General features: G+C 50.4%; 9 protein-coding genes, 1 long non-coding RNA gene and 1 pseudogene across 22 annotated transcripts; 5 read left to right on the forward strand and 6 right to left on the reverse strand.

Annotated features, from left to right (window-relative positions):
- The first annotated feature begins 2,849 nt into the window (after positions 1-2,849).
- Positions 2,850-28,329, forward strand: ZNF12 (zinc finger protein 12). Of its 3 annotated transcripts, none has more exons than XM_065923757.1 (5): positions 2,850-3,305; positions 4,259-4,323; positions 7,838-7,964; positions 8,461-8,556; positions 27,241-28,329. In XM_065923757.1, exons 2-5 carry the CDS (start codon positions 4,309-4,311, stop codon positions 27,258-27,260), a joined length of 258 nt encoding a protein of 85 aa, XP_065779829.1. In that variant the 5' UTR covers positions 2,850-3,305; positions 4,259-4,308; the 3' UTR covers positions 27,261-28,329. The 3 variants fall into 3 exon arrangements, with proteins under 3 accessions (XP_065779829.1, XP_065779827.1, XP_065779828.1); XM_065923755.1 differs by lacking the exon at positions 27,241-28,329 and adding an exon at positions 10,705-14,815; XM_065923756.1 differs by lacking the exon at positions 27,241-28,329 and adding an exon at positions 9,349-10,751.
- LOC136160294 (uncharacterized) lies at positions 16,141-34,013 on the reverse strand. Of its 3 annotated transcripts, XR_010661598.1 has the most exons (6): positions 29,306-34,013; positions 27,885-27,943; positions 26,105-26,245; positions 25,741-25,834; positions 24,413-24,467; positions 16,141-16,429 (listed from the first exon to the last, which is right to left on the reverse strand). It is a non-coding gene; the product is annotated as an uncharacterized lncRNA (long non-coding RNA). The 3 variants fall into 3 exon arrangements; XR_010661596.1 differs by lacking the exons at positions 16,141-16,429; positions 24,413-24,467 and having other exon boundaries at positions 24,796-25,834; XR_010661597.1 differs by lacking the exons at positions 16,141-16,429; positions 24,413-24,467 and having other exon boundaries at positions 24,796-25,834; positions 27,885-28,015.
- Positions 34,014-44,070: 10,057 nt separating this feature from the next.
- Positions 44,071-76,114, reverse strand: LOC136157330 (zinc finger protein 316-like). Its single transcript, XM_065919251.1, has 13 exons — positions 75,592-76,114; positions 74,729-74,851; positions 69,924-71,833; positions 61,396-61,509; positions 60,565-60,617; positions 59,687-59,760; positions 57,399-57,528; positions 56,866-57,028; positions 52,510-52,867; positions 52,185-52,297; positions 51,359-51,485; positions 50,769-50,882; positions 44,071-48,235 (listed from the first exon to the last, which is right to left on the reverse strand). The coding sequence occupies exons 1-13, from the start codon at positions 75,602-75,604 to the stop codon at positions 45,918-45,920; spliced, it is 5,610 nt and encodes a 1,869-aa protein (XP_065775323.1). The 5' UTR covers positions 75,605-76,114; the 3' UTR covers positions 44,071-45,917.
- Positions 76,115-86,160: 10,046 nt separating this feature from the next.
- Positions 86,161-97,443, reverse strand: INTS15 (integrator complex subunit 15). Of its 2 annotated transcripts, none has more exons than XM_065923746.1 (6): positions 96,987-97,438; positions 96,349-96,570; positions 94,143-94,308; positions 90,887-91,411; positions 90,013-90,052; positions 86,161-86,963 (listed from the first exon to the last, which is right to left on the reverse strand). In XM_065923746.1, the coding sequence occupies exons 1-6, from the start codon at positions 97,176-97,178 to the stop codon at positions 86,762-86,764; spliced, it is 1,347 nt and encodes a 448-aa protein (XP_065779818.1). In that variant the 5' UTR covers positions 97,179-97,438; the 3' UTR covers positions 86,161-86,761. The 2 variants fall into 2 exon arrangements, with proteins under 2 accessions (XP_065779818.1, XP_065779817.1); XM_065923745.1 differs by lacking the exon at positions 86,161-86,963 and adding an exon at positions 87,832-89,696 and having other exon boundaries at positions 96,987-97,443.
- Positions 97,444-98,599: 1,156 nt separating this feature from the next.
- On the reverse strand, positions 98,600-107,258 carry ZDHHC4 (zinc finger DHHC-type palmitoyltransferase 4). 3 transcript variants are annotated; one of them, XM_065923747.1, is made up of 8 exons: positions 107,173-107,258; positions 106,552-106,719; positions 105,825-105,948; positions 104,811-104,884; positions 103,590-103,768; positions 101,785-101,910; positions 100,436-100,680; positions 98,600-98,958 (listed from the first exon to the last, which is right to left on the reverse strand). In XM_065923747.1, exons 2-8 carry the CDS (start codon positions 106,608-106,610, stop codon positions 98,668-98,670), a joined length of 1,098 nt encoding a protein of 365 aa, XP_065779819.1. In that variant the 5' UTR covers positions 106,611-106,719; positions 107,173-107,258; the 3' UTR covers positions 98,600-98,667. The 3 variants fall into 3 exon arrangements, with proteins under 3 accessions (XP_065779819.1, XP_065779821.1, XP_065779822.1); XM_065923749.1 differs by lacking the exon at positions 107,173-107,258 and having other exon boundaries at positions 106,526-106,696; XM_065923750.1 differs by lacking the exons at positions 106,552-106,719; positions 107,173-107,258 and adding an exon at positions 106,090-106,158.
- A 17,328-nt stretch (positions 107,259-124,586) lies between these two features.
- On the forward strand, positions 124,587-157,165 carry GRID2IP (Grid2 interacting protein). Of its 3 annotated transcripts, XM_065923753.1 has the most exons (22): positions 124,587-125,006; positions 132,594-132,748; positions 140,545-140,793; positions 141,016-141,101; positions 141,817-141,886; positions 142,318-142,412; positions 142,701-142,884; positions 145,724-145,878; positions 147,272-147,409; positions 147,665-147,762; positions 147,914-148,031; positions 148,789-149,147; positions 149,517-149,936; positions 152,089-152,176; positions 152,929-153,006; positions 153,801-153,997; positions 154,314-154,469; positions 154,595-154,681; positions 155,473-155,602; positions 155,696-155,814; positions 156,501-156,665; positions 156,865-157,165. In XM_065923753.1, the coding sequence occupies exons 1-22, from the start codon at positions 124,593-124,595 to the stop codon at positions 156,934-156,936; spliced, it is 3,633 nt and encodes a 1,210-aa protein (XP_065779825.1). In that variant the 5' UTR covers positions 124,587-124,592; the 3' UTR covers positions 156,937-157,165. The 3 variants fall into 3 exon arrangements, with proteins under 3 accessions (XP_065779825.1, XP_065779824.1, XP_065779823.1); XM_065923752.1 differs by lacking the exons at positions 124,587-125,006; positions 132,594-132,748 and adding an exon at positions 133,772-133,785 and having other exon boundaries at positions 147,281-147,409; XM_065923751.1 differs by lacking the exons at positions 124,587-125,006; positions 132,594-132,748 and adding an exon at positions 137,948-137,982.
- A 16,135-nt stretch (positions 157,166-173,300) lies between these two features.
- KDELR2 (KDEL endoplasmic reticulum protein retention receptor 2) lies at positions 173,301-188,209 on the forward strand. The gene is made up of 5 exons (XM_065923759.1): positions 173,301-173,532; positions 182,037-182,137; positions 185,159-185,317; positions 186,305-186,557; positions 187,905-188,209. Exons 1-5 carry the CDS (start codon positions 173,442-173,444, stop codon positions 187,937-187,939), a joined length of 639 nt encoding a protein of 212 aa, XP_065779831.1. The 5' UTR covers positions 173,301-173,441; the 3' UTR covers positions 187,940-188,209.
- A 4,772-nt stretch (positions 188,210-192,981) lies between these two features.
- DAGLB (diacylglycerol lipase beta) lies at positions 192,982-217,280 on the forward strand. 3 transcript variants are annotated; one of them, XM_065923761.1, is made up of 15 exons: positions 192,982-193,171; positions 195,074-195,225; positions 200,559-200,730; positions 201,828-202,086; positions 202,742-202,864; positions 203,924-204,051; positions 205,212-205,338; positions 206,376-206,459; positions 206,923-207,000; positions 209,757-209,837; positions 209,924-210,051; positions 212,507-212,575; positions 212,660-212,732; positions 213,864-214,105; positions 214,311-217,280. In XM_065923761.1, exons 1-15 carry the CDS (start codon positions 193,077-193,079, stop codon positions 214,507-214,509), a joined length of 2,010 nt encoding a protein of 669 aa, XP_065779833.1. In that variant the 5' UTR covers positions 192,982-193,076; the 3' UTR covers positions 214,510-217,280. The 3 variants fall into 3 exon arrangements, with proteins under 3 accessions (XP_065779833.1, XP_065779835.1, XP_065779834.1); XM_065923762.1 differs by having other exon boundaries at positions 193,033-193,171; positions 195,110-195,225; XM_065923763.1 differs by lacking the exons at positions 201,828-202,086; positions 203,924-204,051.
- Positions 217,281-217,654: 374 nt separating this feature from the next.
- On the reverse strand, positions 217,655-236,652 carry RAC1 (Rac family small GTPase 1). 2 transcript variants are annotated; one of them, XM_065923764.1, is made up of 7 exons: positions 236,390-236,652; positions 227,541-227,612; positions 225,099-225,216; positions 221,704-221,760; positions 220,326-220,388; positions 219,454-219,613; positions 217,655-219,269 (listed from the first exon to the last, which is right to left on the reverse strand). In XM_065923764.1, the coding sequence occupies exons 1-7, from the start codon at positions 236,422-236,424 to the stop codon at positions 219,139-219,141; spliced, it is 636 nt and encodes a 211-aa protein (XP_065779836.1). In that variant the 5' UTR covers positions 236,425-236,652; the 3' UTR covers positions 217,655-219,138. The 2 variants fall into 2 exon arrangements, with proteins under 2 accessions (XP_065779836.1, XP_065779837.1); XM_065923765.1 differs by lacking the exon at positions 221,704-221,760 and having other exon boundaries at positions 236,390-236,645.
- A 22,356-nt stretch (positions 236,653-259,008) lies between these two features.
- LOC136162283 (small nucleolar RNA SNORA18) lies at positions 259,009-259,119 on the reverse strand (annotated as a pseudogene).
- Positions 259,120-260,223: 1,104 nt separating this feature from the next.
- On the forward strand, positions 260,224-272,402 carry SMIM10L3 (small integral membrane protein 10 like 3). Its single transcript, XM_065923766.1, has 2 exons — positions 260,224-260,644; positions 270,629-272,402. The coding sequence occupies exons 1-2, from the start codon at positions 260,459-260,461 to the stop codon at positions 270,647-270,649; spliced, it is 207 nt and encodes a 68-aa protein (XP_065779838.1). The 5' UTR covers positions 260,224-260,458; the 3' UTR covers positions 270,650-272,402.
- The last annotated feature ends 1,651 nt before the right edge of the window (positions 272,403-274,053 follow it).

Below are 274,053 nucleotides of genomic sequence, written 5' to 3' on the forward strand. Positions count from 1 at the left end.
TCTTAACTACCAGCCCACCAGGGAAGTCCCATAGCCTTCTTTCATGGTTATTCAACACTAAAACTGTTTTCTTTATTTCTACATCTGGAAATAGGATTTTCTGGATTTGCAGATTTTATTTTTAATTTTACCCATACCAGCTTTTGAGAAGTAACTGGTCAAGAACACAGTTACATGATTTCACCCCCAAAATATAGTGATAAATCATTGTCCTTATGATTCTATTTTTGAAAAATGACATTTTTATCTAACATAAACAATATCCTGTTTAAAAGGTAAGATCGCAGGTATCCATCTTCTTTTTTCAATTTGTATGTACCTTCTGATTTTTCTACTGTTTTTAATGCATTGATTGTATAATCTAGAAAAGCAACAATTTCTATTCTCTGTTCCTTCCTTGGAGAAACCATATGCCCATGATTAATATTATTTTATATCATGGCTGAACATTTATTGTATCCTAGCATTTTAACGAAACATAGTATTTCAATGGTTAGAACTGGACATGAAAAAACAGACTGGTTTCAAATAGGAAAAGGAGTACGTCAAGGTTGTATGTTGCCACCCTGCTTATTTAACTTATATGCAGAGTATATCACACAAAATGCTGGACTGGATTAAGCACAAGCTGGAATCAAGATTGCTGGGAGAAATATCAATAACCTCAGATACGCAGATGACACCAGCCTTATGGCAGAAAGTGAAGAAGAACTAAAGAGTCTCTTGATGAAAGTGAAAGAGGAGAGTGAACAAGTTGGCTTAAAACTCAACATTCAGAAAATTAAGGAAGCAACTTAGATGTCCATCAGCAGACGAATGGATAAGGAAACTGTGGTACATATACACCATGGAATATTACTCAGCTGTTAAAAAGAATTCATTTGAATCAGTTCTAATGAGATGGATGAAACTGGAGCCCATTATACAGAGTGAAGTAAGCCAGAAAGATAAAGACCATTACAGTATACTAACACATATATATGGAATTTAGAAAGATGGTAATGATAACCCTATATACAAAACAGAAAAAGAGACACAGATGTACAGAACAGACTTTTGGACTCTGGGAGAAGGCGAGGGTGGGATGTTTTAAGAGAACAACATCGAAACATGTATATTATCTATAGTGAAACAGATCACCAGCCCAGGTTGGATGCATGAGACAAGTGCTCGGGGCTGGTGCACTGGGAAGACCCAGAGGGATCGGGTAGAGAGGGAGGTGGGAGGGGGGATCGGGTTGGGGAATACATGTAAATCCATGGCTAATTCATGTCAATGTATGACAGAAACCACTACAATATTGTAAAGAATTAGCCTTCAACTAATAAAAATAAATGAAAAAAAAAAAAGAAAACTAAGATCATGGCATCTGGTCCCATCACTTCATGGCAAATAGATGGGGAAACGATGGAAACAGTGAGAGACTTTATTTTTGGGGGCTCCAAAATCACTGCCAGATGGTGACTGCAGCCATGAAACAAAAAAACACTTGATCCTTGGAAGAAAAGCTATGACCAACCTAGACAGCATATTAAAAAGCAGAGACATTACTTTACCAACAAAGATCAGTCTAGTCAAAGCTATGGTTTTTCCAGTGGTCATGTATGGATGTGAGAGTTGGACTATAATGAAAGCTGAGCACAGAAGAATTGATGCTTTTGAACTGTGGTGTTGGAGAAGACTCTTGAGAGTCCCTTGGACTGCAAGGATATCCAACCAGTCAATCCTAGGGAAAATCAGTCCTGAATATTTGTTGGAAAAACTGATGCTGAAGCTGAAAGTCCAATACTTTGACCACCTGATGCGAAGAACTGATTCATTGGAAAAGACCCTGATGCTGGGAAAGATTGAAGGCAGGAGGAGAAGGGGACAACAGAGGATGAGATGCTGCTGCGGCTGCCGCTAAGTCGCTTCAATCGTATCTGACTCTTTGTGACTCTATAGACAGGAGCCCACCAGGCTCCTCTGTCCCTAGGATTCTCCAGGCAAGAATACTGGAGTGGATTGCCATTTCCTTCTCCAATACATGCACCCATGCTAAGTTGTGTCAGTCGTGTCTGATTCTTTGCGAGCCTATGGATAGCAGCCCAACAGGCTCCTCTGTCCATGGGATTCTCTAGGCAAGAATACTGGAGTGGGTTGCCATTTCCTTCTGCTGAGGATGAGATGGTTGGATGGCATCACCGACTCGATGGACATGAGTTTGAGCAAGCTCCGGGAGTTGGTGATGGACAGGGAAGTCTGGCATGCTGCAGTCCGTGGGGTGGCAAAGAGTCAGACAGGAATGAGCGACTGAACTGAACTGTTAGTATTTCAGTTAAGGAAATGGCAACCCACTCCGGTATTCTTGCCTGAAGAATCCCATGGACAGCGAAGCAGGCTCCACTGCCCATGGGGTCACAAGAGTGGGACAAGACTTAGCCACTAAACCACCACCACCACCAAACAGGGTAAACTCCTTCTCCTCTGGTTTATTGGAGATCCTCAGATCTAACCTAAAATACCTCTGGGCAAGGAAAGGACCAGTGATCCAAGAGGCAATCACACAGGACCCCACCTGAGGTCATATCTTTCCTTGATCCCTTACAGGAATGAAGACAAATGGAATGTTGATTCCCTGGTTCAGAGGGTCCATCCTCTCAGCACAACATTGCTTCACCTCCAGAGGAGGTGGAGACATTTCAGAGGTTCCCTAACTTCACGGCGCGGAGACTTCTGGGAAACAGAGTCTTGCTATTTGTCCGGCTCCCAGAGGCGGGCCCCGGTGCCCGGACTTCCGGCGTCCTCCTGCGTTGGGGCTCCGCGTTCTGTGTGCGTGTTCGCGCACGCGCACCGGCGCTGTCGCTTCCTGTCGCTGGCCCGGTCACCGCTTGCCCTAGTTCCCAGGCTTTGGCCTCCGGCCGGCGGGGATTCCGGAGCCTGCGGGGCTGGAACGCCGTCCGGCAGGGCCGGCATCCAGCGGACGCGGGGGCTGTGCACGCGAGGGTTCTCGCGGGCCGGGCGGAGGTTGGAGCCGAGACCCCGAAGCTCGAGCCCTCGGGCTGGGTCGGAGAGGTCGGGAGGGCGGCGGCGACGGCTAAGGAGCGGCGGGGCCCTGTCCGGACCGTCTGCAGCACACGAGACGGTGAAGCCTCGGGAACGACTTTGCCCTGAAGGGAGCTTGTCCCGTAGGCCCAGAGCTGGCTTCTCGGGCCCAGCGGCCTCGGGAGGCGGAGAGGAGGGACTCGGCGAGAGCAGCGCGCCTGAGGAGCAGCTCCCGGACAAGAGCCTGGGGAGGCCGGGGCCAGTCAGCGAGTCCCGACGAGGTAGGTGGTGCGTCTTTGGCCTCCAGGCGGCTGTTGATCTTGCGCCCATCGGAGAGCAGGGCTTGGGGAGCCCGCTCCGGACCCCACGAGAGAGCGACCTGGAAGGTTTTACCGCTTTGCGGGGGTCGAGGGGCCGGGCTGGAAGGCAGGACCGGCTGCTCCGATTGGGCTCCCCCGGGGCTTGTGAGTTCTGGGTGTCTTGGGGCAGTGGGGGTCCAGGCTTGGCCCGGACGTGCTGCGTCCACCCCTCCTTCCATGCCCGAGGCTGCTCCTCCTCTTTCTCTCGCCTTCTCGCGATCCTGCACGTGTCTCTCAAGACTCACCAGCACTTGGTTCTGTAATCTAAGCCTTCGCTGACACGCCACGCCCCCCTCCTCCGCGAGTTCTGCCCGGTGGACTCGCACCGGGTAGTTAGTGCGGGATGAGTCTTTGAGGTGTCTGTCCTGCTGCCTCAGTTGAGGGAGGAGGTGACTTGTCCCAGTCACTGGGTCTGCAGATGGGATCGTTAGCAACATCAGACTTCTAGGGCAAGTGCTCTGTCAGTTTCTTAATAAGAGATCTTTTTTGAGCATTGAGATTAAGTTTGTACAAATAATTGAAAGGCTGAGCCGCGCCTGAGTGTATTGCTTTACTCAGACCATCCTCTGGATTTTCTGATCTTAACAGAGTTAGTAAGAAAAGAAAACTGTAACTGTTTATTTTTATTATTTTATATTTAATGATGGAAGTTTAATAGGATTCGATGTTCATCCACTGAGGAAAAAGTGTTTTCCCCGCAGTACCGTAATCGCGTGGGAGTTGCAGGCCTGTGGGTGGGTACGCAGTCTTTGTTCTTCCAAGCCCTACTGAAGGGGAAGGGCGGGTCTCCCACAAGCGTCTAGTGAAGCGCTGGGCAGGGCTTGTTCACGCTAGCTCTTCCGGGGTCGCTTCACTGCCTGCATTTCCTCCCTCAGGTCCGCCTCGGCTTTCACAGTGCTGCAGGTTATTCCAAGAGCAGCGGAAAATGAATCAATCTCTGGTGAGTTTTGCTGTTTACTTATTTACTCCCTACTCTGCTTTGTAGCCTTACCTCATGGCTCAGATTGTAACGAATCTGCCTGCAATGTAGGAGACCCGGGTTCAATCCTTGGGTCAAGAAGATCCCCTGGAGAAGGGAATGGCAACCCACTCCAGTATTCTTGCCTGGAGAATTCCATGGATAGAGAAGCGTGGACTGACTCCAAAGAACGGCTAGCACTTTCACTGATTTGTAATAACATCTTAGGAGGCCTGATAGCTCGGAATTTAAAATGAAAAAGTAGGAATAGGTGAAAGATAGGGTTAGACAAAGCATAGAGAGCAGGTCAGCACCAAGTGTTTCTGGCAAGTTCTACGTGTAGATCCCAGGATCCTCCAGAGTTCTTAAAGCCACAGAACAAGCCTCAAGTTCTTGACATTCATTGCAAAAAATGACAAACACCATCTATTGCTTGCCTTACGTTGTCCTTCCCAAACACTTTTATCCTTGAGTGTTAAAGGTTTCCTTGATATGATATGTGGTTGGGGGTGGGTGGGAGAATCAAGTCTGGGAGACTTGAGGCTCCAGCTGGATGGCAGACAGGCAAGGGGGAGGCCTCAGTGAGTTCCCACTGCTGCTGGTCCTGGGCCCGTTAGTAGTGCACATCCATACCCTTGGGTTTTTTCTTAGTCATGAGTGAGGTTGAGAACATTCAATAGGTTTAGAAGCTGTTTCTTCTTTTTAATTAATAGACTTTATAGAACAGTTTTAGGTTTATGGGGAAATTGAGCTGACAGTACAGAGTTCCCTATAACTGTCCCCCTTGGTTTCCTCCGATGTTATCATCTCACACTTGTGCAGTGCATCCTCTGAATTGTTGATACCTTATTATCACCTGGAGTCCATAGTTTATATTAGGGGTCACTCTTTGTGTTCAGGTCTTGACAAATGTGTAGTGAATGGCCTGCAGCCACCAATGAAGTACAGTATACAACTGCTTTGCTGCCAGAAACAATCCTGGGCACCTCCTGTTTGTCTCTCCCTCTGCCCCCAGCCCCCAACAGCTGCTCATCTTATTACTGTCAATGTATTTTTGTCTTTTACAGAATGTCACGTAGTTGGGATCGTACGGTATGTGGTCTTTTCAGACTGGTGTGCTTCTCTTTTTATATGAGGGCTTGTTCTTGTCCACAGTCCATCTTCCTGTCTCAGTACTGATTTGTTTTGCTTCTCTTATTGACTAACAGAGTAGCCTTAAGTATTTGTAAGTGTTTCCAGTTGGAGTCATGATAGTGAGCATTGTTTTCCAAGGTTTTTTTGCCTTTTTACTTGATTTTCCAGCAATAGCATATAATTCTTTCATTTTTTTCATTTTGAGAGGCTGAATAGTATTCATTTTAAAAAATGTATCAAAAATTTCTCAAAATCACAAGATTCCTAGTCTTATCAACGCAAGTGGATAAGAGCACCCTCCTTGGTCAGTACTGGAGTACAGCTTCTTTCAAGGAGGTGGGTGGAGGCGAGGTGGGAGGAATTCATTGCTCTTGTGCTTCTTTTCTGATTCTTACTTTCTCTTTCTGGTTCTGGGCACTACGTCAGCCACTCTCTTGCACTTGGTAAAGACTTTTAATGTGTGAACGTGTGGACCCCCCAGTTCTCAGGGGGCGGACACAGGTATGTCTGGTGATGTCTGGATGGAGTATGGACTGAGTTCTGGAAGATTTGCTGTTGCTCTCTGAGACAGGCTTCTCCAGGCTAGACCAGGGCAGTGCTGTACAGGCCTCTGTCTGCCTTGGGCAGTGACTACTTCTACTGGTGTGTCTCGTTGACAGCAGAGCACCTTCAGCCTTCGAAGACCAGCAGAGTCTGGGTCCCAGTCATTTCTGCATGTAGAGCCTGGGGTCAGGGGACAGGAGCCATCCTGCCTCTTCGATTGTTCCACGTGAAGAACTTTGATTTTCAGTCAACATCAGGAGTTCATCATTTTCTCTGACAGGCCCTGAGCTTGACGAGGTCGTTTCCTTAACCTCCTCCTAAACACTCCTGTCTCCATGTTCTGTTGAGAGCTGCTGCGGCTGCTAAGTTGCTTCAGTCATGTCCAACTCTGTGCGACCCCATAGACGGCAGCCCACCAGGCTCCACCATCCCTGGGATTCTCCAGGCAAGAATACTAGAGTGGGTTGCCATTGCCCTCCCCGTCTGTTGAGAGCACCTGAACCTTATTGGTTTTAACACACTGGCACTGTTTTGTAATCTTTTCTGGGCAGTTGCATAAATTTAACAGACCCATTACGTTTAGTTATTTAAGTTTACTTCTGTGTTTTCTGATTCATCCTGATTTGCAGAGTGATGAGATACACAGTAGATAAACAATAATAGCAGGTATTGAAAAGCATGTTACGTCCAAAGAACTGTGTTAAGTTCTTTCCATGAAAGAACCTGTTTGGTACTGATGTGTATCATGTGACAGCCACCATTATTGTCTCTATTCTAGAAGTGACGGTACAGGAGGAAACAGGCTGTAATGACTGTGTGAGTGTGAGTGTTTGTGAATTTACTCAGAAGATCCGCACTCACAGGTCTGGGTGTGGCAGTTTCCGGTTCTGTTGTGCGCTCTGTGCCCCTCATCAGGAGTAAGTGAGCTCCTTCCCTGGAAGGTATTGGGGGATGAAGGGATTCCAAGTCCCTGGCTGGGCATTAGGGCGGGACGAACCAAGCTATTTCCAGTAGTTTGGGGAGCAGGCTGGGGTCAGGTCGAGGCAGGCTTATCTCTAGTGAAATACAGAACTGGGATGTGCTGCCTGGCTTGCTCATCGCCTTGGTAGCTGTGGTGAAGACTACAGCTTGGTTCCTTCTGTGAGCTGTAGGAGCAGCTCAGGGCAGGAACAGAAGAGAAGCTTTGGCTGGTGATATACATTGGGAAATGTTGAAATGTAGAGGGTTATTCATGCTTAGAGAATCCCCATGGACAGAGGAACCTGGGAGTCTACAGTTCACGGGGTCGCAAAGAGTTGGACACGACTGAGTGACTAAATGCAACATGGCACAGCACAGGTTATTCAAGCCATGAGGCAAGATGGGGTCACCATCAAAGCAAAGGGTGCAAGACAAGAACCGAGCCCCAGGGCCCTGTGATGACTTGAGGATGACTCAGAGGAGAGGAGGAGCCAGTGAAGGAGCGGCTGGGGAGGACGGAGGAGAGCCAACCAACATTATCAATGCTCTAAAGCAGCATGAAGGAGTGCAGTGCCTCTTGGGTTTGCACACTGCCCTCAGGCCTGTGCTCCTTGAGGGCACGGGCTCTGTCTGCTGGTCTTGTCCTCAGGACTGTTCCTGGCTCACAGTGTAAGGCTGTATTTTCTTTTTTTCCTGTACATTGAGCAAACTCATGGCAGTGTTTAATATTTATTTTCCTTCCATAAGGCCCATAACATAGAAAAGGTACACAGTGTAAATTTGACCAGTGAGCTTGGTAAGCTCTTGTCCCCGTGTATCTGCTCCATGTCACCCAGTCCCCATTATGGTGCCATTACAGGGGTCAGTGTCATTCAGGGACGTGGCCGTGGACTTCACCCAGGAAGAGTGGCAGCACCTAGACCCTGAGCAGAAGACGACATACAGGGACGTGATGCTGGAGAACTACAGTCACCTCATCTCTGTGGGTAAGGAGAGAGAGAAACTAGATTTCCCTCTAACTTAATGATTTTAATGTTGAATTTGTGGGCTTCCCAGGCGGCACAGTGGTAAAAGAACCCACCTGCCAATGCAGGAGATGTAAGAGATTCAGGTTCAATCTTACAAAACTGAATTGGGTTCGGAAGATCCCTGGAGTAGGAAATGGAAACCCACTGCAGTATTCTTGCTTGGAAAATCCCATGGACAGAGAAACCTGGCAGTCTGCAGTCCATGGGGTTGCCTAGAGTCAGCTCACCAAGCATATACACACACAGACACACACACACTTTAAACTTGATGGAACAACTGGAATCATCTGGGGTACCAGGTAGGCCATGTGGTCTCTACATCCGGGTAGGTTCTGATTCTGGTACAGCACTAATGGCACTTGTGTCCTGTAGCTTATAAGCCAGCCTTTTGCTTACATGACAGATCTGGAAGCCCAGCAGCCAAGTTCAAGTTCTCTCTTGTATCTGTTAACAGGGTGTCACATTATCAAACCGGAAGTCATCACCAAATTGGAGCAAGGAGAAGAGCCGTGGGTGGTGGAAGGAGAATTCCTGCTTCAGAGTCGCCCAGGTGTGTGAGGGGGGTGGCAGTAAGGAGGGTGGTCACTCGGGAGTGTTTTTACCTGGAGGTTTTTAATGGTGCCAAACCTGAGAAGTGACTGAGGAGAGTTGTTCTTGAACTCCGGCAACTCGAATCTCACTCCCTAAGGCTTTTTCCTTTCCCACAGCAGTTTGTGTTGGTAGAGCTTCCCACTCTGGCTTCTGGTGTGAACCAAAACCTGTTCGCTTCCTTCCTCCTCTTAAAACTCACAACTTCTTATGGCATTTTGTTGGCAGGCATATATATTGTCTGTCATTAGAGAATAACTCCTGACTCTCCGTGTTCTCATTAGTTTCCTTCTTTCTTCTTTCCCATGAAATGTCTCAGGCTTGTTTCTGTCCCTGGCTTCATGTCTCATTTCTCTTTCTTTGAGGTCAGAGTTCACACCCCATCTTGTGCATAAACCAGTGAACTTAGTTCACTTGTGCTGTCCTGATCACAGGCACTGGTCATTCCTGCTGGAGTTTGGTGAAAGCATCACAGGGTCTCCCTATTCCACCAGATGCTCACTTTCATCTTGTCTCTTACCTTCTGTTCTGCCGGCAGTACCTTGAATCATGTCTTGTCTGAGCAGGTGTTCAGTCAAGCGGGAGACAGAGAAACGAGTCCTGATTCATTTACCACCCCCACCCTGCCCCCTCCAGAAACATCCCTGAAGGGTCTGCCTCACCCTCTGGTGGTTTATTCCCCAAGTTCTTCAGAAGGTCCTCCCATCTCGGGTATTTAAGACTTTTATGTGTCTCATGCTGCTGTGTCTACCAGTTCCTGGTTCGGTGTTTCCTGAGAGAGCTGGAGGCGCGCCTACATTCTCATTGGATTTGCAAGATGTGTTCCCCTGACTTTTGAATCCATCTTGCCACTCGTCTCACAGGATCAGCCTACAGCCATTCCCTGTTGATTCTTAAAGGCAGTTTAAATTCCTCTTCCTTTCAGAAAATCATACAATATTGTCCCTTTGTTGCCAGGAAATTTTAATTTTGTATTGTTTCCTGAAACTCTGGCTAAACTTCATTTGGTCCACACTTCTAAAGGTCTCTTCTGTTTCACTGAGGTATGGGTTATTTGTCCAGATTACACAGTCTGAACTCAAGTATTCAACCCCTCCTTAAAGTTTTCCCTTTCAGCTGTAATCATCATACCAGTCTCTTCCTTCCCTCGACTTTGACTCCATCTCAGGGTGATGCTTTAGAAAAAAAATCAAGGTCTGATCAAGACGTCTGTTGACTGTGTTTTTTGCTTGGGCTTCTCCACCCACCCTCCTCAAGTTTTGATAGATTCTGAGAAAACCTATCTTTTCTCAGGTTTTTGCCTCAGGAACGATCGATTTTGAGTAGATCAAAGGCTGGAAGTCAGGCACATTTAGTAAAACAACAGGAGCAGAGACTTGCAATGGAATATAAGCTGGGGCATAGTTGGTACCAGACCATCTCAGTGTGGGTGGTAGCACCTTAGACTGTGCTCCGTGTCTCCACGCAATATGAGGCGACTTGGTGTGAAGTGGAGACCTGCCTCTTGCACACCAAGTCCTCCTGGTCCTTATGTGGCAGCTAAACTCATTGCTGCCCCATCAGTTGACCTGTTTGCTGTGAGCCCTTTCATATCTAAGAATCGGGCATTTATCCAGCATCCTCTGTCTTCAGATCATTACTCCATGTTTTTATTTTACCTTCTGTACCCAGTTTTGAACAAAATTTTGAAATATTAATGTGTGCATGTACTCAGTCATGTCTGACTCTTTGCAACCCCATGGACTGCAGCCTGCCAGGCTCCTCTGTCCATGGGATTTCCCAGGTAAGTGTACTGGAGTGGGTTGCCATTTCCTCCTCTGGGGGATCTTCCTGACCCAGGGATCAGACCTGTATCTCCTGCACTGCAGGTGGATTCTTTACCACTTGTTTTTATCAGCTTTCTTCACCACTGGAGATCGTGGAGCTTGTGTGTATGCATGTGCATGTTTATTTCAAACCAAAATAATAAGGGGGAAAAATACACTTGGAATGGTTTTCACCTGTCCAAGAAGCTAGCACCTGTGCCACAATGAAATGGTTGTGTACAAGTCACATGTCATTTCTTACCCAGGAAGTTGCATAAAAATTGGTTAATCTTGCCTCTTTTTAGAAGAAGTCTGGAAAGTTCATGATCTGATGGAGGGAAGCCAGGAAAATGAAGACAAACATTCAAGGCAAACTGAATCCATTAACAACAAAACCCTGCCTGAAGGGAGAGGTAATGGTCTTGGTAAGACTTGTAATGTGGAAACAAGCCCTGTTCCTTCAAGAAAAATATCCTATCAGTGTGACTCATGTGAAAAGAGTTTAAAGTCTATTTCAGAATATATTAGTAGTGATGGCAGCTATGCAAGAATGAAACCTGATGAATGTAGTGCTTGTGGGAGATCACTTCTCCATGTGAAGCTTGAAAAAACTCATCTTGGAGATAAACCTTATGAATTTAACCAAAACGGGGAGGCTTATGCTCTAAATGGAGAAAGTATTTATCAGAACATTCACATTTTGGAGAAACCCTTTGAATATATCGAATGCCAGAAAGCCTTTCAGAAGGATACAGTGTTTGCTAACCATATAGAGGAGAAGCCCTACAAGTGGAACGAATCTGAAATAGCCTTTCTCCAAATGTCAAACCTCAGTGTGCACCCAACAACTCATTTGGAAATGAAACCCTACGAGTGCAACGCATGTGGGAAATCCTTCTGTAAAAAGTCCAAGTTTATTATCCACCAGAGGACTCACACAGGAGAGAAACCTTATGAATGTAATCAGTGTGGGAAATCCTTCTGCCAGAAGGGCACCCTCACTGTCCATCAGCGAACACACACAGGGGAGAAGCCCTATGAATGTACTGAATGCGGGAAAACCTTCTACCAGAAGTTACACCTCATTCAACACCAGAGAACTCACTCAGGAGAGAAGCCCTATGAATGTAGCTACTGTGGAAAAGCCTTTTGCCAGAAGACACACCTCACACAGCACCAGAGAACACATTCGGGAGAGAGACCCTACGTTTGTCATGACTGTGGAAAAACCTTCTCCCAGAAGTCAGCCCTTAATGACCACCAGAAAATTCACACAGGCGTGAAACTCTACAAGTGCAACGAGTGTGGGAAGTGCTTCTGCCGCAAGTCTACCCTCACCACACACCAGAGGACACACACGGGAGAGAAGCCCTATGAGTGTAACGAGTGTGGGAAGTTCTTCTCTCGGCTGTCATATCTCACTGTGCATTACAGAACTCATTCAGGAGAGAAGCCCTATGAATGTAACGAGTGTGGGAAAACCTTCTACCTGAACTCAGCCCTCATGAGACACCAGAGAGTTCACACAGGAGAGAAGCCCTATGAGTGCAATGAGTGTGGAAAGTTATTCTCCCAGTTGTCGTACCTCACGATACATCACAGAACTCACTCAGGAGTGAAGCCCTATGAATGTAACGAATGTGGGAAGACCTTCTACCAGAATTCCGCCCTTTGTAGACACCGGAGGATACATAAAGGAGAGAAGCCCTATGAATGTTACATATGTGGGAAGTTCTTCTCGCAGATGTCATACCTCACAATACATCACAGAATTCATTCAGGAGAGAAGCCTTACGAATGTAATGAATGTGGGAAAACCTTCTGCCAGAATTCAGCCCTTAACAGACACCAGAGGACACACACAGGAGAGAAAGCCTATGAGTGCTATGAGTGTGGCAAATTCTTCTCTCAGATGTCGTATCTCACTATACATCATCGAATTCATTCAGGAGAGAAACCTTTTGAATGTAACGAATGTGGAAAAGCCTTCTCTCGGATGTCATACCTCACTGTACATTACAGAACTCACTCAGGAGAGAAGCCATATGAATGTACTGAATGTGGGAAAAAATTCTACCACAAATCAGCCTTCAACAGCCATCAGAGAATTCACAGGAGAGGGAACATGAATGTACTTGATGTGGGAAGGCTTCTCTGAAGTCAGATCTCTTATAATGTCACAGAACCCTCTCCATATAGTGAATAAGGAACTCCTACCATCCCGAGTTGGAGAGTTCACACAGGTGGGTGTGGACAAACCTGTGACTATTTGTCAGACTTGGAACCTGAAAGTTTGCAGGTTGGAAACCACAGCTGTAACTAGGCCACATGACATGCTGACAGGAGTAAAAATCTATCAGTATTTAAATTGGACATAGTTTCACTATGAATTCAAACTTTTACATATCAGGGAATTCAGACCAAGGGGATATCTTTCAAGGAACGTGGAAAACATTCTGCTGGAAATTATGAAACTAAAATTTATGTTTCTGATAAAATGTCAAGCTTTTGTAAAAAAAGAAAGAAACCACACAGGATGGATGTTTTGAATAAACATGCTCCTTATGTACATAGAAACTCTAAAATCGTTGGGTAGCTAATTAAGATGGCAGCATGGCAACATTAAGCTCACACATGAGTGGATCCTGAGGGTGCAGGACTCATGCTCTTGAGGGTGTTTGGGTGTTTGTTTGTTTTTTAGGATGCTGCATTACAGGGGCTGTATGTTCGGCTTGAATCATGTTTGAAAAGGCAATGTATCCTTATTAGAATAATTTCTAAGGTATTCTAAATAGCACCACTATGCTAGCATCTAAATATGTATAGATAATGAACTAATATTTGAAAGATATGAAGTATATTTCTCTTTGTGCTCTTCCCTGGCAATTATAAATGGATTTTATCATTGTTAATGAATTAAGTCTTCCATAAGGAAGCCAATGTTTTTAATAGTGTTTTAACTGTATCTGAATCAGCAAGATAAAAATCTGTGCATAAAATAGAAAATTGCATAGATAATTTAAAATGGTTAATGCCACAAGTCTCTGCAGTAAGGGACAGCTGTAGAACTCATTGCGATCAGTATGGTTTTTAAAATGTACTTAAAATAGTCTCATTTTAATCTATTTTTTTCACTTACTGTTTTTTATTTAGATGCCTTTGTAAGTGTGCAGAGCACATGTACTATGTAACCTAGAAATTAACTGTATTTTTATTTGATACAGTGGTGTTTTTTAAGCACCATAGTTTGTTCCTTCCTGAATGAATTGAGAGCAGGTTTGTACGGGTTGTAGCTGGTGTTGCTGAGTGACCAACCTAGTCACTCATTCCTTGTTTTTGGCTGCCCGAGTCTGGGTATCTATTCCTCTTGACGGAACAGGGGATAAATCCTGATTAGTTTCAACAAATAATGATAATCCCTTTCTCATCACCAGTAATTGGTTTAGAGTATTCGGAGGACCCCATTCTAGACAGGTAAAGGAAATATCTCGAGCAGGTTATTTCTGGAAAAGGTTTCTTCAAAGCTTCAAGGAATCATGCCAGGTGAAGTGGGATCCTGTTCAACATTTCCTTGCCTGGCTGTGTCTTTCAACAATGGTTATAATTTGTGCATGGCAGAGCAGAAAGACGGGAAGAACCTGGGACCTGGATGATGCTCTTGAGCCACTGAACCAGCCAGCGTGTAGCCACTCTATCTCTGGACTATTTCTTTTGTGAAAAACTGAATTGTAGATTGATTTAGGTTACTTCTAGTGATAACTAAAGATATAGAGCTTGTAGGAGTTATGCAATTGAGAAGTGGGCTTTAGGCAAATCACTTTTTTTGAGGTGTTGATATAAAGATCTTATTTTCTGTAAATTTTGGTGTAAATATTACACTCAAATATTTGAGTATTAGAAAACTTGAAACAATTCAATGTGTATGTTTTCCTCAATTTTTACATTACTGACCTAAGAACTTTTGGAGCCTGATATGATGTCAGGTGTATCTTTCTTTCCATAATGCATGACATAAATTTTGTTTAGGTTAATTTATGTTACTCATGGGTCATTGCTACCGTGTTGTTGATGATATATGGCTAAGGTAAGACTCACTTTTGTTTCTTTTCCAGTGATTAGCCTGATAGCCTGTATTATTTGAGTCATCCACCCCTTTCTGCAGAGATGAGATGCTATGTTTCTCATGTGTTTCTGTCACTCATGGGTCTCATTTTTGTTGCTCATCACTTTTCCATCAGATTTGTCTAGATGATCTTGAGTCTGCTATATAACAGGTACTAAGATTCTAGTACAGTGTATAGTTTTATGTAGGAACTATATATTCATAGTATACTTGCTGAAGGTTTCCCACACTAATGGGAAGTAACTTAAGTACCCAGTATGCATTTTAAGTAAAATATTTGGAAAGCTTATAAATGATTTACCACGTTCTTTTTCTGTTACAAAGTGCCTGACACCAAAGGGCCCTATACATGTGTATGTGGCCCTCAACTGCCTCTTCAGTAATAATGGTTGTGGAATTTCTCTGTTGTTTCAGAGACACCAGTGTTTTCATACTATTACATCTCTGAAATAGTGTAATACATTCTAATTTAACTGGTGTTTTTTCTTCCTTGGAGGTACTTAAAATAATAGTTTGTCTTGTATTTGATGGATGGAATGCAATATTTTAAAAGTTTTTAACTATTCCTGGCAAGACCTGCATTCATGAAAGAAGGCACCACGGGAGATGGCCCACTGACCTGTCCAGCAGCAAGGAGTGAATGTGGAATTGGGGCAGAGCGCAAATGCTTCCTCTTTATATGCACAGTGACTTCATCCTGTGGAACGTGAGCAGATAGGAACTCCCAGTGGATTTCCAGGGGCTAAGCCAGGGGTTGACCCCTCCCAGCACCTACAGGTGAGAGATTCTCCAAGGTTCTCACCCCCTCCCCCTGGCCCCAGTCATCCTAGTGTTAGTGAAATGGTGGTTCATTGGTTGGCCTCTCAAACAGGTCAAAATGAAGACCATTGTTAACACCAGAGCAATATTCCGAGGCCATGGAGTGACACTCTCTTTTTTATTCCACTGCAGTGACTGGTAATGTTTCTATCCTGGTGACTGGTAATGTTTGTATCCTGCAGAAGTGTGTAAAATGATACTGACCTGGACATACCTTTCAAGTTTAATGCTCTATCATGCAGTAGTCCCCCTGTTTATAAACCCCTGAGAAGTTCTATACACAAGAGAATGTGTACACAGGGAGTTTCACCACAGCAAGATTTTGAGGTATCTTAGATGACCATCACTAGAAGAGGTGGGTAAAAGGTGGATCATGCATCACTGTGGTATCTAGCAGTCAGAAGTGTGTGTTGTACTTGCATGTAGCACATCCAATTAGCACTTCTAGATACGAATGGAAAAAATGGATGGAATGAGGTTTCATACAAGTAAACAATGCTTATATCAATTAAAGTTACACACACCCTTACAGAAGTTACAATGGTGAGTGCTAAAGGTCCTACCTTTATCAGTGAGAGCCTGTGGGGGAAGGGATGGAACTGGGGTTTGGCATGAAGAAAGAATGGGGTCCACACAGAAACCAACATTGATAACCTATGTTTTGAGCTGAGTAGTACAGTTAACATTGTGCCCAGGACTCCTCCAGAAATACTGAAGACATTAACACAGGAAAATCAAAGACCCGCACTTATAGTCCTCAATAATGTTTTATTCTGTTCAGTTTTAACCAGAATTTTATGGCTCAGTTGCCTAAATGACACCTGTGCCTTTTCTGGCAGAGCTGCCCAGCCAACATCCCCCTACACCTCAGGTCAGCAGCCAGTGGGTGACAACTGGTGCCCCAGGTACAGGCTGCTGGGGCAGGCAAGAATCAGACTTCATTCCCATAGAACTGGGCTGTGCATCTCACCTACTGGCCAGTCTGTAAGATGGGAACAGGGCTTTCCTTTGTTTCCTGGGCTCAGAGCAGTCTTCCCAGAGGGCTGGTGCCAAAGGCATTTAAAGGCACAAGTACTGGGGGCAGCAACCTGGGGCAGGAGAACAGTCAAGGTGAGCAGCAGACATACTGAGAAGCTGGGGAAGGAAGAGGCTGGAAAACTTACTTGTGTGGGGGGATAAGAGCTTTTAAAAGCTTCCGTGTGCACACTGTATGTGCACAGGGTGGGACGTGACTCAGAAAAGATATGTAAAGTCCCTATGCACTCACCTAGCAACTCTGTGTACGCTGGAAGTGAAGACTAAGGCAGAGTGGAACCAGCATGGTCAGGCACTAAGGTCGTACCCAACACAGAGCAGCCTGCAGAACTAGGGGAGTGCCATCACATTGCCTCATGTTTGACTCACGTTTGACCTCTGACACATTCCCATTGCTGAGTGCTTCCTTCGATTTTGACCAAGGAGGCCCAGGCTCACCGTGCACACACTGGGTGTGACCTAGACGCAGCTCTTTCTCCAAGGAGTCCTGGTTCCTTGTAGGGGCCAATGTTGGGAACTGACTTTGCTCACCACTCTGGGGGGTGTTACTCAGTGGACAGAGCTATGAAATATGTAATTTTTAAAAATGAATAGTATTTTTCAATGCATATTTATCATCATAGGGAGGTCACATGAATTCCTTGATTTCTATGGTTGTCTTATCTCTTAAACTGGAAGTTTTGATTCCTAGTAACTTTTATAATTTATTTTAGCTTTCTCCTACAGTGTACACAAAATAGATTCAAATAAACAGCAATATTATCAGGAAGAAAACTGATGAGTGATTTTATAATTTTTGGCTGGCATTTTTCTCCTTAAAACACTTTCCATTAAGGATGTATAATCATAACATGGAGTGCAGTTTCTTCAAAGAATTACTTTTGTGTGGTCAAGTTGCCAATTTAAGTTGATTTCAATTTCAGAATCTTCTATTTTTACTTTTGAATATGTAAATCACTCATTTGTTCAAAGTTCAAATCCACCCCATCTCCACAAGTAACATTCTTGGAGAACCTCTCTCCTAATGTGTTCTCTGATGTACATAAGCTCAAGTTTTCTCCCATGAATTCACAAAGGTATGACACATTATGACTCTACACAGGAGGATTTTTCACATCTGCTGCCATTCAGGATATCTCTTGTGTGTGAATCACTTCATATTTAGAGTTTACTTCTTGCAGAAGGATTTCCCTTGTTTGTTATATTCATAAGGCTTCTCCCCTGTGATGTTTGCTGGTGTACTCTGAGGGTTGACTTCATACAGAAGGACTTCCTGCATCTCTTACATTCATAGGGCTTCTCCCCTGTGTGGATTCTCTGATGATTAATGAGGTCTGACTTCACATAAAACCTTTGCCCACATTCATTACATTTGAAGGGGTTCTCCCTATGTGAGTTCTCTGATGCACAGTGAGGTATGATTTCATGCAGAAAGGTTTCTCACATTCACTACATTTATAAGCCTTCTCTTCTGTGTGAGTCCTCTAACGCACGGTTAGGGCTGACTTAAAACAGAAAAATTTTACACATTTACTACACCCCATGGGGTTTCTCTCCAGTGTGCTCTGATATTCAATGAGATGTGATTTCTGGAGGAAATTTTTCCCACATTGTTTACATTGATAAGGCTTATTCCTGTGTGTGTTCACTGATGTTAAGTGTGGTGTGACTTTTGAAAGAAAGTTTTACTACATTCTTTACATTTTTAAGGTTTCTCCCGTTGTGTATTCTCTGGTGCTGAGGGTTGACTTCTCACATTTATTACATTCAAAGTATTTCTCTTCTGACTTGACTTCATAGAAAAGGCTTTCCCACATACTTTACACACATGGGATTTCTTTCCTGTGTGATTTCTCTGATGAATATTAAGAAGCAACTTCACATAGAATGACTTCTCGCATTCATTGGATTTAAAGGATTTCTCCCCAGTGTGAGTCCGCTGGTGTATAATGAGGGTTGACTTCATACAGAAGGCTTTTCCACATTCATTACATTTGTGTGGTTTCTCCCCTGTGTGTTTTCTGATGTTTTGTGAGGTCTGACTTTTTATAGAAGGACTTCTCACATTCACAGCACCCATGGGGTCTCTCCCCAGTATGAGTTCTTTGATGGACAGTGAGAGTCAAATTCATAGAGAAGGATTTGCCACACTCGTTACATTCATATGGTTTCAGCCCTGAGTGAATTTTATGATGTTTAATGAGATTAGACTTCACACAGGTTTTTCCACATTCATTAGTCATAGGGTTACTTTGCTCTATGAGAGACTTGATGAATAATTAGGGCTGACTTAGAGCAGAAGGATGTCCCATATTCAGTACATTTATAGGGTTTCTTCTGTGGTTTCTTCTGTTCTTCTCTGGTTTCTTCTTCACCTCTGGTGGAGGTGCAGTGCTGACTTACATCGAACAGAAGGATTTTCCACATTCATCACATTTGCAGGGCTTCTCCCCTGTGTGTGTTCTCTGGTGATCAGCAAATTGTGACCTCTGTGAGTAAGTTTTCCCATGTCATTGCATTTGAAAGGTTTCTCCCCTGTAGGCATCTTCTGAAGCTTAGTTAGATTTGATTTCACACAGAAAGATTTCCCACAATCCTTACACTCATGTTTTCTCCCCTGTGGGAATGCTCTGGTGATAGTTGAAGTTTGATTTTGCATAGGATTTCCCACAATCCTTACACTGGTAGGGCTTCTTTCATGTGTGAGTACTCTGGCTTAGCTTTAGGGCTGCGATCTGATGGAAGGATTTCTTGCACTCATCACATACATAGAGCTTCTTTTGCTGCTCAGTAATGGCTGACTTCCCAGGGGCTTTGTCACATTCACAGGTTTTCTTTCTTACATCAGTTCTTTACTGGATGGTATTTTGTGCTTTCTGGAAGGTTTTCCCACATTTATTATTGTCACATGGCTCCTCTTCTTGTGTGTGTTTTCTGATGTTCAGTGAGGTGGGACTCCTGGTAAAAAGATTTCTTGCGGTGACTACATTCAAATATTTTCTCTCTTTGAGTTTTATGAGGTTAAGTAAGATGGGACTTCTTGCTGAAATTATTCTCAAATTTCCAAGAAATTCGTGGGTTTTATTTACATTAATTTCCTGATGTTGAAAGGGTTGATGTCTCATGCGCATTAACTTCAGAGTGATTCTCCCTTGTGCACTTCCTGCTGGATTTTGAGAGCTGACTTGTCACTAGTGTCTTGCCCCTCCCTGTTCCTCATAATCCTTGGTCCTCTCTTCTGTTTGAGTTTTCTGTGGTGGGATGGTGACTGTCTCACTGGAGGTGGCTGCTCTGCATTCATGACCTTCCACAGGTGGTCCCAAAAGCTGAATCTTCTGTTGCCCACAAGGGTCCTCGTTATGACTCAGGGGTCTCCCATCTTGGTTATGATTGTCAGATTGCTTCCCAGGCTGAGTATCCTCTTAATTATTATCAAGAAGCAACTTCTGACATGTATTAATTTCATCAGAGTTCTTATCTGAAACATTTTTATCATGCCAGGCTTCCCTGTCCATCACCAACTCCCGGAGTTTACTCAAACTCATGTCTGTAGAGCCATCCAACCACCTCATGCTCTTTGTTTCCTTCTCCTCCTGCCCTCAATCTTTCCCAGCATCATGGTCTTTTCAAATGAGTCAGTTTTTCGCATCAGGTGGCCAAAGGATGGGAGCTTCAGCTTCAGCATTAGTCCTTCCAATGAATATTCAGGACTGATTTCCTTTAGGATTGATTGGATGGATCTCCTTACAGTCCAAGGGACTTTCAAGAGTCTTCTCCAACACCACAGTTCAAAAGCATCAGTTCTTTGGCATTCAGCTTTTTTAACAGTCCAACTCTCACATCCATACATGACTACTGAAAAAACCATAGCTTTGACTAGATGGACTTTTGTTGGCAAAGAAATGTCTCTGCTTTACTTTGATATGCTGTCTAGGTTGGTCATAGCTTTTCTTCCAAGGAGCAAGTGTCTTTTAATTTCATGGCTGCAGTCACCATCTGCAGTGATCTTGGAACCCAAAAAATTAAAGTCTCACACTGTTTTCCCATCTATTTGCCATGAAGTGATGGGACCAGATGCCATGATCTTAGTTTTCCAAATAATGAGTTTTAAGCCAACTTGTTCACTCTCCTCTTTCACTTTCATCAAGAGGCTCTTTAGTTATTCTTTGCTTTTCTGTGGTATCATCTGCATATATGAGGTTATTGATATTTCTCCAGGCAATCTTGATTCCAGCTTGTGCTTCATCCAGCCCAGCATTTCACATGATGTACTCTGCATGCAAGTTAAATAAGCAGGGTGACAATATACAGCCTTGACGTACTCCTTTCCCGATTTGGAACCAGTCTCTTGTTCCATGTCCAGTTCTAACTGTTGCTTCTTGACCTGCATACAGATTTCTCAGGAGGCAGGTCAGGTGGTCTAGTATTCCCATCTCTTTAAGAATTTTCCACAGTTTGTTGTGATCCACACAGTCAAAGACTTTGGTGTACTCAGTAAAACAGATGTTTTTCTGGAACTTTCTTGCTTTTTTGATAATCCAGTGGATCTTGGCAATTTGATCTCCGGTTCCTCTGCCTTTTCTAAATCCAGCTTGAACATCTGGAAGTTCACAGTTCACATATTGTTTGACGCCTGGCTTGCAGCGTTTTGAGCATTACTTTGCTAGTGTGTGAGATGAGTGCAGTTGTGCGATCATTTGAACATTCTTTGTCATTGCCTTTCTTTGGGATTGGAATGAAAACTGACCTTTTCCAGTCCTGTGGCCACTGCTGAGTTTTCCAAATTTGCTGGCATATTATGTGCAGCACCTTCACAGCATCATCTTTTAGGATTTGAAATAGCCCAACTGGAATTCCACCCCCTCCACTAACTTTTTCATAGTGACGCTTCCTAAGGCCCTCTTCGCATTCCAGATGTCTCGATCACACCACTGTGGTTATCTGGGTCATGAAGATCTTTTTTGTATAGTTCTTCTGTGTATTCTTGCCACCTCTTAACATCTTCTGTTTCTTTTAGGTCCACACCATTTCTGTCTTTTATTGTGTCCATCTTTGCATGAAATGTTCCTTTGATCTTTCTGATTTTCTTGAAGAGACCTCTAGTCTTTTCTGTTCTATTTTTCCCTCTTATTTCTTTGCACTGATCACTGAGGAAGGCTTTCTTACCTTTCCTTGCTATTCTTTGGAACTCTGCGTTCAAACAGGTATATCTTTCCTTTTCTCCTTTGCCTTTTGCTTCTCTTCTTTTCTCAGCTATTTGTAAGGCCTCCTCATTTTGCCTTTTTTGCATTTCTTTTTCTTGGGGATGATCTTGATCCCTGCCTCCTGTACAATGTCATGAACCTCCATCCATAGTTCATCAGGCACTCTTTTGTCTATCAGATCTAATCCCTTGAATCTATTTGTCACTTCCACTGTATAATCATAAGGGATTTGATTTAGGTCATACCTGAATGGGCTAGTGGTTTTCCCTACTTTTTCAATTTAAGTCTGAATTTGGCAATAAGGAGTTCGTGACCTGAGCCACAGTCAGCTCCCGGTCTTGTCTTTGCTGACTATATAGATGTTCTTCATCTTTGGCTGCTAAGAATATAATCAGTCTGATTTTGGTAGTCACCATCTGGTGATGTGTAGTCTTCTCTTGTGTTGTTGGAAGAGGGTGTTTGCTATGACCAGTGTGTTCTCTTCACAAAATTCTGTTAGCCTTTGCCCTGCTTCATTCTGTATTCCAAAGCCAAATTTGCCTGTTATTCCAGGTATCTCTTGAATTCCTACTTTTGCATTCCAGTCCCCTATAATGAAAAGGACATCTTTTTTGGTTGGTTCTGAAAGGTCTTGTAGGTCTTCATAGAACTGTTCAACTTCAGCTTCTTCAGCATTATTGGTTGGGGCATAGACTTGGATTAATGTGATATTGAATGGTTTGCCTTGGAAGTGAACAGAGATCATTCTGTCCACCCAGGGATGGTGGGATGAGATTTAGCACTTCCCTGTAGCTCAAATGTTAAAGAATCTGCCTGCAATGCAGGAGATTAGGGTTCAATCCCTGGGTTGGGAAGATCCTCTGGAGAAGGTTATAGCAATCCACTCCAGAATTCTTGCCTGGAGAATCCCATGGACAGAGGAGCCTGGCAGGCTACAGTCAGTGGGGTTACAAAGAGCCGGACCTGACTTAACAGCCTTTGTCTATAAGGTCATAAATAAGAAAAGTTAGGTGTATTTGAAAAAACCTAACACATTTCTTATGTAAATAAATTTATTACATCAGTGATTCTCACTTTTTAGTCCCAAGCTCCTAGGATGAAATCCTGAGCATATATTTTCTCTTTTGATCAGAAAATGGAAAAATAGAAAACATCTGCTATATTGGAAAAGGGAGCATAAAACTATAATGAACACACATAGATTTGCTGTTTTAAAAAGAAGACCATCAGAACTTAAAAGAAAAAAGTAAAGCTGAGGGAAACACAAAGATAACTGGGTGATTACCCCAACAAAAACCATGAATAGGAAGTAGAACAAGGAATATGAGTGTACATGGATATCAGAAAACATAACAGAGGAAATCTTAGGTATGGGATAAAACATTGTATGAATTCAGATACAGCCCACTTACCTATAAGCCAATGGGAAAATAAGACATAGTACTTGTTCAAGATATCCTTACAAAAATACATGACAAAACAGTTTTAAAAATATTCACTCCCAATTCATTACAAGTCACAATCTGACAGGTTTTTACACTCAGCAGTCTGCTTTTCAGCTTTCCTTCCACAAAAATTTATTAGTCCTCCAGGAAATGTATCTCCCTTTCCCTCCTCCTCTGCTTCTGTCTCTGCCCCCTCCTTTCCTCACATACTTATTTCAAATAATGCCTCTTAAACCCCATTTTCTCCAACACTGAAGTAGTTACTGCCTATATTTTATTAACACACTATGGAAAGGACTAACTTTATCCAATAGTACTTGATAACTCAATATATATCATATGATTTTGTTCCTCTCTCCCAACTACATCCTATGCTCCTAGCAGGTTTCATTATATCTCTACTTGCCTTTGAGTCCCCCTGAGTAGATATATAGTTGGCAGCTCTCAAATAGTATCAGAATTACCTGGAAATTTTAGAATTTTTATTTCATACTGCAGTATAGTTGACTTGCAATGTGGCATCAGTTTCAGGCAGATAACAGTGATTCAGCTATACATAAACACATACCTACTCTTTTTCAGAGTCTTTCTCCATATAGGTTTTTACAGAGTATTGAGCAGAGTTCCCTGTACTATACAGTAGGTCCTTGTTGGTTATCTATTTTACATACAGTACTGTGTGTATATTAATCCCAACCTCCTAAATTATCCCTCCCTGGCCCCAGAATTACCTGGAAATTTTTATTCAAAACATAGAAGATAAACTGTCATAGGTCAGTGTCAATATATATGCCTTATGAATCAGAATTTGCAAGTAAGTGATGTAGGCCTATATACTTAGGAAATGCTTTCTGAACAGTCGGTCAAACCTATGAGTATTAATAGATGAGCATATCTGTTATGTATTACCCATCAAGCGAAAGAAAAGGAAAAAAATTTTAAAAAACGAGGCCCCACAAGCTCTCCAGTGCATGGTGAGGTCTGAGTCCTTGTGGCTCAGCCACTAACTGAAATGTGAATTCTACGAGGGGAGAGAGTACAAAGCACTTCAAAACAGGTGTGAACCTGAGCTCAAACATCAACTAGTGTAAAACACAGAAGCGTTAACTACACACCATGCACAGTCCTAAACTCTTTCTACAGGGTCTGGAAAGGCAAACCTCAAAAACAGGTGCAGGTGTGGGTAAGACATACGTATGAGCAGTATGTAGGAGGTAGATCAAATGGAACTTAACCCTAAGTGTCTGGGCAACATCAACAAAAAAGGATGAATATGGCTTGACGTGTTTAAGAAGAGGAGTCTTAAGTAATAGAGGGCAGTCCTAGGTTTATATAAGACCAACAACAAGACAAAACAGATGGTTTAGATTTTAAAATATATACTTACAATTAGGAATGAAGTAAGGCCTCAGAGAATAAGGTTCTCGTTTTGAGTGAGGTCACTGGAAGGTAAGAATAAAAGGTAGAGAAGACAGTTTTCAAAAGAAAATTAAAAAGGAAGAGAAACTAGGGAGAGATCAGTACTACATGTGCTTTTTGTGGTCGTCAGAAACAGGAGAAGAAAAGTGTTAGAACCTAAGTAAGTGGAAACAAGGAATGTGATATTTACATTTTGGAAGAAAAGATTTCAGGGTTAGTCTCCGCCATACTGACAAAGAACTAACACCTCAGGTAAAATGCAGCATAGAGGGCGGATAAGGCTGAGATAGAGGAGGTGGAATTTTTCAGTCACTGGGTAAAGCAAAAAGCTGAACTCTGAGTAACAGATGAGTACTGAGGAAGCGTTAAAGGGAAGAGACATTGGAAGCCTAGTTGTTAACAAACTTCCCAGGAGACAGAGTGATCAAATGATCAGAACTGTTTGCTAAAACGTCTTAATAACAATGTCATAATTTTTAGCAAATGCTATTTCACTGTCATACTTTTTCTCTCTCTGATTACCAATGAAGTTGTAGATATTCTTATCTATCATTTGTGTTTTTTCCCATTTGTGTCTCCTTTCCATGTATGTCTTTTGTTCACTTCTCTCTTGGGCTGTTGGACTTTTTCTTATGAATGGTAGGAATTTATTATTTGACAAACTTTTATTAAATGCTGAACACACTATATGAGGTAGTGGAAACAGATATGAAAGAAACAAGACCCTGTTCCCATGTAGTTTACATCCTAGTGGAAGTAAAGAGAAATTAAGTAGAATAATGTAAAATGCCTTGTTTAAATTTCTATTTGAGAAAAGTGTGTAAGCTTCAGGAGCTCAGGGAAAGTGCTGGTTTATCAGTGTATCTTCAACTCCAAGAGCATGGGTGGCACAGGATAGGAATATTGGCAGAATGAATAAATGAATGCCAGGGCAGGTGCAGGAACTGAAAAGAAAATAGTCCATGAAAATGGAGGGAAATGAATACTAGAGAAGGAGAAACCAAGAACAAAGGTCTAAGAAGAGGCAGGCAGGCGGTCAATGCTGGGAACAAGAATGGTCACCTTCCTTAAAAGTCAGGCAGGAAAGGAAAGCACTGGTGTTTTAAGAGTGGTGGAAAGAAGTGCAGTTCGGGTTACCTGAGGCAGGCTGGCTTGCCATTCAGTTACTTTCAAAGGTCTGAGGCCCCTGCAGAGTATTACTGACACAGAGGTCAAAGGTCCCAGCTTCTGAACCAATCTGCCTGCTCCACATTTCCAGTGGCTTCTTTTTTCCCAACATGATAATGGTTAACTCACCTGGACCACTCCAGCCTGGGAATTCTCTCTAATGGCCACAGCTCTTCTCCTTGCTCCAGCTTGATGATCACCTCTGGTTTGGCAATGCAGTACCCTGTGAGTAAGACATGGGCTAAGACGTCTGACAAGCTTCTTGGACATCAGAGCCCCTGAAGGATGAGGAAGGTTCAGGAGTCATGTGATAAAGGTGCCCATTTGAACCTCTCTTTTGGAAGGTGACAACAGAAAGCTTTCTGTGCCCAAGCAAACACTTCTGACCCATAAGATGAACACACTAGTATCGTAAAGCTTCACAAAGGGCTCATAAGTTTCGGCAGCTAATGAAAGAAAACTAGTAAGGCATTACACAGAGAAGACTTCTCACCCACAGAGACCAGGTGGCTGTAGTTCTCCAGCATCACATCCCAGCATAGGGTCCTCTGATACCCGTCAGTTGTCACCACTCATCCCGGGTGAAGTCCACAGTCATGTCCTTGAATGACATGGGTCCTTGGCCAGCACACTTCTATTTAAACCAAAGAGATCAGTACTGAGTCACATGAAAGATATGCAAAATGATTCTTAACATGTTTAAGTTTACCATAAATATTATACAGGCTGCCAATCTACACACTGTTGTGTGGTTTACCTTATAGACTGAAGTGGTATTGTGACAGGAAAATCCAGATGGTGTATTAACTTATTAATTCCAACAAAAACTCTGAAGTTCCTACCATGCCTCTGAAATTGTCCCAGCTTGCCAAGACTGTTGAGTTAAATCAGTCCTTTTTGTCTGGCCCTCAAGAAGCTTAAAGCAGACAAATTATATCTACGAATACTCTTCCTGTAGTAAGGTATTATTAGAGCTATGCTAAAAATCAGTGTTACATAATGTAGAAATGATGACTCTATTTTGTGTTGTCTGGCCAGGCTTCGCTGAACAGCAGACCTTTATTAATGTGGTACCACTGCATATGCAGAGTCAAAGAGGCATGAAAAATGCACAGCAGTATGACAGAAACGGGAACAGGGCAGGGCCATGAGAAGATTAAAAGCTGCAAAGGTGTTTGGGAACACACTGTGCAGTAATTCTGGACTCATCCCTGGAATTGAGTGTTCTCCAAAATACTTCATCACCACCCTGAGTGTCACATTTTGAGCACCCCCAATTTATTTTTAATAAGTAACATATTTCTGTTGTTGTTCAGTCACTAAGTCATATCTGACTCTGTCACCCCATGGTCTGTAACCCACCAGCCTCCTCTGTCCTCCACTATCTCCCGTAATTAGCTCAAATTCATGTCCATTGAATTGGTGATGCTATCTAACCATCTCATCCTCTGCCGCTCCCTTCTTCTTTTGCCTTCTTTCCTAGTATTGGAGTAATATATACATTCTCTTAATCCACACAATAATGATAAGCTTAACTTATCTTTCTTTCATTAAATGTTTAAATGTAACCAATCTACTGTCTTCTTCCCAGTGGAGAAGAAAGCACCGGGGTATCTTGTGCCTCCACAGGTGGGAGGTGTGGCCACTGAAGACAATGAGGAGCCAGTGAAGACACACATGCAATCTCTGTCGCAGCCCTAACATTTACATTAGACAGCAACAAGGAGCTTCCCTGGTGCTCAGTGGTGGAGAGTCCACGTGCCAATGCAGAGGATATAGGTTTGATCCCTGATGTGGGAGGATCCCACATGCCATGGAGCAGCTGAGCCCATGCACCACAACTACTGAGTCTATGCTCTAGAGCCCAGAAGCTGCAACTATTGAACCCACGTGCCCTAGAGCCCATGCTCTGAAATAAGAGAAGCCACCATAATGAGAAGCCTGCACACCTCGACTAGAGTAGCTCCCACTTGCCACAACTAAAGAAAAACCCTGTGCAGCAACAAAGACCCAGCACAGCCAAAAATAAATGCATGAATAAAATATTAAAAACTAAAATTTAAAAAAAAAGGAAAGAAATGATGACATCTTAAAGGCAGTATAGCCTAGATGCCACCCAGGATGAGGTGAGGGGCAGCAAGGACAAGATGAACCCCATTCTGGTAGCTTTTTATCTGTTTCTACTATTCCATCTTAATATATGAACACACTAATATAACACCAGGAAATCCACTGGAAAACAAAATAGGGAACAGAGAAGAGAAACACTTCACCTGGCATTTGCTCATTTTCTGTTGTTCTTGGAAGACTGTCCAAACCTGGGAAGGCATTCCTGGAAGAGGAAGAGGCAACAGGATGATGAGAGCTCCTTGATGCTCCACAAGCCAGCTGGATAACTGTGATCCTGGAGAAGGAGAGGAAGGCTAACAGCTGCCCCTTAGTGACTCCTGAAATCTGCAACGTTCCCTTACTGCTTTAACTACTTACAACCCTGCCCACTAACACAGAAACATCTAAAGCAGAATTATTAAGCAGATGATAGTGTCTCAAAATATGATGCCTTCGTTAAAACTGATATTGCAGGGGAGAAAACCTAAAGGCTATTTTGTGTAACTGTTTTACTGCTAAGATATTAACCCCTTGAGTCTGAGAATCCTCATAGTTTTGAAAAAAAGGGATAGGGGCCTTAAACTTAGGTGTTTTGTGGGTGTTTTGTTTTTTTTTAACTTTTTTTAACTTGCTGTTACTCAGAAGGTTTTTTTTTTTTAAGGAAACACGTTTCTGTGTGATCCTGTGGAAAGCACAAGCCAGTACTTCCATGTGCCTCTTAACTGATTCTTCACTAGTCAATTCCCCTTCGAGTTTTTTTTCCTTCTGTCAAATGAGACAAAAACACACAATCCTGGCAAACCCTCCGGGAACTACTGCTACTCTTGATTGAGAGTAGTAACAACAGAAAAGTTGTTACTTTTCTAAGAACAGGAACAACAGAAAAACACAACTCCAGATGCTGGACATGGTTACAAAGCTGACCAGCTTCTGTAAAGGAGTAGTGGAGAATGAAGGGAAGGGAGAATCGCCCAGCACCCCACCACACCGATCACATTTCTCATGCCTTCCGTCCCTATCCCCAGTTCCCTTCTCTCTTCCCCTGAGCGACACGCTCCTTTTCTGGGTTTCTGCCGTTGCTTTCCTGGAGCTCGGATGGGGTTTGGGTCCGAGGGTGGAAGGCAGGGGGGTTTTCCCGGTGAGATTCCCGGAGCCCCCTCCTTCTGACCTCGGTAGAGATGCCTTGTTCCAACAGAGCCTAGGAGACTGATTCACTTCAGCGGGAAGCTACCTCGGGGCCTGCCTCTCTGAGAACACACAGCGACCGGAGACTCTGGGTGCGCCTCCAAAACTGCGAGCCGGCCGCGGCTGGAGTGCCCCCCGGCCCCGGACAGCTGCGCCGCAGAGCGCAGCGAGAGGTAATAGGCCACAAATCTAAGGAAACTAGGGAAATCGGCTGGCGTGCTGCAGTTCGTGGGGTCCTAGAGTCGGATATGACTTAGCGACTAAGCAACAAGGGAAACCCGGCATTCAAACCACCACCGCCTCCAGTCTAGATCCCCCTCACTCACACGGATCCGTATTTGGGCCTGAAAGACGCGTGCCGCGAAGGCTCCACGCCGGGCAGCGTCGGAGCTCGTCTCACCTCTCCGGGATGCGGGGGCCGGCCGGGAGTCAGTCGCTCTGTCCTCTGGGCCGCGCTCGGGCCGCCTCGGCGGTTAGGACGATGGAGACGCCGTAGCCGGCGCGGCCTCTTCCCCAAACGCGGCCCTCAGGGGGTCTCCCGAGTCAGGGACGCGGCCCAGGCGGCAGTACCTCTGACCCCGCCCCGCGCCCCTTCTCGCGGTCTCCAGCAGCCCCCACTCACCAGGGAGCCGACCTCAACGCGCGACAGCACGGGGACAAGACGGAGACCACAGGCACGCCCCGCCCGGAACCGACGCGCGCCTGCGCCCAGAGCCCGACGCCGCGAGCCGGAGGCCCTCGGGAGGCTCCGCCCATGTGGGCGGGGCCTGTGCGGGCCCCGCCCGCCACGCGCCCCCACAACATTCCCCTCACTCACGCGTCACCAATACCTCCTCACTTCACTCCCGCCTCACCTCACCCCCTTCACCTGCCCCGCCCCCTCTCACCGCACCCTGCATCGCCCCCGCCCCAACTCCTCTGCGTCATCCTTCAGCCCCACCTGGAGATGAGGGGCTTCCTCGCAGCCGCCAGCCAGCAAGGGAGAGATTTAACAACACAGATGAAAAAGTTAAATTGGCCCAGCCAAGCAATTTTTAAAAACATGAATGAAAAAGAAGGGAGGGGGCAAATTTTAAGACGCAATACACGAAAATCGAAGGTAAATACAAATGCACACAAATGAAGATAGGGGAGAGAGTTATCTCACATATTCTTCCAGAGATGACGGTCCTGAACCGTTAGGCGCGTGTATTTCTGACATTTTTACTATAAAGAAAAAATTCTAAAGGATCATGAGGAGTCAGAGAACCGACCTAAGACAGAGGGTATTTAACACTTCCACGTGGTAAAAGGGCTTGCAGATTGGTGGGAAGTATTCTATGTACTGTGTTTTCTGGGGTTGCAGGAATTGGGATATCGCTGACACGAGCTTATCTAAGGAAATATAAGTACTCAGTTATTAATGTTGAACAGTAATATCCTCTGTGCCAAGAAAAGCTGCTTTCTCGGTTCTCTCTCTCACAAACTTGTTTTCCTGGGAAAATTTCCCAGGCGATTCCAAAGGATTTGAAGGTGAAAGTGAGCGTGTCAGTCACTCAGTCATGTCCGACTCTCTGTGACCCCACTAGGCTCCTCTGTCCATGGAATTCTCCAGGCAATTTAAACCAACGCAAAATGGGAATTATAGGGAATTTGGAGAAATTATCATGCAAGCATCCTATTTAACACAGAAACTAGAATTGGCTTGGCTGTCAATAGGATTTTTTTTTTTTTACTATTTTTTAAGATAAAAATTCACTTTTAAAGAACAGAAAGAACAGATTTCAGAAAAACTAAGAAATTTTACTTTTACTTGCAAGTCATTTGATTCCTGTACGTTTCCCCTTTCTTTGTAGGTGGTAATACTGCCTGCTTAGTAAGAAATTCCTTTCTTAAAACTTTTCTCTGAGCCTCCATGTTTGTATTGATAACAACAGTAACACATAACAACATAACACATTTTGAGCCCTTATCACTAACAGGCCAAGAGCTGTTATAAGAGTTTCTACTTATTTGATTCTGGCAACAAAGCTGGGAGGTAGCCATTCTGTTCAGGCAACAGAGGTACTGTTTTATTGAGGTAGAAGTGACATACAGTGTATTGAATGTGTACAAAGTATACAATTTCATAAGTTTGGGCACATGATATACCTATAAAACCATCACCGCATCAAGATATCTCAGTTGGAAAGAATCTGCTTGCAATGCAGTAGACCCCGGTTTGATTCCCGGGTTGGGAAGATCCGCTGGAGAAGGGATAGGCTACCCACTCCAGTATTCTTGGACTTCCCTGGTGGCTCAGCTGGGAAAGAATCTGCCTGCAACGTGGGAGACTGGGTTCAATCTCTGGGTTGGGAAGATCTCTTGGAAAAGGGAAAGGCTACCCACTCCAGTATTCTGTCCTGGAGAATTCCATGGACTGTATAGTCCATGGGTCACAAAGGGTAGGACACATCTGAGCAGCTTTCACTTATCACTTATATCACATCAAGACAATGAACAGATCAGAGTCCGCAAAGTTTCTTCATGCTCCTTTATAATCCATACTTCTTACTTATCCCTAGCCCCCCCTCCAAATTCCCAAGCAATCATTAATCTTTCAGTTGCTATAGATGAATCTGCATTTTCTAGAACTTTTGGATTTTACATAAATGGAATCATATGCCTTTTTTAATGGCATCTTGAAGGCAAAAGAATTATTTTAAGGTTCATCAGTGTTGTTGAATGTATCAATACTATGTTCCATTTTTATTCCCAAGATGTATTCCACCACATGAACAAACTGTTCCTTGTTTACTCATCCACCTGTTACTGGACATTTGGGTGGGTTTCAGTCCATTCATCTTATGTAAATACCTAGGAGTTGAAAAACTGAGTTACATGGTAGATATATATTTAACATTTTAAGAAACTGCCAAACAGACTGTTTTACATTCCCACCATTGATGTATGAGAGTTTGGGGAGCTCCACATGCTTCCCAGTATTGGCTATGTCAGTGTGTTTAGTTATAGTCATTTTCATAGGTGTGTAGTAGTATCCTATCATGGCTTAAATTTGTATTTTCCTGGGAACTCCCAGGTGGTCCAGTGGTTAAGATGCCATGCTTCCATTGCAGGCTCACAGCATTGCAGGAGGGGGTCATAGATTCAATCCTTGGTTGAGGAACAGGGATCCTGCATGCTGCATGGCACAGCCAAAAAAAAAAAAAAAGGAATTGTATTTTCCTAATGATTGGTAATGCTGAGTTTCCTAATTACATTCACATGACTAATTACCATACATGTAACTGCTTGAGTGAAGTGTCCAAATCTTTTGCCCACTTTTGAAAATTGAGATTCTTTGTTTTCCTATTATTGACGTTTCAGAGTTCTTTTTTTTTAAGTTGAAATGCATAATTGAATTATTAAAGATAATCAGTAAACCTTTATATCCACTACTGGAATATACACAGTCAGCAGAATTCAGTGCTTACAGGCTATAAGTGTAATGCAAAACAGTAAAGAACAGCTGCTAAGTTAATTGAATATTTCCATTTTTATTAATTGCAATCATTTAAATTGAAAAGGACTGTATAATACATTTAATTAGTTTATATACTTATAAACTGAAATATTTATTTTCATTCTGCTGTCAGATTATTTTTATCATTGGGACTTTTTATTTAATTGAACTGTGTTTCTGGATACAACTCCTGTATCCAATATGTGACTTGTAAATACTTTCTCCCAGTTTTATCATCCTCTTAACAATGTCTTTTGAATTTCTTGACTTTACTAAAGCCTAATATATCACCTTTTCTTTTATGGATCTTGTATCTAAAAGACCTTTGCCTAACCAGTTGTTCAGAAAATTTTCTCCTCCAGGGAATTCTGCGACAGTCCAGTGGTAAAAAGGCTCTGTGCTTCCACTGCAGGGGGCATGGGTTTTATTCCTGGTTGGGGAACTAAGATCCTGTGTGCATTGTGGTGTGGCCAAAAAGGAAAAAAAAAAATTCTCCTGTGTTTTATCAGAAGCTTCATGGTATTAGGTTTTACATTAAATATATGATCTATTTGGGCTGATTTTGGTACCTTGAGGGAGGTATGGATCAAAATACAATTTAATCCAAGATTCTAGTAGGAATTCAGAAGAAGAAAATAGAATGATGGGAAAGCAATGTTATACAATATTGTCTAAGAATTTTCCAGATTTTATGAAATATGTAGTCAAGTCAGAAAACAAAATCGGTTCTGTACAGGACAAATTTTCAAAATCCATACTTCCCCATTAGACTGCTGTCTTTTTTTATTATTATTTGCAGGATTTCCTGGAGTATTTTAGACATTGCAAATATTTTTCCCCTCTGATATATTAGTTTATCTCTAGAATCCTTCGTAATACAAATTTATAAATTTTGAAGCAATCAAATTCATCTCTTTTTTTTTTTTGTCTCATGGCTATGATATTGGAGTTTTGTTATTTCCTACCCTGAGATCACAAAGATATCACCTACATTTTTTTCTGCTAATATTATGGCTTTACTTTTATAGTCAGGTCTTTAATATATTTGGCATGCACTTCTTGATATGAGGTTAAGCAGGGATCCAGTATCATCAGCCAATTGCCCTAACATCATCTGCTGAATAGTCTGTGCTTTCCTCCTATTGGTAGGGTAAGTCACTCCCTGTTTACTCTTCCTCTCCCACAGAAATTTATCAAGGCTCTCAAAAACCTCAGCTGAAAATTTTATTAAAATTGCATTGAATTTGCGGATGAATTTGGGGAGAATTGACATCATTCCTTCCAAGTGCATCGAAATACCACTTACCAGGATTGCTGGATTACAATAACACATGCAACCGCAGAGAAACACTGCTGATATTTCTAGGTTGTGTGACCTCTTCTATAAGTTCTAGTATTTTACCAATGGGTTCTTATATTTTTCTGGATCATGTTATCTAAGAATAATGACATTTTAATCTCTTCCACTGCAAATCTTATATCACCTGTTACCTTGCATGGAAACTCCAGCACTGTGTTAAATTATAGTAGGATGGTGAACACACTTGTTTCCAGTTCATATACCTAAAGTAAAGGGCTTCCTATCTTGGAGAAATAATTCAAGTCAAGCAGGTTGACAAGCACTAGGGAAGACTTTCTGTCTCAGAAAATTCTTACGCCCTCTAATCTAAATGATAGGTTCCAGCCTTTGCCAAGGGCAAGGTTCTGCTTGGTCAGAATTAGGGAAGGAAAAAAATCAAATCCTTATTTCCCTTAGTCACAAACTTATTCATTCACTGGGCATTTCACTGGGCACATACCATTTTTTTCCTGGTCACACTGGCATCAAGGCAGAGGTAGGTCTTCGGTAATAATCTTCTTCAGATCAGTGGGATACAATTTAATCCCATGGAGAAATGTATCCAAAAAATGTGGATTGATTCATGACCCTGGTCAAATTTTCCTCATCCGTTTTGCTTTGTGGACAGGAAACTCTTATGCCTAAACTCTGTTTGTCAATGCTTGTTAAGAATCTGCCCACACCTACTAGGATAGCTATAGTTTTTTAAAGGAAAAGAACGAGTGTTGGTAAGGATATGGAGAAATTAGAACCTGCACATGTTGCTGATGGGAATGTAAAATGGTGCAGCTGTGTCGGAATACAGTTTGGTGGTTCTGCAGCGAGTTAAACAGAATTACCATGTGACCCAGCGATTCCACTCCTAGGCTTTACCCAAAAGATCTGAAACAGGGACTCACATAAATACTTGTCCTTGAGTGTCCACAGCAGCACTGTTGACAATAGTCAAAAGGTGGAAACAGTCCACATCAACAGATGAAGGGATAACTGAAGTGTGGTCTGTACACACAACGGAATATTACCCGGCCTCAGAAAGGAAAACGGTGCTGATACACACTACAACGTGGATGAGCTTTGAGAACATTGTACAAAGTGACATGGCCAAGTGACTCTGGTCACATGTTGTATAATTCTGTTTATATGGAATTAATTTAAATATTTAAAGTTATTAAATTCCTTTTAAATATCCAGGCCAGGAACATCTATGGAGAGAGAGTTGATTGGTGATTGCTGTGGGTTGGGAGGGGGAACCAGGAGTGACAGCTTAACCGGTCTGGGGTTTCCTTTCCAAGTGATAAAGATGCTTAAAACTGGATGGAGGGGGTGGTGCACAGCATGTGAACGTGCTGAATGCTATTGAGCTGTTCACTTGAAAATGGTTAATGTGATGTGAATTTCATCTCAATTAAAAATAAAAAAGAAAGAATCTACATGTGATTTTTACTGCAAGGGTCCAGAACGTTAGGAGGAATGTCTGGATGAAGTAAATATGGTCCAGTGGGAGAAAAATAGATGTGTTGTGACCTCTCTAGGGTTTCTTAGTTTTCCAATGACACTCCCAGAAGAGAGATTCCAAGTCTCTCAGATACACAAACAGATCCAGAACCTTCTATGTACGGAAACTGCAGTGTTTACTGGTCTTTGGCATGGAACTTCACGCATGGTCTCAGCAGGGCTGACATATTTCAACATTGTGGACCAGTCTGTCACACCCCACAAATTCTGGGATCCACAAGCAAATTTCCAGGGAGTTCCCCATTGACGGCAAGGGGTAAGGATATGGTGAGTGGGCATATATACCACTTCTCACTCTGTCTAGTGTATTTTTCCATACCACTGAGGCTGGAAAGCTAAAATCTTCATTTCCCAGACTTCCTTGCTGCTGGGGTTCAAGTTACACTCTACCAGTTAGATGCACTTGTGTGCGATTTGGCTGATGGAAAAAGTAGAGTGGTCTTCCTGTTGCTTCGAGCACTGTGCTGGGAAACACACTAAAAGTGGGAGCAAGATCCTGGTTCCTCCCTGATCCAATTTGTGCCTGAAGAGAGTTCACTTCATGCCCCAAGTTCTCTGTTCCCAGTCAGTGTTCATTTTTACATCTCACCTACCTTTCCCCCCAGCTCTGCTCATCCATGCCCGACTACTTGGGCATGATTTCCACTCTGTCAGTTTCCCCCTGTTCCACAGAAACCTCCTTCCTGAAGTTGCCTATCCTCTAGCTCAAATCAGACTGGCCTATAGCTGCTGGTCTGGGGAGCTCTTTCTCATGAACTGGCTTCGCTATTTCCTACATTCCAAATCTTTTTCTTTCTTTGGCGATTCTTTTCATTTCTGATGTGGCTCTGAGAGGGTAATAGGAAGGCCAGAGGTCTCCAAAGGGAGGAAACAGGCTGCAAGTGTCAGACATTTTTCTCTCTCTCTTAAGCGGCAGGAGGAAACAAACTACAAGCGTTAGATTTTTTTTTTCTCCTTCTCTATACAAATTTAAAGAGATTTCTTTTAAAATTCTGTGTTGCCATGATGACACCTGGTTCCACCTGAACTAAACTTTCTCAGACCCTGAGATGGCATCACCGACTCAACGGACATGAGTTTGAGTAAGCTCCAGGAGTTGGTGATGGACAGGGAAGCCTGGCATACCGCCGTCCATGGGGTCACAAAGAGTCGAACATGACCGAGTGACTGAACTGAACTGATGACAACACCTGGTTCTACCTGAACTTTTCTCAAACCTTGAGATAACCAATTCATTTTTCTTATGGAAATGTTTGTCTTAAGCTGTGTTAATGAACTATGTATTTACCCTAGACTCTTCAAGTCTTCAAGTCAGTTTGCCTAAGGCTCAGAAATGACTTGACAAACCAGTATGTTTTATTCATGCAAATGTTCTCTTAAGCTATGTTAACGAGACTGTATTTGCTTGGAAACCTGCCTTTCTTCAAGATTCATGTCAATCATTTTATGGCTCCGGACAACTCACTTTGTGCCAATATTATCTCAAAATTCATGTTGTGGGTAAGGGACTTGATGTCAGTCTCTGAGTTTTGAGACATTTCCTTTCTTTAATTAGCAGACTGCTATCAGCTATATGATATCTGGCTAAAGACTAGCAGGGAGGCACTTTTCTGCCACCTTCTGATGTCTATGTCAGAAGCTTTCTCTATCTCTCTCATACTTTAATAAAACTTTATTACACAAAAGCTCTGAGTGATCAAGCCTTGTCACTGGCTCCAAATAGAATTCTTCTCCTCCGGAGGCCAAGAATCCTGGCGTCTTTCATGGCTCAGCAACAACCTTTCAGTTCCCAAGCACACTGAATGGATGGTAAATTTTCTGAATTCTTGCATGTCAAAAAATATCATTATTTGTCCTCATAAGAAAGAGCTTGTCTGGATATTGAATTTCAGGTAGAAAATTTATTTTTTCCTTAGAGGAAAAAAAATCAACCTAGTAGCACTGAACACCCCAGCACCCAAACTGTGGTCCCTAAATATCACTTCCCTCTAAAGCAGTCAGGGCTTTTGGAGAATAGGCTAACTAGAGGTTTTGGGTAGGAAATTTTCAAGGTAAGCCTGGGACATCCTTTCAAATAAGGAAGTAAGGAAGCTACTAATGATTGTTACTGTTGTGTAAAAGGACATTAGAGCCAACTACAAGAGGCTCCAGTTAGCTATAGATGGAACAATTTGAGCATTAATAAGAACAGTAAAAAACAAAAAAAGTACTAGAGTTTAGATAACTCTAAAGGAAAAGACTAGTAACTGCAATGGATTAAAACAATTCTCAAAAAATCATCTCTTTGAAACCTGTGCAGGATGCTAGAGAATCAAGTTTTTTTGAAAACTGATAAAGAATCCACTCAGAAACAGAGTAGAATAGTGGTTGCCAGAAATGGGGATGGGGGAAATGGGGAGATTTTGGTCAAAGGGTAAAAACTTCCAGTTATAAGTTCTGGGGATCTAATGTATAGCATGGTGATCACAGTCAATGACACTGTAGTGTAGACTGGAAAGTGGCTAAGAGTGTAGATCTTACATGTTTTCATCACAAAAAAATAATAATGGTAACTACGTGAGGTGACTGATGTGTTAATATTGTTAACCTTATTGGAATAATTTTGAAATATATATGTGTATCAAATGATCACATTGTACACCTTAAACTTACACAATGTTATATGTCAACTATATCTCAATGGAGCTGGGAAAAATGAAAATGGATTAACTTATTTTAAAAAGAAAAAGAGTCAAGCTTTTTTTTCCCCTGCCTTTTGTACACAAATTGTTCCTTGAGTTACAAAATAGTTGATGAAGGAAAGCTTCTATTTGGGGAAGTAAGCAGCTAATACATGAGAAAGAAGTGGTCAATTATTGCCATTGTAACCCCTAGTGAATTATCAGATCTGAGCACTAATCATCAATAATGCTAATGTCACACTAGGCGAGATATCCAGACCTGTGTGTGCTTCCTGGTGGAAGTACACATCACCAATGAAGTAGTCTTTGGACGGGGCATGGTAAGGAACATGAATCTAATTAATTTTCAAAAATGTAGGGTAAACATATTAATAACATGACACATCCACACTCAATATAAGTCCAGACTGTGGGAACCATCACAGGACAAAAGAGCTAATCTTCCCAACAAATAAATTCCAGGAGGAAAAAATAAGATTTGGGGACCCTAAAGATTAAGAGAGACATAAGAAACATATTGACAAGTTGCGATGTATGAACCTTATCTGGATCCTGACTCAGACGAATTATTAAAACACACACACACACACTTACAAGACAATTAGCAACATCTGAACACTGCATGATATTGAACAATTATTGTCAGCAACTTTAGGCATTAAAATGGTAGTGTGGTTTGTGTTTCTTCAAGAATCCTTACCTTTTTGATTTAAGGTAATCCTTACATTACCTTCCTTACCTATACTCAAATAGCTAACAGATGACATGATAAGGTGGCATCCCAAGAGGCACTAGTGGTAAAGAACCCGTCTGCAAATGCAGGAGACATAAGAGATGTGGGTTCAATCCCTGGGTGGGGAAGATCCTCTGCTTGAGGGCATGGCAACCCACTCCAGTATTCTTGCAGGAGAATCCCATGGACAGAGGAGCCTGGTGGGCTACAATCTATAGGGTTGCAAGGAGTCAGACATGACTGAAGCGATTTAGCATGCACTCACAACATGGCAAGATGTCAAGAATTTGTCTTAAGACAATCAAGGTACTGGAAGAGAGAGTGTTCAGTAGGAGTGTAGGTGAAGCAAGTTTGGCCGTAAGTTAACAATGACTTAAGGTAGGTGATGGGCACAATGCATTCAGTGTGCTGTTCTTTCAAGTTTTGTATATATTTGAAACCTTCCAGAATAAATCTCAAAATAAAAAGAGTAATTCTCATAAGAAGGTTGCATGGTTTACTTCCATTATGTTAATGAGATATCTGTATGTCAGTGTATTTCTGTTTTTCTACAGGGGACTGAATCTTTTCCTCTCTAGAAAAATTTAAAATCTATATTTGTTAATGTCTATATTTGTTGTCCTGGATTTCCACAAGAATGTATCTAGCAATAGAGTCCCTTCACTCTGCTCAGCACTTGGCATGCCCTTTCATTCTGAATACCCAGGTCCATGACCACTAGGAAATTATCATCTGTTATTTCTGTTAATTTCTTCAATCACCATTTTTTTTTCTTTCCTTATGGACGTTCTACTAGTTTGGTGTGGAGACTCTTGGTGGATTTGCTTCATCTGGAAGGATTCTTTCAAATGTCTGGTGGCCCTTGGTTGAATAATGTTGCTAGAAATGCAGGAATATCTATCTGCACATCTAAGGATTTCTGGAGATACATAAATGTTTCACACATGACAAGTTTCCCTTTAGGAAGAGCAGGGGGTGGGCAGCCACCCTCCTGAGGGGCTCCTGAACAGCCAACTAAAGATGGTTTTATTCTGGGGGGCTAACACCCAACACGAGGAAGGATACATGTGGCTGTTAGAAAATGACTGCAAAATTCTCTGACATCCCTGCTACTGAGAATTGGGGTTCTATGCCCCTCCCCTCAAAAGAACTTTGGCCAATGGAGTATGGTAGAAGTGACACAATGTGACTTCTCAGCAGAGGTCATAAAAGGCCACACAGATCCTGCCTCGTGTAAAATGTGCTCACACCTGTGGTATCCAGTCATTTGAAGACAACCAGGCCACACGAGGGTGGAGGGCACCTGGGGGCATGCTAGCCCAAGTCCAGGTGTACGATTCCAGCTGCCCAGTCTGCCCCAGCGGAGGTCCCAGATCTCATGGAGCAGAGAAAAGCCAGCCCCACTACACCTGTCTGAAGTCCTGACCCACAGAGCCCGTGCACACAGTCAAATGGTGGTTGTATTAAATCACTCAGTCTGGGGTTGTTTTTGACAAGGAAGAAGTCATCAAAACACTGGACAGGAGACAGCTTCTGCTTCTCCTCCATGACCACCCACGTATCTGCAGCAAATACGAATGCATTCCAGTTGCCCGGCGCCCTGGGACTATCATACATGCAGTAACCTGGTCTCTGCACAGCCACCTCCGAGGGCACCTTTGGAAGGCTGTGGGATCCCAGGTCATGCAGGCCAGGACAGATGTCCTAGTCAGGGCCCTGTGCCTCCCTGAGCGCTTGAGCCCTGCAAATGCAGGGAGTCGGGAAGGTGAGCATCGAATCTCTGTAACCTCTACTAAAATTTTGAAAGTTCCCAGGCTCCCCCATACTGGTCAGGTCTCTACCTGCTGCAGGTTATGGAAAACCAGCTCCAACTGTCCTTCGAGCAAAACGTTATACCTGTAGGACTTGGGTAACAGCTCTCTCCAGCAGTATCATCAGCCTTCTCTCTGCAAATCCAAGCCAGGCTCTCCCCACATGACAAACACAGCATCTGCTTACAACACAAAGCACATCCCACCAACCTAGCGAACAACACCCCCTCCAACTTGAAAGAGGACTTCTTTCCCCTTCATAACGATGAATGACGCAAAGAGCTGACTCATTGGAAAAGACCCTGATGCTGGGAAAGATTTGAGAGCAAAAGGAGATGGTTGGATGGCATCACTGACTCAACGGACTCTGGTAGATAGTGAAGGACAGGAAAGCCTGGCATGCTGCATTGCATGAGGTTGCAACGCGTCGGACACAACTTGGCAACTGAACAACAACGATGGAGGAACCAAGCTAACTGCTTGCTTAGCTCCTCTGCTCTCCCCCGAGCCATTGTCATGGGGCCAGCCCACCCAGGATGGGGGGGTTAGGTTGCCCCCAGAAAGACATTTTCCATTAAAGGAGGTGGCTTTTCTATCAGCTCCAATTTCTGAAAGGGTCAGGCACACACTGGAGAATCACTGCCTGGGCTTGAATCGTGGCAAACCTTGGGCAGGAGACTTTTCTGTGTCTCAATTTCCTCATGTGCAAAATGGGACTGAAAATAATAATGTGTTGTATCCAATTTATTCACATAAAGCACTCAGAACAGCATCCAGGACACAGATGCTGTAGAGGTGTGAGCAGCTGTTAGGCCAGCCAGCTCTGGCATCTGCCTCTCTGAGAGGGGACAGAAGGGAGGAAAGAAGGGCTCTGGGCTTCCAAAAATGTACACTGTCCTGGCTTCCCACACCCCACCCACTGCCTAGGTCACCAAGGTCCACCCGAGTTCCCTCATGACCTTAGACACAGGGGTTCAGACCGAGGTGCACGTGAACAGAAATTTAGAGTCCCAGCCCAGTCTCTTGTCTTTGCTTGCCTGGACACTGGGAAAGCACCCCCTCCCATATCTGGGGGTGGTCCTCACTCAGAAGGGGGCTGGAGTGTAGGGGAATTCCAACCATGGTTTCCACACTGCAGGTCATGACTCATTATGGGGTGAGGTATGTGTGTGTGTGTTTAATGAAACAAATATGGTGGGATTAAAAAAAATGCAAGGATTTAGTAGTGGCTCATTAAAGTGTGCGTTCGCATGCACATACGCACTATGTAAGAGGGGTTTCTCACTGTGGGTTAGAAGCCAAGTTTTCAAAGCGCTGAGTTAGAGAAGTAGAATGTTTTAAGGAGCTTGAGCACTGAACATGCCCTCAGCATAGCCAGAGGGAGCCCCCAGTAGGGGGTTCTGCTCAAGGATTCTGCTGAACGAATGAATGAACAGAAAGAAAGGGGACTTCCTACTGGTCCCCTGCCTCAGGGCCCTCTGGGAACCACAGGAGAGGCTGTAGCAGGAAATACAGGACACAAACCCAAATAGTGAAGGAGCCATAATCTAAGAGAAGCCAACTCGGTCTGGTAGAAATACTTTCTATCTACAGCCACAGAAATACCTTAGCAGAGGCCACAAGGTTTTCTTTTTGCTTTTAAAAAACCTGTTTATATGTTTAAAAGAAATAGATGCAAGCCATTCAGCTCTCTGTAAAATGCAGAACCAAGTTAAATGGAATGCTGATGGCATGTACTGAAGCGGTCACAGACTGCCAGCACTTTCTCGCTGCCCTGGGAGAACATGGCACCAGGCTGGAGTTAGCCGTGTTAGCGTTAGTTTCTCAGTTGTGTCTGACTCTTTGCAACCCCATGAACTGTAGCCCTCCAGGCTCCTCTGTCCATGGAATTCTCCAGGCAAGAATACTGGAGTGGGTTGCTATTCCCTTCTCCAGGGGATCTTCCCAACCTATGAACCCAAGTCTCCTACATTGCAGGCAGATTCTTTACCATCTGAGCCACCAGGGAAGCTGTCCCCCATGGCCATTTAGCTGCATCTCAAAATTTAAGTATGAATGCCCTTTGACCCAGCATCAGCACTTCCAGGGTTTTATCTCATATCAACCGGTACCTTAAAAATCTACATAACTGCAGATGCACGTAGAGGAATCTATGTTGCAGCACTGTTCGCAACAGTGAGAAGTTGGAAACAAACAGCCATTGGTGGAGGAGCTCTGGGTGATGATGGAACATCCACAAAACGAAGATGGTATGACGGGGCAGTTCAGAGTGAGGAAACTGTCAGGTAAGAAAGCATGTTATCACGGCTAGATGAAAAAAGCAAGTAGTAGAGAGCATGTAAGGCATGTCCGGAGTTTTAAAACATTTCCATGTGAAGAAATGTGCTCCCCATGCCTGCAGCAACCAGGATGTCTGATGGCTGGACCTGGCGGGACTACGGGAAGAGCATGTACTTAACTCATTTTTGTACTGTTGGAAATTTTACAACTAGCATGGGTTTTGAAATCAAGGGAAAAAATTAAATAATGAACAAGGATCATAAAGCTTTATTTAATAAATATAATCCAAACCTTCAAAATACTCCATATGTAGCCAATTAGGAAAAGGAAAAAAAAAGGTTATAAGGAAATGTTTGAAGGGATTACGTGGAAGGGTGTCAGGAGAAAGGGAGGAGGATGGGAAGATTCAAGCAATAAAGGTTAAGTGGAGACCAGAGGGTGCTCAGGACCTCACAATTCTCAAAGCGCCCCCTTCACGGGCCATGTCTCAGGGGGCCCTGGGGGCTTCCAATCCTCCTTGGCCATGATTCGAGATGCTAGACTGACATTTGTGGAATGAATCAGGACTCCAGAAATTTGGAAATCCTCTCAAAACCAGGGAGGCGGTCTACCTTTTCTATAACCATCAGGATTGCCTTATTTCCCCCCTAAAATAAAGTATCTGGCTAGACAACTGTAAGCTCTATCAGGGAATAATTTAACTTTTCTAAAGAGACTTTAAGATCCTCAAGGCCATCCGCTTACACTAGGGCTTAATGTCCATCTGCTACTGAAATATCAGGTTCTGCTCTGATGCTTCCAAACCACATTTGAAAAGAGAACTGACTTCATAGTGCATATTTTTCAGCTCCTTGGGGAAAGGATGGGAGGGTCAGGTCTGGTCGTGGGGACACCGTGTGGTGAGAAATCAATGAATGAGTTCAAAGGAAGGTGTCTGAGGTGCAGGGAGGTGAGCTCTGTCCTGGCACAGAGCAGGTGAGCCTGGATAAACCTGTGTGGTGCTGGGCCCTCAGGAGAGAGGTCTGGACCAAGAGGAATGGGGCCTCATCAAAATAACCCTAAAAGAGGCTGTATCCCAACACACGTGTGCGTGTTACAAGGAGTAGATGGCAGTGTGGAGGCCCGCTAGGGACTCCCGCAAAGGCCTGGTGGACAAGGGCGGCAGGGGTAGAAGCTCTCTTGGGCTGACTCAGCACAGGCCAATTCTAGCTTCTGAAAAGAGACATTCCTAAGATCATCTGCAGAAACAAGACGGGCCTGAAGCCCTGCAGGGCCTCCCTGAGGGGCCGGAGAAGGGGCAACAACACGGAGTCCAGGCACAAGGCTCGTTTGTCCACTCTTTATTAAAGCTAGGTCCTTCCTCCTGCCGACAGCTGCGGGGCGGGGCGGCTGGGGCCCAGGACGGGTGCAGGTCTGTACTCAAGGGCTGGGCCAGGCAGGATGGGCATGGACTGGACCCCAACCTCAGGGGCTGGCCCACCTTGCCCTGGGCCCTTCCTGAGGCGCCTTCCCACAGCAGGAGAGACAGGCCAGGGACAGAGAGCAGCAGCCAGCACCGCCGGCGCCTCCCTGGGAACCCCTGTCCTCCTCACACCCACCCCACCCCCCACCCCATCGGCCAGGCTAATTCTCACCACCACCATCCGGCCGTCCAGGCCCTCCTCCCACCCACCGACTACGGGGTCTCCTACTGCCCAGCCGCTAGTAGCCTGGCTGCCGGCTCCCAAGCCCCAAGGCCACATCTACACTAACACAGAAGGAACTAGGTCTAGAAGGGAATACGTTTGCTTCAAAATTTCGGTTTTCTGGCCCCACTCACACTGGCCCAAAAAACATCAAGGTGGGGGGGCAGGTGTCTTGCAGGTGACCTGGAGGCTTCAAACGGCCCGGCCTGGAAGGTGGGTGCTGGCCGCAGGCCTTGCATAGTTGGATGCTTGGTCAGTCACTGAGCCATGGGCTCAGGTTGGAACCCCCCAAGGAGGACGGTTCACCGCCCACTCTGTGGAATGCTTATCTAAACAGAAACACTGCTGGCTTCTAGTGTAGAAGGACGACAGAGGCAGAGTGAAAGGAGCCTGGGGCGGGGCAGGGTGGGCAGTCATAGCCCTAATGGTGGGATATAAGAAACGACCTTGCTACCGACCTCTGTCACTTTACACTGGGTTATTGGATCTAAGCGAGCCACGGGCTCAGAAGAGCAGGGCCCTGTATGTCCCCCCCGTGTGGGCAGAGGAGCAGAAGGCTGGGGCGCAGGGTTGTGGGGGAATCTCTGAGTGCGCGCCTCCAGCTGCCTGGGGTAAGGGCACCAAAGGATTCCAAAGGGGAGTTAAGACTAAACCCCACGCCGCCAGGCTGGATCTCGGTGCTCAAGTGGGGTGAGCAGAGTGAGGACTCTGGAGAGTAAGGCTTCCAGGTCCCTGGGGACCCTGTGAACACCCGCTACCCCATCCTACTCCATCCTGCACGGGGCCACGATTTGGTTTCTGGCTTTTTTTCCTCCTCCTTCCAGATTCTTCGGGCCACACAAGCAGTGGAAATAAATATCCGCGGTCACAGAATAAAAACTTTCCCAGGTGCATCTCTGCTTCCCCCGCCCCGGATTAGGGAGGAACACTGTCCTTTGAAAACCCACGAGGTCTCCCCTCACCACACAGTCCTTAACACTTCCTGGACATACTCTAAACGGCCAGGAGGTCCCTGAATTCTCCCGCTGAGGGATGGGAAGAAGTCGTCAGCCAAACCCCTCGACCACCCCCACCCTCCCTTGACGCAAGGCCTTCCCCTCCCTCGCCGTTAAGTTAAACCCCCGTTACTCACTCACATGCCACCTCTCCCCCGGGCCACCCAAATCGAACCCGGGTAAAATAAATAACATCGCCTGCCGTCCCCACCGCGTGGCCTCACCACATCGATCCAGGGATGTCGCAGTCTCCCGTCGGGGTGGCAGCCCCTGCCCCATCGGCTCCGCGCGCGGCTCGCCTCGCCCCCCATGCCCCCCACACGGCCATGCGAGCTCGGCGGCCGGTTCTCTAGGGCCAAGCAGGAGGGAAGCCCGAGGCCGGTGCACCGGGTCTAAGGGTAAGGCACCGCACCAGGGCTGGGGCCCTCGGCACCCCCCGAGGCCAGAGGAGCAAAGGGACGGCCTAGCGGCCTGCGCCTCCGTCACAGGCCCTCACAGGATGGTCTCCTCGTAGGCGCCCGAAGGCCCCGCGAAGGCGGCCGTCGGCTCGGAGCCGAAGCTTGTTCCGCCCGCGAACTCCAGCAGGGTGCTGCCGTGCTCCCCGGGCCCGGTCCCTGCGCCCGCGCTCGGCGACCCCTTGGCGGGCGCCTCGGCCTTGGGCGCGGGCGCCGCAGGCGCCTGGCCCGGCGCGCCCGACGCGCCGCGGTGCGTCTTCATGTGGGTGAGCAGGTGCGAGCTCTGCGAGAAGCGGCGGCCGCAGTTGGCGCAGGCGTAGGGCCGCTCGCCCGTGTGCGTGCGCTGGTGCGTCACGAGCACCGAGCGCTGCGAGAAGCGCTTGCCGCACTCGGGGCACGGGAAGGGCCGCTCGCCCGTGTGACCGCGCCGGTGCTTGGCCAGGTTGGAGCGCTGCGCGAAGCCGCGGCCGCAGTCGGTGCAGCGGAAGGGCTTCTCGCCCGTGTGCGTGCGCCGGTGCCGCTTGAAGTCCGAGCTGTGGCCGAAGCCCTTGCCGCAGTCGGGGCAGCGGTGCGGCTTCTCCTCGGCGTGCGCCCACTGGTGCCGCGTCAGCGCCGCGCTCTGCCCGAATCGGCGGCCGCACTCGCCGCACGCGTAGGGCCGCTCGCCCGTGTGCGCGCGCCCGTGCGCCGTCAGATGCGCGCGCCGGCTAAAGCCCGCGCCGCACACGCCGCAGACGAAGGGCTTCTCACCCGTATGGCCGCGCACGTGCGCCGCCAGGTGCGAGCCGCGGGCGAAGCGCGCGCCGCACTCCGGGCACGGGAAGGGCCGCTCGCCGGTGTGCGTGCGGCGGTGGCGCGCCAGGTGCGAACCGTACACGAAGCTCTTGCCGCAGTCGGCGCAGCGGTGTGGCCGCTCGCCCGCGTGGTAGCGCTGGTGCTTGGCCAGCGCTGCGCGGCGCCCAAACGTCTTGCCGCAGTCGGAGCAGATCCACGGGCTCTCCTCCTCGGCCAACGCGGCGGTCGCCGGCTCTGCCAGCAGCCCCCCGACTGCAGGCCCGAACGCGCGGAGGCCGCTTGTGCCTCCAGGCCCGGCCCCGCCGCCGAAAGGGTCGCAGGCCAGCCCCGCGCCCTCCACCAGGGAGAGCCGGCCCCCCAGGGGTCCGGGCAGGGGGCGCCCGTCGGCTGGCAGCCGCTCCCCGAAGTCCGGGAGGCCCAGGATCGGAAAGCCATCCGGGTGGAGCCAAGACTTGGGGTGCATGGGAAAGTGGAAGCCGAGCGGGTGCGAGGAAGGGCCTTCGCCCTCCCCCAGGCCGTTGCCTAGCCCTAGAAACCGCCTATCCGGTTCGGGGTCATCCTTGCTCCGGGAGGTGGGCGCCTCCACCGCCGCCTCTCTCGCCTCGGCCTCTCCCTCAGTCTCTCCGTCCGCCTCATCGACCTCTGGCCCCTCCGGCCCCGCGTCGGCCTCCTCGGGCCCCGCCGCGGGCCCCGTCTCGTTGCAAGGCTCCCGCCGAGGGCCCTCGCCACCGGGCTCCGCGCAGCCGCCGCCCCGTCGATGGCGCTGGAAGTCGGCGCGGAGACGGAAGGCCTGGCCGCAGTCGGGGCAGCAGTGGGGCCGGTCGGCCGTGTGCACTGCCTGATGCCGCGCAAGCGCCGAGCTCTGGCTGAAGCTGCGGCCGCAGTGCGGGCAGGGGTAGGGCCGCTCACCCGTGTGCGTGCGCTGGTGCGTGACCAGGTAGGAGCGGCGCCCAAAGCCCGCGCCGCAGAAGGCGCAGCGGTAGGGCCGCTCGCCCGTGTGAATGCGACGGTGCGTGACCAGGTGCGACTTGTACACGAAGCGCTTGCCGCAGTCGGGGCACGGGAAGGGCTTCTCGCCGGTGTGCGTGCGCTGGTGGATGGCCAGGTGCGAGCGGTACACGAAGCCTTTGCCGCACTCGTCGCAGCCGAAGGGCTTGACCGCCGCGTGGTAGCGCTGGTGCTTGGCCAGCCGGGACCGGTGCGGGAACACCTTGCCGCACACGTCGCACGTCGTTTCCGGGCGCCCGGCTGGCGCAGCCACCGCGGCCGTGAACGCCCAGGGCGCCAGGAGGCTCGCACCCGGCTCCCGGCCGGGCAGAAAGGGCTTCGACTCAGATTCCGGGGCCAGGACCCCGAGCCCGCCGGGGTCCAGACCCCACCCTTCCGGAGTCTGCGCAGAATCCGAGTCGTCGGGGCCCCAGGTCCCAGGCACGTCGCCCACTCCGTAGGCCGCCGACCACAGCCCCGGAGGCTCGTTCTCCTCCTCCGCCACCTCTGCCAGGAAGTCTTCGTCGTCGTCATCCTCGTGGTCCTCTATGTCGTCGGTCCAGAACCAGGCCCCTGAAGGAGACGAGAAGACCACGGGAGAGGTGAGAAGACGCCATGCCAGCGGTCCCTTACCGGCACGGAGCCCGAATTCAGGATGCCTCCGTCCCTACCCCAGGTAGGAGGAACTCTGCAGACAGGAGATTTCTCCGTCCCTCCTAGGAAGGCTGGTATTCCTTCCCTTCTCGAACTTGCCTCACATGGCCTCAACTAATCCCTTTTCCACACCTCCAGCTCCCTCCAGGGCTTGCCACCTCGCTGAAGAACAGGGACACCTACAAAGTAGGTGACGTTGCCTGTGGGCTCCTGGGAGACCACGGGCCAGAAAAATAGATTAAGATGCCTGCTCTGTTTTTTCCAAAGTCCCCTGTCTCCTGGAGAGCCCCACCTCTTGGCCTGCTTGGCCCAAGGAAGCCCAGACCCCAGCCCCAGCACGGCCGGGCCACAGAGGACTTGACTTTGTGAACACCTAAGCTTTGCTCAGCGTCCCTCCGGCTCTGGGTCCCTCTCTGCCAGCCTCAGGCTCCCACCCACAGAGTAGCACCAAGAAAGGCTGCCCTGAGCCAAGGACCTACAGGGGCCTGGAGGCCTCAGCTCTCTGCACTCACCCTAACTATGCTCCAGCTATTCTGTGGGCAGAGACGAGCCTCCCTGAAGCCTGTTTTTTTTTTTTTTCTGAGCCATTGTGCACTTGAGAAATGGCCCCAAACTGACTAAGACTGGGTGAGCTACAAACATCTTTCCATCACAGAAGGCTGAGGACCCACCCCAGGACCCTGCAATCCCATCCCTCCTACACCAAGCAGTTTCCTGACCTCACCCTTCAGTGTGGAGTGCAGACATAGAATCGGTTTATAAACGGGGTGATACGCCTGCTGTCCTGATACACCCAGGAGGGAACTGGTATTTACAGAGCAGGTGCTACGTCACACAAGGAACCTGGCCCGCAGCACCCCGGTATTCAGAGCACCTGTGCCACCTGCCTCGGGGGCACTTTGCCTGCGTCTGTCCGCCACGGCCACGCACCGTGCAGGCCACTGCAGAATTCCAGCACCTGGAAGGGTCACTCCAGGTTGAGGTGGGGACAGGGTTCCCCCAGTTCCCAGATGCAAGCCTGTGTGGAATCCGAGCGAGGACCCATCAGGTCTACTGGTGAGGCTGGAGCCGGGGCAGAGGAGGTGCTCTGACAAGGGCTGGGGGCCTTTCTCCACAGGGTTGCCTCTTCCAGAACCCACGGCAGGGAGTGGACAAGTGCACCCTGGGGAAGGGAGCCTGGCATCTCGTCTGCCTGACACTTCCACTCCTGAGGACTCTGACACCAGGTGAGAACTAGCTTGGCCGGGGCCATGCTCCAAGCCTGGCAACCTGCCCATACTTCCCCCCGAGACACATGGAGAAGGGGGAGACACCCCAACCACGTGTTCAGAGACTGGCCAATGGAGGCCTGCAGTCCTTCTGTCCCCAGGTGGCATTTCAGAGCTGGACCCCAGAAACAGGGCACACCTCCCGCTAAGACCCTCTGAGAAACATCAGCTACATCCCAGTCTCAGCCTGGAGGCAACAGCAGCATTTCTTACCAGCCAGAGGCCCGCCCCCCAATTCTGAAGGCCAGGAGACATTCCCACAGGGACCCAGAGAACTCGGGAACCCAGGGCAGGAAAGGTCTACAGCACAGTGGAAAGTAAGGCCCGAGGCGTGAGCCCACCGTGGGCGAGTGAATGAATTGCTACTTTAAAAGTTGATTTCCTCATCAAGTGAGACCAATCGTCCCTCCCCTGCTATTTCACAGAGCTGTTATGAGAATAAACAGTATACAAGGAAATACTCTGAAAAGTACATGTGTAGGCATAGCGCTGTTTGTGTCTTCCTGTATTTTATAGAAAACATCTACACGCTGCTCCAGGCATGTGAGTGGCATGAGACGTCTGGAGCCCGCACAAGGCAAGCATCACCCAAGACCAAAGCCAAACACACGCACTGTGCACAGGCCTCCACTGAACCTCCCGACTTCCCGGAACAGCTCACAGACCCCGCAGGGGCACCTCCATAGAACCAACAGTCTGACAGCCTCAGCGCAGGAAACTACAGGTTTCCTTCAAGCTCTTTATTCTCCACACAACTAAAAAATGAGGCCCACAGAGGCGGGTCTGGGGTCTCAGGAGAAATCCACCACCCTGAACACTGCCCTCTGTAATGCTGGCCCTGGGCCTCCCAGCGAGAGGAGATGGCCAATCAGGTGGGGAAGCCGAGACAGTGGACCCTCAGGCGCACAAAACCCACCAGAGGCCAGGGCAAGGAGAGAACATTATTTTTAAAGACTTGTAACAGGAGCTCGAGGTTTGCTACAGACTCCCCAGGCCTTGGGCCTCTGCAGATGGAACCAAGAAGAGCCAACCCTCAAAGGCAGGGGTGAGCCCCCAGCGCCGTGCGGTCCCCACGGAGCCCCCCAACAGCACAGACGAGCAGCACCGGGCCCCTCTCGGGGGCTGCAGTGAAGGTGCAGGCTGAAGTCTGCCAGAAACTCTGCGAGACTCCATGTCACGCTCACCTGTGTAGACGCCAGTGACGATGTCTCCCTCCTCGGGACGGGGGCTGTCCGGGACCCACGGCTCCTCTCCCTGCTCCAGCCGGAAGATCAGATCCGGCTTGGGGACTGGGTATCCTGGCCCGAAGAGAACAGGTGGCAGCTGCAGGGCTCTACCCGCACCCCGACCCACAGAGCCCTGCCACCACCGCTCCTGTCCCATCCCCTCCAGAACCTGCCTCCCCACCTCCCGGCTGGAACTCCCACACCCCCAGCTCCCCTGCCAAGCCCCCCTCCACAGAGGGCCCCACCCCTCTCCTCTGCCTCTGGACTCCTCGCCCCTCGAGGCCTCTAAGGGGAGCACAGAGACCAGCGCTGGGCCAGCTGCTCCCCAGGACGTGGAACCTGGGTCAGGGTGCTGCTGGGCCATAGTGAGCCCCCCATGACACACCCTGGCCGGAAGCCAGGTAGTCCCCAGGGCTTCCCTGGGAGGTGAGCTGGCACCAGCACCACCTTCTCCGGGACCCTCGGGCTCCACACACCACCCTCAGACAGCTAAGCCCCAGGCAGCCATCAGGCTAGGATGCCTCCTGCGGACGGAGGGCTCCGCTCACCCAAGGACACCAGAATCCCGTAGTTTTCCCGCATGACCTCCTTGTAGAGCTCCCGCTGGTCTGCATCCAGCCTTTCCCACTCCTCCAGGGAGAAGTACACAGCCACGTCTTCAAAGGTCACCAGCCCCTGGGAAACAAAGCGCCCTGACCACTGCCCTCCCCTGACTCTGGTAAGAGGCAGGGGCGCACCCCCACAAAGACAGGACAGGAGATCACTTCCGTGGGAACTGGGCTCGCCCTGCAATGTGGGGATCAGGAGGATACAGCCCAGCATCCCATCACTGGTGAGCCTGCAGATGCCCGATGGAACTAGGGGCTCCCAGGCCTTGCACAGGCCGGTCTCACTCAGCAATCAGGACCTCAGGCTCAGAGAGGGAGACGGCTCAGCTCAGGTGGGGCAGCACGGGGTCTCACGCCGAAGTCCCAGGACCACGACACTCAGGACCCCTTGGCTGTGCTGCGTGGCCACTCACCCCTCCCGCATCACTGTCTGCCTCAAGCCAGGGGCCACATCAGCGGTGTGAGAGCTCACGCCGGGGTGGACAACCAGCACCAACAGAGTGTGGGCACTGGTGCCCGATCAGGACAGTGGCCTGGGAAGGGTCAGGCCCAGGACGGCAGAACCATAACCCCTGGGCTTCGGACTAGAGAGGGCCAACTGCTTCCCGAGGCCCTGACCTGGCTCACAGCTGGGGCTTGGCCTGGGAACCACAGGGCTGCTGCCCTGCCAGCAGGGGATTTCTGCAACAGCAGGTGCAGATCCCACCCTGCCCCTCCGAGGAACCCCTGCCTGGTTAACTGAGCCCCAAACCAGGGGGCAGCTCACCTGAGACGCAGACGTCAGGGAGTCGTCCTCCTCCTCGTCCTCCTCCTCTTCGTCCCCCTCCTGCTCCAGGTCCTCATCCCTCGGCGTGGCTGGAGCCCGGGAGGCCTGCAAGGCTGAGTGGAGAGACTCTTGAGGGCGGGGCTTTAGCCTGGGACGGCCACGTGTCCGTCCAGCTACGACGATGGGCACCTCCCGGCCACGCCCCCTTTTCAAAGGCAGGGCGCTGACCCCGCAGCCCCAGCTCCGCCCTGTCCAAGAGCTCTTCCTGGCTGCCCCCTGGAGCCCCCCAAAACTTCCTCCCCAGGGGTCAGCTCCTTTCTCTTACCCTTTTCCTGAAGGCCCGGTGACTCGGTGTCCCTGCCGCCGCGGGGGCGCTCCTGGGTCCCCGACGCTGGACTCTGCTCTTCTGCCAGCGCCTCCTCCACCGTGCCATCCACCTCAACGTCCACATCCACCACCACCTCCTCCACCAGCCGCTCCTCCAGCGCCTCCGCCTGGTCCTCCTCCAGCACTTCCACCTGGTCCTCCTCCAGCGCCTCCACCTCCTCCCCCTTTCCTTCCTCCTCTTCTTCCTCCTGGTCAGGACCACACTCCGATCCATCCAGCCTCTCCAGCTGGGCGGCCGGCGAGTCTGGAGTCGTGCGCGGGGCTGCCATCGCCTCTGCCAGGAGCCTCAGCTCGGCCTAAAACACAGACAGCGACAGTGAGGGTAACGCGCCACCCTCCGCGAGTCTGCTCCAGCGCCCCGCAGTCCTCCGGGTGAGGCGGGGTTGCTCTGCCCTGAGATGCAGTAATGGGTACCAGGATGGGAGCGCTTTCTATGATCTCAGGGGGCACAGCCTAGATTCTGTCCCCAGAAATGCTGCCAAAGAGCCCCTCACTGTGACCCCCGTTACTTGGCCTCGGCTCTTTCCTGGGAGCAGGACAGGCCTGCTGTGAACCACCGTGCTTTCTTGGAGTAAACTGGGGATTAATCCTGCATTTTTTATCCTCAAGGACATGGAAGCATAAAGTCCAGGCAACGTGCTGGAGGGTGATCCAGCTTGTTTTTAGCTGAAAGGGGTGCATGCAATTGCTTCTCAGCCTTCTGGCTAAGATTAAGTGAAAGAGGTGCATGCAGCCTATGAGGAACAGCCCACCTGATATATGAGTGGAGGAGATGCTCACCCAGCTCTAGACACCCAAACCTGGCAACAGGGAGTATGGGAGCCAAGGTCTGAGCATGCGGGCCAGGGTCCTGGGCGGGGAAGGTGAGACCACTCTGCCAGGAGCACCTGCTCTGCCAAGCCAGCAGGTCAAGCCCCTTCTGGAGCAGGCATACAGCACACCCCTCGCCCTTTGTGCCATCCAGGGCAACTGGAAAAAGTTCAGCAGGTCATGGAGATCTGGTTCATCGCTGGACCAGCAAAGGTGAAATGAAACGCCTGGTGATCCCGTTCACGTTTAGGGATCAGAGAAGCCTAAGTGTCGAGTCATCAAATCTCCGGTGACTCACAGCACCTGAAACTCACATGGATGTCACAGACGGCTCAACCAGGCACTCCGGGGGGACACGGCCACACTGCCTGAGGCACAGAGCCTGGGGCTGTGAACCCAAGACGGACGGGATGCCGAGAGCCCTGGGGCCACGCCTCTCTCCCACCTGTGTATCCTTCGCCAAGCCCAGTGGAGCGCCGAGGACAAGACAGAGGCACGGGCTTTGAGTGCGAAGCGCAGAGGCTAAGCATCAGCCAGCATGGCTCATCAGCCTCTCAGACCTGAATGGGGTCACTTCCAAAGTGAGCCAAGCCGATTACAAACACAGCGACCCCAGGATCCTGGGCAGAGAGTGGGAACCCCGGAGGATCAGGGGACACCAGGACCCACCCCAGCTCAGCCAGCTCTACCAGCACACGGTGTCTGCCGCAGAACCCCTAAACCAGGACGGGGCCCCCACAGAAAGGTGCCCCCCAGTCATGAGAACAGTCCAGACCACTGCGCACCCCCTAGGAGAAGTACTCAGTGATTAGCTCTTACCACAACTCATCACGACTCTGTTAATAAGGCAGCGTGCGCTCATTTTTCTCAAGTGCTCTGAGCTGCTGCTTTAAAATCCACACTGTAATTGGGAGGGAACGCTGAGCATTCGCACAGCTCCTTCCAGAGATCAGGACCCAAGTCCAGGGGCACACGGGCACCCAGAAGCCACCTTTGTCCTGACTGTCACGCTGATCCCATTCTAGATCCCATATCACTGAACCAGAAGTGCCAGTCATGGGAACTACACCCAGGAGGGCCACCCTCCGCCCCAGTCGCTCCCAGAGCCCATGTCCTCGGTCTCCCTGGCTCTCTGGCCGCGTGAAGGTGCCTGAGCTGTAGAAACGCGTGTGCCATGTCACCTGGGCCACCTGCAGGAGGACGGGCCCTGCCCGGCACTCAGACTGTCAGAAATGCTCGGCAGAGGTTTCCCAATCGCCACCCACCTCAGGCCCAGAGGGAGGCTCTTCTCATCCAGGCCTCAGGTTGCAAATTCAGGCTGAGCCCAGATGCCAGGCCAAGTCCAGCAGAGCCCCTCCTGCCTAGCTCTCTCCCACAGCATGCGCCCCCAGTCCGGGCCTGCACCTGAGGACTCGTGGCTTTGGAATAAAGTGATCCCATGCTCATTCCACCTCGGGACCTTTGCACATGCCACTCCCGCCCCCTGGCACTCTCCTTCCCTCTTCACTGGGCCTTTGGAGGCAGCCCCCTGGGCTCCTATGACATGCACAGCTCCCGGGACTCTGCGCTCTCGGCACCTACATTTTAATACACTTATTGAATTGTCTGCTTATTGCATGTCTCTCCAAGTATACAGTCAACTCCAGGCAGGCAGAAGTTGCCTCTGTTCCTCTCTCAAATCTCTTCTGTGCCAGACACAGTGAGTACTCAGATATTTACCAAAGGAATGATTCTAAAGTCTGCGGTCAATGTAATGAATGTAAGTTTTTTAAGACTCAGTATTCTGGCTCCACTATCACGTCCCGGAACAGACTAATTGCTGCTGAGGGTCCTTCACTCTGGAGCCCACTGGCGGTGCATCTAAGGAGGTCAGGCCCTGAGGGCTCTTCTCCTAAGAGGTGCACCTGCTGGTGACCAGGGAGGGAAAGACCCGGATGCCATGGAGACGGGCAGTCACCCTGCCAACAGCCCAGCCAGACATCCCTCCATCCTGACCCAGCATCTGGAACAGAATGCTGGTTCTGAAACAGAACAGGTTCTGAAAAACGGAGTAACTAAGTCACTTGGGTGCCAGGTTCCTTCTGCCTCCCCAGGCTAGGTGTGTGCTGCACACTCTCCTCTCTCCTCTTTCCAGCCTGCCAGACCACCAGACACTCACCTCCTGGCATCCTGCTCAGGTGAGCCAGGTAAGCAGCCTGATCAACATAACCCCACGGGTCATCCCAGACCATTACTGCCTGGGGGGTGGGGCGGGGCTGCACCCTAGGGTACCATGCTGGAGAATTTAGAACGGGGTGGTGGGGAGAGGGTGACAAGATGCCTGCCCCGCGGACAGCAAGTGGCAAACTTGGGAAACTTTCAGCAACTCTCCACTGAGATCCCACATCCAGGGAACCCACAGGGAGCAGTAGGAGGCATGTGTGGGCGCAGGGGCAGCTGGACCCCTTGCTACTCTCTGGTGGCCTCACTGGCCACACCTGTCATTCAAGGCCTTCCAGGCTTCCATCTTCTTCCTTGACTACCAGGATCCTCACTGCTTGTCCACAATTTGGGCCCCTCTACTCTTCTGGTGTGCCCCTGGCGCAGGTGTATCTGCGGGGCCATGCCCGCTGCCCAAAGGCAGCCCCTCACCCAGCAGCCAGCTCCCCAGACCTGCTGACACTTGTTGAACCAAACCCAACACCAACCTCTCCCCTACACAGGCACAGCAGGCCCTGACCCTGCATACCTCCCCTCTCCCCTGCCCACGGGGTCCTCCTCCAAAGGCCAGCCCCTCTCCCATCTCTGCAACCACACGGGGCAGCCCAGACCCCATATGACCCCAGGAAGGACCCCATCCGATCCTAGGAGTGAGTTCTGCAACCTGCCTCCTGGCGGTACAAGACTCGGCCAAGCTGCCCACCGGAGCCTCCATTTGCAGAAGGAAGACCCAGACAAGGCCCCCAAGGTCACTAAGCAGGCTCGCGGGGGGGCGCCGAGCCCAGCCATCCTACCCCTCCAGGGGGCTGATCAGGCCCCCGCCTCCCGCGGAAGTAGGGGCCAGGCCGTGACAGCCCCTCCTGAATGGGTGTGTCCCGGGGGCGGCCGCGGCCCAACCCCCGCCCCTCCGGCCTAGACCGTGGCGGGCACCTCCCAGAAGTCGCGCGCGTGTGTCCGCTGCCCGCCTACTCCGCGCTGCCCACCCGGACAGACCCCGGGGGTCGGAGCCCGCCCCCATCGCGCAGGCCGGGGCGGGGGTCCACCGGCTGCACTGAGCGTGGGCGCGGCCGCCCAAGGCCGGGCCAGCGCGCCGCTCCGGGCCCCCCCACCCCAGGTCCAGGCCGGGTTCGCCCCGCCGCGCGCCGCGATCTCCCCGCGGCGTCGCGCGCCGGCGTCCAGGGGCTGCGCGACCCCGACCCCACGCCCGCGCCCGGCCCGCCCGCACCTGCCGCCCGCGCGCGCCGCCCGCCGGCCCCGCCGCGCACTCACCGCGCCGCCCGCTCACCGCGCGCGCCAGCCGCCGAGCCGCCGCCGGACACCGGGGCCGGACCGGGGCCTGCGCGTCCCGCGCTACACAAAGTGACGGCCCCGGAGCTGCGCGGCGGCGGCGCGTGGGCACCGGAAGTGCCGCCGCCGGGCTCCGCCCCGCCAGTGCCCACGGGGGGGCACTTCCGGTCACGCGGGGTCCAGCGCGGCCTCAAAGGGTCGTGCGTGGGGGGAGAGGACGCGCCCCTCGCTCGAGGGCGCCCTCAGCCCTGGGTCCGCGCGCTCGCGGGCACCGGGACCCCGGGCCTTGGGCACCGCGGCGCCGCGCCCCCGCGCCTTCCCAGGACCCAACCCCACCTCGGGGGACTCCCCCGCCCCGCCTTGGCTCTGGAGACTCCCGCGGGGTCCCGGGCCAGACCGCGGCTCCCCAGAACCCGCGCAGCCTCCTCATTCAACCGCGATTCCAGGAGCTGTGCTGAGCACCAGAGCCGGTTGGCTCCATCCCAGGCCCCGCGATGGTGGAGGGAGGCGGTGACCCCTATGAGTGGTTACCCCTCGGAGAGGCTTCGTGCAGGGCCGCGTGCGCTCAGATCCGGACGGGGCAGGGCCGATCCCTGCCGGCCTGGGGCCCCAGGACAAGAGCAGGTGGGCCGGACGCCCACGGCTGGTGCGGGGGCCAACGCTGGGTAAACGGTGGGGGGTGGGGGGTGTTCCCAGAATGGAGGAGGACGCGGACCGAGGTGGCCAGTCATTGGGCCCGGGTCGCTGGATGAATGCAATAAGCCCTCAGATCTGGAAGCTTTCCATGTGACCAGGAGGAGGGCCCGCTTCTGGGAAGTGTTCTCCCAGCAGAGGGAAGCGGGAGGGGAAGACTGCCGCCCATGAGGTGTGAGAAGGTGAGGTGAGAGACTCAGGGGATGCCCACAGCCCTCCCCAAAACTTACTGTCCCCCCACTCCAGGGTCGCAGCTGCCGTCTTATGGTGGCATCTGGCACCCACGGAGGCTGGGCCCTGGGCCTTGCCCAGCAGTCATCGCACTGGTACTATTTTTCTTCTGTTTTCACAAGTGCCCCCCACCCCCGCCCCTTAAGACAGGACATGAACATCACAGCCTCACCGGGCTCTCAGAAGGTTCACACCTGCTTAAAATGACAGCGTCTCCCTTCCAGACCCGCGGTGTCTGGCTATGGATTTGCCCAGACCACGGAGGACTCAGACCTGCCTGCATAGGGATTTTCATCGCAAGGCGGGGGAAATGTAGCTGTGTGTGGTGATGAGGGTTAACTAAACTTACTGTGGCAGTCACTGCACAGGACACTGGACACCTAAAATGAATACGATGTTATATGTCAGTTATATCTCAATAAAGCAGAGATAAATATATATATACATACACACACACACACACGTATATATAGTTTCCCTGGCGGTCCAGTGGTTAGGACTTTGCCTTGCAATGCAGAGGGTGAGGGGTTTGATCCCTGGTCAGGAAAGTAAGATCCCGTATGCCTAGATCCCAAAAAGCCAGAACATAAAATAGAAGCAATACTGTAACAAATTCAATAAAGACTTTAAACATGGTCCACGTCAAAAGAAAAGAATCTTTAAAAGCTAAAAATTGAAGGTCTCATTAAAAGATGGGGAAAAAAATCAGAACTTCTGCCAGTATCACGCCAGTGGTTTGCAGGGTCCTGCTCCGCGACCTGAGAAGTGACCAGCCCCTGTGGATGGGACTGGGCTTTGAGGCTCCATGCCCATCCCCCCACCTTTCTGCAGTCCCACTGCTCCGTGGCACTCCCCATCTGGTCCTGTGGGCCTCCGGGACCCCCTCCCCACCCTTCACCCCAGGTGGTCCCATTGAGAAGATCTGAAGGGGAGATAACTCAGGAGAGCGGCAGAGCCAGGAAAAGGGGAGCACCAGGAATGGAGGCACCAGGGACTGGCTTCTGGACCTGAAGGGGTGGGGCGGGGAGGGAGGCTGTGCGGCCTGCAGGGAGCTGGAGGCGGGCGGTGGTGTCACAGGGTGGGAACTGGAGTTGTGGGGGAGGGGTGCAACTCCCCCACCCCACCCCACCCCCACCCCAGGCCTGTGCTCCCCTTCCTACCCTCCCAGTGCTGCCCACTGGTCAAGTCCACTGCTAATGTGGGGAGCAGAGGATGCAGTCAGAGTCAGGCCCCAGAACCAGATAGGAAACAAATGCGGGAGGAGGTGGTGGTGATTTAGTTGCTAAGTCATGTCTGACGCTTGTGACCCCATGGACTGTAGGCCGCCAGGGTGCTCTGTTCATGGGATTTGCCAGGCAAGAATTCTGGAGTGGGTTGCCATTTCCTCTACCAGGGGATCTTCCCAACCCAGGGATCCGACCTGGGTCTACTGCATTGCAGGCAGATTTTTAACTGACGGGGATTCTTAACGGACAGGGAAGCCCAAATCGGGGAGAGGGGCAGGTGAAACAGAACTGACAGCTCATCCCCGTCTTCCAACCCTCCACCTTGTCGGGCAGGGACCCCACGGCACCCCAGCATCTGCTCGGATGTCCTCTTGGCGTGTTCCCACCTGACCCCGCCCCTAAGACCCGATTTCTTCCCCTGATCTCCGCAGATGTTCCCAGCTGTTGAGTCCACCAACTCTGCCCACTGGGCACCCCCTGCCCAGTCCCTACCCGAGCCTCCTCCCTCAGCTGACCACCAGCCTCCCGAGGCCAAGCAGAGGCTGCCGCCCTCGGCCCTGCGGTTTCCTCCCCTCTCTGAGGGTCTCCTCCCCACGCCCCACCCCCAGAGCCTCTCCTTCCTCCTGCCCTGCGATGGGCAGAGTCCTCAAAGCTGGTCCCGTGCGGGACAGTGCGTGACGATCCCCGAGGAGGTCATGGAGCCCACCGGCTCCCACTCGCCCTCTGCCTCACGCCTGTGGAGACTGCAGGAGCCAAGCGTGCTCAGGCGTCCGCCCACTCTTCTGTAAGACTAAAACCTCAGCCGCTCAGCAGGCTCCTGAGGGCCTATGTTTGTTTTGGAATCAAATACAATTCCCCACTCTTGTGATCCCACCTGACTCCGCTCCTACGCTCCGCTGGACCTGGATTGGATGTATGGGCCTCGCCAACAGCCTCAGCCTGGCTGAGCCTCTGCAGGTGACCCCCCCCCCCCCGCCCGCCCTGCAGGCCTGGCGTCACCTTTGTACCTACTCAGGGCTGTCCCGAATGGACCACGCTTGGGCCTCGCATGATCTGAAGTCACCTGGCCTTGACTCTTCCAAGCACCTAAGTCCCGAGCTGCCAGGGGTCACAGCTGGCTGCCCGAAGGTGCCTGTGGGCACAGACCCTGGGGGCAGGACCCCTGCCAGGCAGGCCTGTCTTCACGGGGTGCTGGGGAGCCAGAGACCCAGCTTGCAGCCTTGATGCGCCTCCTCCCCTCCCCCGTTTCCTCTATCTTGCAGTGATATTCCTCGAAACGTCCTGTGGCCCTGTGCTTGGGCTCCATGGACTCAACAGTCCTAGCCACTGACCTCTCTGGCCACCTCTTCCTGTGGGTTCTCAACAGCGTCCTTCACGCCCTCTGAGGCCAGCAGCCTGACCCCTGCTTTTCCCTCATTCTCAGCGGGAGTTTTTGATCTGGGTGTATGTCCACGCTCGGCCTGTACACATCGTGCATGGATGAATATAGGACCCTGTGCTCCCTCCAGTTGGTGGGGAGTGGGGGAGATGGGGGCCCCATGGCTCACCAAGCCCTAAGGATCATGTCGAAGCATGTGAGAACCTTCTGGGGGCAGAAGGGCTGTAGGACAAGGTGCGAAAGCTGAGGGGGAGGGAAGCTAGCAGGGGTGAGACCAGCTACGGAAAAATCCAGAAGGCCTGTGGGAGTCACTGTGTTGCCAGGAGAATCTGGTGACCAGAGTGGTAAGTCTAGACTCAGCTAAGGCACCAGCCCCAGGCACAGGAAGACTCGGCTTTAGGGCCATCTGAATTTACATTGAAAGCGTTAGTTGCTCAGTTGTGTCCAACTCTTTTTTGATCCCATGGATTGTCTCATCCGTCCTTGGAATTCTTCAGGCAAGAATACTGGAGTGGGTGGCCGTTTTCTTCTCCAGGAGATCTTCCTGACTCAGGGATCAAAGCCATGTCTCCTGCCTTGTAGACAGATTCTTTACCATCCAGGGCTTCCCCGATAGCTCAGTTGGTAAAGAACCCACCTGCAGTGAAGGGACCCCGGTTCGATTCCTGGGTTGGGAAGATCTCCTGGAGAAGCGACAGGGGACCCACTCCAATATTCTTGCCTGGAGAATTCCATGGACTATACCAGGGGCTCACAAAGAGTCAGACACAGCTGAGCGACTCTTACTTTCACTTTCTTTACCGTCTGAGCCACCGGGGAAGCCCTGAATTTACACTGGGGGCTCTCAGAACTCAGTGTTACACTCCTAGCAGGCAGTGACAGAGAGCCCCGGGATCAGGGTTATAAATGGAGACAAAGCGTTAGTATTCCATGCTGTGGATGACTGGAGATGGACAAGGAGGTGGATGCTGTTTGGGGACATGAGAAAATCTAGATGTACCCAGTGCTGCCAGCCCCCTGGCTCTGTGAAGGGTGGCTGATGGGCCAGAAACACAAGGATCATCGGAGGAAGGGGGCCCAGTCCCACTCGAGACCTCTGCCAACACGAAGCCATCTGGGGAGAAAAGGAGGGTGAGTGGGCCTGCACTGGGGCTGGTCTGCCCTCCAGCCTGCTGCTTGTGAGCCAGAAAGAGGGAGGAGAAAGAGGCGGACGGGACCTGCCAGGGCCTGTGTAGCCCCAGACAGCAGGAAGCAGCAAGAATGAGAAAAAGAGAGACCCAAACTGGACGTTGCCCCTTTGCCCAGCCAGCACTAACCTTGAGCTGGAGGTCTTTCTCTTGGGGGTGCTGAAAGGGGGCTGACGGAGAGACTTCCTCAGTAGTCCAGCGGCTAAGACTCCACGCTCCCCATGTAAGGGGCCCAGGTTCCATCCCTGATCAGGGAACTAGATCTCACAAGCTGCAACAAAGTTCAAATATCCCAGGTGCCACATCTAAGACCCAGTGAAGCCAAATAAACATTTTTAAAAGGGTGGGAGGCTCGCAGAGGTGGGTTGGGCAGAGGGGAAGCAGCAGGGGGAAGGGCTGGCCTCAGCGTGAACAACTCCTGCACCTGCAGGTCTGGGGGAGGGGGAACAGAGCAATGAGGGGTGCAGGGCCTCCCGGCCCAGAAGACAGCAAGTCCTGGAGTCCTAACTGTGAGAGGCATATGGGGACGTGGTGAGGAAGTCCCCATGCCTTCAGGGGACAGGTGGCATCTCTGGCCTGAAAGATGGCCAGAGACTGGGATGCACTGGGGGCAGGGGAGACCTGGCCTGAGCAAGACCTGTCAGCTGGGGGGAAGGGTGGGGGGACTTGGGGCAGGTCGAGGGAGGGAGCAGGGCCCCATGGCAGCTGACAGCCCACTAAGGCATCAGGCAGAGGTGGGTCTTACTTGTTAAGATGGATGGTGGGGGTGGGAATGGCAGGGGTCCAGGTGGGTGGCTGGGTACTGTCCAAAAGCTCTTGAGGTGACCCAGGTGGAAAGTGGCAGGGCTTCAAGGTGACAAAATATCTTAATCCATTTGGGCTGCTCTAACAAAATCACCATAGACAGAGGGGCTGAAACATTTATTTCTCACAGTTCTGGAGGTTGGGAAGTCCAAGATCAAGGTGTTGGCAGATTCAGTGTCTGGTGAGAACCTTCTTCCTGGTTCAGAACTGGGGCCCCCTTGCTGAGTCCTCATGTTGGGGGAAGGGTGAGGGATCTCTCTGGAGGTCTCTTTATAAGGGCACTAATAGCCTTTGTGAGGACTCCACCCTCATGACCTAATCACCTCCCACAGTCCCCCGCCTCCAAAGTGATGGCATATATTACATCAGGGGTTAGGCTTCAACATGTGAATTTGAGTGGCGAGTAAGGGGCAGATACAAACATTCAGTCTCCGGCACAAAATGGGAATTAAGCTATGGAAATGGGAATGGCTGATGTGTGGAGCACCTGGTCACTTTGGGAACATATCTTGGTTCTGCGATTGTGACACTAATGTGATGGACTCTGCTCATTGTCCTTCCAGAGGGAGCACCTCCCTGCCCCAGCCCCTTCTGTCAGATGCCTGCACCCGCCTGGGCGTCAACTCCATTCTAGCCCCTCACTCAGCAGTGCAGGGCAAGCGTGGTTATGCTGGGCTTGGGGACAGGGCAGAGGGCAGAAAGGAAGAACAAACAGCTCCCTCCCAGTCTGGGTGCAGACAAAGTTGACAAAAATGTCCCCCAATCAGGGGCAGAGGTTCAAGTCCCAGCAGAGAGGAACAGGCAGGGGTGGAGTGTGGAGTGCAGACAGAGGCAGCACAAGCCAGGTGTGCAAAAGACTCCCTCCTCCACCAAACTTTTAGTCTGAGCCTCATCCACCTTGGGGCTCCCGTGTCTGTCTCTGCATTGCCCAGTTTTAGCAGAAATCCTGTCAAGTCAGTTTCGCTGGAACCCTCACCCTAGATATCAGATCATTGTCACATCCGATCAGAGTCCTCACGCCCACCATTCCCCAGGTGATGTCTGAACACCCTGGCCTGCCTTCAGCAAGAATCCTGTTGGGTCTGTTGAACCAGAACTCCCCCCACCCCGCCCCTGATGTTTCTTTCCTCTTAGTAATTTTCCATCCAGCAGTTTCCTCCTACCTTGCACCTTGGCTGTGAATCTCAGCTTGTCCTTGTGGTGTTCGGGATTGAGTCCACTTCTATTCTGAGACCTCTTCTCTCCTATCGCCTTAGGTCTTGAGTCCAGTTGGTTTTTACTGCTTTGATCACTGTCCCGCCCTGGTTCTCTCTGATGATGGCACTACTGCCCTCTCCCTTGGGCAGGGGCGTGTGGAGTCTGGGCGGAGACGTTGATCAGCACTCCTCTTTGCCAGACTCTTTGCCAGCCCGCAGCATGAGAACCCAGAAGGAACCTGGGGTGGGGGTGGCTTCCTGGAGGAGGTGTCAGCTAAGCAAGGCCTAGGAGCCTAGTGTGAGTGAGCTCTGCCCAGCTGAGGAACCAGCCCCTGAAGGCAATGTGCACCTGGGGATGAGTCTGTGCAGAGGTGGGGCCGACTCAAAGCCCGTGTGCTCAGACAGAGCCATCCAGGATCTCACGAATTCCAAATGCACTCAGATGTCTCATAACTCCCACGTGCCCGTGTCCCTGTTGGCGAGCCACAGGAAGGCTGACACCCAGAATGAACTTCATGACAGGCACTGGATGGCTGATAGCCTCCGCAGCAGCAGCATGCCCCGTGGAGGGCAAGGCAAGAACTAGGCAGATGACACCCCCACTCCCGCTGTGAATTCTATTTCATGCATGCATTTTCATGTGCATCCCCCAAGCTGTTTACAGACATATAAGAATGGAAATTTTATTAAAGCAAAAGTGTAAGATTTGTTTATTGGAAACCATTTGACTTCTTACATCTTATTTTGATGTGTTTAAAAGTTACTTCTTGAGAATTCCCTAGTGGTTCAGTGGTTAGGGGGCTTCAGTGGCTCAGTGGTAAAGAAATCTGCCTGCGTTGCAGGAGACCTGAACTCAATCCCTGAGTCAGGAAGATCCCCTTGAGAAAAGAATGGCAACCCACTCCAGTATTCTTGCCTGGAGAATCCCACAGACAGAGGAGCCTGGTTGGGCTACAGTCCATGGGGGTCGCAAAGAGTTGGACATGACTGAGCAACTGAGCATACACACACACCAGTGGTTAGGACCCTGGGCTTCCAATGCAGGGGGGCATGGTTTCAATCCCTGGTTGGGGAACTAAGATCCCTGCATACCACACGGTGCAATCAAACATAGAAACTAAATAAAGTTACTTCTTTTCCAGGTGAATTTGGAAGGTGCTGCCAGCACCGAAGGGAGAAATCAGGGGTGGAGGGCTCCATATGGACTAGTTTAGCCTTAAATCTTTGGAACGTTTAAGTCTAGGAGACCAACGAGTCCTCAGGTTCAGAGCTTCGGGGAGATACCTGGGTGGTGGCTGATGTCACCTCCTTGGATAGAGTCACGTGGCAGCCTACCAGACTCGACCTACAAGGGAGAATCCTAAGGGCATCACTATGCCCTTCTACCATCTGGGGGCCTCAAAAAGTCTTCATTCTACAATGTCTAAACTTTTAAATCTTGGGATAGTAGAAAGCCTTATCTCATAGAAAATCCAACCAGAGGAAAGAGTATGTGTTGGTTTCTTGCTTTAGATGCAACAAATATATTCCAAGTGCCTAGTGTATGTCAGGTTCATTTGCATACATTATTTTACCTGTTTGACATACAATAACCAGGAACAATGGATACTCTGGCTTCCTTGTTACAGGCAAGGGAAGTTGTCACATAGTAACTGGCGGCCAGAATTCCAATTCCCAAGTCCTCACCAGAGGACCATCACTAGTTTCTAAAAGAAGCCAAGCTGACTCAAAGGAAGCAAAGACAATACTAAGGGTTGAACTATTTTCTGTTTTATAGATTCGACTTTACCTTACTCCCTGGAGAGTTTCCATTTTACCAGAGACTTCTGGGCTTAGCCAGCCAGTCCCTGATATGGCATAAGTACAGCCCAGGGTCAGTCCAGAGAGATATTTACCTGGTTGCTAAGAAAGAAAAATGACAGCCTGCCCTACTGCTGTTAATGTGACTAACACATCCCAAAGAGACAGGAAGGACTTCATACTTAGCTCCTCTGTCTCACACAAGTGCCCAAAATAGACAAAACCTTGAGCCCTTTCCCAACCCCCTCATAGAAACAACCCTCTCCCTATCTTTTGCAAATCCTTGCAGATATGATCATTATATGAAAAGTTGAGACTAATTATACTCTTAGTAATTCGGCGGGGGGGAGGGGGTTGGTAAATTTTTCCCACTTTTTTTTTTTTTTCACATGATGAGCCAGCCTTGTAAGGTCTGAGCTCCGTTACGAAAATTCCCCAAGTCAAACTCCTTGATGCTCTTGTCTTTAATTTTCCCTTGATATCTCTCAACACACATGAATTATTCACATCTAACTGGCTACCAGCACAGAACAGATTAAGTGTGATATGAATACAGAAAAGCAGAGCTCCCCCATGACTTAGGGTTAGTGCTAGGGTTAGGGCTCAGGACAGAACCTGGTAAAGGCTGACTCAGGACAAAGAACCACTCGATTTGGTGGCTGAAAATGCCAGGAGGAGGTGGGGTGGAGCCCTCGCCAGGGCCAAGGCTCTGAGGGAGCCTGCATCCCTGCTACAAAGCCGTGGACCTGGAGTGGGTTATCTCCACTGGGAAGAGGGACAGATTTTAAAATATGTCCCAAGGTACCATACATGTGGCATTGGTCCTGCATACACCTGCGTCACCTCTGGAAGCTTGTCACCAAGTCAGAAGGAGGAGGTAAGGACCTCGAGGCAAATTTCCTGGGGCTCCTGCTCAGGCCCAAGAGGACACAGAAGCATGTCTTTTTATTTCATTTATTTTTGACTGTGCTGGGTCTTGGTTGCTGCACGGGCTTTTCTCTAGTTGTGCTGAATGGGGGCTGCTCCAGCTGCAGTGCCCGGGCTTCTCATTGCGGCGGCTTCTCTTGTTGGGGAGCAAGGGCTGTAGCGTGCTTGAGTCTCAGTAGTTGCAGCTCCCGGGCTCCAGAGCACAGGTTCAATAATTGTGGTGCATGTGCTCAGTAGGTCTGCAGCATGTCGGATCTTCCCAACCCAGGCATTGAACCCATGCCCCCTGCATTGGCAGGTGGATTCTTTACCACTGCGCCACCAGGGAAGCCCCAGGAGCATGTCTTAATCTCCAGCCTAGAATACCACCCACTCCCAGCCCCTCACCTTCCAGACCCACTCCCAAGCGTACTTCCCTGGTTCCTGCCAGGAGGTATTAGCCAGGACTTGCAGCTCCTTTAGCAAATAACCCCTCCCCTCTCTTGGCAGAGCCAGCACTGCCCTAGCCAAGCCATGCTGGGGCTAGGACCTCATTATAGGAGGACAAGGAGTGTCTTGAAAAACACCTGCCTCAACCACCTCTGGACAAGGTAAGAGGCACAGCTGATGCTTTTAAACTACATTTTCTTTCTTTGCTGCAGCAGGTCTTTTTTGCAGCATCATGCAGGATCTTTCGTTGCAGCTTCCAGACTCTCTAGTTGCAGCACACGGGCTTCAGGAGTTACAGCACGCAGGCTTAGTTGCTCCGTGGCATAGGGGATCTTAAATTACCTGGCCAGGGATCAAACCTGCATCCTCTGCATTACCAGGTGCATTCTTTTTTTGTGTGTGTGTGAATTGAATTTTTTATTAGAAAAAATGCCATGTTTTATAGATTACCATTTATGAGAATCCTACCAAAGCACTCCAACAAACTGGCCTTGAAGAGAAACAGCACAATGACAGAAAACTCAAGATACTGTACCTTTGAGGAGCCCGCAGCAACGCTAACTGAAAATCAACATACCTGGTGCATTCTTAACCACTGGACCACCAGGCAAGTCCCGAGAGTCGGAGGGAGTGTGTGCTCAAGGACATCCCCAATCCTATCCAGAAGTTTCATTCCTCTTGCCGCAGGCCCCGTGCCTGGTCTTTGGTAGTCGGTCCTTGGCAGGAAGAGCTGAGTTTCTTTATGGCACAGAGGCCTCCTGACTGTCCCTCTGGGCCTTTCAGTTGGTGACTGTGATCCCGAGCCCCTCTTTCAGCCACATCATGGCTTCAGTGGTGCTCAGCAAAACCAACCGATCCCACAGTCCCTAGAATAACTATTCTTTCGCATCTCCCAAGTCCTCAAGATGCCAGATGAGCTGGGGCAGCCCTTCTCACCTGGTATCCTGTCCTGTCCATCATGATAGCAGCCAGGAGTCACACAACAGGGAGAGCCTGTTCCTGTGATGGGGGAGTGGTCCAACCCCTCGGTCCCCACCTTAGACTCCACTTCCTAAGACCACCATCAACACCATCAATCTTAAGGTGGGCTCCTGATGAGCAGACCTGGAAACAAGGACTTAGGCGTGAGTGATTTATTAAGGCCCTGCTCCCAGAGGGTATCTGCGTAAAGGAAATCAAACAGGAAAGGAGAGGAAGCAGAGTAAGGGCGAGTCTCAAGGCAAACCCTGCAGAGGTGCTTGGATGGGATCCCACAGACAAGCTTGGCCATGATCCGTGCCTCCGAGCGGTGCGGGCTGGAAGGGGGAGGACCTTGGCTTGCAGCGTCCTCCCATACCTGTCTCTCACAGGCCAAGAGCCACTGTGGGGGAGGCAATCCCCAGGTACATCCAGCTCTCTGCACATGTGGGTCAAGAGGCTTCAGCAGCCCCCAGGGTCATCCAGCAAAGAGCTGAGGGTGGGACGGTTGAATGCAAAAGCTGGATGACAAGGGGAGACAAAGATGGTAAAAAGGCATCTGAGAGCATTTGACTGTTGAGTCTTACAGCCAGAGACTCTCAGGGCCAGGAGAGGCCCAAGTCCCCATGACACGCCTCCAGGTGACCCAGCACACTCGCCACGGTCACGGCAGTCCACACTACCGTTGGACTGGACGGCTTCAAAGCTTGTCCGGAGGAGATGCCCAAACTGGCTTCCTCCAGCATCCACCTTCTGGTCCCCATCCCTCCCAGTAGAGTTGTACTGCATAAGCCCATCCCTGGCCAAGAATCTCAGGCTGGAACGAAGGGTCCGGGGTGCAGAGCTGGGCATGGGTCTGAATACAAAGCTGTCTGCTTCTAGAGCAATGGGGAAAATGTGACAGAGAAGTGAAGCCCCGTAAAATCCAGAGGTGAAAACACAAAGACAGGACAAGGTATTTCCTCATTTTTGTTTATTTTGTTTCTCACTTACCAACACGTTGGCAAAACGGAGCAGGCTGTGTTAGTGAAGGAGAAGCAGGGAGGGGGGTCAGGCAGCATCTAAGGAGCCCTGTGGGGGAGTCGGGGGCAGGAAGAGCCAGAAGGACCAGTGGTGTCAGGTGCCCCCACATCATCCTGCCCTCCCACAAGACATCGAGATTGCCGCTGCTCCGACCGACCCCCAGACGTTTACAAAACCGCCATAAACACAATTTCTGTTGCCTCCCGTCCTTGTCCCCAGCATTCTCCTTCTGACCCCCAGTGACGAGGCAGGGTCTGCTCGGGCAGGCCCTCTGTACGGCCTAGCCTGGGAGTCCCAGCCCCCAAGCCGCAGTGGGTACACTGGCTTCTGAGAAGGCAAGGGGCGGGGGGCGGTGCTATGGGAGGTCTGTGGGAGAGATGGAAGGACCACCCCTTAGGACCTTGGACAGCACTCGCAGAATGCCCTCTGCTTCCGCCCCCGGGCTTCTATTCAAGAGGATTTAGGGACGGACTGTGAGCTTGGGAATACCCCCAGCGACTGCCTCGGAAGCTTGCTTGGGTGTGACCCTGGAGGGAAGGTTTCACCTTCGCCCAGAGTGGACTTCCTGGCCTTTGCACATTGACCCAGCGGACGCTGGGACCCTGTGTTCATGAACACAAGACATTTACATCAGGATTTCATCCACCCTGATGAACTTTCATTCGCGTATTTTCAAGGCAAAAGCCACTGAGGACAACTGAATGCTTTGATCAGTTTTCTACGTAGTGCAGATAAATTTCCTCTTCCCCCATGAAATAATTTTCACCAGGACTCTTTCACGTGCGTTATACCACGTATGTCGGCTTCCCTGGTTAGTGTTGGAGCTCTGTCGAATGGCACCCAACGTCTCGTCCTGCCGTTGGGCGTTTTCCTCTGTGACTCTCAACTCCAGTCAAGTCCAATTTCCCTGGGGGAGAAATTGGTACCCAAAGACGACCCTGAACTATGTGCTGTGGGCGGCAATGTGCCACCTCCGTGCCGCTTTAGCCTCGTCGATTTCCTCCCTGGAGTGTTTCCGAGGGTGAATCGGTCCGTCACTCAGTTGGCCCGGAAAAAGGATGCCAGCGATGTCCCAGCGATATTCCAGGATGTTGCGGAACACGGTCAAAACTTCCAAGCGCGCGCGGTGCTCCCGGGTGCGGGGGAAGCGGCGCCCTCCCTGACCTCGGCGCCCCGTCCCCAGCCCCGACCCCGGGTCAGGGCGCCTTGTCTGCCGCCGGCTCGGCGCGTGGGGTGCCCCCGGAAGCAGTGCGCGCGCCGCGGAGCAGGCCGAGGCCCCGGGAGCGGCCGGCGCCGTGCAGCTGGCGCTCGTGGCGGCGGATCTGAACCTTGTGGCGGAAGCGCTCGCCGCAGTCCTCGCAGGCGTAGGGCCGCTCGCCCGAGTGCGTGCGGCGGTGGCGCAGCAGGTTGGACGAGACGCTGAAGCGCTTGCCGCAGTCGCCGCAGGCGTAGGGCCGCTCGCCCGTGTGCGTGCGCTGGTGCTGCACGAGCGCCGAGCTCTCGCTGAAGCGCTTGGCGCAGTATGGGCACGCGTAGGGCTTCTCGCCCGTGTGGATGCGCTGGTGCGTCACCAGGTTCGAGTGCTGCGAGAAGCTCTTGCCGCACTCGCCGCAGCGGTGCGGCCGCTCGCCGGTGTGCGTGGCCTGGTGCCGCACCAGGTCCGTGCTGCGGCTGAAGCCCTTGCCGCACTCCCCGCAGATGGTCGGCCGGTCCCGGGCGCGCCGCCGCCGTCGCGGCGGCCGGGCCGGCGTCAGGGCCGCGCCGCCGCCCGGCGGGCCCGGGACGGCCACGATCGAGGGCGCCGACACGGCTGCCGCCGGCAGCACCATCAGCTCCTGCAACACCACGTAGCCCGGGGGCGCCACCACCACCGCGGCGGGCGCCCCCGCGGCGGCCGGCACCAGCTCCAGCTGCAGCTCGGGCGGCACGGGGGTCAGCTCCAGCTGCAGCTCGGGCGGGTGGACCCCGGGCTCCACCGGCGTCAGCTCCAGCTGCACCTCCGGCGGCTGTGCCAGCTGCTGCTCCAGTTGCTTCTCCAGCTGCTGCAACTGCTCCTGAAGCTGGAGCTGCAGCTGCCGCTGCTCCTGCTGCCGCTCCAGCTCCTGCCGCTGCCGCTCCAGCTCCTGATCGGACTCCATGTCCACCGGCATGAGCTCCAGCTCCACCTCCTCCTCCTCCTCTGGCCCCAGAGGCCGGGGCTGCAGCTGCTGCTGCAGCTGAAGCTGCTGCTGCAGTAACAGCTCCAGCTGTTCTTGCTGCTGCTGCAGCAGCTGCAACTGTTCCTGCTGCTTCTGCAGCTGCTGCTGCAGTTGCAAGTGCTCCTGCTGCGGTTCTAACTGTTCCTGTGGCTGTTGTGGCTGCTGCTGCCGCTGCAAATCTTGCTGCTGCAACAGCTGTTGCTGCAACTGTTCTTGGTGCTGAGGCTGTTCTTGCTGCTGCAGCAGCTGCAACTGTTCTTGCTGCGGTTGCAATGACTCCTGCTGTGACTGCAGCTGCTCCTGCTGGGGCCGCAATGGCTCCTGCTGCTGAGGCTGTTGTATCCCTTGCTGCGGCAGCTGCGGCCATCCCTGCTGCAAGTCCTGTTGCAGCTCCTGCCGCAGCTGTGGCAGCGGCTGTTCCTGCACGGCCCCCTCCTCTGATTGCTCCTGCCGCGGTAGCTGCTTCTGCTGCTCATACGGCACACACATGGGCTTTTCCTGCAGCTCCTGCCGCTGAAACCGTCCCTGCCGCAGCCGTGACCGCCGTCGCACCAGCCTGCGCTGCTCCCGTGACGGTTTCTGCCGAGGCATCAGCCGCAGCCGCGGTTTCAGCGACCCCTGTGGCGCAGACCGGGGTTCTTCCTGCAGTTCTGGCTGCGGCTGGGGCAGCGGCTCTTGCCCATCTTGCTGCTGCTGCGACTCTGGCTGAGGTCCTGACCCTTGGTTGTGTGGTTGCTGTTCTGGCTGCCGCTCTGGCGGCTGTTTTGACTGTTGGGTGTGCAGCTTCTGCCGTCCCGACACGGTCTCCTCAGCGACCTCACTGGCCCGCTTGGGAGCTGAGACTGCTGGGCGCGGTGGGCTGCTGCTCCTCTCCTGACCGTTTTCTTCCTCCTGACTCACACTCCCACCGCTGCCACCTGGAGTGGGAATGGCAGAAAGCCAAGAGAGAAACACCTGCAGTCAGCTCTCTGGTTCAGACTCCCATGATGTCCTTCCTTCCCCTTCCCCATGTACAGTCACTCTACGATAAGCTCCTGAGCCCTCAGCAGGGACCCCCAAACACGGGACCATGTGACAATGGCAGCATGATAGAAAGGGAAATGCCCAGCAGTGTGGAGTTGGCTTAGAAATGTATCCAAGGGACAGCTAGCTGGTTACATCCCTCTGGACCCCAGGCCCCCGACCTTTCCTCGGGGCCTTCTTCCACATAGGCTTGATGCTTAGACCTTGGCAGTGACACCACCCCACGTGCCTGGGGCTCACCAACACCACTCCCTGAAAAGTCCTTTGGGCCTAACCGCCATCCAAGAGGGATCTGTGAACCTGCCATTCCCACAGCTAAGCCACAAGCCCATGCTGAACTCTGACTTCAGTTAGGGGTCACACTCGAAACAAATGAAACTCACCCTCTCTGTACATAATAAAGAATTTCTGTCAGGCTGCCTGGAAGTGTTTCCACGGCAATTTCTAAAAATCACCAAAGTCAGAGAGAACACGAGGTTTCCAGGTGGGAGGTGCCCAATAATTCTACCAGGTAGCAGCTGGTTAACCTCCTGCAGGTTCAGGGCCCTTCTCATCTGGAACATACCTTTGTCATCCCCACACTGCCAGCTTAGTGAGTGAAGCAGGAAGGGCCCTGGCATCACCCCTAGTAGGTGCTTGAAAAATCCCTCTCCCTGTGGGTTAGGAATTAGTTTGAAAATTAGCAAGCAGCTTGGAAATATGAATACCAAGAATACAACTAGCTCCATCTGAAACAGCCTTTAGACTGAAAGTGGTCTGCTTGTTCATTTGTTTTTTGGCTGCACCACTCAGCCTGTGGGATCTTAGTTCCCCGGCCAGGAGTGGAACCCGAGTCCCCTGCATTAGAAATGCGGAGTCTCAACCACTAGACCGCCAGGGAAGTCCGAGGCTGGAAGTGGTTTTAGACTGTTAATTCTCAGATGGAAAGGAACAACTCACAGCCCCAAGTCTACATGGCAATTGGCCAGTTACTTAATCCCTGGGAACCTGAGTTTCCCCATCTACTTAAAGGAGCTAAACCCCTTTTGGGGAAATTGCGAAAAATTAGAGGGGATAAACACACAGCCCCAGCACAGTGCACGACATAGAGGAAGCTCGGATATGCAGGACTCATCTCGTTGCTACATGTCACAAAATCCACATGCAGTTTCTCACTCTGAGCATACTGCTGTGCTATCTGAAAATCCAAAGAGGCCTTCTCCATTCCCAAGTCTGATTCAACATCTGTTTTTCCCATAGCATCATATTTTCAACTTTGGGATGGAAAGCAGAGGTTTGGTTGACCCAATTTTGCTTTCTGACTGATTTTCCAGGAATATACTGATTTCATAAAATCGAGGGATATCTACATGTAAATAATTCCCTTTTAGAAAACTTATTCCCAAGACCCTTCGCTTAGGTTAATGGATCAGTAAGTGTGTTTTTCTTACACACTCACAACAGGTGGGAGTATGTGGGAAGTGAGAGAAGACAGACCATCACAGACAACCTGTTGTCTCGGCAAATCCAAGGTCACGTGGGCACTCTCCTGTCCTACCACCTCTGGGGGCAGCCAGGACTCATCACCCCTCTGGGTAGGTCCTCTCATTTCTAGGAGGGGGCTTAGCCAAACGACCACTCCCTGCTTCTCACGGCATTTGTACACTGTTAACAACAATATTTGGGTAAATGTATACTGACGTGTCATCTGATGTGTCTGCTCTCGTGAGATTTTTGTCAGTTGAGTATTTAAGCCAAAAGAGTCCTGGGAATTCCCTGGTGGTCCAGTGGTTAGGACTCTGAGCTCTTACTGCAGAGGCTGTGGGTTCGATCCCTGGTCAGGGAACTCCGATCTCACAAGCCACATGGGGAAGCTGGTGGCGGGGGGGAGGGTGTGGTGGCAGGGTGTGGTGTGGTGGAAGGCCAAGGGTCCTAGTTGAGTCCACACATCCCCACCCAATGCCTCCAGTTCCTTTGGTCTTTTCTTTTTTTTTTAAATTTTTTTTTTAAATTTTTTTAAATTTTTTTGTGAAGTCGCTCAGTCGTGTCCAACTCTTTGCGACCCCATGGACTGTAGCCTACCGGGATCCTCAGTCCATGGGATTTTCCAGGCAAGAATGCTGGAGTGGGTTGCCATTTCCTTCTCCATCCTTTGGTCTTTTCATGTTCTGTTCAACCCTGCCCAGCCCCTCACTCAGCACTCTCAAAGCACGAAGTGGGGAGTTGGCTCCCGTGAGCATGGCCGCCTTGGAAGATTTGCCAAGAGTTGGGGTGGAGGGGGTCTTGGAAGGTTCTGCAAGGCCACATTTGCCTCTGGGAAAAAGGAGAGAAAGATGGATGGAAGCAGGCAGAAGTCAATGAAAAGCAGACAAGACCAGAGGCCACAGAGAAAAGAAAAGACCCACGGCCAGTAACAAGGGTGTCCCTCAGCCCCTGAATTCAATCTGGGACCTTGAGTCCAGAATCAGGGATGAGCGAGGGAGGAAACGGAGGTTGTGTGAGCCCTGGGGAAACAGGAGTGGGTCCCATCAGCATGCATCCAGGTGGGGGACGGGGGCTGAGAATGTGTGCACCGCCAGGTGGCCCTCACCAGCAACGTTGCAGCCCGACGGTGGCCTCAGAAAACCCTGAGGTGACCCTGCCGACGTGGGGGGTGCAGCCTGCCCGCCACACCCCAGGCAGTGGGCTGCTGGCCAACCTTCAGGGCTCCCTCTCGGCAGGCCTGGGGCTTTGTCAAAGGATCCTCGCCAGGGACCTGAGGACCATCTCCTGGTTCAGGAGGTCAGAGGTGCCCTCCCTTAGCCCCTTACCTGAGGGGGTGTCGGGCCCCAGGCCCCCATCTTTAAGACGGCGAGGCTTCCGCACGAAGTTCTTGGTTGCCCGCCTCACCTTCATCCTGGCGGTCAGACCAAGATCCTGGGGAGCTGGCTGTGCTGAGGGGAAGGAAGGAAGCTGTTCAGACCAGCGGGGAGCCCCGGGCCAGGGGCCGTGATGCCTCACTGTCTCGGAGTCGGCAGATCACCCCTGCCGGGAAGGAGGACAGTGTGATCGACGGCCAGGAAAGGGACGAGCAAGGGCGGCCTGGAAGCCCTGCTCCCAGGGCCAGCTGCCTGCACAGGTAGTCCTGACTCTCCTGACTCAGCACAGGGCCCACGTCCAGCCTCCCGCCTGGGGCAGCCCTTGCAGCTGCCTATCACCGATGATGAGAGACGATGGACGCTTGGGGAAGTTTACAGGAAAAAAGACTTATTTGTCCATCTCCATCTCACATTCCCCTGGCCCTCTCAAAGCACGGACAAGTCTGTTCAATTCCCTGGTCTCTTGCCTCCCAAGCTGCTCTGGGGATTCGCCCAGTCTTCCCAGGTCACCAGCAGACCGCCAGTTCCGGGCCATGTGAGTCCGTCCAGGTGCCACCTCAGTTCCCAGGAAGCCAGGTTCCCGGAGCACTGCAAGCCCTGCAACTGGAGGGCTGAGGGCCTGGCCCTGTGCCCCAGCGATTCTGAGGTCTGCAGGGTTCCCCGCCTCTCTCCAGAGTCCCCCACCCCTGTGGCGGTCCTCCCTCTCTTCCTAAGAGGATGACTCCAGGTTCCTCCAGCTCCGCACAATCCAGCCCAACCCTCTTAAGAAAAGCGTCCCTGGGTTCGCCCCGCTGACCTACCCCCCTGGGCCTCACCTGGCACAAGCATCGCCTGCTCTGCAGGCAGCCTGGGCGCTAGGGAAGGTGTGGTCAGCAGGGGCTGGAAGGTGAAGGCCAGAGCGTTCTGCCAGCTCCTTCGCCTGGCGCCCCCATCCAGAAAGAACGGGGGAGGTGCTGGGCCACCAGGGGGGCCTTTCTGGTCACTTGGGACGGGTCTGTCGCTGTCAGGGTTGCCGAGGTCGCCCTGGGCCAAAAGAAGGGGGGCAGAGCGGAGTTCAAGAGCAGAAGTTGGTGTGGACCCCCTGGGGCGGGGGGCGGGAGGAGACAGAGCCCCGAACCAGCGCGGGGCTCAGGGCGGGACCATCGCGGGCGCCGAGGGCGGACCGGGGGCGGACCTGGTGGGCGGTGGACCAGTGTCGTTTCAGCCCCGGGCAGCGCGGGGCCGGCCAGGGATCTGCCCGCGGCCACAGGTGCCGGGAGCCGGCGGGCCGGCGGCCTGGGCCGGGCCTGGCCGCGCGGAAGGCGGGCGGGGGGCGGGCGCCGCGGCCGGGCCGGGGTCCCCGTGCGCTCGCCCGCCCGCCCGAGCGTGCGACCGGCCGGCCGTGCGTCCGAGCGGGCAGCGGCCGGGCCGGGGGCGGGGGCGGGGGCGGCGGGGGCCGGCACAGGAAGTCCCCCCGGCATCCGCATCCTGTCCCCCGCGCCCCGGCCCCCGCCGCCGCCGCCGCCGCTCTAGGCCGCCGCGAGCTCGGTGGGCTTAACCCTTCCCGGCCCGGCCGCTCACCCCGCGCGGGGGGCGCGAGCCGGGGGCGCCGGGGCCGGGCGCAGTGCACCCCGCAGCATCCCCGGGTGTGCGCGTCCGCGCGCCCGGGTTGGCGACTGTCGCCGCGCGAGTGCGGGGGAGGCTCCCAGCCGGGCTCGGCAGCCCGCTGAAGGGCAGGCACGGCTCCGGGACAAACGGGGCTCAGGTCGCACTCAGTTAGGTGACGCGCGGTTCACGAAGCCCCATCCCGGGCCGCTGCGCACACCCTAGAGAGGCCTCTCCTTCGTCCCCCTGGACCCATGTCCTGGATCCTGGAGTGGCGAGGATGGGCCTGGGGGCGCGGGGAGCTGTGGCCGGCAGTCAGGTGGGCGTGGACCCCAAAGGACCAGATGGGGCCGTAGGGGCCACCCTGGCCAACTGGAGAGCTGAGCGTGGCTCTGTCTGCGCCCCTGCGCTGTGCGCACCGCCCGGTGGCCAGGCCCCCTTGCCGCCCCACCCTGCGCCCTCCCCAGCCCCGTCCTTAGCCGCTCAGGGCAGCGGGCCTCTCTGGTCGTGCCCAGCCGCTTCCCCGCTGGTCAGGAAGGGTCCCTCTGTCTCCATATCCCTTTGCTACTCTGTTCTGTCTCATCTGGAGATGGGCTGACGCTGACATCAGGATGCTCCAGTTCTCTGAAAACCCAAAGCACTGGCCGCAGGGAGCTGCTTCTGGGGGGAGCACCGCGGTGCCCCACTGGAGGGGTCAGGGGTCCTCCTGTGGTCACACACCCCCCCTTACTGTCTCCAGGCTCACACAGCTGCCACCCCTGTGGCCCCCTTGCTCCGACTTTGGATTCTTCCAGGCCCTTTGAGAGTGGAGACTGGGGCTTCCCCTCTCGCCCTTGCCTGAACCGCCTGCATTGTCTGGCAGCTTTACCCCAGACGAGGTGCTCCGGAGGGCAGGGACCGCATCTGCCTCCGGAGACAAACAAGCGTAGCAAGAGCCCATCTTTGGAGGCGGAAAAATCTGGGTTCCCAAGGGGGGCTCTTCCAGCTGTGTTAGGAGGCGAATTATGGCCTTCCTTCTGGACGGTGGGACCGCACCCCACTAGCCTGGTGTCTGGGGATGAATGAACTGGCTCTCTCATGCCAGCGGCAGGCGTGCCCCTTCCCCTGCCTGGGAGAGTTGAGAGCAGAGCTGTTTCTGCCTCCTCCTGCCTCCTGGGAGACCTCACGCCCAGAGGATCCACTCCTCCCACCCCGAATTTTTAACCTCCCCCTATTCTGGCTTCTTTCTGACAGCACTTGCTCATTCCCACGGCTCTCTCATCTTGAAAACACGCACCGCATCCCCCCCCACCTCACTCTCCTGCCCTTGGTACCAAACTTGCTGGAGAGATGCCCCGTGATAGTTCTGTCCATACCCCCATTGGCCTGGCCCTCCTTCCCTCTCTGCAGCCTGGCCTCTGCCTCATCACTCCACCCAGACAGCTCTGCCTGATGTCACCAGGGACCTCCACGTCACTGAATCTCTCAGCTCCTTCCACCTCTAGGCAGCTTTGCTGGGAGAGCACTCTTGGTTCCCCCTTCTTCCCCATCTGCTACCTTTGCAGGCTCTCTTCGTTCACCAGGCTCATTGCTCACCTTTACATCGTGCAAACCTGCAATCAGGTGTCTTCCTGGGGCAGCTCTCCCCAAGAGTTTTTCTTGGTCCACACCTGTGCACTGGCTTGACCAAAGCCGCCACCCTTTCTTTTGCTTTCTTCCTCTTCTTCCCTTTAATCTTTTTTTTTAAATTTTATTTTCTTTCTTTCTTTCTTTCTTTTTTTTTTTTTTGCTGCACTATGCAGCAACATGCAGGATCCTTGCTCCCTGATCCAGGATTGAGCCCAGACCCCCTGCAGTTAGAAGCATGGAGTCCTAACCACTGGACTGCCAGGTAAGTGTTTGTCTTTAATTTCTTTCTTTTTTTTTTTTTTTAAATCAATCAAGGTAACACATATACCAAGTTGAGTAAGTCAAATAGTTCTACAAAATCTGCAGCAACAAGAAAATTTCTCCTCACTTATGAGTCCACTCCCATTTCTTCAGATATTTCTTGCCATATTTCTAAATAATATGCTTTTAATGCTCTTACTTGCTTTTTCCAGTTTAGATCGTATCTGTTGACATCCCACTCTGGAAGATGCGGGTTAAACTGTTGACACCACACAGAGACGTGCATACTTTCCCTCTCATCCTCCCGTTGTCTAATCGTTTGTCTGGTCTTTATCCTGTTTTCTGGGTGAGAGCTTCAAACTCTGGTGGCTCAGATGCTAAAGAATCTGCCTGCAATGCAGGAGAACCAGGTTCGATCCCTGGGTCGAGAAGATCTTCTGAACAAGGGAATGGCTGCCCACTCCAGTAGTCTTGCCTGGGAAATCCCATGAGCAGAGGAGCCTGGCGGGCTACAGTCCATGCGGCCGCAAAGAGTCGGACACCACTGAACACACAGACACACACTCAGTCATCAGTATAAGTGCTTTCCTGAATTCTGTGAGTTGACCTAACGCATTAATGAACCTGAGTGGGTCACAGGAATCCTGATTTTGTAGTCAGCTGGTCGGAAGTGCAGGTGGTCTGGGAACATCCAAACGTGAGGCCAGGGTGGTGTGTGCTGGGCTTAGTTGCAGCATGCAGGATCTAGTTCCCTGATCAAGGATGGAACCTGGGCCCCCGTCTTTGGAGCAGAGTCAAGCACTGGACCACTGGGGAAGTCATTCTCCTCTTCATTGCTTTTTGGCTTCCAGTATTGCTACTGCGATGTCCAGGGCCATTTTGATACCCAATCCTTTGCACGTATATTTTCTCTCTGTGCTGTGTGCTCAATCGCCCAGTTGTGTCTGACCCTTTGGGACTGCATAGACTATAGACTGCCAGGTTCCTCTGTCTGTGGGGTTTTCCTGGTGAGAACACTGGAGTGGGTTGCCATGTCTTCTGCTAGTTTTCTCTCTGGAAGCTTGTAAATATTTTTTAAAAACCTGTACTCTGAAATTCCCTCGTGGAGACTCAGGCAGCCACTTCAATCTGGAACCTCATGTTTATCTGTTCCGAGAAGTGAATTTGAGTAATTTCTTTGATCATGTTCCCCTTAGTTTTCTTTTGTCCTTTTCCAGAATTTTGACTTTTTCAGATATTGGACCCTCTGTGCCACTCCTCTCGTCATTTTAACTTCTCTTCCATTTTTCATGACTTAACCTCTCAGTATACTTTCTGGAGGATTTTCTCTTCACTTTCTTCTAAGCTTTCTGTTGAACGCTTTTATTTCTGGTATTCTGTCTTCCATCTCCCAGAGCTTTCTTATCCTCAAGCTGTTGCTTTTCTCTTGTGTGCTGCTCTTGTTTCACGATTCCAGTACTTGCTCATATCTCTCTGAGGACAGTGAAGTTTGTTCCTGCTCCTTCGTCATCTTTGTTTGTTCCAGTTTTGTTTTTTTTTCTAGTGTGTCTGTGTCATTTCTTCTGTTGGAGGATTTCCTAGGATGCTGGGTGACCCTGGGCTGTTTGATCCTGTGTGTGGTCATTAGATCCCCCTTGCCTTCAAGATGGACTCTCCCTGCCTTTGGCTTATTGGTCCCAGGATTATGCCAGTTCTGGCTCAGATTTTAAAGGTGGGTTTCATTAGGGTTCATTGGTTCATGGGTTGACCTTCAGGCAACCACCACGGGGGCTGCAGGGCTCAGTTGGGCCAGGCCTGGGTCAAGGATGGAGCCAGGGCCTCAGGGGTGAAGTCAGGACGCTCTCACCAGCAGGAAAGGGGGGCTGAACTGTGGGTGGACAGAAACAACAGATCCATCATAACTAGAATGTATTGGTATTTATTCACAATGTGTTTACACAGTCAAGATCCTAACATACACATTGACTTGCAACAACTTGCTCTTTTATTTTTCTCTGTGACATGGAACTGAACCTGAGCCCACAGCTGTGAAAGCAGAATGCTGACCATTCAAGGGACTTAGCACACACATGCACACAATCCACTCGAGGAGGAGCCCAGCTTCCCTGGAGGGGCTGCCTGTCAAACATCTGCCCCCAAAGAGGTCCTTTATCAAGAAGGAGGCAGACGACTGGTTGTGTCCAGTCGTTCAGTCCTGTCTGACTCTTTGCTATCCCATGGACTGTAGCCCCCCAGGCTCTTCTGTCCATGGGATTCTCCAGGCAAGAATACTGGAGTGGGTTGCTATTTCCTACTCCAGGGGATCTTCCTGACCCAGGAATCAAACCCTCGACTCTTTTGTCTCCTGCATTGACAGGCAAATTCTTTACCATTAGTGCCACCTGAGAAGCCCAGATGGCTGGTGTTAGTAGTTCAGTTGTGTCCGACTCTTTGAGATCCCATGGACTGTAACCCACCAGGCTCTTCTGTCCATGGGATTCTCTGGCCAAGAATACTGGAAGGCAATGGCTAATAATTCTGCCACATACACTTGCTCCAGCTTCCCTGGTGGCTAGTGGTAAAGAATCCGCTTGCCGATGCAGGAAATGTGGGCTTGATCCCTGGGTTAGGAAGATCCCCTGGAGAAGGAAATGGCAACCCACTCCAGAATTCTTGCCTAGAAAACTCCATGGACAGAAGAACCTGGCAGGCTATAGTCCCAGGGGTCACAATGAGCCAGACACGACTTAGTGACAAAGACCAGAACAGATGCTTGCTTGCCACACTTATTTAACAGCTGACAATATGATGGGCAAAAATGACGTCATTGCTTTAATTTGCCTTAAAAAAATTAAATGACATTGAAAAGGATTTTATAAGTTGAAGGAGGCATGTGCTCAGACACTCAGTCGTGTCCAACTCTTCGTGACCCCATGGACTATAGCCCATCAGGTTCTTCTGTCCATGGGATTCTCCAGGCAAGAATACTGGAGTGGGATGCCGTTTCCTCCTCCAGGGGATCTGCCCAACCCAGGGATCGAACCCACGTCTCTTATGTCTCCTGTGCTGGCAGGCAGATTCTTTACTACTAGCACTATCTGGGAAGCCCTGAAGAAGGCATAGGTATAATTAAAATACTGTACTTTATCTGTTTTTTATTTTTTTTAACTTTTAGGCCATCCTGTGAGGCATGGAGGATCTTAGTTCCCTGACCAGGGATTGAACCTGTGCCCCAGGCAGTGGAAGCCCAGAGTCTTAACCACTGGACTGCCAGGGAAGGCCCTAAAATACTGATGCAAGCGATTCAGTTACAAATTATTCTCACTGCTTCAGTTTGCTTTATGTTTCTCCCTGACTTAATGAAGTTAATTATTTACACGGCCCCAAAGTCAAAGAAAACAAGGTACATTCGGCAGGCTAGCTTCACTTGGGTCACTTCACCCTGCTCCTCCTCCTTCCCCTCAGCTACTATTATTATTAGTTTTTCCTTTATCTTTCCTTCATTTCAATTTAAATGTTCCCCACCTCCTTCCTTTTGCAAAAGGTAGCATGTGATACACACTTTTCTGGACCTTCCTTCTTTCATTTTGCTTAATAAATCCTAGTAGTCACTCCCTAGAAGAAGATGTTAAGAACAAAACTCAAAAAACAGTACCATAATACTCCTCCCTGTGGCTAAAACATCATGTTAATAGACTCATGACAAGTTTTTCATCTTTTGCTGTTACACATCATGCTGCAGTGAAAAACCTCGTATGTGTATTGTCTCCTATTTTTGCCATTGGATTGAGAAGGAGGTTCCTGGGTCAAAGGGCAAACACATATGTAATTTTGCTAAACCTCACCAGATTTCTTTCCAAAGTGGTTGTACCATTTTGCATTCCCATCAGCTCCAATGAACTCGGTAGCTATTATACTTTCCATTTTTCTAAAATTAATTAATTTGGCTGTGCCAGGTCTTGTTACAGCTTGCAGATCTTCACTGTGGCCTGCAGGATCTTCTAGCTGCAGTATATGCGAACTCTTAGTTGTGGCATGCGGGATCTAGTTCCCTGACCAGGGATTGAACCTGGGTCTCCTGCACTGGGAATGTGGAGTCTTAGCCACCAGACGACCAGGGAAGTCCCTACTTTTCATTTCTAGAAGTTCTGCCTAACTTTTTTTGTTTTTGCATCTTCTAGGTAATTCACAATTACCCAGTAATTTCCCCCTGTAGCTTCCCATTTGTCTTTTATGCCATTAACCATAACTTTTTCAGTCCAGCTCTTGACAACTGTGACACTGGAAGACTTTTTGAACCCATTTCTGTCAGGTGCATCTGCAGGTCCCCACCCTTGGCGCCTGCTCATTTCTCACTGGACATCAGTCGGTCTCCTTGGACAGTCATTGGTGGGTTGAGCCTAGGATGAGTGACTTTCCTCCAGAGAACGTGTGTTTGCTCCTCCCGGGCCCCTGGGAGGACTGCAAGTCCAGGAACCCCCAAGGACTGAGGTCACGGCAGGCAGTGTCCTGGGGTAACCAGTGCTGTCAACCCGGGGTGAGGACTTGCCCCCACCCCTCACTTCTTAGGAACCAGACTTCCCTTTGGCTTTTCCCAGGCTCCGCTCAGCGCCAGGGCAACCTTCCCTGCCATCTTCTGCTCTTCTTCCAAGTATATCCCGGGGGTTCCAGCAAAATGGAGAGTGGGTCTCCTAGTAGATCCCACTTTGAACCCTTCATCCTTGAGGCCCTCAGGGGCACAAGTGCCTTTGTGCAGCTTACCTGCTTTCGCTTACCATCTGACCTGGATACCGTGTCTTTGGCTGTGCTGAGCCTTTGTTGCTGCACGTGGACTTTCACTAGTTGCGGTGAGCGGGGGCTCCCCCCAGTCTCAGCGCCCGGGCTTCACACTGAGCTGGCTTCTCTTGTTGCGAAGCACGGGCTCTAGGTGCCAGGGCTTCAGTAGTTGGAGCGCTTGAGTTCAGCAGTTGCGGCTCCTGGACTCTAGAGCGCGGACTTAATAGTTGAGATGCACAGGCTTACTTGCTCCACAGCAGGTGGGACCTTCCCAGACTGGGGATTGAACCCGTATCTCCTGCATTGGCAGGTGGATTCTTTACCTCTGAGCCGCCAGGAAGCCCCTGAGCTGGATGTTCTTTATATCCTAGTAGCTTGTCTGTAGGTCGTCGTATGTCATCTAGTGCTTTTAATTAAAGCAGAAGGGTTGGCTGAAAAATCTAACCCGTCATTACCAGAAATAGTTATAAAATGCACTTTAAAAATGTACGTGTAATTAGACAAGTAACATGTGAATGAATACACCAGCCTTATAAAAGCATAAACTGTGCGGTTATTGGCTGGTACGTACGCCAGACACAGGCTTCTTTTACTTACGCGAGTTGGGGACTGATTCAGTCTTGTCCTTCCTTACGACTCAGAATGTTTTTTAGAATTGAGTTAAAAAATAAAAATTGAAACTTTAAAACTATATAGACAAGGAAAGGCCTCCTTTGGCTATCACCCCATGTCCGTTATCTTCCCCAGAGGTTTCCACTGTTTTTGGTTTAGTGTATATCATTTTAAAAATACACTTATTTATTAGACTTTATTTATCTGGCTGTGGCAGATCTTTGAACTGACAGGGATCAAAACAGTGGAAGTGTGGAGTCTTAACCCCTGGACCACCAGGGAAGCCCCTCTTTTCTATGAATTTTCTGTTCATTCCTGTCACTCAATTTAAAAATTGGAATATCTTTGGCTCAATGGGTAGTTTCTTATACATTCTGTGTAGATACAGTTTGTTTCCTCTGTTGCCTAATGTTTTCTTATATATCAATTTTTAATGGATGTAAAACACCATTATTAAAAAAAAAAAAAGTTGCAAGTGCTGGCACATAATTACTTAACAGGAGGTCTGTCATTTTTAATTGCCCACATACTGCTAAAAATACCACAGAAGAAATCTGTGGCTCTAGTGGCTTCATTTTCCTACATTTTTTCTTTTTTATTTGCAAAATCACCTGAAGTCTGAGTGGAGCTGAGACTGTAGCCCTGGAGATAAATGATGACGACCACCTTCTGGGACACAGCCAGGTTCAGAGACCCTCTAATCAGGAAGCGATAGGAGAGCCCCTTTTGCCCCCTTTTCAGAAACACTCGGTACCAGAGTTAACACCGAGAACCAGTGAGTGCTAATCTTAGTCCTGTGGATGTGTCCCACCGAGACAGATGGAAGCAGACACTTGACTTCAGCTCCTGCCTTGACATCAGATTGTCCGTAAACAGAAAACATGAGGATAATGAAATCAAAGGAAAGGACATCTCCTTCTCTAGTTCATGGCTCTCAGAAGCAATTTAAAAGCAGAATCCTGCCCGGCTTTGCTTGCAGACTACACGTGGCTGGGGTGGTGGGAGCCTGACTGAGCACTTCTGGGGCCCACGAGGGCCTAGCACTCACGTCTTGGTCACGCTCACCCATGTCATGGACTCACAACCAAAGACGGCCCCTACAGTGCAATGTGATACCGAGGGACGCCTCAAACTCCAGACGTCACACACACACACACACACACAGAGCACTCGTGGTCACACTCACCCATGTCATGGACTCACAAGCAAGGACGGCCCCTACAGTGCAACTGTGATACCGAGGGATGCCTCAAACTCCAGACGTCACACACACACACGCACGCACACACACACACACCCCTGGTCTCGTCTGACACACACACACACACACACACACACCCCTCGTCTCGTCACACACTCACACACACACACACCCACACACACACACCCCTGGTCTCGTCTGACACACACACACACACACACACTTGGTCTCGTCTGACACACACACACACATCCCTGACACACACACACACACACACACCCCTGGTCTCGTCTGACACACACACACCCCTGGTCTCGTCTCACACACACACACACACACACACACCCCTGGTCTCGTCTGACACACACACACACACACACACCTGGTCTCGTCTGACACACACACACACACACACACACCCCCCTGGTCTCGTCTGACACACACACACACACCCCTGGTCTCGTCTGACACACACACACACACACACACACACCCCTCGTCTCGTCACACACTCACACACACACACACCCACACACACACACCCCTGGTCTCGTCTGACACACACACACACATCCCTGACACACACACACACACACACACCCCTGGTCTCGTCTGACACACACACACCCCTGGTCTCGTCTCACACACACACACACACACACACACCCCTGGTCTCGTCTGACACACACACACACACACACACACCTGGTCTCGTCTGACACACACACACACACACACACACACCCCTGGTCTCGTCTGACACACACACACACACCCCTGGTCTCGTCTGACACACACACACACACCTACCTGGTCTCGTCTGACACACACACACACACACACACACACACCTGGTCTCGTCTGACACACACACACACACACACCCCTGGTCTCGTCTGACACACACACACACACCTCACACATACACACACCCCCCCCTGGTCTCGTCTGGCCTTCCGGGGTCTGGTCTGCAGCCAGAAGTAGCAGGCTGAACCACCACAAGGTTAAATCTCATCCCTACGAGCTGATCTTAGCCCTCAGTGCCTGTTGTTCGCTGTAACCGCCTCTCACGCCTCACCTTCGGCCTAGGGGAGCCCAGCAATGGGGTTACTGAGTCTCTATCCCTCCTCCCCAAACCAGTAAGTGAGGCCTGCATTTTGTCCCTGAGGGCAGAAAGGACTTGTGACTGAAGCAGACAGACCCTGGCGCTCTGCACAGGGTGGGGAGCATCTGCGGCGCTTCTGGCAACAGGAGCGGCTAGAATCGTATCCGGTCTTCTGACCAGGGTCTCAGCAGACTGGGCAGGACACTTCCGAAGGGCCCGGCTAGTAAGTTTTAAAACACATTCCATAATGGTCTATGAAACGGTTTAGAAAAAATTTATTTGAGCATACGAAAAGAAACTTTAGGGAACCCATTAAAACAGAGCAGTTCCTTTCCTTGGTGCGGGGGGCCACGCTCGCAGGATTCCCTGACCTGTACAGTGCTGGGTGCAAGCCCGCGATGCCAGAGGTGCGGCCTTGCGCTCCCTGAGCCGCAGGCGTGGCCTGTGTCTCGGTGGGATGCAGCCCATCCCCGGGGAGGGAAGCCAGGCAGGCGGACTTGGTGACGCTGGTCCCCCATCCACGCCCCGTGGCACAGGTTCGGGGTGGGGGTGTCTGCAACGACACGCCGGACCACAGGCTCACGGTCCCGGCAGCTTCTAAAGGTGCCCGCATGGCTCCGCAGAGGGCTGGACGATTTTCCTTTCGTTGGTCGCGTCTGGACTTTTACGGATGTTGACAGGGAGGAGGCACCTAGATGCCAATGTCACCAAACTTTGGCACCGACCGGGTCCTGTGGTGAGGAGGGGCCGCCTGGCCGCCCCCACGGCCTCCTCTCCGCTCACCGCCCTCTTCCGGGAAGGCTTCCTCCAAACCAGGCGCGGAAGGCATGGTGCCAACTCAGTGGTTCACGGAGCCGGGCTAGTGGATGGGCCTGAACGGGAAGGTCATGCCTGAGATGAAGGTGTGCCCGGGGTGCGTTGGCAGGGCGGGGTGGGCAGCCGGGTGGGCTGGCACGGCCCCGTAGCCCAGCGGGGGCGTGTGGATGTGGGGGTAGAACCCGGGGGGGAGCGCCGTGTGGGGCGACTGCTGCACGGGGCCCGAGATCACCAGCTGGAGCAGGCTGTGGAGACAAGGAGAGGGGTTAGGGCGCGCCGACTCCGACAGTGCTGCCCACCGGCTGACGGCACCAGGCTTCTGGGTGAGGAAGGCTGTGTGCCCAGGAGGATGGGGGGGTGACCTGGAGGCGGTGGGATGTGGACCGGGGTTGCCCAGAGAGGCAGAGGTCACGGTGAGAAACACCAGGATCCTGCTCACAGCGCCGGGGAGCAGGGGCCGAGATCCACACGAGCTCCGGACACGGCCTTAGAGTCTGTGGTTCGGGGACGACCATGGATCAGTGTCTGTTTTGGCCTCAGCTGTCCATACCTGGGGCGGTCATCGAGACGGAGGAGCCACAGCAGAAAGGACAGAGGGCCACGCTTCTCCAAGGCATTCCGAATGACTGAGTCCCAACTGCATGCCAAGCACAGCCACAACACAGCTGGCCTTGGACGTGACCCTGACACCCAGCGTCCTCAGAGGTGGCCTGGGCCTGGACCCAGTCCTCAACCACTTTCAGGGCCCCCTCCTGTCCCACTCCCACCCCCGGGAGCCTTAGTCCCTCCCCTCTCCAACTCCTTTCCTCCCAGGTCTGCACCCGCCTCTCTGCGGTTCAGGACGTCCACAGCCTCCGCCTCCAGGAAGTCCTCCTCCCTCCTGAATTCAATGTCACCTCCACTGCTGGCCCCTTTTGAGCCCCCTGGGAGAGTTTCCTCTCTTTCCTCTTGTCCTGTCTGACCCGCCCTCCCCTCCCAGCACAATCAGAAGGGCATCTTAACCTCCTCACCACCTCTAGCTTGGCCGCAGGGACTTAGCCTAAAAACCAATCCCTTCCGTCAGGACACAGGCTTCCTCCCCAGTCCCGCTCCCCTGACCTCTGCTCTCCCAGCCTCACCCCAGGGTCTCCACTGTCTCACAGAGCCAGGGAATCCGGCCTGCTAGGCCCCCTCCACGCCCTCCAGCTTCCCTGTCCCCCGGGGCCGCACCGACCCTTCATGCAGCCCTGCTCTGCTGCTGGAGTATCTCCAGTGGGACCACTTCATTCCCCCAGGAACCACTGCGTTCCATCCTCTCCATTTCACCCCCCAGACGCCCTCCCGGAACCCCCCGGCCCCTCTCGCCAGCAGCCCGGGGAATAGCTCCTGGCCCATCTTTTGGCCTCAAGTTCAGCCTGCACTCAGCTGTCACACCTGCCTGCCCTCCTGGGCCCCGGCGGGGCTGTGGGTCGGGCCCTGGGTGGCTGGGCACGCACTGTGCGGAGGGGCACGCTCACCTATGTCCTCACTGCCTGCCCTGGAGCCCCACCATCCGTGTTAAAAACCAAGGGGAAGGAACATTCCTCCACATTTAAAAACCCTCAGAAAGAAGAATATTAATCATCCAACTAACTTAACTTGGCCGTTCTCGTTCCTGTAAACCCACCCACCTGCACGCTGCATTCAACTATACACATTCACTGTTTTTAGCGAAGACACACAATACTTTGGCCACCTGGTGCAAAGAACTGATTCACTGGAAAAGATCCTGATGCTGGGAAAGAGTGAAGGCAGGAGAAGGGGACGACAGAGGATGAGATGATTGGATGGTATCACTGCCTTGATGAGCATTAGTTCGAACAAGCTCCACGAGTTGGTGATGGATAGGGAAGCGGGTGCTGCAGTCCGTGGGGTCGCAAGGAATTGGGACACGATTGAACTGAACTGAACAGTGTTCCACGCTTCTGATATAACATTACCAATTTACTAAGTGTCCCTACGGAAGAGAGGGCTAGGTTGCTTCCAGCTTTTTTGCTACTAGTAGTACTGCCTTTGCATGAAACAGCTTTGTGCAGAGTTCTCTGCTTCTTAGACTCAGTGAAATTAACCTGACTGAGAGAACCGAGGCACACAGGTGACGGGAGACGGGACAGCAGCCAACACTTCTCAGCTGCTTTCTGCCTCCTGTGTTTTCACTCAATTAATCGTCACAAAAATCCCACGACGGGGAGCAGGGCACGGGAGGCAGAGGGGCCGAGGCAGGTGCCGTGGTTTTCTTGATTTTACAGAGAAAACGGGGGGAGCGAGAACGTGCCTGAGGTCATACAGACAGGAAGTGGCAAGGCTGGGATTCTCACCAGCAGCTGCGTGGTCACACGGTTCCTGCTCCTCGCCACTTTACCACGGCTTCCCCCCAAATCAGGACAAGAACCACCACTGAGCGGGAGACTGCCGTGCGCCGTGGATGAGGAACTCTGCAGCACCCCCTCCTTTAAACCTATGACCCTGGAGGCACATAAATCACTGCCCCCACTTTACAACCGATGGGGGGGGCGCGGAAGGGGGAACTGAGGTGACAAGGCGGCCCGGCGTCACTGCAAACCACAGACCGAGCTGCACTCAGAACCTGGTCTGTGCCGCCCAACGTCGAGGCGCTGGCCTGACCCACACGCTGTGCCCCAGGGCCGCGCCTCTGTCCTGCCTCCCTAAGGGCTGTGCCACCATAATGTCACCAGTGGTGACACAACAGCACGACACACACCTGCACGGACCTCGTGAGCGGTGAAGGACACCCACGGGCTTCCCGGTGGCTCAAACGGTAAAGCATCTGCCGGCAAGGCAGGAGACTAGCAGGAGATGCAGGTTCCAGCCCTGGGCCGGGAAGGTCCCCTGGAGAAGGGAATGGCTGCCCACTCCAGTGTTCTTGCCGAACTCGATGGACAGAGGAGCCTGGCGGGCTACAGTCCATGGGGTCGCAGAGATCGGACACGACTGAGCAACTAAATAACAATGACGAAGGACACTCCAGCTTGCTCCAGCTTCTTCACTGATGCCCAGCAACAGGGCCACTTTTCTCACCCTTCCGATGGACTCTCTGCTGGGGCTTCCTCTTCTGTGGGTTACGCGATCACATCCACCCCCTCCCCTGCTGATTGTCAGGTCCAGGGGGGTGCCTTACACACAGAAGCCCTAAACCCTGCAGATCAGCTCTCCCCATGGAAGCCAGGACAAGCGGTCCGCCCTGCCCTGCACACCCCCCCACCCCTGCCTCCACCCCCGCGCCGGCCCAGCCAGAAGGCTGGGGAGGGCACTTACTTATTATGAGGCAGCCTGGAGCACAGCGTTCTCAGGTCATCTGAAATCAAAGGGACAGAGAAGTAAGGAACAGCCGGGAGACGACAAGGGGAGAGTTCATGGATGTTCAAGGCTGCCAGCAGGATAGTCAGTGCCTTGTTCTCATCTATCACTGCTCAGAAACCGGGTTCTCGTTTTTCTTCTTTATGTGCTTTAACACGCCAGGTCCCCAAGAGAAGACATCACTTAGGAGAGGGGGTGGCTCTGCTGAGAGCCCGTCAGACGGCTGGGAAAGGGCCCAGAGACAGCAGATCAAGGCTAAGAGGGAGATACGAGGGGCACGGGTCACTGGGATCCCCGTAGGGCTGCCGTCAAGGGCTGAGCGCCAGCGGTCAAAGAGCAAAGGCGGGCGTGTCACCAACACCAGGTCATGCTCCCGGTCGAGTGCCAGCACTGAAACGCAGAGCTGAGGAACCCTCTGAACAGGTGATGGGAAAGTTTCCTGCACTTCATCGTACATTTCACTGTACGTAAAGTATGCCACAATAGAAAAAAACTGCAGAAAAGAAGAGTCCCTTGGAGGAAGGACATGAAGCTGGTATTATCCTCGCTCTGGAGGAGCCCCAGGTCTGGGCAAAACACCCATGAGACACCCAGATGTCTTGGTGAGGGATTCTACCCGGAGGCGCCCTGGGACTTCTGTCCTCCTCCCTGCGGTCACCAAGAGGCAAGACGTCTTAAAACCAGAGGAGAGAAGTCCTTGTCCAGGAGCCCCGAGTTTCTTTTTTTTTAATTCTTTTTTTAGTTTGTTTTTTTTTGGGGGGGAGCCCTTATTTCCTTCCCCAGAGGGGGTGGTGCCCCCACCCCAGGGGGGCTTGGCCAGGCCATCACCCACCTCTCGTGCACAGCAGGGCCCCAGAGGCCATGGCCACCTGCAGAGCCTGTGCAAGCCGGTCCAGGGCAAGCTCGATCTCCTGGGAGGCGTTGAGGGGGTTCAGTTCGTCCGCCAATCTGTTCACCTCCTCCACCAGCGGGACCATGTGGTCAAAGAGGACGAGCCCCAGGCGGCCGTACAGGTTCTTCTCGGTCAGATGCACCTGCAGCATCAGGAGCACCTGGAGCACGCTCAGGTGCAGCTTGGAGTACAAGAGATGTGGGTCCCGGTCCGCCCCGCCCAAGGCCTTCGGGACTTTGGCGGCAACGTGGCCATTGGCTAAGGGGGTCTTCTTCTTCCTTTTGTGAGCCAGGGGGGCTTTCACGCACCAGCGGATCAATCCGGTGAGCGGCGTGAGCTCTAAAAATCCTATTGGGAGGTTGGCGGCAATTGGAGTATTCAGGAAGGTGATGAGGATCAACCTGGGGTCCTCCAAGATCCAGCTGACGATCATCTCAAGCAGGTCCAACGGGGGGATGAGATCGTCTGCAAACAAAGATGCATTCATTCAGAAGGGTCCTTGAGGACAGGAGGAGATGGGAAGACGGACCTCCCAGCTCACAGGACTCACCACCCGATACCCTGTGCCTTTGTCCTCTCCTGAAGACGGGGTACCTCTGACTCCTCTCCTGGAACAACCGCTCCTGAGGGCTGGTTCTCACCTGACTCAGCATCCTGGGACTCCCAGCCTGGCCACGGTGGGGCTCAAGAAACGTGTTAAGCCAAATATTCCCAAGAACTCCATTATGCCTTGAAGATCCCATGTGTCAAAAAATTCCCGAAAACTCCATTATGCCTTGAAGACCCCATGTGTCAACTTAAGTAAAAATCCACTCTTTATATCTAGGGTGTTTTTATTCCATTCGAAAAGACCCTAATGCTGGGAAAGACTGAAGGCAGGAGGAGACGGGGCCAATAGAGGCTGAGATGGTTGGATGGCATCACCGACTCAATGGACATGAGTTTGAGCAAACTCTGGAAGATGGTGAAGGACAGGGAAGCCTGGCGTGCTGCAGTCCATGGGGTCACACAGAGTCGGACACGACTGAGGGACAGAACAACAACAACAATGTATATCTAAAACCGCCGCCACACATCCTCCCTCCCCTGGGAGTAGGTTTCATCCAGTCTGGTGTCCCCCGTGGGCTGTCGTGTGTGTTAGCCAGGGCCCTCGTGCATGACTCCTTCTGTCTGGTGCCAGGATCCGTTCAGATGCTGAAGCAGATATTCAGTGCCAGCCCTCATTTCTGCCACCAGTTCATCACCTCTGTCACCAAATAGGTACGTTGACCGCTATGGTGGCCTTCGGGGAGCAGCTCAGAGTCCAGACAGTGATCTGTCAGCTGCTAAGGGCCAAGCCAGCCCCTGTCTAAGCTAAGCCTGGCCTCCTGTGATCCCCAGGAGGCAAAACAGAGAAATTACAATGACACATGCTGACACTCACTCTGAGATAATGACGTCCCAGGGACCAGTTGCCCTCACACGGATTAACTCAGTCCTCAAACATCTACTACATAAAGGATGAGGAAGCTGAGACACAGAGATGTTAAGTCACTTCCTCCAGACTCATTAATTAATAAGTACACGGTGGGGGAACTTCTCCGGCAGTCCAGGGATTAAGACTCCTCCCTCCCAGGGCAGGGGGCCCTGGTCAGGGAAGATCCCACCTGCTACATGGCGTGGCCAAAAAAAAAAAAAGTACATGGCGGGTCCAGACCTGACCCCAGGGGGCTTTAAACCACGATGAGACACCGCCCATCCCGGTGTGACCGCACACTGCCCATGGGTTGTCTGTGTGCACAGCAGCGGGGGCCCAGCCTCCCGTCCCTGGGGCTGTGCGGCCTTCAGCTCACAACAAAGCTAAGGCTGACGGAGTCCCTGCCAGGCTGCTGTGGTCCAGGGCCACGCTTGAGAGTGGAGAATTGGGGGAAGTGAGCCCCAAGTCCGTGTCAGGTCCCTAGATGTTCTATCATAGGGGACACTGGCCTTTTCCCTAAGATTATCTGCTGTTTTGTGAATGAACCACCTGTTCCCTGTTGCTATGAAATGACGGTATCAGGAGGCAGCAGCTGTCTATGAGTTGGATTTGGCAAGGTAAACACTGGTGACTCTGAGTCTGTCCCCTTGACTTTCCAAGACGTGTCCATCTGGGAAATGTCAGTCTCAGGCCCGCTTATCCAGCAACCTAGCGCCTCCCCAGCCCTGCACACGTCTCAGCTGAGGCAGGTCCAGAGCCTGAAGGCAGTGTGTGTACACATGTGCGCTGTGTTCACAAGTGTGTGTACCTGAGGAACCCATCTCCACAACCTTGCTTCATGCAGACCCGAGTTCTCTGCACCCATCGGGCAGGAGGGTGTTCTGTTTGGTTACGTGAAGTCCTTCCATTTTGGGGTGTTGGAGGTGAAGACACCCCAGGAAGGCCTTTCCATTACCCGAGCGCTGGCCGCGGCAACCACGGTGCTGCTGGTGGACTCCATGCCCGCCCTCTGGGCCACTGCCCTGCAGCCAGTGATTTCCGTGGCTCCAAACTCATCACATTACACACAGAAACACAGAGAGCTTCTCGGATGCCAACCACACCTTGGAAGCAGTTTAAAAAACAGACATCCCTGACATATCAGACGGGCAAGTTGACTTAAGAGAAAAAAACCACGTCTCAGGTCCGTTTGAGCATGTGAGTGGTATTCTGTGAACACTTTTTCCTTCTTCACATGTTAATTAATCCATTTATTAATCAAATGTTAAAACCAATTTCTGCTCTTGTTGCCCTGGAGTAACTGATGAAAGGCCAACTGTGATGCTGTGAGCTGGCTTTAACTAAATCTTTCCTATGAGAAGACAAAGGCCCTGAACGCTGTTCGCAGCTGTTACGCGCTCTTAGGCCGCCTCTGTGGAGAGGGCCAGGGAAGGTGTCCTGCTGTGGCAGCGTGCCCCCACGTCCGGCCACCCATCCCAGACACCAGACCCTAGCTTGCTGGGCTTGTCTGCTACTTGGATCGTTCAGCCAGCCAGGTGGGATTCACTAATGAGAATTCCCCATTAGGAAATCCCAGAGATCTAGGTAGCCTGTGCCTTTACCTTTCAGCCCGAAATAAAATACACACTGCAGAGGGAAAAATAAAAAGACAAAGCACGCGCTGGCTGGGCGGTCAGGGTATACACCGCTGGCCATCAGCTGGAGCCGTTCTGAGTGCAACAACCTGTTGATAAAGCTTACCTGATGACAGGTCGTACAGGGCGGTGACAGAGGTGATGAACTGGCAGCAGAAGCGAGGGCTGGCGCTGAATATCTGCTTCAGCGTCTGGACGGATCCCGGCACCAGACAGCAGTAGTCGTCCACGAGGGCCCGGGCTAACCGCACGCAATAGACCACAGGCGTCCGCTGGAAAGAAGCCACAGTCCACGTAACTACAGGTGTGAGCCAGCGGACGAGCAACCGTAAACACACAGTGAAGATCAGAACTGGCAGGACCCCTCCCAGGAGGGGACAAAGATGTGACCTGCTTACTCGGAAGCAGGGACTGGCAAGTGAAAGCCCGAAGACCAAATCCTTCCTGCCACCTGCTTTTGTAAATAAAGCTTTATTGAAACACAGCCCTGCTCCTGTGCTACAAGGGCAGAGCTGAGTAGGGGTGACAGAGATCACAGGACCCAAAAAGCCTAGGAGGTTTACTGTCTTGCCCTTTACCTGAAAGGCCTGCTGACCCCCGCTTTGAAGTCTGCTTGGGAAAAACCATTCTTGACTTCAAGTGAGGAAACGAGTTTTTGTAACCCTACAGGTAAGACTCTGAAGATAAAAATTAACAGTTGCTACCACTTTGACGTGCTTTAGGAGAGTCTGTGAACTGCCATGTGACTTCAGCAGCACTGTCTCAATTTCTCCTACAATCTTCTCCTGGTACAGGTTCCTACATCACCAGCCTCCGGTCTTTTCTCCCTCCTGGTCAGATGCCAATCTGTAGTCACATTCAACAGGTGCTCAGGATGCTATAGTTCCAGGGCTGAAACAGGGCCTGCAAACTGCAGGGTGTCAGGCCAGGCTGTTTATTCAGGCACTAAACGAGCCATCTCTACACCTTTCCTCAGAGGAAGCTGCAGTCCATGCCCCTGGGTGGCAAACCCTGACCCAAGCCACAAGCCCCTTTGCCGTTGTTAACATCTGCTTTCACTTTGCTAGAAAGCCAGTACAGCAGCACCACGAGATAAACGGAAAATCACAGGATGAACTTCAAGGTGCTAAACTTGACTAAGCTAGGTTGCCAAGGGACAGAGGTTATCTTGAGGTTAAAGATAATACGAGAGATGAGCTCAGGTGCCCCGGAAATCAGAATAGTGACAATTAAGATACATTTCACTAAGACTCACCTGTGTGCCACAAAGAACAACATCTATTTTTACTAGCCAAATTTTAAAGACTAATAAGATCACAGGAAAACACACTGAGATAAATTTTTTAAAAACCCAAATGTCATCAAGTCTTTGGAAATAAAGCAAGTTTGAGAAACTGAATGTGGTAAATTCTGTTAACTTAGCTGAGGACCACGTTAATAAAAATTTTGAGTTAATAATTACTCTAAACAGATTAGGAATGTTTCAACAACTCTGAGTAACAAAAAAGCAAAACAAAATAGATCTTCCAAAAACCTATCTAACACACAGTCTACTATGCGTGTGTGCAAAGTTGGCTTCAGTCATGTCCGTCTCTCTGTGGCCCCATGGACTGTAGCCTGCCAGGCTCCTCTGTCCACTGGATTCTCCAGGCAAGAATACTGCAGCGGGTTGCCACTTCCTCCTTCAGGGGATCTTCCCGACCCAAGGATTGAACCCATGTCTCTTATGTCTCCTGCATTTTCCCTTAGATGTTTAAAAATACTCTAGAAGGCTTCTATGTCCATATCCATTAGAAGAGCAATCAACTTAGAAGTGGCACTCTGGAACAACTCATAGGCTTACCGATCTAACTATAAAAAACAAGCATACTGGAGTGGGTTGCCACTTCCTTCTCCAGGGGATATTCCCCACCCAGGGATCGAATATGAGTCTCCTGCATCTCCTGGACTGGCAGATGGATCCTTTCCCTTTTTTAAAGTTATTTATTGAAAGATAATTGCTGTACAGAATTTTGTTTTCTGTGGATTCTTTAACATAGGGGGAAAAAACTCTAGAAACCAAAGCGAAAGTGAAAGTGGCTCAGTCATGTGGGACTCTCTGTGACCCCATGGACTGTACAGTCCCTGGAATTCTTCAGGCCAAAATACTGGAGTGGGTAGCCTTTCCCTTCTTCAGGGTATCTTCCCAACCCAGGGATCGAACCCGGGTCTCTTGCATTGCAGGCGGATTCCTTACCAATTGAGCTATGAGGGAAGCCCAAATTCAATTCAAATTCCTGTCACTAAACATCTTCAGAGACTTGCAGAAGTACCTGGAGCCAGGATGCCGCACACTCAAGCACTGGGATTCGACACACAGCCACTGCCATAGAGACAAGTTTTCCCAACAAGCTCATCCGGCTGTCATCCGCTTTGTTCCCTTGGGGACTGAAAAGGGATGAAAAAATAATCTGCCGGACAGAGTCCTTGGTTTGCTCCTGGAAATAATTGCACATGATTTCAAGAAGTTGGAGCTCCTGCAGTGAATTCAACCTCTGTAAAACAAATCCAGGAGAAGCGGGGAGAAATGAAGCGTATTTATTAATTCACGCGGTAAGAAAACACACCACTTTCCCCCAGGGAACTTTTCACCTCCCTAAAGCCCGGGTCCCACGGAGTAGAACTCGATTGTTAAACCTAGGGAAATGTGACTCTGCGTCATTATGCATCACCCTGTGGGATTCGGGGTGACCTACGGTCTCTTCCTTTAACAAAACCTTGGAGACGCGGGGGTCACATGCCCCGCAAAACAGGCAATTTGGCCGCTGCTGAAGGAGCCAGGCCAAGGGCTAGGACCGAGCCGCTGCTCCGAAGGGAGCTCGCGGTGCGGCCGACGCTTGTCACCGGGAAGGGAAGAAGCGAGCCGGGGTTCACGGATCGGGGTGGGGGGCCTGCCGGCCGCCCGGCGCACCTTGGGCTGCGCGCCGCGCTCCTTGGGCACCTGGAACACGAACTCCTCGAGCAGCTCCACCGGGCCCTTGTCCACGATGGGCAGCGGCGCGCTCTGCAGCTGGCTGCTGAAGTAGATGTCCAGATGGTACAACACCTCCTTGGCGGCGCTCAGCGCGTCGCGGCGCAGCAGCGAGTGCCGGATGTCGCTCATGGTGCGGCCGCGGCGGCCGGGGCGCCGGGAGCGCCGACGGACTTCCGCCCCGGGGCCCCCGCGGACGCGCCCGCCGCCGCCGCCGCCGCCGCCGCCGCCGCCGCCGAGACAAAGAGGCCGCGGCCCGGCCTCCGCCCGCCGACCCCTGGCCTGCGCCGCGGTGCCCGCCCGCCCGCCGCCGCCGCCCTCTCGGGCCCGCTCAGGGGGCCATCGCTGCCCCCGCCGGCGGCCGGCGGGCGATCCAGATGCGCGTCGACAGCGCCACCGACAGCCCTGGGAACCAGACGCCGCGGGCCGCGCTGCAGCGGAGGCGGAGCGCGGCGACGGCAGCTCGCAGGGGCCAAGCGCGGGCGGCGGCGGCGGCGAGGGCCCGCTCTCGAGGAGCGCGCCCCCTGGCGGCCCGGCCCGCAGGAACGGAAGCGGCAGCCGCGCCCACCCTGACCCCGCCCCTGCCGAGGGGGTGCCACACACCCCCACCCCCGGAGAAGGCTCCCAGGGCCTGATGTCCCCCACCCACCCCCGGAGACCCTCCCCGAGCTCCCCTTGCTTTCTCAGCGCGGCCTTCAAAGCCTGCGCGTCTGATTTCACCGAGCTTTTCAAAGGACAGGATGCTGGTGCAGGGCCCTGGCTCAGGCCTCTGCCATTCATTCACTTTTAAGATTGAGTCTAGTCTTTAACTTATGGGACCGCAGTGACGCGGAATGATACCTCCTACCCCGGAGTCCGTATTCCCCAATGCCCTCTGGAGTGGCCCGGCCTGCCTGGGAGGGACAAAGGGAACCGTTATTCTGCTCCTGACGACCAAGATCTGACAATCTAAAAGCCCTCAGCACGTTCTGTGAATCTTTTCCCTTGCGTGCATCTTTCTGCAATGAATTAACTGGGGCTTAGTTTGGAGTTTTAAAAATAGGGCAGAAATTACTTGAGTTTGGCCACAAGAGGCCAGTGGAGGGCAGGCAAGAGACCAACAGGGATGTGCTTCCTGTAAAAGGCCCATCCTGGCCTGCAGGTGGGTCAAGGTGAGGATACTGGGTGTGGGTCAGGACGTAAAAAAAAAAAAGCCAAGGTCTTTCCCTGGGAAAGATGGAAAGGACGTCAAAGAGGGTGCATCCAGGGACAACTCCAAATCACAGGGACCCTCCTGCACATCGGTGGACCCAGCCATGAGGCCCCTCCCATCTAGGAGCCCAGCAGGAGACCAAGGTCAAGGGGAACCTCTGAGAAGTCACCTTTGAGTCCCTTGGCACCAGGACTTCAGAAATGCTCTGTTCAGCCAGCTGAGTGAACAGAGGATAAAAGGGTTTATTAGCAGGGTACCTGGCAAGGATTAGACACCCAGCAAATACTCATTTCCCCTCCTCTCCTTAGCCACTGAAAGCCAACTCAAAAACACAGCAGAAACCAGAAAAACAAACCAATGCTTAGAACATATCCATATGTATAAATAAATGTATACTATATTTAAAAGGCAGTAACACTCTTCCCATCCCTATTTCTTCTTTCTCTCATAACGTGCAGTAGCAGGTAGAAAGATCTCTCGAAGGTTGCCCCAGAGCCCACGGGAGTGGATGTTCTGGTAGGCCTGGGGCTCCGCTGCTGGGGGCCTGGCCACGTGGGGACACTGCTGGCACCAGGCCCGGTCGCCTTTGGACCACTCGTTAGTGGTCTGGTTGGTGGCGGCCAGGTACAGACAGAAGCACAGGTAGCCCCCCAGGAGGAAGCTCAGCACCACGACAAAGCCCACCAGGAAGATGATCCTTGGGAAGGTCAGGAACAGGTACTGGGGGCAAAGAAGAAGCAGCATGTTAGACAACCAGGCTGTGACGGAAGTCAGGGTCACCCCACCAGCCAGGGTCTTGTCTACACGCGTGGCAGAGCTGCCTACCCGGCTCCCCCATCTCTGACCCACTGGAGATAATCAGAAACACAAATCACATGGACAAGCAGCCCAGGAGGAAATCCCAGTGTGTCTAAGGACTTCACATGGGATAAACGGAGCGCGTACATTGAGGGAGAAGGGGAAGGACACTTGGGAAGTGGTGCTATGCCAGGGGGCTGTGCAGAAAATAAACAAAAATAAATGCAGATCTTAGTTTATGCATCAACATAAAGTCCAGGCAGACAGAAGAGATCGGTTTCTCTCTGAAAACAGTATGACCACAGAAATAAATATATAAAGGTATTCACTGAGCATCAGCCCCTCTTCCCAAAAGAAACCAGTTAAATGTCCATCTGGAGGTAGAATAAAACTCTGGGGTAGTTACGCTATGGAACAATAAGGAGCCATTGAAGGGAGGTCAATGTCTGCATTAAATTTGGAAAAGATGCTGGTAATATATTGCCCAACGAGAAAGATAAGATGCAAAAGTCACCATGGAATCCTATTTGTGTAAAAATAAAGCTAACTCTGTGAAGGTGTATGGCCATATAAAACAGATACATGGGAAAAAAAAGCCTGAAATAAACAACAAACAAACTATAAAGGTGTTCGCATCTGGAGAGTGAAATTGTTGGGAGAGGAATAATTTCCAGTTTCTATTTTATTTTTGTCCAAGATATTTCAAATTTTCTTTTCACTCCCAGCTTTATAGAGATATAACTGACAAGTAACATTGTGAAAGTTTAAGGTGTACAATGTAATATACAACATAATGATTATATGGTGAAATGTTACAGTAAGGTTAGTTAACACATCAGTCGCCTCATAGTTACAATGTGTTATCCTAACATCAAATAGATAAATAATTAGAGGGCATAATTCACACACACACAAAAACAACCTAAAATGGACTCATCATACAATCCACAATCACACTGAAGACCTATTTTCATACAGCAGCTTATAAATGGAAGTTCAAAGCAGCCTCATCAGTAATAGTCCAAAACTGGAAATTGTCCAAATGTCCCTCAAAGGGTAACTGATTAAACAAACTGACCCATCCACACCATGGAATACGGTATGGCAGTAAGAAAATGAACTACTGATGCACGGAACCGCCTGGATGGATCTCGAAGAAACTACTGAGTGGAAAAAGCCAACTCCAAAATGCTACCGTAGGATTCCATGGAGGTAACAATCATGCAATAACAATGACAGAGAGGACAGGTGAGCGGTAGCCGGGCATTAGGGACGTGGGGAAGAGGATGTGGGCATCCTGGGTACCACAGAGGGTCTATAGTGATGGACAGAAGACCACCTTGATGGCAGGCGCTGTTCCACAAACAGCCCGCAATGCAGTCACCTGAGCAGTAGTTACCTGAACAAGAAAGACAGCGTCAACAACCTGCAAGTGGCCGAGGTCATCGACGTAAGTCTGCAGGTACACGTCTGACATCACCACCAGGCGGACCAGGAACACGATGCTCACCACGGCCATGGTGGCGGCCGAGGCCGTCAGCGTCGAGAGGTAGCAGAGGAAGTACCGGGTGTTCCAGGCCCCGATGCAGTTGTTCACCCACACACAGTGATGGTCAAACCGGTGCACACACCGGTTACACACACCTGCAGGGCAAGTGGGGAGCCACAAGCCTGCGCTGATCCTCGGTAACGACACACGGACATGAGCACTGAAGGCTGGAGGAAGTGGCAGCTGCCGCCACATTTTCAGAACCACGGTGTAAATACAGCGGCCGATACAGTAGCCACATGTGGGGACTGAGGCCTTGAAATGTGGCTACAAGAAAAACCTCAAGGAATACTTTGTTGACATTGATAAATTCACACTTCTTTTCCAATTTATGCAATGCTCCTTTGAGTTCAATGTAACACTGAGGTGACACAATACTTAGTGAACTGACTTTATTTAGATGTAATCTTAAAGCTGATGCTTCTGCTTCAAAGTCAAATCAATTTTTTTCATAAAGATGAACCATTCCGTCAATGTAGATGTGGATATTAAAGGACGAGGATGTTCTGGTACTGACTCAGTCACTGAAAAACTATTGCAAATGTCTAGAAGAGCTTGGATACATGAATCAGTTCCTCCAACTCTAAATTTTATGAACTCTAAATACACATCAAGAATATCCAATAAAAATCTGGTGCTTACTGACTGAGATGTAACAATGATGTAAAAAACACACTGAATCTCAAGGAGTTAGTATGAATAGAGAATATAAACACTCCATGAGTGATATTTTTATTTTTTATATTGATTACACATTAAGATGGTGTTTTAGGTATGTTAGGTTAAATGAAACACATGATACTAATTCTGTCTATTTCTTGTTTACTTTTGCAATGCGGTTACTGGAAAATTTAAAATCCCCTACGCGGCTCACAGGACACTTCTGTTGGACAGCAGTGATCCAGGATCTGGGGCATGGCCTAAGAGAATAGGCTCTGCCAGGACTGAAGTCAGCAAAGGCAACATCCCACAGAAGCATCTCTTGGGCAGCAAGCCCAGCCCCCGGGCCCAGGACGGGCTGTTGGACCCAGAGCTGAAGGCTGCTCACGAGAACCCAAGGCTTCACCTCGGGTATCTTAAAGAAACCATGACCAGGCCCCTACCTGCAATGGCCGCTTCTAGACGTATGTAACATCCTCTGACAGAGGATGCTGTCTGCTGGGTGAGGGCGGAGCTGGAGGGGCCAGGGCCAGACTTACTGCAGTGCTTGGACCGCGCTGGTTTCCTTAAATCACAAGTAGGGCACCTCACGTTCTTTGGGAACATCACTTCATCAAATTCATAAACTTGAAGGAACAGGAATTCATTTGCTTTTGTTATGGTACCTGAAAAAAGGAAGGACAAGTGTTAGTTTTGAGCTATATAGTCGACTGGGTGTTCAAGCAATCTGTCCTGGCAAAATACTAAAATTGCTATGTTTAGCATTCCAAATAATTTATTTTTTAAATTAACAGCTTTATTGAGATATAGTTCATAAAACCAACTGACTTGTTTACAGGGTACCATTCAATGGTTTTTATAGTCACAGAGTTGTACTACCATCACAATCAGCTTTAGAACATTTGCATCTCCCTAACAAGAAATCCTTTAGCAGTCACTCTTCATTTCTCTCTAGTCCCACAGTCCCTGGCAACTGCCAATCTACTTTCTGTCTCTATGGATTTGCCTTTTTTGAATACTTTCTATAAATGGAATCATACAATATGTGGTCTTTTTTACCTGGCTTCTTCCATTGAGCATGTTTTCAAGGTTCCTCCATGTTACAGTATGTATAAGTACTTATTCCTAGTTATGGCTGAGTAACATTCCGCTGAAGAGATATATCTCATTTTATTTATCTATTCATTAGTGAGTGCACATTTAGTTTTTCAAAAATAGAGGCTAAAAGAATGGGGAAAAAGTACCCAGCAAGTATCCAGCAAAAAACAGTGTAATAGTATCAGACAGAAAGGCCCTGAGAACAGTGCATTACTAGTAACAGAGAGGCTCATTATATTTAGAAAAAAGAATCAAGAGATAATACTAATTCTAAACTTGAATACTCCTGAGTATATGTAACTATTATACACACACAAATATTTAACAGCTTCAAAATATGTGAAGGAAAAAAATCTGTCAAACCTACCATTAGAATGAGATCACATACTCTCTCAGTAATCAATCAAAAAAAGCATGAATATAAAAGATCTCAACATAATTAACATCTTGATCTAATGGACTTATACAGTTGCCTGTATCTAAGAACTAGACGATAAATACTCTTGAAGAACACATGGATTATTTATACAAACTGACCACATACCTGGGCATAATGCAAATATCACTAACCATTTTAAAAGAAAATGTATCATACAGACTGAAAGCTCTGTACATAATACAATTAAGTGAAAGTATCAAAAAATAAAAGTGTATGGCCATTTTTAAATAGTTTTAAATAATCTGTGAGGCAAAGAAGCAAAAAATACTTACAGTTAAAAAAAAAAAGAAAATAAAGCACACCTGTGTGCATGAAGAAGGAAAAAGATAAAATGAGAAAACACAAAACACTGAAAGATCAGGCTTCCCTGGTAACTCAGTAAAGAATACGCCTGCCAGCGCAGGAGACATGGGTTTGATCCCTGGTCTGGGAAGATCCCACATGCCTCACAGGCAATGAAGCCCATGCACCACAACTACTGAGCCTGTGCTCTAGAGCCCAGGAATCGCAACCACTGAAGCCCATGGGCCCTAGAGCCTGTGCTCAGCAACAAGAGAAGCCCGAGCACCACAATGAAGCAGAGTCCTCGCTCGCCGTAACCAGAGAAAAGCCCGAGTAGCACCGAAGACTCCACACTGCCATAAATAAATAAATAAAATGTAAAACAAACAAACCTGAAAGTTGGTGCACACCTTACATATCAAATCTTCTGCAGAGCCCTCAGAGGGATCACTACTTGTCTGTAACACTGTCAACGAGTCTGACAGTGAGCTGTCACCGGTTTCTATACTAAGAGCCTCTACTTACCAGGGTTAGTTACACAAGTTAGGGCGAAAAAAAACAGGTTTACAATCAGCAGCAGATAAGGCAGAAAAAGGTAATATGAAGAGAACTCCAGCTGTTGACAGAGGCCAAATATTTCCCAGGTGTATTCGCTATAAACCATCCCTTGCAAGATGAGATGCAGGATAACGAAGGTGTTGTTTCTGAAAGAAATAGGTAGACGACTTGTTCACAGGGGTTTCTCTGTGAAAAACTTGTACCATGCTATGGAATTAAGATGCTTACTCCTTGGAAGAAAAGCTATGATGACCAACCTAGACAGCATATTAAGAAGCAGAGACATTTCTTTGCCAACAAAGGTCCATCTAGTCAAAGCTATGGTCTTTTCAGGAGTCATGTATGGATGTGAGAGTTGGACTATAAAGAAAGATGAGCGCCGAAGAATTGATGCTTTTGAACTGTGGTGTTGGAGAAGACTCTTGAGGGTCCCTTGGACTGCAAGGAGATCCAACCAGTCCACCCTAAAGGAAATCAGTCCTGAATATTCATTGGAAGGACTGCTGCTGAGGCTAAAACTCCAATACTTTGGCCACCTGATGCAAAGAACTGACTCACTGGAAAAGACCCTGATGCTGGGAAAGAATGAAGGCAGGAGGAGAAGGGGATGACAGAGGATGAGATGGTTGGATGGCATCACCGACTCAATGGACATGAGTTTGAGCAAGCTCCGGGAGCTGGTGACAGACAGGGAAGCCTGGTGTGCTGCAGTCCATAGGGTCGCAAAGAGTCAGACGCAACTGAGCGACTGAACCAAACTGATGCTATGGAAAGTGAACCAAGGGACACCACTTCTTTTGGGCTTGAGATAACAGTAATCATGTAAAACCTTTCACCTACTGCCTCCCACACAGTATTCAATAAATGTTATCAATTATCATCATCATCTTTGTTGGGAATTAAGGTCTCAGTATTAGATACATTTCTTTTTATAGAAATGCATGTCAGCATTTTATCATTCTTTAAATATGTTTATTTAAAATTAGGTATGTTGAAACCCCAAAGATATAAGGCAGATTATCCATGAGTAGAGGGTCTGAACCCAGGACTCTTGATCCCTCCAGCATCGTGCACCGTAACACACTGGAAACAAACAAGGAACCTCCTGAAGCCAGAGGATAGCAACAGCTAACAGGCTAAACAGAAAAGAAGATACTACTAATACTTAAAACTCTGAAATAGAAATACCTTGTATGGAAGAGGTAATGAAGCACTCTTAGCATGACTCTCTGAAGACATTCTGGAATTAGATATGAAAATATCTAAAACAAAAGAGAAAGGTTCAGTTTCATTTCTCGTTACCCGCCCCCAACTCTTAAACAAACCAGATACTTCACTTTCAGCCAGCAGTATTGGTAGTATTAAGGTGTGTTTCTGCTTATGAGCAGAAAACTGATTAAAGTGAGGATAGAGGAGGGCCACCTGCAGCAGGCCTTCCTTAGATGCCCGCTCCTCCGTTTCCACCCTGACCTCACACAAGGCACCAACTGGGGGTCTTCAGGCAAAGGGAGGTGAGCAGAGGGGCTGGATCAGGTGATACTAATGTGAACTGCTAACAAAACCTTTCCCTGCCCTGCGTTCAATCCTAAGTCCCAGACTCCACTGGGCATTAGCCCAGGTCCCTCCCAGCCAACTCCCTCCCAAGGCGTTTCACCCCAATTCTGCTCACTCTGATCCCTGGAGGAGTGTGGGCAGCCTGATGTTCAGCTTTCTGTTCACACAACTCCCAGTTTCACCCATCAGGGCCCTCCAGACATACATTTCTCACATCCATGCCCAATTACAGGCATCAAATCCGGAGAAAAACAGCTAGTCTTGAGAATGCTACCTTTGGAATATACCACAACTGCCATAAATGAAAGAACAAGTGAACGAACGAATAAAAATCGCATCACTTTTTTGTTCTGATGGAAAATTGGTGAGCCTATGGGGGGGTGTGTGTGCGCGCTCAGTCGTGTCCAACTCTTTGTGACCACATGAACTGTAGCCGACCAGGCTCCTCTGTCCATGGGATTTCCCAGGCAAGAACACTGGAGTGGGTTGCCATGCCCTCCTCCAAGGAATCTTCCCGACCCAGGGATCGAACCCACATCTCTTTTGTTTCCTGCATTGGCAGGCAGATTCTTTACCACTAGCACCACCTGAGAAGCCCAAGCCTTTTAGACTGGTGGTATTCAAGTGTTCTCCAAGCATCACTGTTACCTGTGCTCCTCTGCTGGTCAGGCCTTGCAAGTAATGGGTTTTCGAGCCTACGCAGATCATCACAAAACCAAGCAGCACCAACGCCAGGTAGAGTAAGAAGAGAACCAGAAAGTCCATCCTGGGGCTATGAAAGAACAGAAAGAGTGTGACTACTACTGAGGGGTATATTCCAACACATATTCTCAGACACTGACTCCCTACGTGGCTCCTCAAACAGAATTCTTCAGTTTTCAAGCACAAACTACCTCTCAGTGGAGCTACTCACCTGGGCACCCTTCAAGAGTTTCCTAATCAAACCACTGTGGTCTGCCTTGTGGCATTTCCTGCCTGCAAATCCCCAAATCAGTGGGAAAGAATATGCAGAAAGCAGCCGTCTTCCCTCAGATAGCACACTGATATGAAATGTACCCAAGAGAATCTGCTGACAATACTATTGGAAAGAGGGTCCAGCAGAGGAGGTCAGGGGCCAGGATCAGTAATGGCGTCTCATGAAGCAACCCTCCAGGCCAGGCCAGGGACCCCCAACAATCAGGGACCACACTGGGGGACCAGGGTCAACACACAGGCCTGTATTAAGAAACTGGAAACGGTTACTCTGGGCCTTGGCAGATATGATTCTGGGCAGAACTTCCAACTGAGATAACCAAACTGGAAACTCTCCACGAGACAGGGCAGAAGAAACAAAGAGCAGTAATTCTCACGAGGTGATTCGGGGTCCCCAGCCTACATATTTCTTTTGTCTGGAGAGCCTTCAGCCGGCAGCTCTGGCATTTCTCCTCCGAACATTCACGGAGAACTCAAACGGCATCTCCTCTTGTGCAGCGGCGTGTGCCTGGCGCAACAAGCGGCACCCAAAGTTACAGGAGACATGGTTCCCCTAGGAGGCTGGATCTGGCTGCAGAGACACCAATTCAACACACACGATATGACAGACTAAGAGTCGGGGGCAGACGCTACTGTGGGAAATAATGTGAAAGTCAGAGGATGTTGTGCCCCCGCAGGGTGAATGGGAATTTTAAGATCTCGAGAGGGCAAAAAAGCTAATCGGGAAGAAATAACCCAAGAGACTTGGATCTCGGTGTTTATCCCCATGCTAAAGGAGCCCACCTGGGGACCCAATAGAAGGGCATTCCCGAGGCTACACTCCGTCCGAAGATCCCAGCGGCTCCGGCCATTTCCCCCAGAGCCAAAGCAGGGCGGGGGGCGGGGTTGGAAAGATCGGAGGGGACACGGAGGGTGCCGGTGCGCCGGGCAACCCCACACACAACGGGAAAGGACTGGTCAGACAGGGAGACGTACGGCCCTGCGCCAGCCCGGGTACCTAACACCCCAGCGGAGGCTGACTTACCGCCGGGATGGCAAACAACCAGCTGCGCCCTGGTCGGCGCCTCGAGGGCGCGTCCCCAGACTTCCGGCGGGCACGTGACGTCAACAGAGACGCCATCGTTGGCCCGCTCGACTTCCGACGGAAGTGCTTGCAGGAGGCTGCGGGGGCGCAGCTGTATGTGGTGTTCTGCTCTCTCTGAGGTGTCTCTAGTTTCCTGATTGGGCACTTTCAGACCGACGGCCGGAGGTTCAGCTTTGGAGAGCCGTTGCCAAAAATCTAACAAAAGACTGTCCCAGGCCTGGTGCGGGTGAGGACGCTGATGTTGTGAAGCAGACCTAGCCGCCCGCCGACCTGAGTAGAGCCCAGTCAGGGCCGGGCTCCCAGCCTTGCGGGGGCCGGGGCGGCCCGGGACAGGCTCACCTTGGCGTTCGTACACTGTGTCTTCGTGATGAACAGAGTTTGCTTTGCTTTCTGCCGGTCGCGCCGTTTGGACCCGTCTCACCTTTCCAGTGTCTTTGCTCCTGCTGTCTCGGAACAGCTCTGAACATCCTGCCCCTGGGTGGTTGAGGATTGTTTGACTCCAAACGTGGAGGATAAGAAGGAAGGTTGTTTAATGATAGTTGAACCTGGAGAGAGAAAAGCTGCTTCCAAACATAGCATTGAGAAAGCCCCCGTGGTGTGTTCCTTTGCCCTGACACCTCAGAATCTGCTGAGACCGGTCTATTCTCGATGCCTCTGAAAACATGAGGCAGGCCTATCCTCCCTTTGAGGGGAAATGTCTGTGATCTCCAAACATTGACATTAAAGCGCTTCTCTTTGCCTGTCTTTGCTACCTACCCCCAGCTTATTAATTCTTTTTTTTTTTTTTTTCCTTTTTAAAAGACTTCCCAAGCTGGTCACTTTCTGATACATTATGTGAAAGGCATTCATGAACTTGAGGACACAGAATCGAGAAACAAAACCCAAAAATCAGAAAATATGATAGCACCAGGGAGGACTGTGGTTATGGATGGAGCCTCATCAAGTGTGTGGAGTGGCTGGATTTCATCCGTGTTTTCAGCGGACTCATCACCCTGCTGGTTAATTCTGAGCTGGTAGTTAAGTATTTTGATTAGCTTTCTTCACTCATAAGTGCAGAGTTTTATTTTTAACCCCATTCATTTTTCTTTAGATGGTTTTAGTTGAACCTCAATTTAAATCTTGGTTTGATTACTAGGGTATTTTGTGCTGGACTGCTTTTCTTTCATTTTTTTAAACTGATGCAAGTAATACTATATTGTCTTCTCCTTGTAAAAGAGTCAAACTATACAGAACGAAAACCTCCCTTGACCACCACCCCTCCCAAATATCAGTAGTTTGACAGAATTAATCACTTACTTAGTGTGTATCTTTCACAACTCTTTATACATTTATACATTGTTGTTGTTCAGTTGCCCAGTCATGTCCGACTTTTCACAACCCCATAGACTGCAGCATGCCAGGCCTCTCTGTCCCTCACCACCTCCTGAAGCTTGCCCAAGTTCGTGTCCATTGCATCAGTGATGCCATCCAGCCATCTCATCCTCTGAGGCCCTCTTCTATGTACTTATTAAACATAACGTATTGAGAGACTGGGAAGCCCAGGTGGTTCAGTGGTAAAGAATCTGCCTGCCAAGCAGGAGATGAGACATGAGTTCTATTCCTGGGTCGGGAAGATCCCCTGGAGAAGGAAATGGCAACCCACTCTAGTATTCTTGCCTGGGAAATCCCATGGAGGGAGGAGCCTGGCAGGCTACAGTCCTGGCAGGTCTCAAAAAGAGTCGAACATGACTTAGCCACTAAACAACAACAAGAAATTGAGGAACATCCCTGATGGTCCAACGGTTGAGAATCCAAACACAGAGGATGTGGGTTCGGTCCCTGGTAGGGGAACTAAGATCCAACTTGCTGTGGGTCAACTGAGCCTGTACTCCATTTGCAATAAGAGAAGGCCCGTGCACAGGGACTGGAGAAACCCTGTGTGCTGCAACAAAGACCCAGTGCAGCCAAAATAAAATTTTTAAAATATATATTAAGAACCCAATATATGCCAGGGACTGTTTTAGGCACTAGGAACATAGCAATAAAATGGAAAAATCCCTGAACTTCATAGTTTACATTGTAGTGTGTACATACAAATACATAGTTTTTTGTTTACCAAAATAGCATTATCATATACATAACAGTTCTTCCTCTTGCTTGCTCTTTTTTTTTTTTTTAACCCCAGAGTATGTCCTGGTGATCCTTCACACCACTACATAATCATCTGCTATGTTGTATTTACCTCACATGTACAATTCATTATTTGGCAGAGCCCTAACTCATCTGCCAAGCTCTCAAACTCTAGTGCCTACAGGGGATATGCAAGTAACAATTCAATAATGTGATAAAGTGGAGCAGGTGTGTTTTGTTCTAAGCAAAAATAGCTATTTACACAGACCAAAGGATTGTCAACTTGAATGCCAGTGTTTTAAGAATATTTGAAAACACGGATCTTTATGACATAAATCTAATTTTTTAATATTGGCAACTAATTCAAGATTATGAAACAGTATTCAGGCTAAGCACAACATACCTGCAGGACAAATTTAGCCTAAGGGGTTCCAATTTGCAACCTTAAATGTAACGGTCCTATTACTAAACATTTAAGTCAATTTCAGGTTTTGCTATTGCAAACTGTGTTGCAGTGAAAATACCTTCATGAAGTTCATTACACACAAGTAGGTATATTTTTCTAGGACAGCTACAGGAAGTAGAATTCCTGGGCCCCAGAATATATAGGCATTGTTGTCGTTGTCATTTAGTTACTAAGCTGTGTCTGACTCTTTGCAACCCTATGCATTTTTAGTTTTAATAAATAGTATTAAATTGCTCTTCCAATTCAAATATCTGAAAGAGCCTGTTTCTCCAAACCCTTGCAAGCATTTGAGAGATCAGGTCCTTTTTGTCTTGGTTTGGCCACGCCACAATGCTTGTAGAATCTCTGTTCCCCGACCAGGAATTGAACCCTTAACCCAGGCCATAGCAGTGGACCACTAGGGAATTCCCAGATTAGCTCCTTTAATATATACATTCTGATGAGTTAAATGGCATTTTATTTATTTGTTCACCACACACTTACGTAGTGTTTACTATGTTCCAGGTACTGTTCTAGGTAGTTTAAAGTTTTTTAATATTTATCATTTAGTTTTTATAGTAACTCTACGAGATAGTTCAGTTCAATTCAGTTGCTCAGTCGTGTCCTGACTGCAACCCCCATGAACTGCAGCATGCCTGGCTTTCCTGTGGAAGTTCAGGAGTCCATCACCCCAGGAATCCTTCACCAACTCCCGGAGCTTGCTCAAACTCATGTCCATCAAGTCCGTGATATCATCCAGCCATCTCATCCTCTGTCATCCCTTTCTCCTCTTGCCTTCAATCTTTCCCAGCATCAGGGTCTTTTCCAGTGAACCAGTTCTTTGCATCAGGTGGCCAAAGTATTGAAGTTTCAGCCTCAGCATCAGCCCTTCCGATGAACACCCAGGACTGATTTCCTTTAGGATTGACTGGTTGGATCTCCTTGCAGTCCGAGGGACTCTCAAGAGTCTTCTCCAACACCACAGTTCAAAAACATCAATTCTTCGGCGCTCAGCTTTCTTTATAGTCCAACTCTCACATCCATACATGACTACTGAAAAAAGTCTCTGATTTGTAATATGCTGCCTAGGTTGGTCATAGCTTTTCTTCCAAGGCGCAAGCTCTCATACTTACTATGAATTAAGTATTATTATTATTATTATTATTATACCACTTTTATACATGAGGAAATAGAGGCCTAGAGAAGTTAAACAATTTCCTGTCAGGCCATAGAGTTAAAATGTATGAGAGCCACGATTCAAACCCAGGCCATTGGCTAAAGAATCAGTGTGCTTGATTGCTGTGCTGGGCTGTCTTAATTACAACTCTGGTTTCTAGTGATGTTGAACATCACTAGACATTTAGGTTGCTTCTGTGTCTTTTCTGTTGTTAACAGTGCCACAATGAACACTGGGTTGCATGTATCCTTTCAAACTGTGGTTTTCTCTGGATATATGCCCAGGAGTGGAATTTCTGGATCACATGGTAGCTCTATTTTTAGTTTTTTGTGGAACCTCCATACTGTTCCCCATCATGGCAGCACCAATTTACATTCTCACCCACAGTGTAAGAGGGATCGTTTTTCTCCACACTCGCTCCAGCATTTATTGTTTGTAGACTTTTTAGTAGTGGCCATTCTGACCGGTGTGAGGTGATATCTCATTGCGGTTTTGATTTGCATTTCTCTAATAATTAGTGATGTTGAGCATCTTTTCATGCACCTCTTTGCCATCTATGTGTCTTCTTTGGAGAATAGGAGTGGGTCTTTATTGATCTCATCCAATGAGGATAATCCTATCTTCCTTATCACAGTAATTTTTCAAAACCAATTAGAATGAAGCTAGGATTCTTGTTTAATATTTCCCTTGCGTGAGTGCATGCTAAGTCACTTCGGTTGTGTCTGACTCTTTGCAACCCCATGGACTATAGCCCACCAGGCTCCTCTGTCCATGGGATTCTCCAGGCAAAAATACTGGAGAGGGTTGCCATGCCCTCCTCCAGGGAATCTTCCCAACCCAAGGATTGAACCCAAGTCTCTTGCATCTCCTCCATTGGCAGGTTGATTCTTTATGCTTTTCCTCTACCTGGATAGTTATAATTTTTATTCAAGGATATGACATAGTGAACTTAATCTAACCTTATCATTGGACATTTGTACCATTTCCTACTTTTTAGTATTATAGAGATTTACAAATATTCATATGCATAGGCTTTTTCTTCAGTTGAATTATTTTCTCAGAACATATATCTCAGTGATCAGTTTGTTCCTGAAACTCATGTGTTACTGGTATTTTATTTTTTTCCTTCTCTTCTTCAAAATCTCCAAGCATGAACCTTGACACGAGTTTATAAATAGCATATGAAAACACTGCCTGAAACCAAAAGTTTAATTCAAGTGGATAAGAAGGAGTATATCACCTGTAAAGCCTGTAGCAGAGAATCCCTCTTGGAGCATTCCGAAGCCCTCCTGTCAGCCCCTGAAACTGGACCTGTGGTGTCACTTTTTACCTGCTACGAGATCGGTTGACAGACTCAACTGACTTGTATACCACCATCTCTTATCCCCAAGGGAATGACTGAAGCAGCAGTTGGAAATGATGTACAGGACTTCATATTTGCCTTGCAAAGGCAAATATAGCACATGGTCCTTGTTTGCAAACAGTGATTTGTTGGTCAGGAAGAATTTTACAATGGAAGAATAAAGGAAAAAATTTAAAAGAACATAATGACAGTATTTTTGCTGGAGGGCAAGCGCTGGTTCTGTATTTGCTTACTATTGTATCAGTAGCAGCTGTCTTAGTGCCGCGTTCACATGTGTGTCTGTGCACTCAGTCATGTCTGAACTCTGCCCACCAGGCTTCTCTGTCCATGGGATTTCCCAGGCAAGAATGCTGGAGTGGGCTGCCATTTCCTACTCTGGGAGACTTCCTGACCCAGGGGCTGAGCCCACATCTCTTGTGTTTCCTCCATTGGTAGGTGGATTCTTTACCACTAGTGCCTCCTGGGAAGCCCTGCCTTGTTCATAAATAGATTCTCAAGTAAAAATGTGGATATTGAACAAATATCCACATTGAACAAATGAAAGAATAAGGATGCATTCCATCCGAAGGAAAATCTGTATCCTGGATAGCAACCAAAACAAAAATTCTTCTGCCCAGTAGGTTGGGCCATACCATTTCACCATTAACCAGCTGGAAGATAACGTAGGTTTGGCCAGCTTACACTCTCCAGTTGGCCTTGGCTACCTTGATTGCTTCCCCTTAAGGTAAGTGAGTTCAGCTCCAAGGTCAAAGGGGTTGTCAGGGCAGAACCTCCATTCCTGATTGTTTCTGAATGATCTTGAGCCGATGCCCTCTTCAGCTCTCCTCACCCCAAATGCTCTGTTACTCTGGTTACCAATCCTGCAGTTCACCACCAGCTGTGGTATCTCTCAAATGAGAGTGTATGTATACCTATACCTAAAAGTTATCAGATGTCCCTGGCGGCCCAGTGGTTAATAATCCACCTGCAAATGCAAGGGGCCTAGGTTGGAACCCTAGTCAGGGATCCTCCATGCCGCAACTAAGAATTCACATGCTACAGCTAAAGATGCCACATACTGCAACTAAGACCTGGGGCAACCAAATAAATAAATTTTTTTTAAAAAAGAAGAAGATGGGCTCAGGAATCTGGCTTCTTGGGTTCCAATCTCTTCTAGCTGTGTAGTTTTTATTTAACCTCTCTGAGCCTGTTTCTTCATCAGTTCAAGTAAGGATAAGAGACTACAAAGGTTGTTGTAAGGGTTAAATGAGATAATGCACATGAAGAACATTCAGTCAACATTGGCCACTCATACAGACACAGTCCTCAAAGTTAGTGAATGTAATCAATACAGGAGAACAAAGTGGGAAGAATTTCTGATCTCTGAAAAGTGTTGGGGTATCAGAGTTCCTTATGTTGCAAGTAATAGTAAGCCCAACTGAAATGGAGTTCAGCAAGCAAAGGAGACTTGACCTCTGCCACTGGAATATCCAGAGACAGGGCAGGCTTCAGGAATGGTTTGAACCAGCAGCTCAATGGCATCATCAAGGACAGAGGTCCTTTTTGTCCCTCACTCCGTCAGCTGAGTATCAGCTTCATCCTCAAACCAGCCTTCCTTCTGGAATCGCTGCCAGCTACATCTAGGTATTCACACTTCCACATTCACTTCCAATGAGGGGGAGAGTAGGGAGGTTTACCCAGGATTCCAAATAGGAGTACTAAGATTCACCCTGGTTGGCTTGAGGCAGAGGCTAACTCCTGCACCCAGTTTGGAGGCTGGGAAAATGAACTTTGCCTTTTAGTGAGTTGAACAAGCGCCCCCTGCCCCTGCCCCTGAGGCTGCAGGGAGGATCAATTTCTCCCAAATCATAGGGGCTGCTCAGGGGAGAGGAAGACTCCAGATGGAGACCTGGATAATACTAGAAAGTACTAGAAAGGGACATGGGTGCTGGGTAGACACTCAATACATGGGTACCTAATAAGGTGTCATATCTGGAATGAAAATAGCAATATGTTAAAAATGCCCCACCAATTAAGAATGAGCCCAGGATGAAGCATTTGAAAAAGAATATATATATATATATATATATATATATGTATAACTGAATGACTTCACTATACACCTGAAACCAACCCAACATTGCTAATCAACTATACTTCAAAATGAAATTAAAAGTTTAAAAAAAAGCGAGGCCAGGATGAATGAAGTTGCCGCTGTGAGAACAGGAGATGCCTGTAGCGTAGCAGGAGCTCGCAGTGGACGCCCTTCATCTCCCAGACTCAAAGGCAAATCTATTAATAAAATTCCTTCCTGGCAAGCCGTCTCCTGGTGTAAGTTCAAGAAAACATGTATTCAAAGGAAGAGGGAAGAAATTCTAGCCACAAAGCTGCAGCCTCACAGCCCTGCAAGGTCGCCCAGGACAGATGCGATTCCTTAGGAAGAGCAAGAGGGCATAAAAAGAGAAGAGGCAGAGGCTTTCCAGCATCACAGGGGCAGCAGGAAAGAGGGGCCAGGAAAGACAGCCTCGTTAGGATGGTCAACCCAGAGGGCCGCCACGGAAGCCAACAGGCAGGCGGAAAGGTTACCTCGTGTCTCCACGAGGCGGGTGGGAGGGGTCTGGAATGGGCGTCTGGGAAGCAAGGTGGCCCCTGTCCTGGCACCGGGCTCCGTGGGCTCCTCTGGTCCCCGAGCCACCACGCAACTCCTCTTGCTACGGACGGAGCTCCAGAATCTGCAGGGTTAGCAGTTTGCAAACTCTGCGGTCAGGAGGAGGGGCACCCAGAGCCTGGCATTCTGATGTGGTTCCGAGCACTCGCCCAAAGCCCGGGGCCCAGAGGGAGAGGCCCCTGGGAGACACAATTTGTTGTTTGTCACACCGGACACTGTGAGGTTGTGCAGCCCCCTGACCGTCCCACTCTGATGGTGCTCCCAGGAGCAGTGAAGGGCATGGAGGGAGGTGTGTGTGCCGCTGAGAGCAGTTCAAGCCGGCCCAGGGTCCAAGGTGCCAAAGGCAGCCTCCTGTGTTTTGCCATAACTGGACTGAGCTTGGCTCCTGGGGGCCAGGTTCTGAGTTGGGGGGATGAGTCTGCTCCTACTGAGCCTCCCTCCTCACCTGCTGCTCAAACTCTTACTTCTCTGGGGTGTGAAAGAGGCTCATGGTCCCAGTTCAGACAGTCCCACTCTATGATTTATGGTTTAAACCATCAGCTTTTGCAATTTTTTTTTTCAATTCCTGAATCCCCAACTTGGCCCACACGCACACACACACAGAGACACAAATGGTTTGTATTTCAGACCTTGGTCTTTTCAACAGACACACTAAAATCTACTTAGCAGGCTGAAAGACCAGAAAGTGCTCTTTTAAGGCTAAATCTCCCACTGCCAACCCCCTCACACACACCCCAATTTCCTAAAGCTACCTTGACTATTAGGGAAAGAGCAGCAGGTATAAGGGATGGGAAGGGTGGCTTCTCCAAATCTCTATCACGTTTCTTTAAGGATGGGTGTGGTCTTATTCTTGGCAGGGCTGGAGGTGGTTTACCTCGATGAACAAAAGAAGGTAAAATAACTTTCAAGTGAGTAGAGGGGAAACAAGACCAAGGGGAAAGGAACTCGAGAAAGACGAGGTGCACCAGTGGGCTGACCTCACTTCTCCGGTGGAAGCAGGGACATTGGGAGAGACTCCCGCCAGCACTTGGCTCACAGCTCTGCACGCAATGTCAGGCCAAGGCTTGTGCCAGGGGCTGAGCAGAGAGTCAAGCCTGCCTGCATCTGGACGTGATGGCTGATACTTTGTTCTCCACTGTTGTACCGCTAATGCTTCCTATGACATGGCCACGGGATTTACAGTCCCCAATGCTGCTCATCACACCATACTCCTCTCCAAAGAGCAACCCCAACAAACCTCATCCTTAATTTACCCCAGATCCATGGGTAAGTAAGCCCCCAGCTTTTTCCCTGTTTGCCGCTAAGCCAACTCTCCTCCTCTAAACTTGTTTTGAAACAGCTGTGTCAGCCAGCATTCTCGACCCTCTGGAGGCTGACTCCCCACCTCACCATGTTCCCCAGCACCCCAGCATTTGCAAACTGGGTAGGAAAATGAGTGTCTTTGTCTGTGTTAGGGACAATGCCCTTTGCTCACCCCACGGCTTCCTCCACCTGAGCACGGGGACAGTAACATCTCCCAGGCTCCTTTGAAGTTTGTCCTGGGCTTTGAAAAGCATGCAGAAGAAATGCAGGTCACTTCTAGACCATGCCCTTAAAACATTCCTGCACAATCCTCTGGCAGTCTCTTCCCCTTCTATTGATGTAATGGCTTTTACAGAAGTGACCACATGTTTAAGATGTTGGCATCACAAGATAGAAGGATCTGGAACCCAGCATCTTTTCCTGGAGTTAGCCTTCACCCCCGACCCAGGAAATCCACTCAACACATGCTGAACTGTGATGTAGGCAATAAATAAAACTTTATTATGTTAAGCCACTGAAACTGCAGGTCGTTTAGCACCACAGCCAGCACGCATCACCCTGATTAATAATGCACTAGCCAAGTTGATGACCCCATGCTAGTCATCAGGCCCGCCCTCAAAATTCCATTATGACATTGGTCAGCTTCAGCTCTCGTGTCACGGGGAGGGACAGTCGTCTGGACCAACCTCCATCCCCCAGCAGGCTGTCACCTGCTCCCCTGCGTTTGTTATCCAGGGTCCCACCGCACAGTGCAGATACTCTCAGAGGGCTTCGGGTAGGAGTCCACGATGTGACTGCAAGATATTAATTGCCCAGTCGGGCTCAGTCTCCTCAGTCCTGAGTGGCCCGATGTGTCAGGATAGACTTGGCCTGGAGAGAGGAAGACAGTGGCCAGTTTTAAACTGATGTTTGGTCTTCCCAATCAATCGCTGCCTCCCCACATTTGCTCTCCTTGGCCAAGGCCAAGTACCCAGCTCCTAACACATCTTGAATGAAGAGCCTCTTAAAGCATTCTGATGAAATTTTACTACGGCAATGAGTAATTTTGTTAGGGCTGCCATAAAAAATACCACAGACTGGGTGGCTTAAACAATAGACATTTATTTTCACACAGTTTTGAAGGCTAGCAAGTCTGAGGCCAAGGTGTCGGCAGAGCTGGTTTCTCCTGAAAGCCTCTGTCCTTGGCACCATGTCCTCCATGGTCTATCATCCATGCACGTGAGTTCCTGGTTGTCCTCTGTGTCCAAATGTCCTCTTCCTGTAGAGACACCAGTTAGATTGGATTAGGGACCACTCTCACAGCCTCATTTTAATTTAACCATCCCTTTTAAGGCCTTATCTGCAAACACAGACACATTTTGAGGTACAAGAGTTAGGAATTCAACATATGAACTTGGGGGATGAAATTCAGCCTATAACCAACTGGATTCATTTTGTGGTGTTTGCAGTCATATCTGATAAAAGCCTCTTCTTATAGGGGAAGTCTGATCAACTACAACATACCCTCTTTTAAAAAAATTATTTATTTATTGGCTGTGCTGGGTCTTGGGTGCTGTGCGCGGGCTTTTTTAGTTGTGGCGAGTGGGGGCTACTCTTGAGTTGTCTTGTGCAGGCTTCTTATTGCCGTGGCTTCTCTTGCCGCGAAGCACAGGCTCTAGTATGCGGGGTTTCAGTAGTTGTGGCGTGTGGGCTCAGTAGTTGCAGCTCAAGGGCTCCAGAGCTTGGGTTCCTTAGTTGTGGCCCACCGGTGTAGTTTCTCTGAGACATGTGGGCTCTTCCTAGACCAGGGATCGAACCCGTGTCCTTTGCCTTGCAAGGCAAAGTCTTAACCACTGGACCACCAGGGAAGGCCCACAACATACTCTTAACAGGGAACCAGGGATGGGCTGGATGTTTCCAAAATCTTCTAGAAGAAAAAATTAGGAGAAAATCTACACAACCTTGGGTTTGGGGATGGGTTTCTAGATACAACACCAAAAGCATAATTACCCCCACCCCAAAATTTTAATAAACTGGATTTTATTCAATTTTAAAAGTTTGCTCTGGGAATAACACTGTTAAGACAATAAAAATACAAATTACCCACTGGAGAAAATATTTTAAATCACATATCAGATAAAAGACCTGTGTTCAAAATACACAATGAAAAAACTCTTAAAACTCAACAATTACAGTTTTTTTAAACAAACAAAATATATGAACAGGCACCTCACCACAGAAGATACACAGATGGCAAAAAGCACATGAAAATGTATATATTTATGTACAACTTCTAGATATTTACCCAACTGATTTATGTCTATATGAAAACCTATACATGAATGTTTATAGTAGATGTATTAACAATCACCTGGAAGCAACCAAGATGTCCTTCATAGGTGAATGGATGGTGGTCCATCCATAAAATGGAATAATGCACAAAAATATGCAGGAATGAGCTATGAAGACACAAAAGCATGGATGAATCTTAAATGTACATAACTAAATGAAAAACCAGGCTGTTTGATTCCATTTATATGACAATCTGAAGAGGAGACAGTAAAAAGATTAATGGTTACCCAAGGACTGAGGGAGCAGAAAGATTGATGCCACACAAGGGATATTTTAGGGCAATGAAACTCCTCATGGCAGACACGTGACATTAAGCATGTGTCAAAATCCATGGAAAGTTATAGCCCAAAGAGTGAACTTTAATGTATGCAAATTTTAAAAAGCATTTAGAGGACTTCCCTGGCGGTCCGGTGGCTGAGACTCGGCACTCCCAATTCAGGGGGCGGGGGTTAGATCCCTGGTCAGGGAATTAAGATCCTGCATGCTGCAGAGTGTAACAAAAAAAAAAAAAATTTTTTTTTCATTTAGTAAGTTAGGGCATCCCAAGCTGAATCAGAATGTGACCCACCAAAATCAAACTGTATTGCAAATGTATGAAATAACCTCAGTGAAAGGGATGAGGGGGAGAGATGCTGACCTAACTAAACTGGGAAATAGTGGAGACTATATGAGAAGGCGCATGCGATGCTCTGTCAGCTGAAAGGGCCCAGAAGCAAGGATACCCCAGTAGCAATGGGCACATCCAGGTCTTGGTTTCTAACATCATTCTCCGAGAGAAAAAACCATAGCTCCTGGGAGAAACAGCTGATTCTAGGGGTGGGCTGAGCCTGGCCCGTGTTGTAGTACCAGGAATAAGACTGTGAAATACACATACGATCTGAGCCACAAAATAAATAATGTAGTGCTGGGTTATAAAACAAAGTATAAAAGAAACTATCCATGAGTCCATACCAATACAAGTGATTGAATAAGCCAAGAGAGGAGAAGAAGTATGTCTCCCATACAGAAGAACCCCAAATAATTTATGTAGAGCATGACTCTCCACCTTGAAGTGACATACTTCCAAAGAGGGCAGTATGCAGAGGTGGGTAGCATTCCATTCCACTGTATAAACAGACCACAATCTGTCTCTCCATTCTCCAGTAGATGGATATTTAGATTGTTTCCAGTTTTTGGCTTCTGTGCATTGTGCTGCTATAAACCTTCATTTGAAGTTCTTTTTAAAAAATTTATTTTATTGATGTATAGTTGACAATGCTGTTAATTTCTGCTATTCAGATAGGGGTTCAGTTATACATACACAGATTCTTCTTCATCTTCTTTTCCATTATGGTTTATCAAAGGATAGTGAATATAGTTCCCTGTGCTATGTACAGTAGGACCTGCTTGTTTATCCATTCTGTACATGATAGTTTGCATCTGCTAATCCCAAACCCCCAAGCCATCCCTCCCCCCACCCGCACCTTCCCGTTGACAACAAGTCTGTCATCTATGTCTGTGAGTCTGTTCCTGTTTCTTAGGTGAGTTCATCTGTATCATATTTTAAATTCATATTTTGATATGCTTAGATCACATGTAAGTGATACCATATGATACTTGCCTTTCTCTTTCTGACTTACTTCACTTTGTATGATAATCTCTACATCCATCCATGTTGGTGCATATGGCATTATTTCAAGATTTTTTTATGACTGAGTAGTACCACATCTTCTTTATGTATTCATCTGTCAGTGGATTCATGTCCACTGAATCCATATCTCTTGGGTAAAGATATACCTAAGAGTGGGACAGGTGTCATTTGAAAAGTGTTTCGTATGTTCAACTTTTCATGAAACTGTCAAACAGTATTCCCTAATGGTTGTACCATTTTATGTTCCCATCGGTGCTGTCAGGGAATCCATTCTTTTACCATGTAGAGAAGCACCAGGTTGTTGATCCAGAGGACAAAAGAGCAGCCCAAGTAAATCAGCCTTGTGACTGCCTTGGTTTATGTCTAGTTACCACGCAGCACTACAGTTTTGCAGCCTAACAGGAGCTGTGCTTGAAGATGTATTCAGTTACAGCATCAGTCACCCTTCCACCAGGCTGGGGACACTCTTGTTCACTCATGGGTTGTTGTTGTTTTTTTTTCCCAATGAGGATATACTTTTATTGTTCTAGCAGAGTTTATAATGTATATGAGACTAGAGCACACATATATATAGATCTATCTCACACACACACACACTCTCTCACACACACAGAAACACACACAGTAGCTTGGAGCACGTTTGGGTAAAGCAAACTCTGGAGAACATCCAGCTCATTCATGGTGACCTATTAAGAATATCTTCTATCTGATTCCCATCCCCCACATCCTGAGAAAAGGATTTAAAACTCAACTTTTCATTTCAGAACAGTTTTAAGTTTGCAGAAAAGTTGGAAGACAGTATGGAGTTCCCTCTTACCTTGCACCCAGCGTCCCCTATTGCTGTCATTTGTCACCACTGAAGAACTAATGTTGATCCATTACTACTAGCTAATTCAGATTTCCTTACTTTTCACCGAAAGTGCCTTCTCCGTCCCCAGATCCCACGCTGCATCTAGTCACTGGCTCTCCAATCTGTGACAGCTTCCCAGGCTTTCCTTGTTGTCGATGACCTTGACCATTTTGAAGAGTCAGGTATTTTCAGAACGTCCTTCAATTTAGGTTTGCCTGGAATTTCTCTTATAGTCAGACTGGTTACAGGTTTTGCAGAGGAAGACCACAGAGGCTAAGTGCCATTCTCGTCACATCATATAAAGGGCCCATGCTATCAGCCTGATTCTCCCCTGCTGGTGATGACCTTGACCACCTGACTGAGGTCATGTCCATCAGTTTTCCCCACCATAAAGTACTGTCTCCCAGCCCTGCATCCGTCCTCTTTGGAAGGAAGCCACCAAGCAGAGCCCACACTCAAGGGTGGGAGTTCCCTTTAAGGAGAAGCTTGTCCAGGTGATTATCTCTTTTCCTCACTTATTTAACCCATTATTTATATTAGTGTAAACTTGGTGATATTTATTTTATACTTTAGGTTACAACCCAAGTCTATATGATTTACATTCTTGCCCAGATTTTTCCAGTTTTGACTATGGGAAGCCCTTTCTTTTGGCTTCTGTGTCCCTCTGACAAACCCCAAGGGGTGTGTGTGTGTGTGTGTGTGTGTGTGCGCATGTGTGTGTGTTCGCACGCGCGTGTTTAGCCCTTCCTTACTCTCTGGCACTAGAAGATGGTCCAGGCTCACCTCCTGTATTTCCTGCCCCAGCCCTGAAATCAGCCATTTCTCCAAGGAGCCTGGGCTCCTTGTTCTGGGCAGAGATCTTAGAAATCAAGCTCTCACACTGGATGTGCTCATTGCTGGGGGGAATGTCCTTGCTTCTAAGCCCTCTCAGCTGACAGAGCCAGCAAACTTATGTGCAGATACTAACCTCTGTGGGCTTCCCAGGTGGCTTAGTGGTAAAGAATCCATCGGCCATGGAGGAGACCCGGGTTCGACCCCTGGGTCGGGAAGATTTCCTGGAGGAGGAAATGGCAGCCCACTCCAGTATTCTTGCCTGGAGAATTCCATGGACAGAGGAGCCTGGTGGGCTGCTGTCCATGTGGTTACAAAGAGTCAGATCTGACTGAGCGACTAAGCCCTGCCACTGCCACTAAGCTATGTCTATGTGCATATCTAGAAACGTTTCTGTCTGTTTCTGCCTGTCTGCTCTAGGCTCGTCTGTAACCTCCCACTACAGCAGAGAGAAATCCGGCTCCCATGATCTACTGACTTAATTGCTCAATGTCATTGTGCATATATAGTGTGATTTCAGAATTGTTAACCTGAGCCCTTGTAGGGAACAACTTTATCGACTCGAGCACAGTGTTACACATGGTTCCTTTTGCCTTTCGTTTCACAGACTCCACTCCTTTCCATAATTACTTAGGTCAGCATCTTTTCTCCCATCCCAAGCTCTTTTTTTGGCCTGGGTCTCCCCTTCTCCCGCCACTAAGCCTGGTCTGTGGGGCTCGGGCAGTGGTGTCCTCTGTGGGGATCAGATCATGCCTCAGTGAGTCTCAGTGGTCCCCTCTGCCATCACTGGACTGAGTGAACCCCCACACACACACCCCAAAACAGCCCAACTGAATCCTCCTGACCAACCTGCCAAGCTCTGCAGACTCAGGGGTGGACCCAACCCCAGGCCCAGCTCCAGTCAGTCTTGGCTCCTGCCTGAGGACCACCGTGCATCCCCCCAGGACCGTGCAGCAGGAGCCGGCCACTCTGGGCACTGGCCAAGCTGTCCAGCCATGCTGCTGGTCCGCCTGGTAACGACAGCCTTCTCAGGTTACTCGGAGGATCACTTTGCCTTAGAAACTCCAGCTGTCACCTCCGATGCATCAGTAACCGATGCCAAGGCCCTGAGCAGCAGAGGGCTGGCAATAAGCAAGTGTCCCTAGGTGTCCCACCAGCACTGTGCTCTGTCACTGCAGCCATTGCCGTCACCAGGGAGGAAGGTGAGCAGACCTGGAGGGAAGTGCGGTACCCAAGATTCTGGGACGGGTACCCTGGGATGCCTCCCCTGGTAAGCCCTGTCGGGAGCCTGGATTGCTGTTTCCAGGTGAAGGGGAAGGAGGGGAGCTCTGCATGGTGGGAAAGGGCTGAGGTCAACCTGCAGGGTTGAGGATGCACTGGAGGGCTGGACACCCAAGGGGTTCGAGTGTCGGCAGCCTCTTTGGCTCTGTGGCTCCCCAGGTTGGGTGTAGACAGGTTAGGAGCACGCTGCTCTGGCCTCTGATCCGCAGCCCTGCCACAGGTCGCTGGTCAGAACCGGTATGCACATGGAAGGGGAGCAGGTGCCTGGCCCCCGATCAGTTTCCAGCCAGCCCGACTTTGATTGTGCTCGAGCTGACTGCTTGACTCACGCGGCAAGAACTGATCTCAGGCCCCTCCAAGACCCAGGGTTGCCCCCACCCCACCTGGGCCGAGTGGACCCAGGAGTCCCACGCTGCCGCCTTGTGACAAGCTAAGCGTCCCTGAGGCTCCACGGCAGCACCACTGCCTGGAGAGGAGGACCAGGGCCCCTACGTGGGCCTCAGGGTGTGGCAGCCCCACCCTACCCAGTGCGAGGAGTTCTCACACCCAGCCCTCTGGTGGCGGGTGACAGGCCCCACTGGATGTCACTCGAGGACTTTCCTCCCCAGTCCATGATACCCTTGGGGGCCTCCTCCCTGCCCCCAACTCCAAGAGTGTCTTGGGAGAGGCCAGCTCCTGGGAGACGGAGCCAACAGGGGCACGACGCCCATAGGGTGGGTGGGAGGGCTGTCTAAACATCTTCAGAAGGCTGAGGGGGACCAAAACCAGGGCCTTCAAAATCCAGCCCCCAGAGGTTCGTCTAAGCCAGGGGCGAGAATTCCTTAGAACTACGGACTCTCCCCCAGAAAACGAAGCCTTTACATCGTATCTTACAGTTTCAGAGGCCATCCACGGATCCCTGCTCTCATCAGACATACGGAAAAATACACACATAGGCTGTTCCATCCAAGACAGTCACCCTTACCACCCCCGATACGTTTGTGTCTCCAGCCCACGCCACCATCTGGTGTCTGAGAACAGAGCCACCTCCCCTCCCCTGAGCCTGTCCTAAAGCCAGGAACCCAGAGATCACCCCCCCACAAAGCAGCCATATCATGGCTCCTCAACAAGGTCAATTCAAAGGGCAAATAACCCCCGAAGTCTGCAGGAGTTCGTGAACTCCTAACTATCAAGGGGAAGTCCTTTTGTCACATCGAAGCTGGTGAATTTAGGCACAGCTCAATCCAGGAGGTCAGGCGATATCCTAAGAACCGATCGTCCGCATAGAGGCAGAGGAAGACTAGCGGCTCAGACTGGCACACGCGTTGAGTCTGAGCGGCATGCCGCCCTGCGGGCAAGGCCGCAAGGAGTCCCCCGTGACCTCTCTCTCCTCCAGCTGCACGGCCACCACTGCCATGCCGGCCACCAACCAGGGATGGCCGGAGGACTTCGGCTTCCGGCTGGGGGGCTCGGGTCCCTGCTTTGTCCTGGATGTGGTGGAAGGGAGCAGTGCGCACGTCGGGGGTCTGCGGCCCGGGGACCAGATCCTGGAGGTGGAGGGGTTAGCCGTGGGCGGCCTGAGCCGCGAGCGCCTAGTGCGCCTGGCCCAGCGCTGCCCGCGCGTGCCGCCCAGCCTGGGCGTGCTCCCCGGCCCCATCGGCTGCCCCGGCGCGGGATCCGGCTGCGAGCCGCTGACCACAGTCTTGCGGAGCCCGCGCTCAAGCCGCAGCCTCTATCTGGGCCGCGAGTTGCTACGCCTGGCGGGCCGCAAGCGCCCCGACGCTGTGCACCGAGAGCGTAGGCGCAAGGCCCAGGAGTTCAGCCGCAAGGTAGGGCGCGCAGGGCGGAGCCGGGCCTTACGGGACAGGGCGGTCTGGGGTGAGGCTCTGGGGGCGGTGTTCTGGGATGCTGGGCACTGTGGGCCCGGAGCCTCTGGAGCCGGGCAGTCACTCCTCAGGCCAGGAGTGGGAGCCTGGATCTAAGGAAACTTCTAACGAAAGATTTATCAGAAATATAGTGATGCTCAAGCTTCCAGTCCTGTCCTTAATTTTCGTAATTTTCGTTTGCTTGATTTGTGGGAGTTGCTTTTCTTTTTCTTTTTTTTAATTGAGGTAATACAGATATACAGTAAAATACATTCATTAAGCGTACAGTTTAATGAACTTCGCGTAGGCATACATCCTTGTAACCACCAGCCTGATCAAAATGTAGATGAATAGAATATAGACAATAATAGTAGAATGCATAACATATAATGATTCCTTCAACCCAGAAGGTTCTCTCCATCTCAACATGAAGCTCCAAGATTCCCCATAGAAGAGAACCTAGAAGATTGCACATCAACTCTTAAGGACTCTGAGGGGGAGAAGGGGGTGGTGCTGGGAAGCAATCCCTGCATTTTCAGTGGATATTCATTGCCCAGAACTAATCACACCACTGCACCCAAAGGATACTGGGAAATGTAGTCCTCTGTGTGTCCAGGAAGGCGGGAAGACCTAGAAACATTGATGAGCCCTAGTGCTTATATGCAGAGTACATCATGAGAAACACTGGCCAGGAAGAAGCACAAGCTGGAATCAAGATTGCCCGGAGCAATATCAATAACCTCAGATATGCAGATGACTCCACCCTTATGGCAGAAAGTGAAGAGGAACTAAAAAACCTCTTGATGAAAGTGAAAGAGGAGAGTGGAAAAGTTGGCTTAAAGCTCAACATTCAGAAAACTAAGATCATGGAATCTGGTCTCATCACTTTATGGGAAACAGATGTGGAAACAGTGGAAACAGTGGCTGACTTTATTTTTGGGGGCTCCAAAATCACTGCAGATGGTGATTGCAGCCATGAAATTAAAAGACGCTTATTTCTTGGAAGGAAAGTTATGACCAACCTAGATAGTATATTAAAAAGCAGAGACATTACTTTGCCAACAAAGGTCCATCTGGTCAAGGCTATGGTTTTCCCAGTGGTCATGTATGGATGTGAGAGTCGGACTGTGAAGAAAGCTGAGTCCTGAAAAATTGATGCCTTTGAACTGTGGTGTTGGAGAAGACTCTTGAGAGTCCCTTGGACTGCAAGGAGATCCAACCAGTCCATCCTAATGGAGATCAGTCCTGGGTGTTAATTTTAAGGATTGATGATGAAGCTGAAACTCTAATACTTTGGTCACCTCATGTGAAGAGTTGACTCATTGGAAAAGACCCTGATGCTGGAGGGATTGGGGGCAGGAGAAGGGGACGACAGAGGATGAGATGGCTGGATGGCATTACCGACTCAGTGGACATGAGTTTGAGTAAACTCCGGGAGTTGGTGATGGACAGGGAGGCCTGGGGTGCTGCGATTCATGGTGTCGCAAAGAGTCGGACACGGCTGAGTGACTGAACTGAACTGAGTGCCTTAATCTGTTCCAGCTGCCATAACCGAACTACCATGGACTGGGTGGCTTATAAGCAACAAGAATTTTTCTCTCACAGCTCTGGAGGCAGGAGATTTGAGAACAGGGTGCCAGCATGCTTGAGTGAGGGCCTGCTTTGGGTTGCAAACTTCTGGTTTTGTCCTCACATGGTGAAAAGGGCAAGGGATCTCTTTGGGGCTCTTTTATTTTTTTTATTTTTCAAAAAAAGTTTTTTTAATGTGGACCATTTTTTTTTTAAGTCTTTACTGAATTTACAGTATTGTTTCTGTTTTCTGTTTTGGTTTTCTTTGGCTAAGATGCATGTGGGATACCTTAGCTCCCCAACCAGGGATCAAGTTTGCACCCTCTGCATTGGAAGGTGAGGTCTTAACCACCGGACTGCCAGCAAATCCCTGAGGCTCTTTTATAAGGGCATTAATTCCATTCATGAGACCTCCACGCTCATGACCTAATCACCTCCCAAAGACCCAACCTCCTAATACCATCATCACCTGGGGCATTAGATTTTCAACACATGAATTCTGGAGACGGGAGGACACAAACATTCAGACCACAGCAACTGGTAAAGTCTGCTGTGATCCCAGATGACTCACTGTAGACCCAAAACTCTGCCCCAGACTCCGTCCAATCCCTGAGGAGTCAGAAGAGAGGTGGTCAGAGCTCCCAGATGGGCAGAGTGAACTTGGTGAGGAAGCAAAGTCAGGGTTGTGACCTAGGGAGGAATCTGACCAGCTTCCCAGGTCGACTTCGGCCCGTTTTCTGACAAGGGGGAACAGAGAGTGGTGGATTCTGGTTAGAGCTCGCCAAGCAGCTCCACAAATCCCCAGAAAAGACCACCTCAGGAAGATCAAGGGCAGCCGTGGAGCCCCCCCCACTGGCTTCCAACAATCAGCTCTCGGGTTCTCGCCAGCATTCTCCCTGCCCCAGTTTTTCCTCCTTGCAGAGCCTGATATTTAATAGAAAATCCATTAGTGTCCCGTGATGGTGCCTCATGCTTCGATGTAGGTTGAGCGCGTCTGGGTAATAGCTGAACCAAAACCGCACTGTGGTGGGGCCCCAGGAGGGAGGAGCTATTTTTTCCTCTTTCTTACATAAAACAGCTTTCCAGACAGCCATGTTCTCCTTTGAATCAGGGCTGCAGCTGGCTTTGGCTTCAAAGCCACAAACCTTCCTGGGCCTGGTGGGTTGGAAGGAGGAGGGGGTGACTGCTACTGCAGCCTGCCCCACGCACCTTGAGAATGGCCGGCCGCCTGCAGCTCTTTGGCTCAGCTCTGTAAACGCTCCCTGAGTGCACCAGGCCCTGTGCTCGGTCGGACGGGAGTAAGATGTCAGGTCGTGTCTCGGGCCGTCTCGTCTGCTGAAGGAGATCTGGGGTGCAGGTGATCGGGCTCAGGCGTGCACAGAACGTGGCCTCGGCCCGGGTGCCCTCGAAGCCGCCTGCTGATACCTGCTCACCCTCTGTGACGTCACCCCCTCTGCAAAGCCTTTCCTAATCCACCCATGCTGCCTTTTAGGAAGCAGTTGTGTGTACAGTTCTGAAGCTCAGGGGCAAACCGTGGGCTGGAGATCACCATCAAGGGCCGTCTGGGGTCCTCGGCCAGAGCAGCGGCCTCAGGGAGCGCTTGTGGCAAGGGGTGGGTGAGATTGAAGCAGGTCAGCGCAATTGTATGAAAATAGCCAGGATCCACAGCTCTGGACAGAAAGAAGAGGCTGATAGGGTTGTGGAGTCAAGGGAGTAGTTTACTGATGTGTTTATAGGCGGGAAGAGAGGTGAACAATTTGTATGAGCCGAAGGGAAGGAGGCAGCAGAGTCACTGAAATCCATGCACTTTGCCGTTGTTGCTTAGGGCCCTCTGACCAGCAAGGACTGGGGAAACAGCTGTGCACAGGACCAGGAGGGGAGTCTGCTGTCCCGCCGTTGTGGAAAACAAAATAAGCACGTGGACAAAGCAATGTTGTTCGGCCGCTCAGTTGTGTCCGACTCTTTGTGACCCCATGGACTGCAGCACGCCAGGCTTCCCTGTCCTTCACTATCTCCCAGAGTTTGCTCTGGGAGCAACTCACATCCATTGAGTCCAATGGACAACTCAATAAGCTAGCTATTTCAGATGATGATCACTGAACGGAAGAAATAAACAGGGAGATGAGAGAGTCATGGGGGCCACTTGATCAGAGTGGTGAGGAAAGGCTCCCTGAGGAGGGAACTTTCAAGCTGAGAGCTGAGTGACAAGTAGGTGGCAGGAAGGTGGGGGGGGGGACTCTGGTGACTCGGTGGCCTTGTGGGTTAGCCTTGCCCAGAAAGGGGGCCGGCTCTTCATCGTCTGAGAGTGGGGGTTGGAGGGGAAAGAGGCGGGGCTTGTTGATACGTTTGGAGGTGAGTGGAAGGGGTAATGAACGCCCCGGCTCTGGCTGAAGTTGGGACCCACATGGGTCTGAGAGAGATGCTGGGCCATCTCCCGGGCTCATTCAGCCGCCCAGCCTCCCACCCCTAATTTAGGGTCAGTTCAGGATGTCGGCACCCAGAGGCACCCCCAGACCCTTGACTAACAAGGCAGGGAATCTGCTGGAGTGTGGACAGACAGTGGTTAACTGCTCCATCTAAAAAAGTACAACGCCAGACAGAAAAGCCCACATAGTATAAGATTCCAGTTGTGAGAGATATTCAGTGTAAGCAAATCCAAAGAAGCTGAAAAATAGATTAGTGGTTTCCCGGGGCTGGGGAACCGGGGAATGAGGAATGACTACTGAGTGGGAGCAGGGTTTCCATTTGGGAGGATGAGAATGTCCTGGAACTGGAGAGTGGTGATGGTTATACCACATGGCGAATGTACTTAATGCCACTGACCTGTACATATTAAAATGGTTGCAGTGATAAATTTTATCTTCAGTTCAGTTCAGTCGTTCAGTCGTGTCTGACTGCGACCCCATGGACTGGAGTACACCAGGCTGCCCTGTCCATCACCAGCTCCCGGAGCTTGCTCAAACTCATGTCCATTGAGTCGGTGATGCCATCCAACCATCTTATCCTCTGTCGTCCCCTTCTCCTCCTGCCTTCAATCTTTCCCAGCATCAGGGTCTTTTCCAATGAGTCAGTTCTTCCCATCAGGTGGCCAAATTATTGGAGTTTCAGCTTCAGCAGAAGTCCTTCCAAAGAATATTCAAGACTGATTTCCTTTAAGATTGACTGGTTGGATCTTCTTGCAGTCCAAGGGGTTTTCAAGAGTCTTCTCCAACACCACAGTTCAAAAACATCAATTCTTTGGCCGTCAAGTTTCTCTATAGTCCAACTCTCACATCCATACATGACTACTGGAAAAACCATAGCCTTGACTAGACGAACCTTTGTTGGCACATAAAATTTATGTTATGTGCATTTTTACAACAGTTAAAAAATAAAGAGGGAAAAGGAACAATGAAAACATGCATGCCTTTTCCTGACTGTATAAGTCATATAAGCTCACTGCCTAAAAAAATAAATAGGAAACCTGGGGACTTCCCTGGTGGTCCACTGGTTAAGACTCCAAGCTTCCATGCAGGGGCACAGCTTCGATCACTGGTCAGGGAACTAAGATCTCATATGCCAAGTGGCCAAATTTAAAAAAAAAAAGGAAACCACTGACATAAAAATAATCAAAATCACTATAAACTTCAGTGCATATTCCTTATGCAGACATATGTACAATTATCTCTGATAAAAATGTAACACTGTAAAAAAAAAAATGTAACACTGTGTGTTCCATTTGAAACCTTGCCTCTCATAAACATTTTCTATTATTTTATAACAGCTCTATCAAGATATATTCACATACCATACAATTCATTCATTTAAAGTGTGTTCAATGGTTTTTAGTATATTCATGGAGCTGTGCAACCATTACCACAATTTTAGAACATTTTCATCATACCTAGAATGGCTTCCCAGGTGGTGCTAGTGGTAAAGAATCTGCCTGCCAATGAAGGAGACACAGATGAGGGTTTGATCCCTGCATTGGAAAGATCCCTTGAGTTAGGAAATGGTACCCACTCCAGTACTCTTGTTTGGAAAATTCCACAGGCAGAAGAGCCTGGCAGGCTACAGTCCATGGGGCTGCAAAGAGTCGGACACGACTGAGCATAATCATAATTACCCCGGATAGAAGGCCTGCACTCGTTAGCAATCACTCCTCATACCATGGTCTTTAAATAAAGACCTACAGCATTATTCTCTCTGACCAAATGGTACCACACCGCATCAAACCTTAGACACTGTCAATTGCAAGGTGCACTTGTTTTATTTACCACTAAGAAAAATTCTAGCCACCTAACCCATGACACATGCTTCCTTATCTTCTTGTCACTTAATTTGTAGTTGGTGATAGAGGACTTTTAGACTTATTTGGACATATTTAGCAATGTATGTAACTCTGTGGAAGTAACAATATGAGACCTATGACCAAATTCATACATGCACAAGAATAACAGCTAGCCACAGGACACAAGGTGATCTCAGAGATGCTAAAATTTAAAATACAGGAACTTCCCCCAGCGGTCCAGTGGCTAAGACCATCTTCTAATGCAGAGGGTGTGAGTTTGATCCCTGGTCAGGGAATTAAAACCTGACCACATGCCCCACGGTTCAGCCAAAAAAAAAAGTGCTCACCCTGGAATCAACTGTACCCAATATTGCAGAGTATGGAGTGAACTTGGCTACGAAACAACAGAAGTTGACTCTACTCACTTAGGCAGAAAAGGAATTTGGGGGAGGAACAGTTCAAAGGGTCAGCACTGGAGACCTCCTCTTGTCCAGTTGCTAAGTCATGTCCAGCTCTTTGTGATCCCATGAGCTGCAGCACGCCATGACTCCCTGTCCTTCACTGTCTTCTGGAGTTTGCTCAGACTCTTGTCCATCGAGTTGGTGATGCCATCCCACCATCTCATTCTCTCTCGACCCCTTCTCCTCGGCTTAGAACCAAGAAAGAATGTGCAGCCTAGAGCACAACTGTCCTAAGCAGCCTTCAGGATGAGTCTGCTCAGGGCAAACTACAGGGCTCTGTCACAACCCTGTATCAGCTCCATGCCTCCACATCTCCAAACCATTCCTTCAAGAACCAAAGCTCTGGGCAACAGCCTCCAATTGCCTGAGGCTGCACCATTAGGACCAGGGTCTTGCCTCCCACGTGGTTGGGGACTTCTTTCCATCTTGGCTGTATAGCCAAGGAAAGACAAATATCCCCCAAGTGGATGTGCTACAATTGTTTAGCCCATAATGTCAGATATTTATGCTATTTCCAACATCTCAGTATCATAAACCAGGCAAGGGTGAACCTCTTCACTCATATGTCATTGTGCGATTGTCAGGACACATCGAGATATGTTCCCAGGTGCAAGATCTTGGGGTAAAATGACAGCTGCATTTTTAGGCTTTGGACACTGTCACTGAGGTGCCTACGTCCAGTGGTCGCACAGGACCCTCTGAGTGGATGTGCTGTGTCGCTCATCAGCCAGTTTGTACAGAAAGGTGAAGAAAACAAAGGCCCGGAGGGAGCATTAAGGGAGTCAGAATGTACAGCAAGGCGTGCTCCCGGGCTTTCTCGTGGCGCCAGAGTGGTCTCTGTGTGATCTCTCCCCTCACAGTGTGGTGGAAGGGAGTAGAGTATTACAACAATAGTAACTAGCAATTACCGAGCGCCTGGCACGTGTTTAAGCTCACGGATGAATTCCTTTGATCCTCACAACAGTCAGTAGATGGGCCGTCTCTGAGTTTGTGTCCTAACCCTACGACCTTCGCCAGGCCACCTTACCTCCAGTGGCCTCAGTTCCCTTAGATATAGAAATGAAGATGCTGGCCTGGCCCACCTCGTGGGGCCTGCTGTGGGGTCTGACGGGGTCTGGGTAAGGAGTGTGCAGGGGGGCCCAGGCAGCATTGCCACATCTGCTGTCCTGAGGGAGGAAGGGAGGGGGGAACTGATTCCCCAGCATTCTGCCCCAGTGCCCTCGTGGCCACTCATCAGACCCTTCCCCGCAGGTGGACGAGGTCTTGGGGGACCAGCCGACCGCCAAGGAGCAGGTGTTCGCTGCTCTGAAGCAGTTCGCGGCAGAGCAACGGGTGGACGAGCTGGTGTGGGCGCTCACCCTGGCGCTGCCCCCCGAGGCCCGCGAGCCCCTCCTGGAGAACCTCAGGTACTCGTTCGGGGTCGGGATGGGCGGGCAGGGGTGTCCATTCTCCCGCCTCCACCCCAGGTGCTGCTGCTGCTGCGTGGTCAGCCCTTGAGCTGGACCCCAACCCCCCGTTGCCCCAAAACCAGGGTTTTGGGTCAGTGACCCCAAAGGCTGACCCTGGAAAGGGCAGCTGTTGGTGCTGCCGCTGTCAGGGTGTCACTTTGAGTGAGAAGGAAGGGCTGCTAACTGCTGGCCTGGGACGGGCTGCAGAGAAGATCCGCCTCCCGCTGGCCCGCTCTGTTCCAAACCCAGAGCCCAGAAGCCTCCACTCTTCACTGAGAGGGAATAATGGCACAGTTCGAGGACTGTGCTGGGCCCATCCTGATCCCCGGTACCCCACCCTTGCCCCCCGAATCCTATAAACAATGTGTTCGCTCTGCCCCTTGATGATGCCAGCCAGGTGCCAAGAACCTCACCAGGGCCCACTTTCTCACTGAATCCCACCAGTACTATCATCATCCCCATTCCAGAGGCAGACTGTGGCTCAGAGAGGTTAAGGGACTGTCCCAGAGTCACACAGCACATGAGTAGCATTCACAAGAACATGAACCAATTGACTGAGCACTTTCTCCTCAGCTTTGGTCTCTAAATTCATCCTTCAGGGGAAAAAAAATCTCGTAGTTCCTATGACACCTGAAATAGCCTGGGAATCTCCCCAGACCCCTGACCTCCACCCCCATCCTGCCCCACGCTGCACGGCTTTGATCAGACCTCCCTGGGCCTGAGTGGAGTGTTCCCAGCACATATGCTGGGGGGCTGGCTCTGCAGCCCCTGCCTCCAGGGCGGGCGGCGGCTCCCCCAGCCCGCCCCTCCCCCTCCTGGGCTCAGCCCGTCCCCTCCCCTCGCTGCCATTCACCCCGCGGCCTGCCCCTCCCTCTGGGCCTGGCCAATGTCAGGGACCGGGCTGGCCACCCCCACTCCCCAAGCCGGGTGCCGCGCCTCCGCTCTGCAGCGGAGCACAGAGGGCCACCGAAAGAGGCCACCATGAGCTGCCTGGGGTGAGTTAGGGGTCTGCCGCTTGCTGGGAAAATCCGGAGAGGAAAAAAGAAAAAAAAGTTATATCTAGAAACAAATTTGCAGAGATGATGCGCTGGGGCGGAAGGGCTCCCTGGGGAGGTGATGGGCCGGCAACCCCGCCCCTCCGCATCAGAGCTGGGCCAGGGGCCCGGCGGCCAGGCTGTCCCCGGGGAAGTTGGCACGCGAGTCTGTCGGCTCTCAGCAGCCGGAGGCCCTCTCGGTCTGTCTCATCGGTCCTCCCTTCGGCGCTGCCCGGGCTTCCGTCCTCGCCGCCTCTGCCGGGCCAGCCGGTCTGCCTCCTGGGACAGCCCCCGTGCCTGCCTTTCCAGTCCACAGCTCGTCCGGAGCTGCCGGCAACCGGTCAGGAAGAGCGGGGGAGCGGAGGAGGCGCCCCCTTGGGCTTGCTCGATTGAGAGCCTGGGAAGCGGGAACGCTGGACACCTGGGGATGCCCGGTCCCCGCAGCGTCCCCGGGGCGCCGCTGGGGGAAGATGAAACAGCAGCCTCTGTTGTCAGCGCGTGTCAAGTGCGACAGGAAAATTGGGGAGGCTGCCGGAGGAGGAGGGGGCGGCGCCCAGCTGGGCTCTGCAGGGAGAGGGGTCCCCTGGCAGCGTGGCTTCCGCCCCCATCCCCCAACTCCCCACCTCCACCACCAGGCTCCAGGGGCTGATGTACTGGGTTCTAGGGATGAAGTGGTGATCCTCACGCAGCCCCTTCCTGAGAGAGCTCAGAATAGCACAGACTCAGTTTTCTGTGGTTCTGAGAGCTGAGCACCAGCCGAAGGGCAGCACGGGGCAGTCAGGGCAGGCTGCCCAGAGGAGGCGGCAGTTCCAGGGCTGCAGAGCGGCCAGTGGGGTGCAGGCCAGTGGGGTGCAGCCGTGTGTCCTGTGGAGGAGGGAAGACGGCTCATCAGGGCCAGGCATCCAGCTACAGAGGGGAACCTCGGCTTGCCCAGGTGAGGGTGCTGCCTTGTAGAACCCAACCTCAGGTACCAACTGTGCCTAGCTGTGAGTCACCCCGCCTTGGCAGGGGGCTGTGAAGGGCTCTGGCCCTGGGACCCTGCAGGGGAACGAAGTGAGACAACCTGGGCACCTGGGGATGCACAGGGTAAAGATACATGTGGGCAGGTGCGTGGGCAGGTGCGTGGGCACGCTTGACCAAGGCTGGAATCTGCTTCTGTCACCGTGCAGCTTCTGAGGGTGGTCCAGGGGCCAAAGCAGAGGACTTGGGGAGAAAGAAGGAGCAGTGAGACCATGAAGCTGGGTCAAGCCAGAGCAGTAGCCCCTAGCCACATGTCACTCTTTAAAATGAAACTTAATGAATATAAAATGCAATTTAAAATTCAGCTTCACAGTCTCACCAGCCACACGGCAAGTATGGAGTGGCCCTCTCTGGCTGGTGGCCGCCCTGCAGGACAGCGCACACAGGGAGCATGTCCATCCGCAACTTGCATCCATCTTGGCCATCGTGGCCTCTTCATCTTAGTGTGGCCACGAGGGTGAGATTTGGGTCAGTGGCAGTGATGGAAGTAGAGGGTCTTATCTTTCTTTACGACAGCAGTTACTTCTGTGGCTCAGAGCCTGATTTGGGTCTGTCCCCAAAGGGATCCCAGTTTGATGAAGTGATAAAAATGACTTTCTAATTAGGACAGGCCAGGGAGTTTGGAAAGTGTGACGCGGTTGAGAGGGAACAGGCAAGCGAAGTGGGCTTGGTGCCCTGCTAGTGTTTCTGGAAACAGGCAAAGAAGGGAAGGATCAGGGGGAGGGCAGGGGAGAGGGCAGCCGCGGAGGTGGTTGGGGAAGCTGGGTTCTGAGTCCTGGCAGACTGCGCTTGACCCCCCAGTCCACTCACGGGCTCTGTGACCTTGAGCAGATTCACTAACCTCAACAGTTTATCCATAAAACGGGGTCCATCATTTCCATGTGTTCCCAGCAGGGTTCTTGGTGGGAAAGCATGTAAATAGACTCTGCCAACTGCCAGCGTCCAAGAGATTCATTGAGAAACTGGGGTTTGGGGTTCGAGCACCTCTTTCACCCTCCTCTGCTTTAATGACAAATGTCAGAGACAACATCATACAAAGTTACTTGGAAAGTTTGGTGACAGCATGTCAGAAGCAGTGCCAGCCATCCAGCACATGCTCGATGAAACTGGTTTACCCCAGGGAAGGCCTCTTTCTCCCTAGAGAGGTCTCAACCACAGCACGATCAACATTCAGAGCTTGGTGATTCCCGTTGTTGGGAGCTCTCCTGTACTTAGCTTACAGCATCCCTGGCCTCCTCCCACCAGATGCCGTTAGCACACCCCCCTCTCGTTTGTCATTTTGTGACAACCAAAACTCTCCCCAGAGAGTGCCGAATGTCCTCTGAGGGGTGAAGTCACCCCCGATTGAGAAACCCTGCCCAAGTGTGATCTGCCCTTTGGCGGTACCCTCCTGCTGGGGCAGATGCTTCAGCAAAGGCCAGTCCGGCCCACCCCGTGCTGCTTTGGGTCAGAGGCACCAGTTCCAAGGTGGCCGCACGGCAGTGTGCGCACAGCTGGCTGTGTCCGGATTCAAGCAGGAGCATCTTCTCCGTGGTCACATCTCCAGTGCCCACAGACACGTGGAGTGGTCACCGTCCTCGGGCAGGCCTGGTTCCGGGTGCTGGGCGGTCACAGCCGGCGCATGACCCCCGGGAAGGGCTCTGTCTGGACGGGATGGTGAGTGCCCTCGGCCCGTAGACGCAGGGAGCTGCGCTCACTGTGAGCAGGGCTGAGGCCAGGCCCGGGGGGACCCCGAGTGAGGACAGGCTCTGGCTTCCTGCTGCTCCAGGGAAAAACTTCAGCCCCATGAGGTCACGCCAGCCGGAGGGGGGCTCTCACTGGGGCCGGGCATGGGGACCAAAGTGTGCTGGGCAGCATGGCCTGGATGGAGCAGGGAGACTGACCATCCGGTCTGCAGGGGCCTCCTTGTGACAGGCACAGGAGCCCACAGGAGGACCGTGAAGGGTGCTCCCCACAAGACTGAGATAGAGGCTGAGTCCCCAGGGGCTCCTGCCTCTGCCGTTCCAGCCTGTTTGGGTGGTGACTGCCTCCTGGTGGGAGAGAGCCTTGTGATGACCCCCACACCCCATGCAGTGGTCCTTGAGAAGCCCCTCCCCAAGATGCCCCGGGTGACTCCGGCATCTACCCTTTGGTCCTCAGAACTCAGATTCTCACCCTTTCAACCTGAAGCTAGGGCTCATGACCATGCATTGGGGTCCCTGGGGTCTGCTCCTGCTCAGATCCCAGATAGTGGCAGGCCCAGAAGCGACCTGATGCCTCTTTCTTCTTAGCTCCGTCTCCTTCCTTGCTGGTCCTCCCCTCTCCTTTCCAGTAGAACACATTCATCCCAGGGAGACCCCCTATTCCCCCACCATCACCCTCACCTGCCCCCTGCTCACTTGCCCCCAGGTCTCATTAACTCTACCTCCTGTGTTTTAGAAACTGGCTGCTTGTCCCATCCCAACATCCTTCACTGTGCCCCTCCCAGCATCACCCCACCCCTGGTGTACCAAAACCTTCAGAGTGCCTTCACCTCCTCTTAAATCCTTAGACCCTCCCACGGCTCCTCTCTGTTCTCAAGAGTGTAGGCTGAACTTTGCCAACGGCATTCAAGGCCTCCCTCTCTAGCCTCTTCTTCTTTGGGGCTTCCCCGGGGTGAGTAGGGAAGGCCGCTCTGGCTGACACCGGCTGAGTCCTTGAGTCCCCGCGTAAAGGCCACCTCCTCCAGAAAGCCTTCCCAGACTCTACATAAGGCAATCGGAGCTTCCTCTGATGTGTCGGGATTGGTCTCGCTGCCGGTGCTGGGGACTCCCCGGGGCGCCGCAGCCCGAGGGAACAGAGGCGAGGCGCCTGGGGAAGGGCTCGCGGACGGGGGCCAGAGGAGGCCGAGGGGCGGCTTGAACGGCCCCAGCTCGCGAGGAGCGGACAGGAGAGTTCCCGGAGGGGCGGGGCGGGGCGGGGCCACCCGAGAGGGGCGGGCGCGGGGCCGCGGGCCCAGCCTGCTCGGGAGGGGCTGAGCGCGCTCGCCCGGCAGAGGCGCGTGGAGTCGCCGCGCCCTCGCTCCGCTCCGGGCTCCGCACCCCCGGGCCATCGGCACCTGGCGCGCCGCCGTCACCGGCTCCAGATGGGGAAGGACCAGGGCTTCTCTCGGCACTTTCGGTAGTTTCCCCGAACCGCGCGTACCGAACCCGCGGGAACCGCGCGCCATGGTGTGACGGACCCGCCTCCGGCTGACTTGAAAAGGGGTGGGGCTCGGGCACCGAGGGGCTTCCCTGCTCTGGGTGCGTACCCAGCAAGTCAGCTTGACTGGGGGCAGGGGCTTGGGAGAGTGGACATAAACCCGAAGGGTATTAAAGTGGGGGTTCCTCGCAGTGGGCACTTGCCCGCCAACCTAGGGGTCGGGATGCGGGGTGGGGACCAAGGATGGAATTGAAAAGTCCTCTCTCTTTCGTGCGACTGGACAGATCCTGGGAGCTAGACAGAGAGCGAGGCAGAGACGGTGATGGAGACAGAGGGCCTTGTGGGAGCCCCTGATGGGAATCTGGAGTTGGATTTGGACCCGGCCCCCTAAGAAAACAGATCAATTCTTGAGTGCAAGGTCACTGGATGGCCTTCCAAAGAGCCCCGTGGCCACAGAGAACCTGCTGGCACAGCAGGGACCTGGGAGTCTAAGGACAGCTGTAGCCAGGCAGTCAGTTCAAAGGGGCGTCCCGTCTATCAGCCACAGTGGTCCATGAGGCCCCACTGCTGCTATATCTGCCGGGGCTGTCGGCACAGAGCAGACCCAGGGCTGGAGTGCGTGGGCCAGACTGAGGCACACACAGGGCCCACACCAGCCGGAAGGGCGTCTGGCACACCAGGCGGGCTAGGCTTCCATCTCAGCCCCACGGACACCGAGGAGGGCAGAGGGCACCCAACCTTCTCCCGCCTGGGCGGTTGGTGACTCACCCTGGTTCCCACTGTGGGGGTAACGGGAGGCCCTTTCTCATTGCTGCTAGAGGGTTGGACCTAGGGGCTGGGGCTGTTGGGCTGATACCTTCTGGAGCCTGAGGCCGGAGCCCAAAGGGTAAAGCAGATGCTTTCGTGCCTGTCATCTCTGCTTTGCTTGGGCAGGAGACAGGCGGGGACCATGCAGGCCAGCAGACGGAGACGTCTGGCTCTGCATACCTTGGAGGACCATCCAGGGAACATGGCTAAGGCCCTGGATTTTCGGAAATCGCTGGGGTGGGCACGGATGAGTGTATCAGGTGATGGCTCTCCTGGCAGAGCCAAGCAGACCATCATTCTTGTCTCCCGCTTGCCTGGAACGTCCCGATCTGGACCAGAGCTCACGGGGCGGGGAAGGGGGGGTGGTGCACCCTCCTCCCCAGGGACGCACATCCCTTCCCTCCCACCAGGCAGCCACCTGGCCTTATTAAACCTACCCACAGAGATCAAGGGAACTAAGTGGGGGCCACCAGGCGACCTCAGAGGGATTGGATGTCTGCTGGCTGCAAGGCCACTGCTCCCTGCCCTCCCCCATGCCCTTGGCGCTGGCTCCTGGTCCAGAGAATAGGGAAAGGAGCCTTGGGATGCAGCCAGGGAGGCCTCACTAGCAAGCAGAACTTCAAGGGCCCTCGATGGAGCCCCGTGACAGTGCGGAGGCCAGAGCCCGGGTTCCACCTCAGCCGTGGGCAGCCGCATAACCCTGGAGTGTGACGGACCCCCTCTGAGCCTGACAGTCCTCTGCCAGGGGCTAGGGAGTCCCCAGGATGTTGACCGCCGCCCTTACTCAGAGGTGTGGGGGGGCCGCTGTGGACCACCCTGTCTGCCGCGTCACTGAGTCCTGACTCTGTGCTCAGCCCTGGCCGGTCACCGTGGCTCACCCCCAAGCTACAGACCCAGTCCTCCGAGCGCTTCCAGCCTTGTAGAGGAGACCCAGGGGCCTCACGGAAACGTCCCAGGAAACGAGCCTCCCCGAGGCCTCTCGTCACTTCCAGGTCTGAGAGCAGGAACCACAGTGCCTTCAGCTTTGAAGCCCAGCGCCTGGCTGGCAGTGATAGCAGGGACTTCCTAAAACATGTTGGACTAAACTGGGGGAAGGCCAGGGTTGGGTGTCCAAGGGCGAACCCAGGTCAGCTAAGGGAGCTGAGTGTGATGGGGCGGGGAGCACAGGCTGAGCCAAAGGGTAGGAGCCGGACTGGATGCTGTGGTACCCACCCACACTGGGGGTGCTGGTGGGAGACCCAGTGCAGGACTGGGAGCCTCATGAGGGCCTAGGCGAAGTCTGACCCCAGCACGGATGGTGGCTCAGTTTTCTACAGCAGAGTTTTCTCCTGGAACCAGGCGGGGAAAAGGTGGGTGGGTGGGTGGGGGGGACCCCCTGGTTGAGGTTTGGCCTGGCTGGTGTGAGGGCATGAGAGGAGGGAGTCTGGGGAACCCAGAGACGGGAAGACAAAGGCAAGAGGAGGAACAGGTCCACGGAAGGGCTTGGAGGGCACTGAGGCCAGAGTAATGGGGACCTGGGGAAGGAGGCTTTCCCGAAGTGGAGCAAGCTGGGCGCCGCGGCCCTCGTGTGACCCGGGCCCACTAGGGCACAAGTCCAGGCCCCGAGGGGGACACTGATGCCCCGGGCCACTGCTGGGCGGAGGAGCGCGCCCAGTGCGGCGCCCGCGAAGTTGGCCGGGGTCGGGGTGCGACCAGGGGGCGCGCCCCGATTCTGTGGTCCTCGCCCGCCCGCAGGATCTTCATCCCCAAGAAGCACCGAGCGCGCTTCGACGAGGTGGTGTCTCAGGGTCTGCTGGGCAAGCTGTGCCGCGCGCGGCGGACGCAGGGCGCGCAGCGGCTGCGCCGGAGCCGCAGCGAGGAGCGGCCAGAGCGCCTCCTGGTGTCCACGCGCGCCAGCGCCGCCCCACGCCGCCCCGACGAGCCGCCCCCGCGCAAGGCCGCCTCTTTGCTGGGCGGTCGCGCGGGCCCCGGGGGCGCGCGCAGGTACCCGGGACGGGCTGCGGACACCTCTCCGTCGGTGGGCTCAGGAATGGGGAGACCCGGGCCGAGGGCGCGGGGGCGAAGCGGGGGCACCTGGGGGTTGGGGTCCAGGAGAGGTTAAGGGGAGTGGGACGCGGGCCCTTGCCATCTCATGCTCCCCGCGGGCTCCTCTCCCCAGAGAAAGGCACGCTGAGCGGCCCCACCCCGCCCCTTCTTTCTCCCCAGGACTGTCCGAGTCTACAAGGGCAACAAGAGCTTCGGTTTCACGCTGCGTGGCCATGGACCTGTCTGGATCGAGTCTGTCCTGCCTGGTGAGGGGTGGGTGGGTTGTTCAGAATGGGGTGAAGGAGCCTGTGAGGTCGATGGTCAGCAGCTGCTCCCCTCTTCAGGTCCCAACCTTGAGGAGCCTGTGTCCTCTAAGTATCCCAGCAGCCGACCCAGATCACCCATCTTCCCCAGTCTGGGCAAACCCCCTCCAAGTGTAGGGTCACCTTTGAGCCAGTCCTCCATTCAGACCTTTCCTGAGCCCGCAGGGAGGACCCGGGGCCCTGCCTGAGACTGCGGCAGCCAGCACAGAGCCGGCACCTGCCCAGATCGGGCCCCAGACCACCCTCCCTGTGCCCACTGCCCACTGAGAACTGGGCATTTGCTGGGCAGGCTGCAGGGCTCCAGGGCCTCTTCCAAGTATCCAGTCTCCAGGGACTCCCCTCTTCCACCCCTGGCCTGCCCCTTCTTGCTCATGGAATGGTGACATCTGGAGGAATTCCTCCTTGCCGCCCCTCGGAAGTGCATTCCGTTGTGGAAACTCTCTGCAGGCGGAACAGCTCCATCCCCATGGGTTCACCTGCTGATGCCGAGTTCCTTCTGCCCTTCTGCATCTCATGTCCCCGGTGCATGGATCTGTGAGAAAAGCTCTCCTGATCTCTGCCACCCACCCCTCTTCTCACCTGTAAAACAGGACAACGACTTGGGGCTCCCCGGGGCGGGTCCCTGCTCCACTGACCCGCCCTCTTGCCTTGCTTCCAGGGAGCCCGGCTGACAATGCCTCCCTCAAGTCAGGCGACCGGATCCTCTTCCTCAATGGACTGGACATGAGGTCAGAGGCAAACAGCCCCCAGGACTCCTGACTCTCGGGACATCCCGGCCCCGGGCCTCTGACCAGTTGGTCCCCTGTTTGTCCCCCCTTCCATGGGAAGCCTTGAATCTGCCCTCCCACCCTCTCCAGGATGTCAAATCGTCCTTCCAGCTGGGAGACACCCAGGCTCCATGCTTGGGGCAAAGAGTTGACTGGATCATGTGTGTCGTTGCCTTGGGGGGGACCCTATAGGGAGGACGGGGGCATGACGCCTTCAGTACCCACAAGTGTCCAGCTGGCCCTGGGCCTGGAACTTCTCCTGCAGAAGGCGGGCTTCGGGCCCACCTGTGGCCTCGCCGTGTGGCCTCCTCCAGGAGGACTGGGGGGTCCGGGGAGTGGTGTGCGCTCGGGTCACGCTGGGCCGGCCCTCTGGGGCCCCCTCTGCTCGGCAGGAACTGCTCCCATGACAAGGTGGTGTCCATGCTCCAGGGCAGCGGCGCCATGCCCACGCTGGTGGTGGAGGAGGGGCTCGTCCCGTTCGCCAGTGGTGAGACGCCCGTGGCCCTGGGTCGCCTTGGCCGCTGGAGCCCCTACTTGGGTCACCAGGGGTGGGATTCCCAAGTCTACCGAGGCCTCTGCTCTCCCTGCAGACCTGCAGCTTCCCTCCCCAGGTTGGGCAGCCTCAGAGCTCCCCCTCCAGCCCCGTCCTCATCTCTCACCCCAGCTCGGGAGGTTCCCTGGCCCTAGCCGCTGGGCAAACCTTGCCTAGCCTGGGGACACACCGGCTCACTCGTGTTTCTCCTTCCTGTGACCTCCCCCTCCCCCCCCACCGAAGATTCCGACTCGATGGATTCCCCCAACCCGTCGTCGGCGCTCACCTCCCTGCAATGGGTGGCTGAGATCCTCCCGTCCAGTATCCGAGTGCAGGGGAGGACCTTCAGCCAGCAGCTGGAGCACCTGCTCACACCCCCCGAGCGCTACGGGGTCTGCCGGGCCCTTGAGAGCTTCTTCCAGCACAGGTGGTCACCCCAGGGTGGCAGGGGTGGAGGGGATCTGCTGTGGGTGGACCCCAAATCCTGCCCAGACTCACCACCACTCACCTGCCTGAGCTTCTCCTGAGAGCGTCTCAAAGGGGCCCCCGAATGTGGGGGCCATTGGGCTGCCCTAAACAAACCCCAGCTCTGACACCTCCCAGCCACGTGACCTGGCCAGGTCCCAGCCCCGTCTGTAAATTGAAGCAGACAGTGAACCCCTGCAGTGTGGTTGGCAGGACCCTCGAAACACCCACCCTTGGGCACCCACGACCAGCCCGACCCTATTCGGGTCGGAGTAGCATCTTTCTTTGCCCACTTCAGCAGCAGCAGGAGCGTTTATCACATGCCTCAGCCCAGAGGGTCATTGTCTTGGTCCATGCAAAGCCAGTTACTTCTCCATCCTCTTTTTCCGTTTAAACAAAAATGTATGTGTTTGTTGAAATATAACTCACATAGCATACAGTTCATGCATTTGAGTGTACAACGCACTGGATCTTAGTATGTTCACAAACGTGTTGTAACCATCACCACATTCAGTTTTAGGACATTTTCATCACTTCAAAAGGAAGTCCCAACCGTTTCACAGTTGTTCCCACCCCCTCAACCTCCCCCACTCCCGCTTCACCTTAAACCACCAGTAATCCACTTTCCTTCTCTGTAGGTTTCCCTGTTCTGGAGACTTCAAATGCTGGAACCATACGATATGTGGACTTCTTTATAACTATTTTCCCACTTTTTAAATTTTTAACTAATTTATTTCTGGCCGTGCTGGGTCCTGGTTGCTGCGCACGGGCTTCCTCTAGTTGCGGAGAGCGGGGGCTTCTGTAGCTGCAGCGCGTGGCCTTCTTGTTGCCGCGGCTTCTCTTGTTGCAGAGCATGGACTCAGTCGTTGTGACTCAGGCTTAGTTGCTCCGAAGCATGTGGGATTCTTCCTGGACCAGGGATCGAATTCATGTCCCCTCCACTGGCAGGCAGATTCTTAACCACTGGACCACCAGAGCAGTCCCAATATGTGGACTTTTATGTCTGGCTTCTTTCATTTAGCATGTTTTCAACATTCACATGGGCTTCCCTGGTGGCTCAGTGGCAAAGAATCTGCCTACAACGCAGGAGACATAACAGATTTCTGATCCCTGGGTTCGGAAGATCCCCTGGAGAAGGAAATGGCAACCCACTTCAGTATTCTTGCCTGGGAAATCCCATGGACAGAGGAGCCTGGCTACGGTCCATGGGGTCGAAAGAGTCAGACATGACTTGGCGACTAAACAACAATAGCATTCATCCAAGTTATAACACCCTCAGTCAACCCTCCATATCTGTGGGTTCTGCATCTCCAGATTTCACCAGCCATGGAACAAATATATGTGGTAAAAAAATTACAGGAAGTTCCAAAAAGCAAAACTTAAAATTGGCTAGAATTCCCTGTACGTTTCAGATACCGATTCCTTGTTGATTTTAGACATTGTAAGTATCTTCTCCCATTTGTTACTGTCTTATTACTTCCGTTATATCTAGTATTGTCAGCTCCAGGTTTTCTTGATTTTGTATAATCACATTCAATGCATATGGGGCCTTATGGCTTTGGCTTTTGAATTTTTATTTAAGAAGTCCTTCCCTGCTCCTTGGTCAAAAGAAATCTCCTGCATTATCTTCTGTTAGTTCTATAATCATACTTTGCACAGTTTGGTCTTTTATCCACCCAGGGTTCATCTTTATGTGTGATGTTACATGAGGATCAGTTTTATTTTTTTCCATACAATGCAGGGATCAGCAAACTTTCTGGAAAGGGCCTGATAGTAAATATTTTAGGGTTTGCAGGCCGTACAGTCTCCACTGAAAGCTAAAACCCTTCACCTGAAAATGGTCAGAGACAATATACACCAGTATGGGTGGCCATGTTCCTGTAAATCTTGCTTTACAAAAACAGGTGGAGGGCCAAATGTTGGGCCTTGGGCCATTATTTACCAGTCCCTTGAGTCAGTTTTCCAAATATGTTCTATACATTTTTTTAATTTAAATTTTTGGCCCTGGAGCATGGGGGAGTTTAGTTCCCCGACCAGAGGAAACTGTGCCCCCTGCATTGGCAGTGTGGAGCCTTAACCACCAGACTGCAAGGGAAGTCCTCATTCTATCCATTTTAATCTTCACAACAGCTCTGTGCGGTAGATGCTTTCCCCTCACCCCCCCATCCTCCCCACCTCCCCTCCCACCCACCCCTCACCCCCCAACCAAGCAACCCAGCTTACAGGATCTTCAGTTCAGTTCAGTTCAGTCATTCAGTCTGACTCTTTGCAACTCCATGAACCGCAGCACACCAGGCCTCCCTGTCCATTACCAACTCCCGGAGTCTACGCATACCCATGCCCATTGAGTCGGTGATGCCATCCAACCATCTCATCCTCTGTCGTCCCCTTCTCCTCCTGCTCTCAATCTTTCCCAGCATCAGGGTCTTTCCAAATGAGTCAGGATCTTAGTTCCCCGAGTAGGGATTGAACCTGGGCCACAACAGTGAAAGTCTAAAGTCCTAACCCCTGAGCCGCCAGCGAACTCTTGGTAGATACTATTTTTGTCTCCCATTTTACAGAGGAGGAAACTGAGACACAGAGAAATGAGTAATAGGAGAAGATCACTTGGCTGGCAGGTGGCAGAGCTGGAATTTGAATCCGGGCAGGCTGTCCGCAGAGCCTGCCTTCCCGCCCACTTCTCTGTCTGGGGAAGGAGGGGAAGGGTGTGAGGACCAGAAGTGCCTCCGTCCCCGACCCAGCCTGCTCTGGTGAACCCCGGAGTCACGAAGTCCTCGATCTGCAACCCCCCCCCCCACCAGGAACATCGACACCCTCATCGTCGACGTCTACCCGGTGCTGGACACTCCGGCCAAACAGGTCCTCTGGCAGTTCATCTACCAGCTGCTAACCTACGAGGAGCAGGAACTCTGCCAGGAGAAGATCGCCTGCTTCCTGGGCTACACAGCCATGACCGGTAAGCGGCCCCGCCCCCTGGCCCGCCCACCCGGCGAAGAGCCTGTTCTCACCTGGGAGGCTTTACAGCTGGCCTGGCCCCTCCCACTCGCAGATGCACCCCTGTGCTGGTAGCTAGCATCTTCCCAGGTGGCCCAGTGGTGAAGAATCTACCTGCCAATTCGGGAAACACAAAGAGTCACAGGTTCGATCCCTGGGTGGGGAAGATGCCCTGGAGTAGGAAACGGCAACCCACTCCAGTAGCCTGAAGAATCCCATGGACAGAGGAGCCTGGCAGGCTACAGTCCTTGGGGTCGCAGAGAGTCGGACTTGACTGTAGATACATGCCCAGCACTCCCGGGCTGCTCCCTTGCTTAGCTCCACAGATGCACTTTCCCAGTTTGATCCTTAAAGCAGCATAACCTTAGACTCTTTTTTTTTATATATATTTATTTATTTGGATGTGCTGAGTCTTCCCTGTGGCATGTGGGATCTTTGGTTGCGGCATGTGAACTCTGAGTTGCAGTATGTGGAATCTAGTTCCCTGACCAGGGATCGAACCCGGGGCCCCTGCTTTGGGAGCACAGAGTCTTAGCCCCTGGACCACCAGGGAGGTCCCACCTTAGACTTCAAACACCCCACCTAACGCCGTGGGTCTCGGGTTTCTCACCCACGTAGTGAGGGTGAGCGCAGTGGCTGTGCTTTGCACCCCAGGGAGGGCGGCACAGATCAAGGGGTCCGTGTGGACGCTGTTTACAGACCTGGGTGGTGAGCACACGGCCAGCTTACCCTGCCTGATGGGCTCTGAAGCCCGCAGACTCACACGAGAGCCTGTGGGTCCCTGTGCAGCCTCTGACCGCCCGCCCCCCGCTGTTCCACTGCTGTGTGTCCGCCTGCCCACACACACCTCAGCACGTGGGCTGCGGGCACCCAAAGGGGGCCAAACCTTGGGCACCTGCTCTGGACCGCCTGCACATCCCCTATGTGCTCCCCCGGGTGCCCATTAACCCTCGTCCTGGGGACCCACAGGTGGGGGTTGGGGGGAGAGGGTTTGAACTCAGATGCAGACTGGGCAGCAGACCTCCCTCCCACACTTCTACCCTGACCTGGAATCTTCCATCTCACCCCTGCGGTCAGCGGCGTCTGGTGTGCGGACCTTGGACTCACGGGGTCCTAGGCTGTCGTCCTGAGAAAGGACCTACTGGGTAGGGAGGCTGTGACCCCCTCCACGCAGCCTCCATCTTCAGCCCAGCACCACCTGGGGCCCCTCCTGTGCCGGGCACCCCGCTTCCCACCCCAGGGCTCCCCCTGAAAGCAGGGCCGGGCTCGTGGGTGGTGCCCTCGCCCTCCCTGTGTTCGGAGGCTCCTTGTCCAGCTGAGAAGACAAGGAGCCCGTCTCCCCGTTGGTCCCACAGCCGAGCCAGAGCCCGAGCTGGAGCCGGAGCTGGAGCCCGAGCCGGCGCCCGAGCCCCAGATGCGGAGCTCCCTGAGGGCCTCCTCCATGTGCCGCCGCAGCCTCCGCTCCCAGGGCCTGGAGGCCAGCCTTGGCTGTGGTGAGGCCTGGGACCAACAGGCCACCAGTGGGGGGAGGGCGGGGCCAGGACTCGCTTTTCCCACCTGTAAAATGGGCTTGGCGAGATGAGACATCCCCGAATAAGCTGAGCGGGTGCCTCCTACCCCCGGGTCTGCAGGGCTTGGTGCTTCTTTCTCCAGGGCCTGGGCTGGGGTCTAACCCTTAGAGCTCAGAGGCGGTCACTAGACCCCCCACCCTCTGGTGGACTGTGCTGCCCTTCTGATTCCCCTGGCAGGTCCTGGCGACTGTCCGGAGATGCCTCTTCCTCCCATCCCAGGCGAGCGGCAGGCAGGTGACGGCACATCCCTCCCCGAGACGCCCAACCCCAAGATGGTGAGACCTTCTCTCCACCCTGCTCCTGGTGTCAACAGGGAGCTGGGAATGGGTGGCCCACGGAGCTGGGGCAGACCCTGGCCTCCCAGACCACCCAGGTTTGCCTTTGAGGGCCGACCGGACTCACCCGCGCCTCTTCCTCTCCTGGAAGATGTCAGCCGTCTACGCGGAGCTCGAGTCCCGACTGAGCAGCAGCTTCAAAGGGAAGATGGGGACCAGCTCCCGAGCCCGCGCCTCCCCGCCGCTGCCCAGCGCGGCAGGCCCAGCAGGTAGGGGCTCTCCAGCCCCGGCTCCCAAGGGCCACTCCTGCCTCCTGGCCAGCTGGCTGGGTGTTGCCCCCACCCCCAGGCATACCCCCCTGGAGCCCCTTTTTCCTCCGTGGCCATGGGGCTGAATGCTGGGGAACCCGGGCAACCTCCATGGCTAGGGGCCATCAAGATCCGCCTTGTCCTGGCCGCCTTCCCGTGTCCCCTCTCTGATCCTCGCCACCACTGTGGATCTGGAAAAGCGGAGGGCTGCTCCCAAGGGGTGGGGGTGGTCCTCAGTGAACGTGTAGCTGTTGCATAAACTAGACAGCATGCGTTACTCTGTGAATGGCTCAGCTGCGCAGATGGCTGCCCACACAACGGTTTCTCTGCCGTTCTGAAGGCAGGACCCCTGGGTGACACTTCTGAGGGTCAAAGGCTTGCTGGGTACCGTGACTTTGGTCTGGAGACCCCCTCACCCTTGCCTTGTGTTCAGTGGGTTCCGGGTGGGACCCTGGGATCATCTCCAGGATGAGCAGGGGTCTGCCTGTCCTGGACCCAGCAGCACGCCCTCTGTCCACTCTGGCCTCCGATCATCCTCAGGGAAGACCTGGAGAGGCGGAGTTACCAGAGTCTTCCTGTGCTGTGTCCAGAGAGGGAAAGAGAGGTGCCCAGGGGCTCAGAGCCCACCTGCCCTGGCACCCTCCCCCCAGCCTGTGCTGGAACCCAGGCACTGACCCAGGAGTGGTCCTCACAGCCCGCACCCCCCCTCCCCCCGCAGGGCCCAGGACCCGGTCCAGCATCTCGTGGCCCAGCGAGCAGCTCCTGCCTTCCCCCAGCTACTACCCGCTGTGCTCAGAGGGCCTGGCCTCCCCCAGCAGCTCCGAGTCCCACCCCTACGCCAGCCTGGACAGCAGCCGGGCACCTTCCCCTCAGCCGGACCCCGAGCCCGACCGCGCCGAGAGCCCCCCCAGCCTGGACCCCAGCCGCCGCCCATCCAGCCGCCGGAAGCTCTTCGCCTTCTCCCGCCCTGTGCGAAGCCGGGACACTGACCGCTTCCTGGATGCGCTGAGTGAGCAACTGGGCCCCCGGGTCACCATCGTGGAGGATTTCCTGAGCCCCGAAAATGACTACGAGGAGGTGAGCACACAGGCACGTGTGTGGGGGGGAGGCGGGCAGGGGGCCTGTAAGGGGACTGGGGTCCTGGGGCTCCTGCCAGAGTCTGCTGCCCCAAGGGCAGTGCCGCAGGCTCCCCCTCCCTGTCTCCCAGCACGCCCCGCTCCCCATCTGGAGCTGTCCCACCCTTGGCTCAAGCTTCGACACCCCCCCCTACTCAAGGCCACCCCATGTACCGGGTCTCAGGTCCCTTCGCCAGCTCAGGCCGACCCCATCCAGCCCCTGGGCCGTGCCTCTGCTGCCCCGGGCCTTCCGGTCCTCCGCGCCTCGGCCCCTGCCCCTGTCTCCCCCGGGGCCCCGCCTGGCCCTCCCCTCGCCTGGCTGTCTCCCCAGATGAGCTTCCACGACGACCAGGGCAGCTTCATCACCAACGAGAGGAGCAGCGCCAGCGAGTGCATCAGCAGCAGCGAGGAAGGCAGCTCCCTGACCTACTCCTCCCTCTCCGACCACATTCCCCCGCCCCCCCTCAGCCCCCCGCCCCCGCCGCCCCTGCCCTTCCACGACCCCAAGCCCAGCAGCTCCCGCACCCCGGACGGGCCCCGGGGCCCCGCTCCGGCGCTGCCCAAACCCCTCGCCCAGCTCGGCCACCCGGTCCCCCCACCGCCCCCGCCGCCCCTGCCCCCGCCCGTTCCCTGCGCACCCCCCATGCTGCCCCGGGGCCTGGGCCACCGCCGCAGCGAGACCAGCCACATGAGCGTCAAGCGCCTGCGGTGGGAGCAGGTGGAGAACTCAGAAGGCACCATCTGGGGACAGGTAGGTGACCTGGGGACCCAGAGCGCTCTGCACCAGGGGAGGCAGCTCGGGCAGCAGCAGTGAAGACAAGGTCCACCTCTGGGGCGCTTCCAACATCAGCTGACCGTCCCCGGGCCCTCCCCATCCTCAGCAGATGATGAACAAGAGCTCGGTCCAGGGACACGCTCACCCTCAGTGGTCAACACAGGCACCAAAGCCCAGTCAGTGTCCCTGAGCCGGTGACATGCTGAAGACACCCAGAAAAGGCACCGCTCTCACCCTTGAAACCTGTCACTCGAGATGTGAATGGTCCCCTTAGGCTCTTGGAGCTGAGAGAAGGACAGCTGGTTAGAGAGTCACAGACGTTTGAGCTGTCTGACAGTCTGCCGTGCAGTGTATTCACAGGAGCCGAGACCAGAGGATTCTGAAAAGGGCAGCTGGTCCAAACCCCCACGCAGCAGCCTCTCCCCTTTCACTTTTTGCAGTTTCTTTCTTTCTGGCTGTGCTGGGTCTTCATGGCTGCGTGGGCTTTTCTCTAGTTGCAGAGAACGGGTCCTCCTCTCAAGTTGCGGTCTGCAGGCTTCTCATCTCAGTGACTTCCCTTGGGGCGGAGCACAAGCTCTAGGGTGTCCTGGCTTCGGTCGTTGCAGCAGATGGGCTCAGCAGTTGCGGCTTCCGGGTTCCAGAGCACAGGCTTGGTAGTTGTGGCGAATGGGCTTAGTTGCTCTATAGCATGTGCGGTCTTTCCCAATCAGGGATTGAACCGTGTCTCCTGCATTGACAGGCGGATTCTTTACCACTGAGCCACCAGGGAAGCCCCCAGCCCTTCACCCTGATGCTCGAGTTTCCTCCCAAACAGCACTGCCAGTATTTACTTGGTCACCTTCACTGTTGGGGAGCTCACTACCTGTCGAGACATCCCTTTCCTCCCTGGACAGTTTTCACCAGCCATCCTTGCCTTGCTCTGGAATTTCTGTCTCACCAGGATTCCCATGCCCTACTTACTGTCCCGCCCCTTGAAATCAGGCAGAGCAGGTATATTTCCTTATCCACAGGCCAACCAGCCCATTGGACGAGCAAGGTTCACCCCATACCTGTTCTTTGGGTAACTGCCCTAGAACATGGTTCCTAGCCTCACAGTCTGTCAAAGGGCAGGCCCCAAATGGAACTCCCAGAGGGGCTTCACCAGTTCAGAGGAGAAAACACGGCCCTCATGTCCTCTCACCTGGACATCACACTCCTCATTTGGCCAAGGAACCCTCAGGTTTCTGGGGCTGCCCCATCTCAGCACTTGTTCCCGCCGTCATCCTCCACCCTAGTCCTCTCCTCTTCCTGGGACGCCTAGTAACGTGTCCTCACTGCAGCCACTCTCCATTGGAGCATGCTTGTCATTTTTTTTCCCATTGCCACCTCCTGGGTCCCAATTCCATCTCCTGCCTTCCCAGCCAAGTTGGCATCAGCCCACATCTCCAGGGAACCTTCTCATATTACTAATAAGGATGGTCAGCAGGACAGTCATGAACAGGCACCTCCTGGGTCCCCTGGAGACTCCTACCAGCCTCAGATGGGCCTTGCAGCCTTGCTCTGCAGAATGATCCTTCCCCTGATTTACTGCAGTGGACACAGGGACATGGGTCAGGCATCTGGCCAAGGCCTTGCAGCCATGGGCCTTCTAGAGTGTCACCTCTCATCCGGATCAGTCATCACAGCCGCCCAGCTGGTTCCTAGCCTCTGGCATTTCCCTGCTTCCGTTTCCCCAGCTTCGGGGACCCAGGGCAGCTCTGGTGAACTCACTGCCAGCAAAGGACACCTCAGAGCAGACCCGGACCCCTTGGCCACCTTCTGAAGCCTCCTTGGGTGGCTCCAGCCCCTTCACAACCCTTGTACCCCCTGCTCCCGTGCAACTTGCTGGCTTCTGCATGGAGAGTGTTCCAGGTCTGAGTGTTGTTGACCACAAGAGGAGCCAGCTCATCGCCTGATGATAACTTGGATGATTTATCAATGGCTCCTCCTGCAGTCTCCTCCCGTCCCGTCCCCAGGTTCATGCCAGGGGCTTGGTGGAGGCTCTCCCTCCGGAGCACCCAGGGCTGCCCTCAGAGGGTGGGGGGCAGTGGAGGACCGCAGTCCAGCTGCCAGTACTGTTGCTCACTCTGAACCTCCCCCTCCCTCGCAGCTCGGGGAGGACTCTGACTACGATAAGCTGAGCGACATGGTGAAATACCTCGACCTGGAGCTCCACTTTGGCACCCAGAAAGCTGCCAGTGAGTGGCCCCAGGCGCCAAGGGGAGCCCTGACGCTGGGTTCTGCGGCAGCCCACCCACTGCCTTCTGTGGGGGTCCCAGGGCTGAGAGTCCCCGAGGTCTGAACAAACTGCCCTTTACTTCCTGGGCCCCGGAATTAGTTAACATCTCAGAGCCTCAGTTTCCCCACTTTAACACTGCAGGTCGTCATAACTGGCACGTATCACATGCTTACCAAATGCCACACACCCTTGTTTCTACATTAATCCTGTGACAATCATGTAAGGTGGGGGCTGTGATCACCCCAACTTCCTGATGAGGCAGCACGTAGAGGCCAGGTAATTTGTTCAAAGTCAGAGTCAGGTAGACAGATAGCCCATCCAGTCTCTCTCTCTCCCCTAGCCCCCCTGCGTGTCTCTCTGTCATTGGGATACTGTGTATGTGGAGAGTGGTCCTCGGGTGGAAGAGAGAGACTGTTGTCCTTCTAGGCAGCATCTACAGTCACTAGGTGGCCGGTTCTCCTTATGGGGCTGGCTCAGGGCCAAAGGCCAGGGGGGAGAGGACAGGGGAGGTACATACACACATCACACACACTAGGTGTGCAAGACTGGACTCCAGAGGCCATGAGTGAGGAGAGTGGACACCTGGAGCTGATTCCGTCAAGTCCGTGGGCAGGGACCTCGGGACAGTGGGTGTGGCCACACCCCTCCTGGGCCCTCCCCCAGCAGCCTCAACCTAGCCTCCTGTCCCTAAACCATCAGTTTCCCTTCCAGAGCCGGTGCCGGGGCCTGAGCCCTTCAGAAAGAAGGAGGTGGTGGAGATCCTGTCCCACAAGAAGGCCTACAACACCTGTGAGGGGCTGCGGAGGCCCAGGGGGTAGGGGGTGGGCTGGACACGACCCCCTCGGGGCCGCAGAGCCTCGGATCCACCCCAGTGGATAATAGAGATCGGGCCATGTGGGCCCCCAGCACCTGCCACCGGGCTCTGTGAACGCTCCCTCCCAGGTGCGGCTGCCAGCCGGGTCCCCTCGGGAAGCGTTGGCTCTGCCCCCATCCTGTGATGTGCTCCCAGTTCTGGCCCTGCATCCTCTGCTAGCATCCTCTGCTCACCCCTTTAAGACCCTCGCTAGTTCCCTGGCCCCAGCTCCACAGTTCAGTTCAGTTCAGTCGCTCAGTCGTGTCTGACTCTTCGCGACCCCACAGACTGCAGCACACCACGCCTCCCTGTCCATGACCAACTCCCGGAGCTTGCTCAAACTCATGTCCATCGAGTCGGTGATGCCATCCAACCATCTCATCCTCTGTCGTCCGCTTTTCCTCCTGCATGCAATCTTGCCCAGCATCAGGGTCTTTTCCAATGAGTCAGTTCTTCGCCTCAGGTGGCCAAAGTATTGGCGTTTCAGCTTCAGCATCAGTTCTTCCAATGAATATTCAGAATTGATTCCCTTTAGGATGGACTGACTGGATCTCCTTTGCAGCTCCACAGGCCCTACTCAATCTAGGTCTGTCCCCTGGAGAACCCTTCCCTTGAAGGGTCTCAGGACGGATCCTCTGGTCCTCTGGACCGGCTCCTACCCCGCCCCCGCCCCGCTCACCCCGAGGCCCCGCCCCGGCCCCGCCCCGCTCACCCGCGGCCCCGCCCACAGCCATCCTGCTGGCGCACCTGAAGCTGAGCCCGGCCGAGCTGCGGCAGGTGCTCATGAGCATGGAGCCCCGGCGCCTGGAGCCCGCGCACCTCGCGCAGCTGCTGCTCTTCGCGCCCGACGCCGACGAGGAGCAGCGCTACCAGGCCTACCGCGAGGCGCCCGGCCGCCTCAGCGAGCCCGACCAGTTCGTCCTGCAGGTGCTGCGGCCGGGCCCGTCCCCTCCCGGGGCCAAGGGCGGCCGCCCTGTGGGTCGCGACCTCCTCTATCGCGGTTCTCTCTCTTTTTGTGCGTGCGTCCCGCTCCCCTGCCGGCCCCGCGCTCACACCTCTGAGTCTTACACCTTGAACGGCCAGGTCTCACTCGGGGTCCGGGGGAGATGGGATGAGGGTGCGCCCTAGAGGTCGTGCTTATTTTCCTAAGGGGATGCCGGCCGCGCGCTGACCCCACGCCAGGCTGCCCTGGGGCAGGGTCTCCCGGCGGCGTGGATGAATGCTGGCTGTGCCTTTCTGGTAGATGCTGTCGGTTCCCGAATACAAGACCCGTCTGCGCAGCCTCCACTTCCAGGCCACCCTCCAGGAGAAGACGGAGGAGATCCGGGGCAGCCTGGAGTGCTTGCGCCAGGCCTCCCTAGAGCTCAAGAACAGCCGGAAGCTTGCCAAGATCCTGGAGGTCAGGGCCACCCCCTCTCAGATCAGTCTGCCTGCCCCTCTGCCCCCTGGGGTTTCCAGCCTGGAGGCCCATCCCCGGAGGGGCCAGGCAGTGAGGGAGGACCTGCCCTCTGGTTCTCTCCCCAGTTTGTATTGGCCATGGGCAACTATCTCAATGATGGACAGCCTCAAACCAACAAGACCACGGGCTTCAAGATCAACTTCCTGACGGAGGTGAGGGGGCCGGTCAGGCAGTCATCCATCTGTTTGCTCTGCCACCGAGGCTCCCCGGCAGGAAGAGCAAAGGCTGAAAGCGTGGGGAGGCAAGGTGGCTTCTCCAGGCCTTGGAGAGACGGAGTGGTGGGGGAGGAGCGGGCAGGGGAGAAAGCTCCAGGAGGAAGGGGAGAGTCCCACCTGGTGTATTCTGTGCCCTTGACACCAGAACCACCGTCAGGCCAGTCCTACCCCAGAAAGATCTAGAACCAGAGAAAGGACAACTCAAATATCCAGGCTGCCCCCTGTGTGTTTGGGACTTTCCACTGCAACACCTTTGGTTGCTTTTTAAAAGAGGAAGAACAACTCTGTTTATAGATATGAATGTTTTAGGGTGTCTGAGGCTCAGCTGGGCCACAGATGGTTCCAGAAAACCACAAAAGGGAAAAACCTTGAGTGATGCTCCCCACTTTTGCTAGGGTTAGAAAATCTTGGGCTCCATCTGCTGACAAGAACAAACTCACAAGGACCAAAAAGAACCTAGGTGTCTTCTCTAGATGGGGATGGGGAGGACTGGTTCTGGGGTGGGGGGGAGTGGGTCTCAAATATCTGGGCCAGGGGACAGGCTCGTGACATCCCAGCAGATAAGAGATTCAGAGTAAGGACTACTAGCCGTCGGTTTATAAGCTTCGGAGTTGGCAAGTGTCAGGGGTGGGCAACTGATGCCACAGGCTGGGGAAGCAGGGCTGAGCCCCTGTGATCAGGAGTCAGACGGGGTCCTGGAGGAGGACGTGTGTTGGGGTCACTTGCAGCTGAATTCCACCAAGACGGTGGACGGGAAGTCCACCTTCCTGCACATCCTTGCCAAATCGCTGAGTCAGCACTTCCCTGAACTCCTGGGCTTTGCTCAGGACCTGCCCACCGTGCCCCTGGCTGCCAAAGGTAAGCTGGGTGGGCGGGTGGGGAGGCAGAGCCCCCACTGTCCTGGGCTGGCCTCATGGGCAGCCCCCATAGGCTCTATCCCCTTGCCTACAGTGAACCAACGAGCCCTGACCAGCGACCTGGCTGACCTCCACGGCACCATCAGTGAGATCCAGGCCGCATGCCAGAGCATGGCCCCCTCCAGCGAGGACAAGTTCGCTGTGGTCATGGCGGTATCCTGTCCCAGGGCCACAGTGCACTCAGGGGTGGGGTGGGGGTCAGGGAGAGCTGGCCATCCCTCCAGCGACTGCTGAAGACCCCTGTGTGCTGGCGGAGAGTCTGGGCAGAGGCTGCCGTGGGTGCAGGGCTTCTAGAAGAGTCCATCTTAGGTCATCTAGAATCTAAGCGCTTATGCCGAGGCTGTGTGTAACTGAGAAGGAGCTCTTCTGATTGGCCTAAAGCCACTCCCCTGCCCTGTCTGTTTTGGGGAGGGCGGGCAGCAGAGCCCAGACTGAGGTCACAAGATTCAAGGAGAGGTTTGTCATGCCTGACTAGCCAAAGGCAGTCAGAAGAGGAAATGTAGTAACAAATGCTGTAGATTTTTTTAATAAAAAGGACAGAGGGAGAACAGCCTAGAGAGTGATAAGGAGCCTGTCTCCCTAGGTGGTTGGGTAAGAGAGGGTGGTAGCCTCTGGGCAGAGCCAGGAGATCAGAGAGAGCTGCCCCAGAGGGAAGCAAGTGAGTGAGTGGCCTGACGCTGGGCTGGGTGTGGCGGGTGTCAGGACAAGCCAGGAGCCTGTGACGGGGGCATGGTGCCCAGGAGAGCAAAGGGCCCCGGGGCAGTAAGGCCGCTGGCTGGGTCACTGCCGGAGTACCTGCCCCTGGGGCCCGGAGCCGTTTCCTTAACAGAGGCCGTCAGTCTTTCCTGGAGACGGCCCAGCCATTGCTGCGGGCGCTGGACGGGCTGCAGCGAGAGGCCATGGAGGAGCTGGGCAAGGCACTGGCCTTCTTCGGGGAGGATTCCAAAGCCACCACCTCCGAGGCTTTCTTCGGCATCTTCGCGGAGTTCATGAGCAAGTTCGAGGTAAGCCCGGGTGGGAGGCCCTGGGAGAGGGCAGGGCCCGAGGTCAGAGGAGGGGGCTCCTGTGTGAGGCCAGAGGGGGAAAGGGCCCCTGGGGAAGGACACGCCCCCAGCTGGGCGGGGGCATAGGGGTCCGCCCGGGCCGTGGGCTGGGGGCGCGCGAGCTGACTGAGCGCCTCCCCGCGTGCTCCTCTGTCCCCAGCGAGCGCTCGGCGACCTGCAGGCAGCCGAGGGCCCGCGCAGCTCGGGGATGGTTTCGCCCCTGGCCTGGTGACGGCGGCGGCCCGCGCGCGGAGACGGACGCCCGAGGCGGCGACCGAGAGGGTCGCGCGGACGCCGCCCCGCGTGGCCCCGAGCGGTCCGGGTGCGGAGTGGCGCCCAGCCACCCGCGCGTCTCCAGCTACCTCAGCCGTCCAGCTCCAGCCGCCCGCGAAGGTGCGGGGACCCCTTCTCAGGGCCGAGCCGGGGCGCCGAGAGTTGAGGGCGCGGGGCCGGAGCCTGCGCGCCGATTCCGGGTACGGGTGGATCACCCGCCGACTTCCCGCGCCCCCTTGTTCACCTCCTCCCGCCCCGCCCGTCCCCGCCCCGCTCTCGGCCCTCAGGACATCAGGGTTCGAGGAGGTGGGGACAACGAGAGCGGTGTCCGCACACTAGGACAGCCTCTTGGCCTGACCGACCCGGCCCCAAGCAAGGACGTCTGAACCTTGCCTGAGCCTGCTCCGAGCGCGCGCAGACTTTCTCACGGAGCACAGAGCCCGCAGACCTCGGACTTAGGAGGAGGAGGCAGACGCCCTTGAACAAGCCATACCTGGGGCTGCTTGAAGAAGGCTGGAAGGGGATCCCCAAGTGCAGGGACCTGGTGGCGAGGGGGAGGGGAGTGCGCACCTAGGCTCCGCCTCGAAAGCCGGAAGAAGCTTGAGTCCACTGCAGCCCAGAATTAAGGCAGGCAGGCTGGAGAGCAGCTGCGCAGAGATACAGGAAAGGATTCAGAAGATCCTTTATGGCAGGCTGCAGGATTGAGGTTTTAGCCCACCGAGAAACTAAAATCCAATTTAGAAGTGGGGAGTCTGGAAGCGGGACGGGGTCGTCAAGTAAGGGCTGAGAGAACAGGGAGATGTTTAGGTGATGGATAAACAGGACTTGGTGGCTGGTTGCCAGGCTCCTCTCCTGGGTGGGTGGTGGTGATGTTCCCTAGAATAGGCCGCATTCAGGTAGTAATCCCATCTGGGACAGATTGGGGGGTCCCAGAGTCTGTTTTACATGTGTATCTCGGGATGCAGGGAGGCGTTACCTGGATGCTGGGAGCAGAGCGGGAGCTGGGGGCATCCTTTTTCTTTCTTTGTCCCATCCTTTCCATTCTCCAGTTGACAAACCCTGGGTCCGGCAGCTTCCAGCTACCTCTTGCCCTGACTTTCTTCCAGAGAAGCCTGGAATGGGCTTTAGAGCCCATCCTTTGGGCTGTTCTTTCTCCCACGGTGACTGAGTAACTGGTGTTGCCCCTGGACAGCTTTGGGGACCCGTTCAGTTCTTCCCAGTCTCCCACCAGCCCTTCTTTGAGACCACGTATGTTCCTTCTTTGTTTCCCACTCACAGCCACCATATAGAAATATCTAAACCGAACTCTGATTCAGGTGGGGGATATGCGCCCAGATGTGGCTCGTGGAGGGCATTTCTCCCCAGCAGCTCAAGCTGGATAGGCTTCGTAAGTTCCCAAAGCCGTTGTCTATGGGGAACGTGTCAGAAAGTGCATTAAAATCCCTGTGTGAGGTCTGTAGAGACTAGAGACTGCACTGGCTATGAACAAGCATGACCCTCCAGCCCCTGTATGGCATTTTCCCTGCACACTAGAAACCTCTCCAGGTATATCCAGCCCCATGCCAGGGGGCCCAGGTTGACAAGCCAATCGCTAGCTGGGTTTTCTCCCCATAATGCCCTGTGTGGGCGTGCTCAGTCGTGTCCGACTCTTTGCCCATGGACTGTAGCCCGCCAGGCTCCTCTGTCCATGGGATTCTCCAGGCAAAAATACTGGAGCGGGTTGCCATTCCCTTCTCCAGGGGATCTTCTCAACCCAGGGATCGAACCTAGGTCTCCTGCATTGCAGGCGGATTCTTTGCTCTCTGAGCCCCCAGGGAAGCCTATAATGCCTTGTAACTGTTACCTATTTCCCACACAACGCTGTGTAACAAACTGTCCCAAAATTCAGTGACTTAAAACAGCGGCCACTACCACTCTTGAGTCCAGGGGTCACCTGGGCAGTTCTAATCTGAGCTGGGCTCAGTGGACTCACTCATGTGTCTGCGGTCCTCTGTGGGTCAGTGGTCAGCTTTGATAGTCACACAGGGCTCTTTCCACGTCCGGGGCCTTGGCTGGGACCATGTAGATAGGTTCGTGTGGTCCCTTATCCTCCAGCAAAATAACCGGGACAGTTTACATGATAAAGGCAAGGGGAGCAAGCAAAGGCAGAGAAAAGCCCTGGAAGCCTAAGCTCAGAACTGTCACACCATCCCTTCTGCCACATTCTGTTGTCAAAGCAAGTGACTAGCCCAGCCCAGCTTCCAGGGGAGGGGAAATAGACTCCCTTTTTAACGAAAGGGGGTGGGTGGGTAAAAGTTGCTCAGTCGTGTCCGACTCTTTGCGACACCATGGACTATATAATCCATGGAATTCTCCAGGCCAGAATACTGGAGTGGGTAGCCTTTCCCTTCTCCAGGGGATCTCCCCAAGTCAGGGATGGAACCCAGGTCTCCCGCATTGCAGGCGGATTCTTTACCAGCTGAGCCACAAGGGAAGCCCCTCTTGATGAGAGATGCTGCCAAACCGCAAGGCAGAGGGTGTGGACTCAGGGTCAGGTAGAGTCAGAGCCATTGTCGCCATCCGTCTGCTGTTTGCATTCACGGCCAGGCGTCCTGGGGAACCTCCCAGCCTCCTTGCAATCCTCAGAGGCCCCTGTCCTCCCTGGACCCAGCAGAGCTCTGCTCATCCTCCTCATGTGTCCTCCAAGCGCCATGCGTTTCCTTCTGTCTTACCTCACCCTTGAGTCACCTGACCCCTCTCCAGATGCTCTCAGTCTGGGGGCAACAGTGATCTATGCCTGCCTAGCAGCCAGTGTCCCTTCTGCTGGGGAAAGCTCCCTATTTCTCCTTTGGGAAATTATCCCTCCTCTGTCCCCAGGCCTTGGAATGTTGCTGAGTGGATAAGACTGGTTCTTGGGACTCTGGCCAGGCGGCTCAGAGTCAATTCAAGACTCAAGTTAGAAGTGTTTGGGAAGGAGGCCCCTTTCTTCTGGATGAATCATTGGGTGTATAGAGGGTGGGATCCTGGAAGGAGCTGCCAGGACCACCACATGAAAGGCACCCGCCTGGGTGTAAACCAATATGGAAGAAAAGGAGAGAAGACTGCTCTGGCCATCTCCTTGCCCCTGAATCCAACTGTGCCTGAAGCAGACACCTTGACTTTCCACTTTCCAAGCTGACAAATTGCCCCCCTCCCACCCGTTTGTAAATTTTTTTTAATTTCTTTTAGTTTTTTGGCTTAGGCTGGTTTGAATGGGTTTCTGTCACTTGCAACACCAAGAGGGTGAACCAATCAACAGATGGTTACGGATGTTCGGTGTTTTCACCTTCTCTTCGTTCACAAATGCATTCGCCAATACAGTCTGACTGCCTCCCACATGCCAGGCGCAGTGCTGCATGCGGACGTCGGCCTCTCTGAGTTTGGTTTCCCAGGCTTGTATTTCACGGTGATTCTTCACCTGAGTCAGCACGAAGCCCTATATGTAAGCTAATTTGTGTGCCATACCCCACTCCCTGCCCACCTTCCTCACCAGATGACGAGGTGTGACAAGCAGGAATGGATATCCCTCTCAATAATACTACAAAATAGCATGACCCAATCACACACCACCTTCTCTAATAACATCTGTTAATGTTTACTAGGTAGCGAGCTCCATGTTTCTACATATGTCACTTTACGTTCACAGTGACCCTCTGAGGTGGGTTTTGTTATCTTCTTTTTACAAATAAAACATCTGAAACTCAGGAAGGTTATGTGACTTGCTGGATGGAAAGTCAAGTCTGTCTAAATCCCAAGCCCATCCTCTGAGTGGAAATAACTTCTTTGTTGTGCTTAATGTGATTTTTCAAAACGTCTATGAGTGTTCCAAGGGCCACTGATACTGGTAACTTCAACAGAAAGACAGCCCTGCCTCTTTTCCCAGCCTATTCTGTTCCTCTCTGCTCAGGCTGCCACAGCAAAATACCATAGGCTGAGTGGCTTGAATGAACGCATGCGTGCATGCTCAGTTCTGTCCAACTCTTTCCTATCCCATGGACTGTAGCCCCCAGGCTCCTCCGTCCATGGGATTCTCCAGGCAAGAACACTGAAGTGGGTTGTCATTTCCTTCTCCAGGGGATCTTCCTGACCCAGGGATTGAACCCGTGTCTCCTGTCACCTGCAGACATTTTTCCCCTCCCAGCCCTGGAGGCTGGAATTCCAAGATCAATGTCTCAGCAGGTTGGGTTTCTCCCAAGCCTGCTCTCCTTGGTTTGTAGGTGGTGGGTTCTCCATGTCCTCATGTGGCCTTTGCTCTGTGCATTGCCAGTGTCTCTTCTTATAGTGACACCAGTCCCACTGGATCAGAGTTCCATCCTTATGATTCCTTTAACCTTAAATATTGCATTGGCCAAAAAGTTTGTATGGATTTTTCTGTACACTATTATGGAAAAACACCAACAAACTTATTGGCCAACCCAATACCTCCTTAAAGAACTTATGTCCAAATGCAGTTACCTTCTGAGGTCTTGGGGGCTAGGACTTCCACAAAGGCGCTTGGGGAGGGAGACACAGCTCAGCCTATGTCACCTCCGTATCAGGTGCCAAGGATCTAACAGTGCTGGTTCCAAGGAAGCCACGGAGATCCAAGTTCAGCAGATGCTCCAGAGAGAACGGATTTGGGCGAGCAGGTTTTCTCCCCTCCTCCCCCATCTGCACACCTCTGTGTCCCTGCACTCACCTTCGTCCCATACTGTCCAGGCCTTGCTGTCAATGCCAATCAGTCACTAATTCTTTGTGTCATATCCCCGCCTCCCCAAGCTCCCAGGGGTTCCAATGCACCTGAGACCACAAAGTATTTTCCCCCTCGCCAATAAACACCCCTCTACCTGCAGCCCTCAAAGAAGAGTCTAGAGCCCAGTGGCTTGGGTCCCCTCACTCCCACCTTTAGACCAAATCTTGCAGAGCTGTTGAAGCATCTTGTCTACACTCACACCTCTGCATCCTTGCCATCCACTCACCGCTCAGCACCAGGCAACCTGGCCTTCTCTCCCATCACCCTCTGCAGCTGCTATTGCCCCGCCCAGGAAACCACAGGAAGTGCCCAATATCCCTATCTGCACTGACCTTTATTTAAGCAGCACCGGGCACTGTTTCCCTCCCTTGGCAAATTCTCACACACCCAGGCTTCAGCTAGCAGATGTCTATTCACTGATGACCCATTCGTCAGCCTGACTTCCCATCAGCCCAGCTGCTTCTGGCCTTTGCCTCCAGCAAGGGTTCGATAACCACCCATTAATTTAAATTGAAGTAACATCAAGGTGGGGGCGACCAAGCTGTTCAGGAAAACCGAGCGGCTCCTTTCCGTGAAACATTTCGCCCACGTGGATGCAAAGCCCTCAGGCCAAGGTTTGCGGAGGGAAGGTCCACAGAGGCTGCACGGGGAATGCAGCCTGCAGAGGAGCAAGGAAACAACAGTGGCCAAGGATGACAGGTGACCGACATGGAGGAGCAGGCAGGGACCACAGGGAGGACTGGAGAGCAGGTGCGCTGTCTGCCCACGTGGGGTGGGGGACCCCGCCCCCTCCAGCCAGTGGACTTCCGTTTGGGAAGGCAGGACTTGCATCACCTGGTCTTCAGACTTTCTCAAAGGAAGATAGAAATCCAGATTGATTATTTCAAATGTCCTAATGAAATGATGACAACCAATTCAAAATTTTAAGGGAGATGATCAGCTTTGAGCCGAAGAAACCATTTCTGTTGAGCCAGGTGGAGCCCAGCTGAGAGTTCGAAGCCCCTGAAATTAAGCATCCCTGGAGTGGAGGGGAGTACTCCCTCAAAAGGGACTTGATTCACTAGTAAATGTTAGCAAGGGAGGTGTTTGAGGTTGGTTGGCAGTTCTGGCTTCTGGACGGAAGAGTGCTGATTATTTTGAAGATGCCCTTTGTTTTAGGAAATTCACCCAGATTATGGGCCATTTGGTTACAGACCCTTTGGGTCAGGAAGATCCCCCAGAGAAGGAAATGGCAACCCACTCCAGTACTGTTGCCTGGAAAAGCCCATGGATGGAGGAGCCTGGTGGGCTACAGTCTATAATGGTCGCAGAGTTGGACACAACTGAGCACGCATGCACGCAGAGGCAGGGCCCATGCAGAGTTTGGTGGCAGAGTGTGGGGACTGTGATGTCACCATGAAGCCAAGTGCTATGACACAGACCGTTGGCTTAACAGTCTGTTTGGTTGTACCAGTTAGCAAAATCTTTATCTTGATTGTGCTCTAAGAGGTAGTGGAAGTATTTTAAAGAGATTTTAACTGGAGTCCTGATGCCCCCACCATTGAATAAAAGCACTGGTTGTGTGTTCTTGGACTTTGCCGAGTTAGTGGGGAGGTTTCCACAGGAGGAAATGGCTGACCCCAATGTCCGGCACCTAGGAGCTAGAAAGCCTGGGAAGTACAGAAGGGGACAGCCTTCTGGGGTGGAGCTGGGGTCTCCCCCACTAGCAGGAAGTACGCCAGACCCTGAGGAAGAGGCCCCGAAGTGGAATTACAGCTTCAATCTGGAAGCCCTGCCCTCCTGCTCTGAGCTTTGGGCAGACACTATCAGGTGTCGTGACTTGTGTCGGCAGGACTTGTGTGTGCGTGTTGTATCGAGTGATTCAGAGAATACAAATAGTGCAGAAGTGATGGCTCTGAGCACAAAAACTGGGCCCAGGTGTCAGAACAGATTTCCAGCACATGACCACATCCTTCAGGGATCCCCCAGAAGCTCCTTAAGAAGGGGAACCCCAGGAGAAAGACTGGATTTCCTGCCAATGTAAGTCATTTCATCTGTTTTACCATTTCTAAGTGTCTGTTATCAGTCGTTGAATCTGCTTCATAAGAAAGCTATCCTTAGATCATCAGGGGTCTTTAAGCAATCATTCATCCTGACTGGTAAAGGCATTTGGTGGTGCTAGTGGTAAAGAATCTCTCTGCCAAAGCGGCAGCCTCAAGAGATGCAGGTTTGATCCCTGGGTGAGGAAGATCCCCTGAGTAGGAAATGGCAACCCGCTCCAGTATTCTTGCCTGGAAAAAGTCCATGGGCAGAGGAGCCTGCCAGGCTACAGCCCATGAGACTGCAAAGAATCGGACATGATTAAGCACTTGTCAACAGCAGAACTCTCTTCAAATAATTTTATACTGTTCAGAAGTGTGTATCTGCATATGTGTGTGTATCTACACAGTCTTTCCATGGGCTCAGATGCATAATATGCAGAAATAAATCTCAGATCTGACCTCATACCTATTCAGAGATGCACATTTTCACCACAAACTTACATGCAAAAGAAAGAAGAGGGGAATACCCTGGACATCCAGTGGTTAGGACTTCTCCTTCCAATGCAGGGGGTGCAGGTTAGATCTCTGGCCACAGAGCTAAGATCCCACATGCCTTGAGGCCAAAAAGAAAAAAAAGAAAGTAAAGCAGAAGCAATATTGTAACAAATTCAATAAAGAATTTAAGATGGTTCACCTTAAAAAAAATGTTTAAAAAAAGAAGAAGAGAAAAAGGAGTACAATTTCATGTCATTCTGTTACACAGCAAACTGAAATGTGTACAGAGGTGTGGACAATGCTTACTTAGGACTGAAAGCTTATCTCCAAAGCTCAAGGAAAGAGTGAAAAGAAATTACAAATCTCTTAGATATGCCTCTGTCAATACGATCCAACATGCCATGATTTTTTAGCAAAAAAAAAAAAGCTCACAAAGTCTACTCTGTATGTACTAATAAAAATACACACATAACTCTACCCAAAACACAGGAGAGATGGAAAGAGGACAGTGTTCTCAAAGCATCTGGGTACTTTCAGTGTTTACCTTTGTATTGCTCTGATAGAATATCATTTTATGCATTTATCTCTAAGAATGATAAGTGGTTGTATGCTCTGGATCTCTTTTGCTTACAGAAGAAAAAACAAAGAATAAGTGACAGGACCCCAGTCACTGACAAAATGCACAAGTATGTGTGGTATGTAAATGTTTACACAATCTGGGAACTTCTAACTATACAAACCAATTGGTTTTACAATGGTCTGGTTGCCAGAATGTGGCCCCCAATATTGAGTAGTCTCAGACTTTTGCACTTACCAGTCAGTGGAAGTGTTTGAAATACAAAATATCTGCAGTTTTGGTAACTTACACATTAGTTACCCAAACCATTTAAGAGTCCCCCAAAATATCAACAAATTAGCAGGTGTACACCTGTATCAAGAATATAGACCCATTTCTCATTTGCTCAAGAAATTCATTGCAAAAAAAAAATTCATCACAAAATCTCAATTAGCTTTTTCTTATACCAAGTGATATTTCTGAAAAATGCTGTGTAAATGGACACTAATAATGAACTAATAATGAACACTAATAATAATGCTGGTTCAGGAGCCAAGTTACTGAGTCGTAAGTCATGTGGGAGACATTTTTTGTCAGTTTCTTTTCATGCCTTGGAAAACTCCATCCTGGCCCATTGTCCCCTCGCTGCAGAGTTTCTGCCTAACGACAGGCTGGCTGCTGGGTTCTTGTGCTTTCCTGGGACTCCCAAAGTCTCCGCCCCTGCAGAATTCTTGTCTTCACATCCTCTGAGCTGTCATTCTGTCTTGCTTCTCCAGTCTTCCTTCTGGGATCCTTTTCATTCTTCCTCAAGTCCTTTTTTTTAACTTTAGATTTTTTTTTTGTAGTGAGGATCTGTTGGTAGTAAATACTTTCAGATTTAGCACCTGTGAATGCCTTTGTAATCAGTTCTTGAAAGATAGTTTTAGTGGATATACCATTGTAGGTTGACAGTTGTATTTTCTCATCCATTTGAAAGTGTTATTACACTGGCTTCTGACTTCCAGTTTTGATATGGAGAAGTCAGCAGTAAGTCTAATTGTCATCCCGTGGCAAAAGGTAGGTGTACTCGTTTCCTAGAACTTCATTACCAAACTCCCACCAACTGGGTGACTTAAAATAATAGAAGTGTGCTCTCTCGCCGTTTGAAAGACCCAGAAATCCAAACTGAAGTCAGGAGGGTTTCCTCCCTTCTAGCCTCTGATGGTTACCAGCTCACCAGTAATCCTTGGCATTCCCTGGCTCGCAGATGCCCCACACCATCCTCCAGCATCACGTAGTATTTTCCCTGCCTGTCAGTGTCTTCACGTGAATGTGTGTGTGTGTGACTGCATCTGTGTTTTCTTATAAGAGCACTAGTCACTGGATTAGCACCCACCCCAATCCAATATGACCTCACCTTAACTAATTATATCTGCAAAGACCCTATTTCCAAATGACGTCACACTCTGAGGTTCCCGGTGGACAGAAATTTGCGGTGGAGGAGGGAGTATTATTTGACCCAGAGCAGTAGATTGTGTGCCCACCACAACTGTATCAGAGACACAGACAAACCTCTGTGCTCGATTTCAGAGCTGTCTCATTGCTCTTGACAGTCTTCTGTGTCTAGAAAGGTATTTCATTCTCTTTATCTTTAAAATTTAAAAATGTTTATACAATTTTAATACTGATGGTTTTTTTTTAAGCCACAATGCATGGCATGTAGGATCTTAGTTCCCCAGCCGGGGATCAAACCCATGCTGCCTGCATTGGAAACATGACATCTTCACCACTGGACCGCCAGGGAAGTCCTTACACAATTTTTAAAGGTCACTTTCCATTTATAGTTATTACAAAATATTGGCTGTATTCCCTGTGTTGTTCAATACATCTCCGAGCCCATCTTACACCAGTAGTTTATACGTGCCCCTCCTGTCTCCCATATTGTCCCTCACCACCTCTCCTCACTGCTAACCACCACTAGTTTGTCCTCTGTCTGAGTCTGCTTTTTTTTGTGCTATATTCACTAGTTTATTGTATTTTTAGATTCCACATATAAGTGATATCATACAGTATTTGTCTTTATCTGTCTCACCTTTTCTTTATTTTTTTGGCTGCACTATACCGCTTGTGGGAATCTTAGTTCCCATACCCGAGATTGAACCCGGTCACCGACGGTTAAAGTGACAAGTCCTAACCACTGGACCTCCAGGGAATTCTCTGTCTGACTTACTTCACTTGGCATAATGTCCCTGGTCAGGGAACTAAAAATCCCACATGCTATGTGGCGTGGCAAAGCAAAAACAAAAAATGTTTAAGTCCTATAGAATGATGATATTCAGAGAGTTAATGAGGAAGAAGAATAGTTGTAATTTTTAATTGTTTAAAACCAAGATGCAAATTTACATTTTAGTATATAGAGAGAGTGCGTGTTTTTTTAAATGCCAGGACAACAGACACTCTAACAGGCTATTCACCATAAAGTGAATGAAGCTTCAGCTCCATCACCTGCCACTTGCACAGGTTACTTGGAAGGCCCTGGGAGGGCCTCTGACTAGGCATTCCCAGCATCCTGTATTTTCACAAATTTTGCAGAAGTGAGATATTTGAACCACAATCGGTTAAGACCCCTGACTTGACTCCCCTCCACGTCCCACTCACTCACAATCTACGTGTCCAGGGAGAGGGTCCTGGGCATTTCTGGGACCCAGCAAGGGGGAAGCTGCGTGGACGACACTTGCCACGCAGGTTTAGCCAGACACATTAGAGGACCACAGTCCTGCCCACGTCCAGCCCCGTAATTGCAAGCTGTCTCGGTGTCCGAATGGTTCCCAGGCATGCCCGTGCCATCTCACCTGGGGCAGGTGCGGGGTCAGAGGTCAGATCAGATACAGACCTGTCCCCCAGCACCCCACCCTGGAGGTGTCCCAGCTTGGGCTCCTTGGAGGCCGACACTGAGACAGCGTCTGGGGTGTGAGAGGTTGACTGGGGATGGAGGCCTGGGAGAGGAAGGTGCGAGAACGTGAACGCTGACACCAGCCTGACACAGCCTCAGCCCAGCAGGCGGGACGTCCAGGAGGGGGAACGTCCACTGGAGCGTCCTCTGTGAGCCGAGGGGCAACCTCTTTACGCTCCCTGGCTGAGGATGGCGGCCCTGCGATGGGCAGGACCTCCGATGAAGCAGCTCCCAGTGGCTGAGTCAGACTCTGAAGTTACAGACGCCCCAGCTTGACCTTGCTCTGCATAATTGACCACGTGCCCCACGGAGGCGCGGGCAGCTCCTCCTCCAAGGGCATCCTGGTGTTTCACAGCCCGTGGTGATCGAACACGCACCTTTCTCCCCCGCCTCATGTATTAGGGAGCTGGGGTCCTCCAGGATTCCAGTTGGCCTTGCTTCTCGCTTTTATTAGAAAGAGGAAATCACAGAATTCCCTGGGGGCATGGGTTCCATCCATGGTTGGGGAACTAAGACCCCCGCAAGCTGCGCACTGTGGACCCCCCAAAATTTTTTTTAATCAAAGAAAAGAAGAGGGGAGTTAGCAGGATGAACTGTTGCTATGGCTGCAGGCATGCCATCTTGCCTCTCCTCCACTCTAGATGCCCCTCGCCTTTGGTTACTGCCTCTGCTGGCTTTGGTGGCTTAGCTGGGGATAAGATCCAGACCGTCATCTCCCAGGCACATGCCCTTGTCAGGCTGGGGTTACTGTACCCACTCGTTTGTGGTCTTAATTGTGCAAAGGGCTCTCAGGAAGCTCTGAGTATTAATAGATCACCTGAATGTTATGGAGCAGCAGCTGACCTGCCTCCTCTTGGCATTGGGGTCAGTTTCCCCGTCGAAGTGGGGACTCTTCTTGCCAGGTGGTCCGTGCACAGAAGCAGCCCAAGGCGCCCAGGCAGCAGCTGTGGCGCCCCACCCCACTGGACTCTTTGGTGTCCCCTGGTGGACGTGTCCCCACTTTGGAGATCAGGACTCTAGCCCCGCAGAGTCCAGAGTTCCAGCAGCAGAAGTGGTGGGCGTCCCTTTCCGAGACCAGGTGACAGGAAGACCGTGGCTTCCACCTTGAGCATCTCCTCTTACTTTCTCGCCTATGTGCTCGAAGGGAAGCCAGCTAGCTGCGGGAGGCTGAGGCCCACGTGGCAGAGGACAGATGCTTCCCGCTGTTAGGTAGTTAGAATGGGGGAAAGGAGTCCAGAATGGCGGTGGCTAAAAGACCTGGGAGGGAAAAGCCCGAGAAAATAGAACAAAGGAGGGTCCGAGGACCAGAGTGAGAACCTTAGATAAAACAAACAACACTCCTGGCTGGCCCAATTTACATAGGACAGGCCCAGGGACAGAGAAACATAAAAAGAGGAGCCAAAGCTCGCTCGCTCTCTCTCTCCCGCGCGATGGGGCTCCCTTCCCTTCTCGTCTTTGGATCGACGTGCCCTCACGCCTCGAGGATGGATTTTCCTGCTATTATCTAAATAAAATAGAGCTGTAACACTGATTTATTTAAGAGTTATAAAACGGTCCATTCGAGACCTGAGAGCTATAACACGGTCTGTCCTCCAAGAACTGTGACCCGCCAAGGGGCTTTAATGTCCGTCACTCCAAATTTTGGTTGTGACGAGACAAAGAACCGAGGAGCATACACTCGCCTGACACTGCCAACAGCCAGCGAGGGCCCGAGGCCTGCCGACGACCACATCAGGAGCTTGAAAGCTGGTCATCCTCAGTCGTCCTCCACTCAGGCCTTAAGATCGTCACAGCCCTGATCAATGCCGTGATCGCTTGAGTCCCTGATCCAGCTCAGTTGAGCTGCAACCAGACTCCTGACCCACAGAAACTGAGAGAATGAAGGTTCATTGTTTTCAGCTGCTAGGTTTGGAGGTAATGTGTTACCCAGCAACAGGCATGACACACGGGACCGCTCCAGCTTCCAACCCCTGGTGCCCAGCTCCACATACTCTTCCTCGTGAGGAACAGTGTCAGGCAGAGGGCTCTGGGCCTGCACTGTCCTGGGGGGTGGCGCCCCGGCTTGCTGAGCACGAGCTGGCGTGTCGGCTGTGCCTTCCACGGGCTGTGCCATCACGTCACTCCTAGCTGGCAGCGTCTGGGTGGTGTGGCGTGTATTACTGCCCGCGGGTCATGGGCCCACTCCCCAGCACCTCCTCTGCTGAGGAGCAGACCCTCCATCACGCTGTAGTATGACGTGGGATCCCATGCTGGTAGATCAAGCGCTCAGTCAGCTGTCAGCATGTGGTGTCAACAAAGCTCTGCGGGCAGGAAACGTGGGTGTAAGCTGACTTGTTGCCGAGCATGGGCTCTAGGTAGACGGGCTCAGGAGCTGCAGCTTGTGGGCTTAGCTGCTCTGCCGCCCGTGGGATCTTCCTAGACCAGGGATCAAACCCATATTCTCTGCATTGGCAGGCAGATTATTATTATCTTTTAAAATTGTTTTTGGTTGCACTGGCTGTTGCTTCTCGAGGGCTTTCTCTAGCTGCAGTGAGCAGGGCCTGCCATTCACTGCGGTGCACAGGTTTCTCATTGTGCCATTCCGGTGGCTTCCCCCGTCGTCCAGCACAGGCTCTAGGCAGGCAGGCTTCAGTAACTGCACACTTGGGCTCAGAAGTTCCGGTGCATCGGCTTAGTTGCTCCACAGCACGTGGCATCTTCTGGGACCCGGGATCAAACCCGCGTCCCAGGAACTGGCAGGCAGATTCTTATCCACGGGACCACCAGAGATGTCTGGGAGCACCACATTCTTGAATCGTCTCCATAACTGCCTGCGGATCAGGCCTCTTGGCCGCCACACCAGCCTTGATGATTTGATCCGTCATGATGCTCACGGTGACCCCCTGGCTTTTGGCCTCTCTTGCTGGACCCTACCATCCCCGTCGTTCCGTAAGAGTCAAGCTCTGTAACAGCGCCTCCTGTCGTTAGCCTGGCCAGTGGAGGGGGAGTCACCACTGTGAGGGGCCCTGGGGTCCCTCTGGCAGGGTTCTCAAAGTGCCATCCCTGGGCCAGCGGGAAACTGATGGTTCCACCCCAGACCCACTGAGTCAGACGCTGGGGATGGGGCCCAGCCATCTGGGTCTCAGCAAGCCCTCCGCAGGCTTCAAATGCACGTCCAAGTTTGAGGACAACTGAATTCAGGCCCCGATGGAGGGTGCGTCCTCTGGGTGCTCCTGCAGGACAAAATCCCATCCCCACCGTGTGCCCTGATGGTCCGGGAGGGAGTGACGAGAATGAAGACAGAACACGAACCCTGGCTGCCGTGGGTCAGGGGACCTGCAGCCTCTACTGAACTGCTGTGCAGAGTCTGAGTCCAGCTTTGGTTCCTCATTCTAGCTACAAGAATTTCTTTGATCTTACCTTTCTCAAGACGCTACACTGACACAGTCCAGCTCTCCTTGTTTTTACCCCAGGCCGTCCCCTTCTGGGCTAGTCTCAGGAACAATCAGCAAGCGCACGGGCAGTGTTCGTGCCAGACCCCTGACCCAGTGCTTCAAGGTCCAGGCTTTCATGACCCCAGTCATACTCCCTTCTGGGCCTGGTCTTGGGGTTTGTAACAAGGCTATTATTCTAAGAAACACATGAAAGGTAATCATTAACACAGTTTCTTAATATATGCAGTTTTTCCAGGTGCTATTTCTGCGGAATTTCTCAAGGCTGTGAAAGTACATTATTAGCAATTCCCACTACACCCTGACACCCTAGCATTTCGACCTTATTCACAGAGAGCCATCATTTTCTCCAAGCTTCTGGAAGCCATCTTAATAGTTCACACCAACTGAGTGCATCGAAATTTTTCGTTCAAGTTCAGCCCAGGGGCTGGAATTATGAAAGTTCAGGCTTGAGCCCTGACTCCCCCTCCTTCTTCAGGGCAGGAGGACTTCCCTGCAGACAGTCAGGGAGGCCTATTGGCTTCCTAGACTGCCTTTAAGGGACTGTTGTTTGTCCTGAACGTTTCATGAATGACACGCATGTAGAGTGTCGGTACCACTTGGGAGCAGCCAGACTATTCCGTTGTCCTCGGGTCCATCACCTCCTGTATACGGCTCACCGACTGATGCGTCTCGCGCTCACTGGTATCTTCTCTCCCACTGTTACCCCCTCCCAGTCCACCACCAGTGAGAGTTTTCATAATTTGATCACTACTTTCTGCCAGGGGGTGTCTGTGCTCCCCCCACTAATGGGGCCTCCAATGCCAGGTCTGCCGCGCGGGATCCAGGTCCAAAACCAAAGCTAATCACGGGTTTTCTTGGACCCACACTCTGATGTGCATCCGTGTTACATGCGCTGATATTTGCCGTCAAAAATGATACAGTACAATATAAAGACAAACGGTAAAATTCATGACCGTGATTTAAAATTTTCTTTTTTTCTTTACTTAGAGCGACGTTAAATAGCAAACAGGAAACAAGTCAAGAGAGAATGCAAGATAAAGGGAAAAGCTTTACATTTTAGTACCTCTAATAGCACTTTTTTCCTGCTTTTGAATAATTGAGGAACCCATATTTTCATTTTGCGCTGGGCTCTGTAAATTATGCAGCCGTGTCCTGTTTATCAGCTTCATCCCATTAGAAATTTCTTGTGATTTTCACATCCTACAGAAATGTTCATTTTCTAACCTAATTTTGCACACTTTCTCAGTCTTCAGAATAATAAAATCTTTAGATCCTTGCATAAACCGCACCCTTCCCAATATCCCCAATATACACCTTATCTTGAGTGATGCAATCACATCAATTTTCCCCCTCTTATACATGTTTATACAGTAAACCCATAGAGCATATTAAAAAGCAGAGACATTACTTTGTCAACAAAGGTCTATCTAGTCAACGCAATGGTTTTTCCAGTAGTCATGTATGGATGTGAGAGTTAGATTGTGAAGAAAGCTGAGCGCCGAAAAATTGATGCTTTTGAACTGTGGTGTTGGAGAAGACTCTTGAGAGTCCCTTGAACTGCAAGGAGATCCAACCAGTCAATCCTAAAGGAAATCAGTCCTGGGTGTTCATCGGAAGGGCTGATGCTGAGGCTGAAGCTCCAATACTTTGGCCACCTGATGCGAAAAACTGACTGGAGAAGACTCTGATGCTGGGAAAGATTGAAGGCGGGAGAAGGGGACTACAGAGGATGAGATGGTTGGGTGGCATCACCGACTCAATGGACGTGAGTTTGAGTAAACTCCGGGAGTTGGTGATGGACAGGGAGGCCTGGCGTGCTGCGGTTCATAGCGTCACAAAGAGTCGGACACGATTGAGCGAGTGAATTGAACTGAACTGAACTGATAGAGCTCTTAAAACCAGTGGTGTAGGGGGGAAATCCCTCACAGAGGAGTGTTATTTCAAAAGTTAAAGGAAATCGCTGGCACCCCTGGGGAAGCCGGAAAACCGGCGGGGGGAAGTTGGCAAGGAGTCAGGGTGCCACGGAAGGAGCCCCGCAGCCGCGCTATCGCCCGGCCTGCACTCGGCGCGTCCCCTTTAAGGGGCGGGGCCGGGGCGGGGCCTGGAGGTCGCCCGCTCTCCCAAGCTGCTCTGCGCGCGCGCCGGCAGTTCGGCCACGTCCCTGGCCACGTCGCGCCCGCTCTCGCCATCTTCGCCGCTTCCTCTCAGGGGCCGCCGCCGCCGCCGCTGCCTGAGCCGCCGAACCTGGGGCCGCCGCGCAGACCGCCGCCGCCACCATGAACATCTTCCGGCTGACCGGGGACCTGTCCCACCTGGCGGCCATCGTCATCCTGCTGCTGAAGATCTGGAAGACGCGCTCCTGCGCCGGTGAGCGGCGGGCGAGGCCCGGGAGAGGCTCGGGCGCGGGGCCGGGTCCCTGGGAGGACGGGGCGACCACGGCCGCTCCAGGGCCCACGGGCTTGCGCCGGCCCGACACACCCCCCTCGGCGGAACTGGCGGGCGGCCGGCCCCCGGTGGGAGCCTGCAGCCCGTAGGGGTAGGAGCTGGGGCCGGGGCGCCGTGTCGGGGCCCTGGGCCCGGCTCTACACTTGGTCGGCTGCGAACTTGAGCCGTCGGGGGTCGGGGAGGCGCCAAGTGGACCGCGCGGGGCCTTATTGGATCTGAAAAGTTTGGCTGCGGGGCGGGGGCTCCAGCAGGCCGGTCCCCTGCGCCCCCGGCTTCAGTGGGCGCTTCTCCGCGCGCCTGGGTAGGAGGCGGGGGAGTCCGGAGGTGCAGGGAACCCGCGAATCAATGGGACGCGCAGGAGGAGGATGGGCAGGACCGCGGCGCTGGGCCTGACGTGGCAGCCGACCCAGCCCGGGAGGTGGGGCGGACGCGGGGAGAGGTCACCCCGCTCCCCACCCTGCCCCTCGGAGGACTGGCCTTTCCGTGAAGGTGCCCGGGCAGGCCTGTCCTTTAGAGTCCCGTGGGCTTCAACGCAGCTCTCGGGTCCCGGATCGCGCCTGCCGCGGGAGGGGCCTGTGGGGAGATCTCTAAGCGAATTTCTTGGGGCGGTTAATGCTGCTTTGAGGGACGATCTAGTTTGTCAAAACTCCTCTGAGCGCCTCTATCTAATAACGGGTTTTCTTAGACCTGCGTCGCGCCGCCGGTTACCGCTGAGGTCTCCTGTGGTCTCCTGTAATTCCTCACTCCACGTCACCAGTGAGTTGGCGGCTCCTCGCGAGTACACGTTTCATGCACACGCTGCTGGGAGGCAGTGAGACCCATCTTTCTCAGCTAGTCCTTGCAGGGTTTTGCGTTTCGTTAGCCCTAAGAGCTTAAGAACGGCGAATTTTTAAATGATTTCTTAAGTACAGAGTCTTCCTTACACATATATTTGATGCTATGTCTTCAATGTAATAAACGTTTGGAGAATTAAAGAACTTAATTTTTGCAGAGACAGTAAAAGGTGGAGTCCCAAATGACCCCGGTGGCAGAGAATTCCACGTACCTGATTGATTTCTCCCTATTTTCGCCTCTAAAGTAATACCACCTCCTCTTTGGCTGTAGTCTTTAGGCCTCACCTGTCTCCCTGGAACACAGCTGAGATCCAGGAAGTAAGAAGAACCAAAAAAGACCTTTGAGCAGTCAAAATGGATGTTACAAAGTCCACGTACTGAAACCAGTGTGTTTGGCTTGGAGATGATCTCAATTTATACATAGTTCCAAGAGGTTCAGTTGTACCATTTCCAATGACAGCGAAGTAATTTCAGCCAATGACTGTGAAGTAATCTCAGTGATTGTGAGAGCCGATATTTAAGTGCTTGCTGTGTGTTAGATAGTGAGGTAAATGCCTTATATGGCTTATACCAATAGTCCTTGGTGGCTCAGACTGTAAAGAATCTGCCTGCAATGTGGGAGACCTGGGTCTGGTCCCTGGGTTGAGAATATCCCCTGAAGAAGGGAGTGGCAACCCTCTCCAGTATTCTTGCCTGGAGAGTTCCATGGACAGGGGAGCCTGGTGGGCTGCAGTCCAAGGGGTCGCAAACAGTCACTCAGACATCACTGAGTGACTAACACTTTCACATAGTCCTTGAAATAACCTTATGAAGGGAGTACCCTTGCCCCCATTCTGCGGAGGAGGTAACTGAGGCACAGGGAGGTGAGATTACTGTTGGGGCCAGGATTGGCGCACAGGCAAGGGGTAACTCACAGTGAAAGATTTGCATAAATGTCCATCTGGTCTGTGTAGTTTTGGTTTAGGCATTTGATGCCAGGTCAGTAGTTTAGGTCATTTCTTGCTGTACTCAGAAAATGTTATTTTATTTTTAAGAGTTTTTTTTTTTTTATGTGGACCATTTTTAAAGTCTTTATTGAATTTGTTACAATATTGCTTCTGTTTCTGTCTTGGTTTTTTCCCTGAGGCATGAGGGATCCTAGCTCCCTGACCAGGGTTCAGACCTGTGCCCCTTGCATTGTTCCGTGAAGTCCTGACCACTGGGAAGACTGCACTTTCCAGGGAAGTCCCTAGGAAATGTTATTTTTAATCCCTGCTTTATCAAGATATAATCGACATACAACATTGTATTCGTTTTAGGTGTACAACATACAGATTTGATATATGTATTGGGAGATGATTACCACAGTAAGTTTAGTTAACATCCATCACCACACATAGAGACTTTTTTTTTCTCTTGTGATGAAAGCTTTTAAGATATACTCTTCTAGTAACTATGCAATGCAGTCTTGTTAGCTATAGTCCCCATTGTATGTTACATCCCCAAAGTTTATTTATCTTCTAACTGGAAGTTTGTGCCTATTGACTACCTTTACCCATTTTGCCCACCCCCTCACCAGAAATGTTACTGTTAATCTTTATTTTTGCTCCAAAGTCTTTGTATGAGTCTCTTAATCTTTTATATGTTCCTTGGAATCCCATTCTCTGTCAAGGCATTAAATATTGAAGCACGCTATCTCCTAAACATGGATCTAAACTAAGATACTGGGGGGAAGTTAGTGCAATGCTGAATATGGAATTTTTGAGGAAGCACTGAGTAATAAGAGAGAGTGAAAGGGTTTGCTGTTTTTTGACATTCACTATTTTCATTTGGGAAATTTAGGAGTATTTAGGAAAATATAAAATACTTAAGCCAAAAAAGCAAGGAAGATAAATGGGTGAGTTAAATTTGTGTATGTTTGCTTGGTATTCCAATAGTTACTAAACTAGCCTCGTTGTCAGACTTAGGATCATTTTAGTTCTTACATATGAGATTTTCTAGCCTTATAAAAATCAAAATCACCAAGATCATTTATTCAGAATTAAATTCTGAATTTGACTAACTGCCTTGTTTTTCCATCCTAATTTAAAGTTGTTAGGGACTTTTGAAAGGGTAAGAATTTGGTATGAGTTTCTCAAATAACTAGAATAGGAGAGAGGTACATTCAGGTTGTGTTTCTCACTTTGAAAATACTGGTATTGGGATTCATTTTAGGATTTTGGCCTTTATTTGGAATATAGGTGCAACTGTAGAACCACGAGACTTTTTCCCGTTAGGGTAAAAGATAAGACAGTTTGGTGAGGAAGATTCTGCTTTCTTGACCGTCTAATTCCAGAACAACAGCCGTAAAGGACCTTTTAAAGTGGAGGCTGGGGAGTTGATATTGGTTTCGTTAGAAATGGCATTCTCCGGTGTCTGCATTGTCATGATGGAGGGATGAATGAAATGTGAGTTCCTCATCTTCCTGGACTCTTGAGTGCAGCTGGATCCACAGTGTGCTCAGGTTATCACTTTAGTGTCCTAAACATGGACCTGGGGAGTGTTGGGGGAACACACCTTGGTTTGTAGGTGAGGAGCTTCCTGTCTGCCTTTTCCTGTGGGCTGATAGTTATTAGTACAGTGTCTAGTGGGCTTAAGCTACTGGTGGCTTCTTCCGAGCTCAAGGCTCCCAGCCTTCCTCCCTGGTCCTTCCCTTCTCTCCTCCGCCTGTTACTTAGGTTGTTGTTAGCTGTTGTCTTGTAAGTTGCAGGTTTTTCATCCTAAACTTGACAGCAATGTACAGTGTCCCTACATTTCTTGTAATTGTACAGAGTGTGTGTGTGTGTGTGTGTGTGTGTGTGTGTGTGTGTGTGGCCTTTATATTTTGAGTTTTATTAGGAGATAGTTTATTTGGAGTGAATGTATCTGATTTACAAAAAGCAGCCATTTTCTTGGCTCTTAAATGTGCTGAAGTTTTAGGTTTTAATATATTTTCTCTTAAATTGTCTTAAGTAGTATGCAGTGGACTGGCATTTTGTTTGATTTATTTGTTTATTTTGTAGTGGCTTCTCCAGATTGGGGGAGGTTCCTCTCTTTGTTGTTTATTGGAAGTGTGGTTGATTTATTTACAGTGTTGGGTTAGTTTCAAGTGTACAGCAGAGTGGTTCAGATACGTGTGTGTGTATTCTTTTTCAGAATCTTTCCCTTATAGTTTACTACAAAATATTGAGTATAGTTTCCTGTGCTGTAGAGTATGTCCTCGTTGTGACAGTTTATATTTCTGAAGCCCAAGGAAAACACCTCTCCTTTTATTGTCTTTGAATACTCCAGGGAGCTTTTGCCTCCCGTTCCCGGCTCCCTCCTTGTAGCAGCTGTCACCTCTGCTCTTTGGAGTGCCAGGCTCCTGAGTAATCATGGCTCTTACTTACTGACCACCCCCTCCATGACCTCAAGGCACTGGGGACACAGTTCTGAGCAGCAGCTTGCCACTGTCAGAGTTTCTGTTCTCAAGAAAGCTGCGATTGAGTTGAAATAAGATATATATATAAAAAATAAAAATACAGGGAGAAGGAAATGGCAACCCACTCCAGTATTCTTGCCTGGAAAAGTTCATGGACAGAGGAGTCTGGCGGGCTGCAGTCCATGGGATTACATGACTGAGCATGTGGGCACAAGGGTGGAGGGAGATGGGTTGGTAGCAATAAAGTGGTAGAACTGAAAAAAATAAAATAAAAATACAGGATATCAAACCACATAGGTAGTAAACCCTATGGATGTGAAGTGGCAAGAAAGACCCTGGGGAAGGCTCCCCTGATTTCACAGCAAGGAGGGTATAAGACCTCCGTGAGGAAAGTATGCAACTTCGCTGATGGATGTAGAAGAGACCCGAATGTATGTTCATACCATACCTGGTCCTGGATAGGACCAGGCAGAGGAGAGGAGACAGGATGATTCGTTTCCCCTAATTACCTTCCTAATTCAGAACATCATCACAATCAAAGGACAATAAACTGAGAGAAATAATCTGCAATATATCTAAGTGGCAAAAGGTTAATAACCACCATAAAATTAATTTTTCATTTTAAACTAATTTTAAATTAATTAATTAATCCTCCAAATTAAAAAAAAAAAAACACCCTGATAGGTAAATGAGCAAAGATGGCAGCTTATAGAAGAATAACAGAAGGGCAGTTAAAAGTGAAAGAATGCCCTGCCACTAGTAGTTAGAAGCTTAGGTGTTAAAAGAGCAGTGCATGCCATCGTTTGTCACTAGGTGGGAAAAAGTCAGAGGTTTACAACATCTTGATGTAAGCAGGGATGTGAAGTAAAGTGTATTTTCATCTGGTGTTGTGAATATGTAAATTGGCACAGCCTATGTAGGAGAAATTTGACAATGTTTCAAAAGTTAAAGTGTTCATATATTTTATCCCAACATTTCTAGGGAATTTGAACTACAGAAATTATCATGTAGGTGAACAAGCTAAATATATAGATATAAAGATGTTTGTTGTATCTAAATATATACAGAACTCTATTTATAGGTACAAAGATATTCATGGAGCATTTACAAGAACAAAAATTGTACACAACCCAAATGTCCACTTGTGCGGAGGAGTCACACAATGTTGGTACATTGACACTGCAGAACACTATGCAACCATTAAAAAGAATAAGGTAGAAGTATTAACAGGAGAAGATACGTCTGAAATACTAAGTTGAGAAAGCAAGTTTTAAACAAAGAGACAGTGTGGCCCAATTTAAGGTGCAAAGGTGTGAGTACACATACAAATACACATATGAGACAGGGGCTTTAAAAAAGCCTGGAGCATCGCATTTAAAGTGGAGGTGGGAGGGGTGTTTACAAAGTCCTTTTGCTTTTTATTCCATGTACGTTGCCCCAGTTGGTACTTTTAATAAAATAGCATGGATTTCACTGAAAACAGGAAAAGCAGTACGTAGTAAGAGCTGTCACTAAGCATCCATAAGCATGGCAGAACAAGTCCATAATTTGTTCCGTTTGGCAGGTGCAGAAAGTAAGGTTTGGGGGGCTGAGTATGTAACGAGCCTGTCTGACTGGATGCATTCGGAGCTGACCTTGAACCTAAACCCCTGGCTTCCCAGCCTCTTCCCCTGCTCACGGGGGCTGCGCTGTGAGCCAGCTGCTGGCCCCGGGGCTCCAGGCCGTTAGGAGAGCGTCTGGGTCCTTGGAGACTGGATCGGCGCACGGTGCCCGGGGCGCCGGGTGAGCGCTGCCCTGCGGGTGTTCCCATTGCTCTGACCTGTGGCACTTGGGTGCATCCAGTGTTGGCAGGAAAAAACAGTTCACGGAAGGCTTGTGCGTCTGGTTGAGGGTTTTGTTCTCTAAACCAGTGCGAATATGAGAAATGCAGCTTTTAACCTGCAGCTGAATTTAAGGACGTGAACCCTGGAATGCTTAGTTGGAGGCGTTCGTTAACCTTCACTTGGCCCAGCGGGAGAAGATGGGAATGGTGGTGGGTGTGATGATTGGTTTCCGCTTTACGAGTTGTGCTCCCTGGTGTGGAGGTGCTCCCTGGTGTGGAGGTGCGGTACATTTGTTACAGAACCGCCGAGAGTGAGTGGTCTGCAGAGCTTGTTACCCTGGCCTTCGTGTCCTTCAGTCTCAACCTGGAACCTGACTGTGGGAGCGCCTCCCGCTTCATAGTGAGTGTCCCCGGAAGGAGATTCCTGCCCCGCCTGCTCTGTCTTCAGCTGGTATCCCCACCTTCCATAGGAGACAGACAGGTTTTCTGTGTTAAAGGGAAAAGCTGCTGCCTGCTCCTCGGGATCCAGGCTGGGAAGAATCAGGCACAGCTGTGTGGGCACACAGTGCCCAGGGCTCCCCACGGCGGCTCCTGCCCCGGTTCTGCACCACAGGACAAGCTGCAGGCCACGCGCCGCCTGGCCCCGTCTCCTCTGGCCCACCCTCTGGCGGGCAGTAAATTAGGGCAGAGCACGCACCTGTTTACAGTCAGAGACGCAGTATAACCTGAAAGCTCTTTGGAAGTCTTACCTCAAAATAACCACAAAATGAGTTTACCCCCATGGCATGAAAATAAATTGAATTACCGTTTCTTTTTTCCATTTGTGCATTCATTCAGCAGGTATTTTCTGGGCCCTGCTGTGTGTCACACCCCGTGCTCAGCACGGAGAATACAAAGTGGAGATCTCCCTGTGTGCTGGGGCTCTGGAGGGGAGGGGGACGGGCGACCAGATGACCACAGGGCGCTTTGTAAGTGCTGCCGCAGGAGCGGGGCAGCAGCCTGGTGAAGTGGGTCTTCTGTACTTGCTGGATGAATAAGCAGCGCCGAGGGAGGGTGTCTTCAAGGATGACTTTGATGGGAATTGGGTTGCAAAGGGGGGTGGTGAAAGCAATATGCCAGTCCCTGATTTTTAGTATAGGAATTCTGAAAACAAGGACAAATTTCAGTTTACCTGGCTTCCAAAGTTTCAGGAGAATAAACCCTTTACAACAAAACTCGCCTATATGTATTCTGTCATTTTTTAATTTAAAATATGGGAAAGAACCACATAGAAAATAAACTGGAAATTTCTCTCACGAGGCTTCCACAATCATCAGACGTGAACTGCGTGCTCCCTGTCCTTTTCCCCAGCTTGTCTTCTCTCGTGTGTTCTCTGTGTCAACAGCAGTCTCACTGATTCTCCTTTGGAACTTTGATCTGTGATAAGAAGAAAAGAAACTTCCCTACCACTGGGGAAAAGACTAAAAGGGGCAAGCTTATTCTCTGTATCTGTATCTGCACCTTTGGTGCTTGAAATTGGTCACTACTGATGGATCCAGAGGGATAGAGGCAGCTGTTCCTTCAGTTTCTCTTAAAGTATTTTGTGAATAGGCTGGAACTGCAATTATTCCTCCACAAAAATAACGTTCTCAGAGCTAGACTTTTTGCTTCAACAAGCTATAAAATTGCTTTGGACAGTAGGGTTGTTTGTAAATCATTTAATAAAACAATGTGATTTCCACCTTCTGGAAGAATATTGCTAATGATTTGGGTGCAGTGACATTTCCACTAAACACAAACTTGCCTAACTGTCTAATGATGTGAAGTTTACAATGTAGGTGAGGGTGGGTGGGTCCTGACACCTAGTGAGATTCACTTTCCTCAAAAAATCACTCTTTCTCCAGCAACTGAAACCCACGGTGCACGTCTGTTGTCACAACTATTTGGCCAAATCCAGATGGCAGGGGACCGTCTCATCGTCCCAGCTGAGCATCCCTGTGCCCCGACAGGGCTCGGGAGGTGGTGGTGACTGGAGGGAGAAAGAGTTTCAAGATGTTAAAACAGTAAAAGTTTAAAGTTTTTATTTCGTCCAAGTAATGCTCCCTCCCAAAAGCAGTCACTATAAGAGGCCAAGCCAGGGGGATTACTCCTCAGACTTTTCCTTGATGCAAGGCCCCCACTTGGTTCCTCGTTGCCTTGTCTGTTCAAGGATGTTGAGGGAAAGGAAGACTGAAACTGCTCTCATGCGTTAGAGTCATCCCAGCCCTTGGCTTGGTGCCTGGTGTCCCACATTCCTGCAGTCCCTTCGTGGTATTGACTTCAAGAATCACAGAGCTCTTGGTGTATTTCTAACACTTTCCTTTTGTTTCTTCAGGTATTTCTGGGAAAAGCCAGCTTCTGTTTGCACTGGTCTTCACAACTCGTTACCTGGATCTTTTTACTTCATTTATTTCATTATATAATACGTCTATGAAGGTATGGTGTGGCACACAATGGAGTGTTTTGTCCATAATTCACAGACCTGTGGAAACTGTTTAACTTATGTCACCTCTGCACTTAATTAAGCATCTTCAAGAAGAATGTCTAGATATGCTGTTGTTGACGTAAGCCTTTTGAGACCACCTAGTATGTAAAGCTCGGAATAGTTATCATTAAGCATTTTCTTTCCTGATCAAAGCAGTATCTATTTAATTAAAGCTCTTTGCACTTAGAGATTTCTTGGTCTTAAGTTCCTCAGCTGTGATAAGCTTCTGAAGCTCTGGAAAACCCTCGAAGAAAGAGGAGTGACTGTTACGTTTTCAAGCAGTGGGAAATTACAGGGTCCCTGGGAAAGGCCAGCAGGTTGGTTCAGGACAGGGAAGGGCAGGCGGGCTCCCGGCTGCCCCGCCTTCCCGCGCCTCTCTGCGGGGCCTGGGCGTGCGTCTGCCTGTTGCCTTGGCCATGCTTAAGCAACATCTGCACCGTAGCTTACTTAATATGGTTTAATACTTATGGGTTAATAAGCCTTTTAACTCGTCCTAAGTGCTAGTATCCATGCCACCTTCGGTGTCACAGTTTTCCTAACTCCCAGGAAGACAAATGTATGGCTCTCAAAATGCAGCATAATTGCATACACTCTTGTGTGCCGCGGGTAGCACGCATGCCACGCTCCAGGCAGTCGGGGTACGCTCTGCAGGCATTGAACTTGCACGTGGTGAGCACCCCTGGGGCACGCTGAGGGCTGGCAGACGGCAGGCAGCACCCTTGGTTCTGGCAGGGGAGCAGACGCTCACAGCAGCCCTGGATAGATGACTAGTTTGCAGTTGCTGCCGTGATTGCAAGCCCGGGCCGCTCAGGATACGCGCGGGATGTCAGATTCCACTCATTCCTTCTTCACAGGCTCAGCGGGCAGGTGTGTGCTGGGCACTGTGCTTATGGGCGCCTCGGGAAGTAGTATTTAAGCTAAAGTCATTGGTATGGCATTTAAAGCAACTCCTGCAATGCTTTGTGTTCAAAAGCATTTTTATAAGCACAGTTCAGAGTAGACAAAGCAATATTCAAGCCCATGGCTTTCACTAAGAAGCACATTCGAGTTACCTAGAGTCATTCCATTCTTTGTTACTAAGTGATGGGAACTCATCAAGAATTTGCTTCCTTAGAAATGGCATGTCCTTGCTTATTGTCCAGCCAAGTTAAAACTGTAGCTGTCAGAGCTGTGTGAGCAGGAATCCCCTCCCCTCCCTCTCAGGATGCCCGGCTTTCAGGAATCCTTACTTGCTTAATTGTTGCTTCCAAACATAATCCTGAAAATCAGGGGCATGAGAACCGGGTTTTATGTGCTCATGGCTTCTTACTTTAAATGGCAAGCATGGGCGAGAGAAGAAAAAGAGCTCCTTTGTTCAGTGGCTGCTAAACCTTCGTGGACGCATCGGGGCTGGTTGTGGGTGGGGGACTGGGGAGCGACCCCCGGCCAACTTGTGCTTCCACTGGATGTTCTTCTGGGGGCGGGGCGGGGGAGACTCTGCCCATAGATGTGTGTGTTTTGTGTATACATATAGATTATGTGTTTATTCACTAGCATATATACATGTGTTTTTGTGTGGAGAGAACGCCTCTAACAGTATAAGGTGTTGATCTTCCTTGATTTTGCATTGAGAAGGGGTATATATGTGCTGCTTCTTCAGTATTATGGGTATAGTGGACAGTTTTGATACTTTGTTGACTATTTGCAAATATAGCTTCAAGATGCCTGGGACAGTTCAGGTCTTTGTTTTGAAGTATATGAGGACTTGATGATTGCTCTCATTTTCCTCTTACGTCGATTGACCCCAGTGTTTTCTGAATGAAATTTTGCAAGTCGACTTGGCTAGCGCGAAGTAGGACCAGCTCATGTGGCTGATATCCCAGCTGCCTGTGTTTATAGGTTCTTGACCCTAAAATTCTGCAGTCTGAAAATTGGTGTAATCTCAGAATGTCAGACTTTTTCTTGGGTTCAGATGAGTATATAGTGTTTTTCCTTTTGAATGTGAAACACCATATACTTAATTGTAAGCCCTTGAATAGCTATGCATTGTACAATTATCACTTACTTTTGGTTTTGCTTTTGTTGTTACCAGACAAAATTTCATAGCAAAAATTTGAATGTTCAGTGTTAAAATAACAGAAGTAAAAACTGTCATTGCACAGTGTAACATGAGTTCCTTGTCTATATTATCTTTTGAAAAGTGCTAGCTCAGATATATCTTCATGCTGTAAGGAAGTGCCTTCATTTTGAACTCTACTGAACTTGCCATTCACTTTCTTTTCTAAGGCAACTATCTAATAATTTACAAAGAGATTAAAAATACATTTCTTAAAAAAAAATACGTCTCTTGGCAGTCTCTTATAAAGTTAAACTTACACGTAACATCTGATCCAGCAGTCCTGCTCCTAGGTCTTTACCCAGGAGAAATGAAGGCTTATGTTCACACAAAAGCCTGTGCACAGATGCTCACAGCACCTCCATCCCCCACCCCACAAGCTGTAAACAACCCACCTGTCCTCTGACTGGTGGGTGGATCAACCTCTGTGGCTGCCTCTTCGTAAAGACACAAGAGGACCAGTTCTTAATGCGCAGGACAGCACAGCTGGATCTCAGGTGGTTATGTTGACTGAGAAGAACTGGTCTGAAAGGTGACATACTGTCACAGCTCCGTTTATGGGATGGGATTCCAGAAGAGGCCAGAAGTGCAGGGACTGAGCACACGTCGGCACTTGCCAGGGCTTAGGCCTGGAGAAAGGCGTGACTCTGCAGGGCAGCAGGAGGGAACTGGGCGGGGTGTGGGTGTTAGGACTGATCTGTGTCTTGATTATGGTGGTGGTTTTATGACGTGTGAAACTCTATGCCCCCCCCAAAAGTGGATTTTACTATATTTAAATTTGATGTATATATATGTGGCTGATGTAGAAAACCAAGGGAATTGGAGCAATTGTAATATTGATGACCCAGCATCTTTTTTTTTTTTTTTATCTTTTTAGCTCATCTACATTGCCTGCTCCTATGCCACAGTGTACCTGATCTACATGAAATTTAAGGCAACCTACGATGGAAATCATGATACTTTCCGAGTGGAGTTTCTGGTGGTCCCTGTGGGCGGCCTCTCATTTCTAGTCAATCATGATTTCTCTCCTCTTGAGGTTAGTTAAGAGCTTACTTAGGTAGTCATGCTTGGTTCCCTAAGGAAATAGACCTGTTTGCAGTTACTGGGGTTCTGTCTTGTGATTTGGGGGCGTGGGTGGGGAGTGGGTCGGCAAACAAACGTAGTTGGATGTCAGTAAATCATAGGCAAGAATTAAGCACCCAGGTCAGACACCCCTTGAATGTCTGCCGACTGTCCTCTGGAACATACGCGTGGCCTCTGTGATACCAAGCTGCTGCACCCCTTGTCCTGAGGAAGCGCAGCCTGCACGCTGCCCAGCGCCGCCACGTGGAGGGGGGTGGCCTGCTCCCAAGTGCTCCGTCCAGCCGCAAGCGTCCCGGAGCTGAGTTGGTGGCCTCACTGGCAGTGGTTGTCTCCTGGTGGTGGGGGAGCCTGAGTTTTAAAACACTCCAGGAACAACTCCTAGGCCCTTCCTCCCTAGGCATGAATGAAGTGCTGGGTGCAGGAGAGGGCTTGCGTAATTATGACTCTGACTTCTTAGCCCTTTGATTTAACCATGCCAAAAAAAACCCTGAAGAGTAAGAAAAATGGTGAAATGATTTATATCACCTGGAAAGGAGAAACAGCAGTGAGGGAGTGGAAGGACCCAGTCCTTAGTCCTGTCAGCCCTGGGAGGAAGCAGGGTTGGTTCAGGGCCCCAGATCCAGAGCGGGAGAAGCTGCTGGTGGAGAAGCATCGTGTTTGAAGAGTCAGGAAGTTGCCCAGGGAAGAGTGCAGTGCTGGCGAGATCGGGGAGGGAGGTCCAAGGAGCTGGAGGTGCCCGGGAACCTCGCTTGTCCTGGGGGATCTGTGCCTTTATATGTGGCTTAAGTTTCTGTGGTTTATTAAATTGCAGAGCTGCTCTGTCCTGGGCTCTGATGCCCAGACTCTGCTCCCTTTATGTTGCTTCACGGTGAAGCAGCAGTGTTTGCTGTGAGCTGACGGCAGGCACCGGGCGTTGATGGGGCTGCCGTTTCTCTCTCAGATCTTGTGGACCTTCTCCATCTACCTGGAGTCGGTGGCCATCCTGCCGCAGCTCTTCATGATCAGCAAGACCGGGGAGGCGGAGACCATCACCACCCACTACCTGTTCTTCCTGGGCCTCTACCGCGCCTTGTACCTCGTCAACTGGATCTGGCGCTTCTACTTCGAGGGCTTCTTTGACCTCATCGCTGTGGTGGCCGGCGTTGTCCAGACCATCCTGTACTGCGACTTCTTCTACTTGTACATCACGAAAGGTGCGTCAGGCTGTGTCCTGCCCGCCTCCCTCTTCCAGGTCTCCCCTGGCCATTGTGCTTATGCTCTGACACTTGCTCAGAAGGCGAACTGGCTTCAGACCACCTCTTAATGACCATCAGGTAGAATTCTTGGTCAGGATTTTCAGTCTTTTTTTTTTTTTCTTTTTTTGCTATAATTTTAGTTTTTCTACAATGACACATTTTCATTGTAAAACCTGTCAGAATTAATAATTCTAAAAACAATCACCCAGAATCCTACCACTCCAAAATAATCATTGTCAATGTTTCAGTAAACGTAAATGGTTTAATGATACATGATTTAAAGTCAACATGCTGTCCTATAATTTGTTCTTTTTCCTGGACATCTGCATGATTTTTAATAGCAGCGGAGTCTTTTGTTATGTTTATTATCATAGTTGACTTATTCAGCCCCCTATTCATGGGTGTTTGGGCTTAAAAATCCAGTGTTTAACTCAGTGTCCTTGTGTGTGTGTGTATATATATATATATATATATTTGCTTTTGTATGAATAGAGTACATGTGAACTGGACAAAAATCTGATGAAAGCCATGGTCCTTGCTCAGAGAAAAATGCACAGTTACATGTATTCACATAAACGTGCGCTTATAGTTTTAGGGAGTTCAGGGGCCCTGAAACCCAATCACAGATCCCAGGCTAAGAATCCTCAGCTCACTTTAGTCACTCAGTCGTGTCTGACTCTTTGCAACCTCATGGACTGCAGCACGCCAGGCTTCCCTGTCCATCACCAACTCCCAGAGTTTACTCAAACTCATGTCCATTGAGTCTGTGATGCCATCCAACCATCTCATCCTCTGTCACCCCCTTCTCCCGCCTCCCAGCTAGGGAATCCTGGCTATACAGTAAAGAATAGCTTACTGTATAGCCAGTAAGAATCCTGGCTATACAGTAAAATTTCTAATGGTGGAATTGCTAGATACAAGGGCATATGTATCTTAACTCTTTTTTTAACATCCAAAATTTTCATAACTGTTATATGTCAATATATGTAATTAGGGGATTAAGTCACGATGACAAAAAGCTGCCATGAATTAAAAGACAATTTCAATGGAACTAGTATTTTTAAATTCAGTTGCTATGGCATCCAGGTACATTAAGAAGATTCCAGTCTGTGTATATGACATTGTCTTACTTCAGAGGACTTTATTGACACCCAAATCAAATGCCTGGTGCGTGTCAGAAGTTCATTTCCTTGGACCTTACTCTGTGGTGTCTTGTATGACAGACTGCTAGGAATGGGAAGGAGGAAACTGAAGCTTGTCAGGATGAGTAACCTTTTGTGAAACTCCCTGTCTTTAAACTTGCAGTTCTCAAGGGAAAGAAGCTCAGTCTGCCTGCGTAAGTGCCAAAGACCACCACCAGCATCTGTCCTCAGGGTGCTCGGACAGAATTCTTACCACAGCAAAGGCTCAAGATGCTTGATACGGAAAATTGGAAACTCAGCTCTTCTGTTGCAGATAGTCATCAGTGGCTCTGTGAGAACCCAGTGGGAAAGAACCAGAAGGTTTCTGTTTAATGCATCTTGCCTTATCTTTTTTTATTACTATGTACAAAGATTTTTTTACACAAAGAAACTTAATGCTGTATTAATAAAGTCAGTGTGTAGCTTCAATTGGGGGTAGTTCCAAAGTGAAGATTTTGTGAGGAACAAGTGCAAACTGTTTTGGGTTTTTTTTAATTCTTTGAAATTGTTGATTCTTTGTGTCTGCAATGAAATTGTACTCCTTGACAGTCAGTAGATTATATATTCCTCCATCTATCAAACTTGCATTCCACTATATTTATTTGTTTTTTTGCCAAAAGATGAGTTATCTTTGTTTGAAATCTGAGACACTATGTCCAGTTTGGTACACCCGTTCAAATTGCTTCCCACTGATGTGGAACTCCTTCCCTGGACATCAAACACTACACGAGGCTGGTAAGGATGACTTGCAAGTCTGAAGGGTTTCATTACCAAAATTTGAAGATTCTGAATGTAGATGGAGTCTCGTTTAAGAGTCACCAAAGGTGCCTGCCCGCCTCCCCTACTAAGAAGTGTCAGTTTGAAACTGTTCCAAGGGTGTCGGAAAGCTCACTGGGGGCGGGGGGATGGCTCTGGGCTGCTCGCCATCTGAGTGTGACGCGCGAGAGACATTTGTGATTAGTTTGGACTTAGGACTCCTCTGAGGAATGGAACACAAGTAGTTACCTATCACTTTAATTTACAATTCCAGAAGATTACTACAACCATGTCTGTTCTCAGATTCAAGTGGTTTTTCATATCCCTTTTGGGTAGCAGAATGATTTACTTTTTTTTTTAATTGGCAGCACCAATTGCGATTTCTCTTACTCTTTTTGTTTTGTTTTCTTTTGTTTTTACTGAGCTCTTGCATGATTTATCTTGTTACCATCCTAAATAAACATTTTATTAAACCTAGCATAAATTGTCTTTTTTTCCTGAATTAGGGTTTTGGAACATCCCATGTCGGGATGGGTTTTATTCTTTGTTTTTCAATTGGCAACAGAAGCTCTATATAGGGCCGAAAACATTTGTTCTTCCCTTAATCTAAAACCTCTTTTTTTTTTTTTTTTTGAAAAATTGCAGTTTTCCTCCTGATTTTGCCATTGTACTGATTTGCTGCATTTTTTTTTTTTTTTTTACTTATGCAAAAACATGATTTTGGGTTTTTTTGTGATGCACCATAAATGTTAAAGTGTTGAATACTAACAGGGCTTACAACAAAAAGGATGTAGTGGTCTTGTTTACTGCAGTAAAATATCTTGTGAAGGAAGGGAACTGGATGGATTTTACTTTTATCTAGAGTGTCTCCAAGCATCTTTCTAAACAGGCAGTGTAACTGCATAGTTTAACCTCCTGTCCTTATCGCTCTCACCCCCCCCCCACCCCCACCTCATGTCTTTGCTTTTGTGTATCAGAGTTTCTTTCGGGCATTCTAGTTTAGTTTCTGTTTTCATCCTTCTTGGAAGATTCTAATGGCAAGGAGGAAGGGTGGGAAATCCTGGCCTAAGTGGAGCAGACCCCAGCGTTCCCACACTGGGGGTGGGGGAATCTCCTGTTTTTGTGCATGTAAATCAAGCTGGGATCATTCTTCACTGAGCACAAAGCGTAGAGCAAGGATCTGGGACTTGAGGAAGCATGAAGTGTCGACGCCTCCATCAGCCATCTGCCCGAGGAAAAGTAAAGCTGGCTGAGATGCTGCTGCTGTCTTGTGGTCCCCCAGGGTGACATCTTCACAGGTACCTTGGGGGGCATGCGGGACCAGGGCGGCGTCTTCGCGCATGCTAGGAACAAAGGCATTGTCTGATGCACCTCACGAAGCACTGTTTCTGAATTACTCTCACTTCCTGAATAAAGGTTATCAGGTAATTCATACTTTTTATGGAGCTGTTTTATTTGTGTGAATTTGTGTTTTTTCTTTAAACATAAAGAACGATAAAGCAAAATTAACATATTTGCTCACTAAGTAACTCTGAAAAGATGCTGGGTGTTGGCTGCTTACAGACACCAATCCAACACTGTCTAGTCCGGTCATGGGGTTTGAAGGTTTCCCAGGGAATTCTCACTGCAGTAGCCCAGGTTCAATCCCTGCTCGGGGAACCAAGATCTTGCAAGCTGTTCAGTGCAGCCAAAAAAACAAGGTTTCCTGCTTCCTTACAGCCTGTCAAAGAGAGAAACGGGTAAAGAAAAAGTTGCAGGTAGAAAGCCTTGCTAGGGAAGATCAGCCCAAAGATACCAGTAAGTCAGACGGTTAGCTGGAATGGTTGAGCAAAATTCGGTTTCAACAGAAATCATTAGTGATCTGTGGGAACACTAGGAAAAGCACAGGCTTTGGGGTCAGATGTGTAGAGTCTTGGCCCCTCACAGTCTAGCCCTGACCTTGGAATTAATGTGAGCGTGCTGCCGCTCTGTTACCAGCGGAGACTCCACCGTAGGATTTACGTGAGGTGTTGAGGAGCCCTGTCCTGAAGCTCATAGCCCAGAGACTGGTGCACATTAAGTGCTGGGGACCTCAGGGACCCTCTCCCCTCCCTTTGTGCTCAGCTTGGGACAGCTTCCTTGAAAGCTGGCTGGAACCAGTTCAGCAGGAGTTCCCCTGATGCATTTGATCGCATTGGTGGTTTTGCCCTTGTCAGCCTGCATTATCTTCAGACCCTGACTCCCAAGTACTTTGCAAAACCACCAGTCTGAGTGAAGGCTGACTGAATTGGGGCTCGGTGTGTGTCTTTCTGCTATGTGCTTCGCCCTCTAGTGGCCAAAGGTAGATTCCAAGGACCGTGCACTTTGCTCAGTAATCACTGTGCCGGCCCCCCACACCCCCCTAACCTGATCTGGGTTAGTTTTTGAAGTTTGTGGTCTTAAGAGTCTTGTGCAGGTGCTGAGGTGGGGGTAGGGTCTCCTCCAGTTCTGAAACAGTTCCCTCTTTTATCCTTTCAACCTAAAGGTAACTTGCAGCATAATATAGCACTTCTACTGCAAGACTGTCATCGAGTTCGTGCTCAGACATGTCAGACTCTGCGACTTCATGAACTGTAGCGTGCCAGGGTCCTCTGTCCGTGGGATTTCCCAGGCAAGAATACTGGAGTGGGTAGCTATTCCCTTCTTCAAAGGATCGTCCCAATTCAGGAATTGAACCCACCTCACCTGCATTGGCAGGCAGATTCTTTACAACAGCCATCTGGGAAACCTGTAATATAGCACTAGTCCTTTCAAACAATGACAAGGATTGTCATTTTTTTATACTACTAGAACATAATACTGCAGATTTCTGACCTAGTTTGGCATTGGGCACTTAAAAAGTGAGTCTTCAGGCATACACTATCTACTTGACTTCATTTTCAGGAAAAGCTCTAGAGGCCATGTTAGAGTTGAGGCCCAAATGGAGTGAAATAGTGACAGGGAAATGCCTGAAGGAGGAGCAGCCCCTGGCAGAGGAAACAGATGGTAAAAACCCAGGGGCGAGAATAAGCTTGGTATATTTCAGGGGGTGGGAAACGCAGCAGGCAAGGTGAGTGAGGAAGGGAGAAAGTAACCCTAACTCAGGGAGACAACCATGCATTTGCAAACCTGCAATGTGTGACTCCCAGGGAAAAGACTCTGCAAGAGGTTGGAGTCCATTTTATGCACAAAGTGTTCAGTCACTCAGTCGTATCGACTCTTTGCAACCCCATGGACTGCAGCACGCCAGGCCTCCCAGTCCATCACCAACTCCGGGAGCTTACTCAAACTCATGTCCATCGACTCCGTGATGGCATCCAACCATCTCATCCTCTGTCGTCCCCTTCTCCCGCCTTCAATCTTCCCCTTCTCCCGCCTTCAATCTTCCCCAGCCAGCATCAGGGTCTTTTCCAATGAGTCAGTTCTTTGCATCAGGTGGCCAGAGTACTGGAGTTTCAGCTTCAGCATCAGTCCTTCCAATTAATATGCAGGACGGATTTCCTTTAGGATGGACTGGTTGGATGCACAAAGTGTAGGCTAGCAAAATTCTAAGCTGATGGGCCTGGTCTGACAGTTCATCAAGGTCACTCCAGCTGCTGTAAGGGCAATGCACCGAAGAGGAGGAGGGCAAACAGGGCAGAGTTGGGGAAAGCAGTGGGGAGACCCGATCAGGTACGTGATGAAGGGGGCTCGGACCGGGGTGGAGGGGAACGGAGGGGCCGAGAAGTGGTCAGAACCTACGACCAGCTCGGAGAAAGGAAGGCAGGCAGATCAGGCTACTCCCCACTCCCCAGCAGCACCAAGCGGCCAAATGGCTTCAGGCTCTGAACCAGGGAGGGTACTAACGCGGAACTCCTAACCCCTGCCCTTGCGGGGTGGAGAAGGAAATGGCAACCCATTCCAGTATTCTTGCCTAGAGAATCCTGTGGACAGAGGAGCCTGGTGGGCTGTTGTCCATAGGGTCGCATAGAGTCGGACACGACGAAGTGACTAAGCATGCATGCGTGCGTTGGAGAAGGAAATGGCAACCCACTCCAGTATTCTTGCCTGGAGAATCCCAGGGACGGAGGAGCCTGGTGGGCTGCCGTCTATGGGGTCGCAGAGAGTCTGACACGACTGAAGCGACGTAGGAGCAGCAGCAGCAGCAGCAGCCCTTGCGGGGGGCGGGCGACTTCGTCACAGCCTTGCAGCCCACACAGACCTGTATATGAGCTGAGCATCAGATCCGCCAGTAACTGCTGGGTGTCTCTGGGCTGACAAAGCCCTCGGGGCTGGCGGCGTGCTTACTGCTTACGAAAAGAAAACAACAGGAGGTACCTAACACGTGCAAAGAGCCTATGAAGCGCACCTGCGTCCCGGGCCGCGCATCTGCGCAGGGGCAGAGGCCCAGCGGCGCCGGCGCGGGGCTCAGTGCGCGTGCGCCGGGCCCGGCCCCCCGCGTGCGCCTGCGCGGAGTCTCGGGGCGGCGGCGGAGACGAGAGGGCGCCGGGCGCCGGGCTCCGGGCGGCTGCGGGCGCCACGGGCCGCGGGGCCTCCGTCCGCCATGCCGGGGATGGTGCTGTTCGGCCGGCGCTGGGCCATCGCCAGCGACGACTTGGTTTTCCCGGGGGTCTTCGAGCTGTTGGTGCGAGTGCTGTGGTGAGGGCGCGCGGCCGGGGCGCGGGAGGGAGCGGGCCCGGGCCGGCCGCGGGCGAGGAGGGTGTCGTCTGCCTCGCGCTCGCGTCCCTAGCCCCCTCCGCCGCCCGGGGACGTGGGTGCCTCCGCTGTCCCCGTTTACAGGCGGCAGGCCGTGCCCGGGGTCACGGGGCGGGCCCGCCGCCCGGACGCCGGGACTGTGGGGCTTGGGCGCCCCGCCTGGAACCACCGGGGCGCGCTGGCCGCCGAGGCGGAGGCCGCGGGATCTTCTACCCCCCCCCCCCCCCCCCCGAGCCAGGCGCTGCCGCCTGCAGCTCTTCAGCGCTCTGCACGGAAACGCACGGCATCCCGTGTTTGCAGGACGCGAGGTTAGCAACAGTACCCTTCGTGCGCGGTTCCTGAGCCGGGTGCGGCTGAATCCCAGGACCGCGGGGGACTGGCACTTACTCTCCAGTCTGTGGAATCGGGCGCCTGAAGTCTGTCCCCAAAGGGTCTGAGCAAAGAGTAATGCGGGGGACACCGGGTCAGTCCCTGGTCATGGAAGATCGCACATGCCCGGAGCAACTAAGCCCAGGCACCACAACTCTTGAACTCACAAGCTGCAGCTACTAAAGGCTGTACGCCCTAGAGCCCCGTGCTCCGCCTTCGAGAAGCCACCGCAGTGAGAAGCCCGTGCTGGCTGCAACTAGAGAAAACCCACGCACAGCAAGGAAGACCCAGCGCAGCCAAAAAAAAAACCAACTATCTGATACGTTTAAAAAAAAAATAGTATTTCGATTCTTTAGGGGAAAGAAACGTAAGAACGTGAAATATTATGAGCTGCTTCTTAGTCCTTTTGTAGTTTTCAGAGCCATCTTACCAAGATCATTTCCTGTTTTATTTCTGGACAAGAAGTCATAGTGTTACGAAACTGACAAAAGCACACAGTTATCTAGTCCAGTTCCCCTTCTGGCTTTGAACCCCTTAAAACTGGGTTATTTGCCCAGTGATGCTCCCTTCCTGATTCTGAAATAACTCCAGTGGTGAATCACTGTCATCTTGCACTGTTTGGTGCTGTCTTTCATTGTTCTAAACTGAATTGCAAAATCCACCTAGGAGTCCACAGTCCTGGTCCTTTCAAGTTGATCGTGGTCACCACGGAGCATCTTTCCGTAGCTTGTTTCCCAGCCCCTTGTTTTTGTATTACACACAGCAGGTTAGGATGTGTTTTTGTCAATTTCATGTTAATACACAGAAGTAAAAATTCTGCTGATAACTGAACAAGCATATACTTTGTTGTTTTAGCTTCGCAATGGGGGCTTTTCCCCAGGAGTTTGCATTGAAATTGCTTGCTTATGGCTTTAACTGTGTTACAGGGACTTCGCTGGTAAGGCAGCTGTTAAGGCTCCAAGCTTCCCTTGTAGGATCACAGGTTCAGTCCCTGGTTGGGGAGCAAAGATCCTGCATGCCAGAATTTTTTGGCAAGGCCAAGTAAATAAAGTAATAAATGTATTACAGCAGGCATAGAATAAAAACAATGCCGTCAGCAAAGTATGAAATTCATTTAAAAAAAGGAAAAAGAGCTGTGCTCTTTAGTTGATTTAGTAAATCTTTTATTGGTGGTAGTTTAGTCTCTCAGTTGTGTCTGGCTTTTGTGACCCCATGGACTGTAGCTGCCAGGCTTCTCTGTCCATGGGGTTCTCCAGGCAAGAATACTGGAGTGGGTTGCCATTTCCTTCTCCAGGGAATCTTTCGAACCCAGAAATTGAACCCCGGTCTCCTGCATTGCAGGCAGATGCTTGACCAAGTAAGATTCCAAAGTGAACCTGACCTTGTTCGGGAAAATACTAACTGCTTTTACTTTCTTCTGCCGTTTTGCAAAGCGGCTCCAGGGTTCCGTGTCTGAGCCTGCCTGTGTCTCGACAGGTGGGTTGGCATTCTGATGCTGTATCTCATGCACAGAGGGAAGCTGGACTGCCCGGGGGGCGGCCTGCTCAGCAGCTACCTGATCGTGCTCCTTGTCCTCCTGGCGGTTATCATAGGCACCGTGTCGGCCATCGTGTGTGTCAGCATGAAAGGTAAGGACGAGGCTTTTCTATGGATACCTTTTCTTTCTTTGTTTTGTTTTTTTTAAAGCAGAGCCTTCCCCGGTGGCTCAGCTGGTAAAGAATCCGCCTGCAATGTGGGAGGACTTGGGTTCCATCCCCAGGTTGGGAAGATCCCCTGGAGAAGGGAAAGGCTACCCACTCCAGTATTCTAGCCTGGAGAATTCCAGGGACTGTACAGTCCATGGAGTCGCAAAGAGTCGGCAACGACTGAGTGACTTTCACTTTCTTTTTTAAAATATTTGTTTAATTTGGCTGTGCTGGGTCTTAGTTGTGGCACTCTAAGATCCTTAGTTGTCCCATGTGGGATCTAGTTCCCTGACCAGGGATGGAACCCGGAGCCCCCTGCAGTGGGAGCACGGAGTCTTAGCCACTGGGCCACCAGAAAGTCCCCTTCTCTCCTTTTCATGGCTGAACGATACTGCTTGGAATGGATATACCGCATTTTACCTAACCGTTTGTCAGTTGGTAGACATTTGGTTATTACAAATAATGCTGCTTTGAACAGTCATATCTCGTCTTGACATACCCATTATGTTTTATTTCTCTTGGATGTGTACCTAAGGGTGGTACTGCTAGATCATATGGTAACTCTGTTTAACTTTCTGAGGAGCTGCCAGCCTGTTTTCCAAGCAGCTGCACCATTTTTCTTTCCCACCATCACTTCCTGAGGCTTTCTTTCTCCACATCTTCCTCAACACTTATTATCTGACCATTTGAGGACAGCCGTCTTAGTGGATGTGAAGTGGTACCTCGCTGTGGTTTGGAGTTCCTTTTCCTTGATGACTAATGATATCGTGCCTCTTTTCATATGCTCGGTAGTCATTTGCATATCATTTTTGGAGAAGCGTCTGTTCAGATCCTTTGCCCAATTTTAAATTGGGTTCTTTGTTCTTTTATTATTGAGCTGTAGGAGTTACATCTCTGCTCTTTTTTGTGTGTGATAGTTTATTTTTTGTGGCTTTGCAGGGTCTTTGCTGCTGTGAGGGCTTTTCTCATGTCACCGCAACTCTGTAGCTGCGCGGGCTTCTCATCGCAGGGACTTCTCTCGCTGCCGGGCTCTAGGGCTCGTGGGCTTCAGTAGTTGCAGCACGTGGACTCAGCCATTGCGATTCCTGGGCCCTAGGGCTCAGGCCCAGTGGTCCTGGGGTGTGGGTTTGCTGCTCTGTGGCATGCGGGGTCTTCCCAGACCCGGGATAGAACCTGTGCCTCCTGCACTGGCCTGCGGATTCTTTACCCCGGGCCACCAGGAAAGTCCCAAAAGTTAGATCTCTTAATAACTTCTTCTATCTGTTACCGTTTTCTGCAGACAGTCACTTAGCTGAGAATGCCTGAAGACGTTGGAAAGCCTCCCTATCGCTTATTGTGGTTTGCGGGATGAGCTGAGCACTCTGCTGGCTGCTAAAGAAATGCATCTGTAAATAAGAGCTCATCAGTCAGAGGCAGGGCTGCCTGGCAGGCTACCATCCAGCGTGCTTCTGGGTGTGTTCACTGCCTGAGGAGTGCCGACAGGCATAGTTGGTGGTGATAGAACTGGGAGGGAGCAGCCGATACACCCAGTGACGGGATCTAGGTCTCGACGTTTTCGAACCATAGACTGAAACTTAGGAGATGGTGGGAGATACAGAGAGAAACGTTAGCGGCAGAGTGTTTCATGAGAACAAGACCTTAGGGTCCAGATGAGCCAGAAGCACGGCGCGTGGCGTGTCCCGCAGTAGCACGTAGACTAGACAGGTCTGTGTATTTTCATTTACCTCTGAGAACATGGACGCGTGGGGTCTGGACTGAAGGCAGTCCCAGTCCTGCCTTCCGAGTCGGACCCCGAGTCCGGGTTGGCACCAGTGCTGATGCTGAAGGAGAGAGGGAGCCGGGATGTGTGCGACGTGCCTTTCCTGCTTTGAGGTTTTGGGTGAGGTCGGATTTTCTGGAAGACGGAACATGCAGGTTGTGTCATCCTGTCCGTCCGCATCAGTCTGTTTAGTGCGCCGGGTTTCTGACTGTAATGGTGGGTTAGTGAAAGTGAAGGCTTTTCAGTTCTGTCCGACTCTGTGACCCCATGGACTGTACAGTCCATGGGATTCTCCAGGCCAGAATACTGGAGTGGGTGGCCTTTCTCTCCTCCAGGGGATCTTCCCAACCCAGGGATCGAACCCAGGTCTCCCGCATTGCAGACGAATTCTTTCTTTACCAGCTGAGCCACAAGGGAAGCCCTGCAGTGGGTTAAGGATACGCTTTTTTTTTTTTTTTTTCTTCCCCTTAAACGTTTTCCTTCAGAGATCTTTGCTGGTCAGGGCACATTCACACTGCATGAGGGATGGATGACCGTGTGCCCCGGCCTCCTCTGAGAAGACACCTGCACGATGCCAAACCGGGCCCAGCTCACCCATCAGGGCTCGGCAAGCATCTGCTGGGTGTGGGGTGTCACAGGTGGATCGCTTTTCCAGCCGGCAGCCTCCTCCAAACAGAACCAGTTTTATTCAGGACCACCCCCGCCTCCTCACAGTGTCTGACACCTGCCCTCTGCCCCTTGCTGGAGTGATCCTCAGGGCTCTGTGGTTGGTTCAGGACTGGACATGTGACCTGGTTCAGGCCAGTGGAATTCGGGGAGTTCCCTGGGAAGTTCTAGGATGTCCACCCCTGCTCGCCTGGGAAAGATCTAGAAGTAGTGTGTTGTGGTCCTTGGGGAGACGCTGCAGGAATGAGCCGCCGTCTCCCCTCGGGGCCAGGAGGGCGCGGCCGGGCGCCCATGCCAGCCCTGCCCTGCGTTTCCAGTCCTCTGAGTCAGGACAGGTCCTGCTGGTTTTTAAACCAGCCTGAGTTCGAGTTTCTGATGCTTGTAGATAAAGATACCACAGCTGAACCAAAGACGGGACTTTATAAAAACATGTTAGTTTAATTGCCAATAAATAACGTTGTGTGCTCTATCTTCAATGTTACATAAGTTTCAGTGAAGAATATACCATAAAGTTAAGGGGAAGAAAAGGCAAATGGGATGACTAAAGTCAGATAACATCCCGCCAACAGAGATGATGACGGAAGGCTTTCAGTTAGGTGAGCCATCCGGATGAAGTCAGAATTTCTCTTAGCAACACAGGGGTGTAATTTCAGCTCATTACCTTAGTAGAAACTATAAGGTTTCTAGTTTTGATTTGAAAAGCTCCCTGATGAAACCCTCTTGTTTCAACCATGTGGGATGTTTAATTAGGGAAGATCCACCCTCATGAGCTTCCCAGGCGGCTCAGTGATAAGGAATCCAGCTGCCAGTGCAGGAGCCGCCGGTTCAATACCTGGGTTGGGAAGATCCGCTGGGGAAGAAATGACAACCCACTCCAGTATCCTTGCCTGGAGAATCCCACGGACAGAGGAGCCTGGTGGCTATAGTCCATGGGGTCACAAAAAAGTTGGACATGACTTGGCAACTAAAGACACACCACCCTCACGAATACGTTTTGTCAGAAGGCCCTGAAGGCCAAGGTCTGCCCTTGGCCGAGTCTGGCTTGGGCTCGAGGCAGTCTTGCTCTTCTTGCCCTCAGTCCCCAGCTCCTCCCAGGCGGTGGGAGACACTGCCGAGGCTGAGGTGCTGAGTGCCCAGACTGTGACCCAGGCCTGCCCTCTGCGGCTCCCGCGTCCGTGGCCCTGCCTCGGGAGGGGCAGCGGGGTTACCACCCAAGACTACATCGAGGCCATCGCGTTCGGGGATGCGGTCACACCATCCATTCTGGGCATTGGCTTCGTGATGCCCACTGCAGCACCAGGTCCAGTCAGTGGCTGACTGCCCCGAGGGGAAAATAAAGGTTGACCTAAAAGCGAGATGTTTCCTAGGCAAGCATGCACATAAAAAGGCTCTTTCGGTGTCTCCTGCCTTTTCTGGACCCTTCACCGGAATGTGTGTCTCCTGTTTCCTCGCCTCCGTCTCCACCCACTCCAGTGGTGCCAGGGGCTGGAGTCCTGGGTCCCGGCGCGCAGTGTCTGAGCAGCCCCTTCTTCAGGATCCTCGGCCTCCAGGGCGGGCTGTGAGCAGATCCTCCTTCCCGTTTCTATCTGGCAGTTGGCTGTTGTTGCATGATAATTCTCTCCAGAGATGGGGAGATTTCGGCAGACCTGCACACATTGGCCCTCAGGGAGAGAGGCAGCCGTGTCAGTTACCTTAGGACTTCCTGACTCTGTGCCCTCTGTGAGGCCTGATGGTGTCTGATGTTCTAAAATGTGACCCTCAGTAATTCATTCTAGTGGAAGGTAGCTTTGGGAATTTAAAAGCTGTTTTCTTATCAAATTATTTTTCAAATCTTAGAGTTTTTTTTTTTTTTTTTTCAGTTACTGCTTTTGTTTGAATCGTGTGGTGGTTTTGGTGTTGAAAATTGGTGTTTATCACAACTTCTGAAGGGGGAGAGTTGATGTTTTACATCAAGAATTAATGATCCTTGGGTTTGTCTTACAAGCGCAGTTTTAAATGTTGTGTCTCGGTGGTGGGCGTCCGCAGGTGGTCTCCAGGTCACACTTGCTGGCTTCCCAAGAGTGATGCCCACGGGGCGCTGGTGAGGCAGAGCACCTGGGTCGTGCAGACCTGGGTCGAGAAAGTGCTTGCTGAGCCCTGTGGGCCTCAGCCTCCTCATCTATGAAGTGGGGCGGCGACTGCGTCCCAGTCATCCTGAGGGTGGAGGCGCTTCAGGCGGGCAGTGTGACGGGTCGTCCTGGACTTTCCCAGCCGTGGGAACCTGGCCAGCCGCTTGCCCCTGCTTGCCTGTGACAGCTCTGTTTTACGTCGACTGTCCTGGCATAATTATTAATAGAGCCTCCTTTTGCTCTCAGAAATATCCCGATGTGGATAATGATTTTATGGTCAGTATAGTTAGAAAACCCAGAAATGAATTTTTTTTATATATATTTATTTATTTTTGACTGTGTTGGGTCTTGGTTGCTGAAAGCAGGCTCTTTTCTTGCGGTGTGTGGGCTTACTTGCTCCTGGGCATGTGGGATCTTAGTTCCCTGACCAGGGATCGAGCCTGTGTCCCCGGTATTGGAAGGAGGATTCTTAACCACTGGACACCAGGGAAGTCCCCCCAGAAGTGTTTTTTAAGCCCCGATGAGCCTAAGAAATAATTCTGAGGCTTTTGTCACGCCTCCTCCCATCCCTCGCTTTGCCTCTCACTCTGAGAGACAGGCAGTGGTTCCCGGTTACAGCTAGATACACCACTGGCAGGGGAGCAGCCAGCCCAGATCGGTGCTGCGGCCGCTGTGTTTCTGCCGAAAGGAGCCGCCTCATCCCGGCGGAGGGCAGCGTCCAGCGTGGACATGCTCTGTTACAGGGACCATCTGTAATCCGGGACCGCGGAAATCCATGTCCAAGCTGCTCTACGTGCGCCTGGCGCTCTTCCTGCCAGAGATGGTCTGGGCATCCCTGGGGGCCGCCTGGATCGCAGACGGTGTTCAGTGTGACCGGACTGTGGGCAACGGCATCATCGCGACCGTCGTGGTCAGGTGAGGTCCCGTCTCCTCCTGCAGGCTCTCGTCTGAGGTGCTCTCCAGGTGGGGTCCCTGCAGGTGGCCCGCTGGCGTGCGGGCTTCCTGAAGTAGTTAGACACTTGCGAGGAACGGTTCATGGCCCAGCACGCACTTCCGGCTTTAGTTCCCTTCCTTACCAGCTCCTGTTTTTCTGTATGCCCTCTGGCCCCTCACAAGAGGGAAGAAGCCCGAAGACCAAAGCAGGGCAGAAACTACAAGTGGGACGAGAAGAGCATGGTGTGCGGACCTGCGGCAGAGCACGATCCGCTGGAGTGAGGCATTTGCCTTTTCCAGCTAAGTGTCGTTCGGATGAGCTAGTCCTGCCCTGCGGGGCTCCCGCCGCACTTCCAAGTCCTGCAGCTGAGGCCGCGGCGGCCCTTCCCGGGTCACCTTCCTTCCGAGCACACATGCTCGGACACCCACAGGGCAGCCTGCAAGTACTGAAACGTATGGATGGAAGGGCTTCCCAGGTGGCGCTAGTGGTAAAGAATTTGCCTGCCTATGTAGGAGACTCAGGAGACACCGGTTCGATCCCTGGATCGAGAAGATCCCCTGGAGGAGGAAATGGCAACCCACTCCAGTATTCTTGCCTGGAGAATGAATCCCATGGACAGAGGAGCCTGATGGGCTGCCATCCATGGGGTCCCAAAGAGTTGGGCACGACTGAAGCGACTGGGTGCAGTGTGGATGAAAGCCGTTGGAGCGTGGCCCGAGCGCAGGAAGCTCCCTCTGGTTTTGCCGAGTGGAGCCCCAGGGCCCTGGGGGGCAAACCCCGGTCAAGGGTCAAGGGCAAGGGCTTCCGGGTCCGGCCGTGGCTCTGTCCACCACGCAGCCCCCTTTTCCTTTTGTGGCTCTGGGGGCTCCATTCTTCACCAGGCCTTGGTTGGCTGTGGGCTCATAAGGAACTTTCTCGAGGAACCAAGTTGCCTGCCCCAGCCAGCTCCCCATGTTCCTCGGTAGTTGGAGCCCCAGCTTCCCCAAGACAGGAGGTGCCCCCCGGGAGGGCGCCCTGGCCCCGTGTAGCTGAGGAGCTGCAGGACCCGGGTCTCAGCCTGCCCCCCACCGCCCTGCAGCTGGCTCATCATCGCCTCCACCATGCTCACCATCCTCATCGTCTTCGATCCGCTGGGGGGCAAGGCGGCCCCGGGCACCCCCCTGGGCCCCCAGCCCCTGGACAGCCATGAGTCCAGCCAGCTGCTGAGCGGCCTCAGGACAGCGGCGACCGGCGTGTGGGAGACGCGAGTCAGGCTGCTGTGCTGCTGCGTCGGCCGGGACGACCACACTCGCGTCGCCTTTTCGAGTACGGCAGAACTTTTCTCAACCTACTTTTCAGTAAGCCACCGGGGTCTGCTCTGGTCTCCTCCTCCTGTTACGTGAACGCTTCTTTGGGGCAGATGAGTTCTGCGCGTCCCGAGCCCGTCTCCCTGTCGACAGAACGTAGCTCCCGAGGGCGAGTCCTCTGGGGGTGAAGGGGGGCAGGTGGGGGGCTCCCTGTCACCGCCTGGAGGAGAGGCTCAGACCAGGCTCCGCAGACTGACTCTGGGCCTTCCCAGTCTGGGGTCTTTTTAGCCTGGCCCTGCCCGGCGAGTGTGGGCCCAGACTCGTCAGCCTCTGCCGTGGGCCCTCTCAACAAGACTCAGCATCTCGAGCAGCCAGGGTGTAAACGGGACTAGCATCGTATGTTACTACAAACGGCACATTTGCCCGCTTTATGGGCATGTGTCGTAGGTTAAAGATAGCTGTCACTTAAGTGAAATCTGAGTAGGAATCAATAATATGATTATGTTCTCGAGTGGGTTTAGTCTGAGGGCAGGAGAGTAAGAAACATGAGGTTCACATGCAGGCATCCTGAAAGGGACGTAGTTTCAAAAACACCTGTTCACTTGTGACTGTGTGTGTGTGCACGCGAGCTGCGTAAACTGGGCTCTCGGGGACTCGTGGCCATTGCTGCTGGGCGGGTGGTGAGCTGCAGTGGTTCCCCATCCAGGACACGGACCTGGTGCCCAGCGACATCGCGGCTGGCCTTGCCCTCCTCCATCAGCAGCAGGACCACGCCCGGAGCTCCCCGGAGCCCACCGAGGTCGTCACCCACTCCCCCGGGTCCTTCCAGGTAAGCCCTTTGACATTTATACCTATTTGTAAATTTTAAAAAAAGTTTCAGGAACAGTTGATTGGCATCTTGATGTGTCGATTTGCCAATTGTGGTTTGGCGCCAGTGGCGAGGCCCCTCCGCATCCGCTGGCCTTCAGGTGGGGGGGAGCCGACTCCTGGCCAGTTTACCACCTGTCATTTGTTTCTTTTCCCCCCAAACATTCTCTTTTAGGAAATTGGCTGTTGTCTGCACATCAAAACTTCCTTCTGGGATGGAACCAGGTTCTCCCAGAGTGCATGCACTCTTTTCTCTGAGCCTGGGGAGCAGTTCAGCTTTGTTTGATGGTTGCTTTCCTGCTGCAGATTTCTGTGCTTTTGAAAGAGAAAATTGCCCAAGGATCATTTGTCTGTCTCAGCTGCTCATTCAAGCCCCTGGCTCCCAGCAGCCCCTGCGGCTACACGCGGTGTCTGCCCGTGCGCCCAGCAGGAGGTCACGGGCTTGTGTCACCAGTGTCGCAAAGTCAGTAGGGCTTTTTGCTGCTAACTTGTGCATTCTTCTAAGTCAGGGGTCTGGACTTCCCCTGGCCGTCCAGCAGTTAAAACCCTCTGCTCCCAGTGCAGGGGCCACGGGTTCAATCCTAGTCAGGGAACTAGAATCCCACATACCACATAGCACAGGCAAAAAAATGAGGGGGTTCTGTCTGTTCGTATTCAAGGATCAGTTTTTCCAACAGAAGTCCTCCAAGAGGTCTATCCCCTGAAGAAAGAAAGGGAGAATCAGGAATTTGAGTTGAGGTTTAAGATCATAGCATGTTCTACCAGAGATCAAATGGATGGTCAGCAAGGCCTACCGTGTAGCACAGGGAGCGCTCCTCAGTGTCCTGTGACATCCTATGTGGGGAAGGAACCTGAGGAGGAGGAGGTACACGTGCCTGTGTAACTGAATCACCTCGCTGCACGCCTGAAACTAACACGACAGTGTAACCCAGCTCCGTAAGATGAGAACCGAAAGATGACAGTGTGTTGATCCTCTCTGTAATGGGTTCCTCTAACAGGAAGCTGTTCTTCTGCCCCACAGGAGGCCGATCTGGATGCAGAGTTGGAGAACTGCCACCACTACATGCAGTTCGCAGCCGCCGCCTACGGGTGGCCCCTCTACGTCTACAGGAACCCCTTCACGGGGCTCTGCCGCGTCGGCGGGGACTGGTAGGTCGTCCGAGACCTCCATCTTCCCTGCCGAGGTCGCTTGCTGCGGTGTCCAGACTTTATTTTCTAAAGATAACCACATTCCCCTTTTCTAAAAGCTTCTTCCTGTTTTGAAATATTTCAGAACTGCACGCGCAGTACTGATGACTCCCGCATCCTATATCTGGAGCCACCGGTTGCAGCTCACTCCTGTCCCGGGTGCTCTGTCACTGTCTCTCCATAAATATACGTGCCCCCACCTCCCCCCCCAGAAAAAACCATCAGAGACTGAGTTCTGGACCTCATGCCCCCCCCCATTACTTCAGCTTGTATTTCTTAAGAACAAGGTCTCTCTGACATAAATTACAGGACAAGTGTAAAATTCAGGAAATTTATCATCAGCTATTGCAGTTTTTCTAATTGTCCCAGTAACACCCTCTGTACCACGTTTTCTTTCGATCCAAGATCGTGTGTCGCACTTAGTTGTCATGCCTCCTTAGTCTCCTCCAGTTTGGAACAACTCCTCAGGCATTTTTTTGTATCTTTCATGATACTTACGTTCTGAAAAGGACAGTCTCATACATTGTAAGACGGTGTTCACTCTGCCTTTGTCTTGTGGTTTCTTCACGAATGGTTCAGGTTACACTTTTTTGGCAGGAATGCTCCATGTGGAGCATGTATCCTTCTCAGTACCTCGCATCAGGTGATGATGCCGGATTGTCCATTCTTGGTGAGGTTAGGGTCTCTTCCCATCCTTCTTGGTTTATTTTTTGAACACGGGAAGTATTACTGTGGTTCCAGACTCTACTAAGAAGCGTACACAAGAAGTATCATTTGAAGGCCATTAGAAGGACTTCCCTGCTGGTCCAGGGGTTGAGAATCTGCCTTGCAATGCGTGGGATGCAAGTTCAATCCCTGGTCAGGGAACTGGATCCCTCGTGCTGTGGAGCAACCAGGCCCTGGCACCACAACTAGAGAGTCGCTATGCCCCAGTGAAAGATCCCTCGTGACACAGCTAAGGCCCAGTGCAGCCAAATAAATGAATAAGTGTCTTCAAAAAGCCATTAGAGGTTAGCCAAACGGAGCGTGAACACTGTCCGTGGAATCCTCGCGTTTGCCGGGGGACGGGCGGGCAGGCTGGGTCTCCCGGGCGCACCCGCAACACCTCTGCCCCATTCCAGCTGCAGACGCAGGACCACCGACTACGACCTGGTCGGAGGCGATCAGCTCAACTGCCACTTCAGCTCCATCCTGCAGACGACGGGGCTGCAGCACCGGGACTTCATCCACGTCAGCTTCCACGACAAGGTAGAGTGGGCTGTGCCTTCCCCTGGGTCCTCTGAGGTTCTGGGGGAGGTCACACACGAGTCCCCTGGGAAAATGTGCGGAGACACGGACGCACGCTCACCCCCAAATACTGTGTGCTGCTTCGGCGGGTTCCCGGCACCTGCAACGCCCACCCAGGGTCAGCGTGAGGTGGGGCAGACAGCTTCTGCTGAAGAACTGTGAGCTGCCCTTGGCAAGTGCCCCACACAGGTGCCGGGGGCTGGTCACTCACGGCTCTGGGTCTGGCTCTGTGCAGTTCATGCCAGACAGCGGGCCTCCCACTCGGGAGGGTCTCAGAGTCGCCGGGCAGGTTGGTGAACCCATAGGGCTGTCCTGTGCAGCTTCACGGCCCCCTGGGTGGTCCACAGCAGCGCGGGGAGCCCAGAACCTCGGGGAGCACAGTAGCTCATGCCTGCCGTTCAGGAGAATCTCCTGGAGAACTCTCCCATCTCTGGAGCCCAGGCTGCAGCCATGCTGCGGGAGCCCGGCTCAGGAGGAGCCCCCACAATTGCAGCGCAGTTTGGGGGACCCCGTGTACTGTGCTTGAGCCCGTAGGCTCCCACACTCCTGCACTGGAGACTCACCTGGGGTGTGGGAGCATCTCACACCATGCTACTGAGATGAGCGCGCCCGGGGGCGTGTTCTCACATCCCCCGTGAGGCTTGGTCCAGCTTGGTGCGGGCGCCCGGAGCCCCCAGTGATGACCGCCACTCCGTGATCACCAGTGACAGAGCCGATGGGCTCAAAGAAGGCAGTTTTCCGCAGAAGGCTCATGTCTGCTCTGGGGTCTCTTTTAAGACGCCCCCACACCGCCAACAAGTAGAGTCCCTCTCCAGGGGACCTGGGGAGATGAGTTGCGCTGGCTGCGACGCACGCCCGCTCCCCAGGCACAGGCACTGTCCCCTGGTGTCCGCAGCACCGACTGCCTGCGGGTGTCTCCCCCGCCCGTGCACCAGCGGAGGACCGGGTGCCGGGCGGACGAGGGCGCCTGTGCTGACGCCCGTCCTCTCCGCGCCCAGGTGTACGAGCTCCCCTTCTTGGTGGCCCTGGACCACAGGAAGGAGTCGGTGGTGGTGGCCGTCAGAGGGACCATGTCTCTGCAGGTACGGGGCCCGCTGCGGAGCGAGGGGGGTGCTCAGGGCCCAGAGCCAGGAGACCCAGCTTCCTGGGATCAGATGGGAGGCCTCCGTGACAGCGCCTGCCCCAGGGAGGCGGGCCCAGGGTGTGAGGTGGGCCCTTTGGAAAAGCAGATGAAGCCTTTTCCTTCTCACCGAGAAATGCTGGAGAGTTAACACCGGCAGGCGGGACCCGCAGCTCCCAGGGGAGTGCCCGCTTGACTCCCCAGGCCCCTAACCCGGTGACCCTCCCCTTTTTTCTGCACCCAACGCTGGAAAGAATCGTAAGTGAAGTCATGCAGTCGAAAGTCACCCCTCTCTGGGCGCCCGCGGGCCCGACTGTGTCCCCCTTCCAGTGTCCAGGCTCGACCACCCGGGGGTCCCTCAGGCGCATCCTGGCACTTGCCCCCGCCTCACCGCGCCAACGGCCTCTCCCCACACGCTGTTTCAGGACATCCTCACGGACCTGTCTGCGGAGAGCGAGCCCCTTAACCTGGAGTGTGAGGTGCAGGACTGCTGGGCACACAAGGTGAGTCGGGGCGTGAGGTCCGGAACGTTCCATCAGGGCTCTCGGGTCCGGGTGGCTTCCCCTCCAAGTCTCTCTGAACGCTTCCGTGTGGCGAAGGCTACTGATGCCCAGTGCCGTCCGGCACGACTCCCCTGAAGACCTGGGGGGTTCCTTTTGGTTTTTAAGAGAAAGAAGCAGGTTCACAGCGACTGAGTAACTTGCCAGCAGCCACACACTTAGGAGTAAGTGTCAGAGTGGGCATCTCAGTGCTTCTCTTCCCATAACTAAGGCAGTCCTTTCTCACGGTGAAGAAAGCGTCAGTGCAGGCAGACCCCCTCACACAGCCCCTCCTGAGAGGCAGGACTCCCCCACAGCCCCTCCTGAAAGGAAGACCCCCTACAGCCCCTTCCGAGAGGCAGGACCCCCAGCCCCTTCTGAGAGGAAGACCCCCTCACACTCTCAGCACGTCCTGCAGGTCCTTCCACAGTTTGCGATGTCACAATACCAAGTTCTTGTTTCACTGTGACAGTGCTCTATGGGGGGGAGGCGGGGTGGGGCGTGGGAGCCGCCAGCCCCTGGGAACCCCCATTTTACTGTCTGCGAATTTGCTTGCTTTACGTTCCTCACATAAGTGGAGTCATATCTGTCCTTCCGTGACCGTCTTACTGCACTGAGCATAGAGTCCTCAAGCTTCACTCAGGCGGTGGCGTGTCGGAATTCCCTCTGGCTGCCGTGAGGAACACGGCTGTGAACACGTGTGCAGATAACGGCCTGAGTCCCTGCCCGCAGTTCCGGGGGATCTACCCGGGACCAGGTAGCTGGGTCTCCTGCTGTTTCTCCGTGGAAGGTTTGGAGGAACCCCCACGCTGTCGTCCAGCACAGCTGCACCATGTCACATCCCCGCCAGCAAACCATGTGGGCTCCCATTTCCCCACGTCCTCACCGAGACTTTTCTGATGGAGTCGCCCTCGTCGGGGGTGAGGTGGTGTCACTGCGGTTGCGCTTTGCTTTCTCCTGATGACTGACGAGGCTGCACATGGAGGGACATCCGGAATGGTTCCCTAACGGTCACCCCTGAGGAATCGGGGTGGAGGGCGCTGGGCTTGTGCTGCTATTCTACATTCATCGTGATTTTTAACCAAAATGCATTGCTCCTGTAGGAGTCATTTTTTAAATAGAATGCGTAATTTTTATAAAAGTACGTGTTATTGCCAGAGTGCGGCTACTGATAGTTGAACCCCAGTGTCCTGTCTGCACAGCTTGTTTCCTTCCAGGGTTTTCTGTTGTTGTTCTTACTGTTGTTTTGGGGTTTCTTTTTGTGTGTGTGCCCGGACACTCCAGGGAAGATCCAGGGTGGAGGAGGCTTTTGGATTTTGTTCTGCCACCAGTTAGGAGCTTGCCAGTCCTGGGAATGTGAATCCTTTTCCTTTAACCCTTAGTTGTCTTTTTGGCCCTGAATTTCACAGGAAAGTCCAGTTTAATTATTACTAGATGTGCGTGAAGGAAAATAAGAAATTTAAGATTTATTACAGAGACCTGTCAGCTAGCCAGCTAGCCTCAGAGGCTGGCGGGCTTGGTGTCTTGGCTCTGTTCTTACAGAGTTTGAGCCGCAGACCCAGGTTTCGTGCTGCGACACTGCAGGCCTGGCTGGCTCTCAGCCGAGGCCGCCTCCTCCACCTTTTCATCCAGCGACAGTTCCTGCCCTCCAGCTGGGAGGACAGCTGCTCAGGGGCTGAGGGTGAGACCTGTTCCCTGCTCTTGGCATGGGCAAGAGTTCTGGCTCTGACACCGTCCAGGCTGTGTGGCAGAACACCCTCTTGGCGTGTCACCCATAACGCCTGTGCCAGGGAGACCTGCCGCCAGCCAAGTTGTGGTCCAGATGCCACATGACTCTGGCTACCCAGGGCAGGCAGCTGGTGGGTGCCTAGCTGGCGGAAGTCGATAGCACCGCGTGGTAGGCGGGGGAGTAAGGGAGATCTGGCTGGTGGCCCAGGCCTCCTGGCTTCTCACAGGTGATGCTGGAGTCTGCGCTGTGCTCACAGGGCTGTAGAGTCACGGACCCGGGAATGTGCAGTAGCTTGAGGCACCAGCAGAAGAGTCCCATCTCGGGTGGAATCTCCCCCGCTTCATCCTGTCGGGGATCAGGCTGCCAGGGATGGAGGACAGGCCTGTCCTGTGCTGTCACATAGGAAGCGTCCCAAAAACTATTCTGGTTTACAAGATTGTCCCTCCTCAGTTGGAACTACTCAATTTTCAAGAAGTCTGTTTCGTGGACAGCTGTTTTTGTTAGGAAGTTGTGATTTATTTTTGGAAATGAAAGACTGACCTTCCTAGAACTCCCTTCCGATGGTTTCAGTGTGGCTTTTGCCGGAACGGTGGCTGCTTCGTCACTGTCTGTGATTTCAGAATTTTGTTTTAACATCATCTTAAAAGATCAGTTGTTTATAATCTAAACCTGACCAACTCTGGGAACTTGGCGAAAGTAAATTGTGGGACGTCCATACAGCAAAATGCAGTGCGGCTCCAGGAAAAGCCATAGAGACATCCACCGACACGGAAAGCTGTTTCTGAGGGCTCCTCTTGGTTGATGGAAATGCCCCTTGAGCCCCTGCTTTGCGCCGGACTCCGCACCAGCGCCAGGAACGCAGCAGTGGGCAGTTGATGAGGCCGCTGGTCCCAGGGTGGCCGTCCTGTCCAGGGGGACAGAGTCACAGAGGGGGGCCCGTGTAGTCCTGCCACGCCCGACAACCAACAGCTCCCTGTGTCTGCACCTGCAGGGCATTTCTCAGGCCGCCAGATACGTCTACCGCCGACTCGTCAACGACGGGATTCTGAGCCAAGCGTTCAGCATCGCACCGGTGAGATTCTAGCTCTTGTGTTTTCGCCTCCTCTGCCGTCAGCCGTCTGCTCTCTCGGCCGTCACCCACTCTGCTCTCGCCCCCAGGAGTACCGGCTGGTCGTCGTCGGGCACAGCCTGGGCGCGGGCGCCGCGGCGCTGCTGGCCCTCATGCTCAAGAGCCCGTATCCGCAGGTCAGGTGCTACGCCTTCTCCCCGCCCAGGGGGCTGCTCAGGTACTCGTTTTCCTTCACTTACAAGCGATAAGCTGGTACTTTATCTGCAACTGAGTTACAGTTTCTCATCCTCAGGAGAAGTTTGTGTCAAAGCATCGTTGGTTGAAAAAAAGATGGGCCAGTGTTTCATGGGTCTCTGATCACGGCTGTCATCTCCTAGATGATGCTATGCTGAGACCCATTTTTTAAATTTGAGCCGGAACTGGCACACACAGTATTAGTTAGGAGTGTGCAACAGAATTCGATGTTTGTATGTATTGGGAGCTGATCACAGTAAGTCTAGTTAACATCTGTCGTCGTAAATAGTTACAGAATCTTTTCTTCCCTATGATGAGAACTGAAGATTTACTTTCTTAGCAGCTTTCAGATATGCAGGATAGTATTGTTAATTGTAGTCGCAGGGCTGTGCGTTACCTCCCAGGGACTTGGTTACTTTATAACCAGCAGTTTGCACCTTTTATTTCACCCACCTCTCAGCTCCCTCCCTCTGCCGTGCCTGTCAGCCTCTGACAACCAGCAGCCTCCTCTCTGTGTGAGCTTGGTTTGTGTTTCCAGTTTCCACATCTAAGTGAGTCCATACAGTATTTGTCTTCCTCTCTGACTCATTTCACTGAGCATACTGTCAAGGTCCAAACATGGTGTCCACAAGTGGCAAGATTTTGTTCTTATTTTTTAGGTTAAGACAAAGTGGAACATGTTTATTATAAGCATTACTGGTTATAAATACACACTAAAGTTGCTTACAGTAACAGGCCTGTTGATGTGAACAAAAGCAGAAATTTTTTGCTTTTGTTAATTTTTAATTGGAGGATAACTCATCTACAGTGTTGCGCTGGTTTCTGCTGTACATCGACATGAAGGATTTCATTGTTTTTTATGGCTGAGTAGTATTCCGTTTTACACACGCGCACACACACACACACCTTACCTGTTTTATGCATTCATCCATTAGTGGATAATTCAGTTGTTTCCATGTCTCAGCTACTATAAACAATGCTACAGTGAATGTGGGGGTGCAGGTATCTTTCAAGTGTCTTTGTTTTCTTTGGATAAATACCTTGACGTAGAACTGCTGGGTCATTTTTTGAGAAACCTCCATACTGTTTTCCATAGTGGCTGCACCAACTTATATGCTCACCAGCATCATGCAGTCATACCCTTTTCTCCACATTCTGGGCAGTGCTTGTTATTCCATGGTTTTTGGGTTTTCTTTTTTATTTATCTGACTGCACTGAGCCCTAGCTGTGGCATGTGGGATCTAGTTTGCGGACCAGGGATTGAACCTGGGCCCCTTGTGTTGGGAGCGTGGAGTCTCAGCCCCTGGACCACCAGGGAAGTCCTTTCCCTTGCTTTAAAAAACAGCTATAGCACCTGTATCCATGTCTTTACATAATATAGTTTGGATTTGCATGATTTTCAAATTTAGAACAATGGAATTATACTCTTTGTTACTTCTCCTTTTACTTCACATATTTGATGCCTGTAAAATGTTGTTGTGTAAATGCTCGTTACGTTTCATCGTGTATCACAAACCATCCGTCTGTTCTGCTGGTGAGGGACACTGGGCCGTGCCGGCTCTGGGTAGTGGCTGCTCCTGTTCACACCCTCACCAGGGTGCACCCCGCTCCACATTCTCACCAATACCTCGCAGTGTCAGATGTAAACTTCTTCCCCGCCTGATGGGTGGGCAGTGGTGTTGCATTGTTTAATTCACATTTCCATGATGAAGCTGCATCTTTCCATATATTTATCGTCTCCACTCTCATGAAGTTCCTTTCGTCCGTTTCTCTGTATCTTATTTTTGCTCTGTGGACCTATTCAGCACACCTAGCTGTTCATCAGTTGCAAGCATGTGTTATACATGCACTCTCCCTCTTTGATGGCTTTTTACTTTAAGTCTTCAGCTTACCAGTTCTTAATTTTAACACTGATTTGTCATTCTCTTACGATTTCTGGGTCTCTCTTACTTAAGAAATCCCTGTCCTAACGATGCAGAGCTAGTCTCCTGTCATATCTTTTAAAAGTCTTTTACTCTGGCCTTTCACATTTAGGTCTGTGATGTTTAATTTGGTGGTTTTGTGCACAGTATGCCTCAGTTTCATTTCCTCCCCTCACAGCAAGCGCATTATCTCAGCACCGTTTCACTAAGAGCCCGTTTTCCCTGGTGCTGATACGCAGCGCCACTCCTGCCCACAGGAGGCGTCCGCGTCCACCCTTCCCCGGCTTCCTCTGACTGTTGACAACACCACACTGGGTTAAGGACCTTATTTATCTGCCCAGTGTTGACACCTAGGACCTTCTCAGCAAGCTGCTCTAACTGCAGTCTCATTTCTCTCCTTTAGAGGATGGAGAACAGAGCTGAGTTCTGGGGACACTGATCTCTCCCTGGCTTGCCGGTTAACTCACTTTTTCTTGGAAGCCTCCTTCCTGAAGCAGCGTTTTTTTTCTCTTTCAGCAAATCCCTTTATGAATACTCCAAGACCTTCATCGTGTCCCTTGTGCTGGGCAAGGACGTGATTCCCAGGTGAGCATGCGGGCCGCTCCGGCTGGGTTCAGGCTGGCAGGGAAGGCCAAGTGCCGAGCCTGAGTCTGGCCTTCTGCTCAACAGGTTGAGTGTGACCAACTTGGAAGATCTGAAGAGGAGGATCCTGCGAGTGATCGCCCACTGCAACAAGCCCAAGGTAACTCAGGGGACCTGGGGCCTCCCCACCGGCTGTCCAGGGCCCCTGGAGGATGCTTCTCATTCAGAGCCTTGCAGCCCAGGGCTCTTGATGCTGCTAGAAACTCCTCCATTCCCCTCACGGACCTTAGAGACGCCCGAAAGGCAGATGGCTAAGCAAGCACAGATTAAATGCTTCGATAGAACCATCCCTGTCTGGCTGAATCATTGGCTCTTTGTCATCTTTAGTCTTGTCCTGACCAACAGCATTCTGATGCCTTTCGTCCCAAAGCTCAGAAAATAAGGCTGCCAGAGCAAGAGGCGCTGGTCCTGCTGCGCTGTGGGCTGTCCTGCCTAAGCTCGAGGTTGATCCTGAGGTTAGGGTTAAGGCTGACAGTGTCCAGCCTGAGCTGCAGGCCGGGCACGCCTGCTGTCCACACCGGTCAAGGCTGGGTGGCCCTGTCCCCTGCCAGCGTGCAGACAGCTCTGCTGATCTGGTCTGACCACGTCTCCAAAGATTTGGAGCCTCTTAGCTCAGGCCACAAGTACACTTAGGTTTACCAGTAGAGAAGACCACCTATGATGTACTGAAGAGCTTTTTTTGTTAAAGGGCAGGATTAAAAATGACTCTCAGAATATGATTCAAGCCGGGGTGGGGGACGAAGTATACATAGCTGTGACCAAAAAAAATATACCAAATGTGGTTTTATTTAGATGATGGGATTAGAGATGATTTTTACTTTTTAACATCTTCATTTTGTGACTTTCTTGTTGTTGCTAATCAGAAAATTTTAAACTTAAAAATAAGCTTTCTCATTCATTACCACTTACACTTCCTGCAGACTAAAAAAGAAAAAAATTAGCATCTGATGTTTTTAAGGGAAAAACTGGTTTACGGACTTGCCTAAAAAGAGTAAGGGTCATTTTCCCCTCAAATCTGCTTGAATTTGGTTTTTAAACGTTGGTTCAAGTGTGATGGCATCACTGCCCCAGAGACCCTGGAGTTTGGGCCCTGGCTTTCACACTGCTGAGACCCACATTGAGAAACAAGAGCGCCGGGCATCGTGGCTGTGGGGTCACCACCCCCAGACGCCAGCTCCCAAGTCCCAGGGGGACTCTGGAGTCACGCGGGCCGCCCCCGGTCTCCCCGCAGTACAAGATCCTGCTGCGCGGGTGCTGGTACGAGCTGTTCGGAGGGAGCCCCGAGGACCTTCCCACCGAGCTGGACGGGGGCGACCTGACGCAGCCCCTCCTCGGGGAGCACAGCCTGCTGGCGCACTGGTCCCCGGCCTACAGCTTCTCCAGCGAGTCCCCGCTCGAGTCCCCCACCAGGTACCCGCCGCTGTACCCTCCCGGCAGGATCATCCACCTGGAGGAAGAAGGCGCCTCAGGGAGGTGAGTGTGGACAGCCCTGCCCCGCAGTGGTCACACGTCAGCGGCAAGGGGAGGCCCGTGGGGTGACGCGGGAGGCGGGGCTCACGGGGAGACGCGGGAGGCGGGGCCCACGGGATGACGCGGGAGGCGGGGCTCACGGGGTGACGCGGGAGGCGGGGCCCACGGGGTGACGCGGGAGGCGGGGCTCACGGGCCATCTCCTCCAGGTGCTCCTGCTACCCTGCTGCTCGGTACACTGTGAGGTGGTCCCACGAGTCAGAATTCAGCAAAATACTCATCGGCCCCAAGATGCTCACAGACCACATGCCAGACATCCTGATAAGAGTCCTGGACCACGTGGTGTCCGACAGGGCCGCCTGCGTTTCCTGCCCAGCCCGCGGAGGCTCCAGCGTGGACCTGGCATGACCAGGGCAACTGGGAGCTGCTCGGACCGTGGACCCCGCCGGGGTTCCGCGAGGCCAGTAGGCAGATTCCCGTCTACCAGAGGTCGAGGGTCTCCTATGTGACTAACTTGAGAAGTACTTTTGCTCACAGTATTTGCAGACTCAGGAGCTAGGAGAGCGCTGAGGTGATGGGCAGGTGTGCAGAGAGCTTGCCCATAGGCCTGCCGCTTCTGGGAATCGGGTTTAAGACCCTAATGGATCTGTAAGCGCCTGCCCTTCGGGCCCCCGCTTTGGAGACTGGGTCCTGCCTTAGGACCGCGTAGATCAGCCTGAATCAGCACACAGGGCGTGGTGTACTCTGCAAACTGGACTTTTACCGCTGCACAGACTGTTTCAGTTTCAAGGGCGCAGCTCAAGGTTCTGTCCTCAGTGGCGCTGAGTGAGGCTCAGCCCTGAGCTCTGAACCAGATGAAACCAGAGAGCGAGGCGAGCAGTCTTCTGTCCTCCAGGAGGCCCTGGTCACACCCTCTGCTTATTCTGTCGTCCTCATGGGGGGATACTCTGGCTCATGGAGGTTGGCCAGCGACTCAGCGTAAGGTAAAAAGCGAAGCAGGTACACATCACGAGTGCCTGCACATCCCTGAACGCTCCTGGGGACGGTTCCGGGAACGTCTGGTTTACTGGATAGTTTTACCAGTCACATTTTAAATGTGTTTTTCTGTCCACTATAAACAACACGAATGAAGCCTTCCGTTTTCTTGGAGCCCCACATGGCCCAGGCATCCGACTGCACCCCACCCTCGACGCAAACCCCATGAAGTGACAGTAAGCGGACTTCAGAAAGCATAAACCCACAGTGAGAGGGGACAGAGGGACAGGGGCAAGGAGATGGCTGGAGGGAACGGGACTTCTGGTGAGGTGGGAAAGACGCCCCGGACACCTCTGCCTGGGGTGAGGCGGGTGGTGGGGCTGGCCAGAGGGACAGCTGCGGAAGGGGCACTGGGATCAGTGCAGCACGTGTTCCTCAGCCCCTCCCGCTCGGCTCCCAGAACCTTCTGACCTCCGGGGACGCCCGCACCCCTCGGGCCTGGCAGCTGTCAGGGGCATACCACTCTGGCTTTTGAAAACACGTGAAAGCTCATGTAAAAAACTTCGACTAAAATGCCGCATAAATTTCATTTCTAAATGTAATCCCTGTACACTCCCAGCGGCAGGAAGGCAGGCGACCCTGGGCCGCTTGAGCCACACTGCCCTGGCCTGACCCCCTGCGTGCTAGGTGGCAGGTTCGCCTTCAGATTTCGGTGTCCAAACCCGCGCCACGGATCATCCAGCCACTTGAGGGACAAAGGCCCGAGAGAAACAAGCCTGGGAGAAGCCTCAAACCCTCCTGGCTACAGCCTGGGAACAGAAAGAGTGCTGCAACCACAGAACTGATCCACAATCCGGAAAGCGAAAAGGCCTCCTGGGCCGGAAGAGCAGGAAAGCTGGGAGCCCAAAGCAACGCCCGAGGGAGGGGAGATGAGCTTCCAGACGGGAGCCCCCTGAGCACAGCGTCGGGGATAAAGGCCCACCCAGGACGCGGGCAGACCCTGCGAGACATGGAGACACACAGTGCCTCCCCCTGCAGAGCGGAGGCAGAAACGACTGCGTGGGGTGGGGGGGGAGGGCCTGCATTTAAAACTTCCCTAGTGCTCCCAGGGCAGGGGGCCCAGCTTCAATCCCTGGTGACGGAACTAGTTCACACAGGCCACAAGGAAGAGTTCCATGCGGCAATGAAAATATCCTGCATTCTACAACTAAGACCCAGCACAGCCAAATAAATGATTATTTTAAAAACCCAAAGAGATGTTACTTTCATCCTGGAATTTTAGACTCAACCAAAAAGTATCCGGGTACACAGTGAAGTTATTTTCAAAGATACAAGGGCTCAAAAATACACAACCCACATATTCCTCAAGAAGTTTCTAGAAAATCCATCAAGATGAGAAAGTAAGTTAGAAACTTGACTCCTTAGTCAAGATCCAGAAAATAAAAGATGAATATTAAAGAGAAGTGGCGGTCAGAGGGCTCTGTGCCTCTAGGGAAATGAAAACTGATGAAATGTCTTGAAAGATCCAGGTAACAGATGGAGAGATCAATGTTAAATTATCAAGTACACAGAAAACAAGGTAAATTACTATCCCGAAAGAAACCACAACTGCAAGAAGGGCAGGTCCTGTTACTGCCCGGGTGAGCGTCTCTGTGGCTGGGGCAGTGCAGACACCAGCAGGCCTGTATCGAAGGAGCAGGAAAGGTGTACTGAGGGTGGGAGTGTCACGAGTGACGGCAAGAACCAAAAATACAGAAAACAGGAAGAGCGCGCTTTAACCTGAGCCCTGGGGAGGGGAGAGGCGGAGGCGCCGTCCGTCACCAGAGGCCAGCGAGTGAACTGAAGCCTCGGGGAAACCCCAAGGGGCCGGCTCTGGAGCGCTTCCCGTCCGTGGAGATGTGGGGAGAGCCACGCACCCAGCCCCTTCCCATACCTGCCCTCTAAGGTCTGTTCCCTCTGGCTGATCCCGAGTTACATCCTTTTATGATAAACTAGTGACCTGGTAAGTAAGAGAGAAAAGCATATGTTTTAGACATACTGTGGAGTCTAAAGTACCAAGAATTACTTCAAAGAACTCAAAATAGACCCCTCTGGGGAGGGTGTGAAAAGGAAAGACTACTGTTTTGTAGCAAACCTTTAGATGTGGTCCTTAAACTACATTATCTATCTTTGATTTAAAAAAGAATAAAGAAAATCGCTTCTAACATGCACTGTTGATACCATCAATCTAAGTTCAGGCTCCAGGAAGGATCCGACAGTCTGTCAGCCTCCACCTTACCCAGCTGCCAGCCCGCTTCACCACCAGCACCTTCAGCCCAGAGCTCTGGCCCGAGACACCGCCACATGCATCCCCGTGTGGATATCACCTGAGTCTCGCCGGCCTTCACCAGCTCCGAAACCAAACATCCCTCAACACCCCTTGTCTGCTGGCTCCTCCATCTTCTCCTCATGGAGGGACCACTCCCTGTCCCCCAGCATGAAAACACAACCGTCTCAAACAACCCAGGGTTTTACAGTGAGGCAGGCAGATCCAGGCGGTGGTTCCCCACGCTCTCAAGAACTCCAGTATTACTGATCATATGATTCAAGGATTTATTAAGTCATACATGCAAAACATACTGCTAATCGCGTTAGCAAAAGATCAATGTAAAAACACTCCACAATTCTGCAACTGTCAATTTAAAAAATTTTGTTCTAGTGGTTGAAAGGTCCAAGCTCGTATTCTTGCCAGTGGGTACGTTGTACAGAACTTGGTTAGCAGAGCACGGGGCTGATGGAACCTCACAGACCCCAGGGAGCACGGTTAGGGCAAGGACAGAAGCGTCTGCACGGTGAGGCAGGAGGGGTCAGTCGTTAGTCACGGTGCGGCGTCGGTCATCTGGCCAGTGACGCTGAGGCTTACAGTTTGGGAATATCTGAAGTATCTCAAAAACCATAAAGCTGCAACACATGATTTTTACACCTAGTTTACTAGAAAACTAAGGAAAGCACTTATTAGCTTTGAGTAAAACAACATGAAAACAGGAGTGCACTTTTACTAACCTACAAAAAAATTTTCTAATGCATATTCAGAAAGATTTTATAATACAAGGAGGCATATTGCTCATTAAGAATGGGCTCTATAAGAAAAGCACTTACTAAGTTAGCAACTATGAGGATGACCAGGTCAAAGATGGATTAAATGCCCAATTTCAGAAGGGGTGGGCAGGTTTAGGAAAAGGAAAAGCTGAAGAAAACACTCACTGATAATACCGACCTTTCTTTTATCTACCGCATTTGACAGAAATTAACCTTTTAAAACCTTTACCCGTGGTGCTTTTAACAGTTTTAATGATTATGTGTACAATGTAGTGTAAATTAATCTCCACATTTTGTCAAAATACTGTCTCCATCCTTTGATGACAAGCGTCCCACACACTCCACCCCAGGGCACCCACGGACAGAACACTTCATCACAGGGAGCACTGAGTTCTGTTCAGAATCTCACAAGAGCTAAAACACTAACTTGTTTTAAAAAAATCTCACTACAAAATCAAAAAGACTGATCCAAAGAGTGAGCCGTTAGGCCCGTGCGCGCTGACATACAGTACAGTGTTAGGTAGGGAACGTGGGCTGCGACATCGTGACTCGCTAGGTGCAGCGTTTCAGGAAGGAGGCTGTGCGCGCTCTTCTCGCCTGAAACTCGTCAGCGAGGGTCTGCGCCTCCTGCCTCCAAAGCTGCAGTCTCTTCCAGACAAAGGTCTTTCCACAGCTCAGCGCGCAGGGTTCTTAGCCCAGCAACGCAGCTTAGTTCACAGGTGTTTTGGCAACTCTGAGCAAGAATAGGGGCTTTGAAAAATAAGGCTTTAAGGAAGCTTGTCATTTTAGGGCTGAACTTTAATAGAATGTTAAAAGTTTGAACTCTTACACTTTAAACAAACAAAACCTAGAAATTACTGATTGGTTCAAAACGGTTTTATGGAAAAACTAATCTGTAACAAAAACTTGGCATTGAGTGCGAAGGCTCCACGTTTGAGCAAAGCATACAAAGGGTCCTGGGGGGCGCGGTGGGGGGGCAGATGTTCACAAGAGCAGGCACTTTCTCTTCCTCTTCTTGACGGGGGGCGGGCAGAGAACCGCCCGGATCGCTTCATCAAACACTGTCTTGAGGCCTCGCTGCGTGAGCGCCGAGCACTCCAGGTATTTGACGGCACCTGTGGGAACACAGCCTCACCCTCAGATCGGGACGTGGTGGCTCCCCCGCCCTGGCCGGAGCACCAAGTGCCCCGCTTGGCAGGGTCGGCCCCCGAAGGCAGGTGGGGCTTCCCCAGGTGGGACTCCAGCCTCCACCCCAAAAATGAAAACGGGAACGCACGTGTGACGATGGGGGTCTCATACCGATCTCCTTGGCCATGGCCAAGCCCTGCGGGTAGGTGATGGGCGTCAGCTTCTTCTCCTTCAGCTTCTCGATCGTGTCTTTATCGTCCCTCAGGTCAAGTTTCGTCCCCACCAGGATGATGGGTGTGTTGGGACAGTGGTGTCGCACTTCAGGGTACCACTAGGCGAGGAGACGGAGCCGAGTCACCACTCTCCTTTAGGCACCCCGCGTCTGAGCTACCCGCGCGGGGGCCCGCCCTGCCCACCACCCTGGGTCACCGCAGCTCCTCCGCCGGCTCAGCCCCTCCAGGGCCACCGCCTGGCTGTCGCGGGATGAGCAGCCTGAGACTCGGGACCCACGACCCCCCAGACAGCTCTACTTCTCAGCACGAGGGGAGAGGACCGCCCCCAGCCACCTGGTTTGCGGTAAAACCCACGGAGTTCCTAAGTCATCGCAAAATCCCCCCCCGCCCCCGCATTCAAAGGATGAGCACAGAACTATCCCCACCCAGGCCTCAGCTCTGCCACTGTGACCCCCACCAGACAGGACCCCGGGCCCAGCTGAAGGGCCTCACCGCCCCCAGCCCGGTCTTCACTCAGTTCATGAAACATGCCCGAGTATGAAGTGTGGTCCTCATTTTTATTACACCAACTCCAAAGTGCTTCATTACTGTCACAAGGAACACAGCACTTCTCAATCAGACCCCGAGTCTTCAGCACGCTGCGTGCTCAAGGCGTACACCTAAAAAACCTATTACCTGTATCAAAACCTGCCCAAGCAGTAGAATTAAGTAACTGAAAGTTTCTATCAGTAAATGGTATTTTATTTTTTAGTATTTCTTCCCAAGACTGACATTATGTAACTGAATATTTTCCTAAAAAATCCCACTTACCTTTGCACGAACATTTTCAAATGATGCAGGACTCACAAGAGAAAAGCAAATTAAGAATACATCCTATAAAAAGAAAATACAAGGAGGTTTTGAGAAGAGTCAACAGCGAGGAAGGCGCTTCATTTCTACGTGCGGCTGGGGCAGACTGCAAGCCCAGGGCACACGCGGCACACAGCTGCCGTGGCGTGGGCCTGCCCCCGACACCCTCAGTGCGGCCAGGCCCCCAGCCCAGAACGCGCATGAAGCGCCTGTCACCGAGGAGAAGGGGAGTGGGGGACAGAACACGCTCAGAGTTACTCAGGCTACATCCAATTCAGATGTAGACTGGATCGGACTGGATCCAACCGGATCAGAGCGACATCCAATTCAGACTCCCGGAGGCCTCTTTCCCACCCTTCCCACTCCAACCGGGATTAACAGGAAGCTCAGTTACTACACAGGGACAAGGCCAAGAGTCAGGGTCCTATGCCAATATTTCTATTAAAAAAAAAATTATCTACAAATGGTACGCTTTTCACTAAGCTCCCTATCAGAATGTTAAGTACATTTTCACAAGGTCACAGGGTTCTAGTTAAACTGCTTCTTACAGAACTGCCATCCGAGCCCAGCATCAAGAGGTTCCCCTCCGGAGGACCGGCAGGGAATCACGGAAGGCCGAAACCTGGGCGGTCCTGGCGCTCCACGCTCCCACTGGAGGGGCGCGGCTCTGACCCCCGGTCAGGGAACGGAGGCCCACATGCTGCATGGCATGGCTCCCCAGAAAGTGAGATTTATCCGCCTAAATGCCTAAGAGTCTCTAAGATGCTCGGTTTATGAAACTTTTCCCTGGAAAACTATGCTAAGTGGTGAATGGACACAGTCCCCATGCTAACACTTCCTCCTTTCCATCCAGTTCATCTCTTGCACCTGAAGGAAGACCATCCCACCACAGCCTCTCATCAATGACACTGAAAGGCAAGCGCATGCACGAGCATGTCCGAGAATCACCGACACCCAAGCTGACCAGACACCCCAAGCAGGGACGGGTGAGCTCTCCAGCAGGCAGCTGCGCCCCTCAAGCCCCGCACCAGACACTGAAGCGGGAGGAAGGAAGGAGTGCCCGCCGCGGGGAGAGTCCCGCTCCCGCCAAGCGCTGGGGCTGCATGAGCCGTGGGGGGGGCCCTGCACGACACCCCGCCTGGCCCTCGGGAGGGGCAGGAGGCAGAGCCCGGACTGCTGGACTGCAGCCAGAAGGTGGGCTGTCCTGCAAACCCCTCACCTTGAGGAGATCAATAAAAAGCACTCGGAGTGTGAGGCTCACCAGGAAATCCTAGGGAAACTAAGTGAGCCCAGAGAACAGTAAAGCTTGAAACTGAGATCAATCGAGAGTTTTACATACGGCAATCGGCTTGTCTTTGCCCCTGGAAGGTATTTCCTTACCATACGTTTCTCCAACCTAGTAATGCACGAGAACTTTGTTTGAGTTTAGTAAAAAGTGAGAAGAAAGCCACTATAACCCGTTACCTAGTCTTCAGCTGAATCCTGTCTCGACCCTCCCAAGGGACCCAAAGCACACGCAGATGCAGCGCACCCGTGACGCCAGGCGCCGCTGACTCGTTCCGACGCCCTGGCCAACGGGGCACAAGGAGGCGCTCGGGAAGGTCAGAGACGGTGGAGACCCAGGGCAGGAAATCCTTCCCCACAGAACTGGCATGGTGCCCACCAAGCCCACGGCTTCTGCTCAGTGTGAAAGGGGCATCCTTCCCTCAACAACGGCGCCCACCAGGGACCGCACACCCTCGAAGCTCCCAGGCCAAGGTCTCAGACACAAGCCCAGCTGAAGCCAGCAGGAGAAGCGCCCATCTGTACAGCAGGCCTCCAGCCAGGACACTATTCCAAAAGGTGGCCGGGTCTGAGGGATGCAACCTCGCAGGGTGCGGCTCGAACCCAGGGACCTGCTCTCCTGAGAGAACAGCGCTGAGGTCCCAAGCACGTGGGGGCCCGCCCGGAAGTGACTGCGCAGCCAGTGTTTATCACCATGCTTTCAACTCGCTCCTCTGTTCCCATCAAAACCGAAAGACTTTCTCTCCAGCAACAAAGAATCTGGAATTCTCGAATCAAGAGAAAGGCAGCTGAGACAACTATTGTGATTTCATCTCCCCTAGGCTTCTCCGATTTACAATCTAGAGCGAAGGTCAGTTTCTCTCACTACTCTGATTTACTCTACAGGCTCTTTCGGAATCTGGGTCCTCGCAAGGCCTGGACGTGATGCCAAAGCTTCGCAATGACGCAGAGACTCACGGGGTCGGCCCCAAACACTTGGCGTCCAAACACCCTCTGCCACATCTGCCCTACCCTTTCCCACTCTTCAGAACATCTTTCTGATGGAGGAGACTCTTTCTGTCCTACATTAGTTAACACGCCACCATCCGCCTGCTCCTTCCTCCTTCCTTTTTCTGCCTGCAACCCAAACACGACTGGAGGAAAGCCCAGCGCGTCAGACAACTAAGGCTCAAGCATCCGGCCGGCCCTTCCGAGTGGGTCACGGCAGAGTCGAGGATGAGCCAGAGACAGGCCTACAGAACGGACAGCCACACCAGAGACCGGGTGCCATTTAGTACCAAGTTCAGGGGTTTCTCTTTGCCGAGACGAAATCCAGTGCCAACTGCCACTTCCAGGGCCAGCTCCCCCTGGTAAGACACCAGCCCAAAGGAAGGAAACCTTTCAGGCCCCAGTATCTCAGCACTCACCGGCTCCCCCTCAGTAACCAACACAACCCGCTCATCCTCAGGAGTCAGGCAGGCCGGGCTGTAACAACCAGCTGGGGGCTCGCCCCCAGGCTCCTAAGCAGGCGGGTCACACGCTGTGGTGCAGGCATCATAAGAAGTGGTCCACCGCCCTCCCTAGGCAGAGGTGAGAGGTCTAAGTCCCGGCCCCAGGAGGACAACACCCGCTTGGATTTCAGGCCCCACTCACTGCAGCTTGATTCCATCGGTCACGGATCTAGTGCGCTCAGCACAGAGTGGGAATCTTGCCAGATCATCTTGGACTCACTGCGAGTGACAGCCTCCGAGAAAGAGGCCACACCCGTCCCTGGACCTCCTGAGTCACAGGAGGCAGTTTTCCTTTCTCAGAAGTGACCTGCCACCTTCCAGACAGATCCAGTTGATTGAGGATCCTACTCTACCCCTGGAGAAGGAAATGGCAACCACTCCATGGATGGAGGAGCCTGGCAGGTATGTAGTCCATGCGGTCGCAAGAGTCTAGTTTAGCAGGTCGCAAGAGTTTAGTTTAGCAACTAAACCAGCCAAGAAGCCTACTCTACCACTCAATGCAAATCCCACTGAAATCTGGACTCAGCAAGGAGCCACTTGGTATAGAGTACTTCCCTAAACATATTGAAGAATTCAAACTTTTTGGTGATTATTGGCTGATTTTTAACAGATAATCACAGTTCACTTTTACCCACAGATTACCTGAAAAGCCAGCCAATTCAAGCCTCCCAGTTTATGGTTTTGATCTTTGCTGACCACTGTTCCCGGAACTCAGATAAAGGACAATCACCAAAAACCTACAGCTTGAAGAAACTGTCCTTGACAACTCCTCTAGCAGAAAAACAAACGGAAAAGACAATGATTTCTGCTTGGAAATAGCCATATTTCAAACACAAAAAAACAAGCTTTGGGCAGACTAGAATGAATTCATTCTTTTCACTCACACTCACCCCTCAGAACAAGGGATAATTAAATCAGTCTCGGGGCGGAGGCCGGCCCTCTGAGGGACGTCTCCCTGACCCTGAGCCCCCCAAAGACTGTGTCCTGCAGCTTCCCTCATCTGAAGGCACCTTGGACCCGAGGGGGCCCCCAGCTACACCAGCACAAACACAGGGAGGAACCCAGTGGCAGACACACGCCCGGGACTGTCCTAAGAGCTCCACCTAAACAACCTCACCCCAGCCTGAGAAGGAGCAGTGCAGGATTTAAGGTGAAGACATCTGCCCCTTCACACAGCGGAGGGCGGGATCTGAAACCCAGGAATTCGCTCAACTGCCTCTGTGCAAACTGCCCCGGCCAGTTAGTCACAAAGCTGTCTTAAACACTTTTAACATAAAGGAGAGATGAGTGACAAAAAGGAAATAGCACGAGTAAGACAACTGCTCATTTAGAGAAAAGTGGCTTCGGACCACGTGGCCACCAGCTCACTGGCCTAACTGTAAGTAGCCAGTATAGAGACCGCTGGTTAGCTGAGGTGCAGGCAAGCCCAAGCTAACGGCTGTCGAGGACTGGACACAGCAGACACGTTATAAAACTGAAACTTCCACCTCCTTAAGAAGATTTAGGTTCTAAAGCTGCAAAAATATATCTAATAGAAAAACAGTATTAAATCGACTGGATTAGTTACTGACTTGATCTAAAGAAGCCTCATCTTCGCTGCTTAATTTGCGTCTGCAGCACAGAACAGTCAGAAAGCAAACTAGCCAGGAAACGAACTATTCTTAAAGCAGTTTTGCCGAAACAAAACTGCGCCTGTTTCACATGGCTGTGCTTAAACCACACGGAAGAGCATAAATGCACAGCACCAGAGTCAATACTGAGGATGCGCAAAACGGAAAAATAAGCAGACAAACTCCTGGTTTGCGTCTAGGCAGATACTCACTACTGAAGTAATTCAAGGTTATTTGTTATTACTCGGCATACCCAAAAGACGGCAATATAGGCAAATCGAGAGGTGGCAAGAATTGATGAAACCGTCAGGACGTGTAAAGGACACTCTAAAATCAGTCAGGCTCCTTACTGTCTGCGGGTAGGACAGGGGGCGTAATCGGTCATAATCTTCTTGTCCGGCTGTGTCCCACAAGCCCAGATTCACGGGTTTTCCATCCACCATGACATTGGCAGAGTAGTTGTCAAAGCTGTGGAACAGAGGGAAAATGGTTAACCTCCGGCCGAGGAGCCAGGCACCCCTGGGGCTGAGCGGGGCGGGCGGGCCAGCCCCGCCGGCAGGCGCCCAGTGGAGGGACGTGGGAGCTGGGGTGTGCGGGCACCAGAGACACATGCATGAGTCACTGAATTTAACCAGAACAGGTCTCTGGCAGCTTCAGAACCCTGCCTGCCCATGATGAAGAGGACAGTGCGGTCTCTACCCAGGAAGACAGGCAGGCATACGAGTCCCCCTTCCAAACCCCACGGGCTGGGTTTTCCCGCGCACACCTGAGTCGCCCTCAGCTAGGGGCACCCACAGGGCTGCAGGGCCGTGTCTCCAGAACACCCCCTGCACCCCCGACCCTGGGTGGAGGCTGGCCCCCAGCTGAGCCTTGGTAATCCACCCTAAGACCTGTGTGCAGGGTAACACAGAGCAAATCAGATCCGAGAAGCTACTGGGTAATGTTTGCAAAGTGAGTTCACGCGTGTGTTTAACTTGAGGCTGCTACACACAAATGAGTCGCCTATAAGAGGAGGAAGCCCGGAAAGCTGACCGGCTGATGGGGAGAGAGGAGGAGGACATGAAAAAATCACGCTGAGTGCCGTGGAGTGGTTCACTGACACCCGGCATTCAAGGGAGACCGGGGCAGGTGCCGGGCAGAACCCAACACACCAGCCTTTAAAGGCAAGTCCCAGGACTGATTTTCACAAGCTTAAGACCAAAGCTTAGGATCTTACTACGCTGTGACAGCAGAGTCATGGTCTGAGTAGGTTGCAGTGTGATTTATACAAGTTCATGACCAAACCAGCTTTCATACAGAAAAGGTCTCATATGCTGCACCTCTACTTCAGTGAGAAGGGGAAAGATTCTTCAATCAGTGGTACAAAATGGTATAAGAATCTGCAAAAGAGAATCAGGTGCTTGCCTCATGCCATACCAAAAAAATAAACTCCAAGTGAATGAAAGATAAAAACTAGAGTGCTAAAAACCCTAGGGGTGGGGGGGAAAAAACTAGGGAATATTTTTTAATAAGACACTAAACTCAGGGAAGAGGAAGAATGGCATATTTATATAAAAATGCAGAGAATATCATGAGTTCAAAGACAAGTGAGAGACAGAGGGATACGTATTTTTCATACACAGAAGTTCCACCAGTACAGAGAATTTCCAGTGGGAAATAAGCAAGGGATTTTGACAGGCAGTTCACAGAAGATTGTGGCAGGGACAGGAAACGCTCACAAGGTTTCAACCTCACCGGTGACCAGAAATGCAAATGCCGCGGTCACCGTTTTCAGCCCGTGTTCACCACAGTAGGTAGCAAAGGGCTGTTTCTGTCACAGCTGCTCAAAGTGACAGCACTGGAAATAGCAACCGTGTAGCATCTATTGAAAGTTAAAACATCCCATTTCTTCTGATTTGCCATAGCTCCTCCAACAATGTATCACGTGTGCACAAAGACATGTGCAATGACATCTGCACTGCACTGTTTGCAAGTGAGCAGAGTCAGGCCCACCACGGGACCTCCAAGTCATCAACAGCTCTACCTACATACGGAGATGAGGGAAGTCCCCACCACAAATTCTGGACAGTGTGATTCCACTTACACCCACACACACAGGACGCTTGGGTGCAAGTGCAGGGCTCCAGGAGGTGAGCAGCGGGCGGTGAGGATCCCGCAGGGCGGAGCCTCGGAAGCTCCCTGGTAACCACCAGCAGAGAGGCCCTTGTCCATTCCCACCCGAGTCTGCTGCCAAAAAGGGCCCCAGCAGCTCAGCAGCCGATGCGCCCATCTGCCCCCTCAGCCTACACCCACCACACACAGCCACACCCCCCACATACAGCCACCCCCCACATACAGCCACACCCCACACACAGCCACACCCACCCTGGTTTCAATTCCAAAGCCCAAAAAGTCAACAATGACATGTAACCGTTGGACTGCTCGCCAGAAAAGGCCAATTAAAACATAATGGACCTTTTTGTTCCAGTTCCTTGACCCTTTACACAGAAAGCCACTTATCTGAAACTATCCAGTATCTGAACTTCAAAGGTGGTTTAACTTTCATTTCCTAAATATCTGAAAATCAATTAGGAAAGCTGTGTGCTTTGTCATCATGCAGAAACTATATTAAAAAAAGATAAAGTTATTTTTTAAAAGTCCAAATAACTTATAATTAGACCTCAGTGACTGAGAGGAAAATTAACCCCCTCTCTTAAGGATTTAGAAAGGCAGAGCAGAACAAAGGTCAATGGAATCCAAAAAAACCCACATATCACTGACAAGTTAATCCCGGGTTAACTTAGGATACTTACACAGTGGGGATGTATTCGCCAGGAAATGCATTGGTAGTGTAACTGATCAGGAGGCAAGTCTTACCCACAGCTCTATAGAGACAGGAAAAAAAAAAAATGGTGTAAGTTCCCTAGTCAACCTAAGTGCAATCCTGGCTCTCATTATTCAGTGAAAATAACTTACAGAAAATTCAGGAAGTATACATCAAATATTAAAGTGTTAAAGAAAACAGTTTTTATGACCTTTTATTTAATACTATTTTTATCCTGAAATTTAAAGCAAACAAACTAGAATTACTCAGAAAGGCAGAGTCCGGAGGCTTCACACTGTTTCAGTTCTAGGTGTTTGCACTGGTTGTTGAGAAAACAGTTGTTGGTAAGCACAAGGTTTAAGAACGGTACTTTTAAACGGGAAGTCGTGGGATTTCCCTGGTGGTCCAGTGGCTAAGACTCAGTGCTGCCACTGCAGAGGGCCCGGGTTCGATCCCTGGTCAGAGAACTAGATCCCAGACGCTGCAGCTATGAATTCACATGCCACAACTAAAGATCCTGCGTGATGAAACGAAGGCCTGGTACAGCCAAATAAATCGATAAAATAAATAAATAAATAAAATGAAAAAATAAACAAGTCTCCTCTGCGAGCACCTCTAGAAGGCTTTCATCAAGAATCTGCAAATCTACCCTCAAGTTATTCGGATGAATACCAACAGGCAGACACAGCTCTCCTCTCAAACGTCCCCTGTTACAAACTCTGTGGCCTCGAGGGGTGGCTCAAACCCTGCCGCCTCCCTCAAGCCTTCCCTCCGGCCAGGTCTCTAAAGAGAGCGCTTAGTCACCCATACCACACAACATGGCCTGCTAATTCATCTGCATTCCTGTGCCTCCTCCCAACCCCCACCCTCAAATCTCACCATAAACTTTTGGAGCAAGCAGTTAACACACTATGTTCCAGGCAGATTAAAGAACGGCTCAGGGACGGTGGAGTAAATCTCCCAAACAGCTGTGAAGAGAACTAGCAAGAAAAGCGTAGGAACACAGAAGGGCCTCCCACACATAACTGCAAGCCGGTACAGGGTACCAGAACAGTGAGGAAAGGCTCCCAACCACTTGAGAGGGGTATCACACAGTCGGGAAGGCTTTCTGAAGGAGGAAATGGCACTCCAGTATCCTTGCCTGGGAAATCCCATGGACAGAGGAGCCTGGCAGGCTACAGTCCGTGGGGTCGCAAAGAGTAGGACCCAACTTAGCAACTCAACAACAAAATCACCTAAACATTAAGTTGATCACTGCACCGTTAGCCAACAGGTGCGTGATGCCAAGTTGCTCAGTCGTGTCCGACTCTTGCGACCCCATGGACTGTAGCCCACCAGGCTTCTCGATCCATGGGATTCTCCAGGCAAGAACACTGGAGTGGGGTGCCATTGCCTTCTCCAGAGGATCTTCCAGACCCAGGGATCAAACCCGTCGGCTCCCTGAGCCAATGCAGATACCTAGCCGACACAGTCTCCAAATGGTACACCACTCCCACAGTGGCTCTCGGGGCTTCTGAGTCCCGGGCCTCACTCCCCAAACAAGTGCTCCTCACAGGCCCAGCTCCCTGCCCCCCTCTGTGGCTCACCAAAGTCAGAGGATACACTGGAGCGCAGGAGTCCTAAGACTCTGCTGTTCAAACTCCACCAGCTATCAGTTAGGACAGCCATAAAGAAGTTAAGTGACTTTCTATTTTCCTTACACCCTTAGCTTAAGGCAAAAACCTCTCAACAAGGGCAGATCACAGGCCCAGGTGGTCCTGCCAAAACTTGCTTCACTCATAACATTATTAAGGCTTAACAAAAGCTGGAACTCCCCACCCCAAAGACCTCACAGTCAAACATGACATCATCAGGGGCTGCCGTCCAACTCCTAAAGGCTTTCTAAACAGAAATGACTCACTGGCCATACATTTTGTTAAAAGCTTAGAACGTTAAAAAAATTAAAAAAGAACCTGAATGAGTAGGAGTCTGAGATTCAAAGTCACTGCCCGGATGTGTGACCCACAGGCAACTCTACCACTTACTGGCTGAGTTTTTTAAGTTTCAACTTCCTTATGTCTTGGTTTTCTCAACTGTAAGATGGATGCAAAACTACCAACTTCATCCCAAAACTATTGTGAGCACTGATTCAATTTCAGTCTACACCAACAAACTGCATGGTATGCCAGCAAGTATACTAGGTGCTAAAGATACTGTCATGAGCAGGATCTCATGGAACTTATGCAGCTTTAGTAAGCTAAAAAATGAGACACGTGTCCATTACATAACATTTCAGATGTGATGAGTGTTGTTAAAGATGTTCTGGAAATGTACAGCGCAGGGATCTAGCCTTGTCTTGGGGGCAGAGGAGGCTGCAACATCACTGAGTGGGACACGGAAGGGAGGAACATTCTAGATAAAAGCAACAGCATGTAGGGAGGCCCAGACTGCAGGAAGGCCAGCAAAACTGCAGGATGAAGAAAGAAGGGGGAAGTGGCAAAGGGAAGTCTGAGGAGGTTGTCATTTCTTCTCAAGACCTGGAACTTGATCCTACTTGGGAAGTGACAGAAGATTTTTAGTTGCCAAGAAATCATTAGATTTGCATTTTCAGAAGCAGCCTCTCTGGGCAGTGTGGGAAGAGGACTGAAGGGGCTGAGGCTGGGGGCAGAAAGAAGGAAGCAGCTGCCGCTCTGTTCCAGGAACCGATGCTGCGGCCTGGACCACGGCGGGGGTTTCAGGGTGCGGAGGAGCGGGCTGTTCAGACAGCTACCGGGACGGGAGGCAGGACAGACACAGCTTAGTCAGGGGCTCAGTGGTAGCTGAGGGAGACAGCGCACTTTAAGGCTGTGAAGAGTGATTGTCTTTTCAAAACAGCAAGTGCTGTTGTGTAAAAATGTTAATAGTCATCACCTCCTAGTGTCACAGGGAAGCAGCTCCGAAGGTTTTAAATGTGGTGTTAAAAGCATCACAGTTTCACTTCTAGATCCCTCCTAAGGCTCTCCTATGTATGAGGAACAAAGCCATTACTACAAACACCAACTGTTTTAAATATGCCAAAATCTCCTTTCCTGAAACTGGATCTTCAGCTGAGGCTTCATCTTTCGAAAGGTACTGGTATCACCTGATAGTGATTGGAAATTTTATCACCAATCATCTGTTAGATATAGACATGCGTTCTCTACGAAAATTAGTAAAGTATAAAGTTCTGACTTTTAAATAAGTACATGTCCAACTTTTGATTTAAATGTTTACTTAATTTTAAAAACAGAGAAAAAGAGAAAGAAAAGGGTTATTTACCTCCCATTAGTGTTTGTTCATTCCTTTTAAACACACTCCACAAATAAATGCTACAAGCTACAGGCCACAGTCAACAGCGGCTCTAGACAAAGTCACGCTTCTCCCACAGGAAGAATGGAAACGGCATCTGGTTAGCCTTTCACTTGACGCTGCTGCGGAATTTCTTGAAGCTACTATTTACTTTGGAATTTCCAATTTTATACATGTAACTGCTCAGTTCACTCACTTTTTAATCTTTTTATCCCCCTCTTTTTCTTTTTAATCTTTGAAAAATGCTGTAACTCTAGAAACGGGGCATGAGTCTACTGGGAGAACATTCACATAAGCACGCTTCTGAAATTTAAGGAGTATTATACTTATTTGTGATAAACAATCACAACTGCTACTAGCTCTTTTACTGGTTAGAAAGTTGACAAGGTAGATAGAACATACTTATTTCCAGGTTCTAAGTGACAGAAAATCACCACAACATTTTAATCTAACAGGAACTGAGCACAAATAAGCACGTGAAATCAATAAATCCGGAAACACTGGCAATTTCCTCCCATTAAAATAGGGATGGACTATCCCTGGCAGTGCAGTGGTTAGGACTTGGCTTCCACTGCCGGGTGGCACAAGTTCCATCCCTGATCCGGGAACTAAGATCCCCACATGCTGCCTGGAACAGCCAAAAAAAAAAAAAAAAATCCAGGAAACTGAAAAACAAGAAGATTCTGCATTGCATTAAAAACAAAACAAAACAAACCCACTGTTCTCTCAGTAGGACAGAAAAACCAGATTTCTCCAATGACTACTGTAAACCTAAATAAGGAGGCTGTATTGCTGCCTGAAGTATCTAGCTCTTCTCCCCCAGTTTTATTGAGGTGTAACTGACATACAGCACTATGTAAGTTTACGGTGTTTAATTTCTATACGTCAGGAGATGATTACCGCAGTAGGTTTAGGGAACATCCATCATCTCTTAATGAGCCAGCATAAAAGAAATAGAAATTTTTTTCCTTCTGATGGAAACTCTTAGGATTTATTCTCTCAAGAACTTTCATCTATAAAGTACAGCAGTGTTAATTATCATTTGCCACATTTCATCCCTAGCACTTATTTATAACAGGAAGTTTGTTCCTTTACACCACCTTCCAATCTCCCGATCCCTAAGAATACCTAGGATCTTAAGAACAAATTAACAGAACAGGATGGAACGTGAATTGTAAGTATCAAATATATAATATACTAATACTTATTGTATTAACGAAAGACCCTGAATCAAAGTCCTCGATTTATGCTAAGAAATGGGATTTGGTGACTCTTAACACTAATCCTAAATGTATAATTACCCAGAGTAAGCTTAAAAATTGTACGAATTAATAGAGCAATTTAGTGCTACCAAAATGCAAAACCCTAGCTGCAATGCCCCTGACGTCCTGCCACCAACAGGAGACATCCCAACCAACTAACAGAAAGCCAGTTGTTATCACCATGGGAGACTCCCAAAAGTTCAGATGCTGAACACTGAAGTTACTAGAGCACTCAAGGCTGAAGATGCCACCTCTGACAGAGTTTGAATCTGAAGCAACCGTTACTAAACAATGTCCTAGAACCATCTAGCCTAACCCTGGAGTAGCTTATTACACATGTCAGCTAAAGATGCAGAGTTCAAAATTAGGAATTTATATCTGCGTATTACCCCCATTCTCCTTCCAAAATCAACTTCTGTTATCAAATCCTCTTAAACTATTGCCCCCAAATGGGAACAACTTCCCATGAGATACAGCAAATAGAGCAAACTGTTAATTACATAATCTAAGTGGTGGGTATGTGAGTGTTTTGTGGGTTTTTTTGTATGTGAGTGTTCAACGCATTATTCTTTCAACTTTTCCATGTCTGACATTTTTCATATTAAGAAGCTGGAGGAAAAAGTTCCATCTGGTGATACGTGCTAACTGCCCTGGGAGCAGGATTCCTGGTGAAACACCCCCTTTGTAGGAAGACTACAATTTTAAGTTAGAGCTTCCTGGTGATGCAGAGGTGACAGAGTACAGACATCAGCTGACTAATGCAAAAGACAGAGTGTAAACGGTAGCTTTAAGGTTTCTCAAAACGGGCTCCTGACACTCCTCCACTGAACCTAACCCCAAACATTTAGCTGGCATTAATTATCATCTGAAATTAAAAAAAAAAAAAAAGTATAATACAATATAATTGTACCAACCAAAATCAAATACTAAAAAAAAAAATAGATCAAATACTAAACGTAAGTTTGGGATAAAAACACACAAAGGCAGTTCACGAAGAGCTGAAACAAACTCACAGATCATGCCATGGCTGCTAGTTCAATGAAGTGGGCAGGAACCAGTAGTGTACATTCCTATCAAGATGACATCATGGAAGGCATTCATCAAGCTCAACTAAAAAAATTCCTGGACAGCAATGTCTAAATTAGACACTGGGCTGCAGAGACCTCTAGCATCTGGAATAAAATGGGGGGAGGGGTTAAGTCACTCACCCCCAGCCCCAAATCAAGCAGTCAAAAAAAAAAAAACCACAATTAAAAGTTCATAAATAGTTGAATATGAGATGCTGTCTCACCCAAGTAAAGCTGAGAGAAAATTGGGGGACAGAGGTCCCCCAAATTAGAGTCACAAAACCTGTGTTAAGGACAGAATCAGGCTTCACGGAAGAATTAACAGAATTAAAAAGTATCAAAACTTATCTCACATTTTATACTCAATACCAACTGGATTGCTGTATAGAAAATAATCCATTAGAAGAATATAGGCTAATTGGTGCTAATCATAATACAGTTAGGACACAGCCTTTAACCATAATTCCCAAGAATATTTTTAAAATAAGGAAGCTTGCAATTTGTGGAACCTCAACGAGTTTGCCTTCCCTGTTTAAACTGCCCCAATTGCCTGAAATTCCACAACATTAAGCAACTTCTTCCCCTCACAAAATTTAGACCTGCACTTTACAGCTTTAATAGTTTTTTAAACAAAATATTCCTACAAGGAATATATTTTATTCAGACAAAAGCAGAAAGAAAAATATTTTTGGTGGAAAAAGTATTATCTAGATTGCTCACTGAAGCAATATTTGCCCTATGTTCACCCCTAATTTAAAGTATTGACAACACAGCTCAAGGTTTTTCTCATAAAGGTACATTTCACTTCTAATGTCAACATCAATGTTCAAATACAGTATTAAAAAACTGACAGAGGGGGTTTCCCTGGCAGCTCAGTGGTAAAGAACCCGCCTGCCAGTGCAGAGGATATGGTTCGATCCCTGGTCTGGGAAGATCCCACATACTGCGCAGCAACTAAGCCACAACTACTGAGCCTGCGTTCCAGGGCCAAGAAGCCACTACTCAAGCCCGAGCACCCCAATTGGAGAGTAATTCCCCCAAAACTAGAGAAAAGCCCTCACTGCAACAGAAGACCCAGCACAAACAAAAATAATTCTTTTAAAAAACTGACTGAAGGGATCGGGATGGGGAATACGTGTAACTATATGGCTGATTCATGCCAATGTATGACAAAACCCACTGAAATGTTGTAAAGTGATTGGCCTCCAACTAATAAAATAATATTTAAAAAAAAAATAAATAAATAAAATAAAATAAAATAAAAAACTGACTGAAAACTCAAGGCCCCTGTGTTTTATGCCTAACACTCTTCACAGAGCATGGCAGTACCTCAGAGTAGTAAAAACAGCAATGATAATCAAAAAACAGTGACATCGGGCACTCACTAAGCACTCGGGAGGGTCCAGGCACCTCCAGCACCTGGTTGAATCCAAACGATTCCCCTCGAGGCACCTCTCTTGGGGGACGTGTGATCTGCTCAGGGTTTCCCCCCAAGTGGTGAGGTGGGGATTTGACCCCACAGGAGGCATTCAACAAGTATTAGACCAGATAAACACGCTGATGCAAACAGCAGAGGTCCACAATCTGTACCTATGATTGAGTAAACTGACTATATCCCGTGCTTGTATTTTTAAATCTTTCAAATAAGATTATATTCTAGGATTAGATAATGGATTATCAGCGATTTGACTTTTTAAAAAAACTGGCATGAATTACTGATCCTGCATTTTTTAACTTTTAAAGGAAATCCAGATCATTTACAATGTTCCTGAGGCAATGACATATGTTACACTTCAGGAGCAGAAGGATCAAAACTTCATTTAAATGAATTTAGTGATTTCACCCTTAAACCTGTAACTGAACATCCTCCCCATCCCCACCCCCGCAAAATTAAAAGCTTTCTTTCAATGGGTTAAAAAAGAACAAGCACCACACATATTTCTAAGTAGAAACTTACAATTTCTGATTATCTCGACAGAAGCATGAAGTGTTAATAATCTTTCACATTTGTGAGCCTGACAAACCATACAGAGGGCATCTTTTTAAAAAAAAAAACAATCAGTTGTCTGATTGTGTTCAAGGATCTGAATTAGATACAGAAACAAATTCAAATGTCTAATTTACAACGATCTTAAGAAAACGAGATCTCCTAAATCCCTCCAGAGGCATAAAAGCGCCATCGACCCTAACGACAGGTTTGGGGAACAGGGATTCCACAACTCTCCCCTCAACTTTACAAGACTCCAAATAGGCGCCAGTTGCATTCTGACTTTGTTGCAACTGGTATTAACTCTTGGAGCCTCCCTGCTAACGCTCTACTCGAGCAATGAGGAGACGCACAATTTTGCTCCGATCACACTGAGATTCTTGTTTCAAGGGGAGAAAAAAAAACTGCATAAGACAAGTCTTGTCTTCCTCGAGGGCCTGGATCCACCACAGACAGTAATGAAAAGAAATGCCTTGAGTCACAGGGCAGTCCGGCTCAGGGAGCCTGTTCTGCGACATCCCATACCTAATGCATGAAGCAGAGACCAATTTTTCTTTTTTTTTTTTTTTTAATGATCCCATCACGTTCAGAGAAAGGAACAGTCCTAATCACACCCAGCTCCTCGCAGCTAGAAATCCTAAAAGTTTCTCCACCTTAATAGCCAACAGTCACTTTTTAAAAAATCAGAAAAGTGCCTAAGTACCAGAGCAAGGCACCCCCGGTAAATCAGTTGAGGGTCCCCACACCAGTCCGTGCGTGCACAGACTCCTCCAATACGACCGACCAGAGACCGCCGGGACCCAGGGAAGGTCTCAATGCAGCTCGAGAGGTTAATGGGAAAACCAAGAGAGGTTTCTATTTCTTTTTTTTTTAAAGAAAGGCGACTCCCTGAACCCACCCAATCTTCAGGCAAATGAGGGTGGGTGGCGGCGCCGGGCGAGTTCTGCCGGGCGGTCAGCGGGCCCGGGAGAAAACGGGAGGGTGGAGTTCACTTTCCCTCCCGCCGCGGATCGCCGATTCCCTCCCTCCCCCACCAAAAAAAAAAAAAAAAAGAGCCGGAACCAGGCCCGCGCCGCCCGGTCCCGAGGAGGGTGGCGGCTCGCGCCCCCTGCCCCGCGCCCCTGGCCCGGGAGAGGCCCGGCCGGGCCCCAAGCGCCCGCCCGCCGCCCGGCCCCAGCACCCGGCACTCGACCCCGGGCCCGGCGCGCGCACTCACCCGTCTCCCACCACCACACACTTGATGGCCTGCATCTGGGCCGCTCGCTGGGCCGCGGCGGCGGCGGCGGCCGGGCGCTAAGGAGAAAGGCGGCGAGCTCGGGGAGAGGCGGGCGGGCGGGCGCGCGGCTGCGGGCGGCAAGGCGCGGGGTGCCGGGGCCGCTGTCCACGCCGCCTCGCCCTCCGCCGACGGAACGCCGGAGCCCAGCACCAGCCACCACCCAAAGCTGGGGAAAACTGCAGAGAAACAGGAAATGGCCGCTCCACTCACATCCGGCCTCCCCTCCCCCGCGCCGGCGCCGCCGCCGCTCCCAGGCTCCGGGGCGGGGCCGCTCCCGCCCGCGCGGCTCCCGGACTCCTCTGGGCTTCGGGGGACGCTCGGGAGCGCTCGGCAACGCTCGGCAACGCTCGGCTCCGGCCGCCGGCCGCGGGGCTCGGGGGTGGGATGGGCCTGCCGCCATCTTTGTGCGCTCGGGTTACGGTCCTGACCCCGCCCCGCGCCACCTGCCCAGGTTCTACCAGGAGGACCCTATCTTCCGGAAGCCGGTTCCCCCAGCCCCCGACCACCTCTTGTGGGAGGCCGTCTGAGGGGCGGTGAAAGTGTTAGTCGTTTAGTAGTGTCTGATTGTTTGCGACTCCGTGGATAGTAGCCCGCCAGGCTCCTCTGTCTGTGGAATTCTCCAGGCAAGAATACTGGAGTGGGCAGCCATTCCTTTTTCCAGGGGATCTTCCCGACCCAAGGATTGAACCCAGGGCTCCTGCATTGCAGGCAGATTCTTTATTACCTGAGCCATCAGGGAATCAAATCCGTTTATTATGTGATCCCTGTAACTTAGGTGATGACAAGGTCCTAGAAAATTTGAAATCTAGTAATATAAAGAAGACCATACACCATCCCATTAGTCAAAGATAACTAATATTCATGAAGCCAAAAATATGTTGACCTTTCCTCCCTTGCATATACATTTTCTAATAATTATTTTTCATGCCTTGAGCATTTACTATTTACTACTGCTTTGCACCAAGTTCTGGAGATAATGACCTGTTAGCAGACTGTTAAAGTGCGAATATTTTGGTATATTTCTTCCTAATTACATCTATATATAGGCAAGGAACATGTTTTAAGCAAAATTGGGAAGTCATAGTGAATCATTGTTAGAACATTTTTCATGGCTGCTTACTTTTCATTCCTTTATGCGTATGTGCCTGTGGCTGTTTGCTTCAGTCCCTAAATCATGCCTGACTTTTTCGACCCCATGGATAGTAGTCCACCAGGCTCCTCTGTCCATGGGATTTCCCAGGCAAGAGTACTGGAGTAGGTTGTTGTTTCCTTCTCATCAGAATCCTCTGCCTTCCTGTGCCTTAATTTAACCAATTTGTCTGCTATGGGACAGTCCAGTTGTCCTTATTTGATAATGAATGGTGGAATGAACGTGTTTGTACAAGACTTTCTATGGCTTTGTTTCTTTAGACTGCATTCCCCCAAAAATGGAATTACTGGGCTAATAGAGGTGAATTTTTTAAAATATTTTAAATTTTTTAATTTATTTATTTGGTTGGGCCGAGTCTAAGTTGCAGCTTGCAGAGTCTTAGTTGCGGCTTGTGGGATCCACTTCCCCTACCAGGGATCAAACCCAGGCCCCCTGCATTGGGAGTACAGAGTCGTCCCACTAGGGAAGACCTAGGTGAATGTTTTTTAAAGCTTTGATATATGTTGCTGCCTCGTCCTCTTGCAAGGTGATAACCAGTTCGCACTTCTCTTACCCTCTTTGATAATGGATCGTCCAAGGGAGTTATTTCCAAGGATGTGTTCATCTTGTAGGCCTTCTCTTACTATAATTCATTCTGTTGTTCAGTATTAGAACAATTTTTCTGACATCAGACCTTTTCAATATAAGGTTTTTTTAAGCATTTTTGTTTTGTATTATTTCAAAATAAACATGTTCCCCAAGCAAAGTGCATCTCTTCTTTGTTCATTAAGCTCCCTCTTGAAGAGGAGTTGAGGTTTCCAGGACAGTTGACTGTGGCCCCTTTGCTGATAGAAATATCCAGGGAATCTATGACAAACTTCAACAACTAAGTGTAATTACCTTCTTGTTTTTAGACTGGGAGCAAGTGAAAGGGTGGAGCCTCAGGTGAATAATTGAACTGAACAAACATTTCAGCGCTGTTGTTGCATAATGGACCGATAAGAAATGAACCAGAGAAACATTTGACAGGATTTCAGGCCCTTTGCGCTCAGGGTTCGGAGTGTGGCGGAAACCTGGCCTCTGTTCACCAGTGCCGCATAGAAACACGGCGACAGTTTTAGGTGAAGTGGGAAAGTGTAACTTTTACTCCTTTGCAAGGCAAAGGGAGCCACCCCGGAGCAGGTAGTGAGTGAGGAGTCACAGTGTTCAAAGAGCAGGGCGAGACCAGTTCGTGGACATTCTTCTGATTGGTTGGTGGTGACGTCATGGAGAGCCAGCATCATCAACCTTCTGGTTCCAACTGGTCTGGGGTCTGTGTGCTTGTGAGCAGCATGTATTTAACTTGTTCCATCTGGTGGGGATTTCAGTATCTGCAAAACAGATCAAAGGACATGGCTCAGAATGTTATCTACAGTCCTTGAGAAAGAGCCAAAGGTCCTTGGCTTTGTTTAATGGATGAACTATCGTTTTGTCTTACTTGACTGTTTTCTTTCTGCATTTTCTCACTTCTGTGATTAAATCTATTCTTTTTTTTTTTTTTTTAAATCTATTCTTTTTTTAAAAATTATTCTTTAAAGTTTCTGTACAGATAAAATGCAGGTAGAGGGCATGGATGGGGGTCTCTTCTGGGATAGCTTGGTTACAGAAGTAAGGTACAGGTATGGTGCTTATCAGAAGGCAAAAAAAAAACATAAGTCACGCTGTCCTGCTAACAAAAAGACATTCCTCAGAGAGATGAGAGTTAAAAGATGGGTCTGGATAGAATAGGTCTTAATGGAATAAGAAGAGTTTTCTACTGAAAGAATGAAACCCAGGAAGTCAGAGGCTCAGGGGCATCTCCAGTCCTAACACAGAGGCATCTATGCTGCTGCAGATGGAGAATCCTGGAAGTAATTGTGGGCTGGATTACAGGCAGAGCATGGACTTTATTCCGATAAGACATGAGTTTGTTTGTTTGTTTGTTTTTTAGCCATGAGTTTTTAAGCAAACATGTGCCACAACCACGTTGAGATAGTTATTTTAGACTGATAAAGTGAAAGTCCATTGTACATGACAGGTTTGACTGTGACTATAAAATACCAATATATATAAAATAATGAAATTAATGTACAAGCCACACATGAAAAATCAGCTTTAAATGAAAACTGAGTTAGTTTAAACCAGTTTAGAACTTCTCCAACTTTGGCCTTGAGTATCCATTTGCAGTGTTACACATGGCAACCAATGGTCCCAAAAAGTTGAAGTTAAATAAAAGAAATACGGGCCTGCCGTGGTGGTCCAGTGGTTAAGACTCCGTACTTTCACTGCAGGGGACGTGGGTTGAATCCCTGGTTTGAGAAGTAAGATCCTGCATGCTGCAAGGTATGGCCAAAAAACAAAAAAGAAAACAGAATCTGAAAAAAAAGACATATATGTAAATATATATGTTTATATATTTATATATCAGAATCACTTTGCCATGCACATGAAACTAACACAACATTGTAAATCAACTATACTTTTTAAAAAATTAAGCATATACTAGAACATGTGTGTTTCTGAATGTGCGACATGGTTATTTCTCAGGTGCCTGTCATGTATGCAGTCATATACTGACTTAGGTCCTTCATTCAAAGTCCATCATTTATTCTGGCATGGGTCACTGTCCAGATGTTGAAAGTGTGAAATGAGTGGAATGAATCCCTGCCATCAGGGAACCTACCGTCCCTTGGGGAAGATGTTTAATAGGCACATGAAGGAAAAAAAAAAAATAGGCACATGAAGGTTGAACGTGATTAATTGAAAGTATCTAATGTCCCTTCTACCCAAAATCCCACTAGAATTTTAGAAAAGGGATTTAAAAACAAACATGTAATTCTAGAACAGAAAGCATGGATAAAACAAGAGATAATGTAATCTGGAAGGAGAGGACAGACTGGTTTTCCACCTAGAGCAGCAGCAGGAAAAGCTAATCAACAGAGCAGAAAACAAAGGCTTGGGAGAACTAGTGGCCCCAGGCACCTCTGGGGCTGGGGATGTGGGAATGAGAGCAGAGAAGCAGGCTGGCCACTCTAAATGGCTTCTGATTGTGCACCAGGCTGGGTGGCTGCCTTCCTCTGCAAAGGACTGGAGGTTCCTCTCTAGAGAGCATAATCCAGGGGGCATTGGGGAAGGGGAGTAACTCCAGGCATAATGCCTGGAAAACACAAGTCCCAAAGGATGTAGTAGCCAAGGCTGAATCCTGGCCCTCCTAACCCCTCTCTTTACAGCTCCTGCTGGCAGGTTATTGCAGAGTAGGAGGGTGGAGGAACCTGTCCAGCCTGGGAGGAAAAACCAAATAGGTGTCAACATGGGAAAGGGTCTCCGGGAAGCCCCGCACTCCTGGAGAGCTTCCCACTAACTCCTAGCTTCACAACTCTAAAAGCAACAGACAACTATGGAACTTCCCGAATGGAAGTGTCAACTACAAAAACTGACACTTACCAAGAGCATTGCCAATGACTGAACAACAGGCGGTTGCCATCTGCCTCTACTGAGATTGAACCCCGTGCTGCTATAGCTGGTGACCCTCAACACCCCCTGAGGGAGCTCAGGGTAGAGTGAGGCCCTCTGTGCTCCAGGGAATCTGGTGGGACAGGTCCTTAGATAGTTGGATGATTTTAGGAACAGATTTTATGATCTTAATCCTTGCATCTCCTCATATCTAGAGAAGCACTAAATCCCTTCATGGTGACATCAGATCCTCATGACCAACAAAAAACCTTTTGTAAATTGAGTGCCTCATGGTATTGAACTCCCCCTTCACCAAAACCTTATATATTGACTTTCCACCACTGCTGCTTTGGAGCCGTGTCTCAGAGCTATCTGAGCTGCTGCCTCCTGGGCTGCAGTCTTCATGTTGCCCCAAATAAAACTTAAATTAAAAAAAAAAAAAAAACTTAAATAAATAAAACAACTAAATTTTTAAAAAATAAATAAATAAACAAAACAACTTTCAAGTTGTACATCTTTTTTAGTCGACAGAAGGTAGAAATGAAAATAATAAAAATCAGTAAATTTGACATATGTAAAATAGAAAGCCAACAAGAATTTGCTTATGCCTCAGGAAACTCAAACAGGGGCCCTGTATCAACCTAGAGGAGTGGAATGGGGAGGGAGATGGGAGGGAGTTTCGAAAGGGAGGGGATGTATGTATACCTGTGGCTGATTCATGGTGAGGTTTGACAGAAAACAGCAAAATTCTGTAAAGCAATTATCCTTCAGCAAAAAATTAATTTTTTTTAAAGTAAATTTGGAGAAAGCAAAAACAGACCAGGGAGAAGGAAACTTAAATAAAAAATTATCAAGATCTTAAGAGAATACAATTTATCTATGAATAAGAAGGGAATGCTTTAAAGAAAAAAAAAAAAAAAGGAATGTTCAGTGAATTCCCTAATGGCTAGGGAATTTGTGGTTCTGAGCTTTCACTTTCAAGGGCACGGGGTTCAATCCCTCCCTGGTAGGAGAATTAACATCCCCACAAGCTTCACGGCATGGCCAAAATAATAACAATAAAATAAAAAGGAATGTTCAGATGATTAAAACAAAACCTCTCAGAAATTAAAAGCAAACTAGCAGAAAAAAATAAAAAACTAAACAGCAAAGGTTAGAACAGCAAGCTGAGGTGAATCTCTCAGAAGACCCAAAACACATGAGAGAGAAAGCAGGAAATGGTGAGAATATTAGAGAACCAGCCCAGCGGTCCAGTCACGCTCGTAATATCCTAAAATAGAAAAGAAAGAACAGAGAAAAGGCAAAGAAGGAAAACCTCCATGAAAAAAAAAAATACTGAAGGAAATTTCCCAGATCTGAGGGACAGGAATTTTACAGAGGGCAAGCGCCAGCCCAGGGAAATGAACATCACCCCACCCCAGAGCACGCTGTTGAGAAACTTCAGAACAATGGGCACAGATAAGGTCCCAGAAGCTTCCAGAGAGAAAAACGCAAGTCCAATGGAAACAGGAAACACAACACTTCAGGTTTCCAACAGTTACACTGTCGGAGCCACGCCTTCAAGATTCTGAAGGAAATGGTTTTCCACCAAACGTTCTGCTCATTGCCAAACTATCGATCCGGTGGGCGGGTAAAACAGGAATATTTTCAGACAAGTAAGTTCTCAAAAAAGTTTTCTCTCCCACTTATCATAGCCCAGCAAGTTACTGGCACATGTGTTCTTTCAGGAGAGGAAATACAGCAACAGGAGCTGAGACAGGCTGAAATGGGAGATCTGACCCAGCAGAGGGGAGCCCCACCCCTCCCCCGCCCCCTCCCCCCTCCACTCTCCCCCCCCCACCCCTGCCCCAACCTCCCCTAACTCCTGAGTGTAGTGACTTTTGTATGCTTAGCCCACTTTGGGATGGTTCTTTTGTTTTGTTTTTTTAATTAATTTTTATCACAGTATAGTTGCTGCACCTTCCCTGGTGCAATGCAGGAGCCCCAGGTTCAATCCCTGGGTGGGGAAGATCCCCCTGGAGAAGGAAATGTCAACCCGCTCCAGTCTTCTTGCCTGGAAAAATCTCACGGACAGAGGAGTCTGGTGGGCTTCAGTCCGAGGGGTTGCAAAGAGTCGGACACGACTCAGCAACTGAACCACCCTAGTTGCCTTACCATGCCGTGTAAGCGCCTGCTGTCTGGCAGAGAGAATCAGCTTTATGGGTACCTGTGTCTCCTCTTTTCTTGGATTCCCTTCGTGCTCAGGGAACATTGAGGAGAGTTCCCTGTGCTGTACAGTAGGCTCTCATTAGTTATCTATTTTATAAAGTTATCTATTTATAAAGATTTTATAAAATCTTTGAGTCGTTAGACTCTTTGCAACCCCATGGACTGTAGCCCACCAGGCTCCTCTGTCCATGGGATTCTCCAGGCAAGAAAACTGGAGCGGGTTGCCATTCCCTTCTTCAGCGGATCTTCCTGACCCAGGGATCGAACCCAAGTCTCTTGCACTACAGGCAGATTCTTTACCTTCTGAGCCACCAGCGAAGCTATTTTATACACAGTATCAATAATGCATATAGGTCAATCCCAATCTCCCACTTCATCCCACCACTCTCCTCCCCCTCTTCCTATCCATACATTTATTCCTTTCTTCTCTGTGTCTGTGTCTCTGTCTCTGATTTGCAGATAGGGTCCCTCTATACCATTTTTCTAGATTCACATATACGCATTAATATACAATGTCTGTTTTTCTCTTTCTGACTTTCTCCACTCTGTTTGACAGAGTCTAGGTCCATCCACCTCTCTACGAATGACCCAGTTTTGTTCCTTTTTATGGCTGGCTGAGTATGATCAGCCCACTTTGAAGCAAGGAAACTTGGTGGCTGGAAACCGCACACAGTCCTATTCCTGGCCACTTCCCGGGGGGTGAACAGCTGGGACAGGAAAAGACAAACAGTGTTTGTGTTGACCAGCTCAACTCTGCTGACAGGGTGAGGGTGTGATACTGGTAAATAACTATGAAACAATACAGAAGTACCTCCTTCTTGATCCGGAGAAGGGCACTCCTGCCCAACTTCTGGTTTTCTCTTTTTTCCTCCCATATTTTATTGTAAAAATTTTCAAACACAGGGAAAAATTGAAAGGAATAGACAATGAACACCTATGTATCTGACTAAATTCTACAGATAGCATTTTATTACACTTGTTTTATCACATATCTGGTCATTTATCTATTCAACAACTCATCTAATGTTAGGCATTTCAAAAGAAGTCACAGAAATTTCACCTTAAGGAATTCAGCATGTGTATCATTAATTACATTTGTTTATAGTTTCTTTGTTTTTTGCTTTTTTTTTGAGAGGGTGATCCCCATGGCATGGGATCTTATTTTCTGGACCAGGGATCAAACCCAGGGCCCCTGCATTGGAATCACGGAGTCTTAACCACTGGCCCTCCAGGGAAATCCTCAATAGTTTACTTTTCTTTAAGTAAAAATTACATACAACAAAATTCATAAATCTTGTTTGCCCTCCATGTATAAAAGAGTCCCATCACCCCAGGCAATCTCTTTATGCCTCAACCCAGTCCATCAGTGCCCCAAATCCCCAAGGCAACCTCTACTGAGATCTTTTTCTCAGGGGAAATGAGATCTTTTGGCCCGCTCTAAAAAAAAGTCATCTAAAAGAAATCTTACTGTTTGTACTCTTTTGCATTTGAATTCTTCCCCTCAGCACCAGCTTTTGAAATTCATTCATGCTGCTGTGTACATCAGAAATGTGTTCCTTTATTTATTTTTAATCTTCTTGGCTGCACAGCCCGGTTCCCTGGTGGCTCAGATGGTAAAGAATCCGCCTGCCATATAGGAGACCAGGGTTCAATCCCTGGGTTGGGAAGATCTCCTGGAGAAGGGCTTGGCCACCCACTCCAGTATTCTTGCCTGAGAAATCCCATGGACAGAGGATCCCAGTGGGCTGCAGTCTAGTGAAGAGCTGGGCGTGACTGAGCGGCTAACATTAACACACACAGCATGTGGGATCTTAGGTCCCCAACCAGAGATCAGAACCTCACCCCCTGCATTGGCAGCGCAGAATCTTAACCAGTAGACTGCCAGGGAAGTCCCAAAGCTGCTAAGAACATCTTGTGAAAGTCTTTTGAGACGTGCAGTTTCACACATCATGGGTAAGTACCTGAGAGTGGAATTGCCGGCCCATGGTAAGGGGTGGTGAGATTTATAAGAAGCTGTGAGAGGTTAGTGAGCACATGGAGGTGCTGGGAGGGAGGGCGGTGCACCCAGAGAGGACTCAGAAGCTCCGTGCCCCTTCCCACGCACCCTGCACATTTGCCCTACACATCTCTTCCATCTGGATGTTCACCTCTATCCCTTCTCATACTCTCTTACAACAAACTGGTGAATAAAAAGAACACGTCTCCCCTCCCATTTCCTTCCAAAAGAACCCTAATCGGTGCATTCACAGCTTCTCCCACGACAGCACGGGATTTTCATGTAGTGGCCTCAATCTGACCCTCCTGCAGGATTGGAAGAGAGAAAACTCCATCCTCCAGTTTCAGCAGCAAAGAAAAAGCGAGGTGATGGAGAATGGCCTGCCTCAGAAGCTCCAGGACTAAAGCAAAATAACGCTGGAAATGATCCTTGAGATGCCGCAAGTGGTCCAAGTGGAGAAGGCGATGGATATGAGAAGAATTGGATCTCACTGTCTCTCTCCCTGATTGAGGCACTAGAAGCTCGCTTGGCACATACGAGTCTGTTCTGATGGAAATATCTGGTCCCTACATGAGTTTGAGCAAGCTGTGGGAGTTGGTGATGGACAGGGAAGCCTGGAGTGGTGCAGATCATGGGGTCACAAAGAGTGACTGAATTGAACTGAACTGAACAAGTTATCACCACAAATTGGACTTCACCCTAACAAGGCTGACTAGTCATGAACTGTAGCCTGCCAGGCTCCTCCATCCATGGAATTCTCCAGGCAAGAATACTGGAGTGGGTAGCCATTCCCTTCTCCAGGGGATCTTCCTGACCGGGAGATTGAACCTGGGTCTCCCACATTGCAGGCAGATTCTTTACTGATCATTTAAAAAATCTTTATTGAAAAAAAAAATCTTTATTGAATTCGTTACAATATTGTTTCTGTTTTGTTTTTTTGGCTGGGGGGCATGTGGGATCTTATCTCTCTGACCAAGAATGGGACCTGCACCCACTGTGTTGGAAGGGGAAGTCGTAATCCCTGGATTGTCAGGGGAGTCCCTCTTGCGTTTGTTTTTATATATAATTTCCAATATATCAATAGATGCTATGAATAAAAATGCAGACATGTTTATTGTCTTAGGCTTCTTCAGAAAAAGAGAATCAATAGGAGACATATGGAGAGACAGACAGAGAGAAAGAGAGAGAAGGAGGCTGAGATTTATTATGAGAAATTGACTTGTGCAACTACGGAGGCTCAGAAGTGCCCAGATCTGCCGTCAGCTGGAAACCCAGGAGACCTGGTAGTTCTAGTTCAAGTCCAAAGACCCGAGGACCAGGAGCGAAGGTGGCGTAAGTTGCAGTCTGGGTGCAGGAGGCCAATGTCTCGGCTGGAACAGTCAGCAAATTCTCCCTTGCCACACCTTCTCTGCTCCAGTGGATTCTGCTTTGCTCATTCAAATGTTAATCTCACCCAGAACATCCTCACAGACACACCCAGAATAATGTTTAGCCAAATACCTAGGCACCTTAAGGCCTAGTCAAGTTGATTACACATACTAATAAAATTAGCCATCACATTGACTGTTATGAGTATGGAGATGGGCAGATACACTTGTCGCTCATCCAATGGGGATAAACCCCTGGCATGCATGCTAGGTCATGTCTGACTCTGTGTGACCCCATGGATTGTAGCCTGCCAGGCTCCTCTGTCCATGGGACTCTCCAGCCAAGAACATTGGAGTGGGTTGCCATTTCCTCCTCCAAGGGGTATGGAGGGATATGTATTATTATCATGGTGGTAATTTAGTTGCTAAGTGGTCGCTTAGTAATTTAGTAATTTGGTAATTTAGTTGCTTAGTCCAATTCTTTTCGACTCCCCCATGAACTATAGCCCAATAGGCTCCTCTGTCCATGGGATTCTCCAGGCAGTGGGTTGCCATTTCCTTCTCCAGGGGTTCTTCCCCACCCAGGGATTGAACCCATCTCCTGAATTGCAGGCAGATTGTTTATCACTGAGCCATCAGGGATTCCCATGTTATTATCACAGTGAATAATAAAAATTGATATTGTTAATAAAAAAACCTATTATGACCATTTTATCTACTACTACAGATGACCATTTATATCTACTACTGTGAGCAAGAATCCCTTAGAAGAAACAGAATAGCCCTCACAGTCAACAAAGAGTCTAAAATGCAGTACTTGGGTGCAATCTTAAAAACAACAGGATGATCTCTGTTGTTTCCAAGGCAAACCATTCACCATCACGGTAATCTAAGTCTATGCTCCAACCACTAATGTCGAAGAAGCTGAAACTGAATGGTTCTGTGAAGACCTGCGAGACCTTCTAGAACTGACACCAAACAAAGATGTCCTTTTCATCATAGGGGACTGGCATGCAAAAATAGGAAGTCGAGAGATACCTGGAATAACTGGCAAGTTTGGCCTTGGATTACAAAATGAAGCAGGGATAAGGCTAACAGAGTTTTGCCAAGAGAACACACGGGTCATAGCAAACACCCTCTTCCAACAACACAAGAGACGACTCTACACAAGGACATCACCAGATGGTTAATACCGAAATCAAATTAATTATATTCTTTGCAGCCAAAGATGGAGAAGCTCTATATAGTCAGCAAAAACAAGACCGGGAGCTGACTGAGGCTCAGATCATGAACTCCTTATTGCAAAACTCAGACTTAAATTGAAGAAAGTAGGGAAAACCACTAGACCATTCAGGTATGACCTAAGTCAAATCCCTTATGATTATATAGTGGAAGTGACAAATAGATTCAAGAGATTAGATCTGATAGAGTGCCTGAAGAACTATGGACAGAGGTTCATGACATTGTACAGGAGGCAGTGATCAAAACCATTCCCAAGAAGAAGAAATGCAAAAAGGCAAAATGGTTGTCTGAGGAGGCCTTACAAATAGCTGAGAAAAGAAGAGATGCAAAAGGCAAAGGAGAAAAGGAAAGATATACCCATTTGAATGCAGAGTTCCACAGAATAGAAAGGAGAGATAAGAAGGCCTTCCTTAGTGATCAATGCAAAGAAATAGAGGAAAAAATAGAATAGAAAAGACTAGAGGTGTCAAGAAAATATAATACACCAAGGGAACATTTCATCCAAAGATGAGCACAATAAAGGACAGAAACGGTAGGGACCTAACAGAAGCAGAAGATGTTAAGAGGAGGTGGCAAGAATACACAGAAGAACTACACAAAAACAATCTTTATAACCCAGATAACCATGATGGTGTGATCACTCACCTAGAGCCAGACAACCTGCAGCTCAAAGAAAAGTGGACTTTAGGAAGCACCACTACGAACAAAGCTAGTGGAGGTGATGGAATTCCAGTTGAGCTATTTCAAATCCTAAAAGATGATGCTGTGAAAGTGCTGCACCCAATATGCCAGCAAATTTGGAAAACTCAGCAGTGGCCACAGGACTGGAAAAGGTCAGTTTTCATTCCAATTCCAAAAAAAGGCAATGCCAAAGAATGCTCAAACTACTGCACAACCGCACTCATCTCACACGCTAATAAAATAATGCTCAAAATTCCCAACTAGGCTTCAACAGTACATGAACCATGAATTTCCAGATGTTCAAACTGGATTTATAAAAGGCAGAGGAAACAGAGATCAAATTGCCAACATCCATTGGATCATAGAAAAAGCCAGAGACTTCCAGAAAAATATCTGCTTCATTGACTGCACCAAAGCCTTTGACTGTGTGGATCACAACAAACTGGAAAATTCTTAAAGAGTTGGGAATACCAGACCACCTTACCGTCCTCCTTCGAAATCTGTATGCAGATCAAGAAGCAACAGTTAGAACTGGATGTGGAACAACAGACTGGTTCCAAATTGGGAAATGTCAAGGCTGTATATTGTCACCCTGCTTATTTAACTTACATGCAAGATTAGATCTCTGGCAAATGGTACTGGGAACAAAGTCCTTTGATGCCTGGGGCTGCTGTCCTAGTCTCTACTCAAAGCTACTTTATGTATTTATTCTTTTATTATAAATTTTTAAAGATAGGTTTGTCATAGCTTTTCTTCCAAGGAGCAAGCCTCATTTAATTTCATGGCTGCAGTCACCATCTTCAGTGATTTTGGAGCCCAAGAAGATAAAGTCTGTCACTGTTTCCATTGTTTCCCCATCTATTTGCCATGAAGTGATGGGACTGGATGCCATGATCTTAGTTTTTTGAATGTTGAGTTTTAAGCCAACTTTTTAAAGATATGGTTCCTGCCCTCAAGGAGTTTCCAGAATACCAAGGCCCTAGTGGCTCACTGGTAAAGAATTTGCCTGCCCATACAGGAGACATGTGTTTGATCCCTGATAGAGGAAGATCCCACATGCCCCAGGACATCTAAGCCCATGCACCACCATTACTGAGTCTGCGCTCTAGAGCCCAGGAGCTGCAACTCCTGAAGCCACCACACCACACTTCTCCGTAACCAGAGAAGCCACCACAATGAAATGCCTGCACACCGCAACTAGAGAGAAGTTTATGCAGCAAGGAAGACCCAGCACAGCCAAAAACAAACAGATACAATTAATTGTTTTTAAAAATTAAAAAAAAAAAAAAATAGGACAGGTGCTGGGACTACCCTGAAGGTCCAGGTGTTAAAACTCCATGCCTCCAATGAAGGGGTGCAGGTTCCAATGCCTGGTTGGGAAAGTAAGATCCCATTTGCCACGTGTCAAGGCTTTAAAAAAATAAAACAGTTAAAAACTAAAAGGACAGGTGTCAGTTGGGTTTCCATGGTTGTGGCAGATAATATTTTCCAAGCTGGCCACCAAAAATCTATCCCGCAGGCCCTTCCTACATACAGAGTGATAGTGACGCACTCCCACTGATAAACGAGACCCATAGTCCCTCCCCCTGAGAAGTGGGTCAGCCTGGGATCTCCTGCAAGCTTGCTTTTGGAACCCAGTTGCCACACTTCGAGGAAGCCCCAGGCTGTGGGAAAAGGCCCCAGGTGCTCAGAAAGACAGCCCCAGCTGAGGGTCGACCCGATGGCCGGCATCAGCTGCGGTTTCATGCATGAGGAAGTGAGGTGTAACGCAAAGTGAAGGTGGTCACTGTCCCCAGCTCCTAACACCTTTGGAATTCACTGAGGGATTGTAGTGTCTTTGGTCACTCATAAGGGGACCTTTTCCACCGTGTCTGACTTTATGCTAATGAGGTGGCTCAGGCCTGGGCCCCTAGACAGCTTCTCAGTGGGGACTGAACTCCAGAAAAACCTACCACTGTGATTAGAGGGTTAGAATCTTCAGCACCACCCCCAGCCTTCCAGAGATAAGATGGGGACTGGAGATGTGGTTTAATCAGCTCTGCCTGTTGATAAAAACCTGAAAGGACGAGGTGGGAGGAGCTCTGGGATAGGGAACAGACTTCCAGGCTGGGAGGGTGGAGAGTCTAGGGTCCATGAGGACAGGGCCTGGAGGCTCTGTGCCTCCCTCCACCAGAGAGCTCACCCTATTCAATTAATTATTTAGTTATTTTTATTTTATTTATCTTTCTCAGTTGTTCCAGGTGGCATGTGGCACATAGGATCTCAATTCCCCAACCAGGGATCGAATCCGTGCCCTCTGCAATGGAAGCTCAGAGTTTTAGCCAGTGGATCACCAGAGAAGTCCCTCTTTTAAAAAAATTTTAACCATTTTATTGAAGTATGATTGCCATGAAAGTAAAAGTGCTAGTTGCTCAGTCATGTCCGACTCTTTGCAACTCCATGGACTGTAGCCAGCCAGGTTCCTCTGTCCATGGGATTTTTCCGGGTAAGAATACTGGAGTGGCTTGCCATTCCCTTCTCCAGTCCTTTTTTACATTTTCTGTGAAGTAATTTTTATTGAACCATTTTATTGAAGTATGATTGCTTTATGAAAGGCTAAACATATTTAGTGTATGCAACCTGATGAGCCTGAACACAAATGTACACCTACAAAACTATTGCCACCATCTATGCGCTAAACATATCCACGATCTCCAAAATTCCCCCTGCCTCTCTTACTTTTTTTGTCTGCATCGAGAGGCATGTGTGATCTTAGTTCCCGGACTAGGATTGAACCCACACCTCTTGTGGCAGAAATGCGGAGTCTTAACCACTGGGCCACTAGGAAAATCCCCTGCCCCCTTTAATTATTATTCTTATTTGTTAAAAGGATACTTAACATAAGACCTGCGCTCTTGGCGAGTTTTTACACGTACAATACAGTACTGCTAACTCCAGACACTAGGCTATGTGTGTAGCTCTCTAGGACTCGTTCATTTTGTATAACTGAAACTTTGCACCCTTTGACTAATACCGCCCAGTTTCCCTCTTGTCCTATCCCCTGGCAACCATCATTCTATTCCCTACTTTCATGACTTTGACTCTTTTATTGTTTTTTAAATTAAGTACAGTTGATTTAGGGTGTCCCAGGTGGCCCTAGTGGTAAAGAACCTGCCTGCCAGCGCAGGAGACGTAAGAGATGAGGGTTCCATCCCTGGGTCGGGACGACGCCCTGGAGGAGGACATGGCAACCCACTCCAGTCTTCTTGCCTGGAGAATCCCATGGACAGAGGAGCCTGGAGGGCTACAGTCTGTAGAGTAGCAAAGAGTTGGACACGATTGGAGTGACTTAGCCCCCCCCCCCAACACACACACGACATGCACAGTTGATTTACAATATTGTGTTAGTTCCTGGTGTACGGCAAAGTGATTCATAAGGATTAATAAAGAATATACATATATATTATTTTTCATATTGTTTTTTATTGTTATTTATTACAAGCTATTGAATATAATTCTGTGTCATACAGTAGGACCATATTGTTTATCTGTTTTTCATATAGTAGTTCTATCTGTTAATCCCAAACTCCTGATTTATCCCTTCCTTAGCTTCTTTTCCCTTTGGTAACCAGAAGTTTGCTTTCTATGTCTGTGAGTCTATTTCTGCTTTGTAAGTAAGTTTATTTGTGTCATAATTTATGTATGTATTTAGTTGTAGCATGCAATCTCTTAGTTGCGGCACGGGGGATCTAGTTCCCTGACCAGGGATGGAACCCAGGGCCTCTGCATTAGGAGCTCGGAGTCCCAGCCACTGGACCGCCAGGGAAGTCTCAGAGGGCTACTTGTTATGGGTCTATGGTGACTACAGAGCCTTGGGGATTCCAGAGACAGACAATCTGAGATGAAAGAATGAGAAGCGAAGAGCGTGCGGAAAATGGCAACAGCTGTGGCTCTTGGGCTGCAAGCCACCGAAAACTACTCTGGATTAAGGAAAAGAAAAAAGTGAAAAATACCAGGGGAGCTCAGAGAGTCACAGGAAGAGATGAGCAACTGGGACTCAGAAAGGACCTGATTCAGGCAGGGCCACCCTGGGGCCCTCAGGGATCTTCTCCGGGAGGCAGACATCACAATGACTTATTCCCACATGCCCGAGGACCTTTTCCTGCTCCTCCCAGGTTGCCCTTCCTGGCGAAGGGAGGAGGATTCTGGTCTGGTTGCCTGCCTGCCTGTTGGGGAAAAGGGAGGAGCCCAGTGACTCACAGCCCACCAGAACCCCAAGGATTGAGGGAGAGGAAGTCTCCTCCCACACACACCCCGTAAAAGAACAGGAAGCTGTGGCTGGCCTGGCAAAACCAAAAGGCATCTACTGGATTCGCTCGGAGAAGATTCGGTGCCAATGACAGAGACCTCCAGTGACAATGGCTTAAAGGAGATCAAAGTTGATTTCTCCTGTGTGTCAAAACCCAGAGGTAAATAGTTCAGGCTTGCACCTTCCTCTTATCTGTGAAGTCTCAGGGCCCAGCTCCTTCCTCGGGTATCAATCTAGAGCTCTAGCCAGCCAGCACGTCTAAGTTCTAAGCAGAGGATGAAGAAACAGAGTGGAGAGGGAGTCTAGTGTGTGCCCCCCGGATCCTGGGGAAACATCACACGTCTTACATTCCACTGGCCGGATTTTCGTCACGTGACCACTCAAGCTGCAGTGCAGGCTGGGAAATGTCATCCCTGCTAAAAATTCTTTTGCCCCCAAGGAAGAAAAGCCTGGCTCCAGGATAATGCCCAGGTCCTGCCACATCCACCATGCGCCATCTGGCTGCCCAGTACTCACATGCATACATCTTTTCACTTATATTTAAGATTTTCCCACCCATCACAATGTTCCCACCCATCACAATGGCGCCACCATCATGTCGCACCCAACACAGGAACACGCTCCTCGGCCTCAGGTCCAAGTGCTGCAAGAGGTCCAAGTCCAGCGCCTCTGGGGAGTGTCCTCTTTCTTCAATCCCACCTCAATGTTTTGTAACCTGTGGACCAAAGAGAAGTCTAACTGGCACCTACTCACCTTATGCATGTGTATGTTAGTCGTTCAGTTGTGTCCGACTCTTTGTGACCCCATGGACTGTAGCCGTGTCCATGGGATTCTCCAGGCAAGAATACTGGAGTGGGTTGTCATTCCCTTCTCCAGGGGATCTTCCTGACCCAGGGATCGAACCCGGGTCGCCGCCTGCATTATAGGCAGATTCTTTACTGTCTGAGCCACTAATAATGCAGAAAAGGAAGAGGAAAGAGATGAAAACATTCAAAAATAACACTGAAATGGCACAGAATGCCAGGAAATGCAGGTAGGCACTGTCTACAGTCCCCATTCTACAGTCAGAAGCCTGGAGCTGACATTTATCACTTCCCTTTTCGCTACCCTTGCTGAGATTCCCCCTGTCTTTGACCAGCATCAAAGTTAATTTGCTCAAAACTTCACTCCTAAGAGGTCTCAGTCCTTGGTAGTCCAGCTCACAAAGGAATTCTAGCATTTTGGGGGAAACTTTTACCTACTTCCCCCCACTTTTTTTTGGCCATTTGGCATGCAGGATCTTAGTTGCCCAACCGGAGATCAAACCCATGCCCCCTGCACTGAAGTATGGAGTCCTAATCACTGGGCTGCAAGGGACGTCCCTAAACCTTTATCCCTGATGTATCAGTCATCTATTGCTGGGTGATTAATAACTCCTAAACTTAAAGGCTTCAAAGAACAATAAAGAGCAGGCAGGGTTTTGTACGTTCAGAACGACTGCCATCAAAAAGTCTACAAACAATAAATGCTGGAGAGGGTATAGAGAAAAGGGAACCCTTTTACACTGTTGGTGGGAATGCAAACTAGTACAGCCACTGTGGAGAACAGTGTGGAGATTCCTTAAGAGGCTGGAAATCCCTCTGTTGGGCAGACTCACAGAGGAAACCAGATTTGAAAGAGACACATGTACCCCAGTGTTCACGGCAGCACTCTTTACAATAGCTAGGACACGGGAGCAACCTAGATGGCCATCGGCAGACGAATGGATAAGGAGGTTGTGGCACGTATACACAATGGAATATTACTCAGCTATAAAAAAGAACACATCTGAGTTGGTTCTAATGAGATGGATGAAACTAGAGCCTATTATACAGAGTGAAGTGAGTCAAAAAGAGAAATAGCAATACAGTGTATTAACACCTATATATGGAATTTAGAAAGATGGTAACGACGACCCTATATGCAAGACAGCAAAAGAGACACAGATGTAAAGAACAGACTTTTGGACTCTGTGGGAGAAGCCGAGGATGGGACGATTTGGGAGAATAGCACTGAAACGTGTATATTATCATATGTGAAACAGAGGACCGAGTGCAAGTTTGATTCAGGAAGCAGGACACTCAGAGCTGGTGCTCTGGGACAACCCAGAGGGATGGGCTGGGAGGGAGGTGGGAGGGGTGTTCGGGATGGGGGGACACGTGTGCACCCGTGGCTGATTCACGTCGAAGTGTGGCAAAAACCACCACAATATTGTAAAGTAATTAGCTTCCAATTAAAAAAAAAAAGAGCAGGCAGGGTTTTGTAAAACGACTGTGACCACTTCCATGTCACCCTGCAGATCTGGGGACAGCCCAGGAGCACACATTCACAATACGAGACCGGGAGAGCACTAAATGATCAGAGAGAAACAGTAATAGGCTATTCGCTCTTTTTTTTTTTTTTTTTTGCGCCTTCAAGCAGTAGGCCTTTAAAAAAGCATCATAAGCAAACTATTATCTGTAGGCTCCATAAACAGCAAGGTCCTATGTATAGCACAGGGAACTATAGTCAATATCCTGTGATAAACCATATGGAAGAGAAATATAAAAAAAGAACATATACATTATTTAACTGAATCACTTTGCTCTACAGAAGAAATTACCACAACACTATAAATCAACCATACTTCAATAAATCAAATTTTTTAAAAAAGGCATCACAGGGACACATTTTGGTCAAAATATTTTTTGAAATGAGACTAAAGGATCATCATATCAATTCCTAAAAATTAATCTGTAATTTACAGTATGCTTCAATCACTATGAATATAAGGTTAGTCTTGTTTTTTCCATCTTCCCACTGTCAACAGTGCAGATTCCCTTCATCCTATAATTTTGTTCATATGAATCTCTAAGATAAAAACTCAATAAAATAGCTTTAATTACATCAGCACACCTAACATTCAAGAACTAACAATAGTTCTTGAATTTCAGAAATACCTAATTCATGACCAATTTTCTCTATCTCAAAAATAGGTTTAAAAACTTTTTTTAAAAAATTAAAAAAAAATTTTTTGGCTGGGCCTCATGGCTTGTGAGATCTTAGTTCCCCAACCAGGTACTGAACCTGGGCCTTCAGCAGTGAAAGAAAAGACACCTAACCACTGGACCGCCAGGGAATTCCACACCCCCACCCTGTGTTTTATTACAAAAATTTCCCATGTATGCAAAAGCAGACAGAATAGTAGAGGGTATCTTCATATATGCATCATCCACTTATAGAGTTATCAATTTATGGGTCAGTTTGGGTCATCTTTACTCATTACTGGAAAGCAAATTCCTTGTACCATACATTATTACATCTGTAAGTATTTCAAGGGTATTTCTAAGGGATACACTCTTTTTACAAGCAAACAGAATTCATTTAGCACCTTAAAAATAATAATTCCTATCATCAAATTTTCTGTATTGCCACCTCTTTTTTATAATTGACTTTAAAGAAATATGTATTCATTAGGCTGCCTTGGGTCTTAGTTGAGGCACACAGGAGTCTCACGGGACCCTTTGCTGTGGTACCCAGACTCCAGCTGTGGCCCACGGGCTCTTCAGCATGGGCTCAGTAGTCGTGGGGCAGGGTCTTCATTGCTTCTTGGCATATGGGTCTTATTTCCCTGACCAGGGATTGAACCTTTGTTCCCTGCACCGCCAGATGGATTCTTAACCATTGGACCACCAGGGAAGTCCCCAGCGTTAAACATGATTAATTGCAATGATTATTAACGGACCCACTGAACTTGCATTCTAAGCACGCCAGGGCTCTGAGCATGAAAATAGCTATTACTTTTGAGTGCTCTCTCTCTGCTTCCCAGATGGTGCTAGTGGTAAAGATCCTCCCTGCCAATGCAGGAGACCTGAAGATGCAGGTTTGATCCCTGGGTCGGGAATATCCCCTGGAGGAGGGCATGGCAATCCATTCCAGTATTCTTGCCTGGAGAATCCCGTGGACAAGAGGAGCCTGGTTGGCTACAGTCCATATCTCCATAGGGTTGCAAAGAGTCGGACACGACTGAAGTGACTTAGCACTATCTGCCTGCGATGTGCTAGGTGCTCTGCACCCCTGACAGTTGTTTATTGATATTTCTCACAAATATGCTCTAGGGTGGATGTCCTTATACTCATTTCACAGAACCAGGTCATGGGGCATTGAGAAGTTGCTGAGTCTGAAACCTGGCTTCTCTGCGCTTTTCTCGCTGGCTCATGCTGAGAAAACAAAGAGACGCTGTCCTAGTTCCCTCACCAGAGATGCTGCTCAGAAAGCAGGAAGGAAGATGATGGGCAGATCACCCGGATCCTATTGATCAGCAATCAGGATCGTTCATAAAACTGTTCTCTTTGCCTCCTCTTTTCTCCTCCTTCCTCTCACAATCCTTTGTACTTCTATGAAAATACTTTTCACACTGACTTATAATTAGTTCTGTCTGTTTGTGTCTCAAATTATAATTAGCAGGATGTCTTTCCCAGAGATGCCAGAAAATTCAGACTTGAGTTAAAATGTTGTCATGAGGCTAAACTAATTTACCAACCTGCTTTGTAGCACAGAACTAGTTAACGTTGATATAGAGCAAACCTTAAATCTCATTGGTGCTCCTGGTGTCTTCTCTTTGACCTCTCCTTCTGTCTAATTACAACAAGCTTCTTACCTTGCTCAGTTAAGCTTTATGATAATTTTGTTTGCCATTGTTTATGGCAACCAAATAGCTTGTTTAAAACGCCTCATTGCCTCAATGGCATTTGGAGACAAAGAATGAGTAACCAGGGAGGAGATATATATATCCTTCACAGCCCCCAAGCCCATCTGGTCCTTCAACATAGTTTTAATAAACAGGATTGCCAGTTCTCCACCCCAGAAAATCTTTACAGGCCCAGAAATAAATTTAGCTAATCTCCAACCCTGTTTTCACATTGTTGGATTGGTTTTGAGTCTTTGGCAAATTTTCCATGAAAGACCCTAGCCTTTAAATTTTAGTTTTCCTAAAACACTGTATAAAGAAGTGTTAATTTTGCTTCTGGGAGACGATGTTTTGAAAAACGACCATAATTCAGCAGTATGTATTCTGTCATCTTCAAAGACAGCACCCACTGTGCACCAAAAGGAAAACACTGCTCACAAAAAAAAAGGGAAGTGAGCTTTTTAAAGTCAATGACAAATGTGGCAAAACGCTATGCTGCAAAAATAAGGGAAATGAAAGGTTCGTGCAAATCCTTTGAGAAAACATTGTTTTCAAAATAATATAGCTAGTCAAAAGCTAAAATCCTTCAAATATCTATTTCTTGTCCCAAAACATAATGGACAGTGAAAATAGTATAATGGAACATCAAAAAGTACAATTCTTTTTAAAACAGTAGACACATAAAGAAAAATGATAATGCTAAAGAATAGTTAAAATGACACTACTAGACACGTCTTATGTAGTTTATAATTTTCCCCTTTGAATTACAGTTGAAAAAAATTCAGGTTTAAAAAATATTTTGAATATAGATTCATTTCAGAGTACAGAATTTCTTTTTTTTTTTTTTTGATGTGTGGCTCTGCATGCAGGATCTCAGTTCCCTGACCAGGGACAGGCCTTGTGTCTCTTGCAGTGGAAGCATGGGACCCCGGCCCGCGGGCCGCCCGACCTCAGGGGAGTTCCTTTAAATGATTTTTTAAAAATGATTACTACAAATCTATTCTGGAGCAAAGGAGCTTTATTTATTTATTTATTTATTTTTCTGCACAAAGGTTTCTCTTTATTCATAACATAGGCAAAGTTATTTAAGTCAATAAATTTTTAAGGATTTTCACACGTCCTGATGCTTTCCACTGCCAGTCACCATAGCTCCTCCAAAGTTGTCATCTTCAAGGCAGCCCTTACAAAAAGTTCTGCTCAATCCACAGCTGTGATGCCACAGCCGTTTTAGTTGGGCCTCTTTGATCTTCGGTGGAGTGCACTTCAAAGTTTGCCACCTGTAATCTTTAAGATCCAATTTCCTCAAGCAGTTCACTATAGGATCCTGTTTAGGGTCAGGAGATGGGATGTCTAGTTCTCTAAAAGCTTATCAAGTTCAAATCATATTAATTCCTAAGTTATCACACCCTAAAACTTGACAGAGATCATTGGGATATGCCAATACCCAAGATAAAAAAAAATCATTAGGTTTTTCATAGTTTAATTGGCAGCTATGTCTTGTAGTTCTTTCCCACATATCTAACAGGTAGTTCTATGAGTAAAGGAAACTACATAGTTACTCTATGAGGCGTTTCCAAAGGTTTATGCAAAGGAGCTTTAAATTAAAATACATTTAAATCCATTCTTACACTGTCATTTTCTACTGTGGCTTTCTTAAAGGACTTAAGACTTGTTTTTCATTTAACCAATTAAACAGTTTTTCCCACCTATACCAAATTCCCAGACTATCTCTTGGGTGGACATAAGTAATGACATGAAATACTGTTTGATATGAGAAGGTATTTACCTTCAAAGCCCTACAAATGTTTAATAGAAACCTATATGCTGGGAGGGATTGGGGGCAGGAGGAGGAGGGGATGAGATGGTTGGATGGCATCACGGACTCGATGGGCATGAGTTTGAGTAAACTCCGGGAGTTGGTGATGGACAGGGAGGCCTGGCGTGCTGCGATTCATGGGGTCGCAGAGTCGGACACGGCTGAGCGACCGAACTGAACTGATATGCTTAAGTAGGAATGTAAAACCTCACTGTCAAAAAAAATCCCCTCAAAACCTCAGAACGACTCTTTGCGACCCCATGGACTGTAGCCCGCCAGGCTCCTCAGTCTGTGAAATTCTCCAGGCAAGAATACTGGAGAGGGTTGCCATGCCCTCCTCCAGGGGATCTTTCGGACGCAGGGATCCAACCCGGGTCTCCTGCGCTGCAGGCAGATACTTTACCGTCTGATCCACCAGGGCAACCCTTTTATATTAGAGGCTTCGTAACTAATATGATTATTAAAAGATTAAACTATCAATATATGAGTTGACACCGTAATTTACCTAAGGAGTAAGTTCTCCCTGTTGGCCCCAAGAAGCCATTCTGTTTCTTTTTTTCACTGCGGTAAGACAAGCATAAAATAAAACTACTATTTTAATAACTTGGAAGTTCGGCAGCGCTAAGCCCATTCACCCTAAACCCACTGCTCAACATCGCCGTGTTTTTATTTTCTAGATTACCACTAGGGGGCGGAAGAACACAGCGCATCAGCCGGCCTCTTCGCGCCACCTAGCCCACGCATGCGCCTCTCACCTGGGGCAAGGTGAACGGGGGCGGGGCCGGGGCAGGGCCTGGGGGCGGGGCCATTGACGCCGGCTGGGCGCCGGCATTGTGACGTCAGGTTGCGCAGCCGGGCTGGGACCCGGCGCCGGCTCGCTGAGGCGCTTCCCGACAGAGTGACGCGCCGACTCCCCTCCCCGCGGCCAGCCCGCCCGCCCGCCAGCCCGCCTCGCCGCCGCCTCCTTCGCTCCCTCAGCGCGGGCCAGCGGCCGGGGCGGAGGTTCGGGGGCGTCGCGGCGCCGAGAGGGCGGGCGGCCGGGCTTCGGCGCGCCCGGCGGCCCGGGTCCAGCGGCCGGTCGGTGCGCTGCGGGCGGGCGGCGGCGGCGGCGAGCGCCGGTCTATATGGCGGCGGCTCTGTCGGGCCTGGCTGTCCGGCTCTCGCGCTCGGCCGCCGCCCGCTCTTATGGGGTCTTCTGCAAGGGGCTGACCCGCACGCTGCTCATCTTCTTCGACCTGGCCTGGCGCTTGCGCATCAACTTCCCCTACCTCTACATCGTGGCTTCCATGATGCTCAACGTCCGTCTGCAGGTGGGTGAGGCGCGCCCGCCCGACCCCCTGTCTCCCCCCGGCCCCCCGGATCGTCCCCGAGCGCCCGTCCGCCCCGCGCCGCCCGGTCCACCCTCGCCCAGGCTGTGAAGATGCCGCCGGGACCTGCCAGGCTGGATGCCGAATGTATGGCTCAGCACCGTGCCTTTCTCCCGCAGCCACGCGGGAGAAAATCCCCGCAGAGGTCATTGTTGACTCTGTTTTCGCAGAAGAGGCGGGGTGGGGTGGGGGCGTGGAGCGGCAGGCCTCGAGTAAGGTCCTGCAGCGGGCTCACGGGCTCTAAAGGCCCTGGCCCTGAAGAGGAAATTGTGAAAATGACTGATTAGGGGTGCGGGGGCGGGGAGTGCGTTTACGGTTGACTTTTCTAGTTCCCAAACTTTATGCTTTGAAGCGATCCAAAGTTAAAGTAAATTAATTAATGTTAATCGATATTCTGATGGAGGTATCATGTTTATTATCCTGGCCCGGGGTGGAGGGTGATGGTGGTGAAAGGAGTGGGGGTGGTCATGAGGAAAAACGAGGTGTAAAGACGTAGAGAGGCAAAGGTTCAGAGGCCTGAAACTTCAGATGTGAAGTAGTACACACACCCACACACACCCAGCACCCTGGAGATCATCTTTGCTATCAGGGATTGACGTTTCTACCTCCCTCAAATTCCAGATGCCTTTTTCTGGCGGCGTGGAAAACCGTCAGATTGAGAATTATTTCTTCCTGAATGTGTCATAGATGGCCAAGTGCTGAGCATCTCTTGGGTTCCGTTTACACATGGGGGAGGGTCTGTTGTGTGCACCCTAGGGCTCTATGATGGACAGGTCCCTGTTCTCCAAGAGCTGACGGTCTGACAGTACTTAGGGGAAGCCTGAACAGGACTATGCAGTATTGACATGGGCGGGGCAGGAGTTCTCTTTTTTTTTTCCCTGTGGTTTGACTGTGCGTGTGTGCTAGCTAAGTCACTTCAGTCGTGTCTGACTCTTTGGGACCTCATGGACTGTAGCCCACCAGGCTCCTCTGTGCATGGGGTTCTCCAGGCAAGAATACTGGAGTGGGTTGCCTTAACCTCTTCCAGGGAATCTTCCCTACCCAGGGACTGAAAGTCTCTATGTCTATTGCATTGGCATGTGGTATCAGAATATAATTGTCTCAAAGCCTCTCACTGGTGACATAAAACCACCTATTGATCAAAATTGAGTTAAGGTTAGTTGGGATGAACCGGCCTCTCTATTTCAGGGTCCAAATTGAGATTCTTTTGTGTGAACAGGGGCTTGTGGCATCCTTAAGTGGTGCCAAAAGAGTCAGAAACTCAGGTAGATTATCTCAATGAGCAAGGAAGGTGCTGGGAGTGGGAATAGAAATAAGCCAGAAAGCCTGTGCTCCAGCCTGTTGTCACCAGCCAACTGCTGTGTGCTACAGGCAGCCATTTCCAAGAGAAAGTGGAAATCCTAATTTTTAAATATCAGTGCAACAAAAGATAACCTTTGTGGGCAAAGCAGAATGTGTCAGGAGGCTATATCTGACCCTCAAGCTCCACTTTGGAAACTTTTGTTCCGGAATTATTTGTATAATTTGCAGGCTTCCCAGGTGGCACTAAATGGTAAAGAACCTGCCTGCCAATGCAGGAGACATTAAGAAATGAGGGTTCTGTCCCTGGGTCGGGAAGGTCCCTTGGAGGAGGAAATGGCAACCCCCTCCAGTATTCTTGCCTGGAAGGCTACAAAACATAGGGTCACAAAGAGTTGGACACAACTGAAGTGACTTAGCACACACTTAGCATGTAAAGTCACAAGTAAGAGAAAATCAACATAATGTTGAAAATAGCCAGTTGTGTACCATAAAAAACTCACCTTTCTGATCATGTCCACTTAGTTACTTTTGACCACTCTCTAGTCCAAGCTGCCAAGGTGCCTCCATCTGTTCTCCCCAGGGCCCTTGGAGACGTCTTTTAAAAATATAAATCAGATTGTGTCATTCCTTACAAAAAAAGAAGAAACCCAAACTGCTTGCCACTGCGTGTGGAATGCAGTTCACGTGTTTCTGTCCTGTAGATTTGACCTCTGTCCACCTTTCTGACCTCTCCCTGGCTCGTTTTCCTTGCTTGCTCTCTGCGTGTCTTGCTCTTGCTTGCTTGCGTATCTCCTCTCTGCAGGCACCAAGCCTCTCCCTGCCCCTGGGCATTTGCACTTGCTGTTCTGGCCGCCTTGAGCACTCCTCGCTGGCTCTTAGAATGCCAAGACGCTTTCACTCCTGGGTTCTCCTTTCAGAAGGGTCTTTTGGGATCAGCAAATCAATCTGGTCTTGCAGCTGCTGTCGTCACTGCAAGAGTGCTGAGGCTTGTCTCATGTCAATAAGGCGTGAAGGACTCCATTCCTGTTCCGTTGATGAGGGTTTCCAGATCTCCCAGTTGTTTGTAGGCCAGTAGGGGAAGCTCTGGAAAGGTTGCTGAGATACAGATTTCCTAACGAGGAGTTTGCACTGTCATGATTGAGGGTGAGCGCACTGTGTGAGGTGTGGGGTTGGCTCTGGGACACGTGGTGCCGGCAGAACAGAGAGCCTCACGTGATGCCCGGTCCACAGGCAGTGCAGCTTTAGAGAACCGTGGAAGCTGAACACTCTGGCTGTGGAGCGCGGGGCTTATTTGGCCATTTCGGGTGTGAGTTGGGGTGGGGAGGCACAGACAAGGCGGTCACTAGGTACTTTGGGGGAGGGCTGCCTGAGAACTGTGTGAGGATTTTCGATTGTGGACTGTCGACAGCCCAGCCCCTGCCTTGTTCAAGGGTCGCCTGTATTTACAAACTGGATATCTGACAAGGATTAGTGTTCAAAACACGTGAAGAGCTCTTACAGCTCAGCAACAACAGCCCAATTCAAACATGGGCAGAGGGCTTGATAGACATTTCTCCAAAGAAGATACACCAGTGGCAAGTAAGCCCAGGAAAAGATGGGCAGTTGGAACGTGTTTGTGGGCAGCCAGGCCACCGACCATGGTGAGGACCTGAGGCATGGTTACAGTGACCTCTGAGCCCCGAGCCTCAGCCTGTGACTTGAACCTTGTGGCCCCGTGGGACACCCGGAGGAGGGGCCCTAGTGGCCAGGCTCCCCTTTCCATCCCAGCCCTGCATGGTGCGGACATGGCGTCTCCCTGCTTCCAGGCCCTGACAGACCCATCCGGGCCACCTTCTCTCCCTGAGACTCACGGCTCCTTCCGTCTGCCCCCGTCCTGTCCCAGGGACACTTGTGGGCCTGGAGGGTGAGTGACTGCTCGTCTCTCACAGGCAGAATCTCCTTGCCTGAACCTGGGGACCCCAGGCAAGCCTTAGTCCCCGGAAGCCTCTACTCACTGCTCCGGCTCCAAATCTGAGCCCAGCTACACAGGCTGAGAAGCTTCCCATGCCCAGCCCTCGCCTGACCTGGCCCTGCTCCCAGGAGGTCTCTCTTCTGCCAGGGAGGTGATAAACCCAGTGCTGGGGGAGAAAAATTGGGAAACTGCACGTCAAAGCCACACTAAGACTGGCTGTTATACGGGGAGGGGACAGCGAGGATGTGGAGAAATTAGACCCCTGTGCACTGCTGGGAGGAATGGAAGGTGGTGCGGTTGCTGTGGGAAGCAGTTTCAGTTCATTCAGTCACTTAGTCGTGTCTGACTCTTTCTGACCCTACAAACTGCAGCACACCAGGCCTCCCTGTCCATCACCAACTCCTGGATCCTACTCAAACTCATGTCCGTTGAGTCAGTGATGCCATCCAACCATCTCATCCTCTGTCGTCCCCTTCTCCTCCTGCCTTCAATCTTTCCCAGCATCAGGGTCTTCTCCAATAAGTCAGCTCTTCTCGTCAGGTGGCCAAAGTATTGGAGCTTCAGCATCAGTCCTTCCAATGAATATTCAGGACTAATTTACTTTAGGATGGACTGGTTGGATCTCCTTGCAGTCCAAGCGACTCTCAAGAGTCTTCTCCAACACCACAGTTCAAAAGCATCAATTCTTCAGCACTCAGGTTTCTTTATAGTCCAACTCTCACATCCATACATGACTACTGGAAAAACCATAGGTTTGACTAGATGGACCTTTTTGGTAAAGTAATGTCTCTGCTTTTTAATATGCTGTCTAGGTTGATCATAGCTTTTCTTCCAAGGAGTAAGTGTCTTTTAACTTCATGGCTACAGTCACCATCTGCCATGACTTTGGAGCCCCCCAAAATAAAGTCTCTCACCTTTTCCATTGTTTCCCCTTCTATTTCCCATGAAGTGATGAGACTGGATGCTATGATCTTAGTTTTCTGAATGTTGAGTTTTAAGCCAACTTTTTTACTCCCTTTTTCACTTTCATCAAGAGGCTCTTTAGTTCCTCTTCACTTTCTGCCATAAGGGTGGTGTCATCTGCATATCTGAGGTTATTGATATTTCTCCTGGCAATCTTGATTCCAGGTTGTGCTTCATCCAGCCCAGCGTTTCTCATGATGTACTCTGCATATGAGTTAAATAAGCAGGGTGACAATATACAGCCTTGACTTACTCCTTTCCCCATTTGGAACCAGTCTGTTGTTCCATGTCCAGTTCTAACTGTTACGTCTTGACTTGCATACAGATTTCTCAGGAGGCAGGTCAAGTGGTCTTGGGAAGCAGTTCAGCAGGTCCTCAAAAAGCTGAGTACAGAATCACTGTATGGTTCAGTGATATCACTGGAGGGCGTACCCCGCAGAGTCTGAAGACGGACGCAGGCCCTGGTGCTCAGGTGTTCCCAGCAGCACTGTTGGCGATTCCCGTGTCCGTCAGCACGTGAGAGGACAAACAGAACGTGTGAACCTTCAGTGGGATCTTTCTCAGCTTTGAAAAGGCATGAGGGTCTCACGCCTGCTACAACTTGGACGGACTTAAGGGACGTCATCAAACAGACAGAACATAGAAGGTGGTAGCCAGGGGCTGGAGAACGGGGAACGGGAGTTGTTGAATGAAGACACTTCTCATTTGGATGAAAACGTTCCAGAGCCATGTGGTGGTGATGGATGGTAGCCTTTATGTGTATTTTGCTGCAGGTTTAAAAGAAGTACAAAACGAGTGATTATGCCCTTGGTTGTAGTGGCAGTGTTAAGTTGCCACAACAGTTTCTTAAGAGCCTGTCCTTTTTTTGGCTGCGCTGGGTCTCCGCTGCTGCGAGGGCTCCTCCCTGGTTGCGGCGCCGAGGCTTCTCATTGCAGTGGCTTCTCCTGTTGCCGAGCATGAGCTCCAGGGCTTTTGTGCTCCAAAGTCTTGGGGCACAGGCCTAGTTGCTTCGAGGCACGTGGAATATTCCAGAACCAGGGGGTCGAACCTGTGTCCCGTCCCCCCCACCCGTCCATTGGCAAGCAGACTCCAGCCACTGGACCACTGGAGAAGTCCTGGACATACGTTTTCATTTCTCTTGGTTATATGCCTAGAGTTGGAATCGCTGGGTCATGTGGTAACTTTGTGTTCAACCAATTCAAAACAGTCATTCTTATTTCCTGGTGAGAGTGGCGGGGGAGCAGGGAGACCCTTAGATGAGCGGGAGAGAGGAGTGTCAGTGATTTATCACGGCGACGCTGGGGAGGCCCTGGAGGAGGTTGCATCGTGGGCATATCTTGGCATTTGAGCCAACAGGCTTGCCTGCCTGAAAGGATGGGGTGGTGTGAGAGAAGTGCTCGTTTGCATCTCTCTGTGTGAACTGTACCTGTTGTTTGCCCATTTTTCTGGTGGGTTGTTGGTGGGTTTCTTGAAGCTTTGTCAGATAAGAGTTGTCTGTTGATAAGAATTGAAAAATTTTTCCAGTTCCTATGTTTTTGATTTTGCTTATAGTGTGTTTTTGCCATACTGACGTTTTATGTAGTCTAATTGAACAGTCATTTCTGACTTTCGGGTTTTATCCTAGTTAGAAAGGCCCTCCCAACTGTAAAGATACAAGGAATGCACTTGTAATTTATTCTGGTACTAATACATCACGTTTTACTTTTACACGTAGAACGTTGGGAGTTTATCCTGGTGTGTGGTGTACGGTATTGATCCATACTGACCTGTCTCTACCTGCCGCAAGGAAGCTTGTGCGTGTGACGGTTTTGTCCTTGTCCCTACGTTCACTAGAAAGCCAACTTCTGGAAGACAGATCCTTTTTTGTCCACTTGGTGCACTGTCCCCATCCCTGTGCTCAGAACAGCACTGGCATAGCTTGGGCTCTGTGAACACTTGCTGATTGAATCTGTAACAGAAAATACCGCAGGTGTGGAATTCCCAAAGGAAAGGTTATAGTCATTAGTAAGTTATCTTTACAGTCATGCCAGCTCGCCCTCCTCGGAGGTCAGCGTGCTGGGTGCCTCCTCGGGCAGTGCCAGGGCCTCTGACGGCTCCTAGCCCCTGGCCGCTCCCGCCTGGACCTCCACGTCTGTCCCCCACTGCAACGTGCTGGTCCACGCTTGGGCCACTTTGGTCGTCCAGGAGTCACTTCTCTGTCCTCTGTTTGACAGACTCCCTCTGTTGTGTTTTGTCACTGGTTCCCTCTGACACTCTTTTTAAAAAAAATTAACTCAAAAAAAAATTTAATTTTGACTGCCCCGGGTCTTAGTTGTGGTGTGCAAACTCTTAGTTGCGGCAGGCGGGATCTAGTTCCCTGACTCAGGATCGAACCCGGGGCCCCTGAATTTGGAGCATGGAGTCTTAGCCACTGGACCACCAGGGGAGTCCTTCCCCTGATGCTCTTGCTGATAGAGATGCTCATAGCAGCTGTTTCTCGGCTCACGCAGGACAGCAGGTGCCGCCTCTCGCCTGGCCGGGTGAGCACACCCTGGCGCCTCTGGGTGGCGGCCCCAGAGCCGCCTAGCGGGCAGGTATGGCGTGGACCCTGCGTGGTTCACAGCAGGGCCTGGGTCCTTGGGGCCGACTCCCTGCACTGGTGCTCGAGGGCGGCGCAGAGGTGACCCGGCCCTTCCTCTTGCTCGTCCTCTAAGCGGTGTGGCCAGCAGAACAGTTTGTCTCAGATGCTTTCACGGTGAGCTCAGCAGTGGGGAGGTCTGCCAACGCCGCCTCGGAGAGCTGGGAGTGGGCAGCATCACTCCGAGGTGGAACCGGAAAACAACACAAGCGAATGTTTGTGCAAAGCAGAGACAAGACCAGTGGGTACTGAAGGGGGGAGGGTAAATTAGGGCTATAGGATTAACAGGTTCAGACTACCATGTATAAAACAGGTAAGCAACAGAATATATTGCATAGCCACCTCCTGTAGTAACTTTGATTAGAGTATCATCTGTAAAAATACTGAGTCGCTGTGCTATGCGTAATATTGTAAGTCCGCTGTACTTCAATTAAGAAAACCCAGCCGTGAAGCCAGGTGGCCTTGGAGTGTGGCGCGTGAGCTGTCCCCAGGCAGGACCCCCTCCCCACCGGTGGTCGTCCAGCTGAGCAGCGCCGTGCATTCAGCTGTGTCCCCTGCCCACCCCACCCCACCCCCTTCGGGAATAGCCTTGCCGGCTGCCTTTCAGTGACACAGAGGCAGGGGTATTTTTAGTTTCCAGAGCAATGGTATCCAGACCATCATGTCCCTGAGGCCATTAATAGCGCAGGTTGGGGAGGGTAAGGTGACTGCACCAGAGGGCGCAGCTGCCGAATCGGGTCAGGCCTGCTGTCGCCCAGCAGGGCAGCCGCCTCCCTGGCGGGGATCCTTGTGGCCCAGGTTGCTCCTGTCTGCCCCGAGGATGTGAGCCCGACAGACAGCCAGTTTCCCTCCACACCTCGCCCCCGATGGCTGCTGTGGTTCCGTATTCAGCTGTTGTCTGTTTTGGGGGGGCGCAGGGGGCAGGCACTGGTGAGGGAGGTCAGGAGTAGGATCAGGAATTTACTCCCAGCCCTGCACTTTTATTTTTCTTGCACCACACTGTGTTTTTATTTTTATTTTTTAATTAATTTATTTATTTTTAATTTATTTTTGAAAAAAGATTTTTTATTTTTGGCTGCACTGGGTCTTCACTGTGGCACATGGACCTAGTTGCCCTACTCCACGTGGGAACTTCCAGACTGGGAATCAAACCTGTGTCCCCTGCACTGGCAGCAGGTTCTTAACCCCTGAACCACTAGGAAAGTCCTGAATCGCACTGTCTAGAATTTCAAAATAGACTTCCCTCATTTAGGGGGAAGGGGCCTCAGTTTTTGTGGATATGTCTGTTTGCCATAATTTATGCTGCTGCTTATTTTGTAGATCTGGGAGTTGGGGGGGGGGGGTGATGATAGCTGGGCCGAGGACAGTTCATTGTGTAATGGTACGTGCTTTATTTGGCAAGATACAGTGTACCAATACATACACAGCACAGTGAGAGTAAACCACAAAAAAGACTGCACAGATGACTCTGTTTAGAGGTTACTTGAAAGTTATTTCTGGCTCTCAAAATATAAGTAATGTGTGTAACTATCTAATACCAAAAGTCATCTGGTTGAGGGCTCAGAACCAAAAATGTTTAACTGACCTACTGAAGTCTTCGTAAAGAGTATTGAATACATAGTTTATTACTGAATTTACTGAAGAGCCAGATCTTTGGTAAGCAGTTATTCTCTCGTTACTTGTTATTGTTCAGTCAGTAAGTCGTGTCTGACTCGCCAAAGTATTGAAGCTTCAGCTTTAGCATCAGTCCTTCCATTGAATATTCAGGGTTGAGTACATGATTAGTTTGTCATTATCGAAGGTATGATTACATTAAGGGTATCTTATTTAAAATATTGTAACAATTGTGACAACACTTCATCTTTCTGAGCTGTACTAAGTTCTCCTATAAGGACATAATAAAAGTAGGTAGAAGCCAGTTTTCCTGAGAGTTGGCCCATATTAAATGACCTATTTTTCTTAATTTAAAAAAAGAACTGTTCTAATATGTTTTAAAATATATTTAGGAATGCTTCCATTTCAGGAAAACAGTCATTTTTAGTACATTTCAGATCAGTAAAATTAAATGTAAGGTTTAAAATAACGTGCTTTGGAGAGTTAATTTAAGAGAAGTTAGGTTTGCCTTGGTGAACTGTGAGTGTTGGCTGTGCTTTGTAACTTTTTGTAGTGATATATACAAACATTGAAATACTAGGTTGTATGCTTGAAACTAACATATTTTATGTCAGTTATATATCAATTAAAAAAAAAAAATCTGGGAACATCCCTGATGGTCTAGTGGCGAGGACTCCACACTTCCAGCGGGAGGGGCTCAGGTTCCATCCCAGGTGAGGGAGCTAGGTCTCACACACTGCAACTAAAGATCCAGCGCAGCCAAATAAATATCCAAAATATAAAAAGATAATTGCACATTATGTTTGCATGTAGTTTTATGCTGCTCAGATGCATTTGTGTCAGTGTTATATAGAATAATACTCATCCCTGAACAGAGATGCCCCGAGGAGACGTGAGGTTCCCCGGTGGCTCAGCCATAAAGAATCTGCCTGCTGACCCAGGAGATGTGGGTTCAGTCCCTGGCTGGGGAAGATCCATGGACAGAGGAGCCTGGTGGGCTATATATAGTCCGTGGGTCCCCAAGAGTCAGACATGACTTAGCGACTCAACAACAACATAAGTCAAGTTGCCCATGATTCCTTAAAAGTGGCTTGACATGCCTGAGTCACTGAGTATCATTCTCAAATAGGACACTCTGGGTAAGGCCTTGGTTGCCTGATTGAGTCATCTAGTTTATCTTGGTTAAAGGCAGCCACTTTTTATTGAACCTGCGCAAATAACTGCATTGCCATGAAAAGTGCAGAGCCTCAGTACATATATTTAAGTATTTTTAGGAAATACTGCATTAATCAAGTTCTGTTCTTTTTGTTGTGATTTCTAATTGGTAGGTTGACATCCTGTTTTCTATCACAGTGTGGGAATCCTTGGTACTGGAGACTGTCAAAGAGACCTTCATATTTGCTGGGAAATACCTGGTGTGTGTGGACTCTCTGGAGACCCAGTCTTCATTATTACCCTGTAATTTGTTGGTCTTTTGCAGGTTCATATTGAGATCCACTGAAGGCCTTCCGCGGACTGACAGGCGTGTCCTGGGGCTCAGGGTGTCAGAGACACAGTATGAGGGACGGACGCAGGCCTTTCTGCACCCACTTCTCGGAGGAGCAGGGAGCGGGTGCCGCCTCGGACAGAGCCTTGTGCAGAGAACTGTGGAGTGAGAGAAGGCAGGAGGGGAGCCCTCGGCCCGCAGATGGCGCTGCCCGGGTGAGGAGGCCTGCGGCCGCTGCCCGGGGAGATCCACGAGAGGAGGAGTCATCACTGGAAACGGAGCATGAGCTGCGTGGGGCCAGCCCCTTGCTTCGAGGGGGCCTCAAAGCACTTCCACGGTGGCAAGAACCGGTACAAAGAAGTTCAGCCTCAGCTGCGGGTCTGTCCTCGGCTCCAGCAGGGGCGCGGTGTGCCAGGGAGGCCCCGGTGTGCTGGCCACAGGCAGCACCCATGCCCACTGGCGGCCACAGAGGACGGAGCCACGGCGGAGAGCCCTGGGGGTCCGGACTGCTGGGCCGGCAGAGAGGATCCACAAAGTGGGATGCTGAGGATGATCCGCCCCGTGCTTTCCTAGAGAAGCTGGACTCTGCGTTGGCACCCTCTTGCCTGCGAGCCATCCTGCTGCACGCACATCCCCTGATATTCTTGAATGATGAGACGAAAAGTGTTTTCCCTGGCCATCCAGAGCCAAGAGTAGAATACAAGAAAATGCTTTCATGGGAAGAAAGCACCTCAGATGATCTGCAGATAACAGTGGCGTCACTGGCTCCACAAGCTTTTGAATGAGCAAATCTGTTGTGCCACGGTTAAGGTACAGGCAGAACAATAAAAATAGCGAGACTAACTTTAAGCGCTCTCCTCGAATGCTGTTTTGCGTTAACTCTGGACACACACGGCGCGGCAGTGAAGCTCTGGCTTTGATTCGTGTGACCAGACAGACTTAAAGTCAGTGGGACTTAAACCCACAGAAAGCTGGCTGATACGGAAGGAAATCTCCGTGCTTGGGAGACATTTAGGATTGGGAAGCCATGCCAAGGAGGTTATTGATATTACCTTATACACCTATCAGACTAGAATCGAAAGATGTAACAGCAAGTTTGAAGTTTACCTTCAGCACCCATCCAGCAGGGCTGCCGTCCCAGGCACTATCTCTCTAGCCTGTTCTCTGACCATCTGATGAGAGTAGATACTTGTAAAAATCAACCCTGATGGGCTTGGTCTGAGCCAGGCCAAGTTGATGGTAAGCTGTTGTCATTTCTGTGTTTTGTAGAATAATTTGAGCAAAAAGCTGATGTCTTTTCTCACATCCCTATCCTTCCACTTGACATGCAATTTACATGGAGGCCCTACGGTGAAAGTTGCAATATTAACATTACCTTTAGATAACCCTTCCTCAAACTGGGAACCCTAGCAGTGTTACCCACAATAAAAAATGAGCTCCACTGGAGCTCAGTCCTAGAGAAAAAAAAAACAAGTATTTCCCCTTATAGAAGGTCTCCAGTTTCTAGGAGTTGAGAGATCTCCTACACTAATTTTTTCTGAGATAACTCCTTTTGCCATGTGTTGATAACTTCGATAAAAGGCACTGAAGAGCAGAAGTTTCTAAGGAGTCCCAGAGTAAGACATCCCCATTTTCGGAATTATCGACTGCATATATCAGTTTATATTGTTGTGCTAAATTACTCTGCCGTGTGCTATGTTAGTGTTCTGGGGAAATGAAAAATAAAACCTGTTCTTTAGCATAATAAATGTCTTATTTTACGTGTGTAGTCTTGGTTCCCTTCGTCTTTATTATTAATGCTGCCTTCCTCATACTTCAGTCTGTTTGTGAAAAGTTTTTCACTGATTTAGAAGATTGGAAGCAGAGAATGAAAAGCAAAATGTGAAATTACTCTGGAACTCAACTCTCCAGATAGAAAGAAATAATGTCTTATGATCCTTGTGGAGCGGGGTGCTCACCCTCGTGGAACAGTGGTCTGCAGCCAGTCTCAAAGGACACCGACCCGAGCACCCGAAGAAGGCCCTGGCCACTGGACTACCCACCTCCGGGTCGTGGATGGGCGGGGAGACGAGATGGCACATCGCGGTGTGTGAGAATGGGACCGGTTTCCACGTCAACACCCTCTCCCTGTCCCTGGTCCCTCCCCACCCCCACTTTTTGTTGTTGTTTTAAACTCTACTTTGAGATGGAAGTTTCCATGACACATCAGCTGTCTTTCTTTTGTAAACCCCAAGTATGTGAATTTTCAAACAATTGCAAAGAACAAATTCAGAATTCCCTATGTAGCATTAACTAAATTAACTTGTGGCGCTAGTGGTAAAGAATCCGTCCCGCGAGGCAGCAGACATAAGTGATGTGGGTTTGACCCCTGGATTGGGAAGAACCCCTTGAAGAGGGCATGGCAATCCATTCCAGTATTCTTGCCTAGAGAATCCCATGGACAGAGGAGCCAGCAGGCTGTGGTCCATGAGGTCGCAAAGAGCTGGACACGACTGAAGCGACTTAGCACACACAAATTAACTTGAAGTGTTTTCATATAGCTAGGTCAGAATAAGGTGAGAATAAACTTTTTATAAAAGCACTGTGGAAGAGCTCACAGTAACTTTTTCCTTACGTTATTTTTTAGTACACATCCACTGCTGACATTGTTCCTTTTGGTGTTCTGCTGTGTCCAGGTCTGTCCGGAGGTGGCCTCTCCTGTAGAAAGTTCTGGGGTAGAAAGGTGATGATAAACGTGGCGTATGAAACCTATGAAGTTTCAGGACTGTGAAAGATGGCCATATATAAACAGTTCTATTTCCGAAGCAATTAGAGAAATAAGATACTCTTGAATAAATTGTTTCCATGATTGAATTATAAAAAGATCACTCATTTGAAATATTTTAAGTGTATCATTTTGGCAGTGAAAACTAAGGCAAGCCTGTTTTTAAAGTTCTGATGTCTATATGCATGTTCTTCTTTTTTGCCTTAATGGATTCTGTTCTTAAGGACTAAACAGCATAGTCACTTTAAATTTAGAAACAGGGTATAGTGCAAAATCGTGGACTTGGTTATTCACATTTGGAAATCATGAAGTCTTTTTCACATGGAATGGATGTTGAGATCTTAAAGTGATTATGAAGTTGCCAGCCTGTAGAGAATAAAAAACTAAGAAGCTTGTGTTTACGTCGATTATTCTTACATGACTTGATTTTATAGCTAGGAAGCAACACATGTATTTTGGAGCTTTGTGTGTATTCTAGGCCATTCCCTGTAATTTCACACAGAATAAGAAATGTGGAGACTTCCCTGGTGGTCCAGTGGATAAGACTCTGAGTTTCCACTGCAGGGGGCCCGTGTTTGATCCCTGGTCAGGGAACTAATTAAAATTTGATTAAAATTGAAAGACGCTCCTTGGAAGAAAAGCTGTAACAAATCTA

Source organism: Muntiacus reevesi, chromosome 2 (genome assembly GCF_963930625.1).
Source record: "Muntiacus reevesi chromosome 2, mMunRee1.1, whole genome shotgun sequence".
Taxonomy (NCBI): domain Eukaryota; kingdom Metazoa; phylum Chordata; class Mammalia; order Artiodactyla; family Cervidae; genus Muntiacus; species Muntiacus reevesi.

Excerpts from the sequence above, each read along its gene's own strand:
- ZNF12 (XM_065923755.1), top strand. Across the intron at positions 7,965-8,460 it reads CAGTCACCTCATCTCTGTGG|GGTGTCACATTATCAAACCG; the intron begins GTAAGGAGAGAG and ends ATCTGTTAACAG. Across the intron at positions 8,557-10,704 it reads CCTGCTTCAGAGTCGCCCAG|AAGAAGTCTGGAAAGTTCAT; the intron begins GTGTGTGAGGGG and ends GCCTCTTTTTAG.
- LOC136157330 (XM_065919251.1), bottom strand. Across the intron at positions 61,510-69,923 it reads CCGAGCCGGCGGCAGACAAG|ATGGCTTCGTGTTGGCAGAG; the intron begins GCGCCCTGACCC and ends TTTTCTCCCCAG. Across the intron at positions 60,618-61,395 it reads CAGGGGGCTGGCAGCACTGG|CCCTTCTGCCCCCAGAAGGT; the intron begins GTACATCTAGAT and ends CTTGTCCTACAG.
- INTS15 (XM_065923745.1), bottom strand. The coding sequence starts at position 97,178 with ATGAGCGACATCCGGCACTCGCTGCTGCGCCGCGACGCGCTGAGCGCC. Across the intron at positions 94,309-96,348 it reads GTGCGGCATCCTGGCTCCAG|CGGACGCCTGTGGTCTATTG; the intron begins GTACTTCTGCAA and ends GCTTCTTTCCAG. Across the intron at positions 89,697-90,012 it reads TCCAGGCTGCCTCATAATAA|TTGCTCAGTCGTGTCCGATC; the intron begins GTAAGTGCCCTC and ends ATTGTTATTTAG.
- ZDHHC4 (XM_065923747.1), bottom strand. The coding sequence starts at position 106,610 with ATGTTCGGAGGAGAAATGCCAGAGCTGCCGGCTGAAGGCTCTCCAGAC. Across the intron at positions 105,949-106,551 it reads TCTCCAGACAAAAGAAATAT|CCCCAGGATGGACTTTCTGG; the intron begins GTAGGCTGGGGA and ends GTTCTTTCATAG. Across the intron at positions 98,959-100,435 it reads ACGCTGTCTTTCTTGTTCAG|TACCTGTTCCTGACCTTCCC; the intron begins GTAACTACTGCT and ends CTTTGCCCCCAG.
- GRID2IP (XM_065923753.1), top strand. The coding sequence starts at position 124,593 with ATGCCGGCCACCAACCAGGGATGGCCGGAGGACTTCGGCTTCCGGCTG. Across the intron at positions 142,885-145,723 it reads GAGAGCTTCTTCCAGCACAG|GAACATCGACACCCTCATCG; the intron begins GTGGTCACCCCA and ends CCCCCCCACCAG. Across the intron at positions 156,666-156,864 it reads AGTTCATGAGCAAGTTCGAG|CGAGCGCTCGGCGACCTGCA; the intron begins GTAAGCCCGGGT and ends CTCTGTCCCCAG.
- KDELR2 (XM_065923759.1), top strand. The coding sequence starts at position 173,442 with ATGAACATCTTCCGGCTGACCGGGGACCTGTCCCACCTGGCGGCCATC. Across the intron at positions 173,533-182,036 it reads GAAGACGCGCTCCTGCGCCG|GTATTTCTGGGAAAAGCCAG; the intron begins GTGAGCGGCGGG and ends TTGTTTCTTCAG. Across the intron at positions 182,138-185,158 it reads TATATAATACGTCTATGAAG|CTCATCTACATTGCCTGCTC; the intron begins GTATGGTGTGGC and ends TTATCTTTTTAG.
- DAGLB (XM_065923761.1), top strand. The coding sequence starts at position 193,077 with ATGCCGGGGATGGTGCTGTTCGGCCGGCGCTGGGCCATCGCCAGCGAC. Across the intron at positions 207,001-209,756 it reads AGGACTGCTGGGCACACAAG|GGCATTTCTCAGGCCGCCAG; the intron begins GTGAGTCGGGGC and ends CTGCACCTGCAG. Across the intron at positions 210,052-212,506 it reads CCGCCCAGGGGGCTGCTCAG|CAAATCCCTTTATGAATACT; the intron begins GTACTCGTTTTC and ends TTTCTCTTTCAG.
- RAC1 (XM_065923764.1), bottom strand. The coding sequence starts at position 236,424 with ATGCAGGCCATCAAGTGTGTGGTGGTGGGAGACGG. Across the intron at positions 225,217-227,540 it reads GGCGAATACATCCCCACTGT|CTTTGACAACTACTCTGCCA; the intron begins GTAAGTATCCTA and ends TCTGTTCCACAG. Across the intron at positions 221,761-225,098 it reads CCCTGTCCTACCCGCAGACA|GTTGGAGAAACGTATGGTAA; the intron begins GTAAGGAGCCTG and ends GTGCATTACTAG.
- SMIM10L3 (XM_065923766.1), top strand. The coding sequence starts at position 260,459 with ATGGCGGCGGCTCTGTCGGGCCTGGCTGTCCGGCTCTCGCGCTCGGCC. Across the intron at positions 260,645-270,628 it reads TGCTCAACGTCCGTCTGCAG|GTTCATATTGAGATCCACTG; the intron begins GTGGGTGAGGCG and ends GGTCTTTTGCAG.